The 288358-nt window shown below is 46.4% G+C and overlaps 2 protein-coding genes across 6 annotated transcripts; both read right to left on the bottom strand.

Moving 5' to 3' along the window:
• Positions 1-26369: 26369 nt before the first annotated feature.
• LOC119969505 (tumor necrosis factor receptor superfamily member 6B-like) lies at positions 26370-35385 on the bottom strand. Its single transcript, XM_038803203.1, has 4 exons — positions 35205-35385; positions 31570-31969; positions 29864-30064; positions 26370-27871 (listed from the first exon to the last, which is right to left on the bottom strand). The coding sequence occupies exons 1-4, from the start codon at positions 35214-35216 to the stop codon at positions 27585-27587; spliced, it is 900 nt and encodes a 299-aa protein (XP_038659131.1). The 5' UTR covers positions 35217-35385; the 3' UTR covers positions 26370-27584.
• Positions 35386-73711: 38326 nt separating this feature from the next.
• rtel1 (regulator of telomere elongation helicase 1) lies at positions 73712-264285 on the bottom strand. Of its 5 annotated transcripts, XM_038803195.1 has the most exons (36): positions 264024-264285; positions 231623-231732; positions 227089-227284; positions 224398-224491; positions 223347-223428; positions 220830-220890; positions 215968-216043; positions 208372-208456; positions 206636-206701; positions 204053-204206; positions 201843-201881; positions 201095-201173; positions 191368-191465; positions 190235-190290; positions 184139-184213; positions 183168-183249; positions 174327-174459; positions 173013-173126; positions 165314-165354; positions 159571-159656; positions 150930-151007; positions 150757-150834; positions 149017-149163; positions 146982-147097; positions 144235-144358; positions 117632-117785; positions 116038-116183; positions 103907-103993; positions 103124-103334; positions 99527-99673; positions 96417-96557; positions 95671-95928; positions 92249-92449; positions 89332-89550; positions 87060-87160; positions 73712-74219 (listed from the first exon to the last, which is right to left on the bottom strand). In XM_038803195.1, exons 2-36 carry the CDS (start codon positions 231722-231724, stop codon positions 74085-74087), a joined length of 4062 nt encoding a protein of 1353 aa, XP_038659123.1. In that variant the 5' UTR covers positions 231725-231732; positions 264024-264285; the 3' UTR covers positions 73712-74084. The 5 variants fall into 5 exon arrangements, with proteins under 5 accessions (XP_038659123.1, XP_038659124.1, XP_038659126.1 ...); XM_038803196.1 differs by lacking the exon at positions 96417-96557; XM_038803198.1 differs by lacking the exon at positions 87060-87160 and having other exon boundaries at positions 264024-264284.
• Positions 264286-288358: the final 24073 nt, after the last annotated feature.

The raw sequence follows: 288358 nt of genomic DNA, 5'->3' as shown, positions 1-288358 counted from the left end.
CCGAGTACTCAGCTTCCCGTACCCTCGGGATCAGCCCCCTGCTCAACACGAAGAAATCGATTCTGGAGTACACTCTATGGACGTGGGAGAAAAAGGAATACTCCCTCGCCCTCGGCCTACCAAACCTCCATGGGTCTACTCCTCCCATCTGCTCCATGTACCCCCTCAGCACTTCTGCCGCTGCCGGCCTCCTATTGGTCCTTGCGCTCGATCTGTCTAGCCCGGGGTCCAGCACTGTGTTAAAGTCCCCCCCCATGATCAAGCCCCCTGCCTCCAGTCCCGGAATGAGGCCCAATAGGCGCCTCATAAAACCCGCGTCATCCCAGTTCGGGGCATATACGTTGACCATCACCACTTTCTCCCCCTGCAGCTTACCCTTCACCATCACATACCTACCCTCCTTATCCGCCACCACCTCCTCCGCCACGAACGACACCCTCTTTCCCACCAGAATCGCCACCCCCCGGTTCTTTGCGTCCAATCCAGAGTGGAACACCTGTCCCACCCACCCCCTTCTCAGGCGAACCTGGCCCACTACCTTCAAATGGGTCTCCTGTAACATTGCTACATCAGCCTTCAGTCCCTTCAGGTGTGAGAATACCCTTGATCTCTTGACCGGCCCATTCAACCCCCTCACGTTCCAAGTGATCAGCCGGGTCGCGGGACGACCCGCCCCCTTCCCCTGCCGATTAGCCATGTCCTGTTCCCTGCTCGCCCCGGGTCGACCCTCCCCTTCTGACCCGCTCCCCATGGCGATGTCCCCCTCCCCCCACCTCTCCAGTCCTCCACTTCCCGTTTCTGGTCTTTTCAGCAGCAACCCGGTGTCCCTCCCTAACCCCCCTCCCCCCCCCCCCAGGCTAGGACCCCTCCTAGCCGCGATGTACCCTCCATCGTACTCCCGTAAGTCAGCTGGTTCACGCTGACCCGGCTGCTCCTGCCCCACTCCGACTCCCCCCGGCTCGGGGGGGGGCCTCCCCCCCCCCTTGCCACTCCTCCCTGGCCCCGCTCCAGCGCGGGAAAGGTCGCCATTGCTAGCCACGCCCCGCACTCCTCCCCTCCCCCCTCCTCTGCCCCGCGCGCGGGAAAACAGAGGAAAGCCCGCGCTTTCGCCCTGCCACACCCCACCCCGCCATCTTCAGTTCCACCCCCGTCCCCGTCCATGCCTGTAAAAGATATGCCCATATCCCCGATCTGCTCTCCCCCCCCGTCCCACCTCCCCAACTTAACATTATAAATAACAGATAAATAACAAATAACAATGTACTTAACAGTCGCCCTCTACCAAACAGCATAAATAACCATAAATAACCATGAATAACCACAATAACAATAACTAAGGGAAGTTGGCAAAGGGGGAAAAAACATCAGAAGAAAAACCACAGCAAGAGTTCAAAATCCAAACAAAGAATTCAGCTGAAAGTACCCGAGCGGCTACGGCCGCCAAGTATCCCCTGGGTCTAATTCGAGTCCAGTTTCTCTTCCTGTACAAAGGCCCACGCCTCCTCTGGGGACTCAAAATAGTGGTGTTGGTTCCTGTAGGTGACCCACAAGCGCGCTGGCTGCAGCATTCCGAACCTGATCCGTTTTGCATGTAGCACCGCCTTCGTCCGGTTGTACCGGGCCCGCCGCTTTGCCACCTCCGCACTCCAGTCCTGGTAGACCCTCACCGTCGAATTCTCCCACTTGCTGCTCCTTTCCCTCTTGGCCCACTCCAGCACTCTCTCACGGTCGCTGAGTCGCTGGAACCGCACCAGCACCGCCCTCGGGGGCTCATTTGCTCTTGGCCTCCTAGCCATGACCCTGTAGGCCTCTTCCAGCTCCAGGGGCGAAGGGACGGCCCCTGCCCCCATCAGGGAGCTCAGCATTTCTGCTACATATCCCGGGAGATCTGACCCCTCCAGGCCTTCTGCCAGGCCCAAGATCCTCAGGTTCTTCCGCCTCATTCGGGTATCCAGCTCCTCAAAACGGCTCTGCCATTTCAGGTGGAGTGCCTCGTGCACCTCTACCTTTCCCACGAGGACCGTGGCCTCCTCCTCCCTCACAGTCATCTCCTGTTGCAGCTCCCGAATCGACGCCTCTTGGGTCGCCTGGGCTCCCATCAGCCGGGTGGTCGTCGCATTCATTGACTCCAAGAGCTCCATTTTCAGCTCCGTAAAAAAGCGCAGGAGAGCGGCCTGCTGCTCCTCCGCCCATTTCCTCCATTCCTCGGGTGCTCCACCGGCCGCCATTTTGGTCTTCTTCCCCCGCTTTTTTTTGGGAGCTGCTGTTGCTTTCTTTACCACCCCACTCCGGGTACCGACCATAAAGTTGGTCTGGTTCTCTTCAGGGAGCCTTCCCCCACCGGGATTTGTCCTTACAGCGCCGTTGGGGCCCTCCAATCGGCCCGAAAACACCTTTGTAGCAGGAGCAGCCAAACGTGCGACTTAGCTGGTCATAGCCGCAACCGGAAGTCGGCCGGTGCAGATTCAATGGACTGAATGGCCTCCTTCTGCACTGTAAATTCTATGATTGTATGATTATATGTCCTAGTTATTAAAATACCTTCCCTGGCGATCATGTGCATGGAATCAGACTTGAGCACAGAGCTTCTGGCACAGAGGCCAGGACAACCAGACTGCACCACAAAACTGCCTTGTACCATCATCATATGTGTTAAATACAGACTTCCGGTTGCGACTATGCTGAGGTAGGTCGCACGTTCGGCAGCTCCCGCCAGGAACGGACTTTTGGGCTCTTTTGAGGGGCCCCAACGGCATTTGCTCGACGGTTCCCAGTGTGGGAAGGTGACAGTATGGTTCCCCCGGCACTGTATGGATTGGACCAGGAGTGGAGCAGTCAAGAAAGTGATTTTAGTGCAGCGAAAAGTGCGAGAGAGGAGAAGCAAGATGGCGACGGGTGGGGACCAAGCAGCACGGGCATAATGGTCACAGGAGCAGCTTTGCGGAGCTGAAGGCTTGTGGAGACTCAGAAGACCCAAGGGGTGCCGATCCGGGAGGTGTTGCAAAAAGCCTCGGAGAACAAGAACGAGATCTTGGGCCTGGCGGTGACGGTGGAGGCGCACGAGGTGCTGCATAAGAAGTGGCAAAAAAAATTTGAGGACCTGGAGAATCGGTTGAGGAGGAAGAACTTTCGGATTCTGGGTCTCCCTGAGGGAGTGGAGGGGTCCGATGCCGGGGCATATGTGGTCACGATGCTCAACTCGCTGATGGGCGCGGGAGCTTTCCGGAGGCCCCTGGAGCTGGACGGGGCTCATTGAGTACTGGCAAGGAGACCCAAAGCCAACGAGCCGCCAAGGGCTGTAGTGGTGAGGTGCCACCGCTTCATGGACAGGGAGTGTGTCCTGAAATGGGCCAAAAAATAACAGAGCAGCAGGTGGGAGAATTCGGAGATCCGAATCTACCAGGACTGGAGTGCGGAGGTGGCCAAGAAGAGAGCTGGTTTCAATCGGGCTAAGGCGGTTCTCCATCGGAAGTGTGTGAAGTACGGGGTGCTGCAGCCAGCGCGATTGTGGGTCACATTTCAGGATCGACACCACTACTTTGAGACGCCAGATGAGGCGTGGACCTTTATTCAATCTGAAAAGTTGGACTTGAACTGAACGTGGAGTTTGTCGTGGAGGGGGTGCTTACGGGGTTTACTGTGTTTTGGGAATGTTTGTCTTTGTTTGGTGCTGGGTGGGGTTGGGTGAATGGATTTGATGTGAGGGCTGTGTGAGAGGGTGGGCGTCGGAATTGGAGGGACAGGGCCCCACGGAGGAAGAGGGGGGTTGGAGGCCCGGGGATGGGGAGTTGGGGTTAGGCCACAAAAAGGGAGCTGCGTCAGAGGGGGCGGGGCAGGCTTGGGTGGAAAGTGCGGGTTTCTTCCCACGCTAGGGAAGGAAGGGGGCGGGGCCGGGGGGAAGGGCGATGCTGGAGAGGAGCGCACACTGATTGCCAGAGGGAGGTGGGGGGGATTCTCACATTGGGGGGTCATTGGAATGGCAGGAGAGGCCGGGGTCAGCAGGAGTCAGCTGACTTACGGGAGTGCCATGGGGGCAGCAAAATGGCTAGATGAGGATCTAGCTGGGGCGGGGGGGGGGGGGGGGGGGGGGGGGGGGAATGGGGGGAACTGGTTTGCTGCTGCATTTGCCAAAGGGGAGCTGGAGGTAGGAGAGGGAATCGGGGCGGAGTCCGCCACCTGGGAGACTGGAGGGTGCAGGAGGCACAGGCACGTGGCTGGCCTAAAAAAGGAGATGGCTAGTCGGCGGGGGGGGGGGGGGCCTGTTCCGGCTGATAACTTGGAATGTGAGGGGCCTGAATGGGCCGGTCAAGAGGGCCCGGGTGTGCGCGCACTTAAAGGGACTTAAGGCAGACGTGGTTATTATCCAGGAGATGCATCTGAAGGTGGCAGATCAGGTTAGGCTGAGAAAGGGGTGGGTTGCGCAGGTCTTTCACTCGGGGTTAGATGCGAAGAATAGAGGGGTGCGATTCTGGTGGGGAAGCGAGTGTCGATCGAGGCGCTGAACATCATGGCGGATAATGGTGGTCGGTATGTGATGGTGAGTGGTAGGTTGCAGGGGGTGCGGGTGGTGCAGGTGAACGTATATGCCCCGTACTGGGATGATGCCGGATTTATGAAGCGCATGTTGGGTCGGATTCCGGATCTGGAGGTAGGAACCTTGATAATGGGGGGGGGAACTTCAATACGGTGCTGGACCCAGCACTGGACCGTTCTAGGTCCAGGACGAGTAGGAGGCCAGCTGCGGCCAGGGTGCTTAGAGGGTTTATGGACCAGATGGGGGGAGTGGATCCATGGAGGTTTGCTAGGCCGGTGGCCAGAGAATTTCCCCTCTTTTCCCACGTTTATTAAGCCTACTCCCGGATAGATTTCTTCATCATGAGTAGGGTACTAATCCCGAAAGTGGAGGGAACTGAATACTCGGCCATAGCCATCTCGGACTATGCCCCGCATTGGGTGGAGCTGGAGCTGGGGGAGGAGAGGGACCAGCGCCTGTTGTGGCGCCTCGATGTGGGACTGTTGACGGATGAGGAGGTGTGCGGGCGGGTTTGGGGGTGTATCAAAAGATACTTAGTGGTCAATGACAATGGGGAGGTGCGGGTGGGGGTAGTCTGGGAGGCGTTGAATGTGGTGGTTAGGGGAGAGCTAATTTCCATTAGGGCCCATAGGGAGAAAGAGAGGAGGGAGAGGGAGAGACTGGTGGGGGAGATAGTAAGGGTGGACAGGAGCTATGCAGAGGCCCCCGAGGAGGGGCTGCTTAGGAAGCGACGGAACCTCCAAACGGAATTCGACTTACTGACTATAGGGAAAGCAGAGGCGCAGTGGAGAAAAGCGCAAGGGGCGGCATATGAGTATGGGGAGAAGGCGAGTCGGATGCTGGCACATCAGTTTCATAAGAGGGAGGCGGCGAGGCAGATTGGTGGAGTTAGGGATCAAGGGGGGAACACGATGCGGAGTGCGGTGAAAATAAACAAAGTATTTAGGGACTTCTATGGGGATCTGTGTAGGTCTGAGCCCCAGGTGGGGGAGGAGGGGGTGCGACGATTCCTAGATCAGCTGAGGTTCCCGAGGGTGGAGGAGGAGCAGGTGGTTGGGCTGGGGGCACCGATTGGGCTGGAGGAGCTGGTTAAAGGATCGGGGAGCATGCAGGCGGGAAAGGCCCCGGGGCCGGATGGGTTCCGGGCTGAATTTTACAGGAAGTACGTGATTCATGAGGTCCAGACGGGATTTGTGAAGGGTAGGCAGCTGAATACTAATGTGCGGAGGCTCCTCAATGTGATTATGATGCCCTCGGTGGAGGGGGAAGCGGAGGTAGTGGCGGCTATGGACGCGGAGAAGGCCTTCGATCGGGTGGAGTGGGAGTATCTTTGGGAAGTGCTGCGGAGGTTTGGGTTTGGGGAAGGGTTCATAAGTTGGGTCAGGCTACAATACAAATCCCCTGTGGCGAGTGTGGCTACGAACCGGCGGAGGTCGGAGTATTTTCGGTTGTACCGGGGGACGAGGCAGGGGTGACCCTTATCCCTCTTGTTGTTTGCACTGACAATTGAGCCGTTGGCCATGGCACTGAGGGAGTCTAGGAACTGGAGGGGATTGGTTCGGGGGGGAGAGGAACACCGGGTGTCGTTGTCTGCCGATGACCTGTTGTTATATGTTGCGGACCCAGTGGAGGGGATGGCGGAGGTCATGCGGATCCTTTGGGAGTTTGGGGACTTTTCAGGGTATAAACTCAACATGGGGAAGAGTGAGCTCTTTGTGGTGCATCCAAGGGACCAGGGAAGGGGGATAGACGAGCTTCCGCTGAAGAGGGTGGAAAGGAGCTTTCGGTACCTGGGGATCCAGGTAGCTAGGAGTTGGGGGGCCCTGCGTAAGCTCAATCTGACGCGGCTAGTGGAGCAGATGGAGGAGGATTTTAAAAGATGGAATATGTTGCCACTCTCACTAGCGGGTAGGGTGCAGACGATTAAAATGACGGTCCTTCAAGGTTTCTTTTTGTGTTCCAGTGCCTTCCCATTTTGATCCCTAAGGCCTTTTTCAAACAGGTAAGCAGGAGCATCATGGGATTCGTGTGGGCGAATAAGACCCCGAGGGTGAAGAGGGTGTTTTTGGAGCGTAGTAGGGACAGAGGGGGGCTGGCGTTGCCGAACCTATGTGGCTATTATTGGACAGCCAACGTGGTGATGATTCGTAAGTGGGTAATGGAGGGAGAGGGGGTGGCATGGAAGAGGCTAGAGATGGCGTCCTGTGTAGGCACGAGTCTCAGGGCGCTGGTGATGGCACCGCTGCCGCTCCCGCTGACAAGATACACCACGAGTCCGGTGGTGGCGGTGACTCTGAAGATCTGGGGGCAGTGGAGGCAACACAGGGGCGAGATGGGAGCCTCGATTTGGTCCCCGATTCGAGAGAACCATCGGTTTGTTCTGGGAAGGATGGATGGAGGGTTTCTGAGCTGGCATCGGTCAGGGATCAAAAGAATGGGGGACCTGTTCATTGATGGGGTGTTTGCGAGCCTAGGGGTGCTGGAAGGGAAATCTGGGCTACCCCCGGGCAACGCTTTCAGGTGTATGCAGGTGAGGGCGTTTGTGAAACGACAGGTGAGGGAATTCCCGCTGCTTCCAGCACGCAGGATTCAGGACAGGGTGATCTCGGGGGTATGGGTTAGAGAGGGCAAGGTCTCGGCGATTTACCAGGAGCTGCAAGAGGGGGAGGAGGCCTCGGTGGAGGGGTTGTAGGGCAAGTGGGAAGAGGGGCTCGGGCAGGAGATCGATGTGGGGTTGTGGGCTGATGCCCTGAGCAGGGTCAGTTCTTCCTCCTCTTGCGCCAGGCTCAGCCTGATACAGTTTAAATGTGTTCACCGAGCGCATATGACAGGAGCGAGGATGAGTAGGTTTTTTGGGGTGGAGGACAGGTGTGTGAGGTGCTCTGGGAGTCCAGCAAATCACGTCCATATGTTCTGGACGTGCCCGGCGCTGGAGGGGTTCTGGAGGGGCTTTGCGAGGACTGTGTCCAAGGTGGTGAACACCCGGGTCAAGCCGAACTGGGGGGTAGCATTATTTGGGGTATCGGACGAGCCGGGAGTGCAGGAGGCAAAAGAGGCCGGTATTCTGGTCTTTGCGTCCCTGATAGCCCGACGGAGGATTTTGCTACTGTGGAAGGATGTGAGGCCCCCTCGCGTGGAAGCTTGGATTAATGACATGGCTGGGTTCATCAAGTTGAAGAGGATAAAGTTTGCCTTGCGAGGGTCTGTGCAGGGGTATTTCAGGCGGTGGCAACCGTTCCTAGACTTTCTCGCGGAGCGGTAGGAGGAGGTCAGCAGCAGCAGCAACCCCGGGGGGAGGGGGGGGGAAGGGGGGTTTCCTCTTGGGGTGGCGTTGGGGTTAGGGTGGGGTGTTTCCCGATCTGTGTTCTTATTGTTATATGGGGGGCTATTGTATTTTGGGAAATCCCTATGTATAATTCTTGCGCGTTGTGTTCTTGTTTCTTTTTTCTGTAGGGGGGGGGGTTTTGTTGAAAATCGACTGAAAACTTGAATAAATATATATATTTTTAAAAATATGTGTTAAATACAGACATCTGAACAAAGTTCCATGGGGGAAATGGTATTGAGGGTACATCAAACGATAAGCATCAATTCCATTCAACATTATACCTTGTGAAGAACATTCAAAGTTATAAAAATTATAAAAAAACAAACATCTGGTTACTGTTGCACAAATTGCCTTGCTGTTGATTTCACAGAGTTTTTGGCCGAAATTCAGAAATAAAACTCCAAATCAGAAAAATTCTACATGTGACGACAAATTCACAATCAAATAGAAGGTTCCTATTTGCATTGTAAAACTCTCACATTTCAATACACCACTTGTATTATCTCATGGGGTGGTCTTTTGCCACGGCAGTTCAGACTTCTTTCAGGGTCTGGTTAGCTCAGTTAGCTGGATTGCAGGTCCATATCAGATTGGTGCAAACAGCATGGGGTTCAATCTGCGTTTGCTGGGGTATATTTGGAACTTTCTCCTTGCCCCACCCTTGGTGGATGTTTGTGGCACTTTGGGTAGAGAACCAAAGATGGTTGCCCGATCCATCTCAAAACAGGGAGATTGAATTTCTCCCAGGTTCCCATCAAAGATATGGTGGGTAGACAGCCTGTGGAAATTGCAGATGGAGATTTTCATGTGTACTTTGAGTTTCTGAAGGCACGTTAAAACCGCTGCTGTGCTACTACTCTGATGTCATTGCAAATTGGTTTCATGTGTGTGTTCAAAATGTAAGTTGCAATATAAATCCAAATCATTAAGGCAACAACCTAATTCTCCTGTTTGCTGAAGCAAGAACTATGTGACCACCACAAGTGGGACCTTTTTCTGGCCTGGACTTATTACTGAATGTAATAAAGTTGTCAAAGGTCCACAGGATCTTGTGTAAATTTCCATTGCTCGTCTAAACGTAATGGGACCTTAAATGGGAATGCAAATTTTGTAGACTGAAGTGGCGAGTGGGGGAGTCCCTACATCAGACCAATGGGAAATGACTTTAAAGTGAATCTCGATGTTAAATGGGAATACAGGCCCCATTAATTGACTATTAATGTGAAACAACAGAAAACAGACCAACGTTAAGCATGCCTTACTCTACGTAATTTCCAGAGAGTGCAAATTTGCGTAGATTCTTTTTATTAAAAAAACAGCAGCATTCTGGATAAAGTGTAAGAGTGGAAAAAAAGTGATGAAAATTATATAAAGCAATAATCAGGTACTCAAGGGATTAAAGGCATATTGTATGTATAATTAGATTCACCACAATGATGGCAGGAATTAATTGTTATGGGCCAGGGTTTAGTGAACCCCAAAGTGTATCATGGAGTTCACCTCACCCACAACTTTTAATAGACTGTGGTATGGGGAGCACCCGGCCCACTCTACAGACATGGTACAGCAGAAATCGAAATGTATTTTTTAAAGCAAAACCATGTTTATTCTATGAACACAAGTTAACCTTTTTAAAACATACAGTGAACATCTTAGCAACCATCAATTCAAGTACAACCCACAAAGAATACAACACTAAGTAATCCTTAATGGGCAGCACGGTAGCATGGTGGTTAGCATAAATGCTTCACAGCTCCAGGGTCCCAGGTTCAGTTCCCGGCTGGATCACTGTCTGTGCGGAGTCTGCACGTCCTCTCCGCGTGTGCGTGGGTTTCCTCCGGGTGCTCCGGTTTCCTCCCACAGTCCAAAGATGTGCGGGTTAGGTGGATTGGCCATGCTAAATTGCCCTTAGTGTCCTAAAAAATAAGGTTAATGGGGGGGGGGGGTGGTCATTGAGTAGGGTGATCATTGCTCGGCACAACATCGAGGGCCGAAGGGCCTGTTCTGTGCTGTACTGTTCTATGTTCTAATTGCTCACATCCATATTTGCATATTATGGGTGTTCAACAGTGGAGGTCTCCAACTGTTAAGTTCTGTCACAGTTATGACTTGGGATTGCAATCTAAAGTTGTACCTGACAGAATTGGATTAGTGTGATTAATGTAAGAAATTGCCATTTTTATATTTTTTGCAGTATTAAAACCTGAGTTAAGATGCATACAGATATTTTGACTGCTAGAGCTGCGATTAAGGTGTTGTAAAAGTGAGAGCATCATTGATTTGCAGGTGCAGCGTTCTATGAATTCAGCTTGAGAACAATGGCCAGGATTCTCCAGCTCAGAGAATCGGAGATGACGGCAAGACGGCCCACAACGTCGGGACATGATTCTTCGGCGACTGGAGAATCGCCGCCAGTCACGCGCATGTGGTCGACGCGGCGCCAGTCGGGGGCCGTTGAAAGAGGCTCCTGCGGCGATTCTCCGCGGTCGACCGGCTGAGGTCCCACTGACATGGTTCACGTATGGTTTGACCCGGCGGGAGCTCGGTGTCAGGGCTGTGGTGGCCATCCTGGTGGGGGGGCGGGGGGGTGGATCAGTCTTGGGGGGGGGGCCTCCACGACGGCTGGGCCTGCGATTGGGGGCCACCGATCGGTGGGCATGTGCAATTTGGGGGGGCCTACCTTCTTCCGTGCCGCCCCGCTGTGTGGTTCCGCCATGTTGTGCGGCGATGCTGCGCAAGTGGCCGCTGCGTGCATGAGTGGACTCGCAGCCAGCCGCTGCACGCATGCGCGGACCCGCGGCGAGCAATGCAGGGCCACGTACAGCAGCTGGAGAAGAGCAGAGCACTCTAGCACCATGCTGGCCCCCTGTGGGCAACAGAATTACTGGGCCATGAGGCCCGTTGATGCCGGCTTAAAAACACTCCTGTGTTTACGCCAGCTTCAACACTTAGCCGCATTTTTAGAGAATCCCTGCCAATGTATTTGTTTACATTTGAAGGACGCCCAGGGTAGGTAATTTATGAGGGGTATTGTGTTTGGTCCTGGCTAAAGGGATCAAGGGACAAATTATAAGAAGAGGCAAAAGGATGCCTTATGCTTTGGGTATGGATGATGCAGTTATAAGGAGAAGCCAGGTCTGTCTGAAAAGTCAGTTGGTCCTAGAACTCCCATCAGAATAGAGGTATTTCAGTTTTGGCCTGAAAGTTTATCTCTCCAAAGATTCTGCACAGAGAAAAGCAAGTAGGAACCTGGTTGTTAACTTTATTCTTGAGTGGTATTTGAAATATATTGGTTTGCTTAATTGGAATATAGTGGCAGGTTTAGGAAGTAGGTTATGGTTTTCTCTTTTTCTTAAGAACTGTCGTAACTGTTAACTATAAAGTTATTTCTTTGTTGCTAATGTGGTTAATTCTGTGTTTAAATTTGAAGTGCATTTTTAACATAAAAGATACCTATGGGGCAGTGTTATCATTCTTGTGGTGCAGTAACATTTCCTCACAGTTTTACAAATTACTCTTAGTTGGGTTCTTGTCTTGGATCCTAACAACAGTTCCATCAAATGGCAACCAAACCAATATCAGTTTGGTTTGATTTTGATTTGATTTGATTTGATTTATTGTCACATGTACCGAAATACAGTGAAAAGTATTTTTATGCTGCCGAGGAAACGTATATGATAGACAAAAGGAATAATCGACAGAGTACATTGACAAATGGTACATCGACAAACAGTGATTGGCTACAGTGCGGAACAAGGGGCCAAACAAAGCAAATACACGCGCAAGAGCCACATAAGGCGTCGTGAATAGTGTTGCTACAGGGAACAGATCAGTCCGAGGGAGAGTCGTTGAGGAGTCTTGTAGCTGTGGGGAAGAAGCTGTTCCCATGATTAGATGTGAGGGTCTTCAGATTTCTGTACCTTCTGCCTGATGGGAGGGTCTGGAAGAAGGCAAAGCCTGGGTGGGACGGGTCTCTGATAATGCTGTCTGCCTTCCAGAGGCAGCAGAAGGTGTATACTGAATAAATGTGAGGGTGGCAAGCTTGCCTGATGTGCTGGGCTGAGTTCACTACACTCTGCAGTTTCTTGCGATCTTAGACCGAGCAGTTGCCATACCAGAATGTGATACAGCCGAATAGGATGCTCTCTATGGCACATCTGTAGACGTTTGTGAGATTCAATGCAGACATGCCAAATTTCTTTAGCTTCCGTAGGAAGTAGAGACATTGTTGGACTTTCTTGACTGTTGCATCGGGGCAGCATGGTGGCACAATGGTTAGCTTTGCTGCCTCATTGGGGCAGCACGGTGGCCTAGTGGTTAGCACAACCGCCTCACGGCGCTGAGGTCCCAGGTTCGATCCCGGCTCTGGGTCACTGTCCGTGTGGAGTTTGCACATTCTCCCCGTGTCTGCGTGGGTTTCGCCCCCACAACCCAAAAATGTGCAGAGTAGGTGGATTGGCCACGCTAAATTGCCCCTTAATTGGAAAAAATAATTGGCTAATCTAAATTTTTTAAAAAATAAATAAAGCTTTGCTGCCTCACGGCGCTGAGGTCCCATGTTCGATCCCGGCTCTGGGTCATTGTCCGTGTGGAGTTTACAAATTCTCCCTGTGTTTGCGTGGGTTTTGCAGGGTAGGTGGATTGGCCACGCTAAATTGCCCCGCAATTGGAAAAAATGAATTGGGTATTCTAAATTGACTGTTGCATCAACGTGACTGGACCAGGACAGACTGTTGGTATTGGTGACCCCCAGGAACGTAAAGCTATCGACCATCTCCACTTCGGAGCCATTGATGCAGACAGGGGTGTGTGTTGTGCTACGCTTCCTGAAGTCGATGATCAGTTCCTTGGTCTTTCTGACATTAAGAGAGAAGTTGTTTTCGGTACACCATGCAACCAAGTGATTTGTCTTCTGTAGTCTGATTCATCATTGTTGGAGATACGACCCACCACAGTCGTATCATCTGCAAACTGATAAATTGATTTGGAATTGAATCTTGCCACACAGTCGTGTGTGTGTGTAGAGAGTACAGTAGAGGACTGAGCACACATCCTTGCAGGGCCCTGGTGTTGAGGACTATTGTGGAGGAGATGCTGTTGCCTATCCTTACATGGAGGAAATGTATTGTTCCTATATTATTGTGGGGTGGACATGACAAGGGACAGGCGTGGGCATCACTGCTGGTGATGGGTGGGGTGCACAGGTGCTGGGCCACAGGTGCGGTGTTGTGCTGTGGGGGGGGGGGGGATAATGCGGTGCCAACCACAGGGTCGGAGGAGGACAGCCAGGGGTGGAAGATGGGACCGGTGCCAGCAGTGCCAGGGGGCTCATGCCAACTCACCTGATGGCCGTTGAGCTTCTTGCTGCACTGAGAGGCGGTTCTGGTGACACTCCCCGGATTGACATCCGCTGCCACTGTCTTCCAGCAGCACTGGCTGCCCTGTGGTACACCCTCTGACTCCCTCAGAGGAACAGGGTATCCCATCTGGATTCTACTGCGTCTGACCACATCAGCATCTCCGAATCGTGGTGCAGGTCTTCTTGGTGACATGGCTGCAGACTGTCTGGGATTTGCTCTCCGGGATTGCTTTAAATGCTCCACCTCCTCCCATTTGGGCAGCTGCCAGGCACGGTGGGACATTCATCCCCGATGTGAAGTCCATGGGGCATCATTACCAGCCCTAATTTTCATTAGATACCGGCAACGGTCTCGCCGGATCAGCCATCGGGAAACACCTGGCAACTCCGACTTGCTCCAATACTTAAAGTTTTCTGTTAGATCGCACCCTGCATCCAAATAATTGATATATATTGTGAATTGCTGGGGCCCAAGCAATGATTCCCGTGGTACCCCACTAGTTACCACCTGCCACTCTGAAAAAGACCCATTTATTCCTACTCTCTGTCTTCGATATGCTAACCAATTCTCAATCCGGGCCAATATATTATGCCCAATCCTACGTGCTCTCATTTTGCACACAAACTTCTTATGCAGGACTTTGTCAAAAGCTTTCTGAAAATCCAAATATACGTTTGTACACATCTGCAGTTTATATCCTCATAACCCGAGTAGGTTTGTCAAACATGATTTCCCTGACAAACTGGGTGGGATTTTCAGCTATTGTGCATGTATGGGCTTGCTGAATCAGAATAAATAATTGCAACCGCATTTAGCATCAGATTTGAATGTTGTTCTAATTGGTGGTAAGTGCGTGAGTTGAATAGCAACATTCCTATGTAACAGCTTTGGATGATTGGCTTTGCGTTGTATTGAATTTCATTTAAGCGAAGAATGCTTTGGTGGGTGTGTGGGTTTGTTTACAATAATTTGTGTAACCATGACAATTGTCAAGTGAAATCATGAAAGTAAGCTGTTTGACGTAACTAGGCCCAACCATCTGCAGTTCTTTCATCAATGACATTTCTTCCATCAGATGTCCGCTGATGATTGCATAATGATCAGCGCCATTTGCGACTGCCCAGATACTAAAGTGGTTCATGTCCAAATGCAGTAAGACTGGGCAATATTCCTGCTTGGGCTGAACTTATCAGATTCTAAAATGGGATTGAAGTAAAAAAAAACAATTGTCATTCATTGGTTTGCATATATTGTCTCCATAGAAGCATATAAAATCCTAATCTGTGCTGCCTGAAAAGTGCTATCCAGCCTAATCCCACCTTCACCTCTTGGTCTTTACTTTCAATTGCATATCTTTTTTTTTAAATATAATTTTTATTGGAATTTTTTACAGAAAATATAAAACATAACGACAAACAATGAAATGCAACAAAATAACCCATAATAACCGTACCACCCCCAGACCGTATATTTTGCATGCAATGAGAATCTCTACCTCTCTCTCATGATCCCACCATCCTGTGGGTGAAAACAAATTCTCCTCGACTCCCTTCTGATCCTTCTACCAATTATAACCCCCATGGTTATTGACCTCTCTGTTCAAAGAAATAGGTCCTTCTAACCACTCTATCTAGGCCACTTATAATTTGATAAACTTCAATTAAATCTTCTCACAACCTCCTTTGTTCCATAATGAACAACCCCAGTCTATCCAATTATTTCTTTCAGCTAAAATTTTCTAATCCTGGATACACCCTGGCAAATCTTCCTTGTACGCTCTCGAGCATAATCACATCCTTATTGTAATGTGGTGAGCAGAAGCAAAACGTTCAATGAAGTTACCTTTCTATCTGCAATCTTAGAGCACAGTGGGTAACATCACTACCTCTGGGCCAGAGGCTCTCGGTTTGATAGCTCTCCTGCTGGACTAGATGGCCAAGGAAGGCGTGTCCATAACACAGCCAAACAGGTTGAGTAGAAATCTGAAAATCCTTCTGACGACACACATCAATAGTAGGCGGAAAGAGTGGGAGAAATTCCTGGTCAGCCATGTGCTGGAAGCAACATTGGAGCCTTTGCCATCACTATTCATAGCTCCAGACAACAACATACAAACATATGAATTAGGAGCAGGAGTCGGCCACTCGGCCCCTGATTGTAACATTCTGCCCACATCCAATAATCTTTCACCCGTTTGTTCATCAAGAATCTATCGACCTCTGCCTTGAAAACATTCAAAGCCTCTGCTTTCACTGCCTTTGGAGGAGGGAGGTTCCAAAGGCTCATGACCCTCTGAGAGAAAAATATTCTCCTCATCACTGTCATAAGTGGACAACTCTTTATTTTTAAGCAGTGAACTACTAGTTCTAGATTGTTCCACAAGAGGAAAATGTTGCACACCCACCTTGGCAAGATCCCTCAGGTTCTTGTATTTGTTTCTATCAAGTCATCTCTTACTCTTCTAAACTCCTGTGGATACAATGCTTACTTGTCCAATCTTTCCTCATAGGACACCCCACCCATTCCTGGTATTAGTTTAGTAAACCTACTCTGAGTTGCTTCTGTTAAGGGAAATTTACATTAGAGATTATTCATTTATTCATTAAGAATCTCTCTAGTTTATTATGTCTAACTATTCGCTTATGCCTGCAATAGTGTGGACTGCTGAGTCATGCTATACTAGCTTACTCACCACGGCAACCTAATTCTGCAATGACCTGCTAAGAATGGTTGCTGGCGAGTCATTCTCTAACTGACCTACTGACATCTGCAATGTTCTATTTAATTGCTGATTCATACTGTTTCTGACAAATGGACCGTTAACTATTGAGACACCTGTTATCCTTGTAATTGTGGACAAGGAGTTGTGCACAGTAGTTAACGGATGGTCTCAGAGGAATGTGATTGGAAGCTAATTGTTGCCAGGGGGGCCTAATTGGTCGTGTATGTAACCCCCAAGCTAATGAGGAACTAACCAAGTGTGTAAATGTATAAAAGAGGCTAACTGCCGTTGTACAATTGAGAAGGTGACCACGAGGACTGCGGAGTGCCTGGCTTTCTCCCAAAAGCTTTTGCCAATAAATTGACTTGACTCAACTCTTTGGTGTGAATAAGTTATTTACCACTTCAAACGCATTTATATCCTTACTTAAATAACAAGACCAATACTGTACACAATACTCTAGATGTGGTCTCACAAGTGTCTTGTAAAACTGAAGCACAACCATCCTACTTTTATATCTACTCCCCCTCACAATAAATTATAACATTAGTTATCTATCAGTTTTCCTAATTACTTACTGTTCCTTTTGTGATTCATGCAATAGGGCACTGAGCTCCCCGTGCACCTCAGAGCTTTGCAACCTCACACTGTTTGGATAACATGCACTTTTTATATTCTTCCTACCAAAATGGATAATTTCACATTCTACATTATATTCCATTTGCCACATTTTTGCCCACTTACTTAACTTATCTATATGCTCTTGTAGCCCTCCTATGATTTTTTAACAAAGATTTTTGCAGGATGCGCATGTCGTTGGAGAGGCTAGCATTTATTATCCATCCCTAATTGCCCTTGAGAACGTGGTGAGCTGTCTTCTTGAACTGCTGCAGTCCCTGTGAGGACAATTCTTTAGTTCCAGGATTTTGACCCATATATTTCATATATGATCATATATTTCAAAGCCAGGATGGTGAGTGATTTGGAGGGTAACTACCAGGTGCTGGTGTTCCCATGTGTGTGGTGTCCTTGTCCTTCTAGAGGTAGTGGCTGTGGGTTTGGGAGGAAGCCTTGGTGAGTTTCTACAGTGCATCTTGTAGATGGTGCACACTGCTGCCATTGGCCTGCTCTTGTCGTCACAGTATTTTTATGGCTGGTCCAGTTCAGTTTCTGTCCTCTTCACAACTTGCTGTTCTACCTATCTTTGCACCATCAGCAAATTTAGCAACCATAGCATCGGTCCCTTCGTCCAAGTCATTTATATAAATTGTAAAAGGTTGAGGCCCCAGCACTGATCTCTGACGCACACCACTTATTACACCCTGCCAACCAGAAAAAGATCCATTTATGGCTGCCCTCTGCTCACCACCACATTCTCAAGGGCAATTAGGGATGGATAATAAATGCTAGCCTCTCCAGCGACGGCCACATCCTGCAAAAATTTTTGTTAAAAAATCATATGAAGGCTACAAGGGCATATAGATAAGTTGCGTAAGTGGGCAAAGATGCGGCAAATGGAATATAATGTAGAATGTTTCCTGTTAGCTAGCCCATCTTCAATCCATGCCAGTGTTTTACCCCCTACATCTATGGACTTTTATTTTCTGCAATAACCTTTGAAGTGGCACCTTATAAACACCTTCTGGAAATCTAAGTGCAGTACATCCACTGGTTCCCCTTTATCCACCGCACATGTGACTCCTTCAAAGAACTCCAGTAAATTTCTATGTTCTATTGGTTCAACATGATTTTCCATTCACAAAACCATGTTGATGCTACCTGATTCCTTGAATTTTTCTAAGTGTCCTGCCACAACATCTTTAATAATAGCTGCGAACATTTTTCCTATGGCAGATGTTAGGCTACCTTGCCTGTAGTTACCTGATTTCTGTCTCCCTCCCTTTTTGAATCAAGGAGTTATGTTTGCTATTTTCCAATCCAACAGCACCTTTCCTGAATCCAGGGAATTTTGGAAAATTAAAACCAATGCATCAACTATCTCAGTAGTATAAAAGCAGATAATATAATTTAAAAGCATCTATAATATAAAACAATCTCATTAGCCACTTCATTTCAGACCACAGGATGAAGTCCATCTGAATCCATGGACTTGGAAACCCACAGCTTCAAACAATTTGCTAGGTGCCACTTCCTTGCTAATTGCCATTTTCCCGAGTTCTCCCCACCCTCTCCTCTTTCACTTCCAATACCTCATTTACAGCTATTTCTGGGGTGTTAATTGTATCCTCTATAGTGAAGACCCATTGCAAAATACCTATTCAATTCACCTGCCATCTTTTTATTTTCCATATTAACTCCCTAGACTCACTTTAGAACATAGAACATAGAACAGTACAGCACAGAACAGGCCCTTCGGCTCTCGATGTTGTGCCGAGCAATGATCACCCTACTCAAACCCACGTATCCACCCTATACCATACAACCCCCCCTTAACCTTACTTTTTAGGACAATTTAGCATGGCCAATCCACCTAACCCGCACATCTTTGGACTGTGGGAGGAAACCGGAGCACCCGGAGGAAACCCACGCACACACGGGGAGGACGTGCAGACTCCACACAGACAGTGACCCAGCCGGGAATCGAACCTGGGACCCTGGAGCTGTGAAGCATTTATGCTAACCACCATGCTACCGTGCTGCCCACCTGTCAACTTTGTTGACTCTTTTCTTCTTTAAGTATTTATAGCATCATGTAAGTGTATGTTACCACAGCAAACCACACTCCGAGTGAAGTGTAACACTATTACTATCTAAACAGAAGAAAGACGGGATAATTGTATTTACTTTTCTCTAGCATTGAGTTTGGGGCTTGGTCAAGCACCATAGAAGAGGTGTTCAGTATTTAGGAAGGACAAACGAAAAGGAAGAGCCCGTGGGTTGCATTGTTGGTTAAAGAGGAAATTAACGCAATAGTGAGGAAGGATATTATCTCTGACAATGTGCAATCTGTATGGGTAGAACTGAGAAACACAAAGGGGCAAAAAACGTTAGTGGGTGTCGTATATAAACCCCCAAACTGCAGTAGTGATTTTGGGAATGGCATTAAACAGGAAATTAGAGACGCATGCAATAAAGGAACACCTGTAATTACGGGGGATTTTAAGCTGCATATAGATTGGGCAAATCAAATTAGTCACTATACCATAGAGGAGGAATTCCTGGAGTATATACAAGATGGTTTTCTGGACCAATAAATTAAGGAACCAATTGAAGAACAGGCCATCCTAGACTGGGTACTGTAATGAGAACAGAATAATTGGAAATCTAGTTGTGCGAGACCCGTGGGGGATGTGCAACCATAATATGATATAAGTTAGGATTTGATTTAACCAAAATAGAAATAGCATCCTTGCAGGGAGGTTTGCCACTGCTGTTAGGGAAGGTTGAAGCTAACTTGGCGGGGAAGGGGCTGTGGGTGAGATCCTGAGAGATTGTTCAGTATGGGAAGATGCACAGACAAAATTTAGATGAGACCACTGCAGTGTGACACTGAGTGCAAAGACGCTGTTCACAGACCACTTCGGTGTGACACTGACCGCGAGGACACCATTCAGACCACTGCAGTGTGACACTGACTGCGAGGACACCATTCAGACCACTGCAGTGTGACACTGACCGCGAGGACACTGTTCACAGACCACTGCAGTGTGACACTGACCGCGAGGACACCATTCAGACTACTGCAATGTGACACTGACCGCGAGGACACTGTTCACAGACCACTGCAGTGTGACACTGACTGCAAGGACACTGTTCCCAGACCACTGCAGTGTGACACTGACTGCAAGGACACTGTTCCCAGACCACTGCAGTGTGACACTGACTGCAAAGACACTGTTCCCAGACCACTGCAGTGTGACACTGACTGCAAGGACACTGTTCCCAGACCACTGCAGTGTGACACTGACTGAAAGGACACTGTTCCCAGACCACTGCAGTGTGACACTGACTGCAAGGACACTGTTCCCAGACCACTGCAGTGTGACATTGACTGCAAGGACACTGTTCCCAGACCACTGCAGTGTGACACTGACTGCAAGGACACTGTTCCCAGACCACTGCAGTGTGACACTGACTGCAAGGACACTGTTCCCAGACAATTACAGTTTGCCGCTGACTGCGAGGACACTGTTCCCAGACCACTGCAGTGTGACACTGACCGTGAGGAGACCATTCACAGACCACTGCAGTGTGACACTGACTGCAATTACACCGTTCACAGACCACTACAGTGTGCCGCTGACTGCAAGGACACTGTTCACAGTCCACTGCAGTGTGACGCTGACTGCGATAACACCGTTCACAGTCCTTTTCACTGTGAGGTTTGATGGTGCACAGACAGGCAGTGATTGACACACAGGAAGACCAGTGAACACACAGAACACAGCAGCCAATCACCAGACAGGACACGACCAGTATAAAGCCAGAGGGCACTAGTTTTCTCGCTCTCTTGGGATCCAGCCTCTGAGACAGTCAGAGCTCGTGAGCAACTACTAGAACATACACCATGTGGTAGTAAGATAGTCTGGTCAGGTCAGCCTCAGGTCTCCAGTCAACTCAGCATAGTGTCAACCCACAGTTAAAGCATGTATGATAGTTAAGAGTTCAGTAAAATCGAGTTGCATTTCTTCAAGTATTGGAAGCCTGTCTCTCTCACCACTGCAGTAAACACAGTCCTCGCAGACCCAGCTTACCCAACACATCATGGTACCAGTGAGTCATGCTCGAGTTTGACGGACCTACCTTGAGATAATCTGCCTTTGACCAGCGATCAGCCATCTGGTAACATGGACAGCGTCCGCCCTCCCCCGCAGCTTCGCATCGCCGGCAACCTCGGTGCAAACTGGAAGATTTTTAAGCAGAAGTTCCAGCTATATCTTGAAGCCACCGACCTCAAGGCCGCATCGGATGCCAGGAAGATCGCTCTCTTCCTTTCTACAGCCGGGGACCACGCTATCCACATCTTTAACTCCCTCACCTTTGCTGAAGGCGAGGACAAGACAAAGTTTAAAACAGTCCTGCTGAAGTTCGACGGCCACTGTGACATCGAAGTCAATGAGAGCTTTGAACACTATGTGTTCCAGCAGCGGCTTCAGGGTAAGGATGAACCTTTTCAGTCCTTTTTAACCCATCTCCGCATCCTCGCGCAGTCCTGCAACTATGGCTCCACTTCCGATTCCCTGATCTGGGATCAGATCGTTTTCGGGGTCCACTCCGATCCCCTTCGCCAGCAGCTCCTTAAAGTTAAGCAGCTCACCCTTACCATCGCCATCGAGACCTGCATCCTCCACGACCACGCTAACAACCGGTACTCCCATATCAAGGCAGCAGAAACGGCACGGCAAAACCCCCACGATGCACAATGGGTGCAGGCAATCAAACAGCTGCAGGTCCTGAGTCTGGATGAGGGCGGCCATTTTGCGCGCTTTTCCCGGGTTCCTGCGCATGTGCGCCACGACCAAGGGAACGGCAAGGCCGACGACCGAACTGCGCAAGTGCGCACATCGTTCTAACGCACTGCGCATGCGTGGTGGTGCACGAAACGTCCTGACGTCAGCGCCATGACGTGCAACAACTGTGGCTCTGCCCATTTAAAGTGGCAATGTCCCGCGAAATCTCGACACTGTCTCCAGTGTGGCAAGCTTGGCCACTACGCAGCCCTTTGCAGATCTGCTCCACTGCCCAACACACAGCGATCCCAGCCACAACGCAGGAGCGTCTGGTCAGTATAGCAACCCGTTGCAGACTCCGACATCCTTCCAGATCCCGACATCGAGGGCCTCACATCCCCATTCTAGGTGGGCATCATCACCGAGCATACGCTGCCTTCAGCAACGATGGTGAAACAACTCCCAGTAATGAGCATTGATCCGGACGACGAGTGGTGTACCACCTTATGGTCAACAAGGCTCGCATACGCTTCAGGCTGGACACCAGCGCTTCAGCAAACCTCATTTCAAAGTCTGACCTTGACACCATCCGCGTCAAGCCAAGCATTCTTCCACCGGCCTGCCAGCTCCTCGACTACAATGGCAATGCCATTGCTGCCAGTGGCTCATGCCAGCTTGCGGTGTCCCATCGTTCTTCAAAAGCGACGCTGCGTTTTGAAATTGTAGGAACCAACAGAGCTTCCCTGCTCGGTGCTCGGGCCTGCAAATTCCTGAACCTTGTGCAGCGGGTTCACACCATGTCGTCCGCAGAGGCAACGGCCTCGCCAGATGTCAACTTCCCTGCCCAACTCGATGACATCATAGCACAATACCACAGCATGTTCGAAGGCATGGGCACACTCCCTTACCGATACAAAATACTGTTGAAGCCAAATGCCACACCTGTGGTCCATGCACTGTGTCGGGTGCCGGCTCCCCTTTAGGACCGCCTCAAGCAGCAGCTGCAAGACCTCCAGGACGAGGGCCTCATTTCTAAGGTCACGGAACCCACGGACTGGGTTAGCTCCATGGTTTGTGTCAAAAGACCGTCAGGGGAACTTCGCATTTGTATCGACCCCAAAGATTTGAACTGTAACATTATGAGGGAACACTATCCAGTACCTAAACGAGAAGAGCTAACCAGCGAAATGGCTCATGCCAAGTTTTTCACGAAGCTGGATGCCTCCAAGGGGTTTTGGCAAATACAGCTGGACGCGTCCAGTCGAATGCTGTGCACATTTAACACCCCATTCGGTCGTTACTGTTACAACCGAATGCCCTTTGGCATCATCTCCGCCTCAGAGGTGTTCCACTGCATAATGGAGCAAATGATGGAGGGCATCGAGGGAGTGCGAGTGTACATCGATGATACCATTATCTGGTCCACAACTCCTCAGGAGCACATCGATCGCCTCAAACAAGTGTTCCACAGGATCCACGAGCATGGCCTCCGTCTCAATAGAGCCAAATGCTCGTTCGGTCAATCAGAAATCAAGTTCCTTGGCGACCACATTTTGCAGTTCGATGTGCAGCCAGGTGCGGCGATCAAAGCCATGAAGACCCTGGAGGACAAGAATGCGGTCCTCCGCTTCCTAGGGATGGTCAGCTTCCTTGGGAAGTTTATCCCCAACCTTGCATCACACACCACAGCTCTCTGCCATCTCGTTAAAAAAACTACGGACTTCCAGTGGCTCCCCGTTCATGAGCAAGAGTGGCGTGAGCTCAGGGCAAAACTCACCAAGGCCCCGGTGCTGGCGTTTTTCGACCCCGCCAAGGCGACAAAGATCTCCACCGACGTGAGCCAGGCTGACATTGGGGCAGTATTCCTCCAGCGGGATGATTCCTCCTCCTGGGCCCCAGTCGCCTATGCCTCTAGAGCTATGACACCCACTAAGCAACGATACGCTCAGATTCAAAAAGAATGCCTGGACCTCCTCACAGGGATTGACAAATTCCATGATTATGTGTATGGCCTCCCCAAATTCACGGTCGAGACGGACCACAGGCCATTGGTTCACATCATCCAAAAAGACCTCACTGACATGACGCCACGGCTACAACGTATCCACCTCAAACTCCACCGCTACGATTTCGACCTGGTCTACACCCTGGGCAAAGAGTTCATTGTGGCCGACGTACTCTCTAGATCCATCACCACACCGTGTGAGCAGTCGGACTTTGTCTGTCAGACAGACGCGCAGGTGAAGTTTTGTGCCTCCAACTTTCCGGCCACTGATGAAAGGGTCGTGCAAATTCGTCAGGAGACGGCCAGGGATCCTTTACTCCAGTGGGTCATGCAAAATCTCACGGATGATTGGCAAAAGGGGAAGTGCCCTCAGTTTTATAATGTAAAGGACAATCTAGCGGTAGTGGACGGCATACTAATGAAGCTGGACAGGATAGTAATCCCACAGAGCATGCGAGAGCTGGTCCTCGGCCAAACCCACGAGGGTCACTTGGGGGTCTAAAAGTGTCGCCGTCGAGCCTGAGAGGCAGTATATTGGCCAGGTATCAGCCATGATATCGCCAACACGGTCCTCAATTGCCCAATGTGTCAAAGATTCCAGCCGACGCAGCCTAAATAGACTCTACGGCCGCATGAACTGGAGTCCTCCCCATGGTCCAAAGTTGGTGTTGACCTCTTTCATGCAAAGGGCCGAGACTATGTCCTCCGAGTGGACTACTTTTCCAACTACGCCGAGGTGGTCAGACCGACTGACCTCACATCAGCAACAGTAATCAGGGCATGCAAGGAGACTTTTGCCCGGCATGGCATTCCACTCACAGTTATGACTGACAATGGCCCTTGCTTCTTCAGCCTGGTGTGGACGGATTTTGCCCGGCTGTACAATTTTAGACACGTCACATCAAGCCCCCACTACCCGCAGTCAAATGGGAAGGCTGAAAAAGGGGTCCACATCGTTAAAAGACTTGTGCAAAGCTGCTGACTCGGGTTTGGATTTCAACCTGGTGCTGTTAGCCGACAGGGCGACTCCTTTGTCCACTGGCCTGTCCCCAGCACAGCTCCTAATGAACTGAACACAATGGACGACGGTGCCGGCTATTCACATTCCGGACCTTGACAACTTTCCAGTCCTACAGAGGATGCAACAGTCTCGGGCCCAATGCAAGTCGGCGTACGACGCCCACGCCACAGATCTCCCTGCTCTGGTCCCTGCTGACCGTGTTCGTGTTCAGCTACCTGACGGTGGCTGGTCTGCCACAGCTGTGGTGTTTAAGCAAGTGGCCCCGAGATCGTTTCTCGTTTGCATGCCTGATGGCTCCTTTCTACGGCGTAATAGGAAGGCACTGCAGCTACTTCCACGCCCGCCACCTGACCGCGATGTCCCGCCTCGCATGTTGGTTCCTCAGGACGGGCCCTTCCACGAGGCCACCGATCTGCCAGTTATTCTACCGACCTCTACATTGGAGGCAGTTCCGCCTGTTCAAGTGCAGGCGGCCCCTGATTCACCCTTGAGGCACTCAACCAGAATTCGTTGCCCGCCACAGAGACAGAATTTATAGACTGAATGTTGCATTACCTTGTGATCCGTTTACACATCTGTAGATAGCTTTTTCCTAATTTGTTATCTGCCCAATATCTGCACTAGATACGTTCCCATGTAAATACGTTAGCATACTTTGTATATAGTCAGGCTCCTGTACACACACACTCACTGTTTATTGACCTGCACACATTTGTTTACAAAAAAAGGGGAATGTCATCATAATATTCACACAGGTATATGATGGTGCACAGACAGGCAGTGATTGACTCACAGGATGGCCAGTGACCACACAGAACACAGCAGCCAATCACCAGACAGAACACATCCACTATAAAGCCAGAGGGCACTAGTTTTCCCGCTCTCTTGGGATCCAGCCTCTGAGACAGTCAGAGCTCGTGAGCAACAACTAGAACATACACCATGTGGTAGTAAGAAAGTCTGGTCAGGTTAGCCTCAGGTCTCCAGTCAACTCAGCATAGTGTCAACCCACAGTTAAAGCATGTATGATAGTTAAGAGTTCAATAAAATCGAGTTGTATTTCTTCAAGTGTTGGAAGCCTGTCTCTCTCACCAGTGCAGTAAACGCAGTCCTTGCAGGCCCAGCTTACCCAACACATCAAGGCTAACAGCCAGGACATCGTTCCCAGACCACCTCAGTATGACGCTGACTGCAAGGACAGTGTTCCCACACAGCATCTCTGTAACACTGACTGAAAGGACTCCATTCCCAGACAACTTCACTTCAACACTAACTGCATGGACACCATTCCAGATCACTTCACTGCAATCCTGACTGCAAAAACATTGTTCCCAGAATACTCCACCCCCTCACTATCCCATGCCCTAAACAATGAATCTAAGCCAGACAGCACAAAGCTATGGGGCTGGTCCAGCCAGGTCGAATGTTTGGTGGCCTAATATGGACCAGGATGACTTCCGGTGGTGGTCATGGAGTGCGTGGTTCCACACAGGGAACTTCATCCAGGAGGAATTTCGACAGCAGAGGAAGGAGATGCACAGTGACTGGCCGACGGCGATTGTGGGAGCAGTCAAGTTACCACATCCCGTATTCACATTATTCTCAACTTTCCGAAAGTACAACTTAAAAATATACATTAAATCCCACCAACTATTTCCCTTTAATACAATACTGACACTTCAAGAAATGCAATTGATTCACAGTGAAGCATTTGGACATCCTATGATTAGGCATCATGTAAATTAAAGTTCTTTCTTCTAATTAATTAATCACCTTCAGAATTCGGAATTAACTGGATTGCTCCACTAATATTTCCTTTCCACCTCCACTGGAGTTACAAAAGTAACTTCAATACCAAAACCTTCTAGAATCTCTACATGGTGTTTTAATAACTTTAAATAGCTTGAAGATTTTTGATATGTTGAGAAATACAGTAATATATAATAAAAACATACATGGAGCACAATAGAATTGTGAATACAGCTGAATTGAATTTAAAAATAGATTAATTTAATTGAAAAATTTGCACAGTAATAAACCAAATGAATGAGCACATTTCTAATTTTGACTGTTACAATTGCTATTCCTGCTCATAGGTATTTCACAAATTATAAAATCTTTGACTTTACATGTAACAAAAGTAAATAGAAAAATAAATATGCAATTGTACACGGAATACTATGGCAGACACTTTTCATATATACAAAATGGTTTTAAGAAAAGTCAATATTTGCATTGATTGTTCAAATAAAATAATGTTTCTCACAGCTTTAGTCATGTTCTTATTTTGTACATGTAACAACAATGTAACATCTTTCAGATAATCATATGGCATCGATGGCCATTCAACCAACTAAGTCTGTGCCAGCTCATTGGCAGAGCTGCATGGTTTGTCCCATTCTTGTGTTCTTTCTCTAGTGTCTTTTAAATGTTTCCTATTCATATATTTATTTAATTTATCTAATTGAATGTTATTATGGAATCTGGTTCCAACATTGTTTTAGGCAGTTTGTTCAGTTCACATGATTTATTGTATAAAAAATAAATTCCTACAGTTCTTTTACCGTTAAACCTCAAATTTGTGTCCGATTGTTACCAACCCTTCTGCCGTTGGTTAAAGGTCTCCTCATCTACCTGGCAAAAGCTTTCATGATTCTGAACACCTTTTCTAAATCTCCTTTTAGTCTCCTTTGCCTAAAGTGGAACAACCTCAGCTTCCCCAGTCTCTCCAATTAGCTGAAGTTCCCCATCCTTGGTACCCTTCTAGTAAATCTTTTCTACTCTTCTTTAAGACAGTCACATCTTTAGGGTGGTGTTCAGAATTGAACAGAACACTCTAGCGGAGAATGTTAAATACAAATCATTAGTTGGCAGCTAGTACAGGGAATTTGATATGAATTAAGATATGCACAGCAGATTTTTAGATGAGCTGAAGTTTGTAATGGATGGAAGATGGGAGGTTTGAGAATACATCACAGGGAGGGGGCAGAGTAGCAGGAGTGGGAAGCCATGCTAGTATTCCTCATCCACAGTGCAGAGGCGCCAAGGTCAATTAATTGTAGCATGCAAATGCTGTCCTAGTTTACATCTGTTAACTCAGCACAAATATGGAATAAAACCCAAAACATTCTTGTCTGCATCATTTAGCTACGCTCTGCACTTATTCAATGCAAATTAATAAATTTGAGAGTTGAGCTGCCACTTCACATAAAACGCTCTTGCACATTTTTTACAACATTCTTCAACTTTGCTTTTCTCAATATATACTGGATCTTCTCTAGTAGGTGGTTTTCCTTGATACCTTCCTTCCATTTCAGTAGAAGGGGGTGTAACTTTTCATGCATCATATGCTTGTTATGTGACCTCAGTACTTTACTAACTTTCTTTGCCTCTTCAATCTGAAGTAAATTAAGAAATCTCGTCAGCTTCTTGAGTGGAATCTTCTGATATGCCACAAACTGAATAATGGCTTCATTTTTGGTCGAGACAACTGTTGAGAGAAAGGAAGAAAATTTATAATGCAACATTTTATTAGGTGGACTAACTTGGTACTTGGGTTTCTGTTGGAGGTTGGGATATTGCTATTTGCATAATATTTTTAGTCACAGTAAAACTTCTTGTTTTTTTCCTTCTCTGCACAAAATGCATTGAAAGCTCAAAACAAGGACCTGACTGAATCTTACAATCATCTTCATAAACGGCTTATATGTGAGAATAGTTACTAATATAATATATTGTTTATGGGTGGCAAAACAATTCTTTTTTTTTATATAACTTTAGTGTACCCAATTCATTTTTCCAATTAGGGGGCAATTTAGCATGGCCAATCCACCTAGCCCGCACATCTTTGGGTTGTGGGGGCGAAACCCATGCAAACACAGGGAGAATGTGCAAACTCCACACGGACAGTGACCCAGAGCCGGGATCGAACCTGGGACCTCGGCGCCGTGAGGCAGCAGGGCTAACCCAGGCAAAACAATTCTTACGTGAAATGGTTAAAGTAAGTTTTGGAGATATAGTTTTATATATTAATTTGATTCTCCTGCTTCCCATCCGCGTGTTTCCCGGTGGCAAGAGGCGGCGCGCCGTTTGCTGGTGCCAGAATTCTCAGTTCCCGCCGCTGTCAATGGGAGTTTCCATTGAAGCCATTGGGAAACCCATGTGCGGCGGTGCGCTGCTGGTGGGACAAGGGAATCTCCCTACCAGCAAACGGCCGGAAAATTCCAATCATAATCCTTCGGGGGCAAAGAGAAAAAGTTATATCATTCTCCTTTATTATTTTTTTTCCCCTCACTGGCCCCTATGAACCCAGTTACCAGTCCCGATGATATAATCTGCTGTATTTAAAGAACTGCAGTTAATTTAGTAAAACGTGCCTCGGAGTCAAAAGGCTGTGGGTTCAAGCCGCACCCAAGTGACTTGAGGACAATATTCAGGCTCCAATGCAATACCGAGCGAATGCGGTCAGTGGTATCATTGTTCAGATGAGATCATAAATAGATATTCCTATCTGCCCCCTCAGATAAACCGCAAAACGCCCCATGACATTGCTTCAAAGAAGAGCAGGGAGGTTGTCCCCAGTATCCTGAATAGTAATCCATCAACCAGCATCACTATAACAGATTACCTACTCATTATCATGTCGTTGCTGCTTTTGGGAGCTTCGTGTGTGCAAGTTGACTGCCTTTGTTTTAAATTATAGCAGTGACTACATTTCAAGAGAATTTTGTTGTAAAATATTTGGAATGTCTTGAGGTCATAAAAGGCACTTGAATAAATGCAAATCTTAGTTTTATTAGTTCCAGCAGTTTTCAATCCCATTTAAAATACATCATTAAAGTAATCTGGAGCCCTCCAGCTGTCCAGAACATATAAGGGTTGGAAATCACCCAATCAGTAACACTTTTGGCTGACAGAGTAGAGAATCCCCAAATCTGTTTTCCATTCCAGACAGGGAGGCATAGGGAATCTGTTTAGACTTTTCATGCAGATTTAATCTTGCATAACCATGGCAGCACGGTAGCACAAGTGGATAGCACTGTGGCTTCACAGCGCCAGGGTCCCAGGTTCGATTCCCCGCTGAGTCAATGTCTGTGCAGAGTTTGCATGTTCTCCCCGTGACTGCGTGGGTTTCCTCCGGGTGCTCCGGTTTCCTCCCACAGTCCAAAGACGTGCAGGTTAGGTGGATTGGCCATGATAAATTGTCCTTAGTGACCCAAAAAAAAGTTCAGGAGGGGTTATTGGGATAGGGTGGAAGTGACGGCTTAAATGGCTTGATGTAGACTCGATGGGCCGAATGGCCTCCTTCTGCACTGTATGTTCTATGTATCTATGTATAATAGCTGCTGAAGAGCAGAATGCAGTAAAGAGTTAGGAAACTAAATCTTGATGACAAGTTATCATTCAAAAAAATCCCCAAACATTTCATGTAATATATTGGTTATTTCGGCAATGTCCAATCAGATTTGATTACTTTACACACCTGAATCATCCAGAGTTCCATCACCATTGTATTTCTTCCAGGAAGTACACAGGGCATTGTGATATCGATTACCTGGGACATTAACCTCTAAGCCCTCTTTCGTGCAGTTTGTGTGTACAAAACAAGGCTCTGAACTGGAGATTCTGGGAGAAAAATGGCCATGGGTACATGGTTCACAGCTTGTATCACTGTATGGGGTTCCTGGAAAATACCAAATTCACAGATGTTAAGCACAGGGTAAATATCCACTTACATTGTTACAAATAAAGCAGTATGTAGTACATTTTTCGCAAAGTGGAATTTAAACATTTTTTTGTTTCAGGCTGATAAGAAACAGGATTGTGGTTTTTGATGAATTTGGGAAGCCCATTAGTGGTTACATTGGGTAGAACAAAACAGAAAGATATTGTGGAACTTTTGTTTGAATACAATACCCTATTTTATAATCCATTGAAATAAATAATCCCATTCACAGAAAAATTTGGATTTTTAGATAAATTAAAATTTTAAGTAAAGTCCAATGATTATCTCAACAGATCCTTGCTAACTAATTAATTTATCACTGACTCTATTTTATCATCCAAGAAGGGTTCCACAGCATCCACAACAAAGTATTTAGTAAGGCTTTAGTAAGGGACTGGACTTTCTCACCGCATTAGTTACGTGCTTGGCCAGCAGGTTCATATTGAGTTCCAATCCTTTGTCATCAAATTATCTGTTAGTCTTAACTGTTTTTTTTTGCTGGCTGCGTTAAACTTCAATCAAACAAGCATCTTCTTTTGCTTGTCCATTGCATATTGTAAGAATCCTCGGGAGCCCATTCTTCATGCTTTCTTGCTAATTAGCAAACACTAAATTAAAAGCTTTGGCTGACTGTGAAGTTGTTTTTAATTTGTTCACTTAGCCTGCTTTTATTCCTATTGTGATCTGCTCGCTCAGTAGGGATGGTTGACAAGATGGGAAATTGTGGTTTGGAACTTGGTTGACCAAATGTTTTGTTGGCCCGAAAGGCGTAAAAGAGATCAATTTGTCAAAAACAGAACCTCAGCAAACTTCACACTAACACATAGGGAGGAGATGATGTCGAGGTAATCCAGAGGCCCTGCCTATTGCTCTGGGGACACGGGTGCTCAAATCCATCGTGGCAGCTGGTAGAATTTAAATTTAATAAATAAATCTGGAATTGGAAGCTGGTCTCAGTAATGGTGACTACAAAACTATAATTGATTGCCACAAAACCCATCTCGTTCAATAATGTCCTTTAGGGAAGGGAATCTGCCATCCGCACCTGGTTCGGCTACATATGGCCCCAGACACACAGAAAATGCTGTTGGCTCTAACTTTCTTCCCTCGTGGCCCAGCAAGCACTTCAACTAGAAGGCAATGCACTACTGCCTTATCAAAGGCAATTATGAATGGGCAACAAATGTTGGCCTTGCCTGTCATGCCCACATCCATGAGAGAGTAACAAAACTGTATCAAAAGACTAAAGGATAGCTTCAATGAATAATTACTCTTTTTTTTAAAAACCCACATATTTTAATGAAAATAATTATACTTCTGCCAATTTATGTAATTATCTTTAAGATATATAGTTTTGATATTATAACAGAAACATAATAGAATCATAATTCCTGAAACCAAACTACATAGTCAAGGCAACAGATGATAATGCAAATTCTGCACAGTGAAAATATTAAACTTACCCATTTTAATTACACTAGCACCATAAGGGCAGCTGGAGTGTTTTAGGCAGAATTCAAACTCCAAATAATAGCCAGCCTTGCATTCACACACTCTATTGTGTGTAGAATTACACTGGTGCTTTTCATACTGGTGGTCTCCACAGAAGACATTACAGTAGCGACATTTCTGAAGGTAGTTCCAGTACTGCGTATAATGCAAATCTGGGCAGTGTTCACATATTGTTGGTTGGACACCAGTACAGTGTTCCTTCACAAATGTTCCAGGTGGACACTTCTCACATGTCACCATCTGACCAGTGATTGCATCCCTTCTTTCATAAGTCGGCCTGGCATTGCCTGGTTCAATCCAACTTGAAACATTTTCTATTAATATAATAATGATCAGGTACTGTTGGGGAAACTGCAAGAAATAAAATGAGGATTAAATGTGATGTAAACAGTCTATCATTACTATTCAGTACATTCTGAAATAATCTTGTACAAACACTCATTCTAGATACCGATAACTGGAAATGATATGGTATTAAAATGCATGAGGCGCTTGTGCACTGACAGGCCAAAAACATACGATGGCAAGTATTAGAAAAACATGCCTTAAAATTGCACTTTATAAAATAATTAAACCATGTGTTCAAATTCTGTAACGTTAGTTTATACCTGTACAAGTTCAAACATTTTCTTTTCGATTCCAAGTGAACCCTTGCAACCTAGGTTTGTATACAGGCTTCCAACTACATGAAACTATCTTATACTAGTCATAACAAGTATAAATGAGTAAGACCACTCTCACCATACGGTCTTACATCTTCTCACTATTGTGGTGTCAGCAGGAGGTCATAGTGATGCTCTCGCCGTTCATGGGCAGGGCACTAAAGCTATTGACCAGATGCTGCGGAGGAATGATGATGACTTGCAGTGAGGACAGGGCAGTACTCTTCCTTTCCTCTGCGGACATCTGACTCCTGCCTGACAAGAGAGCTGAGCGTGACCAGCCACTGAACGAGGTGATCCAGGGGCACAGAGAGGCTGAATGAAACATCTCAGCTTCTACTGCCTCCTCCGAGGTCAGGGGTCCCGGTATGTTCCTCCACTGCCTGATGGGGTGGACATCTCTCACACGTTTGCAGCCGATAGCATCCTCATTACTAAAGAATGCTGGCAGACATGAGAGGTCTGAGTATGCTCTGGGAGGGGTATGGGGGGGGGTTGCGGGGTGCAAGCCTGCCCTGGGTGTGGTGTTACAGGGTGGGGTCCACGGCATTACTGTATCATTAATGTAGGTGGTGGGAGAGACATTGAGCTGCAATTCGCTCACTGCAGAGGGAGGAAGCGCCGTGTTTGTGCAGGGGTTGGCGGAGCATGGTGCCATGACATGCCAGCGTGGTAGCTCTTTACGGGTAATCAACGTGAATTTTAATACAAACTAGTCATCACAATGATAACTTAACTCCATGTTCATCCACTAGGCAGCTATCTTCCTCACCCTCCCGCTATATCTAAGTGTATCCCCAGTACCATAGCTGAGGAAGAGGCGGCCTCCTGACTTCCACATCCTGTGGCCGGAGATGAACTTGGTGGGCACACCCTGAAGGGCCAGGTCCTTGAGGGTCCACGCCTGTTTTCGACCAGCATGGGTGTGGCAATGTTACCCTCTTCAAGTGTGCAGGGCTGGAGGTGTGCCGCCCACATGGAGGGGCGGGGGTGTCGGAATAGTTGGACACTCGCAGAGTCTCCTCGGTGGAAGGTCCTGGGCCACACTCCTGCCGATCCACTTCCCTCCGGGTACCCCTGGGCTCCTCCGCGGGGTAGAGGAGAAATTGCCTGGTGCAGTCTTTCTGGGAGAAGCCCCTGCTACTAGACTTGGATCAAGTGCTGGGGAGATAGTTAAATGGTGGGCCCCACTGATTGGAGCCATTATGTCGTGGCGGGGTGAATGAATCTGAGACAAGCATGAAATCCATGGAACAAACTTTTTTGATGAAAGAGGTTGAATATACGGGAACTGTCCTTGCTGACAATGCCGGCGAGGGACCCTCTCGTTTTTTCACCAGGACAGACACTTTGAAGAAGTATCATAAAATTTCACCCATTCATAGAATCACAGAATTTACAGTTCAGAAGGAGGTCATTCGGCCCATCAAGTCTGCACCGGCCCTTGCAAAGAGCACCCTATCTAAGCACACGCCTCCACCCTATCCCCGTAACCCCACTGAACCTTTTTTGGACACTCAGGACAATTTAGCATAGTCAATCCACCTAACCTGCACTTCTTTGGACTGTGGGAGGAAACGGGAGCACCCAGAGGAACCCCAGGCAGACACAAGGAGAACGTGCAAACTCCACACAGACAGTGACCCAATCCGGGAATTGAACCTGGGACCCTGGCGCTGTGAAGCAACAGTTTGTTTTTAAAAAAAATTAGATTACCCAATTATTTTTTTCCCTGCACATAATAATAATCGCTTATTGTCACAAGTAGGCTTCAATGAAGTTACTGTGAAAAGCCCCTAGTTGCCACATTCCGGCACCTGTTCGGGGAGGCCGTTACAGGAATTGAACCCGGGCTGCTGGCCTTGTTCTGCATTACAAGCCAGTTGTTTAGCCCACTGTGATAAACCAGCCCCTCTTTGGGTTGTGGGAGTAAAACCCAAGCAGATACGGGGAGAATGTACAAACGCCACACGGACAGTGACCCAGGGCCGAGATTCGAACCCGGGTCCTCAGCGCCGTAGTCCCAGTGCCAACCACTGTCTCCACGTGCCGCCTGCAAAGCAACAGTTCTAACCACTGTGCTACCATGCTGCCCCAGTGATTCAATCACAATTGGTATCTGTGCACACTGAGCCCTGGGATATTTCTCTGAATAATTGTTAGTACTTACAGCACAGTTCAGCATTATGCAGTTGCCCTTTTAAAAAGATGATTCAAGGATCACCCAGTTCAGTTGTGAACAGGGCAGCCCGTTTTCTTTCAGCAATATGTGCACACATTTCTAAACATCTGATACACAGGGTCGATACTGTGACATGTTATAAATGTACGAGATGAGGGAATAGGTCGTTACAGCATAAAGCAAATATTGCTGCTGCTTCAGAGCTGGTGATCCCAATTGCTCAGTTTGGGAAGCCCTGCTTTTAACCCACGCTACAGGCAGCGAGCAGTACAATGGGAGAGTTCAATATCTGATACACCCCGCCAAGTGCATCAGAGACTGCGCATGCCGGGTCACGAGCAATCGTCTTCGAAATGACCATCGTGCAACTACACAGATTTATTTTTACAGTGCAAGAGATCATTGGCGCAAAGAGTTGTCTGACTTCTAAAAAAAAACACAATACCGTTTCCCGAAGCTTATGTTAAAACGCCCGAAACATTTAACCAGCAAGAACACTGACAATTAGCGGCTGGGACTGCTAATCGGTCTGGCTGTGCCTGTGCACAGTGTTCACTCTGCTGGACCTTGAGGGAGGTATTGTCCTGCCTGCACCGCTCTGGAAATATAACAACTGTTTCTAACTCCATCGATGCATCCTCGCAGCGTTATTCTTAAACACGGATTCCCACAGCCGGCGGTAATTGTTTTTGCGCTGACAACATAGATTCTCTAATAATTGCGAGCCCATTCATCTGCTTACCCTGAAGATCATGGTGAATTTCCTCTGGTCTTGTCCAGACGTCTGGGCTTCCTTCAGTTACGGCATCTTTATTTATGAGCAGATTCCGACGGAAGCATGACTCACTACACAGGAGTTCCCTGAAAGCCTCACGTTTCAGAAACTGTCGACAGACAGGTTTGACTATTTGTGTAATAAGAGGGAAGTTTGTCTGACAGAGAGTGAGTGGAATTCCCCCCCCTTCCTTAAGGTCGAGCAGGGAGGAGGGGGGCGGGTGGGGAATCTTCTTTATGGGAAATGTTTTCCTTTATTGTTTCCTAGATGACCAGAAAATCAACGCTCTGATTGTATTGCTTGACAAATGATTGGGTGGCGGTTTCTGGTGGGTGAGCCCAGTTCTTGGAATGTCATTTTGTCGTCTATGCAAATGCGAAGGTTTGGTAAAAGTTTCACACTCGAGGGCTGTGGCAGTGGCTGTTCAGTCATTCAACAGGTGGCAAAATGTTTCCTACCAAGGCGCCCGACTTTCCTCACTTTATTGTTTGCTTGTCTGCGTTGGAATAATGTTGTTTCTATCACTTAAGAGTCCTGGGGCGCGATATAATGGCCACGCTTGAGCAAGAGCGAGACGCGGCCATTAGATCGCAGGACGGGCCAAAATCGGGAACCGCACTGGGCGCCGATCGGTTTGCGATCTCACCGGCCCGTTCCCGCTGGCGAAATGAGCCTGCCCCTGCCGTAGGGAAAAACCAATAATCACCACTTAAGGCCAATCTGCATACGATTAATGGGAACGGCCCCTATCTAACAGCCTCCCGTGACCTAACTGCTTTCCAGCAAGTGTTTACGTCGGAGCCGATTGGTACACCTTTTCTAAAAACCTGAAGCTACCACAATGTCTGCTGTGCGGATCCGAGGAGGAGTGTTGCCATCTTTGCTCCCAGGCAATGAGCCCGGTGGCACTGGGTTTGCTGCCCCAGGTGAGTGCTCGGGGTGAGTGGTAGGGTACATCCATGGGGGGGGGGGGGGGCGGCTCCGTTGGGGTGCTGGATGGCAGGGGATGTGAAGGGCGAAAGGGAGAGCCATGGGGGACTGGAGGATCCCGGGGTGGAAGGCACCGCTGGTCGTCAGTCTCAAACCTTCTCCAATTCTTTACAGAAATTACACGGGGTGAATGACATCTTGGACCCCGCAGAAGCTGCCCCCGTGGTATTGCTGGCAGGCCAGGAGGCCAGACGCTGGAGAAGGCAGCGGTAGCAGCGTCGACAGAGTCTCGAGGCTGCGGTCCATGTGCAGGATCCTGTCCCACACCCTGAAGACTGGCCGGCCATCAGGCCAGGGAGCGAACCAGAGGGGGGAGGCCGGCAACGGCCCAGGGTGTACAGGCGTCGCTGAACTTTCAAACAAATGACGGACGGCGTGTGTCGCAGGAGGCTCCTTCTCAACAAGGGCACAATGCGGCACCTGTGCCATGTCCTTGTGGACTTGGTACCACGTGGAGGAGGAGAATATCAGCTCCTGGTGGCCGTCAAGGTCACCGCAGCCCTGAACGTCTGCGCCTCAAGGTCATTCCAGGGCACAAGCGGGGACTTGTGTGGCATTTCACAAGCTTCAGCCCACAAGTGCATTTGTGAGGTTCCGGATGCCCCGTTTGCCCAAACAACTAACTATATAAACTTTGACATGGACCAGGCCCAACAAGATGTCCGGGCAGCAAGATTCTCTGCCATCACTGGGATGCCCTAGGTCCAGGGGTGATAGATGGCACACATTTTGCCTTGCGCGCACCAGGCCGTCAAGGACCACACTGCATCAACAGGAAGGGATTCTACTCCCTGAATGTCCAACAAGTGTGCGACCACCAGATGAAGATCATGCACATGTGTACATGCTTACTAGGGAGAGTGCACAAAAGCTACATCCTGGGGCAGTCAGACATCCCTGGCTTCTTCAGGGACCACCCCAGGATGGCCAGTTGGCTCTTGAGGGAAAAGGGATATCCATTGAGGACCTGGCTAGTGACGCCAGTACGGAGGCTGGTGACCGATTTGGAAGCATGATACAACGAGGACTTTGTGGTCACCCAGGCTGTCATTGAGTGGTGCATCCGACTCCTCAAAAAGCTGTTCTGATATCTCAAAAGCTCCCGTGGTGCACTGCAATATACCTCAGAGGGTCGCCCGCTTCATGGTCTGTTGTGCCCTCCACAACCTGGCACAGCAGCGGGCGATGTGCTGGAGGTGGAGAGGGGGGAATATGTGGCCACCTCTGAGGAGGATGAGGAGGCACCGGACCAGGTGGGGCTGGAGGACGAGCCCGGGGAGGACCCGCAGGACCAGCCGGAAGATGGAGGACAGGCGGCAGCAGCGATGGTGCTTCATGCCCGAAGGGCCAAAGAGGCTCTTATCCTCGCCTGTTTCACATAGTATGTTGCTTCATCCGCCATGTCATAGGGAGATGTAGGCATCACTGACAAAGCCACATTTCTTGTCCATTCCTATACTGAGTGGCTTTCTGGGCCAATTCAGAGGGCGGATGAGAGTCAACCACATTGTTGTGGGTCTAGAGTCCCATCCAGGCCAGACTGGATAAGGACAGCAGGTTTCCATTCCTAAAGGGCATTAGTGAATCAGATGGATTTTACAACAAGCCAATTGTCAAGTGGCCACCATTTTTGATATTTGCTTGTATTAATTTCCGATTTATTTAATCAACAATGAAATTCCCCAACTGCCTCGCTGGGATTTGGGCTCACTTCTCCGGATATAGACTGTATTTGCTGCTCACTGTGCAGCAAACACTCTTCAGTCTCTAAAGGCACCATTAACAACCCCTTTGTCTCATGTCCTTGGCATATTTGCCAATCTCTCCTTAGCTTCAACCTATTACTGACTTTCCATTCAGCCCCCCCCCCCCCCCAACACTATCTAAGTTTATAATTCATCACATTTCTGTCCTTTTTCAGTTCTGTAGAACGGTTAATGAACTCAAAATATTAGCTATGTTTCTCTCTTCACAGATGCTGCCAGACCTGCTGAGTTTATCCAGCCATTTTGTTTTTATTTAAGGCAATTATTACGTTCAATAAAGTCAAATTATAATCACTTGGATTCATTTCTGAAGAGTCGACTGTACTCTCCTCAGTTTTCCATAACTTGCCATAAAAGTATAATGCACATGAATGTGTCCAGAGAGGAGGAACATGATAGATCCCCAAGTAGAGTGGCAAGCTGAGAGGAATTAAACTTCAGGTGTCGAGAGATAAACACAAACCTCGATTCTGGTAAACCTGCACTGGACTGAAAGTGAGTTGAGGGACCTGTAATAGAATTAATGAAAGGAAGACTAGAGTTTTCAATGATTAGTATTTAAGCAATGACAGGTGGGGTTGGCATGTTCCTATCATCAGTCACTCAAAACAAGGCGGCTAAACTACCAGATCTTTGGGCAGAAGCAATTATGCAACACCTTTCACAATCTGGGCACACCCCAAAACATTTTACATGTGATTGAGTATGAGGCAGTGTGATCACGCTGATCATGGTGACAATAAGGGCGACATGCGGCACAGTGGATAGCACTGGGACTGTGGCGCTAAGGACCCGGGTTCGAATCCCGGCTCTGGGTCACTGTCCGCGTGGAGTTTGCACATTCTCCCCATGTCTGCATGGGTTTCACCCCCACAACCCAAAGATGTGCAGGTTAGGTGGATTGGCCATGCTAAATTGCCCCTTAATTGGAAAAACAAAAAATAATTGGGTACTCTAAATTTATTTAAAAAAAAATAATGGTGACAATTTGTAAAATAGATGTGCCCTCATTCAGAAGTGATTAGTAATACTCTATGGTCTACATTAAAGGACTTGGTCCTCTCAGAAGTTATCTTTTCAAAAAGAAAAAGTATTTGTATTTTTTTTACAACAAAAACAGAAAATGCTGGACAATCTCATCAGGTCTGACAGCATCTGTGGAGAGGGAAGGGAGCCAACGTTTAGAGTCTGGACAACACTTTGTCAAAATTTTGTATACTTCTCAGTATATATACAAAGTATATTTTTAATTTTGTTTCAGACTAAAGTGCTTTTACCTTTTTTTCACACTGTTCCTTCTGCTATCATTTTATTGTTCTTTTTTTCCATCGACACTGCTGACATCACATTTTCTGCCAATGCTTTTGGGGTCCACTGCGAATGAATGGCTTATGTTTATTGTGTGCATTCTTTACTTGAGGTACTTGTGCCAGTAGAGGGAGTCAGACAATAAAATAGTTGCATTCCAACAATATGTGCAGACCTGGTGGTTTTTTTCACGCAGGGACTTTACAATGGCCACAAGGATGTGTCTGATGTGTTATGTACTCTGGGATAACGCAAGCTGCAACTGGAGGCAGTTTTAACCAAAAGATACTCCAAACCTTGAAGTTAGTTCAATCTGATTTATTGAACCAGGAGCAGAGTTCTCTATGAGTTCAACTCTCTGCTAACCTAAGTGTGGTTACTCAGTCTGACTGAACCAGACTAGCTCTTAGCTACGTGCTGGAGGTGTGATACTGTACATACACCCTGACTCACTCTAGATGTTCATCAGTGGAAAGAGGCGGAGTGTGAGTGCCTCATGCCTTTTATAGTGAGATACCACCCCTGAGTGTCCTGCCTGCTCATTGGTCATGTCCTGTTCTCTGTGTTCATTAGCTGCCTGTCTGTATATCATTATCTGCATATCAAGACATTTCCCCTTTTTTTAATGTTTCGTTGGCACATGGGAACGTACTTACATGTGGTGGCATATATTAACATATTTACAAGCGGTGGCATATGTGAACATATTTACATGTGAAGACAACTGTCTAATGTGAGAAAACAGAACATAGCAAACAAAACAAATGTTCATAAGTCCAGTCTCTAGGGCTTGTGTCTGATCCTTGTCAACCACCGGTGAGGTGGTGGGGGCGGGGGTGGTGCCTTGACAGGCTGGATGGAAGCCTGACTGGTGGTGCAGACCTGCACAAGGCTGCATAGTGTCCAGGCTTCCTGCAGTTTAAACATCGCCTGCCTGTTGCAGGGCAGTGTTTCTTCAAGTGGGCGTTGCCGCAGTTTGAGCACATCATGACATCGGCGTCCTGACGCTCCACGCGTCGTCACACATGTGCAGTGCGGGTGTCGGCCGCTTTGTTATCCCGTTCGCATTGCGCATGCGTGGGGCCCTGGGAAAAGTGCGCAAAATGGGCGCTTTCATCAATGCTGAGGCACTGCATCCGAGAGATGGCCTGCACACCCTTTTCTCATTTTCAACCGATTTGTACTCGGCATAGCGAGTTTTGGCGTGCTCATTCACTGTGCATGTTTCAATCACGACGGGCAGGTCATATACTTGATTTTCAGTAGCTGCTCTCTCAGAGGATCAGAGTGAACTCCAAAAACGATTTGGTCTCTGATCATGGAGTCAGCAATATCACCAAAGTTGCAGGACAGCACTAGCAGGCAGAGGTTAGTTAAGAAGGAGTTCAAAGATTCATCTTCACCTTGTAGATGCTGTTTGAGTATGTAGCGCTCAAAGATTCCATTGGTGTCCACTTCACAGTGACTGTCAAACTTGTCCAGGATGGTCTGAAACTTTGTCTTCTCCTGGCCTTCGAAAAGAGTTGAAGAGTTGGATGGCTTGATCACCCACTGTTGAGAGGAGAAGCGCGATCTTCCTTGCATCAGACGCACCCACGAGGTCTGAAGCTTCGATGTACAGCAGAAACTTGTGCTTGAATGTCCGCCAGTTGGCACTGAGATTGTCAGAGGTCCTGAGCTGGTGAGGAGCCTGAATCTTCTCCATGGTGCCGGGATACATGGTTAAAGGATGGTCACGACTGGGAGTTAAATATTCGAGGATATCAAACTATTCGGAAGGACAGAGTAAGGGATGGTAAGGGAGGTGGTGTAGCTCTGTTATTTAAGGATGACATCCGAGCAATAGTAAGGGATGACATCGGTGCTATGGAGGATAAGGTTGAATCCATTTGGGTGGAAATCAGGAATAGTAAGGCGAAAAAGTCACTGATAGGAGTAGACTATAGGCCACCAAATAGTAACGTTATGGGGCAGGCAATAAACAAAGAAATAACTAATGCATGTAGAAATGGTACAGCAGTTATCATGGGGGATTTTAATCTACATGTCGATTTGTTTAACCAGGTCGGTCAAGGCAGATTTGAGGAGGAGTTTATAGAATGTATCCGCGATAGTTTCCTAGAACGGTATGTAATGGAACCAAGAGGGAACAGGCGGTCCTAGATCTTGTCCTGTGTAATGAGACAGGATTGATTCATAGTTAGGGATCCTCTCGGAAGGAGCGATCACAATATGGTGGAATTTAAAATACAGATGGAGGGTGAGAAGGTAAATTCAAAATCAAACACTAGTGTTTTGTGCTTAAACAAAGGAATTTACAATGGGATGAGAGAAGAACTAGCTAAGGTAAACTGGGAGCAAAGACTTTATGGTAGAACAGTTGAGGAACAGTGCAGAACTTTCCAAGCGATTTTTCACAGTGCTCAGCAAAGGTCTATACCAACAAAAAGGAAGGACGGTAGAAAGAAGGAAAAGTGACCGTGGATATCTAAGGAAATAAGGGAGTGTCAAATTAAAGGAAAAAGCATATAAATTGGCAAAGGTTGGTGGGAGACTAGAGGATTGGGAAATCTTTAGGGGGCAACAGAAAGCTACTAAAAAAGCTATAAAGAAGAGTAAGATAGATTATGAGAGTAAACTTGCTCAGAATATAAAAACAGATAGTAAAAGTTTCTACAAATATATAAAACAAAAAAGAGTGGCTAAGGTAAATATTGGTCCTTTAGAGGATGAGAAGGGAGTTTTAATAATGGGAGATGAGGAAATGGCTGAGGAACTGAACAGGTTTTTTGGGTCTGTCTTCACAGTGGAAGACACAAATAACATGCCAGTGACTGATAGAAATGAGGCTATGACAGGTGAGGACCTTGAGAGGATTGTTATCAATAAGGACATAGTGATGGGCAAGCTAATGGGGCTAAAGGTAGACAAGTCTCCTGGCCCTGAGGGAATACATCCCAGAGTGCTAAAAGAGATGGCTAGGGAAATTGCAAATGCACTAGTGATAATTTACCAAAATTCACCAGACTCTGGGGTGGTCCCGGTGGATTGGAAATTAGCAAACTTGACACCACCGTTTAAAAAAGGAGGTAGGCAGAGAGCGGGTAATTATAGGCCAGTGAGCTTAACTTCCATAGTAGGGAAGATGCTGGAATCTATCATCAAGGAAGAAATAGCGAGGCATCTGGATAGAAATTGTCCCATTGGGCAGATGTAGCATGGGTTCATAAAGGGCAGGTTGTGCCTAACTAATTTAGTGGAATTTTTTGATGACATTACCAGTGCAGTAGGTAACGGGGAGCCAATGGATGTGGTATATCTGGATTTCCAGAAAGCCTTTGACAAGGTGAAAGTGGAGCTGAGTCCACAAAAGATCAGCCATGATCTCATTGAATGGTGGAGCAGGCTCGAGGGGCCAGATGGCCTACTCCTGTTCCTAGTTCTTATGATACATTTGCTGGCCGTCACGGAATGGACTGAGGTAAACCACCTAGATTAAGCAGTCTCCTGGTAGCATGATGTGTTATGTACTCTGGGATAACACAGGCTGCAACTGGATGCAGCTTTAACCAAAAGATACTCCAGACCTTGAAGTTAGTTCAATCTGATTTATTGAACCAGTGGCACAGTTCTCTATGGGTTCGACTCTCTGCTAACCTAACTGTTGTCTACTCTGTCTGACTGAACCAGACTAGCTCTTAGCCACGTGCTGGAGGTGTGATACTGTACATACACCCTGACTCACTTGGTAGATGTTCATCAGTGGAAAGAGGCAGAGTGTGAGTGCCGAGTGCCTTTTATAGTGAGATATCACCCCTGACTGTCCTGCCTACTCATTGGTCATGTCCTGTTCTCTGTGTTCATTAGCTGCCTGTCTGTGCCTGTCTGTATATCATTATCTGCATGTCGGCATATCATGACAGTGTCCAGACAGTTTTGTGGTAAATCTTCAGCGATCAGCAAATGCTTTGTGAGTTAAATAGTTTGTTAAATGATTCAGGCAAAAGACTTCTTGAGGTGATTTTGATGTGGAGTATACATTGCATACAACGTGGTCAGTGTCTCTGAAGGAATTCTTTGCATGATGAAATTTAATTTGCGGGTTGCAGCAATGAGTTTATTTCCTAGATTCCCTCTGTGGAAAGAAACAAATCAGCAGTCTGGTTAGATTTTACAAGCGCACAAAGGCACCATGTAAATAAGGTGTTTCTTTTCATTGCGGAGCCCTGATCTCCAGTTTGCAGTAGTGGAGGTCCGCGCTCCCTGTCCATCCTGTAAAACACAAAATCGGGTTAGCCTCAGGTTCGCACTCCGTCCGCATCACCGGCTGCTGCATCGCGGACCTTACGGTCCAAGGGAAGGTTTTAAAAAATTATAAACTTGTCCTCCCTGACCTTTGCGCACCGGCACTCCTAGGACTGGACTTCCAGTGCAACCTGCAGAGCTTGACCTTCCAATTTGGCGGCCCTATACCCCCCTCACTGTCTGCAGCCTCGCGTCCCTCAAAGTGGACCCCCCTTCCTTGTTTGCTAATCTCACCCCCGATTGCAAACCCGTCGCGACACGGAGCAGACGGTACAGTGCCCAGGACCGGTCCTTCATCAGGTCCGAGGTCAAAGGCTGCTGACGGAAGGGGTCATCGAGGGCAGCAACAGTCCCTGGCGAGCCCAAGTGCTGGTGGTCCGGACTGGGGAGAAAAACTGGATGGTCATCGACTATAGCCAGACCATCAACTGGTTTACGCAACTGGACGCGTATCCTCTCCCCCGTATTTCCGCCATGGTAAACGATATCGCGAAATACAAGGTCTTCTCCACTGTGGACCTTAAGTCCGCTTACCACCAGCTCCCCCTCCGCGCGAATGACCGCAAATACACCACGTTTGAGGCAGATGGGCACCTCTACCACTTCCTTAGGGTTTCATTTGGTGTCACAAATGGGGTCTCGGTCTTCCAACGGGAGATGGACCGAATGGTCGACAAGTACGGATTACGGGCTACCTTCCCGTACCTCCCGCATGCGCCCCCTGATGGAACTCCCTCTCCCCAATACCCTCAAACGCTGCCTGGGTTTCTTCGCGTACTACGTCCAATGGGTTCCCAACTACGCTGACATGGCCCGTCCCCTCATTCAAACCACGACCTACCCGCCGTCGACAGAGGCCTGCCAGGCCTTTAGCCGCATCAAAGCGGACATCGCAAAGGCCACGATGCGCGCCATCGACGAGTCCCTCCCCTTCCAGGTCGAGATCAACGCATCAGAAGTTGCTCTGGCGGCCACCCTGAACCAAGCGGGCAGACCCGTGGCCTTCTTCTCCAGAACTCTCCAGGCTTCCGAACTCCGCCACCCCTCTGTGGAAAAGGATGCCCAGGCCATAGTCGAAGCGGTGCGACATTGGAGGCACTATTTGGCAGGCAGGAGGTTTACCCTCCTCACAGACCAACGGTCAGTAGCCTTCATGTTTGATAATGCACAAAGGGGCAAGATTAAGAACGACAAGATCTTACGGTGGCGGATCGAGTTGTCCACGTACAACTATGAGATCTTGTATCGTCCTGGGAAGCTCAATGAGCCTCCTGATGCCCTGTCCCGCGCTACCTGTGCCAGCGCGCAGATAGACCGCCTCCGCTCCCTCCACGCGGACCTCTACCATCCAGGGGTGACCCGTCTCTACCACTTCATTAAGGCCCGCAACCTGCCTTTCTCCATCGCGGAAGTCAGGACAGTAACCCGTGACTGCCACATCTGCGCAGAGTGCAAACCGCACTTCTACTGCCCCGAGCGCGCACACCTGATCAAAGCATCCCGCCCCTTCGAACGTCTCAGCATTGACTTCAAGGGGCCCCTTCCCACTAACAACCGCAACATTTACTTCCTGGCGGTAATCGACGAATTCTCCCGCTTCCCCTTCGCCATTCCCTGCCCCGACATGACCACATCGACCGTCATTAATACCCTTTTCTCCATCTTCTCCCTGTTCGGCTACCCCGCGTACATACACAGTGATCGGGGGTCCTCCTTTATGAGCGACGAGCTGCGTCAATTCCTGCTCAACAGGGGCATTGCCTCTAGCAGGACGACCAGCTATTACCCCGGCGTAACGGACAGGTCGAGCGGGAGAATGGTACCATCTGGAAGACCATACTACTGGCCCTCCGGTCCAGAGATCTCCCTATTTCCCGATGGCAAGAGGTTATCCCCAATGCCCTACGTTCTATCCGCTCACTCCTCTGTACCGCAACAAATCAGACACCTCATGAACGTCTTCTTGTCTTCCCAAGGAAGTCGTCCTCCGGATCCCCTTTCCCGAAGTGGCTGGCCACTCCCGGACCCATCTTGCTCCGGAAGCATGTGCGGGTGCACAAGTCCGACCCGTTGGTAGAACAAATCCAGTTACTCCACGCTAACCCTCAGTATGCGTACGTGGAGTACCCCGACGGTCGGCAGGACACGGTCTCCCTCCGGGACCTGGCACCCGCTGGCGTGCGGCCTTCCCCCCCTTCACCATAGACCTCCCCCTGTTTTTTCCCCCCAGCGCCCCACTCAGGTCACCCCTTCCCCATCCATGCCAATCTCCACAGCCAGTTTGGGTGATGAAGACTATTCAAGGACCATCGCTCCCGGACTCCAGGACGTCAGCGGAACTACCACCATCGGCTGAACCGACGTCACCTACTCCACTGCGGTGGTCTGCCAGAACGTCACGGGCCACGAAAAGACTGATCGAAGCGATCTAAATTTCAACAGCTCCATGGACTTTGTTGGGACTTTGTGTAATATTTCTAATTGTCTGGGCCAGTGGGAAGCCAAAAATGTAATAAAAGGAGAGAAAATTTTTGTTCTCCCGGCTGCTACTCATATCACCAGTTCTCTCCCCCCACCCCCTCCCCCCGCCCCCGGCTCTCGTTGATTACCCCCCCCCCCCCGGTTTCTTTCTCCGCAAGGGGTGAATGTGGTGATATGATTTGCATAGCTGTCTGCCATTGGTGCAGAACACCGTCTTATCATTGGCCCTGGTCGGTCATGTGCCTCTCGACCGATTGGTTGAGACCAGTCATGTGACAGCTCTCCGATTGGTCGAGAGGCTGAGTTAACCACGCCTCCATACCGAGGTATAAATAGTCGGAATGCCTGGCGGTCGTCCATTTTATTGTAGTCAACCGCAGGGCTAAGTTCTAGCTTATTCAAGCCTAACTTTTGTTGTAGCCACCTAAGATGGACACTGGGCTACAAAATGGAGAACTGCTAAGGCTGCAGGGAGAAAACAGTCTTAGCAAGGACAAGCAGTTTGCAGAAGGATAATTAGCATTCTGCACGTACAGAAACCAGTTTATGGCCAGGTGCAGAATCTCAGCTAAAGATGTAAATGGCAACAACGATTTACATAGTAATGAGGTGATCCAGATCCAGGCACACACAATAGAAACATTTAGGTTTGAATGGATACTTTGAGTAGACGCCCAGACGAAACGGCACCATAAGCATCCATCACAAAGCACCATAGAGACCGCCCCACCCATCGAGAAGCGACCCTCAGATTGGGGGGTTTGGAAAATATCGATTGGGAGAAGACCCAATCGATATACAGCAGGTAGAGACCGCCCCGAAGAGGCACGGACTTTGGGGGGGCCTATAAAAGTAGACCCCGCACATGGTCCGGTCTGTTGTTTTGGCTCCGGCTTTCTGCTGTCTTCATCGCTTTGCTGACACATCGCATCCTGACTCCAGTTCCATCACCAGCCGTTGAGCCACCAGCCATCGAACTGTAAGTTTCACCACAACGATCGCTACGTGATCCAGACTTGCTAGACCCTGACGACCTTTAATACTCTGAGAGTTGCAGACCAAGAACGGGACGATGGCCTCGCTCCCTGACCTTGCCTGTTCCTGTTTAGATAAGTATTTTAGTTGTTTAGTTTAGAAGTAACTTAGTCTCTTTAGCGTATGCATGTGTATTTATTATATTTGTTATAATAAATATCAATCGTTTGAACTTACTAATCGGTGTACAGATTTATTACTTTGAACCTGACCTTGATATAATTGTGAGGTGTCTAGATACGGCACCTGGCGACTCCGAGCATAATTACATACACAGAGCTGTAGTAGTGTTAAGCACACGGCCTTTAAACGGAGGCGTGTTAATACACTCCAATAAAACGCGTAATACACTCAAGTAAAACGTGCAACATTGTACAGCAACTCGTCTCTCGTGCAATTGATGGCTCATCAAAATATGATGGAAGCAAAGGAACTGAGAGAATGGTATGGAGTCCTTATAGCTTGTGGCGTGTGAAAGGCTGTAGTCGAGGTAGCTGTGGGAGTCAGTGGGCTTGTAATGGATAGTGGGCAGTCTATCCCCAGAAATTGTTCTTCTACATTGGCAGAACTGCCTGTGACTTGTTGAAGGCTCAATGGCAGAATTGTAAGTTACAGATGACAGGGAAAAAAAGGATTACCTCTCCACTATGGAGCTGGCAAATTGGAAATTGTTATTTTTAGGTACTTGCACAAGACCACGTCGACTTAGCAAGTAATGCACTGACAATCACATGGAACAATTGATCAACATTGCGGCAACTAGCAACTGAATGCGACTTCGGTGATGTTGAAGGTGTCAAACAGAAAATTAAACACAAATAATTTAAGACTGTCTTGCTAGTCAACTACACATAAAAGCATTCAAAAAAGACGTAAAGCCGTTAGAGCTGCTGGAGTTAGCAGGATCACTATAGCTTCCAGAGTCCAGATTATTGAATTTGGGTGCGAACAGAAACTACCGCACTCCAAGTTTAACTTCTGTGAACCGTTTTAGTCGCTACGTGAAAGGCAAGCACCTCGAAGCAGCAGAAGAAGCATCTCAAACAGAATTGTGATGTGTCCAAGCAAGCTTTCCACTTTGGCAATGCTTATCCAAACGAACAGAATGTTCTGTAGCTGCCAAACTGTGTAAAGCTTGTAGAAGACTTCACTTCTCACATATGTTGCTCATTAAAAAAAAACAGCGGTTCAAACCAATACCACCAAAAGGCTACCATGTACGTATACATATGTGGTTAGAACTGTTCGTTCACAGCACCAGGGTCCCAGGTTCGATTTGTGGCTTTGGTCACTGTCTCTGCGGAGTCTGCACATTCTCCCTGTGCCTGCGTGGGTTTCCCCCGGGTGCTCCGGTTTTCTCCCACAAGTCCCGAAAGACGTGCTGTTAGGTAATTTGGACGTTCTGACTTCTCCCTCCGTGTACCCGAACAGGCGCTGGAATGTGGCGACTAAGGGCTTTTCACAGTAACCTAATTGCAGTGTTAATATAAGCCTACTTGTGACAATAAAGACTATTATTATTATTATATTACTACAGCAAAAGGTGATTGTAGCCATAATAGAGTTGGATCAATGTACTTTTGTGCCCTCATTAGGATGTGGCAACCAGCCCCGTGAGTTACCATTGACTGTTCAGACGTAGATGCTGTCATAGTTACAGGAGCATCTACCTACAACAAGGGAGACAAAACATTCAATGAGCTTCAAAGCTACCTAATTCCTTCACAGTAAGAAGTCTTCCAACAGCAGGTTAAAGTCTAACAGGTTTGTTTCGAATCACTAGCTTTCGGAGCACAGCTCCTTAAGTGAAGGAAAGCTGCGCTCCGAAAATTAGTGGTTCGAAACAAACCTGTTGGACTTTAACCTGGTGCCGTAAGACTTCTTACTGTGCCTGCCCCAGTCCAATGCCGACATCTCCACATCATGCCTACCAATCCTCTGCGAACCAGGGAATATGAAGAAATTCTCTTTTAACAGTGACAAGTCACTGAAATGTCAGCCCCATTAAAATACCAAATTCTGTGACTTACTTGGAGAATGTAATTGACACACTTTCTGTTGCCACATAACAGCAGATTTGCACATGATATGCAGCACGTATGTGATCCAACAACATTCCTGCATTATATGTCAACTTCACTGACATAGAAATGGAAAGATGTGACATGCAAGCTGCACGTAGATATGTACCCACAGTCACATGTTGTAAATTCCATGTTGGAAAGCAGAGAAGGAATGTCACTGCTTAATTGACCTTGACATCTTTCAGAAAATTGGGACATGAGACTACCTCTTGGGCCTCACCTAATTCTGGAACTCCCTCCGTAACAGCACTCTTGAGTGTACCTACACCACAAGGGCTGCAGCGGTTCATGAAAACAGCTCGTTATCACATTCTTAACGAGGGATGGGCAATAAATGCTGCTTTAGCCAGCAAAGCGCAACCCCTTAAATGAATAAAAATCATCCATGCAAGTTGCCAAGAAAACCCAAATACGAGAATAAGATCAGAATCTGTTAATATGTGTTACAAGAAAAGCACATGACACCAACAATACGTGACATCAAGGGGAAAGTAAGTATGCCAAACACGTTGGTAAACTTGATGTCAAGACAAACTACCAGCAAATTGAACTTGAAGATGAATTGAAGAAGATATTAGAGACTGAACTATGGAGTCAACTCAGCAGCTGGGGTATTTCTGCATGATTCACTCTGCATTTCAGGGATGCTCCCCACAGCTCTTTCTCTTTAATTCACAAACTATTACTCTGCTCCTTTCTCTCAACTTTACTTAACCAGGATTTGTTTTTTCACCTCGGTCTTTGTCTACTTCCTTGGGATGGTTTTCTGGAACTTCTTTCTGTCCCACTTCTTTGTTCGGAATCTTCTTGATTCAAGACCTTCTGTCTGTCTCCTTCCCAGTGCCCTGCTCCCAGGACACATTCTCTGCAATGGCACGCCTCAACAGGTCACCTGACCTGCAAGTTCACACTGTTACTTATTTTTCTTTACTGAGCATGTGCGCATTTCCAGTTCCAGGCTGACGAACATAAAAAAAAAACTCGATCTGCGCAGTCACTTGCCCGCTGGCACATGCGTAGCTGTTCCGAGTCCCACCAGTCCTATGAGGTTAAGTATTCTAGTTTCACAATAGTGCGTCAATGTACTTGACAGCCAAGGAGTTATAAAAGGTGGTCTAGAGCACATTAAAATAGTTTAATTTAATTTTATAAATGCAATTAAACAGATACCAGAAAAAGCTTTGTGATAATATTAAACTGAATGAAAACAAGACGAAGAACTAGTTCTAAACTTTAGGAAAAAGGCAATTAATGGCATTGTTCCTGTGAAGATTCATGATGTGTGTTAAGGGTGAATTAATAGATTAAGCAAAGGGGGTTAGATCTAACACCCCTATATTAGAGTAAAAATCACATTCTAGTCGTATCGGGGCTGGTTTAGCTGACTTGTAATGCAGAACAAGGCCAGCAGCGCGGGTTCAATTCCTGTACCAGCCTCCCCGAACAGGTGCCGGAATGTGGCAACTAGGGGCTTTTCACAGTAACTTCATTGAAGCATACTTGTGACAATAAGCGATTATTATTATATGCTTATACCTCAAGGACCTAAGATCAGCAGAGCCCACCAGCAAGGTTATTTACTTGCCAGAAGAACTGGCAGTTTCTATCGAGAAGATAACAGGGTGAAAGATTGAATAATACAAGATTGGAAATTAAACAACGTTCTGTGTACTGACACACTGTACAGGCAACAAAAACAGAAATGTATGATAGCATCTGTGGAGAGAGAACATTTCAATCTAGATGACTCCTCATCAAAACTAGAGAGAACTGGAAATAGGTTGAGATTGATACGGGTGGTGGGGTTGATTGAATGGGTGGGGGAGGGCATGGGGCAGTGGGCTGGATAAAGGGCCTGCGATAGGTGGAGGTTAGGGGGAGATTGGCAAAGATGTCATTGCCAAAAAAACAAAGGGAATGTAAATGGTGATGATCAAGGGTAAGAAGAGATCAAAACGTGTCAATGTGGTGTGTAATAAAAAATGGGAAAATGTGGCATTTGGGCCGTGGGTGTTATCCTGCGAAGACTTAGGATTTTTGTTTGGGGAACCAATGTTCGGCGAAGGGAGCAGATGTCCAACTTGTGCTGGTGCCGTTAGAGGAACGGGACATCACCAGTCAGTGCCTTGAAGCTCAGCTGCCTGCCAAGCAATTAAAATCATGTCAAATCTTTGACCATGTTGAAGGGGGGAGAAAAAAAATGGTTGGCCACTATTTTTATCTGCGGGTGTGTGTGGAATCGACCCCAGTGGGAGTTTTGTTGTTTATGAAAACATTTATTTTTATTGGAAAGGGGCGTCGCGGCATTTGGTTGCTGTTGAGAGGCGGCAGTTGGCAGCGCCAGCGGGAGGCACGTGCTGGCGCTCACGATGGCCGTTATTTTTAAAAATAACGGCAGTTAAGAGCAGTTGGGGCTGTTGAAAACAGTTCAGTTGAACAAAGGCAGCCGGAGAGGAAGGCAGCCGATGACCGGAGCAGAATGAAAAGAACAACGACAGGCGGAGGCTGGGCGAACGGCTCCGCAAAGCGAATAAAGTGCCAGCGGCTATAAAGAACAAGGTCATGAAGAGATAAATAAAGAGCCGGAGGAAGAAAAAGCTGTGAGGCTTGCTTAAAAAAAAAGAAAAACCAAGCAGCCCAGAAAATATATTGGAAGACCCAAGACTAAAAGAATAACGATTGACAAGGAAGACCTGAAGGTCTTACTACTGGCCCAATTCATCCAAAGAAAAAGATCTGTTATATCATTAAAAAAAAATAGTTTTAATCTTTTAATTTTGAAAATAAACTTTATTTAAGTTAATAACTTGAAATAATTGCTATTAATTCCAATTGTAAAGTTTACTTATTCTACTTAAAAAGCCTGACCCGTGTGTAGTGCTATTAAGTGATAGGTAAATAAAATCTTCCAGGAAGATATGGGTTATACCGGTGATTAACTTGAAAAATCAGTTTGATCCGAATAGCACCTACCTAAGTCTGTCTAGGAGTCAGGGACACAAGTGAGTCCCTGTTCACCACATAGAATTTCTCAACCATTTTTGATGTAGGGGGTGATTTGTTTGTGATATCTCAACTTTTTGTGGTTTAGGGGGAAGTATTTTGGTGGTTTTAACTTCAGGTGTTAGAATGCTCTCTCTGTGAGAGCTGTATTAGAGGAGACTGCTGCTCAGGAGGTTTCTCTGGCGTAGTTCCCTTTGTGCTTGAATCATGAATAAGTGATTGTAACCTGCCCATAGGTCTCTGGTTAGTTGGAAGAGGTCCACAACAATGTGGACATTGAAATAGTGACAAGCAACAAATGTTTAAACAAATGTGGCAGGGGGATGGGAACCAATGCAGGAAGTTAGAGGGTAGTAAAGAGGTGGTGATAGAGACAAAAGCCAGTTAGGAGAAAAGTGGAAGGCAGAAAAACAGATTGAACTGCATTTATTTCAATGCAAGAGGCTAACGGGCAAGGCAGATGAATTCAGGGTATGGATAGGTAAATGGGACTGGGATAATTATAGCTATTACTGAAACTTGGCTAAAGCATGGGCAGGACTGGCAACTCAATGTTCCGGGGTACAGACGCTATCGGAAAGATAGACCCAGAAAGAGGAAGGGAGGGGGAGTTGCATTTTTGATTAGGGACAAAATCACGGCAGTAGAGAGGATATATCCAAGAGTTCACCCACTGAGTCTATATGGGTTGAACTTAAAAATAAGAAGGGTGAAATCACTTTGATCGGACTGTACAATAGGCCTCCAAATAGTCAGCTGGAAATCGAGAAGCAAATATGCAGATGCATAAAGGGCAAAAGAGTGACGAGGGAGAGTAGGGCCTCTTACGGATAAACAAGATCATCTATGTGTGGATCCACAAAGGATGGGAGAGGTCCTAAATGAACATTTCACGTCTTTACTGTTGAGAAAGGCACGAATGTTAGGGAAATTGTGGAAATAAAAAGTGATGTCTTCAAGAGTGTACATATTACAGAGAAGGAGGTGCTGGAGGTATTAAAGTGGATCAAGATAGATAAATCCCCGGGACCTGATGAAATGTATCCCAGGACACTGTGTGAGGCTAAGGAGGAAATTGCCGGCCCCCTAGCTGAGATATTTGAATCATCGACAGTCACAGGTGAGGTGACTGAAGATTGGAAATGTTGTGCCCTTGTTTAAGGGTTGTAGGGATAAGGGAACTACAGACCGATGAGCCTTACATCTGTAGTGGGTAAGTTGTCAGAAGGTATTCTGAAGGACAGGATCTACAGGCATTTACGCAGGTGAGGGCTAATTAGGGAAAGTCAGCATGACTTTGTAAGAGGGAAGTCATGTCTCACAAACTTGTTGAATTTTTTGAAGAGGTAACCAACAAAGTAGATGAGGGCAGTGAAGTAAACGTAGTCTACATGGACTTTAGCAAGACCTTTGACAAGGTACTGCATGGAAGGTTGTTGCAAAAGGTTAAATCTCCAGGAGTTGGGACATCTTGTTGAAGTTGTACAAGACATTGGTAAGACCACATATGGAATACTGTGTTCAGTTCTGGTCACATTATAGGAAGGATATTGTTAAACTAGAAAGAGTGCAGAAGAGATTTTAGAGGATGCTACCAGGACTTGATGGTCTTAGTTATAAGGAGAGGCTGGATAGGCTGGGACTTTTTTCCCTGGAGCGTAAGAGGCTTAGGGGTGATCTTATATGAGGTCTATAAAATAATGAGGAGCATAGATAAGGGAGATAGTCAACATCTTTTCCCAAAGGTAGAGGAGTCTAGAACTAGAGGGCATAGGTTTAAGGTGAGAGAAACAAAATAGACCAGAGGGGACATTTCTTCACAAAGAGGGTGGTGAGCATCTGGAATGGTTTGCCAGAGGTAGTGGTTGAGGCGGGTACGATTTTGTCTTTTAAAAAGCAGTTAGTTACATGGGCAGCGTGGGTGAAGAGAGATATGGGCCAAATGCAGGCAAGTGGGACTAGCTTAGTGATAGAAACTGGGTGGCATAGACAAGCTGGGCCGGAGGGCCTGATTCCATGCTGTAAACATGTATGACTCTATCGAGATATCAAATAGATGATAAGTTGAATTGGAGGAAACGGTGCAGAAGTGGTGGCCAAGAAATATACACGATTATACTTACCTCAGGAAAATATATCCTTTCACATCGAGCCTCCTCCTATCATGAACTTCTATACGGCTGCAGTAATGTTATCCTTTTTGGATATCATTCCTGATATTGTTGTCTGAGGAAAACAAACTCTTTAAGGGTACGGAAATTATTGAACCAGGCAAGAATTTGATGAGCTAATCTTTCTTGATGAAATCTGCTCGCAAAGAATTTTGATGAAAGAGTGTCACAAACCACAAACCATGGGAATCATCCTTTCTTTTAATATTACTGCTGCTGGAATTCAGGGAAAAAAGTCTGCAATTTCTCAGATGCATGACAAATTAGTTCCTGAACCCACTTATGCTCTTTTCCACAAGAACTTTTAACGAAGGTTTGATGCATGGATAAGGAATTCCACTCTGGGTGGAGCTCATTGACAATGTATTGGAATCATTTTTAGTAGATATTTGAATTAGAGTTAGACCTCTGCGAGGATAGGATGACGTTCTTCCAACAATGTACCCAAAATGAATTTCTGTATGGACAATAAAGTGAAACTCTTTGTTGTTTTATTGTTTATTGAATAATTAGACTGAGGAAAAGTGGCAAAGCCAATGGAGATGTCAAAAATATAGTTTGATGCCAGGGGTTACGATGAACTGGTACACAAGTGATTGCTGGTGGCTGGCATTGTGCTTCTCTTTATATTTTATGCATATAGAATCCAATTTTTCCCTGCCACATTAGGCATGGTGCGACACAGGTATCGGTGCATTTCATTTTGCTGACACACAAAATACCAGGTGAAAAATGTCCCTTTGCAGGTACATCAGGGCACACAAGTAGAAGGAAAAATCAATGACTTCTTTTAAAAAGTGTGATAAAGTATAAAAGGATAAAAGATATGTATTAATTTGGCACCCTTCACATTCTCATGATGTCGTAAAGCAGTTCACAGTCAATAACATAATTTTAAAGTGTGACTACTGTTGTAGTTTAGTCAATACACCAGCCAATTTATTCATGCACTCTCACAAACAACATTGACCAGATAATGTGTTTTCCAATGATGTTGATTGAGGGTTAAATATTGATCAGTTCACTGCAGAAATTGCTGCTACTCTTCTTCAAAATAGTGCATTGGAATCTTTTGCATCCACTAAAGGGGCTGAAAGACACGTCCAAATTCCTCGATACTGTATCGCAGTGCCAGGGTCCCAGGTTCGATTCCCTGTCTGCAGAGCCTGCACGTTCTCCCAGTGTCTGCGTGGGTTTCCTCCAGGTGCTCCGGTTTCATCCCACAAGTCCCAAAAGACGTGCTGTTAGGTAATTTGAAAATTCTGAATTCTCCCTCTGTGTATCCGAACAGGTGCCAGAATGTGGTGACAAGGGGCCTTTTCACAGTAACTTCATTGCAGTGTTAATGTAAGCCTACTTGTGATAATAAAGAATATTATTATTTTCTGTGTCTCCTGTGGCATGTTTCTTGGCAGCGGGAGGCAGCTGCCAATGGGATTTCCACCACGCCCTGCCCCCGCCGTCGCTGGGAAAGCCATGGCGGAAGAGAGACAGAGATGGGGAGAGACAGAGATAGGGGAGAGACAGAGATGTGAGATACAGAGATGGGGGAGATATAGAGATGGGGGAGATATAGAGATGGGGGGAGACTGAGATGGGGAGAGACAGAGATGAGGAGTGACAGAGATGGGGAGAGACCAAGATGGGGGAGAGACAGAGATGGGGAGAGACAGAGATGGGGAGAGACAGAGATGGGGTGATACAGAGATGGGGGAGAGACAGAGAAGGGGAGAGACAGAGATGTGGAGATACAGAGATGGGAGAGAAAGAGATGGTGGAGAGACAGAGATGGGGGAGAGACCAAGATGGGAAGAGACAGAGATGGGGGAGAGACAGAGATGGGTGAGAGACAGAGAAGGGGAGAGACAGAGATGGGGAGAGACCAAGATGGGGGAGAGACAGAGATGGGGAGAGACAGAGATGGGGAGAGACAGAGATGGGAGATACAGAGATGGGGGAGAGACCGAAATGGGGAGAGACAGAGATGGGGAGAGACAGAGATGGAGAGAGACAGAGATGGGGGAGAGACAGAGATGGGGGAGAGACAGAGATGCGGAGAAACAGAGATGGGGGAGAGACAGAGATGGAGAGAGACAGAAATGGGGAGAGACGGAGATGGAGAGAGACAGAGATAGGGAGAGATGTGGGAGAAACAGAGATGGGGGAGAGCAGAGATGGGGAGAGACAGAGATGGGGAGAGACAGAGATGGGGAGAGACACAGATGGGGAGAGACACAGATGGGGCGAGACACAGATGGGGAGAGACAGAGATGGGGGGGGAGACTGAGATGGGGGAGAGACAGAGATGGGGGAGAGACAGAGATGGGGAGAGACAGAGATGTGGGAGAGACCAAGATGGGGAGAGACAGAGATGGGGAGAGACATAGATGGGGGAGAGACAGAGTAGGGGGAGAGACAGAGTAGGGGGAGAGACAGAGATGGGGAGAGACAGAGATGGAGAGAGATAGAGATTGGGGAGAGACAGAGATGGGGGAGAGACAGAGATGGGGAGAAACGGAGATGGGGGAGGTATAGAGATGGGGGAGATATAGAGGTGGGGGGAGACTGAGATGCGGAGAGACAGATGGGGAGAGACAGAGATGAGGAGAGACAGAGATGGGGAGAGACAGAGATGGGGGAGAGTCAGAGATGGGGAGACATATGGGGGAGAGACAGAGATGGGGAGACAGAGATGGAGTGAAACAGTGATGGGGAGAGACAGAGATGGGGGAGAGACAGAGATGGGGGGGGGGAGACAGAGATGGGGTAGAGACAGAGATGGGGAGATACAGAGATGGCGAGAGACAGAGATGGGGAGAGACAGAGATGTGGGGAGAGACAGAGGTGGGGAGTGACAGAGATGGGGGGGAGACAGAGATGGGGGAGAGAAAGAGATGGGGGAGAGACAGAGATGGGGAGATACAGAGATGGGGAGCGACAGAGATGGGGAGAGACAGAGATGGGGGAGAGACCAAGATGGGGAGAGACAGAGATGGGGAGATACAGAGATGGGGAGAGACAGAGATGGGGGAGAGACAGAGATGGGGAGAGACAGAGATGGGGGAGATACAGAGATGGGGGAGATACAGAGATGGGGGAAAGACAGAGATGGGGGAGATACAGGGATGGGGAGATACAGAGATGGGGGAGATACAGAGATGGGGAGAGACAGAGATGGGGTTGAGACAGAGATGGGGAGATACAGAGATGGGGGAGATATAGAGATGGGGGAGAGACAGAGATGGGGAGATACAGAGATGGGGGAGATATAGAGATGGGGGGAGACAGAGATGGGGTCAGAGAGATGGAGAGAGACAGAGATGAGGAAAAACAGAGATGGGGGAGAGACGGAGATGTGAGACAGAGATGGGGAGATACAGAGATGGGGAGATATAGAGATGGGGAGAGACAGAGATGGGGGAGAGACAGAGATGGGGAGAAACTGAGATGGGGGAGAGACCAAGATGGGGAGAGACAGAGATGGGGAGAGACAGAGATGGGGAGAGACAGAGATGGGGAGAGACAGAGAAGGGGAGAGGCAGAGATGGGGAGATACAGAGATGGGGGAGAGGCAGAGATGGGGAGATACAGAGATGGGGGAGAGACAGAGATGGGGAGAGACAGAGATGGGGAGAGACAGAGATGGGGAGATACAGAGATGGGGGAGAGACCGAAATGGGGAGAGACAGAGATGGGGAGAGACACAGATGGAGAGAGACAGAGATGGGGGAGAGACAGAGATGGGGCAGAGACAGAGATGGGGAGAAACAGAGATGGGGGAGAGACAGAGATGGAGAGAGACAGAGATGGGGAGAGACGGAGATGGAGAGAGACAGAGATGGGGAGAGAGATGGGGGAGAAACCGAGATGGGGGAGAGACAGAGCTGGAGAGAGACAGAGATGGAGAGAGACAGAGATGGGGAGAGACAGAGATGGGGAGAGACAGAGATGGGGAGAGACAGAGATGGGGGGGGGGAGACAGAGATGGGGGAGAGACAGAGATGGGGGATAGACAGAGATGGGGAGATACAGAGATGGGGAGATATAGAGATGGGGGAGAGACAGAGATGGGGAGATACAGAGATGGGGAGAAACAGAAATCGGGAGTGACAGAGATGGGGGAGAGACAGAGATGGGGGAGAGACAGAGATGGGGGAGAGACAGGGATGGGGGAGAGAATGAGACGGGGAGAGACAGAGAATGGGAGAGGTAGAGATGGGGGGGAGACAAAGATGGGGAGAGACAGAGATGGGGAGATACAGAAATCGGGAGAGACAGAGATGGGGAGAGACAGAGATGGGGGAAAGACAGAGATGGGGGAGAGACAGAGATGGGGAGATACAGAGATGGGGTAGATATAGAGATGGGGGAGAGACAGAGATGGGGAGATACAGAGATGGGGGAGATATAGAGATGGGGGGGAGACAGAGATGGGGTCAGAGAAATGGTGAGAGACAGAGATGAAGAGAGACAGAGATGGGGAGAGACAGAGATGGGGGAGAGACAGAGATGGGGATTGACAGAGATGGGGAGAGACAGAGATGGGGGAGAGACAGAGATGGGGGAGAGACATAGATGGGTAGATACAGAGATGGGGAGAGACAGAGATGGGGAGAGACAGAGATGGTGGAGAGATGGAGATGGGGGAGAGACCAAGATGGGGAGAGATAGAGATGGGGAGAGACAGAGATGGGGGAGAGACAGAGAAGGGGAGAGACAGAGATGTGGAGATACAGAGATGGGAGAGAAAGAGATGGTGGAGAGACAGAGATGGGGGAGAGACCAAGATGGGAAGAGACAGAGATGGGGGAGAGACAGAGATGGGGGAGAGACAGAGAAGGGGAGAGACAGAGATGGGGAGAGACAGAGATGGGGAGAGACAGAGATGGGGAGATACAGAGATGGGGAGATACAGAGATGGGGTAGATATAGAGATGGGGGAGAGACAGAGATGGGGAGATACAGAGATGGGGAGATATAGAGATGGGGGGAGACAGAGATGGGGTCAGAGAGATGGTGAAAGACAGAGATGAAGAGAGACAGAGATGGGGAGAGACAGAGATAGGGGAGAGACAGAGATGTGAGATACAGAGATGGGGGAGATATAGAGATGGGGGAGATATAGAGATGGGGGGAGACTGAGATGGGGAGAGACAGAGATGAGGAGTGACAGAGATGGGGAGAGACAAAGATGGGGGAGAGACAGAGATGGGGAGAGACAGAGATGGGGGAGAGACAGAGATGGGGAGAAACTGAGATGGGGAGAGACAGAGATGGGGGAGAGACAGAGATGGGGGAGACAGAGATGGGGGAGAGACAGAGATGGGGAGATACAGACATGGGGAGAGACAGATGGGGAGAGTCAGAGATGGGGGGGGGGGACAGAGATGGGGGAAAGACAGAGATGGGGGAGAGACAGAGATGGGGAGAGACAGAGATGGGGAGAGACAGAGATGGGGAGATACAGAGATGGGGAGAGACAGAGATGGGGAGAGACAGAAATGGGGAGAGACAGAGATGGGGGAGAGACAGAGATGGGGAGTGACAGAGATGGGGAGAGACAGAGATGGGGGAGAGACAGAGATGGGGGAGAGACAGAGATGGGGAGAGACCAAGATGGGGATAGACAGAGATGGGGAGCGACAGAAATGGGGAGAGACAGAGATGGGAGAGAGACAGAGATGGGGAGTGACAGAGATGGGGAGAGACAGAGATGGGGGAGAGACAGAGATGGGGAGAGACAGAGATGGGGAGATACAGAGATGGGGGAGAGACAGAGATGGGGGAGAGACAGAGATGGGGGAGAGACCAAGATGGGATAGACAGAGATGGGGAGAGACAGAGATGGGGGAGAGACAGAGTTGGGAGGAGACAGAGAGGGGAGAGACAGAGATGGGGGAGACAGAGATGGGGGAGAGACAGAGATGGGGGAGAGACAGAGATGGGGAGAACAGAGATGGGGGAGAGACAGAGATGGGGAGCGACGGGGATGGGGGAGAGAGATGGAGAGAGATAGAGATGGGGAGAGAGATGGGGGAGAGACAGAGATGGGGAGAAAACAGAGATGGGGAGAGACAGAGATGGGGAGAGACTGAGATGGAGAGAGACAGAGATGGGGAGAGACAGAGATGGGGGAGAGACAGAGATGTGGAGAGACTGAGATGGAGAGAGACAGAGATGGGGGAGAGACAGAGATGGGGAGAGACAGAGATGGGGAGAGACAGAGATGGGGAGAGACAGAGATGGGGAGAGACAGAGATGGGGGAGAGACAGAGATGGGGAGAGATAGAGATGGGGAGAGACAGAGATGGGGAGACAGAGATGGGGAGAGACAGAGATGGGGGAGAGACAGAGATGGGGACCTATGGGGAGAGACAAAGTTGAGGAGTGACAGAGATGGGGGAGAGACAGTGATGGGGAGAGACAGAGATGGGGGAGAGACAGAGATGGGGGAGAGACAGAGATGGGGAGAGACAGAGATGGGGAGAGAGAGAGATGGGGGAGAGACAGAGATGGGGAGAGACAGAAATAGGGGAAAGGGACAGAGACAGGAAGGGGAGGGACAGAGATGGGGGAGAGGGACACCATCTGTAATCAAAGCATAAGGCATTCTTCTGTCTCCTCTGACAAGATATCCCATGTCCTGTTGAGCCAGGGCCAAACACAGTGTTTATACTCCAGTTGTCCTTTAAACATAAACAATGTTCCATTAGCTAGCTAGCTGTCAACAAGTAAATTGTTTGCAAGTCTATTAGCAGAACCCTTCACGTGCAACATCAATAATTAGCTCACTTTTACAACCGCTAAATCACAACTTAACAGACATATTGGGCTAGATTCTCCGCCCCGCCACATTTGTGCTCGACCCGCTGGCAGGATTCTCCGTTACGCCGGCCGGTGGGAGACCCCCGGAAGCCGGAAAAACGGAGCACCCAGCCGGCGGACAATCCCTCCCATTGTTTGTATTCATCTTAACCCGACGTTTTGCAACATTACTGCAAAAAAAATATGAAACGACCATATCCTGCATTCACACAAGTGGTTTTCTACAATAAACCTCAACATTAATTCAACATGAGTGAAATAAATACTAGCACAGGACTAATGCTGAGGAGCATTTGTGCATACAAAGAATGATCAATATGTGTGGTAGTTTTGGGGCAGAATAGCAGAAGCAGAAACTTTAGAATTCTTCAAATAAGCAGTTAGGTGCTCTGATGGGTAATCATAAGTTGCTCTGGAAGGCAGGTATAAAATACGCAAACATTCTTTGTCATTTATATTGCTGGTATGTCAAGTTGGGTGTGTCAGCTATTTTTAGAAAACATGACGCAATTCATTGTTCTGATATAAATACCCAAAATATGTATCTGCGTTGGACTGACAATTATCACATCTGATGCATTTACTAGCTTTGCATAGGTTACTATTTTTAGGGTGAGGAAAACACAAAAGAATATTTATAAATATGCTGGTTATGTAATTCTCAATGTAGCAACATATAATGTCTCAAAGCTCAGAAGTAAAAGAATACCCACAATGTCAGCTTAAATGGGTGAAATGGATATTTAAAGAGGCATCAGCAAAAAGTTAGCAAAAATCATTAAGAATAATTTGGCAGGGGTAATAAGAGGCAAAAGCATACTGAAAATACAGTGCCGAATCTTCTGAGGAGGTGGGGTAACCACCGTCGGATTGTCACTCTCCTCATATTTTTTTTTACCTTACACCACAGCTCCGAATGTCTTGTCCAGACTTCCATTCCTGTTCTGGGAGTCCTTCTTCGTATTAGACCATAAGACCATAAAGACATAGGAGCAGAATTAGGCCACTCAGCCCATCGCGTCTGCTCCGCCATTCAATCATGGCTGATATTTTCTCATCCCCATTCACCTGCCTTGTCCTCATAACCCCTGATCCCCTTTTTAATCAAGAGCCTATCTATCGCTGTCTTAAAGACACTCAGTGAATTGGCCGCCACAGCCTTCTGCGGCAAAGAGTTCCACAGATTCACCACCCTCTGGCTGAAGAAATTCCTCCTCATCTCTGTTTTAAAGGATCGTCCCTTTAATCTGAGATGGTGTCCTCTGCTACAAGTTGAAACATCCTCTCGATCCAGGCCTCGCAGTATCTTGTACGTTTCAATAAGATTCCCTCTCATTGCAGGATTGTCAGGCGAAGCCAAGTCACGTCCCCTTTTTACAGCACTAGCTGCCATATTCCGACAAGTTTAAAAGTTCCCAAAGCCACTTTGAGAAGCTCCAAAGAGAAGACAAGTGTGCCAGGTAAGTGGGTGAGGTGGGGTTGGCTGGGGTCAGGGGGTTAGTCAGGGGCACATGGGGAGTGTCCATGGGCTGGGGGAAATGGGGGAGAGGGTGGTTGGGACTAAAGGGGTTCACTGGTATAGCTGCACAGGAGTTGTAATTAGTTTTAGTCCTTTTAACGTTCCTGGGTAACTATTCTGGTAAGTCATTTGGAACCGTCCAAAGTCTTTTTAAACCAATGTTTCATTGGGTTCCAGATGCAGCAGAATTGTTTCATCAGAGGTGCCAACCACCCGAATAATCTAGTCAGTGTGTCAGGGGTTCCAAGGGGTCTCCTAACACACCTTGCCCTCTGGACATTGGAAGTTTTGGGCCATGTAGTTTAAGACTGGAAAGTTAAGGTACAATGGGTTCCTCGACACTTTTTTTCGCCTCTGCTATTCTGTTTTTAAAATCAATTTCTAACAACAATTCCACTTAGGATTTGAAGCTTGACCTCTTCCAGCCCCATGATAATGTCTAAAACTTCTTGATGTTAGCAACATACTGTGGTTAAATTTCAATATTAGGGGCAGCACAGTGGTGCAGTGGTTAGCACTGCTGCCTCACGGCGCCAAAGTCCCAGGTTCGATCCCGGCTCTGGGTCACTGTCCGTGTGGGGTTTGCACATTCTCCCCGTGTTTGTGTGGGTTTCACCCCCACAATCCAAAGATGTGCAGGCTAGGTGGATTGAACACGCTAAATTGCCCCTTAATTGGAAAAAAATGAATTGGGTACTCTAAATTTATTTTTTTAAAATGTCAATGTTAGTGACAAGCTAACTGGTATCTAGATCAGAATGATGCTGCATTGACAGTACAACTCCATGCTTCTGGGCTGTTCTCACTAAAGTGGGTTCTGGTATCTAAAATAGGTTACCTCAATCATACACGAATAACTGACATGCTGGTAGATGAAAATTCAAAGAACACAGAAACAATGGTTCTAATTCAAAAAGTGATATATTTTCATGGATTTAAGATTTTGCTCACAAGTTGCAATTTTTGTAATGAAACCCCTTTGCTTCCAAACAGAATCAGAACTTATTTACGCAGTAGTTGGGTTCAGTTCAGGTGCTCCTGACTCATGTTCAAGGGATTAGATTAACAGTTTGCCCATTCTATATTGTGGACTTGTTTATTTTGCTGTCAGACTGCATTCATCTGTCCTGTTGACACCACATGGTCTGGGCGGCACGGTAGTACAGTGGTTAGTGTACAGATGCTTCACAGCTCCAGGTTCCCAGGTTCGATTGCCGGCTTGGGTCACTGTCTGTGCGGAGTCTGTACATCCTCCCCGTGTCTGTGTGGGTTTCCTCCGGGTGCTCCGGTTTCCTCCCACAGTCCAAAGATGTGCAGGTTAGGTGGATTGGCCATGCTAAATTGCCCTTAGTGTCCAAAAAAAGGTTAGATGGGGTTATGGGGATAGGGTGGAGGTGTGGGTTTAGGTAGGTAGTGTGATCGTTCCATTCGGTGGTGCAGACCCGATGGGCTGAATGGCCTCCTGCACTGTAAATTCACACATCCACATTTAGCTTTCCACTCAGCCTGTACTCTGACATGCTATGTGCATTTGACTGTGAGTGAGTAAGAGAGACTGCAAGAGTGTGTATGAAAGCAACTATATCTGAAAGTGAATGAGTGTGGGTGTGTATGTGTATTTGCCTGCGAGAGAGCAGGTATGAGTGTTTGTGCGTGCGCACTGAGTATAAGAGCAGACAAAGGTAATTTCTCATTCCAATTCTCTTCCTAAGCCAGTGGTGCACTAAGGCAGACTTTTGTTTGTTTCCATAGCTAGTAATTCCCAGAACAGGTCATTACTCTGTCACCAAGGGCTTATAACTTGAGGAGTCTCTCCACATCAAGTGTGGCTGACCACGAGTCTATCGTGCTCTTAACACCAGCCTATAGTGTGTTTAGAACAATTTTCAGGTTGACACACTCAACCTGTTTGACTGCATTAGAAATTCACTTTCCTTAGCCCATCAAGTCCTGGGGTGGGACTTGAACCTGGCGCTTCTGGCTCAGAGGCAAGGATGCTACCCACTGTGCCACGAGACCTACACAATGTGATAGGATCAGTAACATTTGCGATCTTTACCCGTCCTTTCACAAATATACTTTCTTTCCATCACAGCACCCAAGGAGGCAATAGTGTAGTGGTATTGTCATTGGGTGGCACGGTAGCACAGTGGTTAGCACTGCTTCTTCAGAGCATCAGTATCCCAGGTTCGATTCCTGGCTTCGGTCACTGTCTGGGTGGAGTCTGCATGTTCTCCCCGTGTCTGCGTGGGTTACCTCAAGGTGCTCTGGTTTCCTCCTGCAAGTCGTGCTTGTTAGGTGAATTGGACATTCTGATTCTCCCTCAGTGTACCAAACCAGAGAATGGCGGCTAGGGGATTTTCACAGTAACTTCACTGCAGTGTTAATGTAACCCTACTTGTGACAATAATAAAATCAGTAAGGGAATTGATGGCAATGGGGATAAGGCACAGAAAGTGGTTTTGAAGGATTATATCAGATCAGCCATGATCTCATTGAATGGTGGAGCACACTCGATGGACCGAATGGCACTTATGTCTTATGGACTAGTTATCCAGAGACCGAGGGGAGTGTTCTGGGGACCTTTGTTCGAATCTGTCAAGAACCAACCTGAAGGTATCTGTGAGAGTATCACAACTTGGAACACTAGTTTGTTGGGGTATAGTTTTTTCTCACAGAATGATGTGAGGAGTCAATTGAAGCCCCAATGAGAATAAGCAGCCCAATTGTTGTATAACAATTATTAATGATTACTTATTAAATTAAAGGCAAATATAGCCGAACAGGACTAACATATGCTAGGACAATTTAGTATGAGTCACTAAACAACAGAGATAACGTAGAATGTACCCCTGATTCCAAACAATATCGACAATCCCTGAACTCCTTCAGACTTCCCCTTTCCCAAACAACATCCACATTTAAGTAAATCTATAAATTAATTTCAGCTTATAATTACCATACGATAGTGTGGATTGTCAAGACTAGAAAACATCCAGCAAAGGTATTTAAGCTACCTTGACAAAGGTTTCTGCATGACTTTCGCTTTAAGACTTAGATGTTTGTCTCAGCTCCTGGCTGTTAAGATTTCAAACTCATCTCTCTGGCTGTTATGTGCAAAATTGCCTCTCTGCTTTCTGGGGGTGCTGGTAACTATATTTGTCTAGACACCTGCATCTTGTTACCTTTAAAATCCCATCCCATCATGTCTTGTCACATGTGTTTTGATGTTGTTATTAAGCAGATTTCTACCTGTTGCTGGGCAGATCGCTTCCCATCATGCCTTGTTACATTTGAGTTACTGCTGTTACGAGACAGGTTTCTGCTTGTTGCTGGGAAGGCCCATGACAAATCCCACCACAGATGGTGAAATTTGAATTGTAAACAAAAATTGTACTTAAAAGTGTAATTAAACCATTGTCAATAGTTGCAAAAGCCCATCTGGTTCACTCGTGCCCTTTAGGGGGAAAATATTGCTGTCCTTACTTGGTCTGGCCTACATGTGACTCCAGACCCAGAACAGTGTGGATGACTCTTTTAAAAAAAAAATTAGAGTACCCAATTCATTTTTTTAGCAGGACCAATTCACCTACCCACGCAAACACTGGGAGAATGTGCAAACTCCACACGGACAGTGACCCAGAGCCGGGATCTAACCTGGGACCTCGGCACAGTGAGGCTGCAATGCTAATCACTGCGCTACCGTGCTGCCCTCTGTGGATGACCCAGCAAGCCACAAAATTCAAGGGCAATTAGAGATGGGCAATTAATGCTAGCTTAGCCAGTGATGTCCACATCCTATGAATGAATTTTTTAAAAATGAAAATGTCTTCCACACCGAAATCCACCCTATCTTTTCTCACATCTATGTTTAGGAATCCACTGAGAAATGGAGATTCCGCAATCAATGGCAGCATAGCATACCATCTAAAAGATGCATTACAGGAACTCATCAAGTCTCATTAGGCAGCATCTCCCAAAGCCATGACGCTACCATCCAGAAGGACACGGGTAGGGATACAGGGGAACATCGCCACCTGGAGGTTCACAGCCGTGACTTGGAAATATATCAGCATTCCTTCACCGGCACTGGGTCAAAGTCCTGGAACTCCCTCACTAACAGCACTGTGGGGGTACCTACACCTCAGATTGCAGCAGTTCAAGAAGACAGCTCACCACCACCTTCTCAAGGGCTTTTAGGGATGGGCAATAATTGCTGGCCGAGCCAGTGACACCCACATTCCGTAAAAACGTTAGGGCTTCCTTAGGGCTTGCCCACCCTTCTTGCTGGGAGAGGGGCACATTTAAAAATTTTTTTTTAGAGTACCCAATTAATTTTTTCCAATTAAGGGGTAATTTAGCGTGGCCAATCCACCTACCCTGCACATCTTTTTGGGTTGTGGGGGCGTAACACACGCAAGCACGGGGAGAATGTGCAAACTCCACATGGATAGTGACCCAGAGCCGGGATCGAACCTGGGATCTCTGCGCCGTGAGGCAGCAGGGTTAACCAACTGTGTCATCGTGCTAGGAGGGGCACATTTGCATATGTTGTAACTCAAGCAGCTGATGAGCAAACTTTGGAATAAGGTTTGGCCCAACAATAAACTGAATTTTAAGAAAAATGTTGAAGTTTTAAGGAAAGAAACAATTGCTGAGAAAGAGTGTAGCAATGTCTAGCAATACAGTAAGTTGGAAAAAAAAGTAATAAAAATCCACAGGGTGTGAGAGGGTCAGTGTGCGCAGACGGGTGAGTGCAAGTGTGTATGCGCTGGTGATAGTGAGAAAAGTGAATGTGAAAACTAAGATTGGGCATAAGGCAGACTCACACAAACCCTCACGCACAGTGTCTCGCACTCACCTCCACACTTACTTTCCATAGTCAGAGGCAACCTCACCCTCTCAGGATTAAAGGTGATAGTTCCTTCCCGAGAGGAAGAAAATTGAGACTGCCAGAGGTCTGGGCATCCCTCAACTCCTGAGCACCCAACAGCAACCCCACTCCCACCTCCAATGCACTCACCATCAGGGCCGGTGCTAGGAATTGCGGGCCCAATTAGAAAAGTGATGGCGGGGCCCCTACTCTACAAAAGTAAAAATTTATGTATGTTTATATTTCGTGTAGTATGCTCGTCTTTAACCAAAAAAAAACATTAAATGCTTGATATACTAAAATTTTGAAACTTACTTACCCGGGCGGAAGGATTTGGCGGCGCAGGGCTGAAGGATTTGTCGACGGTAATGCGGTGCGTTCCCCAAAAGTAAAAACTACCCTATAGTTCCTCTTAGAATACAGAAAAGGCTTCAAACGGTAACTCTGTCGCCGCTGGCGCGGGGCCCCCTTAAGGTGCGGGGCCCAATTTGATGAAATTGGTCAAATAGGCTTAAAACCGGCCCTGCTCACCATACAACACCCATCCGCCCTCCAGCAGGCAAGTGACCCTGCCTCGCCACCCCCCCCCCCCCCACCAGACTCTCTTTTATACACACACACACACACATACCAGTAGCCAAAACCTCTCCCATTCAGCAGCTGCCAACCTATTTTGCCCCAGCACCTTAAACAGTCGATTTAAATCCAATCCTGATACTCACCCCCTTAACCCTGACCCGCCAGTGAATGTAAATTTGAGGCCACCAGCAGTTGGGTCCATTTTCCAGGTCAAGGTTGGGGGCCGGTTCCTTAAGTCTAGGCTGAGGAAACACCTCCTCCCGCCCCTCCCCGCTAGCAAATCTGCCCATCCTCCCTGGCTCCCACTACCTCTGATCCACCTGCCCCCATTGAACAGCAAGGTGGCATAGCGGTTAGCACTGCGGCCTCACAGGTCAATTGCCCCATGTTCAATTCAGGCCTTGGGTTCCTGTGTGGAGTTTGCACTATCTCCCCGTGGCTGCTCCAGGTGCTCTGGTTTCCTCCCACAGTTCAAAGATGTGCAGGCTTGATGGATTGGCCATGCTAAGTTGCCCCTTAGTGTCCAAGGATGGGCAGGTTAGGAACAGTTACGGGGATAGGGCCGGAGAACAGGCCTAGATAGGATGCTCTTTCAGAGTGTTGGTGCAGATTCGATGGGCCAAATGGCCTCCTTCTGCACTGTAGGACCTCTATGGTTCTTTGTATAGTTGTTTCTGCATGGTCCCAGCCAGAAACAAGTTTCAAAACTTACTCAGCAACTGATGTCATTCTGTTTGTCCAATCACAGGCTGATTTTACTCTACATTGGCCACTGATAGGCTCACAATGCCTGTCAGCAGCCAATGCGTGGAGAATCCAGCCTGTGATTGGCTGAGCAGGCACTGAGCAAATTTTTTAATTCTTTCTGGGATCTTTTGATGTACACACTTGGTGGACCTGGCAAGTGACTAAAAATACAAGCCTGTTCTGGAGACTTCATTTAATCCGATAGTGGGCTACTGATTTGACATTTTGAGCCACCATTATTTTGGTCATATAGCATACACTTCCTTACCTCAGAGGATGCTTGGGTTTTATCAGACCTAAAAAATAACTCCATTCAGGATGGTATTTAGTTTGCAGCAAGATATATTTATTCAGACCTGGGACTAAATTTTGCTGGGATTAAGTGGGCGCCGCCAGCCAGCAATACCACCAAAGAAACATTCCTGGAGGCAGTCTCCAAATTAGGGGGCTAGCAGCTCTGGAGGTTCGAAATTACCACAGCTTGGAGAACGTGAGGAGAGAGGTGTCCTCTTGAGCCTAAAAAATGAGGGAAAGGGTTTGGAGGGGATACCTGGCAGCCTCTACACACAGTGAGGCCCACTCCACCACCAGCAAAATACCGAAGTGTACAAAAAATTGGCCTCTCATTGGGGCCTCAATTCAAATGGCTGCCTGCCTCCATTAAGCAGGCAACTGATCCGCGTGCCAACTTGCTCCTGGGAAACCTTCCCAGCGCAGGAATTATTTAAATATTCTTTCATGGGACGTGTGCGTGCAACCGGTTAGGACAGCATCTATTGCCGATTCCTAACTGCTGTTGAAAAAGTGGTGTTGAGCTGCTTTTCTGGCTTGGAGGTACACCCCCAGTGCTGTTAGGGAGGGAGTTCCAGGATTCTGACCCAGTGACAAGTGAACGAAGGCGACATATTTCTAAGTCAGGATGGCTCGTGGCTTGGAGGGGAACCTGCGGGTGGTGGTATTCCCATGCAGCTGCAGCCCATGTCCAGAAGCCCCATCAGGGCTCCTTACTATTTTCCTGCACCTGGCATGTCATCCCGAGACCAGGAAAATTCAGCTCTTAGCCTCTCTGAAATCAATTTTATGCTCGGCTTCAATTGATCAGTGCAATTGGCACTAGAAGCACAGTAGATGATTTCTGAGAGTTAGTGATTTTGCATGAACTCCCTGTAGGGTTGGAAAAGTATAATCCTGACAACTTTATTCAGAATCTTTGCTAGAGTCACTCGGGAGGATTTAAACTAGTATAGCAGGGAGGTGGGAATCAGAGTGTTAGCTGAGAAGATGGAATAACTGAAGAGGAAGAGAACGAAAATAAGAGATCATCACCCTCAGGCAGAGCAAAAAAGGTGACAAGTGGGAGAAGGGAGGTGGTCAATGCAGGTCAGAGGGTGTTGTACCTTAATGCGCGCAGTATACGGAACAAGGTAAATGAGCTTGTTACGCACATTGAAATTGGCCGGTACTATGTTGTGGGCATCACAGAGACGTGGCTGCAAGGGGATCAGGGCTGGAATCAGAAGTAACGGTACTACAATTAAATAAGGGTAACTACAAAGACATGAGGGAGGGACTGGCCAGAGTTGATCGGAAAAGGAGACTAGCAGGGAAGACAGTGGAACAGCAATGGCAGGAGTTTTTGGGGGTTGTTCGGAAGGCACAGCAGAAATTCATCCCAAGGAGGAGGAAACATGCTAAGGGGACGACAAGGTATCCACGGCTGACGAAGGAAGTCAAGGACAACATAAAAGCAAAAGAAAAAGCATAGAAAGTGGTGAGGATTAGTGGGAAGCCAGAGAATACGGAAGCCTATAAAAGCGAGCAGAGGACAACAAAAAAGTAATAAGGGAGGAGAGGATGAAATATGAGTGCAAGCTAGCTAGTAATATAAGAGGAGATAGGAAGAATTTTTATCAATATAGAAAAGGTAAGAAAGGCAAAAATATACATTGGACCACTGGAAAACATGGCTGGAGAAGTAATAATAGGAAACAAAGAAATGGCAGACAAACTGAATAGTTACTTTGCATCAGTCCTCAAGGTGGAAGACACCAGTGGGATGCCAGAGCTCCAGGAGAATCAGGGGACACAGGTGAGTGCAGTGGCCATCACGAAGGAGAAGGTTCGGGGAAAACGGAAAAGGTCTGAAGGTGGATAAATCACCTGGGTCGGATGGACTACACCCCAGGGTTCTAAGAGATAGCTGAGGAGATTGTGGAGGCATTGGTGGTGATCTTTCAGGAATCACTGGAGGCAGGGAGAGTCGCTGATGATTGGAAAGTGGCTAATATAACACCGCTGTTTAAGATGGGAGGGAGGCAGAAGACGGGAAATTATAGGCCGGTCAGCCTGACTTCGGTCATTGATAAGATTTTAGAGTCCGTTATTAAAGATGAGATCGCGGAGTACTTGGAAGTGCATGGTAAAATAGGACTGATTAGCATGACTTCGTCAAAGGGAGGTCATGTCTGACAAATCTTTTAGAGTTCTTTGAAGAGGTAACAAGGAAGTTAGACAAAGTACCAGTAGATATGATTTATTTAGATTTCCAGAAGGCCTTTGACAAGGTGTCGCATAGTAGACTGTTAAATAGGTTGAGCCCATGGAAAGTTAAGGATACGATCCTAGCATGGATAGAGGATTGAAAATGAAATGAAAATGAAAATCGCTTATTGTCACGAGTAGGCTTCAATGAAGTTACTGTGAAAAGCCCCTAGTCGCCACATTCCGGCGCCTGTCCGAGGAGGCTGGTATGGGAATTGGCTGACTAACAGAAGGCAGAGTGGGGATAAAGAGGTCTTTTTCAGGATGGCAGCCGGTGACTAGTGGTGTGCCTCAGGGGTCGGTGCTGGGACCACAATTTTTCACAATATACATTAACGATCTGGAAGAAGGAACCGAAGGCACTGTTGCTAAGTTTGCAGATGATACAAAGTTATGTAGAGGGGTAGTATTGAGGAATCAGGGGGCTGCAGAAGAACTTGGACAAGCTAGGAGAGTGGGCAAAGAAGTGGCAGATGGAACACATTGTGGAAAAGTGTGAGGTTATGCACTTTGGAAAGAGAAATGGAGGCATAGACTATTTTCTAAATGGGGAAAAGCTTAGGAAATCAGAAGTACAAAGGGATTTGGGAGTCCTTGTTCAAGATTCTCTTAAGGTTACCGTGCAGGTTCAGTCAGCAGTTAGGAAGGCAAATACAATGTTAGCATTCATGTCAAGAGCATGGATGCACTTCTGAAGCTGTGTAAGGCTCTGGCCAGACCCCATTTGGAGTATTGTGAACAGTTTTGGGCCCTGTAACCAAGGAAGGATGTGCTGGCCTTGGAAAGGGTCCAGAGAAGGTTCACAAGAAAGATCACTGGAATGAAGGGCTTGTCATATGAGGAATGGTTGAGGACTCTGGGTCTGTATTCGTTGGGCATTTGGGAGGATGAGGGGAGATCTTATTGAAACTTACAGGATACTGCGAGGCCTGGATAAAGTGGACGTGGAAAAGATGTTTCCACTTGTAGGAAAAACTAGAACTAGAGGACACAATCTCAGACAAAAGGGACACTCCTTTAAAACAGAGTTGAGGAAGAGTTTCTTCAGCAAGAGGGTGGTGAATCTGTGGAACTCTGTCGCAAGTTTAAGACAAAGATAAATATGTTCTTGATTAATCAGGAGTTATGGGGAAAAGGCAGGAGAATGGGGATGAGAAAGATATCAGGCACAATTGAATGGCGGAGCAGACTCGATGGGCCGAGTGGCCTAATTCTGCTCCTATGTCTTATGGTCTTAACCATTCTTTCAACTGCACCTGAAGTGTTATTTAATTTGGAATAACACAAGCTGCCACTTGATGCAGTTTTGAGTAAAAGATGCTCGACTTTGAAGTGAGTTCAATGTGTTTTATTGAACTATTAGCACAGTTCTCAATGAGTTCGACTCTCCGTTAATCTAAATGCAGTAACTCAGTCTAACTGAACCAGCCTTGCTCTAAGCCACGTGCTGGGGTGTGATGCTGAGGATACACCCTGTCTCACTCTGTAGATGTTGGTCTGTGGAAAGAGGTGGGGTGTGAGTGCCTCATCCCTTTTATAGTGAGATACCACCCGAGTATCCTGACTGCTCATTGGTCGTGTCCTGTTCTGTGTTTGCGTATCATGACAATGCCCATTTCTTAATTTTTGTCAGAGTGCTATCGATCAATGCAACATTCAGTTCTTGTGTGATTGTCACGTTTATGCTATACATGTCCTTGCATTTCCAAGGAAATTTAAACCCACTTCTGCAGTGATAGAATGATTGTGTTGTAATTCATAGACTGACCACTGGGAGTCTCATTAGTATTTAATTTAATTTTTAATGATCTTTATTGTCACTAGTAGGCTTACATTAACACTGCAATGAAGTTACTGTGAAAAGCCCCTAGTCGCCACATTCCGGCACGTGTTTGGGTACAGAGGGAGAATTCAGAATTGCCAAATTACCTAACAGCACGTCTTTTGGGACTTGTGGGACGAAACCGGAGCACCCGGAGGAAACCCACTCAGACAGGAAGAGCCTGCAGACTCCACACAGATAGTGATCCAAGCTGGGAATCGCACCTGACCCTGGAGTTATGAAGCAACAATGCTACCCACTGTGCTACCATGCTCATTAGTATACAAGTGAATGTTAGAATCAGGTGACGTCAGACTGACTAGGGAGCTGGGAAAAATTGCTTATGCATGTTCATCCTGCTATTCATCTGCTGTTTTGTATATATTTGACCTATAGTTAATGTTAATAAATTGTTTATAGCTTTAGCTACAAGTGTTCGTTTAATGCAAATCAAGCCATCAGCCAAGAACATTACAACATCCATCACCATTTGTTTGTACTACACCATTTACCAATGTCTAGAACCAGCTGAACAGGGCCTTACTGAGAGCTTCATCACCTTTGATCCTGAAACTATTTACATAAAGCATACAGTTTGGAAAATATATTTTTATTATGTGCTCTCAATGAAACCAAAATTTACAAAATTCAGAATCTTTCCAAGTATATGATTAATTCAAAAAGATGTTTTGATAGCTGTAAAAACACAATTTCAACTAAGACAGTTAATGCTCACATGAAACTAATTTTCCCCCGAAAAATAGTCACTTCCTTGACATTAGTTATGATGAATATAGGTTAATCAAGGAAGTCCTTTGTGTTGAGTCGGTCCATCACTTCATTTGCACATTGTGAATCATCAGTCCAAAAGAAAGATTGCCTCAAGTATCTTCTGTTGGTTGTCTCTTTGCATTGTGGGCATGTTTTATTTTTCTGGAATGATGATGGGGGAAACAATGTCGCATTTCAATAACTGGTCACATTTTGATAACTCCAGCTCACTCCAGACAGTGTGAAATAACCACAATGTAGCAGAGCAAACAAAAACATATCCCAATGACAAGAACAGCCTTTCTTACAGAAATAGCACCATGGATTTTTCAAATCTTCCTTCTCTCCAGCCTAACTTACCTACCTTATTCCACTACCTTGCTTCTATTTTTAGAAAAAATCTCAGCTTCCAATTACCCGTTTTGAAGGTGGAAGCAAGTTTAATAAACAAGGGTTCATTTTTTAAGTCAAGGCCAAGAACAGCAGATTAATGTGATTTTAATCAAGTTTAGACCATGACATGATTTTGTATTTAAAATCACAGAAGAGACCGTTGAATGAGAGCCCTTAAAATGCAAGTGTCGGGGCAGCACGGTGGCGCAGTGGGCTAGCACTGCGGCCTCACGGCGCCGAGGTCCCAGGTTCGATCCCGGCTCTGGGTCACTGTCCGTGTGGAGTTTGCACATTCTCCCAGTGTTTGCGTGGGTTTCACCCCCACAACCCAAAGATGTGCAGGGTAGGTGGATTGGCCACGCTAAATTGCCCCTTAATTGGAAAAAATGAATTGGGTACACTAAATTTATTTAAAGAAAAAAAAATGCAAGTGTCTCAATGGGTAAACCTTATAGTGGTGAGGAATTGTTATTAGACTTAAAACTCAAATAACATCGCCATTCCTTTCCACCCAAAATAGTAAGATTTCACACTCCCCTTCACCAATCGCTCACCAACTCCAAAGATTAAGTTTAATTGTAGGTTAATTAATAGATTTTTGTTAGGTAAAGGTACAATGTTTATATATTTTCTAGATCTATGAATGACAAATTGCAATAGAGGAGTTTTAGTTTCTCCATATACAGTATGATGGGAACATTTTAATATTTTTATCTCAATAGTCTCAGGGAACTATTATGATTTAAATTTGAACTAATTGATCTGATCCAGAATTGTGTCATGATATTTGAAACACTGTACAGAACTCTCTGATTGGAACAATGGATTTTTAGCTCATGCAATGCATCCCAAATTAGTTGTCAATAAATACCTTGTATCAATATAACAGGCCAATTATTCAGAACAACTACATGCCAGGCTTTCGTGAGTGAGGACAAACATGGACAAGCTACCACTGCAGTTAGTTAGCTGTGGGCACTTTTGGAGAATTGCATGACATACAAATCAGAGTTGCGCCTCAGCATTCTACCGGGACAACTGTATCAGAAATACAGTGTTAAAAATTACCTTGAACAGGAAGTTTCTCACACGTAATCTATTGACAACAGGAGGAGGAATCCCCCTAAACATTTTGGGGAAACAATGAAACTCTTTATCTTAACTGAGGAAACTTCAAACAACATTCAAAGATTGCATGAATCAATAGGATCTTATCTCAATTTCTGATTCCTGCAGAATCATAAAAAATTGCAACGTAGGAAACCACTTTGCATATTGGATCCATGATGGCTCTTTGACAGAGCAGCCCACTATCCTACTCCCTTGTTCTTTCTCCAGAGTCTTGTATCTACCAATTTGAATTTTGTATCCATCTTTCCCTTAAAAGCAAACGATCGCCTGTGCCTCAACCTCTGTGAATCAGCCTTTGATGAACAATTTCCTCAGTTGACAATCCTCCACATAAAATTATTGTATATGTTTGGGAGGATGTCAAATTGATGATGTTTGGTCAGCATCAACATCATCCGAACTGGAGAAATAGTCTCATTCTATTCAGGCCATCAAAACCCTTCACAAATTTTAAAAATGTGTGTTAAATCTCCTCTCGAACATTTCTCTTCTGCTGGAGATAGTCTCCTTAATTCCTGACATCATTGTGGTGAATCTAATTATACATACAATATGCCTTGAATCTCTCGAGTACCTGATTATTGCTTTATATAATTTTCCTCACTTTTTTCACTCTTGCACTTCATCATTATGTCATGTGAGAGTACCTTTAAGAAATGGGTGTTTATAAATGGGTGTGTATGTAAGTATCTGTGGTGAGAGTACCTTTAAGAAATGGGTGTATATTACAGCAGTGATGTCAGAGAGTGGGTGGAGCTGGGCTGTCTGTCAGCTTTTTACTTTCGTTTTAGGCTGTGTTTTAGTTTCGTTTTCAGTGTTGAAGCTGAAGTCAGAAAGCAGCTGTACTGCTGTTCCCTCTGCCATGAAAAGACTATCTCTTGATGTTTTGGTGAATTCAGAATTACAAATGTTCTCAGTAGTGAATGTAAACCGAATGTGCTTCTGTTAAAAGGTGTTTCTTTTGTCTTCTGGATGTTGTATGGGAAGTTATTAAAGATTACTTAGTGTTGCATTCTTTGGGGGTTGTATTTGAATTGATGGTTGCTAAGATGTTCACTGTATGTTTTAAAAAGGTTAACTTGAGTTCATAGAATAAACATTGTTTTGCTTTAAAAAATACTTTTCAATATCTGCTGTACCACACCTGTAAAGTGGGCCGTGTAGTCCCCATACCACAATCTATTAAAAGTTGTGGGCCAGGTGAAGTCCATGATACAATTTGGGGTTCTCTAAACCCTGGCCCATAACAAATTGGGGGTTCGAGGGGGATAAAAGTCTATCTATTGGATTGGCTTAGTGAACGTAAAGACAGTGAGGGGTGAGCATATTGTGGTTGCTTTTCAGGTGGGGTATTTTAATTGAGTGGGGAGTGTGTTGTGGACAATGGCTCTTTCAGAGGCTCTGAAGTTTTTGCGGGTGGAGACGGTCACACGCAGTACCTTACGGACAGAGACTAAAAGCAGACTGTTAGATTTGCAAAGACATTGCAGTTAACATTACCTGACAAAATGCGAAAAGATGAGGTAATTATGGTGGTGGCTAAGCATTTAAAGTTGCCTGAGATACAGTTTGACTCAGTGGAAATTGCAAAAATTCAGTTGCAAATTAAACAAATGGAACACGAGAAAGAATTAAAGCAGCTTGAATACGAAAGAGATAGAGAGGAAAAAGAAAGAGAAAGGGAGATACAGATCAGGGGAAAAGATAAAGAGAGAGAGTTTGAACTTCAGAAAATGACCATGAAACATGACAGTCAGTTAAAATTGGCAGCCATAAAGGGAAACGTACAGTTGGTTGATAGTGATGAGGATAGTGAGAAAGTGCATCATAGTCGAATGCTTGGTGGGGATCTATTTAAATATGTCCAAGCATTGCCAAGATTTAACGAGAGGGAGGTAGAAGCCTTTTTCATTTCATTTGAGAAGGTAGCTAAACAAATGAAATGGCCATAGGACATGTGGGTATTACTGATTCAAACAAAGCTGGTAGGTAGGGCTAGTGAAGTGTTTGCATCACTATAAGAGGAGGTATCTGAGTCATATGAGGAGGTGAAAATATCAATCTTCGATGCATATGATCTAGTGCCTGAAGCCTACAGACAAAGGTTTAGAAATTTAAGGAAAGAACCTGGTCAAACATACATGGAATTTGAAAGGATCAAACAGAGTTATTTTGATAGGTGGATAAGGGCTTTGAAAATAGACCAAACGTATGAAGCTCTCAGAGAAATTATGCTTTTGGAAGAGTTTAAAAATTCAATTCCTGACAGAGGGAGAACTCATGTGGAAGAGCAGAGGGTTAAAACTGTGAGATTAGCAGCAGAAATGGCAGATGATTATGAATTCGTTCATAAATCAAAGTTTGGTCTCCGACATCAGTTTCAGCCTATGAGGAATAGAAATTGGGGACATGAGAAATACTCAAGTGGTAAAGGTAAAGGTGATCTGATAGGAGATAATAAGGAGAGTGTACCTCAGATTAAAAAATAAATCCAGGAGGGTGGAAGAGACATGAAAAGTTTCAAATATTTTCACTGTAATAAACTAGGCCATGTAAAGTCACGATGCTGGTGGTTGATGAAAAGCACTGGGAAGGCTGATGTGGTAAAACAGGATAAAACAGTGTGGTTTGTTAAAGTGGTAAAGGAAAGCCCAAGTGAAGCAAAGGAGGGGCAAAAGATTGTACAGCCTGCTCAAGAAGTGATTGATAAGAAGGTGCCAGATCTCTTGAAAGAATTAACTTGCATGGGTAAAGTTTACTCATGTGTATCAGGAGGAGCAGGTAAAGAAATCACAGAGATACGGGAGCTAGTCAATCTTTAATGGTAAGATATGAGGAGTTATGTAGTTTGGGAAGAATGTTGCCAGAAAAGGTGGTAATATGTGGAATTCAGGGTGAGAGGAGTAGTGTTCCAATATATAAGGTAAGGTTGGAAAGTCCAGTGAAGAGTGGTGAAGTGATAGTAGGAGTAATGGAGAAACTATCTTGTCCAGAAATACAGTTTATCTTGGGTAATGATATAGCTGGATCGCAGGCGAGACTGTGCCGACTGTGGTTGATAAGCCAGTGGAAAATCAGACAACTGAAGTGTTGAAGGACGAATATTCTGGGATTTTTCCGGATTTTGTAGTAACAAGGTCGCAAAGTCACAGGTTAAGACAAGAGGAGAAATCAAAGAGTGAAGATGAAGTTGAAGAGCAATTATCATAAACGATTTTTGATCAGATGGTTGAAAAAGAACAAGAACAGGTGGAGGATAAGGCAGATATTTTTAGTTCAGGAAAATTGGCGGAGTTACAACAGAAAGATGTAGAAGTAAACTGGATGTATCAGAAAGCATACACAGAAGAGGAATCTGAGTGTGTACCAGAGTGTTATTACCGTAAAAGAGATGTCTTGATGAGAAAATGGAGACCGTTACATATGTAGGCGGATAAAAAGTGGGCAGGAGTTCATCAAGTAGTATTGCCGGTAGAGTATAGAAAGGAGGTGTTGTGAGTTGCACATGAGGTACCAGTGGGAGGTCATTTGGGAATAAGGAAAACTCAAACTAAAATCCAAAAACATTTTTATTGGCCTGGACTACATAAAGATGTAGTAACATTTTGTCAATCAGGTCACACATATCAAGTGATAGGGAAACCTCAAGCAGTGATAAAACAAGCGCCCTTAATACCCATTCCCGCATTTGAGGAACCTTTTACAAAGGTCCAAATTGATTGCGTCGGACCGCTTCCTAAAACAAAAAAAGTGGGAATCAATATCCTTTGACGATAATGGATGTCTACTAGGTTTCAAGAGGCCATTCCAATACGTAATACTACAGCTAAAAAGATTGTGGAGGAATTACTTAAATTATTTACTAGATATGGACTACCCACAGAAATATAATCAGATCAAGGATCAAATTTTACCTCAAGGTTATTCAAAGAAGTTATGGATAGGTTAGGAATAAAACAATTTAAATCAACTGCGTACCATCCAGAATCACAGGGAGCATTAGAAAGGTGGCATCAGACATTAAAGACAATGCTGAGGGCTTATTGTCAAGATTATCCAGAGGATTGGGATAAAGGAATTCCATTCGTACTGTTTGCAATTAGGGATGCACCTAATGAGTCAACCAAATTCAGTCCTTTTGAACTAATTTTTGATCATGAGGTAAGAGGACCACTTCAATTGATTAAGGAAAAATTGGTGAGTGAGAAATCGAAATTACATTATTGGATTAAGTGTCAAATTTTAGGGAACGATTAAATAGAGCAGGTGAATTGGCGAGACAACATTTAAAAGTTGCACAAAATGTGATAAAACGGGTAGCGGACAAGAAATCCAAAGTTCATAGTTTTGCCAGTGGAGATAGAGTTTTAGTGTTGTTATCAGTGGTCGGTGAACCTTTAAAAGCAAGGTTTTGAGGACCTTATCAGATTGAAAGGAAATTAAGTGAGGTGAATTATGTGGTAAAACACCAGATAGAAGGAAGACTCACCGAGTGTGTCATGTGAATATGCTTAATAGGTACTTTGAAAGGGAAGGAGAGAAAAAAAGAGGAGATTTTAATGATTCTAACTCAAAGTGGCGAACCAAATCCAAATGATTGTGAATTTGACATACCTCAAATTAAATTGGAAAATGAGGATGTTCTTAAAAATTGGGATAAGTTGTTGAGTTTCCTTCCAGAGGAAAAACAAACTGACCTGAAAGAGTTATTGATATCACATGGGCAAGTTTGTGGAGATAAATTGGGAAGTACTAAAATGGCTATACATGATGTCGATATGGGAAATGCTGTTCCAATCAAACAACATCCATATAGACATAACCCTTTAAAATTGGCACAGGTAAGAGATTGAGAGTATGCTTAAAAATGGCATAATTGAAGTGGGTTGCAGCCAATGGAGCTTATCCATAGTGATGGTACCTAAACCAGACGGTACCCAATGGTTTTGTGTGGACTATGGAAAGGTTAATGCAGTTACAAGAATGGACTCTTATCCTATCCGACGTTCGGAGGACTGCACTGAGAAAGTGGGACAATCAGCTTTTATTTCCAAACTGGATTTACTTAAAAGGTTACTGGCAGGTACCTTTATCCGAAAGGGCGAAGGAGATTTCAGCTATTGTGACTCCAGATGGTATATATACCAATTCAAAGTTATGCCATTTGGCATGAAAAACACCCCAGCCACATTTCAACGGTTAACTAACAAAGTTGTTTCAGGATTTCCCAATTGTACGGTATACATCGATGATCTGGTAATTATCAGCCAGACATGGAAAGAACATTTAAAACATCTGATGGAGTTATTCGATCGACTTCAGGAGGCGGGTTTGGTGATAAACGTAGCCAAATGTGAATTTGGAAAGCCCAAGTCACTTTCCTTGAGGAGTTTCCGATACCCTCGAGACAAAGGGAAATAATGCAATTTCTTGGCATGAGTGGATTTGATCGAACATTGGTGAAAACCTTTTATAGCGTGGTTGCTCCACTGATACACTTGCTGAAGAAAATTTTCAGTGGACAGCAGACTTTCAACAGGCATTTGACTACCTGAAAGCTGTGATAACCAATGCTCATGTGTTGGAGAATTACAAGGGACTCTGTGATCAGATTGAACTAAAGTATCTGACTTTAAAGAGAAATGCTGAGGCATAGAGAAATGGGCGGATCGTGCAAGGACCTTCTTGTTCAACGAGACTGTCAATCGAGAAGGATTTCAGTTGGAGCAAGAACAACGAAAAAAAATGACTATTATTATACCTGTTTGCGTATGTTTTTTTTTGAAACAAAAAAGTATATTTACTGTGTGCATTTCTTAAAGGATAGTGAAAAATGAAACCATCTTGAAGTTGATGGTTTATTATTTTTTTCTTGGGTGGAGGTGTCATGTGAGAGTACCTTTAAGAAATAGGTGTTTATAAATGGGTGTGCATATAAGTATCTGTAGTGAGAGTACCTTTAAGAAATGGGTATTTATTACAGCAGTGATGTCAGAGAGTGGGTGGCGATGGGCTGTCTGTCAGCTTTTTACTTTCGTTTTAGGCTGTTTGCTGCAGGGTGTGTTTTAGTTTTGTTTTCAGTGTTGAAGCTGAAGTCAGACAAAGCAGCTGTACTGCTGTTCGCTCTGCCATTAAAAGACTATCTCTTGACCATTTGGTGAATTCAGAATTATAAATGTTCTCAGTAGTGAATGTAAACCTAATGTGCTTCTGTTAAAAGGTGTTTCTTTTGTCTTAGAAGATAGAACAGTACAGCACAGAACAGGCCCTTCGGCCCTCGATGTTGTGCCGAGCAATGATCACCCTACTCAATGACCACACCCCCCCCCCCCCCCCATTAACCTTATTTTTTAGGACACTAAGGGCAATTTAGCATGGCCAATCCACCTAACCCGCACATCTTTGGACTGTGGGAGGAAACCGGAGCACCCGGAGGAAACCCACGCACACGCGGAGAGGACGTGCAGACTCTGCACAGACAGTGATCCAGCCGGGAACTGAACCTGGGACCCTGGAGCTGTGAAGCATTTATGCTAACCACCATGCTACCGTGCTGCCCATTAAGGATTACTTAGTGTTGTATTCTTTGTGGGTTGTACTTGAATTGATGGTTGCTAAGATGTTCACTGTATGTTTTAAAAAGGTTAACTTGTGTTCATAGAATAAACATGGTTTTGCTTTAAAAAATACATTTCGATTTCTGTACCATGTCTGTAGAGTGGGCCGGGTGCTCCCCATACCACAGTCTATTAAAAGTTGTGGGTGAGGTGAACTCCATGATACACTTTGGGGTTCACTAAACCCTGGCCCATAACAATTAATTCCTGCCATCATTGTGGTGAATCTAATTATACATACAATATGCCTTTAATCCCTTGAGTACCTGATTATTGCTTTATATAATTTTCATCACTTTTTTTCCACTCTTACACTTTATCCAGAATGCTGCTGTTTTTTTAATAAAAAGAATCTACGCAAATTTGCACTCTCTGGAAATTACGTAGAGTAAGGCATGCTTAACGTTGGTCTGTTTTCTGTTGTTTCACATTAATAGTCAATTAATGGGGCCTGTATTCCCATTTAACATCGAGATTCACTTTAAAGTCATTTCCCATTGGTCTGATGTAGGGACTCCCCCACTCGCCACTTCAGTCTAAAAAATTTGCATTCCCATTTAAGGTCCATATCCAGGTCCGATTTGAAACCAGAGTTGTGAAAGTGCGGATCCCAACAGTGTAGAAGAGTTCAACTCTATGTTCAATGCTCCCGTTTGCCGCATCCCTCTCTTGAACCTTTGCTCTGGAGATGTCCCCTTGTTCAACAGCAACGGTTCAGGAAAGGGGAACGGAAGCATTGAAAAAATAAACATAGGATTATAATAGTCGAACTCGGCACTTTTACAACATCGGAACCCGAGCATTCACAAACCTGGAGATCTGGCTTATGATCGAACTTGGATCAAGATCTTGAATAGGAATGTAAGCAAACCTGGAGATCTGGCTTATGATCGAACTTGGATCAGGATCTTGAATAGGAATGTAAGCAAACCTGGAGATCTGGCTTATGATCGAACTTGGATCAGGATCTTGAACAGGAATGCAAGTTCAGGAGAGAGAAGCAGAGATCAGTATGTGGAGATTCAGTGAGACGGTGAGTCAGTGAGCGGTAGAGGATCAGCAGCAAGAAGATGGGTTATTGTTGCAGAGTGTTATTATTAACCTTTTCCCTTCTGTGCAGGGCTTCAGTCTGCAAGCGAGTGTACTAGTTGCTCCTGTTTTCGCAATTCTTACTGTTGCTTTGTTTGTAAACTTTGATAATTTATTACATAAGGAAGATTGTTTTTGACAAGGCCTTTGACTACCTTTATTGTGAGTTCAAGTTACCACAAATCTTTGGTGACGAGGAGAAGACTCAAGAAAACAAAGTTTGCATCAATGTCCAGTGTGGCAACACGGGGTTGCATACAATTTTCTTAGTGAATTTAATCGATGGAATTTCAAGTTAACAGCTATGTTTAGGATGGTCAGCGAGTTCTTGGAGAGAAGCAAGTACTGGGCTGAATACGTGGAGAAGTTGCAGCATTTGTTTTTAGCAAATGGAATAGAACATGGGGCAAAGTTGCGCTTGATTCTCCTGAGTGTGTGTGGGGTGAAGACTTATAAGCGGATGAGGAATCTGACCACACCACGGAAACCAGGGGAGATTACATTTGCAGATTTAATTGCTCTGGTCCAGGATCACCATAACCAGAAGCCCTCGGTGATTGTTCAAGATTTAAATTTCACAGCCATTTTCAAAAAGTAGGTTAATCGGTAGCTAACCTCGTGGCAGAATTAAGGCAGCTTTCAGAACACTGATTACGGAACAGTTTAGAACATATGCTTAGAGATTGGCAGGTCTGCGGCATTAATGAGGCCCGCATTCAGCTTTGCTTGTTGGGTGACTTTTAAGGCGGCTCTGGAAATTTCTCAGAGCATGGAAATGGCTGCCAGCAATGCCAGAGCTATTCAGCAGGCTAATGGTGGTGCCCAGGCGGGTCACTGCATCATACACAGAAATACATTTCCAGACAAAAGTTAAAGCTGTGGAGGGCCACATTATGTCAATCATTGCAAGTTTATGAACGCTGTTTGTCACCAATGAGGCAAGAAAGGACATTTATTGAAGAAATGCAGAGGAAAGGCAAGAAAATTAAAATTTAAAGAAGCCTTAATCAGCTAGGCACCTCAGTGTAGGCAGAGGACATAGTTACAACACATTTAATGTTAATAAAGCACGGGAAGAGCCTACTTTTGCTACAGTTGTAGTCGGCGGCGAGCAGATCAAGATGGACGTGGACACAGGAGCCTCCACACCGTAATTAGTGAGGAAACATACAAGTAGAAGTGGGATTCTAACCGAGCACGAGCTCCAAGTCTGGCAGAGGTTAGTCTTTGGACGTACACTGTTGCTCAGGGCATTGGAAGTCCATATTGTGTATAACAGGCAGGAAGCCAGGGTACATCTCCTTGTGGGTAAAGGAAAGGGGCTGAGTTTCCTAGGGCATGACTGGCTCAGCAAAATTCCATTGAACTGGGGCGAGATCAAGCATAGAAGGGTGACCGAGGCTTGTTGTCATGAAGTATCCGGTCATGTTCAAGGATGAACTAGGTACATTGCTTAGTACTACCATGATGTTGTACGTAGATCCTTTTTCAAGCCCAGAACAGTGGCTTACGCGATTAGAAAGAAAGTGGAGGAGGATTTTGAACCGCTGCAAAATTGAAATCATTGAGCCCATGCAGTTTTCTTGTTGGGCAGCCCCAATCTTTCCTATCCTTAAAAATGATGGGGAGTTTCATATGTGGTGACTACCAGCTCACTATTATCAGGTTTCTAAGTTAGAGGTTTGTCCATTACCTCGGGTGGAAGATTTGTTTTCAACTCTTGATGGAGGCGATAGGTTTTCCAAAGTGGACATGACCCAGCCACATCAACAACTCCTGGTTGAGGAAGATTCCAAAAAGTACGTGACCACCAACAAGCATAAATTGCTGATTAGCTCACTGAGCTAAATCGCTGGCTTTTAAAGCAGACCAAGCAGGCCAGCAGCACGGCTCGATTCCCGTACCAGCCTCCCCGGACAGGCACCGGAATGTGGCGACTAGTAACTTCATTGAAGCCTACTCGTGACAATAAGCGATTTTCATTTTCAAGTACACGCATTTGTTTTTTGCCGTATCTTCCAGTTCGGCGATCTTCCAAAGGACGATGGTTAACCTGTTAGAATGCATTCCTCACGCTACAGTCTACTTAGATTACGGTTTAATTATGGTTAATTATGGACACCTCAGCAACCTCATCAAATTTTTTAAAGATTTTCAGAGGTGTGACTGTGTCTGAAGGTAGTTCAAACTGGATGTTCATCAGAAATTTTGGTTGCAGTCAGAGGTAGACACTGGGAATAATTTTAAACCAAAGTGGTCCAGTATCATGGGTCATGAGACTGTAAAACAGAAAGAGTTATTCGCAGACATCAAGACCACAGTCGCTTGCTGTATGACCCCCAGCCAGGAAGAGTTTGAGTCAGCAACCGCTGCTGAACATGGTGGAATGTAATGCTGCTGTGGGCATTCACCAGGAAATGGTTCCTGCATTTCCAGGTTTGCCAGTTGACTCTGCTGTGTGAGGGAAAGAGGAATATTAATGTACAGATTCTCAACTTATCTCTTCATCTACGATACCAGATCCACATGATTCATCAGTCCAATTGCATAGGTTACAACACAACTACAAAGCTACTGTCAGACCTTCATATAGTTTAGACATTACTTTAGCTGTATTTCTGTCCTGATGAGGGATTGAAATTTAAAGGGAAGTATTGCAGAGTGTTCTTATAAGCCTTTCTCCATTCTGAGTATGCACATACGTTTGGACAGGGTTTCAGTCTGCAAGAAAGTGGTCTGCAAGCAAGATTTGTATTCTCGTTACTCCTTCATTATTATTGTCTGTAAACGTTCTTAATTTATTATATAAAGAAGATTGTTCTTTTGACAACACGTTCGACTATCTTTATTGTGGGTTCAAGTTACCACAGTTAGGGTCCTAGAGAGGTCCCAAACATGATGGTTGGCGGGAAGATACCAGGAGGATCATAGATCAAGATGTGCGGCAATCTGGAAGTTCAGGAAGCCGGGGCAAGAATCTACTGTAATATATTTTTACATTTATCTTATTTTAAAAGTTATTTCATTTACCAATATAGGAATTTAGCATTGTGAAGTATTTCAAGTTACAGGGTATTTATTTTTTCCAATGAACCTACAGACCCGAACTACAGCTTTTACAATCAATTTGGTTGTGATTTTCAGGAACGCACCAACAATTTTAAGGGAGGACTTCCTGTATTTGACCCTTTCGGTTTTCTCTTTAGCTACATCTTTGAGTATCGTCTTTCACCAATTTCCTCATTTGCATCAGCCAGGTTGTTGTGATAAGGTTATAGGTGGAGGTCGAAGTCTCACAGTGGAGAAAGCATCACAGACAGAGTATTCATTAAACTTTTCCAACGCAGTTCCGAACTCCTAGATTACAGTAATGCAAGTCTAGTCCGGGGAATAATTTACAACTTGATGTGGATGACAGAAAAGCATAAGTTGGCAGAGAAAACAAAAAGAAAAACCTCAAACCAACATGAGATCACCCAAGAACATCTCAGCGAATTAAGCTTTTGCAACAATCAGTTAACTAACTCAAATCGAATAGAGAGAGCATGCTGGAAAAATCACAACAAAACACTCAATAACTGCCTTTTCAGCCTAGTGTTAATGCTCTACTGGGTAAGCTTAATCAGTGACCAAATATTTGGTCACTGCTTTAGCTACCCCGTCTTTTGATTTGCAAACGCATCGAGAGAATGAAATGTATTAAAAGCAAAACATCTTCATTGCTAATTGAGCTGGCTTTTAAAAAACGATAAACTAAAAAAGCTCGTCTAACCTTCAACAACTGCTTCCAGCAAGGCATGCAGCAGGTGAATTCACAGGAATGACAATTAAATGGCACTGTTGTATCAATTTTGCAAAGTACGCAGTGGAAACCTAGTAGAATATGGTACAAAGTTTACATTTCCTTTGAAACACAGTTAAACATTTTAAGGGCAACATTACATGGTATGGAAAGCATAAGAACACAAAACAGAAGAGCACAAATGAGCTTTTGAAAATTAAACTCAGCTAAGTGTAAACAGAGGTGAGTTATTCTTTGCTACTCAGGAAATTTAGGAGTAACCAATACCTTTTTTCAATTCGTGTGTAGACAGATAGTGTTGGGAGACTTCAAAATTCAGTACTGGCTAAGAATGTTAAAACTTAGACTACAAGGGAACAGAGAATACAGCAGCATTTATTGTCATCAAATTTGATCACACACGCTGCTCATGAAATAATGAACAACTCTTACTATCTTTGACAAGTTGCTTCAATTGATGCATTACATTACAATTTGTCCTAAAGCAATAAAAAACTGATTTCACTATTCTCCCATTCAGGTTTCAAATTATTGCACTTAAATCTGTGCAATCTATGAACATTAATGGCTTGGAATCAAGTAATGAATCCTTCAGTTTTTTTAAACCCCAAAGCAGATATGCATGCATTTTCCAATTTATTTCAAGTTGTTCTCCCATATATTAATTATTTTTTATTCGTTAATTAATCAGCCTTGTTTGGTTGATAGCACTTTTGCCTCAAAGTCACCGATGCAAGCCCCACTCCAGAAGACTCGGGCACAGAGACACACAAGTGAACTCTAAGGGGTTGCTGACTTTCAAGTGGAATTCATAGAATCCTGACAGTGCAAAAGGAGGCCATTTGACCCATCGAGTCTGCCCCAGTCCTTTGAAAGATCACTTTACCCAAGCCCATTCCCCCGCCCTATCCCAATAACCCCATAACCTATACATCTTTAGACATTAAGGGCCATATCAGCATGGCCAATCCACCTAACCTGCACATCTTTGGACTGAGAGGAAACTGGAACACCTGGAGGAAACCCATGCAGACACGGGAAAAATGTGCAAAAGCGACACCGTCACCAAAGGATGGAATTGAACACAGGTCCCTGACTCTGAGGCAGCAGTGTTAACCACTGTGTCACCATGCCGCCCCGTTTAAATTGAGTTCCAAAGAAGAGTCTCTCCACAGATGCTGCCAGACTTGCTGAGCTTTTCCAGAACCTTCTGTTATAGTTTCAGAATTCCAGCATCTGTGGTACTGTGCTTTTATTAAACTGAGGTAATTTCTGCCAATTCGAGTGAATAAAGAAGTTCACATGGCACTTTAAGAGATGTGGGTGGGGTGGTGTTCGAAGCATTCAGGGATGTCTTGGGCAAGCAAGTGGCCCTACACAAATGCAAACTATTCTGTTTAATTCTTTACTCTTTCCTACATCTGCTTCTTAAAAGTTACTTTGTTATGAAGAAAATATAATTGTACGGGCCGGTGCAGACTCGATGGGCCGAATGGCCTCCTTCTACACTGCAAATTCTATGATTCTATGACCATTATTTGCTGCTGCACTGTGATGTAAGAGGCAATTAGTCTGCCCCATAACTGAACCTCAATGCAGAAAATACTCACGCAAAGATTGATCCAGGTTATGGATTTCCAGATTGCATAGTATATGTTATAATTCAGATAACCAGCCACTGAGGGATAGGACTGGAGCCTAATCGTCATAAACTTTCATTAAGAGATATAAGTTACATATTGTTACCTCTGGCGGCCAATCCATCTAACCTACACATCTTTGGGTTGTGGGGGAGAATGTGCAAACTCCACACGGACAGTGACCCGGGGCCGGGGTTGAACCCGGGTCCGCAGCGCCGTAGGCAGCAGTGCTAACCACTAAGCCGCCCATGCTGCCTGAACTCGCAATTAATATAGTACAGTAAAGTTGCCATAGTCCCAGATGATCGGAGGCTACTTTTCCCCTTTGAGGGGGAGAGCTGACTGGTGGTGATTTAACAATTTGGAAGTACATTCGTTTGCGTAAAAAATATTCATATAGTATTCATATAATATTCATATAATATTCACCTTTCGCAATATCCGGATATCCCATGCACTTTTTAATGCATAGACTTTAAAATTGAAATTCAAAAGAGAAGCTTTTATTGGTGTGGGAATTTTTATTGCGGGAACATGGTCTAATTCTGAGAAGTGTTTTAGTTAACCAAAGCTTTGTTTCACAATATATTCGCGTAACTTACCTAACTTCACGTCTGAGAAAGGCAGCAATGGTTCACTTGTTGATGGGGGCCGTATACATTTTGTTCCCGTTTCTTGGACTTCAGAGGAACAGCTTATTACCATATTATCGTTCAAACAATGCAAAGTTCCTGGTATTTCCAAGGCATTCGAGGACTTGGGTTTTTCACAGTTTGGAAAGAATGCTGAAATCTTGCTCTGTGTCGTGACAGATCCTTCAGCTATGAAATTGGTAATTGTTCAAAATTAGAAAAAATTATCATGCATGGACAACTCATGTCTAAATTTTCACATATACTAAAACAAATATTCGAATGTGCCTGACATATCATGAATACCTACCGAGTAGAAACTCAGATCCCTGCCCCCCCTAGGTGTTATAAATCTGCTATTGCTATTTTGTTTTTTGGAGGAAATAAATGTCTTCAAAGACCATTAGCATGGTAGAGGACAAATGCGCTAGGTGCGCAGGAGCGAACCACGTACACATGTTTTGGACATGTCCAATGCTTAGGGGGTACTGGGAGGGATTTGCGGGGATCATGTCCCGGGTGCTAAAAACAAGGGTGGTGATGGGTCCAGGGGCAATTTTTGGGGTTTCGGAGGACCCGGGAGGCCAGGGTGAGAAAGAGGCCGATGTTTTGGCCTTTGCTTCCCTGATAGCCCGGCGACGAATATTATTTGCATGGAGGGACTCAAAGCCCCCGAAGACTGAGTTGTGGCTTTCGGACATGTCGAGTTTTCTGGGTATGGAAAAAATTAAGTTTGCCTTGAAGGGATCAGTACAGGGGTTCGCCCGAAGGTGGCAACCATTCATTGATTTCTTTGCGGGAGAGTGAGTGTCAGCAGGGGGGGGGGGGGGGGGGGGGGGAGGTTAGAGTAGGAGGGATAAATTGGCGGGTAGTGCCGATGGGAGAGGAGCGGGCTTGTGCAGTATGGTACGATTGAAATATTGAGTGTACGTGGATGTTTGCACATTTTTGCCTTCTTTTTGTTGATGTCTGTAACTGTTTACAATGCCGAAAACTACCTCAATAAAACTGTTTGTTAAAAAAAAAGACCATTAGTATGGTTACTAAAATGTAACAGTATGATTGGACAGCTCATTACAGCTTAAAGCCTCATTGAAGGATTTAATTCCCTTGCGTTCTTCTGAAAGCATAGCTCCCCTCCCTCTCCACATCTGATCAAACGTCATTCAGTTCCAAATCAGCCCAGTTAGTGTGGCTTTCCCACTGATTCCCCAAGCAAGTTTTCTTATTTAATAATTATTTATCTAAACCTCAAGTACTTTTCTGATCAGCTAATTAAAATTTTAATTAAGCCAAGTGAAAAAAAATTCTGAGGCAGAGAAAAAAATGCAATCATCTAATTATCATTCAAGATAAGTATTTAACCAATGCGACTGTTTTCCTCAAAATATCTCATTATTGTCAAGATGAATCCATCAAAAACAACGTAGCCAAAGAAAATTCCTATCTGAGGGTGGGCTTATCAGGGAAAGACCGTCACCAGTTTGACAAGACTTTCAACTGGTTGGAATACGAACACAGAACAGCCCAGTTAGTATCATTACACCAGGAAAATTTTCCAATACCAGGAAAATTAAGAAAAAGTTAAAGGGCGCGATTGAACGGAAATGAAATGAAATGTTGAGCGAGTTTAGCCAGGTGTTTCCCACCTCAGCAGGTACAAGAGAGACCCCGCTAGCTAACAGGACTTTTATTTTGGGCGTCAGCGGGGAACTCCCTGCTGAGGCTGCACTTAGTCTAATTCCCTACAGTACGGAGCTTCGCTCATCAGTGCAGGAAGAGATCAAGGTGCCATTTTAAAATGCCGCCCTGATCGCGAGATGCCAACTCACCGATAAGGAGGTCACTGAGCCCCCCACACCTTACCTAATTAGGGCAGGGCACCCCCGGGTCCATGGGCAAAACGCCACCCAGGCACTGCCAGCCTGGCACCCTAGTAATGCCACTGCCAGCGCACGAGCGCCAGGATGTCCAGGTGGCACTGGGGTGCCAGTGTACCACCCTGCCCAGAGTCCAGCCACCCAGAGGCCCTCGATCCCCTGGGAGAGCCCCCCTCATGTTTCGGTACGCCTGCACTCCATTTGTGGAGACCAGTACGAACCAGCGCTCACCTCGGGTCTCCGAGGAGAAGGGATTCTCTCACAATGCCTTGGGAGGATCAGGCGAGTGTATATTCAAGTGAGACTAGCTCCTCACTTGAATACGCAAGTTTGCCAAATATGGATCCCAACCACAATCCTGCGAGGCATGGCAAACCGGGTAAATCCCGGAAGAGGTAGACCATGTCCAAAGCTTTGAAAGACGGAAAAAGGCACAATAGATTATTTTAAGATAAATCGGTCCCTGAACTTAAACTATACCGTTTTCTAAAATAATTTTCAACAGAGGTCTGATGGATGGATGAGGATATGCACTTGGCATGGGACTCACTGACTGACTGATTAGTTAATGCATTGGAGTTGTTTTCAATACATATTTTAATTAAAATTAGATCTCAGTAATAGAGTAATTTAATGTAATTTTTAATGTATACTGTTAACTTCCACATGGATAATAAACTGAAATTAAATTGTGAAAAGTGAAATGAATAGAGGTAGAAAAAGAACAATGCCACTGAAGATAAAATCATCAGGGAAAAAAGGATAATTCAAATCTTCACACTGAAAAAAAAAAATCGCTGAATACTATCAGCTCCTTTTGCCCAGAGTGATGTTACAGACCGAGAACTGAAAAAGCGAAAAACAGTTTATGGAAATGATTACTTCTCCATATTCCACGCATTAAATATTACTGAACTGAAAATGGAAGAAGAAAAAAAACACTTGTAAACATAAACAGAAACCAGAGATTATCTTGGGAAAGACAATAAATGCCAGGATATTCTTACCATTCTCATTATTGCTGGCACTCTGGTTTCCAGTCAGGATTGTCTGTTTAGGGAGTTTCTTTTCAGTTTTGTTCAGAATTCCCCCTGGTTTCTCAGGTTGATGCTCCTTCTCGATAAACTGTTTACAGTCCATTCCTGTCAGCTCTTTGCACATCTGATTAAACTGCTGTTTGTGGTGAGCTCTAACAAATATGTAAAATTCTGTAAACATATAAATTAGCAAACATTGCTGCTGATTGTGCAGGCCAGGGTTTAATTTTTTTTTAAAAACAGTTAGCAGCATTGCCGTCCTTCGAAGAGGCCACCAAATTCCTCTCAGTAGCACAAAGGAAGTTCTCTCAACGCAAAGCTTATAAAGGCCGTTCAAAAGGCAGTGACAACGGAATTTCTTTTAAACTGGCCCTGTCCAATTGTATGGGCAGGCGCATTTTGGGTACCACTGCAGAATCTCCCGCAGATCTTTCCTCGAATCACTCCTCGCCTACAGACTGCCCCTTGGTGAAATAGTTAGCAGATACAGGCAAGCTTCCACATCTACTCTAATGGTACTCAATTCATCCTCTATAGTGGGGCATGGCCTCCACTTTCATTGCCAATCCCTAATCACCCTCGAGGAAGGGTGGGAGCCACCTATTTGAGTGCCTTGTTCAGTCGGTCTCCTCCCGAGTGTAGTTTCCAGTCGATCACACTGCGGTGGATCTGGAGTCACCTGTAGGGCAAGCTACACAAGGATTGTGGGTTACCTTCTCTAAAAGGACATTAGCAAACATTAGGTTCTGACAACAATTCAGTAGTTTTGCAGTCATCGTTGCTGGCACAATCTTTTTTTAAATTCCAGGTTTATTAAATTTAAATTCCCCAGCTGCTGTGGAGGGAACACATCACTCCAGATCATTAGTCAGGGCCTCAGGATTACTAGTCCCATAACATATCCACTATGCTCAGTATCCTCCATCCTCAACCCCTCCAATGCCTCTAATCACTAGATTTTTGTTAGATAGGGGTATCTAAGAATTTGGATCAGGAGGTGTAAATGGGACACTTTGTGGCACTTACATAAATGGAATGTGCTGTTGATCAAAAAGCAACACAGGCTCTACAGCTGCCCAAAGTCTAGCCTGCGATCAATTCCATCAATTTGACAGTACATATCACCATCAGATTAAAAGAAAACCCAACTCAAAAGATTTTACATCAGGACCAACTTCATATTCAACCATGATTACATTAATTGAAGATGTAGCTAAGATCAAAGACTAAACTTCACACGGTGAAGCAACTCGAGGAACCTTTGAACTATGGTAGCTATGAGGAGAGATTAACTAAACTGGGATTGTTCTCCCTAGAGAGACGGAGGCTGAGGGGAGACCTGATAAAAGTTTATAAAATTATAAGGGGTATAGATAGGGTGAACAGTTGGAGGCTTTTTCCCTGGGCGGAAATGACAATTACAAAGGGGCACAAGTTCAAGGTTTGGGGGTGGGGGGGGAAAGGTTCAGTGGAGATGTGTGGGGGAAATCTTTTTTTACACAGAGGGTGGTGGTGGCCTGGAATGCACTGCCAAGGTTGAGGCAGATACACTAGCGACTTGTGAGACTTATCTGGATAGGCACATGAACAGACGAGGTATAGAAGGATACAGGCAGTTGGTCTACTAGATAGGATACACATGATCGGCGCAGGCTTGGAGGGCTGAAGGGCTTGTTCGTGTGCTGTATTGCTCTTCGTTATAAGTTGGAGACATTGGGCAGAACTTTCCAAAAAGTTATCACTGTCAGGGTCTGACAGAAAACCAGCATGTTTCTCTCCAGAAACACAGCTGAGTTTTCAGACCAGACTTTCTGGAACTTAGCGCACTGAGGAACTCACCAAATCTGAGGGATGAGGTTTGCACCCACAGGGTTCGGGGCGCCATCGTTAAAGGGCACCCTGATCGGCGTTTAAAGTTAGTTCCCCCAACCCCTCCACGGGCACAGAGGGCCATCCCCATAAGCTTTGGGGCGACCGCCACAAGCTCCAGGGCAACCCGCCTCCCCCACCCCCGGAAAGGATATATTGGCATTGTAGGCAGTCAGAGACTCACTAAGCTGATTCCTACAATGAAGGGGTTGTCATAAGAGGAAAGGCTGAACAGGCTACGCCTATGCTGATTGGAATTTAGAAGAATGAGGGGTGATCTTGTTGAAATAGACCAGTTTCCGTGAGGGTTAGGGACAATGCTGAGAGGAAGTTTGGGGAATCAGGGGAATTAGAAACAGGGGGCATAGTTTCAAAATAAAGGGTCTCCCATTTAAGGTGGAGGTGAGAAGGAATTTAATCTGTGTCATTATTTTTTGGAAATCTCTACATTGGGCAGGTAGGAGGCCAATCATTGAACATATTCACGGCTGAATTGGGCTGTTTTTTTAAATCTAGAAGGGAGTCAGTTTCGGAGATAGGTAGGAAAGCGGACTTGAGGCCAACAAAAAATCAGTCATGACATTAGTGTTGAAAGGTTAGGTGGAGTTATTGGGATGGGGTAGCGGAGTGGGCCTAGGTAGGGTGCTCTTTCAGAGGATCAGTGCAGACTTTTTTTTTCCTTTCAAATAAATTTCGAGGACCCAATTATTTTTTTCCCCAATTAAGGGGTAATTTAGCATGGCCAAGCCACCTAATCTACACATCTTTGGGTTGTGGGGGTGAAACCCACGCAGACACTGGGAGAATGTGCAAACTCCACACGGACAAGTGACCCAGGGCCGGGATTCGAACCCGGGTCCTCTGTGCCGTAGGCTGCATTGCTAACCACTGTGCCACATGCCGCCCTGGATCGGCGCAGACTCGATGGACCGAACGACCTCCTTCTGCACTGTAGAGATTCTATTATTCGTTATTGAATGGTGGAGCAGGGTTCGAAGGGTCAAATGGTCTACTCCTATTTCTTATGTAATAGTATCTTGACCATTTACAAAGCAAGGTTTTAGCACACAATATCTATGCTACTATAATAAAGATAAAGACACGTGCAATCAATACAAACGTCACCAAGTTCAAGTTAAAGAAACACATGCAATTAATATTAAGCAGGCACAGATTCCAAAAGAAAAGAGGAACACGCAAATCAACATCAGGGGTTTCTGAATCCTGATGGAGAGCACTGCTGTTCCACTGCAGGTTTAATGATGGACGGCACATCTCCAATGACACCTTTACATTTCTTAGCAAAATAAATGCAAGTTATTTGAATAAACATTTTAAACTTTCACTGAAGAGCCAGGAACCTGGATGAACTTCTGTAGACCTATACAGGCACTTGGGAATTAGTAGTTTCCACCATCCGTCTTAGAAGTTAGACAACAGGTCTACAATGCACATGATAAATATTTGCCAAATAATCACAGCCTTACAATGAACTCAGTAAAAACAAGAAACCAGGTACTTACTTCTTAGTAAATGAAAATCCTCAGACCTTTCTGTAAACAGAGCAGCTATTTCAGTTACCATGTTGTCATAATTATCAGTTTTTTTATATTCCTGAAGTACTATCGAGAATCTGTTGTATCTACTAGGCCCTAAAGCCTTCTTTGCATCATTAATATAAGCAGCAAGTAAATGCTGTTTCTTCTGGTCTGCTGCTGCAGCTGCTAATATTTTTGAAGGTGCAGTTATGGAAGCAGCTGGTTCAGAATTCCAAATTTCACCTACATTTAAGGTAGACAAAAAACTACATTAATCTATTCTGTTAGCCACATTTATAAATCAGTCACCCGAAGACAAAATAATTTCCTGAAAAATCTCAATTTTCCTGTCAGTACACTGAATGAAATTTTAGAATTCTAGGTTTTCAGATCTAGGTTTTCCCAAGGGGACTAAACTTTATTGTTTCAAGTAGACCACAATGAAATAAAGTGTTGAGATCTTGCATATGAAATATACAAAATTATGCTAAATGGCAATCTGTTCAGTGATCTAAGTCAACTCAATTTTGGTTGAATTTAATAAATTCTGTATGCTCCCAGGCTTTTGAAAATGGATTACTGGCAAAGGAATTAGAACAGCAACTTCCCCCTCTCCAAAAAAGGCAAGTAACCAAAACGGGAACAAAATAGTTAATTAGAACCCTGGGGTCTGTAATAAGCAAAACAATCTGAAGAAGACAGTCTATTTATTAACAAAAGAATCTCGATACCTTTGCTAACTGCCCGACAGTTTAAGTGTTCTCCTCCTTTGTTGAGATGTGTGCAAGCATTTAACTGTTGGGATGAACCTGAAGGTGTAAATTTGTTCTCTGCAGTGACCGTAGACTCAGCCTTCCATTTTGCCTCACCACCTAGATTTTTAATTAAAATATTGGATCATAATTACCCTGTTTTCAGCAGAAGGGCAGCACTTTGGTGCTTTCCAATAACATATGTGGTCATAGAATCATTTATTGATTTAAAAAATTGAGATCAGAAAGACACTTTTGAATTTTCACCTCCACGTTTTTTAAAAATAAATTTAGAGTACCCAATTCATTTCTTTCCAATTAAGGGGCAATTTAGCATGGCCAATCCACCTAGCCTGCACATCTTTGGGTTGTGGGGGCGAAACCCACGCAAACACAGAGAGAATGTGCAAAATCCACACGGACAGTGACCCAGAGCCGGGATCGAACCTGGGACCTCGGCGCCGTGAGGCAGCAGGGCTATTCCACTGTGCCGCCGTGCTGCCCTTCATCTCCACGTTTAAAATGGACTCACATCTCTCATATACAGAATTTGAACAATGTGATAAAAGAAGTGCATATCAAAGCTTTATGATTCCAAATTTCCCCCTCCATTCCTGTCACCAGTAACTCATGCCGAGAAAGATTTCACAATTACAGATGGTTGTCAGTGGGGTTGACAACCATAAAGATGAGCCAATGTATTTTCATTTTAACTTTTGAAACATATATATTTATTTATTATATATCCAAAACATTTTTGTCCTGATGCAATGCATGCAATCCCCCCCCCCCCCCCACACACACATAAATTGGGCTGTCACTTGTTCTCAAGTTTTGCTTCCACTGAGCATTAACATATTCTGATATCTTGTGCAACGAGTATCACCTGCTCCTGCCGTTAACTCTGCCTATGTCTCATGACTGACACAGTCTCTCCTAGCTCCCACCAACCGCTGACCTTTTACTCTGTTCCAGCTGCTACATCCCATTGTATACTGTGCTTAATTGCGCTATTGAAAATCCACACACCCATCCTGGATGCATTAGAGGACAGTGACTCGGCTTTGGAATCCATCAACCACAATAGAAGTGAGGCACAATAGAAGTCATGCCTTTTCCATCGATTTAGCTATGATTCACTAACTCAGTACGAATCAGGGACATCATCTGGGACCTGATGCCAGAAAATCGAGAAAGTTGACGTGGAAATTTACACTAAGCTGACATTGCTGATTCAACCCTTCCACAACTCAGTTTTCTAAACATATCTCCTGATTAAAAAGCTGGCAGTGGGATAATGTTATTGTTCCTATTTATGTCCATTTTTTCAGATTCAAGATGGTGAGTGTTAGCACATTTTTCCTGAAGGGAGCGAGGAACATTATAATACAGTTTGCCTTCATGCCCTTCTCCAAATTTCATATTTTACATACTTGCTTTACAAGCATTCAAGTTTGCGAATCTGTAATCCAATTCAAGCTTCCCATGAAGCCCTACATGAGAGAAGCACAAACTAGGAATCAAATCTGAAACCTCTTCTGCCTGAGTAATGCATGTTTGGTGTATTCCCGACAGATTTTTCTATCTACATGGCTGTGTAAGCACAGGAAGGAAAATATATCAAATTCTAAAGTAAAAGCAAATTCTTGGTTTGTTCCAGGAAACAGAATTTTGCAATATGAGGAACTGCTTCATTTAATATTATGATGCTCCCTGTTTCCACATGAAAAGGTTATAGCTATCATTAAAAAACTCCAGCAATGATTCAATTAAGTTTTGTATAGTTATCCTTACTGCAATGTTGACTCATTTTTATTTCTCATTAAGTGCATTAATGGAAAAAGAACAGGCATTGTACTGATGTACAACTGAAAGAGGCCCACTGAATGAAGCTGCCTTTCAGACTCTCAAAGATTTTCGACAGTTAATATATTATAGGAGTTGACAAGTCTGTAAATTCAGATTTAAAATAACGGTGGAACGGATTAGGAACAGAATGTGTAGAGAAATATCCTATTCAAAACCTTCAAGAGTAAAGTCCTGAGACTAAGGTTATGTTGTGTTGATGACAATCTTGTAACATAACTATAAACTCCCTATATAATCAATGGTATTAGGATGGAATTTCTTCCTGATCATCTTTGGCACCTCAGTGCCACATACTATTTTCTGGTCAAAGTGACTGGCAGGCAACTAGTTCTTCAAACTCTCGACAATGCTATTTGTTAACTGACTTCCTTGACGGGTTGATAAGAGTAAATTTGACCTCCATTTTTTTCTTACTTCCATTCCCTGACAAGTACAGGAAACAAAATCTTTGTAAGTTGTTAATACAAAATGAAACCTCCCGGAAGTATGGCAGTGCACCCTGCGACACAGCTGCTGTGAATATTTACGTTGCGGAAGCCTTTTATTATACAGACTGGATCTCAATTAAACACACTTCTTTAAAGTAAAATAATTTTTCTTTTTTGGCTCTCATGTCGTGGAACTGCATGCACAGATCTATGCACGCATTCCCGATAAGATGGCGGCAGGTTTCATCAAACCTCACTTTATGCTGAAGTCACAGCGTTAGGGTAGAATGAAAAGAGACAGGGGAAGAAAGTAACTGGAAATAAATTAATGAATACAAATACAGCATGCATTGTCTTTATTGAAACCTGAATTAACTGCAATCCTAAATGATTGATTGGAAGATAAATACGACCTCATGTAATTTCAAAAATGAATGACTCCGCACATTAGAAGTTAACTGGCATTATATATTCCAGGCTGAAGTATTTTCAGAAGTAATTACAAAACGAAATAAAATACGCAACGGGAAAACACCTCTTAGGTACTTCCTTTTTTATTGCCTGCAAGTGCCTTAGTGTTCTCAGCAGCAACAAATAGCAAAGAATATGTAATATCAACCACAATATAACTTACTGGAAAATGAAACAAGAAGGAAGATACTCATTCTTCTTTAGAATTTATATCCATTTTGATTGTTGCACAAGATATCATATTTCTCAAATGGATTCCTCTTTTAAGCAAAAATAGATAATAAATTAATGGATTCTTCTGGTTAAGGCAGGACTGTGTACCTGGCTTTTTTTCTTCCTGCTCTACCCTTCGCCTCTCCTCTCTTGGAACTGTGTGCTCAGGTTTAAATCCACATCCCTCGCCAGTCAGGTTACAGCAGGCTTCATCAAACCTCTTTTTGTGATGTGGCCGAACAAATTGATAAAATTCTGTTTAAAAATAGTATTTAAAATTTATAAGCATCACGGCAACAAAATATATCCTGAGTCAATAAGCTATCATTACCATGTAACTACAAAGACACATTACGGCGACATATTACGGCACAGCTTGATACAATGGCACAGAATTATATCTAAGAGCTTACATGCCAGATTCCTCCATCATCCTGCTTGGGTGTATCTGTACTGCCAAGGTTGATTCCAGTGGTATAAACAGTCAGGTGGAAGAAGTTCTGGAAGTCCTCCAAATTGGTTATGAAGGTGAATAGCTTTAGGTTGAAATAAATCGGGGAACCTGCTGTTGCTAACCCAACCCACCCCTCTCCAGGACATTCCCCGCCACCAACACCCTCACTAGACTGATGAATCAATCATCCGTGTTGAATATTATATGATGAGGCACCAAAGGGAATCAAGGGTTCAATTTACTTCAAATTGTACAGTAACTGGGACTCGTAATGGAGCAGAACAATGGTAAATAGAGATCAGCTAAAATTATGAAGGGTTTTGATGAAGTAAATGCGGAAAACCTTTCTGCTGGTCAGAAAGCAAGTATTTACCACTAAAAGAATGAAGGAAGCAGTTAGAAGATATTTTTATGAACACAGGCCACAGAATGCTCGGAAAGAAACAAAGGCGGAAGCAAGCTCCACAGTCATGCTGGCAAAAGGAAAATAGTTAAATATTGGAACGCACAGTGCTGCCTCACGGCGCTGAGGTCCCAGATTCGATCCCGGCTCTGGGTCACTGTCCATGTGGAGTTTGCGTATTCTCCCCATGTTTGCGTGGGCTTCACCCCCACAACCCAAAGATGCTAAATTGCCCCTTAATTGGGAAAAATAAATTGGGTACTCTTAAATTTAAAAAAATATATATTGGAAAGCAAATATTTTTCTTTCAAAGAGCTATAGGAAAAAGATATGAAAATGAAGTCAAGCGGGGAGCTCAGCCAGAAACAATCCACTGCCACTCGTGAAAATTGAGGGAAAGTACAGTTTGTATCTCTGCTATGTCTTCATAAGATTACTTTTAAACATTTTTATTGGCCCCATCCTTTTCTCTTTGCTAACTTCCAATCTTTTATTTTAACCTTTCCAAGTTTGATTTACATTTCTTATTTTCTGGTAAAAAGTATTCTTTTAAAAAATAAATTTAGAGTACCCAATTCATTTTTCCAATTAAGGGGCAATTTAGCGTGTCCAATTCGCCTACCCTGCACATCTTTGGGTTGTGGGGGTGAAATCCACGCAAACACAGGGAGAATGTGCAAACTCATCATTCCTACAAAACTCATCTCCAAACTCCGTGGCCTTGGTCTCGGCTCCTCTCTCTGCGACTGGATCCTGAACTTTCTAACCCACAGGCCACAATCAGTAATGATAGGCAACAACACCTCCTCCACAATCATCCTCAACACCGGTGCCCCTCAAGGCTGTGTCCTCAGCCCCCTACTATACTCCTTATACACCTATGACTGTGTGGCCAAATTCCCCTCCAACTCCATTTTCAAATTTGCTGATGACACCACTGTAGTGGGTTGGATTTCAAACAATGACGAGACAGAGTACAGGAATGAGACAGAGAATCTGGTGAACTGGTGCAATGATAACAATCTCTCCCTCAATGTCAACAAAATGAAGGAGATTGTCATCGACTTCAGGAAGCGTAGTGGAGAACAAGCCCATGTCTACATCAATGGGAAGGAAGTAGAAAGGGTCGAGAGCTTCAAGATTTTAGGTGTACAGATCACCAACAGCCTGTCCTGGTCCCCATGCCGACACTATAGTTAAGAAAGCCCACCAACGACTCTACTTTCTCAGAAGACTAAGGAAATTTGGCATGTCAGCTACAACCCTCACCAACTTCTACAGATGCATCATAGAAAGCATTCTTTCTGGTTGTATCACAGTTTGGTATGGAGCCTGCTCTGCCCAAGACTGCAGGAAACTACAAAAGGTTGTGAATGTAGCCCAGTCCATCACACAAACCAGCCTCTCATCTATTGACTCTATCTATAATACCCGCTGCCTCAGAAAGGCAGCCAGCATAATTAAGGACCCCACGCACCCCGGGCATACTCTCTTCCACCTTCTTCCGTCAGGAAAAAGATACCAAAGTTTTGGGTCACGTACCAAACGACTCAAGAACAGCTTATTCCCTACTGCCATCAGACTTTTGAATGGACCTACCTCCTATTAAGTTGATCTTTTCTCTGCACCTTGCTATAACTGTAACATTATATTCCACAGTCTCTCCTTCCTTCCATATGTATGGTATGCATTGTTTGTACAGCATGCAAGGAACAATACTTTTCACTGTATACATGTGACAATAATAAATCAAATCAAACTCCACACGGACTGTGACCCAGAGCCGGGATCAAACCTGGGACCTCGGCGCAGTGAGGCAGCAGGGCGAACCCACTGCGTCACCGTGTTGCCCATGTATTAACTTTTGTCATGTGCCTTTAAGTCTCATTTCAATTTGAATTTCATTACCCATCCATGGGACATCTAAACTTGATCCCATGACCCCTTGTGGGAATACAGCTAGTTTCAATCCTAAACATATTCGCTTTCCACAGCTTGTCCACTGCCTTGTATTTGTTTTTCTTTCCACTGGGTTTGTTCCTTTTTCATCCTGTTGAAATTGACTAGATTCCAATCAAGTTCCAAAGACGTACACTGATTTGATTTGATTTATTGACACATGTCCCGAAGTACAGTGAAAAGTATTTTTCTGCAGCCGAGGGAACGTGTACAGTACGCACATAGTAGACAAAAAGAATAATCAACAGAGTACATTGACAAATGGCTCATCAACAAACAGTGATTGGTTACAGTGCAGAACAAGGTGCCAAACATAGCAAATGCATGAGCAAGAGCAGCATAGGGCGTTGTGAATAGTGTTGTTACAGGGAACAGATCAGTCCAAGAGGGAGTCATTGAGCAGTCTTGTAGCTGTGGGGAAGAAGTTGTTCCTATGTCTGCTGTGCAGGTCTTCAGACTTCTGCATCTTCAGCTTGATGGAAGGGTCTGGAAGAAGGCAATGCCTGGGTGGGAGGGGTCTCTGATATTGCTGTCTGCCTTCCTGAGGCGGCGGAGGTGTATACAGAATCAATACGAGGGTGGCAAGCACTGTCTTTTTCAATATTAATATTGAATCTAATTAAGTGATGAATTGTTGTTTCCCAGAGCTTCCCAAAACAGCACAGGCAATCTGGGCTTTTTTCACAAGTGAAATCGAGTTCCACTCCTACCCACACTTTTACCCTTTTCTTTAGTCCAGTACTACCCTAAACGGATGGTCAGGCTTCAGGGTTGCAGAAATCGCATTGCATTTTACCCATCACATTAGGTAATTTACGCAATAAAAACCAGAATTACCAGAAGGTAGCTTTACATAACCGCACAATAAATAACTCTTTCAATTATTTACCTCGCAGAAGATTGTTTTTTTTCGAATCTTCGGTAAAAAGTGCTGCCATTTCACCAAGCATGGTGTCAAAATCATCCGTTATCTTGTATTTTTGCATTGCGTCAGTAAAATGCTCATAGTTGGCTTTGCTGAGAACCTCCTTTACTGCTGCAATGAAAAATTTAGCCTTTTCTGCTTTTGTCTTCTCAGATAGTGGCAACACATCAAACCCCTAATCGAAAAATAAAACAAATCAAGCTCACTTTGTCAGATAATAGAACTGCCAAAAACATGAACAAAATTAATATTTAAGTAAGGATTGGTTTAAAAAAAAACGTTATCCTTGCGAAGACATCAACAGCCGCAGCACAGGTTGATTACAACAGTCTAGCATTTGGGATTGGGTGAAAAGGATTTTGAATACCTTTATGCAGACTTCCAAAACACTAGTAACACCATGTATTAGAATTAACTACTCAAATATTTTCAAAATAATGGAATGGTACAATTCATTACACTAATGGGAAACTCCTTCATTACTGAGTGTAATGGGTGGCCCATTAAAAGTCTCCTCCAAATACTGCATTGTTAAACTGCGAAAAGAAAATATACATTTCTGATGACGATTTCATAGTGTACATATAAAGCAACTAGTGTGGAGAATTACAGAACAAAGGTGTCAGAATTAATTTCATACAAGATTTCATGCTGGGGAAATACAATGGAAAAATGTCATTCATATACTACTATATATGAGGTGCCATTAGGTTTGCATAATAATGAAGACAAAAGTCACATACGTACATGATTACTAACTAGCGTGATTTTTTTCCTGCCTCCTCGCTGTTCACCAGTCAGATGTTTAAGAGACATTGTTGGCATTTTAACAGCCTGCAGAAACGCAAATAAAAGGTAATTTTTTGTCACATCCAACAACGGGTCACAAACATGCTATTCATTGAAGTCCTGAGGATGTGAGAAATATTACATAAATGCAAGTTCCACACCATTATTATGTGGCCATCATTTTGTCGACACAACATTGGTATACACACGTTCCAAAGCTTTTGAAAAGCACTCAACTGCTAGTCAACAATTCTGATGAAAGATGCACATAAATGAATTCATTGCAATGCTTTTCAGGAGGGCCAACAAGGGAAGGGAATGTACAATAAATGGTAGAATACCGACTGAGTGGCATTAAGGAGCAGTCGGTCCTGAGAATGCATGTCCACAGATCACCAAAGGTGGCTGGCTAGCTAGATAAGGTGGTCAAGAAGGCATACTGGATACTTGCGCTCATTAGCAGAGATACAGAATATAAGAGCTGGGAGATTAGCTGCAACTATATAAAACACTGGTTCGGCAAAAGCAGTAGTACAGCGTGTAGTTCTGGTCACCAAACTGTTGTAAAGATGTGACTGCACAAGAGATGGCAGAAAGGAAATTTACGAGGATGTTGCCTGGATTGTCGAATTTTAGTTATGAGGAAAGATTGGATAGGCCAGGAGGCTCCAGAAAGACATAAATGAAGGGTCTAGATGGAATGGATCGGAAGGCTTTGGTTGAGGAGGCATAGCCTTATGAGTAAGAGATAGGAGATTTTCAGGGGTTTTGAGGAAAAACTTTTTCACCCAGATAATGATCAGGATCCAGAGCTCTCTGGCTAAAAGAGTGGCTGAGGCAGAAACCTTCATAACGCCAGAAAATACCTGGATGTGCATTTGAGGACTGGTAACCTACAAGGCAACAGACCAGGAGTCGGAAGTAGGATGAGGCTGATCGGTCCTGAAGGGTGGAATGGCCTCCTTCCATGCAGCAAATTTATGTAATTCTGTTCTAACTCGGTGTCTATAGACACTGCTGGATTTCCATCATTGGTGCATTTCCAAAATTTTCTAACTTTGTTCCTCATTTTTAGTTTTTTTTCTTTCTACTGCATGAGTTATCAGTGACATCTGATTCTGCAATATCCATGGCAGGCTTAAATGATAATACATAAAAACTGTGTTTACATTTGGAAGAATGGTATCTGATTAGTAGATTTAGCCAGGTATACTCCCAACCTACCAAAACTGGTTTGAAGAGAGAAAACCGATTGACACTCAATGCTGCACAAAAGCCAATTTATGAGCTGCATGGTATTCTATAGCCCTGCAGTGCTTTTCCTGCTATATATTTAACCTATTGCTAATGTAAGGCGAGGCTGGTTAAAGAAACCACGATGAAAAATAAAGGTTAAAAAGTAAAGGAAACATGGAGGCTGCAGAAATAATTAAAACAGGAGGAGTAGGAATTGAGGACCTGGCTGAATGAAGAGCTGGAAGGAGGCAATAAGATGAGTAGCACGTGGCACAGTAGTTAGCACTGCTGCCTCACAGTACCAGGGACCTGGGTTCAATTCCAGCTTTGGGTGACTCTGTGTGGAGTTTGCACGTTCTCCTCGTGTCTATGTGGGTTCCCTCCAGTTGCTACAGTTTCCACACACTGACCAAAGAAGTGGAAGTTAGGAGGATTGGCCATGCTAAATTTCCCCTCAGTGTCCAATGGTTAGGTGGGGTTACGGGGTGGAGCTTGGGAGGTTACTCTTTTAGAAGAGTTTCTGCAGACCCGATGGGCTGAATGGCCTCTTTCTGCACTGTAGGGATTCTACGAAATTAGAGCTTAGCACTGAGACAGAGAAAACCTTCAAACTGCAAAAAAAGACAGGTGACTGTATGTATGCTGCATTATTTCAAAAGAACTGCACAACCCAGAAGACAGCAAAGTGAGAAGGCAGCCGAGTACAGAATTTGATCTGGACTGGCGTTGCCACTAAGTAGAGTCAGCTTGAAATTAATTTCAGTAAAGGCAATAATGGGATATGAAATCTGGTGGGCACATAGCATTCATATCATGGAGGATATAAGTGCCAAGATAGAATTGGACCAAATGACCGTGTCGAATTGTATTCTGCAATACATGAAGCAATGTTGAATTAGGTGGGATCACAGAAAGGATTGAGGCACGTATGGAAATGCACAAAGTCTGCTTCATGAAGTTAGTGAGCTGTAAGCACAGGTGGTCCCAAGAGAAAATAATATAGCTGTAATGGTGATCCAAATCATGTGAGAATATCACAGCACCAGGGTCCCAGGTTCAATTCCCGGCTTGGGTCACTGTCTGTGCAGAGTCTGCACATTCTCCCTGTGTCTGCTTGGGTTTTTTTTGGGTGCTCCGGTTTCCTCCCAAAAGTCCCGAAAGACGCACTGTTAGGTAATTTTGAGATTCTGAATTCTCCATCTGTGTCGCTGAACAGGCTCCGGAATGTGGCGACTAGGGGCTTTTCACAGTAACTTCATTGTAGTGTTAACATAAGCCTACTTGTGACAATAAAAATAATTATTAAGTATGTCCTAGGTTTTTCCATGTATGGAATCGAACCTGGGACCTTGGCGCTGTGAAGCAACAGTGCTAACCATTGTGCTACCATGCTGACCCCATCAATAAGAAGAAAGCAATAGATGTGGCATATTTAGATTATCAGAAGGCATTTAATAAATTTCCACATAACAGTTTGTTACGCAGGAAATGTTGTTACGCAGGAAATGGGGTATTGGAAATAATATACAAGTCATTGTTGAAATGCTGCATCAAAAGCAATTGTTCCAAAGCTAACAAAAGATTTATGCCGTAGCTATCGGTCTGGACAGTATGCAAAACAATACTTTTCACTATACCTCAGTACACGTGACAATAAATCAACTCCAAAACCAAATCTATCCTGCCCGTTATATCCTCAAAAAGGTCCGATGATTCCCATTTCATCAAACAGTGTTGGCTCTACCTCGTCATATTATAATTTTCCAATTGCATTCTCACCTCATCCATAATAAATTTAAGTACTTCCCTACTACAGGTGTCAAGCTAAATGGCCTGTGGCTCATTGTGTTCTCTCCCCAACATTCCTGTTTTGAATAGCAGAACTAAATTTTGCTGCCTTGACTGGGACTATTCTAGAATCTAGGGAATCCTGGAAAATCCAAACCAATGCACCTATTATCTCTGCTGTCACTTCCAAAACCAAATATACCACCTAATCTGTTGAGCTAAATTGTGGGTTAAGGTTAATGATGTTAATTTATGAAAAGCAAAATCTCTTGTCCTGATTTCCAATTGGGCAAGTGGTCTAATTCCGAGGTGACCCAGCTTTACCTGAAGAGTGTTCATTTTAAATTTAAAAAAATAAATTTGTTTCATTTTTAGATTTAGGACGCACAGATTAATTCTTCTTTTTAAAAAAAATAAATAAATTACAGAGCTTCCCGGTGGAGCCTGCCTCCATGTTGCTGGAGGAGGTGCCGGAGGAGGTGCTGACGACAGGGGGACTGGAGAAAGGGGTAGTGTCGGCGGTTTACGGAGCTATTTTGGAAGAGGAGAAGGCACCACTGGAAGGGATCAAAGCAAAGCGGAAGGAAGAGTTGGGAGAGGATATGGAGGAGGGGTTCTGGTGTGAAGTGCTCCGGAGAGTGAATGCCTCCATCTCGTGCGCGAGATTGGGGCCGATACAGCTGAAGGTGGTATACAGAACACACTTCACGAGGGCGAGGATGAGCCGATTCTTTGAAGGAGTAGAAGATGTGTGTGAATGTTGCGAGGGGCGGGGGCGTTAATCACGTTCATATGTTTTGGTCCTGTCCAGAGCTAGAGGATATGTTTTGGTCCTGTCCAAAGCTGAGGATTACTGGAAGGAGGTTTCTACGGTAATTTCTAAAGTGGTGCATGTGAAACTGGACCTTTCGCCTTGTTGATCGCCTGAAGGCGGATCATGATAGGTTGGAGATCAACCTCTCCACCCTGTGCCCTGGCGTGGCGGGGGGATCTGTTGGAATTCTTGACTCTTGAGAAGGTTAAGTTTGAACTGGGGGGGATGGATGCAGGTGTTCTACAATTCATGGGCATTATTCATTTTGCACTTTCAAGAACTGGATATCATCGAACATTCGTTGGGGCGGGTGGGTGGAGGAAGGGCCGTGTGAGTTAATGGCAACTATGGGTGAACCCGAATTCCTTTTTGCCATTTGTTTGTGTGAACATGCGGGCTAATGTTTGGGGTTGGTGGGAGGATGGGATTGTTGTTATTGATATGGGGATTGACATATTTGTTACTGATTATTGTTTATTGTTGGTGGGTGTAAATTTGGGAGAAAGTGTGAAAAAGGAGAATAAAAAATATTTTAAAATAAATAAATAAATAATGTTGAAGTTCTTGGTTCCTTGCCATTTCTGGTATATTGAAAGAGAAAAAAAACTTATAGGAAAATGGACTAAGAGACGGAAAGTGGGATTACCTGGCTTTCTCTTTGAGAGAGCCTGTGCAAACTCGGTGGGCCAAATGGCCACCTTCAGTGTTGTACTGCTGTATGATTGTATGAGAGGTGGAAGAGTTCCTGGGGTGAATACCAGAGAAAGTGGTCAAGCCATGAATAGAGAAACAAAGGGAATGATGTGGCTAACCATTCTGGGAGTGGGGAAATGGACAGGTAGAGATAGTGAAGGAAATGGCCATGGTCTGAAACTGTTACCTTAGGTATTCAGCACTATATGCTTCTGGCACAGACAAAATGGGAACTAGGAATGGAAAATATGAGCATTTTCATAATGCAAGTGTCTGCCCAGGATTGTATGAAAGAGTTAACTACAGAAATGCGGTGTTAGTGGGAAATTGAACTGTGACAGGAAGAGCTAGCCACTTATAACCACAAACACAAGTCTCGGAAAATGTATTATCACCAAGGCACCATTGTGAGAGGCACTGGGAACAGCTCTGGAGACAGTAAACTGGGCAAATGGACCAGCTGACTGAATAGAGCTCATGTGGAGAGGGTTCAATCTAACATTATGGGTACAGTGTTAACACTGGCGTTCTAATTGCAGGAAATGCTATCTACACATAGACTAGGTTTTGGAGACCATTTGTGGTGAGAAGGGAAGTTTTCTTTTGCAATGTGTTTAGGATATTATTACATGGTTTCCACTGCAAGTCAGGAAAGAGGCAGAGCAATTACATAACCTAAAAGACAGGAAATACATGAGAAAAAGGAACAACCATGTAGTTAGGTCCATTGTTAGAAAAATAAATATTTTTTTTCAGAGTATGCGTCTCAGGTAGTTAATCAGATAGTTTATGCATATATAACTGCGTCTGCATTTTATCTGCTTTGCTTTTAACAGAAGTTTAAATGCATTATGCAATTGCAGGAAGTACTACAAATGATCCTCATCAGAGACTGCTCTGTCATATCAAATGGTTAATTCAAATCAGCGAGTCTATTGCAAAACATTAAAGGTTAAAATGCCTTAAACATAACAAAATTGAGGTTTAGCAATGGTAAATATTTGAACTGGAACTGATATAAATTATGTATGCTCCAGTAAGATAATCTATTGCAGACCAGATACCATCAATGACGCAAATAAATCAGACACTATTAGATAAAAACCTTTTTTTATTCGCTCATGCATTGTGGGTGACATTGACTGGGTCAGCATTTATTGCCCATCCCGGAGGGCATTTAAGAGTCAACTACATTGCTGTGGGTCTGGAGTCACATGTAGGCCAGACCAGGCAAGGATGACAGATATTCATTAGTGAACCAGCTGGGTTTTTACAACAATCGACAATGTTGTTTTACTGAATTCAAACTTCACCATCTCCCATGGTGGGATTTGAACCAGGGTCCCCAGAGCATGACTCTGGGTCTCGGGGTTACTAGTCCAGTGACAATACCACTGTGCCAACGCCTCCCTTGGAGCAAAGAGGGCAGTTGATACAGAATATAAATATATGACATTTACAGAAATACATCAGCAAAGCCAGGAGGATATGAGAGATAATAGGAATAAAGTATAGACATAAACAATTTAAAGTTTGGATAAGCACATGAGCAAAAGAGGTAGAGTCATAAGGTTCAAGAGTGAGTGTCCCAAAGATTTAAGCAAATTTACAGCAAACAAATGATTGGTCAGATTATAATGCTCCACCACCATGCTTGCAGGTTTTTAGTCAAAGGGTGGAGGGGGGGGGGGGGAGTTATGAAATTCCAGGAACAGGATTTATTCTGGGTTACTGCTCATCTTCGCAGTGATTTTACACTGTGGTCTGCAAGGCCTCAGATGGGAAATCTGCTGATGCCCCGATTAAGGGCATTTCCTGCCCAGCCTCAATTTTTAGGCAGGCGGGCGGATTGAAGCTCCATGGAGGATACCCAGAAATAAAGTTCGATCCAGGGTTAGGGCAGGTGGATTAAGTGGTTCAAGGAACAGGGTCGAGGCATAGAGTTTAAGAGTAGGGAGGTTATGCTGGAAATATACAAAATGATGGTTGGGCCACATCGAGAGTATTGTGTGAGGTTCTGGAATTCATGTACAGGAGGGATGGGATAGCACTGGAAAGGGTGCAGAAGAGACGTACCAAGATGTTGCCTACGCTGGAGAGTTTTATCAATGAAGCAAGATTGGGTTGTTCTCCTTGAAGCACAGGAAACATGATTGAGATGTCAAACATTATTGAGGGGTATGATAGAGTAGACAGGAATAAACATTTACCCTTGATGGAGGGATCACTGACCAGGGGACATAGGTTTAAGGTAAGGGGCAGGAGGTTTAGAGGGGATGCGAGGGAAAGCCTTTTTACTCAGAGGGTTGTGGGAGTCTGGAACTCGCTGCCTGTAAGTGTGGTGGAGGCAGAGATCCTCATAACATTTAGAAGTATTTAAATGTGCACTTGCATTCCCAAGGCATAAAAGGCCAAGTGCTGGAAAATGGGATTAGAATAGTTTGGTGGTTGTTTTTGACTGGCGCAGATGTGATGGGCCAAAGGGCATTTTCTGTACTGTAGGTCTCTATGACTCGAAGGGAATGGGGGGAGGATGTGCCTCCATCAGAAGCCACCTTCTGACTGGGGCCCCTTTTCTTTAAGGCCCAGATACCTCCCCCCCCCCCCCCCCCCACCCAAACACCTTACCTTCAAGACCCCGATTGCACCCTCACGAATCTCCAGGCCTTCCCTAACCACTCCTCCCTGCACCCGTTAACACATATCTGGGTCCTGATTTCTAGAAGTTTATCTCAAGCAGTTCTGTGCAGTTCCTCTTCTGACCCACTGCAGTGCTGTTGCTGAGTGCCAGCAAGCATGCCGACAGCTCTCCAAGGTGGAACACCCTCCTAACTGAGGGGCGGAAGTCCCTCCTAATGCCAACAACTCTCATTGGAGCATTAAATGGCAACAGGACTATCTCTCTGTCTAAGGCCCAATCAACTTCATCAATACCCTTCCTTCCATTATAAGGCCAGAAATGGGGATATTTGCTGATGATTGCACAATGTTCAGCACCATAATGTGCAACACTTGGACAACATTCAGTCTTGGACTGATGAGTGGCAAACAATATTATTGCCACACAAGTGCCAGGCAATGCCCATCTCCAACAAGAGAGAATCCACCCATCTCCCCATGACATTCAATGGCATTGCCACTGCCTTCCTCCACGACCAACATACTGGGGGTTACCATTGACCAGAAACTGAACTGGACCACCTATATACTGTGGCTTCAAGAGCAGGTCAGAGGCTAGGAATCCCGTGGCAAGTAACTCATTTCCTCACTCCCCAAAGCCTGCCCACCATCTACAAGGCACAAGTCAGAGGTGAGATGGAATAGGGCAGCACAATGGGTGTGGCAATTCAAAAAGGCTGCTCACCATTACCTTTTCACTGGCAGTTAGTAATGTGCAATAAATGCCAATTTATGGAAGAATAAAAAAATATCAATTTTCTGTTTTGACATAAGTTGTTTCTATTCTTCATATTTAAACTTGTTTTGAAATTCATGTTTAATGCTGCACCAAATCTTACCTTTCAGAAGTTTTTGAATGAGCCTTTTGAGTGACCCGAGATGGGAGGGGGCTCAAGGATCCCTTTAGAGGCGAGCTGGTGTGTTTTATTGAGGGGGGGGGGGGGGGGGGGGGGGGGGGGCTGTGCGAGGGGATGGTCATGGTGGGGGGGTTTACTGATATCTTCCTGCACTAATGAGCTCTGCTTGAAATGGGACCGTGTGCAGCCTCGGCCGGGAGTTTCTGACCGAGGTTCCGAAATGAAGCAGAGTCTGGTTTGATAATGCGGTCTTTCTCGACACAGAGAGTGCTGGGAAACACCTGGCTAAACATGCTCGACGTGGGACTCTGTTTCATTGCCATTAAATCGCACCCAATATGTCAAGAGCTTGAATAAAGTAAAGATTTAAGAATGGGATAGAATAGATTAACGAAGTTTGGACAAAATAAAGTTTGAAGAATGGGATGAAAGAGCAACTGATAAGAGCGCAGCTGTGCCAAGGGGTTTTGATGTACGAATTAGCTTAAAAGCAAGGTAAATAGATATTTAAGAGAAGTGGGAAACAATAAAGTATACAATTTTAGGTATGTTATGGGCCAGGGTTTAGAGAACCCCAAAGTGTATCATGGAGTTCACCTGACCCACAACGTTTAATAAATTGTGGTATGGGGAGCACCCGGCCCACTCTGCTGACATGGTACAGCAGAAATGGAAAAGTATTTTTTAAAGCAAAACAATGTTTATTCTATGAACACAAGTTAACCTTTTTAAAACAAACAGTGAACATCTTAGCAACCATCAATTCAAATACAACCCCCAAAGAATACAACACTAAATAATCCTTAAGAACTTCCTAAACAACATCCAAAAGACAAAAGAAACACCTTTCAACAGAAGCACATTAGGTTTACATTCACTACCGAGAACATTTATAATTCTGAATTCACCAAATGGTCAAGAGCTAGTCTTTTAATGGCAGAGAGATCAACAGTACACCTGCTCTGTCTGGCTTCTGCTCCAACACTGAAAACGAAACTAAAACACACCCTGCAGCAAACAACCTAAAATGAAAGTAAAAAGCTAACAGACAGCCCAGCTCTACCCACACTCTGCCATCACTGATAAACACCCATTTCTTAAAAGTACATTTCTTAAACGCCCATTTCTTAAAGGTACTCTCACATGACAGGTGTTAAACCTACAGAATAGATAAGTTCAGAGTGGAGACTCTCAGGAAAGAGTTAATGTTCTCTAATACTCAAGTTGGAATTGGGATTTTAAATGTTTAATAGACTGCACTGATATATAAGGGGGATACAGGTGGCACTGATTTGTTGTTGGAGAAGTGATTACTGAACACAATAAACTTGTGAGTCAAAGAAGTCAAGACTTGCTTTCTCATTCTTTATTATAGTTTCCATCAGAGCTTAACAGTGACATGAGAAGACAGTTCACATGTATGTGTGAGAAGTCTGGCTTCTAAAGCGAGTCGTTTAGTTGGGAGGACATCAAAAGGAAAATATGTTATTTCAGTAGTCGGGTAGCACTGCACTGCCAGGAGAGGTGAAAATGAAATGAAAATGAAATTAAATCAAAATCGCTTATTGTCACGAGTAGGCTTCAATGAAGTTACTGTGAAAAGCCCCTAGTCGCCACATTCCGGCGCCTGTTCGGGGAGGCTGTTACGGGAATCGAACCGTGCTGCTGACCTGCTTGGTGTGCTTTCAAAGCCAGTGACTTAGCCCTGTGCTAAACAGGTGGAAATGAGAAAGAAGAAAACAGGTGGAAAGCAGTTGTGATCACAGCCATGCTCAGCTTGAAAGTGGAACTCTCCCAGAAAGCAGAATTCTAGGCTAGAAGCTACTGGATTTGAAAATCTCAGACAAACTACACTTTACCTAAGAAAGCTTCCTAAACCTAAAGATAACCCGTGGGTGGTAACTATTTGCTGAATTTAGCTCATCAAGTTATACTATGTGGAATGATTGGGGACATTTCTCAGAGTTCAGGGACACAGATAGATGGGAATGTGGTTAATTCTAGAATATAGTGTGTGTAGCCATTATTATAGTTAAGTATACCTTGGTTTTGTATTGTGGCCATTTTTGTTGTGCGTCTTACCTGTAAATAAACCTTCTTTTATTTGAGCGATCACAACAAGGTTGGACCTTTCCCTTTTGCTTGTCTATCTTCACATTATACCAAATTGAAAAAATACATTTTCAAGAACTGGCGTTCCAAGTTACCCCTCCAGGATTTGGGATACACTCGCGTCTAACATTAACGGGGTTCTTAACAGAATCAACAGTCAAAGTGTACCCAAAATAAAAAATCTAGACGTTGCTGTTCTTTTTATGCAAGATCTCAGTTAGGCCCAAGTGGCCTAAGGCGAAGCTTTGTGCAATCCACTTTAGGAAAAGCATAATAACAGTGGAAAAGTTGGCGTGTTCAATGGATATGATCATGGGTGAAACTTGACAAGACAGCCTTTATTCACCATTATAGCTAAATGATACAGTGGTGATGTGATAAAGGTCTTCAACATTAGGAATGGTTACACCAAAATAAATAATGAAGAACTGGTTCAATTGGTTACCAACAGAGTAACGACCAGGCATAAATTTAAAACCATGACAAAAAATTATCAAGGGGAGTTAGAAACATTTTTTCAGGCAGTGTGTAGTTAGAATATTAAATGACTGGGGTGGAAATGCCAGCATTTACTGCTCATCTTTAACTGCCCTGGAGAAGAGGACTGTGAGCCGCTGCTTTAAAATGCTGCAGCCCATGGGTATTGTGTATTGATGGTGTTTCCAGTGTTTCCTCACTAGCAACCTTGCAGTGGATCAAGGGCACTTTAAGAGAGCGATCACGTGATGTCATTGGACGTTTGCACGGCCAAACAAGCAGTCTAACATCGCAGCCTATAACGTTAATGTCTTCTTAATAACGCTCTTTGTATGGCTGAACCTCCAAGGCACACTGACCTCATTTAGATCGAGAATTTCAGCACTTGGTGACCCAGCAATGATGAAATAAACAAATATATTTCCATTTTTGATTCTTTAAGCTGCTCTAGAATCAGAGAAGCCCGACAGTGCAGAAGGAGGCCATTCGGTCCACTGAGCCTGCACCCACTCTCTGAAAGAGTATCCTACCTCGGCTTACTCCTCCACCCTATCCCCGCAACACGACCCAACCTGCACATGCCTGGACACGAAGGGATAATTTGGCAAGGCCAATCCATCTAACCTTCGCATCTTTGGACTGTGGGAGAAAATCGGAGCACCCGGGAGGAAACCCACACAGACACGGGGAGAACATGCAAACTCCACACAATCACCCAGGGCTGGAATTGAACCCGGGTTCCTGTCGCGGTGTGGTAGCAGTGCTCACCACTGTGCCACCGTGCAGCCAATAGGTGTTTAAAAGCTGATTGTGGTTGAACTTGCTACCAATGATCCTGGAGCAGATAACGAGAAAACCGATTTTAAATGATGAAACAGAAGCAAAATTTGGTTTGGAGAAGCTCTTTGGAATATCTACTTACACATAGAAACTAAAGTGCCTTCAACTTGAAAGGTGCAATAATTCGATCCAATGAAAAATTAGAACAAATTTTCAATTTTCCACCTCTGAAGTGAAATCCTTCATTCTTTTTTAAAATAAATTTAGAGCACCCAATTCATTTTTTCCAATTAAGGGACAATTTAACGTGGTCAATCCACCTAACCTGCATACCTTTGGGTTGTGGGGGAAAAACCCACGCAGACACAGGGAGAATGTGCAAACTCCACGCGGAAAGTGACCCAGGGCCGGGATCGAACCTGGGACCTCAGCGCCGTGAGGCAGCAATGCTAACTACTGCGCAACAGTGCTGCCCTGAAATCCTTCATTCTGAGTCATAGTTTCAAGCAGTTTAAAGAACTACTGAGGAAAATCGCTCTTTTTTGCATAAGCAAGTGCGGACAAGTCTATTATTCTGAAGTTCTTATTTTACAACCAGGAACCAGCGCTAAATAAAATAGATCAGATGCAAGATAGTCCCACGCAAATGTCACCTTTTTTCCACCTTCATCGGTTTTTAGTTCACTGTGCTCTAACGCATCGAGGAGACTCAAAGGTTTCTTTCGCATGTTCTCTGTTGCTTTCTCATATTCAATGCAAAGCTTGGCCATGGCACCTCCTCTGGAAGGCTCAACATCATCTGTATACAAGTACATCAACACAAATCGCTAATAATTTGTTTTGAGGAAGCCCAGGTTGCATCCGGAATCAAACAACCGCAACAGTCACCAGGAAGCAACACTGGAATGGAGCAGCACCTCACCTAGTAAACCGATAGAGCCAGCAAGGGAAGAAGGGATAAAATCCCTCCTCTACAACAGTACGTAAAGTCCACCATTTGCAGCGCAGAACAGTCAGGCAACTGAATCAGCACATACTGTACTCCCTGGTAAACATCCCTCCCACCCATACTGTAATTGCGGCACAAACCCACACAAAACACCCACCTCCCTGCAACACCTCTTGGCTCCCATAGTGACAGGAGGCTTTGGCACAAAGGGCGGAATTTTCCATTCTCCTCATGGGCAGCAGGGTAGCATGGTGGTTAGCATAAATGCTTCACAGCTCCAGGGTCCCAGGTTCGATTCCCGGCTGGGTCACTGTCTGTGTGGAGTCTGCACGTCCTCCCCCTGTGTGCGTGGGTTTCCTCCGGGTGCTCCGGTTTCCTCCCACAGTCCAAAGATGTGCGGGTTAGGTGGATTGGCCATGCTAAATTGCCCGTAGTGTCCTAATAAAAGTAAGGTTGGGGGGGGGGGGTTGTTGGGTTACGGGTATAGGGTGGATACGTGGGTTTGAGTAGGGTGATCATGGCTCGGCACAACATTGAGGGCCGAAGGGCCTGTTCTGTGCTGTACTGTTCTATGTTCTATGTTGAATACAAAAAAAGGTTGTCTCGTTCTAATAAATGCAACAATTTACCAAATATTTCTCCATGCATTCCACCCCTCAAGTATTTTCTGCATCTGTGCGTCTTTTCGTTTTTAATGGATTGGGATTTTAGGTTGGGAGGAAAATTATTGGCAGCCTTGACTTCCAACATACACATGTTGAGCACTGTGTTTAGTTTTGGTCTCCTTACTTAGGACACGGCGTAATGCATTGGAAACAGTTCACAGAAGGTTCACTTAACTGATTCCTGGGATAAAGGAGTTTTGTTATTAGAAAATGTTGGACAGGTTGGGCCTATATCCATTGGAGTTTAGCGACATAAGAGGTAATCGTATTGAAACATAAGGGTTCAGAGGAGCTTAACAGGATAGATTTACGACGCCGTTGAAGTGACATTTTTTTCTAACATAGGGTTGTTAGTCTGTGAAATTCTCTTCCTCAGGGAGCAGTGGAGGCAGGATCATTGAATACTTTTATGCTCGAGTTAGATAAGATTCTTGACTCCCTTGGTAGTCAATCTAAGGGTATCAGAAGGACACAGGAAAGTAGGGTTGAGGTCACATCGAGATCGGCCATGATCTTATCAAATTGCAGAACAGGTTCAAGGCCTACTTCTGTTCTTGATTGATATATTCGTACATATTATGTATACCTCGGCCACTGCAAGTGAAATTAACAGCAATTTGAAAAATACTGTACCAGCACGTTTTCTTTTGAGGCTTGGGACATGGGAATCTAAAGTTTTTGCTTTCTTCAGACTTAGGCCAGAGTTAGCAGGCAAGGATGGAGCGGCACGATCTACCTCCGAACACTGGCCACTGCATGACTTCATCTTCAGTTTTGGCGGAGGCATCTATTTGTGTAACATAAATACAATTAAACGAAGAAGCCTACATTTTAATGTTCTTACAAACATCATGTTCTATTTTAAATTCAATTTAAGCAATCCATAAAAATCAAGCTCTTTAAAAAGAAACACTGGAACTTCCTTACGTTTTAAAAGCAAAGCGAAATACTGAGGGAGCTCTTCAGTACAAAATATCAACCCGAGCTATATAAAATGCAGAATATATTGTAAATATATTAGTTTACAAAGTTAAATTAAGTTCAAATTTATTTCAATTTCCTTGTGCCCAACTTTGATTCACCCGCCTCAAGAATGAGGTACTTTGTTGGCATTAGTAATGGACCGGTCAGTACATGATGCCATGTGAAAATATAGACTACCCTCCTTTCTTCCAGCCAGGAGTGTGGACCAGATTGGCAAGAGGTCTCTCTTAGGTTACCAATTATTTGTAACAAGTAGTTGATAGGAGCCACATTGGACATGTGTTGTTACATTGCCATGAAGCGGATGTGATAGTTAAATTTTGCTCACTTGTGTCTTGGTCTATTTGTGAAAAATACCATTTTGCATGAAAAAGTATCTCCTTCGATCCAAAGCCAGCATCATTATTGGTGTGGCTCAGAATTGTAATTATCCCTTTATTACGGTATATAGTACACATGATACCAGGCCAGATGCCATCAATGACCTCTCTTGAAAAGTGGCACATACCAGGCCAACAGACCAATACTTACAATCTAAAACTAATAAGTTACTTACAGGCTGAACAATACAGAACAGTGAAATCGGGCAACATCGTGGATATATTAACTTCTTTAAAAAAAGATGAATTAGTCCACAAGAGGTCAAAATAAAAAAGACTTGCATTTATATAGCAGCTTTCCCAACCGCAGGATGTCTAAAAGGACTTTACATTCAATGCTGCACTTCTGAACTGTACTCACTGTTGTAATTTAGTAAAGCTGGCAGCTAATCTATACAAAGTTGCAAACGACATTTAACAAAGGCTAGATTTGGTGGGATTGGTCTGCCATTATTTTGGCCAAGTGTCAGCTTGTGCTGGAAATGCAGAGGGTAGCCCGTCAGCAGCATTGGCGGATTTCCCCGCTGCATTTTTAAACTGATGGACACAAAAAGAAAGCGAGATGCGGGTCCCATAATGTCACACTGGTGGGCAGGCTCTGATTGAGGCATAGAGACCTGATAATTATACTTAAAGGTATACAAACGGGGTTCCAACGTCGGGATTTCCGTTCTGGCATTGACGTGGACAATTGATCAAGGAAGTCCCACCAGCGTAAAAGCCATTTTGGGATTCTTGTGGGAGTTTCTAACACGACGGCTGTTCCCGCCTCTCTCTCTCTCTTCTTCAACCCCGCCGCCCATTAGTGATGTTGATTTTCGGGATAAATACCTGCCAGGGTAGCTGAGGAACACACTATCTATCTTACTCCTGATCCTCCTGACCCCTTTCCCCCTAGAAATCCACTCCTTGAACACTACTTATTGTTTTCAATGTTGAAATAATCAGGTCCTAGAGATTTGTCAAAAGTCTATTTCCTCCAGCCTGGCATTCTACCTAAATTAACATTTCAAATAGTCTATTTTTCATACTTGACAGTAAATGAAAGAGTAATCCCATTGGGTTGATGGAATGTAAACTGAATGTGAGCGGCCCCATTCTTTCAAAGAATCTATGATGAACTGATGTTTATGTTATTGTGGCCACAGCCCCAGAGGCCTTAAGACTCTATTTCAAATCCACAAAATATTGTTGTGGATCCAGCAGAGGGCAGCAGAGCAGAGCTACTGATCAGCTGTTCTGGGGAAATTTGCATACGTGCAGTGCGGTCAGCCTAAGTTGAAGGTGAATCTGCGAAGGGGACCCGAGGAGTTTGAGTGAAGGCAATCATCCAGCAGAGGGCAGCAGAGCAGAGCTACTGATCAGCTGTTCTGGGGAAATTTGCATACGTGCAGTGCGGTCAGCCTAAGTTGAAGGTGAATCTGCGAAGGGGACCCGAGGAGTTTGAGTGAAGGCAATCATCCAGCAGAGGGCAGCAGAGCAGAGCTACTGATCAGCTGTTCTGGGGAAATTTGCATACGTGCAGTGCGGTCAGCCTAAGTTGAAGGTGGTTTGTGGAGAGGCTGTTGGCAAGTGACAGTTAAACCCGAAACACTTCGTGAGTGTTTCCCACCCTACCTCCTCCTCTAACCAACCCCCCCACCCCACGGTGGTTGGGAAGCGGGAGCAGGGGCCTGTCGTGAAGGTGAGTGAGTGCCTTTAAATTTGCTTACCTTTGAGCGGGAGCAGGGTTTGAGGTAATATCAGGTAAGCTCTTCCTTTCTTTTTCTTTTTCTTGTTATTTTTTAAATCTAGAGGTGATGTCAGGGAAGGCAGTACAATGCTCCTCCTGCAGAATGTTTGAGGTGAGGGACGCCGTCAGTGTCCCTGCTGATTTCATCTGTGGGAAGTGCACCCAACTCCAGCTCCTCAAAAACCGTGTTAGGGACCTGGAGCTTGAGCTGGATGAACTTCGGATCATTCGGGAGGCAGAGGGGGTCATAGATAGGAGCTTCAGGGAAATAGTTACACCAAAGACTGGAGATAGATGGGTAACTGTAAGAGGGACTGGGAAGAAGCAGTCAGTGCAGGGACCCCCTGCGGTCGTTCCCCTGAGTAACAAGTATACCGTTTTGGATACTTGTGGGGGGGACGACTTACCAGGGGTAAGCCATGGGGTACAGGCCTCTGGCACGGAGTCTGTCCCTGTTGCTCAGAAGGGAAGGGGGGAAAGGAGTAGAACATTAGTAATTGGGGACTCAATAGTCAGGGGCACAGATAGGAGATTTTGTGGGAGCGAGAGAGACTCACGTTTGGTATGTTGCCTCCCAGGTGCAAGGGTACGTGATGTCTCGGATCGTGTTTTCCGGGTCCTTAAGGGGGAGGGGGAGCAGCCCCAAGTCGTAGTCCACATTGGCACTAACGACATAGGTAGGAAAGGGGACAAGGATGTCAGGCAGGCCTTTAGGGAGCTAGGATGGAAGCTCAGAGCGAGAACAAACAGAGTTGTTATCTCTGGGTTGTTGCCCGTGCCACGTGATAGTGAGATGAGGAATAGGGAGAGAGAGCAATTAAACACGTGGCTACAGGGATGGTGCAGGCGGGAGGGATTCAGATTTCTGGATAACTGGGGCTCTTTCTGGGGAAGGTGGGACCTCTATAGACAGGATGGTCTACATCTGAACCTGAGGGGCACCAATATCCTGGGGGGGAGATTTGTTAGTGCTCTTTGGGGGGGTTTAAACTAATTCAGCAGGGGCATGGGAACCTGGATTGTAGTTTTAGGGTACGGGAGATTGAGAGTATAGAGGTCAGGAGCACAGATTTGACTTCGCAGGAGGGTGCCAGTGTTCAGGTAGGTGGTTTGAAGTGTGTCTACTTCAATGCCAGGAGTATACGAAATAAGGTAGGGGAACTGGCAGCATGGGTTGGTACCTGGGACTTCGATGTTGTGGCCATTTCAGAGACATGGATAGAGCAGGGACAGGAATGGTTGTTGCAGGTTCCGGGGTTTAGGTGTTTTAGTAAGTTCAGAGAAGAGGGCAAAAGAGGGGGAGGTGTGGCGCTGCTAGTCAAGGACAGTATTACGGTGGCGGAAAGGATGCTAGATGGGGACTCTTCTTCTGAGGTAGTATGGGCTGAGGTTAGAAACAGGAAAGGAGAGGTCACCCTGTTGGGAGTTTTCTATAGGCCACCTAATAGTTCTAGGGATGTGGAGGAAAGGATGGCGAAGATGATTCTGGAAAAGAGCGAAAGTAACAGGGTAGTTGTTATGGGAGACTTTAACTTTCCAAATATTGACTGGAAAAGATATAGTTCGAGTACATTAGATGGGTCATTCTTTGTACAATGTGTGCAGGAGGGTTTCCTGACACAATATGTTGACAGGCCAACAAGAGGCGAGGCCACATTGGATTTGGTTTTGGGTAATGAACCAGGCCAGGTGTTAGATCTGGAGGTAGGTGAGCACTTTGGAAACAGTGACCACAATTCGGTGACCTTTACGTTAGTGATGGAAAGGGATAAGTATGCCCCGCAGGGCAAGAGTTATAGCTGGGGGAAGGGCAATTATGATGCCATTAGACATGACTTAGGATGTGTTGGTTGGAGAAGTAGGCTGCAAGGGTTGGGCACACTGGATATGTGGAGCTTGTTCAAGGAACAGCTATTGCATGTTCTTGATAAGTACGTACCAGTCAGGCAGGGAGGAAGGGGTCGAGCGAGGGAACCGTGGTTTACCAAAGAAGTGGAATCTCTTGTTAAGAGGAAGAAGGAGGCCTATGTGAAGATGAGGCGTGAAGTTTCAGTTGGGGCGCTTGATATTTACAAGGAAGCGAGGAAGAATCTAAAGAGAGAGCTGAGACGAGCAAGGAGGGGACATGAGAAGTCTTTGGCAGGTAGGATCAAGGAAAACCCAAAAGCTTTCTATAGGTATGTCAGGAATAAAAGAATGACTAGGGTAAGAGTAGGGCCAGTCAAGGACAGTGGTGGGAAGTTGTGTGTGGAGGCTGAGGAGATAAGCGAGATACTAAATGAATACTTTTCGTCAGTATTCACTCAAGAAAAAGATAATATTGTGGAGGAGAATGCTGAGACCCAGGCTATTAGAATAGATGGCATTGAGGTGCGTAGGGAAGAAGTGTTGGCAATTCTGGACAAGGTGAAAATAGATAAGTCCCCGGGGCCTGATGGGATTTATCCTAGGATTCTCTGGGAAGCCAGGGAAGAGATTGCTGAGCCTTTGGCTTTGATTTTTAGGTCATCATTGGCTACAGGAATAGTGCCAGAGGACTGGAGGATAGCAAATGTGATCCCTTTGTTCAAGAAGGGGAGTAGAGATAACCCCGGTAACTATAGGCCGGTGAGCCTAACGTCTGTGGTGGGTAAAGTCTTGGAGAGGATTATAAAAGATACGATTTATAATCATCTAGATAGGAATAATATGATTAGGGACAGTCAGCATGGTTTTGTGAAGGGTAGGTCATGCCTCACAAACCTTATCGAGTTCTTTGAGAAGGTGACTGAACAGGTAGACGAGGGTAGAGCAGTTGATGTGGTGTATATGGATTTCAGTAAAGCGTTTGATAAGGTTCCCCACGGTCGTCTATTGCAGAAAATACGGAGGCTGGGGATTGAGGGTGATTTAGAGATGTGGATCAGAAATTGGCTAGTTGAAAGAAGACAGAGAGTGGTAGTTGATGGGAAATGTTCAGAATGGAGTTCAGTTACGAGTGGCGTACCACAAGGATCTGTTCTGGGGCCGTTGCTGTTTGTCATTTTTATAAATGACCTAGAGGAGGGCGCAGAAGGATGGGTGAGTAAATTTGCAGACGACACTAAAGTCGGTGGAGTTGTAGACAGTGCGGAAGGATGTTGCAGGTTACAGAGGGACATAGATAAGCTGCAGAGCTGGGCTGAGAGGTGGCAAATGGAGTTTAATGTGGAGAAGTGTGAGGTGATTCACTTTGGAAAGAATAACAGAAATGCGGAATATTTGGCTAATGGTAAAATTCTTGGTAGTGTGGATGAGCAGAGGGATCTCGGTGTCCATGTACATAGATCCCTGAAAGTTGCCACCCAGGTTGATAGGGTTGTGAAGAAGGCCTATGGTGTGTTGGCCTTTATTGGTAGAGGGATTGAGTTCCGGAGCCATGAGGTCATGTTGCAGTTGTACAAAACTCTAGTACGGCCGCATTTGGAGTATTGCGTACAGTTCTGGTCGCCTCATTATAGGAAGGACGTGGAAGCTTTGGAACGGGTGCAGAGGAGATTTACCAGGATGTTGCCTGGTATGGAGGGAAAATCTTATGAGGAAAGGCTGATGGACTTGAGGTTGTTTTCGTTAGAGAGAAGAAGGTTAAGAGGTGACTTAATAGAGGCATACAAAATGATCAGAGGGTTAGATAGGGTGGACAGCGAGAGCCTTCTCCCGCGGATGGAGGTGGCTAGCACGAGGGGACATAGCCTTAAATTGAGGGGTAATAGATATAGGACAGAGGTCAGAGGTGGGTTTTTTACGCAAAGAGTGGTGAGGCCGTGGAATGCCCTACCTGCAACAGTAGTGAACTCGCCAACATTGAGGGAATTTAAAAATTTATTGGATAAGCATATGGATGATAAGGGCATAGTGTAGGTTAGATGGCCTTTAGATTTTTTCCATGTCGGTGCAACATCGAGGGCCGAAGGGCCTGTACTGCGCTGTATCGTTCTATGTTCTATGTTCTATGTTCTATGCCGGCGTTGGACTGGGGTGAGCACAGTAAGAAGTCTTACAACACCAGGTTAAAGTCCAACAGGTTTGTTTCAAACACGAGCTTTCGGAGCACGGCTCCTTCTTCAGGTGAATCTTCACCTGAAGAAGGAGCCGTGCTCCGAAAGCTCGTGTTTGAAACAAACCTGTTGGACTTTAACCTGGTGTTGTAAGACTTCTTACTTAAAATATTGTGTAATTGGTATTTTAAAATGGAAAAAACACCTCCATTTCAAAAGAATTCATAATTTCTCTCAGAAACATCCTTGAACATTTCATGTGCAATGCGTTTCTTGGAAACTTAATTACTGCTGTTCACAGGAAAACATGACACTCATAGAATCCCTACAGCGCAGAAGGCGGCCATTTGGCCCATCGAGCCTGCACTGACCCTCCGAAAGACAACCCGACCTAGGCCCACTCCTTCAACCATCCCGTCCTATCCCCATAACTCCCCAACCTAACATGCATCCCTGGGCACTAAGGGACAATTTAGCACAGCCAATCCACCATACCCGCCAATCTTTGGATCGTGGGGTAAACTGGAGCACCTGGGGGGGGGGAAACCCACACAGACACGGGGAGAATGTAAAAACTTCACACAGCCAGTCACCCAAGGCTGGAATTGAACCTGATCTCTGGCGCGGTGAGGCAGCATCGCTAACCACTGTGTCACTGCCATCCCTGTAATTTACATCGCACAAAGTTCTGAAAATGGCAAATGGCTAGCTAACTTGTTTTGTGTTACTGTCACAACATCTGGACAGCCTGCTGTTCTTTTTATAGTATCATGACATCTTTAATGTCGATCTAAACTACTCTACACACAATCCAATATAGGTTAAAATATGGGACCAAAATATTGCTTTCACTATATCACATTAAGCAACATGACTGAGAGCGGAATTCAGCCTAATGATAAAAACTAGACCATTGACCATTGTCGCTTAGCTGTGGGCTCTTGACAACAATTTTTCAGGAGGAATCAAGAAGTTCAATGCTGAAAGTGACACTTCACAGCACATTTAAGTAATTAACAGCCAAGTATTACAAATTGTAACTTTAAGAAACTGCACCCCAGTCCAGAACATTAGTCACCACCAGCACATGATGGGAATTGACACTCTTCAAGATTTTTCCATCAGTTAAAAGAGAGCTACTCCCAAATGTTGAGGGGCGAGGCAGGAAACAAATCAACTTGTTACTTGGTTTAAGCCAACCCAATGCAATGTTAAAAAATCACCATTCTGAAAGATAGATAACCCTCTTTGTCCTCCACCCATCTTGAAGTTGGTACATGTTAAAAGGGAGTCAGGAGGAAGTAGGAGGAAAAAAAATACAAATTACCAAATAAAATCTTGATTTTCTCATCACTGAAGTAAACTTAAAAAATGTTTTCTGAAAGACTGAACCACTACACATCAATTAATTAATGCACTTTGCAGAAATGAAATCTTGAAGACTTGCAATATCAAACATAATAAAAATGTGGCGAGTCAATGCACCTTTCTGTCTTGTTGCTGTTATGAATACATATTTCCAAGAATTATGCTTTTTTAAAGAGGATGTTACATTTTTTTGGACATCTTCTTAACAACTGGCCTGTTTTCCAAAAATAGGTTATATGTTTTTTTTAAAATAATTTTTATTGGAATTTTTTGAAAAATATACATCAACAAAACAATAAGAACAATAACAATAATAATAATAAACACCCCCCGGCACCTGAAGCAACGCATATAACAAACCACCTCCCCCCAAAATACAACAAATAAATTAACAATAAGCAAATTAACTTAAACACTATCCCCCTAAACCCCCCCCCCCCCGGGTTGCTGCTGCTGCTGACTTAGTTCCTTATCGTTGAGGCAGAAAGTCGAGGAAAGGCTGCCACCTCCTAAAGAACCCTTGTACCGACCCCCTCAGGGCGAACTTGACCCTCTCCAACTTAATGAATCCCACCATGTCATTAATCCAAGTCTCCATACTCGGAGGTCTCGCATCTTTCCACTGCAGCAAGATCCTCCGCCGGGCTACTAGGGAAGCAAAGGCCAAGACATTGGCCTCTTTCGCCTCCTGCACTACCGGCTCCACCCCAACCCCAAATATCGCGAGTCCCCAGCCTGGCTTGACCCTGGATCCCACCACCCTCGACACCGTCCTCGCCACCCCCTTCCAGAACTCCTCCAGTGCCGGGCATGCCCAGAACATATGGGCATGGTTCGCTGGACTCCCCGAACACCTGACGCACCTGTCTTCGCCCCCAAAGAACCTACTCATCCTAGATCCGGTCATGTGGGCCCGGTGCAGCACCTTGAACTGGATGAGACTAAGCCTCACACATGAAGAGGAGGAGTTCACCCTCTCCAGGGCGTCCGCCTATGTCCCCTCCTCAATCTGCTCACCCAGCTCCACCTCCCACTTAGCCTTCAGCTCCTCTACCAACGCCTCCCCCACCTCCTGCATTACCTGGTAGATGTCAGACACCTTCCCATCCCCGACCCACACCCCCAAAAGCACCCTGTCCCTTACCCCCGGCGGGGGAAGCAAAGGGAACCCCACCACCTGTCGCCTAGCAAACGCCTTGACCTGAAGGTACTTGAAAATATTCCCCAGGGGGAGCTCAAACTGCTCCTCCAGTTCACCAAGGCTCGCGAACCTCCCGTCAATAAACAGGTCTCCCAACTTCCTAATGCCTGCCCTGTGCCACCCCAGGAACCTGCCATCCATCTTCCCTGGGACAAACCGGTGGTTCCCCCGCAGCGGGGCCTCCACCGAGCCCCCCACTACCCCCCTGTGTCGCCTCCACTGCCCCCAAATTTTGAGGGTAGCCGCCACCACCGGGCTCGTAGTGTACCTCGTTGGAGGGAGCGGCAGCGGCGCCGTTACCAGTGCCTTCAGGCTCGTGCCTCCACAGGACGCCATCTCCATCCGTTTCCATGCTGCCCCCTCCCCATCCATTACTCACTTACGTACCATCGAGACGTTAGCCGCCCAATAGTACCCAGAGAGGTTGGGCAGCGCCAGCCCCCCTCTATCCCTGCCCCGCTCCAAAAAGACCCTCCTTACCCCCGGAGTCCCGTGCGCCCAAACAAATCCCAGAATGCTGCTGTTCACCCTCCTAAAAAAGGCCCTCGGAACGAAAATGGGGAGGCACTGAAACAAAAACAAAAACCTCGGGAGCACCGCCATTTTGCACTTAAACAAAAACAAAAACCCAAAAATAGGGTATATGTTCATTGTAGACGGTGAGCAAACTGCCTTTTCTGAGAACTCACATGACTTCAGCTAAATGACCAGCAAGACACCTGGGGTGAAAGCTATTGTTTATTTGAATTTTAACTGCTGGAGAAAAAAAAACCGTCTGACGGAGATGAGTTTCTGTTTCAAATTTGTTTTTTTGGACTTAGTTTGGGAATAAACAGAGAATGAGAAGGTTTCCCACCACGCTTTCTCCCTGCTTTGCCAGAAATTCTGTATGGCTATCAGTATCCAGTTACAAAATTTCAGAACTGTCTGTGTTTGGAAACCTGAGAAGCTAAGACAAGAGAGAGAGAGAGAGAGAGATGCCAAGGACATTTGATTCTGCTTTGTTTTCCTCCACATCAAAGCTCCTTTGGAAAGAACCTCCAGACAACTACAGTGACTTCTTCGCACGTAGGAACAGCAGGTTGACAGTACCAAAATCCTTCAAACTTTATCTTTTTTTCATAAAGTTTTCCCATTGTCCAAAAATTTTTTTTTTCCCTTGAAGGCTAACCTCTGCAGCAAACCAATTTATTCTGTTCCTTGTCTATAGGCATGTGTCTGTGCGTGTGTGTTTAGGTTTGATGTCTGCATGTGCATTGGGATTTAATGCTTACTTGCACATCCATATTACAAGTTGTATGCTAACAGCTTTTGCAACTTGCTTTTTAATCTAAGCTTTGCTTCATAATAACTCAATAATTCTTACTATGCTGAAAGAAGCCTGATTAAAGTCTCTTTTATTCTGGGTTTACCAACAGCAAAACCAAACCACTGACCATTTTGATGAGTGAATTAGACATTCATACTTATGGGGTGGGATTCTCCGTTGGCTGACGCCAGAATCGAGAAACGTGCTTGGGCAGAGAATAAGCAGATTTGATGCAAATCGCAATTCTTCGTCACCTCGACAGCAGCATCAATGCATACCTGATGCACGTACAGTAAACACAGTTTGTCATAAGCTGGCCCAGCCCGGTATTCTCCGAGGCCTCCGTGGTTCTCCTCCACTGATGGGCCGAGTTCCCGACGGCGCGGTTCACTTGTGCCTTAGAAAACCGTGAAACCGGCCACGTGGCTGATGAGGGAGAGAGGAGGTAGGACACAGAGAGGAGCGACTGTGGACTGCCGGTCTGGACATGGCCAGTCTGCCTGGGGTTGGGGGGGGGGGGGGGGGGGGGGGGGGGGGGGGAGATCCTTGCCAGGGGGAGGGGGGAACCACCTTGCTGCGCACCCACTTTGGCCCCTGGTTCTGCAGAGTGACACCGGCCGTATGTGCCAGCCGGGGGCACCGTATAGCCCGGTGGACCTGGTTCTGTCCGGGTTACACACCATGCTAACAAGCCCCCCCCCCCCCCCCCCGGATGGAGACGAGCCACACAATAAGTGGAGGAGGAGGAGGTGCCAAATGAGGTCTTGTGTGTACCGGAACCGGCTGTCATTTGAGGATCTGCCAGACCGTGCATGCCATCATAGAGTCTGGCTAAGCAGAGAGACAGTGCGACATATCTGCCAGATGATGGCACGCATGGCACCACAGGGGTATGAGGGAGGACACCCGCTCCCGGTGGCCGTCAAGATAACACGATGGGCTCCTTCCAGACGCAAAGTGGGGATCTGTCAGTGTGGGGATCTCACAGACCTCTGTGCACATGTGCATCCGCGCCCTCACGGAGCTCCTATATGCCCAGGTGGCTCAATACACACACTTCAAATTGGACAGAGTCCATCAGCCTGCCCGGGCAGCAGGGTTCGCCACCATCAACAGGATGCCCTGGGGCCAGGGGGTGATCGAAGGGATGCATATATCCCTAGGGGCACCTGTAGATGACAGGCCGCTCTACACAAACCAAAAGGGGTACCACTCTATGAATGTGCAGCTGATTTGTGGCCATCAGCTGCACAACATACACGTCCGCACCCAATAGCCCGGCAGTATGCACGACGCCTTCATCCTGGCACGATCGATGTTTCTTGACATGTTCGAGATGCGGCCCCCCCCCCCCCCCCGGGCTGGGGGATTGGTCCCTATCTGGAGGATACAGATCGTCCCAAAGACAACAATGCCGATACAGCGACCAGATCCGTATGGAGCGGTGTTTGGGCCTCCTGAAGATGCAGTTCAGGTGCCTGGTCCGCTCTGGAGGGGTACTCCAGTATGATGCTGAGAGGGTCGCCCGCATCGTGGCGGCCTACTGCATCTTCCACAATATCGTGCAGCAGAGGGGGCGACGTGCTGGACGAGGAGAGGAACACCAGGAGGATGTGGGGGAGGGGACGGATGGTTCCCAGGCAGTGCTCCAGGGTCAACGCGCACAGGATGCTCTGAACGCCTCCAGGTTCACCAGCTGGGGAGGGGGAAAGAGGAGGACTGGCCAGGGGCACGGACACCGCATCCCACCCCTCACCACCACCTGCAACTCCCTCCATGCTACATAGATGCCGCACTACTGGGTCGGGGGAGTACCAGTGGGTCTAGTCCATGGGATGGAGGATGATGACAACCCGCTCTGCGATGAGCTCTGGTGCGCCACATTATACGGCAATGCTCCAACTCCTGCCCACGGTAACACTGTCCACCATCCACCTAGGTGATCTCTGCATGCGAGCTGGCAGATTCCATCACACAATCCCACCAGATCACTGGAGTGATGGTGGTGGAGACGGTCGGAGGGGGAACCCGGGCCACCCACAACGTCCATCCATTCAACCCCCACTTCTCTGGCTAACCCAGACAGCCGACCCCTTACACCCATGTGACAGAGCACAGAGACAGGTTGGGCAGCACGGTAGCATGGTGGTTAGCATAAATGCTTCACAGCTCCAGGGTCCCAGGTTCGATTCCCGACTGGGTCACTGTCTGTGTGGAGTCTGCACGTCCTCCCCGTGTGTGCGTGGGTTTCCTCCGGGTGCTCCGGTTTCCTCCCACAGTCCAAAGATGTGCGGGTTAGGTGGATTGGCCATGCTAAATTGCCCGTAGTGTCCTAAAAAGTAAGGTTAAGGGTTACGGGTATAGGGTGGATACGTGGGTTTGAGTAGGGTGATCATTGCTCGGCACAACATCGAGGGCCGAAGGGCCTGTTCTGTGCTGTACTGTTCTATGTTACAGTGTTAATACGCGCTTAATGTGAACAAATATTTACAGGTTTGTGCCTTAGCCCCTAGAACTGAACAGTGCCCTGCACCCGTGCCAACTTAACTAGTGTCTAACTTTCTGTTCTTAGGGCCATAAAGCTACGTATAGGTCTCTCCTCCAGATGGCACAGCAGAAGTGGAGGCGGCCTGCTGTGATTCCTTCTCTGTGGAATAGGTCCCCATTGGTGGAGTCTCCTGCTCTGCCCGCTATCTATTAGATGCACCAGGGACAAGAGGGGAGGGGGGAGGTGCTTGAGGTGCTGCGTTGTTCCAGCATCTCTCCTGCACAGGAGTCACCGGCATGGAGCCCATCACCTCCTCCTCTTTTGGGGTGACTGATGGCCCTTGGGCTGCGAGCAGAGCTATCCCCTGAGGCTCTCCTGCCACCTGGTGCTGCCAGTCCTGAAATCCCACTCTGGTCTTGACCAGGGTCCACATGCTCGCGGCCATGGAACACAGGAAGTGGCACTATCACCATCTGGGACTGCGCCACATCACCCATTGACTGTGCCACCACCCTCTGCGTTTATGTCACATCAGCCAGTCACTGTGCCACCTCCCTCCGGTACTGGGCCACCTCCCTCTGCGCAACATCGGCCAGGGCCTGGGCAATTCCGATGACGTTCCCAGCCATGGCCTGCTGCGATTGGATCGCCGCGCTCAGGAGCACCGCTGCGATTTCCAGGTGGTTCTGGCACATGGATGCTGTGAGATGGCCAACCCTTGTCTTGCCCAGCGCCCGCACAGAATGCCGCAGACGAGGACATGCTGATTCATAGCCAAAACCGTCGCCTCTAATGCTTCCACTGTGTTGGCCTGGGTGGCGCGCATTGTTGGCACCACCTCCTGCTCATGGTTGACACTTCCAAATGCACCTGCTGGATACTCACTGACAACGCCTCATCTATTCCCTAACTCTGCGACTGCATCTCCACGATTGATGGGACTGTCCGTTCCAGGAGCCTAAAACCAGTCTGATTGGCAGCTGCCCTCCAACCGAGCACCCCCTCCTGCAAACCAGAGTGTCCAAGGAGCCTGTTTAGTAAAGTGCCCAATCGAGGTGTGTGTGTCTGGGATGGTGGAGGGTGTTGGAGACAGCCGTGACTGGAAATCACGGTCATCCTCCGACTCAAGCTCTGGGGTGTCCGGAGTCTCGGGCGGAGAGCTGGGGCGGCATTCTCCCCTACCTGGCGGGGCTGGGGGTCCCAGCGTAGGGGAGTGGCGCCAACCACTCCGGCTTCGGGCCTCCCCAAAGGTGCGGAATTCTCCGCACCTTTGGGGGCTAGGCCCGCGCCGGAGCTGTTGGCACCACGCTGACTGGCGCCAAAACCGGCACCAGCGGCCTTTCAGGCCCGCTGCCAGGGCTGGACGAAAGGCGCATGCGCGCTGGGGATTCTCTTCTGCCTCCGCCATGGCAGAGGCCGTGGTGGCGGCGGAAGAGAAAGAGTGCTCCCACGGCACTGGCCCGCCCGCCGATCGGTGGGCCCCGATCGCTGGCCTGGCCACCGTGGGGGCACCCCCCGGGGTCCAATCGCCCCGCAGCCCCCCCAGGACCCCACTCACGCCGCCGATCCTGCCGCCACCAGAGGTGGTTCAAACCTCGGCGGCGGGAGAGGCCTCCCAGCAGCGGGACTTCGGCCCATTGCGGGTCGGAGAATCGCCGCAGGGGCCTCGCCGCTCAACGTGGCGCGATTCCCGCCCCCGCCAATTCCCGGGTTTGCACTCATCGCCGTTCGGCTCAAGGTGGGGGCTCCGGCTGTGGCATTGTTTGGGGATGGCAGGTGGATCCGCCCCATCACCAGCCGGCCCTGTAAGACACAAGATGCATGAGCAGGCCGGGAGGGAGGTTTGGTGATTGCGGGCGGCCTCAGTGGCCAATGCACCCGGCAAAGCCGGGCAATATCGATATCGTTACCGGCATGTGGTGCAGGATGGGGGTTCTGCCGCCTTCCAGTGGTTGGGAGGGGGGGGGATGGGTAACGGGTGTGTGGGACAGGGGTGGTGCCAGGTGCACAGTACTATCTATTCACCCTGGCCACCCTGAAGAGGTTGTGCAGTTTGCTACAGCATTGCTGGTCGGTTTGGACAATGTTGCCCACGGCCCTGACAGGAACTGCCACCTGCGCCCATGCACGGCGAAGGCTGGCAGCCTCCTTCCAGGGCTGAGATACAGGGTCATCCTCCTCTCCTCCACGACGTCCAAGAGGGTCTCGAGCTCTGCATTCATGAATCTTGGGGCTGCTCTCCTCAGTGCCATCTTGTTGGCTGGGATGTTGTGTGTGGGGAGTGAAGTGTGTATATGCGGCTGTAGTTTGTCAGCCTCCTGAGTGTCAATTGCGAAACCGGAAAATCCCGCACCATTTCTCATTACGATTGATTGTATTCCACGTGTTGCCGGCGCTAGCCCCTTAACGGTAGAGTAATCGGTCCAGGTGGGGCGCCAGTTTTGCTGTCATGAAAGTTCACGTGTTCTGTGTCAGCATCAACACAGTCTCAGAAACGTAGAATCCTGCCCATGGTGCGACCGGTGTAGTAGTGAAGCTGGAGAAACTACGCACTCCTCCCATCCCGGTCAAACACTACTGAACATGAATATGTCAAAAGCAGCAATGTTGAGATATGTGCCTTATTACACTATCTGTAAAAGCAGAATTCTCTTTATCGTTAAGAACACACCAGTTTTAGACATAGACATAGAATTTACAGTGCAGAAGGAGGCCATTCGGCCCATCGAGTCTGTACCGGCTCTTGCAAAGAGCATCCTACCCAAGGTTAACACCTCCACCCTATCCCTATAACCCAGTAACCCCACCCAACACTAAGGGCAATTTTGGACACTAAGGGCAATTTATCATGGCCAATCCACCTAACCTGCACATCTTTGGACTGTGGGAGGAAACCGGAGTACCCGGAGGAAACTCACGCACACACGGGGAGGATGTGCAGACTCCGCACAGACAGTGACCCAAGCCAGAATCGAACCTGGGACCCTGGAGCTGTGAAGCGATTGTGCTATCCACAATGCTACTGTGCTGCCCATTTTGCTGCAATAGACTCCAATATACTCCAATCATCATTTGAAACATTGTAAGTTGCCAAACAGATGGCTTAAAAATGGATACATCCCCAGGCCCAGATGAGATGTATCCCAGGCTGCTGTGTGAGGCAAGGGAGGAGATTATGGGGCTTTTAAACTAATTTTGAAATCCTCCCTGACCAGAGGAGAGGCACCAAAGGACTGGAGGGCAGCTAACATGGTAGAATTATTCAAAAAGGGAAGTGGAGAAAAAGCAGGTACTTACAGGGCAGTGAATCTAGCACCAGTGGGAGGGAAATAATTGAAAAATATTCTGAGGGACAGAATTAATCGCCACTTGGATAGGCAAGGATAGTCAGAGTGGCTTAGTTGAGGAAGTGAGCAAACGAATAGGATGGACAGTAGGACCCTGAGGGTAATGTGTTCACAGACAGAACAAAGGGATGAGCAGAGCATGGCTCGGGGGATGGTAGCCTCGTGGAGAATAATGAAAAGGATGCCGGGTAAAAAATGAGCCCAGGATAAGTGAGCCAATTAGGATATATGACCAGGTCAGGAGGTGTGTAAAATGACCAATGGGAAGTTTGTATGCGAATCTTGATGTAATTTGAAGTATATCTCCAGTGTTCCTTTGTTTGACAGTCTCTTAATCCTGGATGCTGCAGACGACAGTATGTGTGTCCTGCAGGTCCTATGGATTGAGTCAGCCTTGCAAGTTAGTTATAAATAAATGATATGATACCTGCAAATCCATCTCAGATTTTATTGAATCTAGACTGACAGCAAATTAATCAGGGATTAACATTTGGTGCCGAAACCCGGGATTCTCAAGAATCTTGCCTTTCATCTGCGAAATCAGAATTGGACTGCTCTCGGAAGGGGAAAGAGGAAAATGGGCCCACGATATGGCTGGATAAAACTTGCGATATTGATTTTCCTCTGTCTCGTATTCTGCTAACAGTCTAATCACTCGCATTTGATCAGGTGAGATTGTCTCGACGAAATCAAAGGTCAGTCTGATGGATTAGAAGATTTGATTTCAGTCATTGCAGGTACGGCTCAGTTTTGGAATGAGGCTAACAGTTCAGTTGGAGTCTGATGGTCACTCAGTTGCATGTGAGTAGCAAATTAAAAATTGGTTCTATTAAATTATACTTTAATTCGGTTAAGGTCTTTAACGGATTGATGTGATGTCGCTAAAACAGTTCAGTAAAAGACCGCTGATGGAATGTTGGTGGACAATTCAATTCCGTTCAATTCGAATCTGACTAAAATTGGTTAAGGTCTGTATCGGGTTGATGTGATGTCGCGAAACAGTTCAGTGAAAGACCGCTGATGGAATGTTTGCAGACAGTTCAATTCCGTTCAAATATAGTTTCGGGAAGATATGGGTTGTTTGAATGAAACAGAATTGGGTTATAAATGACTTGGGTGTTGATGAATGAACGTATAAGGATTTGAATTCCTTTTGTCTGAATGGAGATCTCCAATGAATGAATGAGTCTGTTTAATAAGAATGTGATATCCTCTGTTCCTAGTTTTGTGAAATGTTGTGTTTTAGGAGGTATTAAAGTGAGATTTAAAACGGGGTAAGTATTTGAAAGTTCTTAAGTAACTTAGTAATAATGCTTAACATTGTGGGAGTTAATTAAAACATAATTCTCAGGAAGAAAACAAAAAGTGAAATCAAAATGTATAAATTGGGATTTGTAAATGATTAGTTGCAACTCGGCATAGTCTTGGCTGCAAAAAAAACAAATAATAAAATAGTTTCACATCACTTAGAAGTTATAAATGGCAGGCAAGAAATGTGCTCAGCACTAAATTGGTCTTCGCATCAACACAAAGAGAAGTTTTACTTCCAAGCCGTCAGCTCTGTGGAGCTGTCCGGTTGAAATTGACACGGCACAGCTCCACCAGGGTCCTAGTGCCCGATGCATCGCTAGAAAGTTACTAGCAGAAGAAATGAAGTTTAGAGTGTTAAATACATTGTAGAAGGAGCTTTAAGGAATGAAGATATTAGACCAGAAGTTAGAGATTACATTATAGATGGGGTATCAGACAATAGAAACATTAGACCTGAAGTTAGATTAGGAGAATTACTTGCAGCATCAGGAAATAAGAATCTGATGACAGGGAAAGATTTAAAAAAATTAAGATGATGCAGGAAAAAAAAAGAGGATATTAAAACCAATTGATGACAGAGAGGAAGTGTGGGTGAAATTACCGAATAAAACCACAGGAGAAGTAATCAAAAAAAAAAAAATTGGGGTGAACATACAATTGTATTAGAGAACCATGGCGTCTGGAGCAAAAGAAATTATGTCAGAATTTTAAAAATCTGGTCAAATTGAACAAATACAGAGGAATTATGATACTCCATCGGCAGCCTACGGGCAATGAGCGTAGGAATGTAATCAGTCAAGATTTAAATGTATGGAATGATAGAACAAGGGCGGTGCTTAATGGCCCTCAGTTTAAAATGGTTCACAGTGAGCATCGGGAAACCACAAGTCAGGATTGTGGGGCATTCTGTAGCCCGATTGTTTGGACTGGTAGTAGTCATATGAAACCCAGGAGACGGTCGGATACTGAGTATTCAGGAGAATTGATAATGCATTTGCAAAGACAGCGATGGGATGCTGCAGCCCCCAGGGAGATTTGGGGCATTCAGTTTTGTCATGGTTGTTTTGTGGAATATCAGGCAACTTTAATGATTGAGGTTTGTGACCACAGGGGGGATTTTGAATCCAAGAAGTGTCAGTGTAAGTGGGATAGATTAATGACAACGTGCAATTACTGCAAGGATAATTTGGCCAACAACAATGTGACTCTAAAAGGCTGTGCAAGCTTGTAGACAAGTGCCAGACTTATGGTATCGATTTGTGAGGAAGCACGTGGTTTATGCTGTTGGGAAGACCTGGAGATGGTACTTCTGGAATATCCAAGCACGGATAGGAAGATACAAATTAAGAAATAGGGCCCTCTCCGACTTTGACCTGTTCATTTTAGTTTCAGATGAAGCAATGATAATATAGATGAAGAACCTGAACAACACTCTGCAGAAGAATGTTTCAGACAGTATGGGAAAAAAAACTAATGATACAATTGGCTACATGTTTGAGGGAATTGAATGATAGAGCCCGGAAGAAAAACCTTACGGGTTAGCAACAAATCAAAATATCAAATTATTACTGAATACTGAAACCTCCGGTCAGACATCTCTAACGGGACGTTAGCTGATGGGTGATCTGTGGTCTCCAGGAGGGACGTATTACGCGGAGGAGTTATTAAGGGTCTCGGCAGACAGCAGCGACTGACGAGGAACCCCCGTATTTTAAATGACAGTAGTCTGGAACAGTGCATCTCAAACTATCTGATGTGGCGTACCGGCAGTTTTTTCCAATGTGCCAGGGACCGGTGAGCGAAACAAGCCAATCCAGGATTACTGTCTCTTTCTTTTCTGGAAACACTCCAAATACCGGCACCGGTACGCGTACCACACTTTGAGAGGCACTGGTCTAGAATATTGGCAGCTTGCTGCCGCGAGGGGAAATTTGTAACCAATATAGTATTGGAGAGTATAACAGTTATTACAGATTAAATGTCCTGTAAGTTGTTATGTATAAATTCAATTGGGTTTTTATTGGGTGTTTATGTACGGAATACCGGCTCAGTTAAGTTCTGATAACGGGCCTCATTTTATTGGACAGATCAACAAGGAGTTCTGCTCCCAGTTGGGCATACGCCAGCAGCTAGACTGTGCGTACAGACCACAGGCGGCCGGGTTGGTTGAGAGACACAATCAGACCCTCAAAACTAAATTGGCTAAATTAAGAACGGACACGGGACTGACATGGCTTAAGTTGCTCCTTGTTGCCCTCATTCAGCTGTAGGTCACACCTGCAGGATCGGCCTGGCTCTCTCCTGCCGAGTCTTTTACGGCAGGCCCATTAGAACACCCTGGAACCTGCCTGTTCCCAGATTGGTCCAGTTTCACCATCTGACTAAAGAAAGGACTAACTATGTTCTAGCCCTCACTAACGCCCTCATGGAGCTCCATGGCCAGGTCCGCGCAGCTCACTCGTCACCGTCCCTATCACATAGCTTGCTCTCAGTGCAGCCTAGTAGTTATGTCATGGTCAAAAAAAAAATTGGACTCGGAAAGGGTCAGAGCCACGATGGGAGGGGCCTTTCCAAGTTCTCCTTACCACCCCCACTGCAGTTAAAGTGGAGGGGCGGAGTGTTTGGGTCCACCTCCACCACTGTAAAAGGTCGGTCACTAATCTGCCTCCCTTCCCCAGCGCTATTTTACAGGTGTGAAGCATGATGGGGTGGCTACACACCACCTGTGTGATCTTCGGCATCGCCTCGCTTGGAGTGACATCGGCGGCGGAAATGGAACAGGGGAATATCATCTACATCTGTAACCCCAACCGAAGTACCCGGATATTTCACCTCTGCAAAGGTGACATTCTTCGCTGCCCCCATATACGAGGACGTGGTATGGACTCGTGGAAGGTCATCAGGTTAACGGACCATGCAGGACTTATGAAGCAATTGCACCGGTCCCAACGATGGGAAGGGAAGACTGCATGGACATTGCCTTGTTTTGGAGTATATGTAAATTTGATTTTGGATGTGTTAACCTTGGTGCCTTACAGGTAAAATCAGACTGTGAGGAGGGGGTAGGAAGAGGTTGTGAGAGAGAGAGAGAGGGACTAGACAGAGGAAGGGCTGTGTAAGGAGGGAGGTACAACTAGACGTAGGTTATCAGGAGATGTACTTAATTTATTTAGGACCCGGAATGAGGGAAACCTGGACCGTATGAATCTCTTCTACTAGATCTACCACCGCTTGTATGGCCAGGGGCGCGTTGTCTGCTACCCAAACCCCACATCGGTGTCTAGGTTATTTTCTGTTTCACCGCTTTGGGGCACTCCCCAAACTGTGGTTCATTGTCAGAGTTCCAAGCCACCGCCCGAGCAATTTACCTTTCCCTACGATCCGGGTGCGGCCCCACCGGCTATTTGCCTTCCCCTTCCTCGGGATAATTCCCACTCACAGCAGGATAAGCTTTGACGGTGGAGGGCGTATATACCTAGCCACTTCACTCCCAATAGAGACTCCCGGTCGTTCGAGAATTGTTTCAGCAGTGAGGGGTACGGCTGTTTGCTGGTAGAGATGAAAATGAATATAACATGTCTGTTCTCCACTTGTACTGATCAAAAGTGTTGCATAACCCTGACATCAGGTCAATGCGCCTGTTACAATGCCATTTGTGTCCCGCTGACGCTAGGCATCCAGCTCCTTTGTGGCTGGGCGAATGTCTCTCATATCACTGTTGGGTCTAGGGCGTTCCACATTGCTATGAGGCCCGAATGGGCGTTCCAAAGCTGGATGAAATGGGCTACTGGGGGTTCCCTGCTCAATCAATATACTGATTGTGATGCTAGCCTGTACACGGAGCAAGGATACTACTTTTTCTTTAATGGTACAGCGACCAATGTTTTGTCACCCCCATTTCCCCGCCAAATTGCTATCGGAACTCTAGTCCCCAACACAGTCCCCTGCCCCACTGAGTGGATACTGCACCATAAATTGGCATGCCGGTCAGTCTCAGCCGAATTCTGCGAAGGCTAGAAGAAACCTCAGGTCCTAGCACCCAACCGGGGCCACTCAGCCGGATGGGGAATTCTGAGCGCCTTGACACTGGGGGGTGTGGGGGGGTTCCTTGGCGGTCAACGATAGGAATTATTTTATTTGCGGCCTTACCATCCTGGGAAACAAAACATTAGGGGCCCTCGGGGCAATAACCAGCGAATTATCTCAACTCAGGTTGTTTGCCATGCAGAACCGGTGTGCTCTTGACTATCTCGCCTGCATCTTTGTGGGCCTGGCCATCCTTAAATGCATGATGGGTAAAATGCAGGTTGCGCTGGAACAGATAGCCACCCCTAGAGTCTTGACTGTTAGGATCCACGAGCATGCAGCGGCCGATGGGGTGCTGCAATAGGATTTAGAAATGCAGCAACGAGTTTTCTTAGCTGAGGGGCCATAACTACAGCTAGGAATGATGGGTTATCATGAAATGATAAAAGGAGGGAATGAGGAAGTGAGCAAACGAATAGGATGGACAGTAGGACCCCGAGGGTAATGTGTTCACAGACAGAACAAAGGGATGAGCAGAGCATGGCTCGGGGGATGGTAGCCTCGTGGAGAATAGTGAAAAGGATGCCGGGTAAAAAATGAGCCCAGGATAAGTGAGCCAATTAGGATATATGACCAGGTCAGGAGGTGTGTAAAATGACCAATAGGAAGTTTGTATGCGAATCTTGATGTAATTTGAAGTATATCTCCAGTGTTCCTTTGTTTGAGAGTCTCTTAATCCTGGATGCTGCAGGAGACAGTATGTGTGTCCTGCAGGTCCAATGGATTGAGTCAGCCTTGCAAGTTAGTAATAAATAAATGATATGATACCTGCAAATCCATCTCAGATTTTATTGAATCGAGACTGACAGCAAATTAATCAGGGATTAACATAGTCAGGATCAGGAGATGATAATTGGGTGGATTCTTCATTACCCAATGACGCGATTGGGATTCCCGATTGGATGGAGAATGGACCATCCCCCGAAAAACAGGATTGCCCCACCAGTGGCCACAGCGCGCTACCCTGCCCCAGTGTGAGGAAGCAGGCCAGCGATTTGAGCCTATTTCAATATAATTAACATACTGGAAGCCTGATTCACCCCCAACCCCTTACACTGACCCCCACATGGGGAAATCCACTGGGCAGGCTTTGGTGCAAGCTTGCCCAGCATGGTCCTGTCACAGTGGACCTTGAGGTCAGTGGGGTCAGTACATAACTGTGGTGCCCCTCAACGCCCATCGGAAGGACCCTCTTTCCAATCACAATGCAAATCTTTCTCCCCCCCCACCCCGTTGCCAAATAGAGGCATCCAACCCCACTACAGGAATAACAAGCACCCCCACCACCTCCAACAGCACACACAATGGTGACCCGAATGCCTCCCCCACCGACCCCCCCCCCATCAATGTCCACCCATCCTTCACTGACCCCCTCGTCACTCACCCAGCCCCTCAAAGCAGAAACCGCCCACCCCCATCAGCCCGCCTCCAAGCTTGGGATTGCGCTGCCTGCTCAAATGGCATCGATGTCTGTGTGTGGGGGGGGGGGCGAGAGTTATTTTTTAAACAAAGATCAGGGTGCCCTTTAAAGATAAAGCCTTGATCCCTGTGGAGTCAGCCGTGCTGGCTCTGTCAAGTCCCTCCCTGCCAGAAGATCGGAACAACCCATGTCCCCAGATTTTCTGTAGACAGAGAATCTGATCTCAAAACTCAACTGTGTATCTGGGGAGATACACACCAGTGTTCAGTTGAACCTCACACTCTGGATGTGGTTTTCCCTGTTAGGTTTCCAATTCTCGCGAGAGGGACACAACGGGATTTGCACCGGCCAGCTTGCAGAATGAGATGTTCCCAGCCCATGAACCTGATTTTAATTCATTTAAATATATTTCAATATAATTAAATGTCTCCAAACCGAATCTTCCAGCCCCGTGTGATGACCACCAGTCCCCTTGTCCCACCGCTAGCATGACATCACGCCGATGCGAATCACGATTGGATTTGGATTTCAAAAACCAGTCATGGTGATCACGCCAGGGTGGGGAGGGGACTGGAAGCGCTGGGGTTGAGAGCCAAGGCTGGACACTGCCACAGGGCACTGTGTGGGCACCAAGAGAGGACAGTGCCAGGGGTCAAACTCTTCTCCATTATGTGCGTTGGGGGATTCGCCCAGAAGCTTGTGTGTGGGGCGGGGTGGTCTTCTCCGTGACTGGGGGCTGGGAGGGAAGCATATTTTTAAACACACCCACTGCTTTTTTCTTGACAAAGTGTCAGAAGGCCTGGACAGACAACCTAACTGCGTTTCTGGGGAGAAACATGCCGGTTTTCAGTTAGAACCTGACACTTTGCTATTTTTTCAGAAAATTCCACTCTCAAACTTTGGGAAAATTCCGCCCAATGACTCTACGTGATTAAACTGTTTATGCGTCACTGTCTGAAAAATCTACTTATTCAGGCAGGGCCCCTCTCTTTAATAACATTAGAATCACAGCCTTTCTAGAGGCCAACACTTGCACAATCTGCAGTAATTGCAATACTAACAACTTATTCATGCAGGAGGGTCAAAGCATATTCCTGGATAGAATCATTTCAACATGATCCAAAAAACAAAGTCACAGTTTGTACTTAACATTGTTGGTGCTGACGATTTACTGAAGTATTTACTTCACAAAATACGGTGGAATCTGCCAAGACCTGAAGGTGGTGGTGTTCCAATGCCCCTCCTGCCCTTGGCCTTCTATGTCGTAGAGGTCATGGGTTTGGAAGGTGCTGCAGTGCAACTTGTATATGGTACACAACAGTCACTTTCAAACCCACGGTCAGGTGGATCGTGGGCCGGTGTCGGGAGGGCCATAGGGTCCTGCGTCAGGGCATTCCCGATCGTGGGGCCATGCGCTGTGGCATTCCCGATCACAGGAAGTAGTGCCCAACGGCGCAACAGGCTTTTAAAAATGGTGGCCGATATTTGGCTTTCAGAATGCGGCCTTTCTGCGCATGCATGCCCCCTCAGCAATGCACAGGCCCCAAGCCTAGCGGGGCAGAACGCCTCCTCCTGATATCAGCGTGCAGGAGCAGTTTTTAAAAATAAATAAATCGCTGGAATCTTCCTGTCTGGAGTGGCGGCAGAGAGCAAGTCATGCACCCCGGCGCACAAGAAATTATTCCATTTTGCAGCTGCCAGCAGTGCTGGTGTGAACTCCAGGGCCTCTGATGAACAACCCATGAAGAAGAAGCTGAAAACAGCAACAAAGCAGCATAAAGATGATTACTTGAGGTATTGGTTATTAATTGTGCCACTGCAACTCAAGATTCAATGTTCATGTGTGTTCTCTGCAGGGAAGCACTGACAAATGAAAGTTTAAAATCCTCAAAATTTCAAAGACATTTGAAGACTAAACATGGCGAGTTTGAGGACAAACCTCTTTTTTTTTCAACAGATGTGGTGAGATCTCAAATCATCAGCTGAAGTCATTATCAGAAATGTCACATTGACTAACAAAGCAAGTGAGGTGGTGAGGACCAAGCAGACTTATCTGTCACATTAAAGGTAAATGAAAATGGTGGGTCGCAAAGGTCGGCCAGCGTGGGTCGTGAAGGTCAGCCGGCGTGGTAAAAATTGGTCCCGGGCAAAAAAAGTTTGAAAAACACTGGTGTACAGTGCTGACATTGAATGTCTGTGGTGCAGGAGTGAATGTTTAAAGTCGTAAATGGGTTGCGAATAAAGCGGGCTGCTTTGTCCTGCATGGTGTCCACCTTCTTCTTCTTGACTGATGTTGGAGCTGCATTCAGCTTGGCAAGTGGACAGTATTCCATCACACTCCTGACTTTTGTCTTGTAGATAGTGGACAGGCTTTGAGGAGTCAGGATGTGAGTTTCTCATCGCGGAATTACAAGTCTCTGCCCTGCTCTTATAGCCAGAGGTTCATGTGGTTCATTCAGTTAAGTTTCTGGTTAAAGGTACCCCTAGGAAGTTGATGTGGGTCAATGCAATTATAGTAATACATTTGAATGTCAAAAGGAGATGGTTATATTTTTCCTTGTTAAAGATGGTTCCTGCCTGGTATGAGTGTTGCTTGCCACTTATTAGCTCAAGAGGCAAGTAAACCTATAATCAAGCTGATTTCATTAAGCTAAAAATATATACAGAAACAAATAAATTCTTGCAAATAAAACATTTGTCTCTTCAGAAGGATGTTTGCATGGTGGAAAAGCATTATGACCATGAAAAGTACAAAAGCAGAGTGGAGATGATAAAGATCTACTGCCCTATTAACAACTTGGCACATCATAAACATGGGTCGTGATCTAATGGAAATGTTCTAGGTGCCATTTCAGGCATGTTTGACTGGGAGTTCATCCCTGGCACTGTCGGCGTGTTTCCCACCGCTATTGAACCACACTTGTCACTTTTTCAGGCGCTGGGGAGTTTCTCTCCAGGCTAGCCCACGGAGAAGTTTTTTCCATCACGGAGGAGCTGAACTCATTGGACAGACCAGATCCTCAGAACCGAGCCACCATTTTGAAAGGGTGCCCCGATGTCTTGGTGAGTTTGAACGTCCACCACGCTCCCCACCGACAGGCAATATCACCCCCACATACATGGACATTAACCAGAGTGAGGAGACCTCGATATAGGGTCGCTGAGGACTCGTCCTTTTCAGGCCTTCCCACGCCCCCTCTCGGGCCCATCCCCGTCTGGACCAATTCACCCTCAACCTTCCGGAGGTCCCTTCATACCCACCCTTCACTCCCTCCCTCATCCCTCTTTTCATGGGCATGATCCCCCTTCAGGTCCTGATTCTTGGCAGTGTCAGACAAACACCCTGGCATGGCCGCCCTGCCAGTGCCACCAGGGCACCTTGGCAGTGCCAGGGTAGCAGTGTCATGGTGCCAGCCTGTCAGTGCTGTTTCATAAAACACCTAACTAATCCAGGAGGCCATGAGATTTCAGGTAACACAGCACACCTCTTAAAAAGAAAACACCTTACAACTGATTGCCACCACCTTTTATTTCTTCCACTAGTGTTAACACCCAGAGCATTTTACAGATTAAATTTTAAAATGAGATACTCACTATTTTTTGAGCAATACGAAAAAATTGAGATACATCTCGAATTAAATGTCCAAAGTTATCATACACTTTGACATGCGGTCGCACCCATGATGGCAACTGTGACCTCACCTCAGTGCCGACAAATCTAAAAAGGGACAGAAAGTAGAGCAAGAAAATAAATTCCTAATCAACTTTGGAAATTAAAATCTGGTTGACACCAGACGTAGCTGCACTTTTGAGTCAAGGCTGTCCAGCTAATTCTCAAGTTATCTTCCAGTTTCACGTTACAAGTGAAAAATAGAAATTGCAGCTGTTGAGAAATGTGTCCACAAGGCATCATTTCTCATCCGACGAACTCATGCATTTCAATAGCAACAGCCCAAGCAGTTTCACTGGTCCAGTTTATTCAATGTCAATCTTCATTTCTCATGGCAAAGGAAAGCCTACCGAGAGCAGACAATGAAATGGAATTGTGGCTATGTTCCAGAATAATCTTGTTGTATCAGAATCACTAAAAAAGAACTGGCAGAGGGACAAAAGGAGATAAACTCACTTCACCTTCCTTTGAACTTGTAGTGCTCATTCCTTCAGATCCTGCCTATTGTTTCATCCTGTTCCTGTCCCACATATATCTTATGTCAACTCCATTTCCCCTCCTTTTGTCCAGTCTCTTGCCACCTACTGCCGCGACTTTATACAATGTCCTACATCACTTTGACGGTTTCTTGGTCCTAATTAGGTGTCCAATCCACCTCCAGCCCCCAAAGAAAATTACCTGGTAGCTCTAAGTTTCTTCCTTGAACAGAGGCCCGACTAGTCCCAATCCATCACCTTCTGCCTGGCTCTCACTTTGAAAAAGCTATTTTTTAAACTTCAATCACTTTATTCAAACATGGGCTGGCTTTTTTGAGGGAGATATGGAACATTCCTTATTCCAGTCCTGGTCTGGTTCCCTCCCTCAACTCTTTTTCGGGTACACTGATACTTAATTAGTGCTGCCGTCAGCTTTCACCTTGAACTTGAAAATTTAATTTACTTTGTTTTCATCCTTCTCTCACCTTCACCTGGCCCATCCCCGACTCTTCCCTTCCTTTGCTAGGTGCCTATGTCTCCATTTTCTGGGGGTAGGTAATCAACTAATATTCACAACCACACAGACTTACACAGCTACCTTGACTACATTTCCGCTACTTCCTGCAAGGACTCGATTTCATCCCTTCAGTTTCGGCATTTTCATTGCATCTTCCTTTTTCTTCAACTGAAGATTCCTCCCCCAGTGTGGTTGTCAAGGCCTCTCCACTGATGCCAATTTATTTCATGCACTTCTCATCTCATCCCTTCCCGGCCCTCCTGGAACCAAGATAAGGTTCCGCCTGTCCTCACCTTCCATCCCACTAGTCACTGGATCAAATGGACCATCCATTCTGCCAGCTCCCGCATGATTGATGCCACCACCAAACACCCCTCCCCTTCAGCATTCCAGAGGGGCTGTTTCCTCTGTGACACCCTGGTATACCCCTCAGTCATCTCTGAAATCCCCTCCATTTCCTATTACATCTTTCTTATCTCATGATAATAGGACTGAGAAGAGGAGAAATGTTGTGAACCTTTTGAATTCTTTGTGTAGGAAGTTGATATTGCCCCGTCATTGAATGTATTTAAGACTGGACCAGAAAGATTATTGATCTCTCAGGGAACCAAAGGGTAGAGGGAGGGAACAGGAAAGCGGAGTTGATGCTCAAGGCCAGGCATGAATGTATTGAATAGAGGAGCAGGCAGGAAGGGCCTTTTGGTATATTCCTGCTCCAATCTAAATGTTCTTGTAGATCCTGTATACACTCCTCATGATGTGCTCTAGTCTATGCAGTGAAGAACAAATGCTGACCTGGTGACCAATTTGCAGAACACCTCCAATCTACAAGCACGACTCTGAGCTTTCTGTTGCTGGTCATTTTAATTTTCCACCTTGCGCCTCTAGACCTTTGTCTTGGCCTACTACACTGTTGGAGTCACAAAGGCCTAGAGAGATGACGGTGCTTGACGACATGGGACAGCCCATTTTGGTGGAGAGCAACAGAAAAGCAGCAGAAAGTTAAAACTCAAGAACAGCACAGTGGTGCATAAGTAATGCACGCCCTCAAGTGGCAGAACGAGAATTTGAATCTAATTCTCCACAGGTGAAATTATTCTCATTAAGAAATAAATAAACAGACAAATGATCGCACTTCTTTCTCATATACCTGAACACAATCTTCCATACATTTAGTTTCCGTATATTGAGATTACTAAACATTGAAATAGAAGAGATGAAACGCTTGTCATTGAATTTACAGTGCAGAAGGAGGCCATTTGGCCCATCGCGTCTCCACAGGTGCTTGGAAAGAGCACCCGACTTAAGCCCGCGTTTCCACCCTATCCCGTAACCCAGTAACACTACCTAATCTTTTGGACACTAAGGGGCAATTTAGCATGGCCAATCCACCTAGTCTGCACATCTTTGGACAGTTGGGAGGAAACGGAGCACCCGGAGGAAACCCACGCAGACACTTGAAGAAAGTGCAAACTCCACACAGTCACCCGAGGTTCCCGGAATTGAACCTGGGACCCTGGAGCTGTGAGGTAGCAGTGCGAACCAATGTGCCACCATGTCGTCCATCACAGAAATAATGCTCCATTAGGAATTAGCCAACAATGAAATCAATTCTGAAACGATTTATTGCTAGTATTATTTTATAGGAAAACAATTGAAAAAAATCTTTTGCACACACCTATGATCACACAGAAAGATGGCTCCATAGTCATTTCGGTGACGGATAACCCTGCCGATGGCCTGGTTGACGGCACGGGTTGCTTGCTGCCTGTACCATTCTTGTCCAGATAAATTCTTTTGAAAAAATGTCAATGTTAACTATGGTTCATCCTTTAATTCTTTCCATAAACATTTGTATCTGAACAAAATGCCATCCTCAATTGCATACCTTTTTTTTGTTGCAGGTATGAACGACAAATTACTCAATCCAACAGATGTGACCAGCTTTGTTTTGTTAATCTACTACTTACTTTCTGGAATAATTGCTACCTCGAAAAAAGAATTACCTCCATTTTTGCCACATCCAGTGTGGTGCCAGCACTAGAAACACCTTCCCCTTCCCTCTCAGCATTCTGAAGGGACCATTTCTCCTAACACCCTGGTCCACTCCTCAGTCAACCCCAACACCCCCTCCCCTTTCCACGAGAGCAGAGATGCAACGCCTGCCATTTTAACTCCTCTCCTCTCATCATTCAAGGCCCCCATCTCTCCCCTTTCACGTGCTGAAAACTGTTATATCATCAGAACTTTTAATGAAATGCCGTCAATTTGAAACGTTAAACTGTGCTTTTCTCTCCACAGATGCTTACCAGCTGAAGTTACCAGGTGAAACAGCAATTTATTTGCATTTCTGTCAATTTTGTATAGTTATCGCTGTGTATGATGTGGTCTCTTCTACATTGAGATGGCCAAATGCAGACTGGGTGACCGTTCTGCAGAACAACACCATTCAGTCCACAAGCTTGACCATGGCCACCCTGCTAGTTTAATTCTCCCCCTTGCTCCCACTCTGATCTCTTTCTCCCTGGCCTTCTGTGGTATTCCAGCGAGGCTCAAGGAAAGCTTGAGGGACAACACCTCATCTTTTGATTTGGAGGCCCATTGCAGCTGCCCTCCCTCAACAGTGGGTTCAACAATTTGAACCTTTTCACTCCTTTTTCTTTGCTGGTTCTGGTGTGACATTTTGTTGTTATTGCTGTTCAAGATTCTGGAATTCACACCTCTAGACATCTCTTTAGTTTATTTAAATAAAAGCAAATTACTGCGGATGCTGGAGTCTGAAACCAAGGAGAAAATGCTGGAAAATCTCAGTAGCTTTGACAAAGGGTCACCTGGACTCAAAACGTTAGCTCTTTTCTCTCCCTATAGATGCTGCCAGACCTGCTGAGATTTTCCAACATTTTTTCTTTGGTCTTTAGTGTATTTGTTCCATTAGCGCTCTTTCGGGCCTTGTTCCATCGATACTTGTTGTTTACTCACTCCTCGCTTCCACCCTAACACAGAACTTCCCCTTTGTGACCGTACCTCCCCTCTTCCGCGCGCTTAGAACGGTTCGATCATCAGAATTTTTCATGAAAGGCCGTCAATCTGAAACGTTAACTCTGCTTTTCGCTCCACAGATGCTGCCAAGACTTTCCAGTCCATTTTCCATTTTCATTTCAAGTTTCTAACATCCACGGTGCTTTGCTATTGCCCAAAATGTTTCAACTGCCTCAGCAAGGGGGGGTTAAAGTCATCGTTGCTGTTTGAACAAGCAGCCCAGTATAAACATAATTAATTTTGTCAACTGGGCCAGGTCAAAGCTCATATGATTCTGATTATTATGTAGAACAGACTGGCATTTTCATTGGCACTTGTATTCCACATAAAAGCACATCTTTGAATAGATCTAGTTCATCAAAAGCAATCAGCGACATTCGTACTGACTGGTGTGTGATTTATCCGTCAAAGAACACATTAAAATATTTATGTATCATTAAAACAATCAAATTTGGTTTACAGACTATGCTCACATAAACCTAATGCATCTGCAATTTTGACAAGTGTTCAAAGGGAATATTTAGAACTTTATGCAGATTTAATTTACAGATTAGTGACCACCATCAAAGAAGGTCATCAAAAAATACCAAAAGCACAAAGTAAACCCCTCAACCAGATGCTTGTTAAAAGAACAGATCTACCAAACAATTATATTCTTTTTGTTGATACAGTACCCGAACATTTCCAACACATTTTGATCTAATTTCATCAAGGAATTGCATCTTTAGCACTACTTTAGGGTCCATCCGAGGTGGAAATGGCAAACCAGTGACGATGACGCCTCGCCCATTCGTGTCTGCAAAATCCAAGCCTTCACTGGCCTAAAGAACAACAGATACAGCAATGTAACACATGTCTTTGCAAATTTCCAATAAATAAACATTTGTATACATAAAAATAAAATGACTGGGGTCAAACTGCCCAAATTCACTTCACAGCCAATCGTCAATACCTGCAGAATCAAGAAAATGTCATGCCATCACGCTGGCTTGGGTTCAATGCAGGATGAAATGAATATCATAGAATTTACAGTGCAGGAGGAGGCCATTCAGCCCATCGAGTCTGCACCGGCTCTTGGAAAGAGCACCCTACCCAAGGTCAACAACTCCACCCTATCCCCATAACCCAGTAACCCCATCCAACACTAAGGGCAATTTTGGACACTAAGGGCAATTTATCATGGCCAATCCACCTAACCCACACATCTTTGGACTGTGGGAGGAAACCGGAGCACCCGGAGGAAACTCACGCACACACGGGGAGGATGTGCAGACAGTGACCCAAGCCGGAATCGAACCTGGGACCCTGGAGCTGTGAAGCGATTGTGCTATCCACAATGCTACCGTGCTGCCCATATGCGCTAACCCACTGCCACAAATATACACCTACGACCAACATTTTGCATAAGGGCTGTATTTGGTTTGATATAATTTCTTAATCTTATGAAATCACAGAACTATATTACCTTCCATGACTTTATTGATGTTATTGATGCCACTTCAGGCCATTGTAGCAACGTTGTGGCAGACTAATGGACTACCTGAACCAAGCATGGACTAAAGGGTACTGATGCCAAGTTTTCAAGCACTCTTGAATTTATTTTCCAAGTCCCTCAACCCCCCCCCCCCCCCCCCCCCCCCCCCCCCGTCCTACCTCCCTACCAAGCTCTCCTCTATGATCAAGCTTTTTACCACTCTGCCTCATCGCATCAAGGGTGGCACTGTAACACAGTGGTTAGCACTGTTGCTTCATAGCTCCAGGGTCCCAGGTTTGATTCCCGGCTTGGGTCACTGTCTGTGCGGAGTCTGCACGTTCTTCCTCCGGATGCTCCTATTTCCTCCCACAGTTCCGTACCAGCCTCCCCGAACAGGCGCCGGAATGTGGCGACTAGGGGCTTTTCACAGTAACTTCATTGAAGCCTTCTCGTGACAATAAGCGATTTTCATTTCATTTCAAGTTGTGCAAGTTAGGTGGATTGGCCATGCTAAATTGCCCTTGGTGTCGAAAAAGGTGTGGTGGGGTTACTGTATTGTGGGGATAGGGTGGAGGTATGGACTTAAATGGGGTGCAGGCTTGATGGGCCGAATGGCCTCCTTCTGCACTGCAAATTCTATTACCTCATTTTTTTAGATCCGGAATTCTATTCCTCTGCCCCCACCCACCTCCATGATGTACCAAGAGACATTTTTCCAAATCAGCATGTTCAAAATATAAATGTAAGTTGATGTAGTTGCTTGCTAACTGTACTTGGATTTGCTGAAACTAGCCACAGAAGAGCACAGCCAACAATCATGGGTACAAGCGGCATTTTGGATTTCATTCAGCAACTGTGCAATCTAAAAGTAACTTGGCCAATTGAAATAATACTTTCTTGCTGAGGGATTGTACTGTTGTACACAAGTCTAGTTTCTCACCTTTCCTCTGCACACTGCATAGAAACAAGCTCCATTTGACTTTGGATCACTCACTTTATCATAGTATGCATCTATAGCCTGGAAGAGATTGCCAATAATCAGTAATTTAGTTTTTTAGTGCGTAAATGAAGTCAGAACTGCAGAAAGCAATGAGAAAAGAAACAAAATCAAACCTCTGTAAACGATCCTTTGCCTTTTACTTCCACAAAGATGGGTTTAATCTCTTCTATTCTATTGGAAATGCCCTGCTCCTGTTAGAAAAAATAGTTTAAATGGAACAGTCTATGAACTCTTTATTTGTCATGTAGCTTTTGATGAATAGATGTTTTATCATGCACAAAACAATGATAGAAGTTGTACATTGTGCAAGTGCAAGTGAGGGAAATGTTTGGATTTGTACTTTTTCTATTATTTGTCTTAAGGGATGAGGAGATTTATATTAATTTTCCTGATGTTTGGGATGGGTTCCCATGGATGCCGCATGCCCTCCAAGTACAATGTGGGGATATATCAAGGACAAATTTCCAAACATTGAGAAACGCAAACAAATCCAAACTGCTGAAATTACTGTATGCTCAATCTTCCAGTTCCTCCTTTATCTTCACTTATATTATTCCAATGCTCAGAACACTTTTTTTGTGGAATACGAAAAAAGGGGAAAACACTGACCCTACAAAGCAAACAAAAAAGATGCAAAATGATTCAATCTAATGAACCTACAATTAAAAGCAAGAAAAAAAGGTGAGTTACTTGCTGCAGAATTCTCGGCCTCTGATCTGCTCTTGCAGCCACAGTATTTATATGCCTGGCCCAATTCCATTCTGGTCAATAGTAACCTACAGGATGTTGATGTGGGGGAATTCAGTGATGGTAATGCCATTGAATTAAATAGGAGAGAGTTAGATTCTCTCCTGTTGGAGATGGCAATAGCCTGAAATTTATGTGGTGTAAATGTTTCTTGCCACTGATCAGACCAGGCCTGAATGTTGTCCCAGTCTTGCACTATATGAACTCAAACTGCTTCAGTATCTGAGGAGATGTGAATGGACTCAAACATCCCCATGTCTGATCTTTTGATGGAGGGAAGAGCATCAATGAAGCAGCTGAAAATGGTTGTTCCAAGGACACTACTCTCAAGCACTCTTGCAGTAATGTCCTGGAACAAAGGTGATTGGCTTCTGGCAACCACAACAATCTTATTTTGTGTTAGGTATGACTCCAATCAATAGAGAGTTTCTCATCTCCCCCACCAACCCTTTATTCACATTGGGCACAATTTAATTAAATGGGAACAAAATCCCATAGCGAGCGCATTTAGATGCGTGTTTCCCCGGCACTCGCAATGCCGAGAAGCAACCCGCTATTTAACGCGCCCTTGGCCGAGGCCGCGCATAGCTCCATTTCCTGCACTGAGGAGCTCCACTCGCCGGAACTCCTCGGTGTAGCGAGAGATCAGATTGTGGCGATGCCGGCGTTGGACTGGGGTGAGCACAATAAGAAGTCTTACAACACCAGGTTAAAGTCCAACAGGTTTGTTTGAAACACGAGCTTTCGGAGCATTGCTCCTTCCTCAGGTGAATGGAAAGGTATGTTCCAGAAACATTTATATAGACAAAGTCAGCGATGCCAGACAATGCTTGGAATGCGAGAATTTGCGGGTAATCAAATCATTACAGATCCAGAGATAGGGGGTGATCCCAGGTTAAAGAGGTGTGAATTGTCTCAAGCCAGGACAGTTGGTAGGATTTTGCAAGTTCAGGCCAGATGGTGGGGGGTGAATGTAATGCCACATGAATCCAAGATCCCGGTTGAGGCCACACTCATGCATGTGGAACTTAGCTATAAGTTTTTGCTCAGCAATTCTGCGTTGTCGCGTGTCCTGAAGACCGCCTTGCAGAACGCTTACCCGGAGATCAGAGGCTGAATGCTGAAGTGTTCCCCGACTGGAAGGGAACATTCCTGCCTGGTGATTGTCGCACGATGCCTGTTCATTCGTTGTCGCAGTGTCTGCATGGTCTCGCCAACGTACCACGCTTCGGGACATCCTTTCCTACAGCTTATGAGGTAGACTACATTGGTCGAGTCGCACGAGTATGTGCCGCGTACCTGGTGGGTGGTGTTTCCACATGTAATGGTGGTATCCATGTCGATGATCTGGCATGTCTTGCAGAGATTGCCCTGGCAGGGTTGTGTGGTGCCGTGGTCGCTGTTCTAAAGGCTGGGCAATTTGCTGAAACAATGGTTTGTTTGAGGTTGTGCAGTTGTTTGAAGGCAAGTAGTGGGGGTGTGGGGATGACCTTGGCAAGATGTTCATCTTCATTGATGATATGTTGAAGGCTGCGAAGAAGATGTCTTAGTTTCTCCGCCTCAGGAAAGTACTGGACGACGAAGGGTACTCTGTCAGTTGTGTCCCGTGTTTGTCTTCTGAGGAGGTTGGTGCGGTTTTTTGCTGTGGCGCGTTGGAACTGTCGATCGATGAATCGAGTGCCATATCCCGTTCGTACGAGGTATTGTAAGTTGTAAGCGGTGTTGTAAGACTTCTTACTGTGCGAGAGATCAGGACACCACTCTGCAGCCCTGAACGCACCCTTCTTTCCCCCCCCCCCCAAGCCCTAACACACGATGAGGGATACCCTCACATACCAGGACACTCCTGGCCTGATCACCGCTGTGCGAGAGATGCCAGCTTGGCACCCTGGCAGTTCCAACCTTGCACCCTGGCAGTGCTGCCTGGGCACATTGGCAGCACCAGTTTGGAAGCCAGGTGGCACTGCCAGGGGACCAGGCTGGCGCTGCCAGGGTGCCATTGTTAGGGTGCCCAGGTGGCACCAGCAGTGCCAGGGGGCAAGCAGGTGGAGGCCCCCATGATCCATTTGTGAAGACCTGTCTTGAGCGGCTCTCATCCTTGGTCTGTGCGGGAAGGGGATAGACCAATGCCTCAGGAAACTGCTTGTTAAAGTGAGACTGACTGTCTTGCTGTAATATGCAGATTTGCTAAAAAGTGATCCCTCCCTTTACAATCGCGACGTCTCGTGAGATCGCTTTAGATCTCGCGAGGCATTATGAGTCGGGTAGATGCCGGGAGCAGGGTCTCCCGGCTTCTATCGGCCATGTTGTGCCGCGGCGCGCTGCCTTTCAGGCATAACATGGCTGTTCGATCTGGCCCATTTATTTCAATTTTGCTCAGGCCCCTTGGATGCCAAACTCGGTAAAATGCAGTCTTGATGTCAACTACAGTCACTCTCATCTCAGCATCTTGAGTTCAGCTTTTAATTGTAGATGCAAGTGTTGTAACTGGACTAGAACAGCTTGCCTGGGAACATGGCTAGTTCTGGAGCACAGGTCTTTAGTACTTTTTCTAGAATGTTATCTGGGATCATAGCCTTTGCAGTATCCAGTGCCTTCAGTCGTTTCTTGACATGATGCGGAGTTAATCAGATTAGCTGAAGATGGACATCTGTGATGCTGGGATCATCCACCTTAGTCAGTAGTGGTGCTGAGCCAATTTTGGTGATGGACATTGAAGCACTCCACCCAGAGTATATTCCGTGCCTCTACCATTCTCAGGGGTTCAAGTGGTGTTCAATAGAGAGAAGTTTTGATTCATGAGCAGAGGGAGGCCATTTCAGGGGACAGTTGTGAATCAACCATATTGTTAGGGTCTGCAATCACAAGTAGGCCAGACATGGCAAGGACAACTGACTTTCTACCCTTTTAAGGACATCAGTGAGCCAGTTGGCTTTTTACTTTCATTGTCACGTTATTGAGACTAGTTTTTGATTGCAGATTAATTGATTAATTGAATTTAAATTCCCCCATTCCCCAGAGCATTAGCCAGGGCCTCTGGATTAGCTTTCCAGTAACATTACCACTGCACCACCATCCATGCCAATGTGTGACCCACATCAATGTGGTTCATTCTTAACCTTTAAAAAAATATATTTTTATTCAGTTTTTTATTATACATAACACAAATAATAACAACAAATCCCCCCTTCCCAATAACAACAAACACCCCCCTTCGCCTCCCACCTTCCCGTTAGCAACTAATGGTGAACAACCAGTACAAAATGAACGGACGCCATCTCCGATAGAACTCGTCAATTGAGCCCCTCAAGCTGCATTTAATCTTTTCAAGATATAAAATTCCTTAAGATCTCCAAGTCATATTAAGTCACTGGGTGGAAAAGATGACCTCCACCCCTTAAGTATTTGCCCATGAGCAATCACGGAGGCGAAGGCCAGAACATCAGCCCCCGAGCCTGTCCGCAGCTGGTCCGGCAGGTCCAACGCCCCAAATATGGCCACCGGAGGTCAGGGATTCAGCTCAATTTGTAGAGTGGCTCATACTGTGCTGAAGAATGAGACCCAAAACACCACGAGCTTTGGACATGCCCAGAACATATGCACATGATTAGCCTGGTCCATTCCACACCGCCCACACTCATCTTCCACCTCCACAAACATCCTACACATCCTGGATATAGTCAAATGGACTCTATGCATCACCTTCAACTGTATCAGTCCTAACTGAGCACATGATGACATCGCACTCCTTACCTTCAGTGTGGCCACTACCACCAGACTACCTGAATATTTTCCTGGGGCAAACGGGAGCGATGCTGTTGACAGCACCAACTCCCTGCAAGAGTCTGCTTCCACCCTCACCCACATTGCTTACGGCTTCCTATCCCAGCCCCGCAACCTCTCGGCATTCGCCGCCCAACATGAATACATCGGATTCGGCAAACCCCCTGACTGCCGCCCTCTCTGAAGCATGGTTTTCTGAATCCTCCCTAACTTATCTGCCCAAACAAATGACAAAATCAACCATTACACTCCCATAAACAATGCTTTCGGCAAGAAGATGGGTAAACACTGGAATAAAAATTAAAACCGTGGCAAAACATTCATCTTTACCACCTGTACCCAGCCTGTCAATGATAGGGAAAGGCTGCCCAACTTCAACAGATCCACCTTGACCCTGCCCACCAGGCTCATAAAATTCAATTTATGGAGCGGGCCAATCTCGAGCCACCTGCATCCCCCAGGTATCTAAAGTGAGTAATCACCACACAAAATGTATTTCCTTTCTTTTCATGTACTAAATGATCTGTTTGAGCTGCATGCAGAAAAATACTTTTCACTGTACCTCGGAACACCATCCTCCCCAATCCAGCTCCCGTCCCCGGTGGGGAGACCAAAAAGCACTCACTCTTCTCCAAATTCAATTTGTATCCCGAAAAAGCCCCAAATCGCTTGAGTAGCCCCATATATCCCCCACCCCGCGAACAGGGTTATAAATATGTAACAAAAGGTCGTTGGCACACAGGGACACCCTATACTCTACCCCCGTTCCCCCTCACTATCCCTCTCCTCAGCGCAATGTCCAAGGGCTCTATCGCCAGTGCAAACAAAAGGGGACATGGGGCACCCCTGTCTTGTTCCCTAATGCAGCTGAAAATATCCTGACTTCACCTCGTTCGGACGAACACTCGCCTTCGGTTCCTTATTTATCAATTTGATCCACGGCGCAAACTTAGGTCCAGGCCCAAATCCAAAACCGTTATAACACTGCAAACAAATAATACCACTTTACCCAATCAATGCACCATGTTTAACAAGCGTCGCACTTTCGAGGACAACTGCCTACCTTTCACAAACCCCGTCCGCTCACAACCCCCCCCAAACTGGAGGCACTCCTCCTGCCTAAGTGGCAACACTTTGGCAAGAATCTTGCCATCCACATTTAACAGGGTCACTGACCTATACACTCCGCAGGAACCTCATCCCTTTTTATCAAAAGCAAAGTAGATGCCTGTCCCATCCTCACCGGAAGCACTCCCCACTAGCTACCGCATCCTCAACCATCTACACCAACAGCAGCACCAGACTGTCCGGAAATTTCTTAGCAAATTACACCGGGAACCCATTGGCCCCAGTACTTTACCCGTTTTGAGTTTTCCTGATCGTCGTCCAAACCTCCTCAATCCCCATCCCCACTGGCTCCTCCAAACCTGCCCCACCGTCCTCTTCTATTGTGGGACACTCCAGCCCCTCCAAAAACTCCCTCAGAACCGACTCATCCTCTTCCAAAACTCCTCAAATTCCCTATTCACCCATGGGAGCATAGTCACCAGCCCCCTCATCCCATCCCAGACCTGAACAATCTCCCGGGAGGTCGCTTGCCGGTGTAGCTGTCCTGCCAGCAAGAGACAGGCCTTCTCCCCGTACTTGCCCACCATACCCCTTTGCCCGACTCAACTGGCGTACCGCCTTTCCTGTAGACAAAAGGTTGAACTGCGTCTGCAGTTTGTTTCTTCTGGAATTACAAGGTACTGATGCCAAGCTTTCAAACACTCTTGAATTCCTTTTCCAAGTGCCTCAAACTTTCTCTGCCTCCCCCCCCCCCAAACTTTCCCTACACCCACCACACCCACACACACCCCCACACCATTACTATAACTTGTCTGCCCCCCTGATCTGCCACCACCAACTTCTCCATCAATAGTAGTGGGTGCTTTCGCGCGGGGGGGGGGGGGGGAGGATCGTTATTTCCGATCATGTGCCTTACCCGGTGGACGTGGTGCTGGAGAAGGGGCCTGCCCAGAGGTCGAAGTGGAGGATGGATGTGAGGCTGCTTGCAGATCAGTGTTTTTGTGTGTGGTTGGCAAAGGTGATTGACGATTATTTGGGGTTCAATAAAAAGGAGAGGTCTCGCCGGTGATAATGGGAGGTGTTGAAGGTGTTGGCAAAGGACAAGATCATAAGGCGCAGGTGGATCGGGAGGCAAGAGAGGAACGGCACTGGCCGGTAGACAAAAGTTTGGACGTTGATGGGCAAGTATGTAGAAGATGCCACTCCTTTGATCAGAAGAAAGGAACTGTAGACGCAGTTCGACCTTTCGTCAGAGCCAGCCCATTTTCCCCCAACTATTGAGCGTTCCCATCATCTCCTTCCCATTCCGCTCAAAATGCTTAGCAACCTGTCGCTCAAACTCCATTGCCATCACCTCGGCCAGCGTGTCCACTGTAATGGGTGGAGCCCAACCCGGCGAGCTGCTCCCGCAATCTTTCTTCCCACAGAATTCCTCACCGTACTCGGGCCCACTGGTGGACTAGCACTCATTCCTTTTCGTGCTGTATTCTTTTGTTGAGGATTCAACATCCTCCTTTGTTGAAGACAGTTCACATAAAGTTTACCCCAAATCTGGGTGAAAAGAGCCAAAAAACGAGAACTCTGGCGGGGGTTACCTAACGTGCAACCTCCACCTATATGTCATCACTGGAGCTCCCTCGGCAACACTCCTAAATCGATCCCTATCCCCAGTTGAGTAACCGGGAAACACTCACTTTTCTATCAATTTTATTTATACCTTGAAAAAGCCCCAAAATCGCTTCAGCAGTATCATGATATCATCCATTGTGGGGATCGGGTCCGTTACATATAAAAGATCACCAGCGTATGGGGACATCCTATGTTCCACCATCACCCCCACTATTTCCCTCCATCTACCTGACGATCTCAAGAACAATGGTCAACAGCTCAATTGCCAATGCAAATAAAGGGGTGGTGGTGGTGGTGGTGGTGGTGGTGGTGGTGGTGGTGGTGGGGGGGGGGGGGGGGGGGGGGGGGGGGCAGAGGGCATCCCTGCCTCATTCCCCTTTGTAACTGAAAACTTTGAGCTTGTATCGTTTGTGAGAATGCTAGCCTTAGGTGCCTGAACCCACTCCACAAACTTAGGTCCTATCCCAAACCGCTCCAATGCTGCATACAAATATCTCCATTCTATCCTATCATAGGCTTTTTCAGCATCCGATGCCACAATAACCTCTTGTTCTCTCCCTTCCGCAGGGGACAACATCACATTTAATAGCCGTCTCACATTAGATGACAAGCACCTACCTTTCACAATACCCGGCTGGGTCTTCTCCAATGACCTGTGGGATACACCCCTCTAACCGAAGCGCATGTACCGTTGCCAGAATCTTGGCATCTACATTCAGTAATGATATCGAGCGGTATGACCCACACTCTCTCAGATCTTTCTCTTTCTTTAACAAGAGCGAGATGAACGCTTGCATCATCGTCTCCAGAAGAATCCCCCGCACAGCCGATTCCTCAAACATCTCCACCAATAGACGTACCAATCGATCAGCAAACTTTTAATACAATTCCACCGGGAATCTATCCGGCCCTGGCGCTTCCCCCATCTGCATCTGCCCTAATGCTGTTCTGACTCCCAATGGCAGCTCCATCCCTTCCAGATCCTCCTCCTTTATCTTAGGGAAATCCAATATTCCAGAAAAATCTTCATATCAGACTCCTCTACCGGTATCTATAAAGCTTCTTATAAAAAGCTTCAAATGCTCAATTGATTTTTTTTCCTATGCCGACATTAACCTACCTTCCAATTCTTGAATCTATACTATCCCCCACTAGGCAGCTTAACTGCCCGATGAACTAGCAGAGTAGGCCAGTAATATAAGGATGGACAGGGCAGCACGGTGGCGCAGTGGATTAGCCCTGTTGCCTTACGGCGCCGAGGTCCCAGGTTCGATCCCGGCTCTGGGTCACTGTCCGTGTGGAGTTTGCACATTCTCCCCATGTTTGCGTGGGTTTCACCCCCCACAACCCAAAAGATGTGCAGGGTAGGTGGATTGGCCACTCTAAGTTGCCCCGTAATTGGAAAAAATGAATTGGGCACTCCAAATTAAAAAGAAAATATATGAACAATAAACACATGGCTTGCCAGCTTCGCCCACATCCCGCCCATAAAATGAATTAAAAAATAAAATCTGTGTGGTCACTTACCTTCCAGAACTCAAGGCTTTTATCCATAACAGGATATGACGGGAAGAATACCAATAAACCATTTGGCACCACTCTAGACAGATTAACTGGAAGTGAGGAGGGTAAAGAAACATGTAATTGAAGGAAGTACTTATTTGGGAAGTTGCTTAAAACATCCAGCCAAGGTTTGTAAGAACGACTTTAAACCATTTTTCTTAACTTGTTCTTTTGACCGACAGACACCATCCATCACCAAATGCTTTAATTCTATAGAGAAGCGGAATCTGTACAGAACCATATAATATTTGATTGCCATTCTGTCGCGATATTAATTTGTTATAAACTACAGTTCTTCACAAGAACGAAAGATCATACGAAGTAGGAACAGGAGTAGGCCACTTGGCCCTTTGAGCTGGCACCACCATTCAACAAGATCATGGCAGATCTTCAACCTCAACTCCTACTTCCCACTCTATCCCCATATCCCTTAATACCCAAATCTATTGACTTCAAGTCTTGAATATACCCAATGTTGAGCATCCACGACTTTCTAGGATACAGAAGGCCAAAGGTTCACAAGCCTTTAGTGAAGACATTTCTCATCTCAGACTTAAATGGGCAACCTCATACTCTGGTGGAACTGTGAATCCTAGATCAAGAATTCCCAGTCAGAAAACTAATCTTCTGGCATCTACTCTGCCAAATCCCGTAAGAAATTTATGTTTCACTTAGATCATCTCTCATTCTTCTAAATTCCAGGGAATATAGGCTGTCTGCTCAGTCTCTCCTCACAGGGCACTCCTTCAATTCCCAAGAATCAGTCCAGCAAACTCCCTTGCACTTATTCTTTAGAGAAAGAGATCAAGACTGCACACAGTATTCCACAGCTAGAATCTTCCAGGCACTTTGGAGATGGGCTGGGAGGCGGGAAAGCTGGCATAATGTCACCAGAAGGCTGGCGGGAGGGAGTCTACATGAAGGTAGACTGTAAATATTCACAGCCCATGTACTGACCTTTGCAGCAGTTCATTAATTACAGCCTGCCAACCCACATATATCTTATTTATTCTTACTCGGTATTCTGTCCATTAATCAATCCTTGCTAACATATTACCCTAATCCCAGGAGTCCTAATTTTATGGAAATATTATGTGAATATTATGTGCAAGGAGGAGTTCAATTTACTAAGATGCCCGAGGGAAAACAGAGAGTGAGCAAGTGGAAGCCAAAATGAGAGACACGCACACACATGCGCGCGCGCACACACGCGCGCGCGCACACACACGCGCGCGCACACACACGCGCGCGCACACACACGCAGAAAAAGACAGTGTATTTTGTGTAATATTGTGTGGATTACTAAAATTAGGGTCTCAAACTCAACTTTAACTCATCTACTTATAGCTTTAAGGGAGAGTGGGTAGGAGTGCAGACAACCCACTTCCAGGAGGCAGGTAGGCAATTTAATTATTATTATGAGGATGTCTGCTTTATTTAACCTTACTTTCTTGTATAACCCAGGGCATCCGGGAATCCGGCAGATAAAAGGTGCTATAAACTACTTTATGCAAAAGTAAATGCAATAACAGCAGTTTGTGGGCCAGAAGCAGCAGGATTACTTCCTTCTCGCATACCTACCTCACTTTCTTTCCTGATTTAACTCCCAATCAAAAAATATCTGATTCCCAAACGAAATTCTCCGTCGCAACCCTCACAAAGCGCCCTCCTAGTTAAGGACCGGCCTAGAGAGCACGACTGGGGGTGGGATTTTCCCAGGCTGGTGGAACTAGGATCAACTAGGAAAACAGAACTGCCATCGGGCTGTAATTTTGAGGTCTGTGCGCTTTGTTCCAGAAGACAGACACCCCTCTTAAAACTTGACATTTTGGCTATGTAATAAGAATAATAACCTTTTATTGTCACCAGTATGAAGTTACTGTGAAAAGCCCCTAGTTGCCACATTCCGGCACCAGTTCGGATAAGCTGGTACGGAAATTGAACCTGTGCTGCTGACCTTGTACTGCATCACAAACCAGCTGTCTAGCCCACTGAGCTAAACCAGCCATTACAGAGACACGTGTGCGTTCCTACAAGCGTGGCAGGTATGGAGATCAAGAAGGGAACATAGGAGAAGCCCCAGCCTTTGCATTTGTCCAACAGGAAGGTTCTTGCAACCTTTCTGGGCGAGAGCAATGATTGCAAGGGAATAAGTAAACTGGGACAGCACTGCGATATGGGGCCATTTAAAATATGGGACTGTAAAGAATGCAAGCACTGGTAGCTAGTGGGAGAGATGCCCGAAGGCTATGTTGTCCGCCCAGTGACAGGGCTAAGGACAAATCCATGGACCCAAGGAGTGCGAGGGGAAGGTTTCAGTTGTGGGCCAAGTGGTAGGGCTAAAGGAAGGTGTTCTGCTAATGGAGCACGAGGAACAAAACTAAAAAACACAGAGCCAGAAAGGAACAATCACTGGTTTACTATCTGAGTCATGAGCAAATTGGCATTGGGTAAATAAGATCAGAGAAACAAATGCGTGCTCAAAGACTGGTGTGAGAGAAATGGGTTTCAATTCATGGGGCACTGGCACAAGCACTGTTGAAAGGAGGAGCTGTTGCATAGGGATGCGCTTCACTTGAACTACGCTGGAAAGAGCTGTAGAGATGGCTTTAAACTAAATAGTGGGGTGAAGATGGGGGCTTCACTCAAGGGGAGCTTGAGAAAGTTAAAGAGAAAGTTTGAGGCAACAGCGCATTATAGTGATATGGGCAAAGGTAACCAGCGTGTAACAGAAAGGGGCAGAGTGTATAAGCATAAGGAGGCACCAGAAAATAGGATCAAAGTAGGGACAAATGATAAAAAGACAGAATTAAAGGCTCTTCAAATCAATGAAAGCAGCATTCATAACAAGATGAATTGACAACACAAAATGAAATTATTAGGAATGATATGATCAGGGATATGGCACATAGCAACCAAGGCTGGGAACTGAATATTCAAGGATATTTGACATTTCAATCTGATAGGAAGGAAAAGGTGGCTCTAAAGACGAGTTCAGTACAGTAGTGAACAATGCCTTTGGCTCAGACGGTGAGGAGAGACGTTTCTATTTCTACTTTTTAAAAATCAGGGCATCCTTTTATCATTAAAAAAACTGAAGTTGCAGGTGGGATGGGTTCTGAATAAGCACGCCCCACCAGCATGACATCACAGGACCCACCCCTTCACCTTATTTGGCAAAGTGGTTAAAAACTGAAAATCCCTGCGAGGGGAAACAAATTCAGATATCTGCAGGTGCGGGACTTCCTTCATAAACAGGTGGCAACCTTCCCGCTCCTACCGCTGAGGGGGATTCAGGATAGGGTAATTTCCAGAGAGTGGGTAGGGGATGGGAGGGGAGCGTCTCAGACATCTATAAGAAGCTTATGGGGTCGGAGGAGACGCAGACTGAGGAGCTGAAGCACAAGTGGGAGGAGGAGCTGGGAGGTGAGATAGAGGATGGTTTATGGGCAGACACATTGAGTAGAGTCAATGCGGCCGCAACATGTGCTAGGCTCAGCCTTATACAATTTAAGATTGTGCACCGGGCTCACATGACAGTGGCCCGGATGAGCAGATTCTTTGGGGTGGAAGACAAGTGTGCAAAATGTGTGGGAGGACCAGCAAACCATGTCCACATGTTTTGGACATGTCCAAAGCTTCGGGGATTTTGGCAGGGGTTTGCGGACGTCATGACCACGGTTTTGAAAACAAGGGTGACGCTGGGTCCAGAGGTGGCGATTTTTGGGGTGTCGGAAGATCTGGGAATCCAGGAGGAGAGAGAAGCAGATGTTTTGGCCTGGTAGCACGGAGACGGATATTACTGGCATGGAGGGGCTCAAAGCCCCCGAAGTCGGAGACCTGGCTATCGGACATGGCTAGCTTTCTCTGTATGGAGAAAATTAAGTTCGCCTTGAGAGGTTCACTGTTAGAGTTCACCCGGGGGTGGTAACCATTCATCGACTTCCTTGCGGAAAATTGTCAGCAGACAAGGGGGGGGGTTAGAGTAGGGGGGAATAAGGGTGTAACTTTTACGAAAGGTTAACGGTTTTTGCACTATGTTTATGGTTTCATGTATATTGTCTATTTTGTTGTTGTTTCTGTCCCAAAAATACCTCAATAAAATGTTTCTTAAAAAAAAAATTGAAAACCCGTCACTGCCCAGGGTGACACTTTGCTAAGAAAATAGGGCAGATGAGAAATTGCAAGTGAAAGAAGTCACGAGTAGGAATAGGTTATAGGCCCCCAAATAGCAGCTACACTGCAGAACAGAGTTTAAATGAAGACATTGATAAGAAAGGTACTGCAATAATTGTGGGTGATTTTCATCTTTATAAAGATTGGACAAATTATTTTGGCAAAAGTAGCCTTGTAGACAAGCTGAAGAGTGTATGCTGGTTAGTTTCTTATTATATTCTTGAACTAACCAGGGAACAGGCTATTTTAGACTTGGCAGTGTATAATGAAACAGGATTAATGAACTCAATGATCAAGAATCCTGCAAGGAGGGGGATTTTCCTCTGGGGGAGCTGTCTCACAGAGTCATACTCATGGAATCATATCTTACAGATAACGCTCCACCCACCACTATTACCATCCCTAAGTATGCCCTGTCTCACTGACAGGATGGACCCAGTGGAGGTGGTGGCATCCTGGTATACAGTCTGGTGGGAGTTACCCTGGAAGTCCTCAATATTGACTCTGGAACTCATGAAGTCTCATGGCACCAACAAAGGCAAGGGCACAGAATCTACAGTGGGACTGTGGGTGGGTATTTCAATGTTGATCACCAAAAGTGGCACAGTAGTATAGACCAAACTGGCTGGCTCATAAAGTACATAACTGTTAGACTGGGACTGTGGCAGATGGTGACGGACACAATAAGAGGAAAAAATAGACAAGACCTCATCCTCACTAACTTGCATCTGTCCATGACAGTATCGGTAGGAATGACCACCGCATAGTCCTTGGGGAGAAAAAGTCCCACTTTCACAATGAGAATACCTTCTATCGTGCTGTGTCGTACTGTCACTGTGCTAAAAGGAGTAGACTTCGAACAGATCCAGAAACTCAAGACTAGACATCCATGAGGTGCTGTGGGCAATCAGCAGCAGCAGAATTGTACACAATCACAATCTGTAAACTCATGGCCCAGCATATCCCTGACTCTACCATTCCCACCAAGCCCAGGGATCAATGAAGTGCAGGAGAGTATGCCAGGAGCAACACCAGGCACACCTGAAAATGAGGTGTCAGCCTGGTGAAGCTGCAACACAGGACTACTTGTGTGCCAAACAGCACGTGCCGCAAGTAATAGACAGAGCTAAGCGCTTCCGTAACAAACGCATCAAACCTAAGCTCTGCAGTCCTGCCACATCCAGCCGTGAACGGAGGTGGACAATTAAACAACTCACTGGAAAATGAGGCTCCACAAATATCCCCATCCTCAACAATGGAGAAGCCTCACATCAGTGCAAAAGGCAAGGCTGAGGCATCCGCAACAGCCTTCAGCCAGAAATGCCGAGTGGATGGTCCATCTCAACTTGCCAAGGGCCATATGATAAGGAATGGTAAGGAATTCCTATGATAAGGAATGGTAATAAATGCTTCCACATCTTGCAATTGAAGAAAAAAATGTGCCTTTCAAGATCTAACTCTATTTTAATCTACTCAAAGTAACAGCCGCAGCGACTTAATCTCAATACGGAAAGAAAATTCGCCTACTTACCCATTGTTTTTCCAAGGGATGACATGTACTGAGGTGAAAACCTAAAGAGAGAATAGTTTCCATCACAACCAAGAGCCAGAACACTTTCCATGTTCAATTACATATTCGATACTGCTGAATTACAGCTTCCTGAAAATGCATCAGCACAAATTATTTAAAATAATGCAACTGGACTATTTGCAAAAGGAGTGCCAGTTCTGGTTCAAATTATATAAAAATTAAAATAAAACAGAATCAAAAAACTGTATTCAAAGTAAATAATATTGGGACAACTGCGTTGTCAGAATGCTGTAATTTTCAATGAAGTTTTTAAAACCTTTCACAAACCACTCACTTGCCTAAACGTAATGTGAAGAGGCTCACCAAGCCTCTTCTCGCCAGAAAGCCAACCGATTTGAAATCTCAAAATGTTTTTCTGTGCAATGCCTGCAGGAACTAGGTAATCCATGTGCAGGTGTTCTGTTAATTAGGCAAGCCTCAATGTTTGCGGAGAGAAACAGATTTAACATTTCACATTGATGATCTGGCATCAGATAAAATGCCAACTCTCGTTTCTCTTTCTTTTTTTTTAATAAATGTTTTTTATTGAGTTTTTGAACAAGGTATAATTACCATTATGTACACAGGATAAGAAACATATCCACACATATCTAGAAGAGAAGGGCATACCCCAACATACCAAGGAGAAGGAAATGGTACATAGTAATAAAAAAAATACAATAAAATATGAAATAGAATAACTGGTAGGGTATTGTGCACCAGCTCGACAGCGGTAGCTCTGTACACCTGGCAAAATTATTTACACCACGTAAGTAGGCGACTGTTTGTCGGGGGCAGGGAGAGATTGGGGAGGCAAGGCTGTGTTTCGCCTGCTTCTCCCGGACAGATCTCGCTGCCGTCCCGCGCTCGCCTCCGCTTCTGCTGCTCCTCCTGTCCTCCGTCTTTATTTTCCTCGTTCCCCGCTCCTGGAGATGTCATGCACGTTTTGGTATCCCGTGCCTTCCTTCCGGCTCCCATTTCCCTGCCGCCCCCCCCCCCAAAAACCTCGCTGGTTCTCCTCCCTTGTTTCTTCCCCCCCGCCCCCTCCACGGTTCGCCTTTCTTTCCTCAGGTTTAGCCGTCGTCGTCTCCCCCCTCCCTCCCTCCCAGTCTATCTCTCCCTTTCATGCCTTGGCTACTTTTCCCTGATTCTTGACTAATTTCCCCTGATTCTTGGCCACCCGGCTATTCTTCCTCTTGTTCGTTGGCCACAAACAGGTCCCGGAACAGTCGCATGAATGGCTCCCATGTTCTGTGGAAGCCGTCGTCGGACCCTCGGATGGTGAATTTGATTTTCTCCATTTGGAGAGATTCCGAGAGGTCGGACAGCCAGTCTGCAGCTCTGGGTGGTGCTGCTGACCGCCAGCCAAACAGGATTCTACGGCGGGCGATCAGGGAAGCAAAGGCAAGGGCATCCGCCCTCCTCCCCAGGAATAGATCTGGCTGGTCCGAGACCCCGAAGACAGCCACTTTCGGGCATGGCTCCACCCTCACCCCCACCACTTTGAACACATTGCCTCAAAGAAGGCTGTCCAGTACTCCACAAGTCTGGGGTAAGACCAGAACATGTGGGCGTGGTTGGCCAGGCCTACTTGGCACCGTTCGCATCTATCCTCCACCTCCGGGAAGAACCAACTCATTCGGGTTCTTGTTAAGTGGGCTCCATGTACCACTTTTAGCTGTGTCAGGCTGAGCCTTGCGCAAGTGGCGGTGGAGTTGACCCTATGGAGTGCTTCACTCCAGAGTCCCCACCCTATCTCAATCCCCAGGTCCTCCTCCCATTTCTTTGTTGTTGCGTCCAGTACGGTGTCGGCCCTTTCTGTCAGTCGGTCATACATGTCACTACAGTTTCCCTTGTCTAGTATGCTTGCGTCCAGTAGTTCTTCCAGTAGTGTCTGTTGTGGCGGTTGTGGGTACGTCCTTGTCTTTCGTAGGAAGTTTTTAAGCTGCAGATACCTTAGCTCGTTCCCCCTGGCTAGCTGAAATTTCTCTGTCAGTTCGTCCAGTGTTGCGATCCTGCCGTCCGTGTATAGGTCCCTGACTGTCAGTGTCCCTCCGTCCTGCCTCCACCTTTTGAAGGTGGCGTCAGTCAGTGCTGGTGTGAACCTATGGTTGTTGCAGATGGGAGCTTTGTCTGACATTTTGGTCAGGCCAAATTGCTGCCGCAGTTGGTTCCAGGATTGGAGGGTGGCTATCACCACTGGGCTGCTGGAGTGTTTTTTGGGTGGGGATGGGAGTGCTGCCGTGGCGAGGGCCAAGAGGGAGGTCCCCACGCAAGAGGCCTCCTCCGCGCGCACCCACTCGGCCTCTGGCTCCTTGATCCATCCCCTTATTTGCTCGGCTGTCGCCGCCCAGTGGTAGAATTGTAGGTTTGGGAGGGCTAGCCCCCCCTGGATTTTGTTATTTGTAGGACCTTCTTTGGGATCCTAGCATTCCCCCCCCCCCCATACGAACGCCATGATTAGTTTGGCCAGCGCTTTGAAAAAGGCCTTGGGGATGTAGATCGGGATGGATCTAAACAGGAAGGGGAACCTGGGCAGTACGTTCATTTTGATCGTCTGGACTCTCCCCGCGAGGGAGTGTGTGTTCCATCTTTGCAGGTCCTTTTTTACTTCCTCCGTCAGACTGGTGAGGTTCCATTTGTGGAAGCCCTTTCCAGTCATGGGCTATTTGGATCCCCAGGTAGCGGAATTTGTGTCGGGCGTGTTTAAACGGCAGCCCCTTTAGTGCTGCTCCCCCCACTTGCGGGTGTACTGGGAAGATCTCGCTTTTGCTCATGTTGAGTTTGTAGCCCGAGAAGGCTCCAAACTCTTTCAGGAGCGCGATGATTCCGTCCATGCTGCTCTGTGGGTCCAAAATGTAGAGGAGCAGGTCATCTGCATAGAGTGAGACTCTGTGCTCTCTGCCTCCCCTTCGGATCCCCTTCCAGCTTTTTGCTGCTCTGAGCGCTACTGCTAGTGGTTCGATCGCTAGGGCGAACAGCAGCGGGGACAGTGGGCACCCTTGTCTGGTGCCCCTATGCAGTTGGAAGTATTGGGAGTTGGTATTGTTGGTCCGTACGCTCGCCATGGGAGCGTTGTATAGGAGCTTTACCCAGGTGGTGAACCCTGTTCCAAGCCCGAACCGCTCCAGTACCTCTATGAGGTATTTCCATTCGACTCTGCCTTTTCTGCGTCCAGGGAGACGATCATCTCTTGTGTTCTCTCCCCGGAGGGGGTTATTATCACGTTCAGCAGGCGCCTGATGTTCGAGGTAATCTGTCTACCTTTGACGAAGCCCATCTGGTCCTCTGTGACCACCTCAGGTACACAGTCTTCTAGCCTTTTGGCTAGGATTTTGGCCAGTATTTTGGTGTCTGCGTTCAGCAGTGAGATGAGTCTGTATGACCCACATTCCGTTGGGTCTTTGTCTTTTTTAGGTATCAGCGAGATTGAGGCCTGTGCTAGACTGGGTGGCAGTGTGCCCCTAGCCAGCGAGTCTGTGAACATCTCCCACAGGTGCAGGGCCAGCGCTGTCGCAAATGTTTTGTAGAAGTCTGCCGGGAATCCGTCTGGTCCCGGCGCCTTCCCCGCCTGCATGGAGCTAATGCTGTCCATGATCTCTCCCAGTGCTAGTGGTGCTTCCAAGCCCCGTTTTCTGCCCTCCTCCACGACTGGAATGTCCAGTCCATCAAGGAACCGTTTCATCCAGACTCCCCCCTTGGGGCTCCGAGGTATACAGCTCTTGGTAGAAGGGCTTGAAGGTTTTGTTAATCTTTTCTGGTTCTGTTTCTAACGTGCCTCTGGTACCCCTGATTTGTGCAATTCTTCTGGTGGTTGCCTGCTTTCTCAGCTGGTGTGCCAACAGGCGGCTGGCTTTGTCTCCGTGTTCGTACAGGGTCCCACGCGCCTGGCGGAGTTGGTGCACTGCTTTCCTGGTGGAGAGCAGGTCAAAGTTCCTTTGTAGCTCTTTCCTCTCCGCCAGGAGCTCTACGGTCGGGGCCTCGAAGTATTTACGGTCTACCTCCAGTATGGAGTCGACCAGCTGCTGCCTAGCCACCCTTTCCTCCCTATCTCTTCACGCTTTGAAAGCGATGATTTCCCTTCTTAGTACAGCCTTTAGCGCTTCCCAGAACGTGGAGGGCGAAACCTCCCCGTTTTGGTTGTTCTCCGTGTACTCTGCTATGGCCCGCGCTATCCTTTCGCTGAAGGCCTTGTCAGCTAGTAAGGCACCGTCCAACCTCCATGTGGGGCGCTGGGCCCTTTGCGTCTCTAGCCGCACGTCCACGTAATGTGGAGCCTGGTCTGATATCACAATTGCGGAGTATTCCACTTTGTCTATCCCTGGAAGCACCGTTTTCCCCACCACAAAGAAGTCAATTCTGGTGTATACGTTGTGTACTGGGGAGAAGAAGGAGAATTCCTTCTCCCCCGGGTGGGCGAACCTCCAGGGGTCCACTGCTCCCATCTGCTCCATAAAGTGACTGAGTTTCCTTGCCATGCTTGAGGTTTTCCCCATTTTGGGGTTTGATCTGTCGGATCCTGTATACAGTTGAAGTCTCCCCCCATGATTAGTCGATGTGTCGCTATGTCTGGGATTTCTGCCATGGTCTTCTTGATGAAGCTCGTGTCGTCCCAGTTGGGCGCATACACGTTGACTAGTACCACCGGTGCCCCTTCCAGGGCCCCGCTGACCATGACGTACCGTCCCCCCAGGGTCCGTAACCGTCTTTGTCGCCCTAAACATCGTCCTCTTGCCGATCAATATTGCCACCCTCCTGGCCCTTTTCCCATAGCAGGAATGGTAGGTTTGTCCCACCCAGCCCTTTCTTACCCACAGTCGGTCCTGCTCTCTCAGGTGTGTCTCTTGGAGGAAGACTATGTCAGCCCTCATATTTCTGAGGTGGGTGAGGACTCTGGATCTCTTCACTGGGCCGTTGAGTCCTCTTACATTCCAGGTGACTATCCCGGTGGGGCTTCTGCCCCCTCGCTCCTGTGGGATTAACCATACTTATCTGGTGGACGCACCCCTGCCCTCCGGGGTTTCCATTTGTTAGGGTGCCGTCTGGGATGGCCGCTGTCACTGCTCTCCCCATGCGGTCGGGTCTCTGCGCTCCGGGGTTTCCCTTTGTCCCGTGGGCACCCGCCATGGCTGCCCAATGTGTGTCCGCCACGCGGGTAGTCCCCTGCACTCTGTGGTCTCCCTCCGCCCAGAGACCGTACTGGGTGGGTGCTTGCAGCAGTTCCTTGTTTCGGGCCCTTGGTTGTGGCACTTTGTAGTCCTGTTCCTTTTCTAGCCTCTTTTGTCCCTCCTTCCCTGCATCCCGCCTCCCCGGTCTCTCGCTCCCCGTGTACCCCCTGCCCCTGGTCACTCCCTATTCCCTCCTCCCCTGTATACCCCTCCTTTGTCCCTCTTTCCCCTGTTCGCTCTCCCAACTCTGATGGGTGTTCCCCCCCATCCCCTGCCTGGCACCTTCCCCCCTGTTGGGGGCGCGCTGCGGCCCTGCTTTGTTGCGTGCCCCCGGCGCTAGCTTTCCTGCTAGTATGGTGGCCCCCTCTCGGGGGTTACTGTCTCGCTTTCCCCTGCCTGGCCTCTGCGGTTTTCTGCCCACTCTTCCCCCATCCTACCCTGCATCCCTCTCGCTTCTCCAATACTCTCGTTCCCTCGTGCTGGGGCCTGGCCTCCCACCTGGAGCGGTCCCACGGGCAGTAGTTGCTCTTTGTTCAGGGTGCTCTTGCCGTGGCAGGGGCGGGGGGGCCTGGCATTGCCTCACCCCTCCACACACCCCCGTCGGCATGTCGTTGCCCCTTGCCAGGGGCCCTTCATCCCTACCCTTGCTGGTGGTTTTCCAGCCCGTGTTCCTCGACAAACTTGTTTGCCTCAGCGGGGGCTGTAAAGAAGTATTCTCTGTCTTGGTGTGTGACCCAGAGTTTCGCTGGGCACAGCATACCAAAACGCACGTTGCTCCTGTGAAGGGTTGCTTTTGCTCTGTTGAACTCTGTCCGTCTCCTGGCTATATCTGCCCCAATATCCTCATAAATTCGAATGGCGTGTCCTTCCCATTGGCAGGCTCTATTTTTCCTGGCCCAGCGCAGGATTGTCTCCCTATCCCGGTACCGGTGCAGTTTAGCTATGACTGCTCTCGGGTGGTCTCCTGCCTTGGGCTTCGGGTGCAGCGACCGGTGTGCTCTGTCCAATTCTGGTGGGTTGGGGAAAGTTTCCCTCCCCACTAAGTTGCCCAGCATCGCAGCCACGTATGCTGTGGGGTTTCTACCCTCGTTCCCCTCTGGCAGGCCCACTATCCTGACATTTTGCCTTGTCGAATGGTTTTCCTGGAGGCCTACTCTGCCCTTCAGGCTCCCCGGTGTTGCGCCCAGTCTCGTCACCGCCATCTCCAGGGCTGTGACCCGGTCGCTCATGTCAGTCGCTGCTTTCTCCAGCTCCTTAATGGTCGCCTCCTGGGCTTCCAGTTTCTCCCCTTGGGCATCCAATTTCTCCTCAAGTCTGGCCAGGGCCTGCTGCACCTCTGTCAGGGCCTTGGCCACTGCTGCCTGCACTGCGGCCTCTATGTCTGCCTTGTTTACCTGCTGATGCTCCCTCAGCACCTCGGTAAAGGCTGCCTTCCAGTTCCAGCTCCCCCCTGGCCCCGGGGTAGAGGGCACCTGTCTGTCCAGCTCTTTTTGATGCGGCGATACTTCCGTTCTGTTGCTTTGTGCGCTGATTCGCTCGTCTGAACTGGCTCGCCCATTGCCCCGTCTGCCTCTGGTGCCCCTTCTCCCTCTGCTTTGGCTCCCTTCTGGCATTTTTTCTCCCCCTTCCCTTTCTTCTTTTCTTCTCCCCTTGTTTTTCTTTTCCCCCTTTTGCGCACCCTTTTTTTTGAGAGCGAGAGAGAGAGAGAGAGAGAGAGAGAGAGGCCTCTTTGTTCCTGCCTCGTGGTGGTCACTGCCGGTTGGGGGGGGGTCGTTGGGTCGCTGGTCGCTCCTCCATTCCCTTCTCTCCGCAGGCTCGGCCCCGCTTCGGTCCGGGCCGCTGCCGCTCCGATCCTGGCCTACGCTCTGGGGGGGGGGAGGTGGACCTGCCACCGCCACTGCCGCCGGATCGCTCCGCCGCCGAGGTTCCCCTGCCACCAATTTTGCGGGGGTTTGAATCTTCCCCTTCCCCCCTCCTCCCGCTGCGGAGACCCCCCGAAAAAAGGCCCTGACCTCGTTGACCTGCGGGAGCCCCTTTCTTTGCGACCGCTCCGCTCGCCAACCGGAAGTCCTCCTTGTTTCTCTTTCTATCGATGCAGCCACACCTGCTGAGCATTTCCTCCATTCCTTTGTCTTTATTTCAGATTTCCAGCAGGCGTTCTATTTTGTTCTCATAAGCCTCCACGTTTGCGGCGTTATAAGCATTCAAGCAGCCCAATTCAGTCTGCATTTGACTCAAACTGTTCTCCCTCTTGTGCAGTTGCCACTTTAATTATTGCACAGCCGTCACCTCGTGAATCAGAGAAATGAACTATGAGCTCTGTATGTCCCTTTTGACCCACCTTTACCAGAAAAAAGACTTTGCATCACAAAAGAACTCTACAAGCACACGTACAAGGCATCAAACAGCAATCTGCTGCTCAGTAGCTGTGTCATGTCAAGCAACATATAACTATTTTGTGTTAGCTGCCATATGAATGATTTGCACCTTACCTTTGATTATATGCAGAGCTTAACTGTGCTCCATCAGGGCCTTTTGGGACAATCCCAATCCATATTTGGTGTTTGTCAATCACATGAGGATTTTCCAGACTGACAGGAAAGGGGCTAAAAGATGTATTGGCATGTATTAATATAAATTTATTAGCCAGTTAAACACATCTGCATTATTATTCAAAAACGTTCTAATGATTTCAACAAACATTGTGATACTTTAAATATTCAACAAAATTATTCTAACAGTACCCAGCACTTTGAATGAGGGAACATTCATGTCAAATGCTAACAAAGCTAGTGGTTGGATTGTCCCAAAATGGGGCAATGTCCCCACGCCGGCGTAAATACACAGGCGTTGCACTCCCGGGTTTCCTGAAAAAAAGACAACCCGATTCACTTACCTCAGGGGCCCAGAGTGCTTCACAGTTTTGGCTGCGGATACGGGTCCTCGCACTTCTAGTTCCGAGTCCGTGCATGCGCAAGGCGGCGGCCTCCAGTGACTGCGGGGAGCGCCATGGCGGACTCGGACCGCGGAGGCAGCTCCGTAATGTAGGTCCCCCGATCTGCCACGCGCCCCTGCAGTGGATCGGCCCGATCTGTGGCCCGGATACCCATAAGGCCTCCACCCCGATCCACCCCCACCAGGGCGACCGTGGGCCATGCGAGAGTACCGACCGGCCACACCAAGTTAGTTCCATGCCATCGAGAACTTTGCCAGTCGAGAGCGGAGAATCGCTGGGCGGGCCTCTATCAATGGCCACCCCAGCCACGCGCCGTAATTCACGGAAGCGCGTATATTCGGGGCCCGGAGAATCGGCAAAGCGGCACTGGGCCCGATTCCGTTCGGAAAGCTGATTTTCCGCCCGCACGCCAAACGCGATTTCAGCGCGGGGCTGCGGAGAATCCAGCCCAGTGTTTCTTTTCCCGAACGAGCTCAAGCCGTTAGATCCACTTAATTTTTTAAAAAATGTATGGACTGTCACTCATCTAGTAATCTGCATATCATTTCTACAAAATGCAGGAGGATATTGTTCTTTCAAATTGTAATGCCTTAGTCACAGTGGCACTGGCTCAAATATCTAAATGGAACAATCTTTATAAGTAATAAGATGACTGCATCTTGTGACTATTAGTTGGTTCAGTGTGAGCCTGTGCTGCTTGACGCCGTGGAATACGTGAACATGCAGGCTTGGTGAACTTCTAAAAATTAATAATGTTATACATCCTAATTCGATTTTCAGTTGGTAACAGTGTTGAAAGCAAGTTAAGTGGTTTAATACATTTCTACATTTATAAAAAAAACATACTCACATTTGCATTTCTGAAGTGAAAGAGGACAATGGAGCAAGTGTACCGCTTGTGAGGATGATCGATTGAACCCCTTGGCGTACCAGCTCAGCCATACTGTATCCAGGGGAGAAGCACCAGTAGCTTAAAATTTTTCCTGTCAACAGAATAATTTTTTTCCTCACAAAGGCAAAAACAATTGGGTGTCATAATATTTAAACTTATCTCGAGTACTGCATATCTTAACAGTAAACCTTTTCCAGTAATTATCTCTGTCCCAGTTTTTAAGTTCAATGGGGGGGACATTTAAAAAACATTGCAGGATGTGTGATGAAAGTTATGAGCAGGCTATGGGCAGCGTAATGAACTGGATATGGAACTCATCCCACTGTATTTCAATCCTTGTTCCAGTCCCTGGTGCAAACAAAGTCACAACATTTATAAATAATTTAATAATTTAAATTTTTTTTAGAATCTTTATTAGTGTCACAAGGATGCCTACACTAACACTTCAATGACATTACTGTGAAAATCCCCTAGTTGCCACATTCTGGCGCCTGTTCGGGTACACAGAGGGAGAATGAGAATACAGAATGTCCAATTCACCTAACAAGACCCCTCTCCCAAGCATACCCCTGGCAACCGACCAAGTGATTGAAAACAAGCTGGATAAACTTAATGCTAAACTTACCTCTCAGAGGGAAGTAAGAGACTGCTGTGTGCTCTGTTTCAAAGAGACATGGCTCACCTCCGCCTCACTGGACTGTGCCATACAAGCTGAAGGCTTCTCAATTCATCTGGCAGACCGTACCGCGTCATCAGGCAAAGCAAAGGGTGGAGGAGTTTGCCTACTCATCAACTCTTCCTGGTGCTTGGATGTGGTGATCTGGCGACCTACTGCTCCCCAGACCTGGAATACCTGACCGTGAAGTGCCGCCCACAATATCTTCCACAGGAGTTCACTTCAGCCATTATCACAGCGGTCTATTTCCCACCCCAGGCAGAAGTGGGGAAGGCGCTGGACGAACTGTACACAGTTATAAACAACTACGGAACAGAACACCCGGAGGCCTTGTTCATCGTGGCCGGAGACTTCAACAAGGCTAACCTCAAGAGTGTCACTGCCAAAATTCCACCAGCACATCTCCTGTCCCACCATGGATGACAACATTCTTGACCACTGCTACTCAAAAATCAAGGGCACCTACCGTTCCACCCCCGACCGCACTTTGGGAAATCAGACCACAAGAGGGTGCTCCTTCTCCTGGCATACAAGCAGAAACTCAAGCGGGAGAATCCAGCTAAGAAGGTCGTGCAGTGCTGGTCCGAGGAAACAGAAGAGCTCTTACGTGATTACTCAGAGACAGTGGACTGGTCCATATTTAAGAACTCAACGACCAACTTAAATGAGTATGCCATCACCGTCACAGCAAATGTGTGGACGACTGCGTGCCAAAGAAAGCAGTACGTATGTTCCCCAACCGGAAACCATGGTTCAATCGTGAGATTGACTCCCCACTGAAGGACAGGTCTGAGGCATTCAAATCAGATGACCCTGACCTATACAAGAAATCCAGGTGCGACCTCCGCAAAGCCATCGAGATGCCAAGAGAGAATATCAAACCAAGCTAGAGTCACAGACAGACTCTCAGCAGTTGTGGCAAGGACTAAACAACATAACGGGCTACAAAGCGAAGCCGAACAGTATCTCTAGCAGCAGCGCACCCCTCCCTGATGAACTCAACGCATTCTATGCTCGGTTCGAGCAGGAAACCAACAATTCGCTGTCGAGTGCCCCAGCAGCCCATAACTCACCAATACCCACCATCACAGCTTCCAAAGTCAGATCGGCCTTCCTGAAAGTGACCCCTCGGAAGGCGACAGTGCCATCACTAGGGGTACACAGAGGTGTTCGCGGACATCTTTAACGTGTCCCTACTCTATCTCCGAGATTCCCACCTGCTTCAAGAAGGCCACCATCATACCGGTGCCAAAGAAGAACCAGACAACGTGCCTCAATGACTACCGTCTGGTGGCCCTGACTTCAGTCGTAATGAAGTGCTTCGAGAGATTGGTCATGAAGCGCATCACCTCCATACTCCCAGAATGCCTTGATCCACTGCAATTTGCATACCGCCACAACCGGTTTACAGCAGACGCCATTTCCCTGGCCCTACACTCATCCATAGACCATCTCGACAACAAGGACTCCTACATCAGACTCCTATTTATTGACTACAGCTCTACCTTCAACACCATAATCCCAGCCAAGCTCATATCAAAACTCCAAAACCTAGGACTCGGCTCCCCGCTCTGCAACTGGATCCTCGACTTTCTGACCCATAGACCACAATCAGTAAGAATGACCAACAACACCTCCTCCACAACAGTCCTCAATACCAGGGCCCCGCAAGGCTGCGTACTTAGCCCCCTACTCTACTCCCTGTACATACACGACTGCGTGGCAAAATTTGGTTCCAATTCTATCTACACGTTTGCTGACGATACGACCATTGTGGGCCAGATCTTAAATAACGATGAGTCAGAACACAGGAGGGAGATAGAGAACCAAGTGGAGTGGTGCAGCAACAATCTCTCCCTCAATGCCAGCAAAACTAAAGAGCTGGTCATTGACTTCAGGAAGCAAAGTACTATACACACCCCTGTCAGCATCAACGGGGCCAAGGTGGAGATGGTTATCAGTGTCAAACTCCAAGGGGTACACATCTCCAAAAATCTGACTTGGGCCACCGATGTCGACGCTACCACCAAGAAAATACAACAACGCCTATACTTCCTCAGGAAACTAAGGGAATTTAACATGTCCACATTAACTCTTACCAACTTTTACAGATGCACCATAGAAAGCATCCTAGCCTGCTGCTCGCCAACTGCTCCGCCCAGGCAAGAAACATCAGAGAATCGTGAACACCTCCCAGTCCATCACACAAACATGCTTCCCATCCATTGACTCCATCTGCACCTCCCGCTGCCTGGGGAAAGTGGGCAGCATAATCAAAGACCCCTCCCACCCGGCTTACTCACTCTTCCAACTTCTTCCATCAGGCAGGAGATACAGAAGTCTGAGAACATGAACGAACAGACTCAAAAACAGCTTCTTCCTTGCTGTTGCCAGACTCCTAAATGACCCTCTTATGGACTGATCTCATCAACACTACACCCCCGTATGCTTCATCCAATGCCGGTGCTTATGTAGTTACATTGTATACCTTTCTGTTGCCCTATTATGTATTTTCTTTTATTCTCTTTGCTTTCCATGTTAATGATCTGTTGAGCTGCTCGCAGAAAAATACTTTTCACTGTACCTCCCTACACGTGACAATAAACAAATCCAATCCAATCCAGCATGTCTTTTGGGACTTGTGGGAGGAAATGGGAGCACCCATAGTAGATCTAATTAAGATCTAATATATAAACCATATAAAGGCATTAATTAAGGAAACCATGAAACCTTTTCACAACTCTGATATTACCATGAAATGTGAATGTTGTCTTCCTTTGTTCTACCAGTATGAATTTTTAAATTCAGTTTAGAATTCTGCGTACCTACGCAAGCCCACAGGGGTCCTGCAGCAATGTACTATGACTCACATTTATAAAGTAACAAAATATATGTAAATGACTCTGAAGCATCTGCACATACTTCTTGTCACATCGGGATTCTATCACACATGATCGCAAGTAAAATATTTCAAATACTGGGGACATTTCTGTTACCGCTCTGCGTGACTGTCAAATGTCCTCATCCTATTGATTTATTTTAAATTTTACTTAGTTAAGAATTAACTGCATTGCTGTGGGTCTGGAGTCACAAATAGGCCAAATGAAAGATTTCCTTCCTTATAGTATCGTGAACCAGATGGCTTTTTATAACAAACAATGGTTTCATCGTACCATTATTGAGACAGGGCCCAAACAGGGGCTGGTTTAGCACACTGGGCTAAATCGCTGGCTTTTAAGGCAGACCAAGGTAGGCCAGCAGCACGGTTCAATTCCCGTACCAGACTCCCCGAACAGGCGCCGGAATGTGGCGACTAGGGGCTTTTCACAGTAACTTCATTGAAGCCTACTTGTGACAATAAGCGATTTTCATTTTTCATTTCATTTCATTAAAAAAATATATATATACTAATTGAATTTGCTCTGATACCAGCTGCGAGAATGTTGGACATCCGATACTTCTTAGGATCTGGCTTAATTGATCATAACTGGTTTTTAAAATGTAACGCGTGGAAGAACCAAGCGTAGACATATGGATGAAAATGGAATAGTGTAGGTCAGATAGGCTTCAGATGGTTTCACAGGTCGGCGCAACATCGAGGGCCGAAGGGCCCGTACTGCGCTGTAGTGTTCTATGTTCTATGTTCTATGTAAGGACATAAGTGGCAGAACACCAAGAAACACCAAAAACATTCTTTACCATACAAACTTGAACAAAACAAACAACAATAATGACCACATAGGTACACTGAGGAAATAAGATAATGATTCTAAACAATGAGCTACTAGCTCAAACTTAATCCAAAAATTTAGCCCAACTTAATCATTTTTACTCTAATAGGGTTGTAAACATACTCATACTTTGGGAGGTAGTTCCTTTTCCTCTGGGTCTAATGGCGCAGGTCACAGCTCAGGTCTATGATATCTACCTAACAATATGACCTCTTGGCCCAAGTATTGGCATTGCTGACGGTAACATGCCTCAATCCACCAGACACTTCCTTTTTTTATTAAATTTAGAGTACCCAATTCATTTTTTCCAATTAAGGGGTAATTTAGCACGGCCAATCCACCTACACTGCACATCTTTTGGGTTGTGGGGAATCCATGCAAACGCGGGGAGAATGTGCAAACTCCACACGGACAGTGACCCAGAGCCGGGATCGAACCTGGGACCTCGGCGTCGTGAGGCTGCAGAGCTAATCCACTGCGCCGCCGTTCTGCCCTCGTAGACACTCCCTTGAATCCTATTCCATAGCTGGACTTCCCTTTTCACAGAGCTACTTGGTTCTAGCCAATTTTCTAAAACTTCCTCTTTTCCTCTAAACATACAGAACTGTGTTCTCTGGGTTAAGTACAACAGACTGAGCGTCTGTAGCCTCCAGGTCAGTTTCTCTTGCTTTTTCCTAAAAGAAAACAAAACCCACCAGTTTTCCTTTGGAGTATGGCTCCACCCTCAGCAATTTTCCCCATAGCAACCTCAGGGCTCTCTTGTGTCTAAAAGTCTCTCACAGATGGGCCAAAAGTTCAAGCATGGTTTGTATACACAAACAAGCATTCCAAACCAAACCGAAAGTAAATAATCCCAATTCACCTGAAACAAAACCAAAATCCAACATTCATAACCCTTAACATAACTCACAGCAGTTGCTGTTGTCAGGTTTGAACCTGCATTCCAGGAACTGGACCTGTCCTCTAGTATTAGTTCATTATTAAATCATCACTTTGCCACTGCCTCCCAGTGTTGCAGTTTCTGAATAAACTACTCCACATAGCCACGAGTATTAATATAAAATCAAATTTCACCTATGTTGTAACTCTGGGTCAAATGAGGTTATAATTGACTGCGTAACTAGTCTATAATAATTTTGTAGTTATGCAGCTTTTATTTCTTAGGTGTGGATGAGATGGTGGCACAGTGGTTAGCACTGCTGCATCAGTGCCAGGGGCCAGGCTTCAATTCCAACATTGGATGACTGCCTGTGTCACGTTTGCACATTCTCCCCGTGTCTGTATGGGTTTCCTCCCAAAGCCCAAAGATGTGCAGGTCAGTTGGTGGATTGGCCATGCTCGATTGCCCCTTAGTGTCCAACGGTTAGGTGGGGTTGCAGGGATAGGGCAAGGGAATGGGCCGAGGTACGGTATTCTTTCAGAGGGTTGGTGTAGGCTCGAGGAGTCGAATAGCCTTCTTCTGCACTGGAAGGATTCTTTGACTCTATGAAATGTATCAATTGAACATAGTGAGAGGGATTCTCCATTGCCAGGTGCCACAATCGGGAACGGTGATCGGGTAGAGAATGGGTCCTGATGCCGAAATCGCGGTAGGTGCCAGTTCCCGATGCTCGGTCCCCTCCAAATCGAGATGTGCGCCACGCAAAGTCGAAACCCCGTTTGCATATAATTATCGGTCCCACCCACGATGCTGCACCTCTGATGGGCCGAGTTCCCGAAGGCGCGGGCCACATGTGGTCTCAGTGGTTGTGAGCCTGGCATGGCGGATGTGGAGAAAAAGAGAGGACTTGCGGACAGTATCCAGCACCGCCACATTCTGCCAAAAGCCGTGCCGCTGGCGGAGGGGCCTTCTGCGAGGGCTGGGGGGAGGAGTGGTGGGAGGTGGCCAGGAGGTGGATTGAGGGGGCAGGGTGGGCGACTACGCGGTCCAGCACAACTGCCGCCATCTTTTCCAGTGCGATCGGTGCGTGTGTGGGGGGGTGTAGGTGTATGCCCGGCTGGAGCTCGTCAGCCCTGTGCATGCCCAGCACGAACCCACCGATTCTCTCACTGTTTTACACGCATTCCACGGGTGTTTCACATGGCGCCTTTGCTAGTCCTTCAGCAGTACCGGAATCAGTGTGGTTACGGCACCGATTTTAACGCCGTGAAACACCACAGATCCTTCGTTGGCATCAGCACTTATCGCAACAACAGAGAATCCAGCCCCGTATTTTGTAATGTGTTTATTGCTCCTGCACTTTCTGCTGTGAAAAGAAGCGAAAGAACTTTGCTGCTTTTGATGTGGTGAGGATCTGTCAATCGTAGCAAGTGTTTATAAACATTGTGGTTAACATCAAAGAAGGGTACTTGATGCATTCCAGCATGAAGGGAAAGACAGATCAACAATCAACCAAACACTTATCTCTGGAGTAATAAAACTATCAATCACTGGCCAATGCAATGTATTGCTGTATGAAATTGAATGGAAGATTTGCATTTCAAAGGCTGTCAAGGGATTTGAAAACCTTTGAAAGTGTACTTGGCTTTCGAGGAAGCCTCTGACACTTGTGCGGCAACAGATGCGACGGACAGTTAAGTGAAAATGCAGTGATTTTTCACTCTACTGCGTGGACTGCTTTTCAGCTTTCAAGCAGTAGTCTCTGTTGCTGGGTCTGATTGGAGGCGTGTCAGTGGGTGTGGGGGGCAGCGGCAGGATTTGCGCTGTGGGGGGTGGAAGAGGCAGATTTCTGATGGACTTTGTAGGGCACCGCATTGGAACGAGATTGGCGCCCAGCAACGATCCAGTTTTCTGGCTGACGCTCAATTCTCTGCTGGATTGGGAAACCCACTACCAGAGTCGGCCAATGGAGAATCCACCCCAATGTTTCCCACTTGTGGGGAACACCAAAACTGTGGCCATAAATACAAGACAGCCACCAATAAATCCAATCGAGAACAGCAGGGTAGCATGGTGGTTAGCATAAATGCTTCACAGCTCCAGGGTCCCAGGTTCGATTCCCGGCTGGGTCACTGTCTGTGTGGAGTCTGCACGTCCTCCCCCTGTGTGCGTGGGTTTCCTTCGGGTGCTCCGGTTTCCTCCCACAGTCCAAAGATGTGCGGGTTAGGTGGATTGGCCATGCTAAATTGCCCGTAGTGTCCTAATAAAAGTAAGGTTAAGGGGGGGTTGTTGGGTTACGGGTATAGGGTGGATACGTGGGTTTGAGTAGGGTGATCATGGCTCGGCACAACATTGAGGGCCGAAGGGCCTGTTCTGTGCTGTACTGTTCTATGTTCTATGTTCTATGTAGAATTCAAGAGAAACTTCTGGATCCAAAGAGTAATTAGAATGTGGAACTTACTGTCACACAAGATTAGTCAGGGGCTTGACAGGGTAGGCACTGAGAGGATGTTTCCCCTGGTTGGGAGTCTAGATCACGGGATCACAGTCTCAGGATGGGGGGAGGATGGGGGCAGAATCATTTAGAATCGAGATGAGGAAAAATTTATTCAGTCAGAGAATTGTGAATCTTTGGCATTCTCTGTCGTCGGAGGTTGTTGGTGATCCATCATGTAGGATATTTAAGATTGAGATAGATAATTTTTTGATCTCTTTGGGAACAAAAATATATGGATGCACTGAGGAAAGTGTATTTGAGGTAAAAGATCAGCCATGTTTGTCATGAATGGCAGAGCAGGGACAAGGTCTACTTCCTGCTACAATTTATTTGGTTCTTGAGTCCTTATGTTCACCTGGAATAGCTGATGTATATAACATACATATGTCTATGCAGCTTTCCTTATTTGAGGGAGAAAGGGTTATATGAAATTGGGTGGAGACTCAAGTGAAGCATAAACACCAGAATTGACCAGTGCTTCTATGCTGTCAACCCTATGCAAGAGCTGGGCCCGTTTCAGCTATCCGGATTCAATGTTATTCTTCAACTAAAGTGTTGTAATGCAGAAGCACTGCAGTGCCACCACTAGGAGGAGGGTGCAATTACAATTTTGCACACGGTCATTTTATAACAGAAACATCTAAAAGAAAATACAGACCAACTATGAACATAAAATAACATCCGAGTTACCTGTAATATTGTTCCACTCTTCTGCACTGCGAGGTGACAGTAAAAATGAACTGCCCATCCACAGTAAAGCAGTGTTACTATGTGCTGACTACTTGGATTAATTGAAGGAAAAACTGACACATATTTAGCATCTTCTTGCGTCGGAGAAAAAAATTGACTTATATTGAAATACAGACATTTCTGGCAAATGGGAAAACACGATGGTTACTTTACACACATTAAAACTCCAAGGACCCACAAACAGCAAAAGCATAAATGATTATTTAAATTGATTTTATTGGGATTATTCCGTTGCCAGTCTAAGCTATTAGGATCAGGTTTGTACCTTGTTTTCTTGTAACTGATGAAGTCCATAAATCAGTTCTCTGTTGCTTCTTCTTCCCACTATTATCTGGGTGCACGTGAACCTAGGAGAAAATGAAATTTTTTTTTAATAGAATTTCAGGGCAGAAGGAGGCCATTCGACCCATCGAGTTTGCACTGGCTCCTGGAAAGAGCACCCTACCCAAGGTCAACACCTCCACCCTATCCCCACAACGCAGTAACCCCACCCAACACTAAGGGCAATTTTGGACACTAAGGGCAATTTTATCATGGCCAATCCACCTAACCTGCACATCTTTGTACTGTGGGAGGAAACCGGAGCACCCGGAGGAAACCCACGCACACACGGGGAGGATGTGCAGACTCCACACAGACAGTGACCCAAGCCGGGAATCGAACCTGGGACCCTGGAGCTTTGAAGCAATTGTGCTATCCACAATGCTACCTTGCTGCCCCAAAATTACAATGGCTTTCCGTTCAAGCAGCAGATGATGTATCACAGTGTTCTCCAGACGATATCTGCATGCCAAGTTATCAGAAGTATTTTCTAAACTGGTGCAATGAAGGTTACATGGCAGCCAAACAGCACAGGGGGCATCTGCGGGAAATGCGGATACTCATAGCAGCAAAAAATAAATAAAGAGCTGACAATTATAAAAACAGAGAAAACTCAGTAATTAGTAACAAAGATATTTTTTTTAATGATGGCAGCATTTTAAGTACTCAAGCACATTTCCATGTTGTATATACAATAGTGAGTCTGCAGGAAGCATACAGAATAACCACAGTGTAACTTCCAGGAATTGGTAAATTTACAGTCTTAACATTCCCAATATACCTCAAGGAAACATGATAAATTTAATTGGCATCTTGAAAAACAACTAAACATTTCAGAAAAGTCAATGATGTTTACTCTTGAGTAATACGGCGGCAGGAACACAATTTAAAAAAAAGATTACATTAAAAAATAACCTTGTAATGCTTGGTCACATTCTGTCCCATGGTATGTGGTGTAGTACCCTCTGGAGGAGTGATGCAGAAAACAATCTGAAAAGAAAGTTATATTTATTGTGACAATAAAATATTGTAACAAATTTACCACCAGCTTCAATACTTTTCTATAATTTGCAATCTGATGTATTTCAACACTTCAGTGCACTGGTTAAGTCAGCTCTCGTGTTGGTCCCATGACTGAAATCTGCTTCTTTTTGGACCAAATCCTGTTTTATCAGATGGCCTTGGGGCTTTGGCAACCTTTACTTGTGTCATTGCTTCCAGACAGTGTGTTCACTGCTGGACTCTCTCTGTCGCAGTACCTGGTCTGCTTGTGGGAGCTCAGTTTTCGGTTTACCCGCTGGGAATTTTCACTCTCTGCTCAACTAGCTCGGATTTGTTCTTGCTAGTTCCCATCCGTTCCCTCGATCCTTACCCCCTCACCATAGTGAACAATTTTGCTACATCAGTTTTGTCAGATTTTTCATGATCAACAAACCCTTAATAATTACTGAATTTCATTTGCCAAAGAAAATGTGTCAAATTTCCTGACAGGTACTTCATATTTTGTTCGTCAGCTCTGCGAGTTGATGCCATTGCCATCTCAGAAAGATAGATCAATACTAGGTACTGTCTTCACTTCCCTTTAGGGCATAAGTGCTGCCCACAATTACAAGACACGTTCTTTTAAAATTAAAAAGGTGGGGCAGCACGGTGGCACAGTGGCTAGCATTGCTGCCTATGGTGCTGAGGACCTGGGTTCAAATCCTGGCCCTGGGTCACTGTCCATGTGAAGTTTGCACATTCTCCCAGTGTCTGCGTGGGTTTCACCCCCACAACACAAAGATGTGCAGGATTAGCGGATTGTCCACTCTAAATTGCTCCTTAATTGGTAAAAATAATTGGGTACTCTAAATTTGTATTAAAAAAAAATTATTTTTTTTTATTAAAAAGGAAATAGTGGGAGGATCACATGATGTGAGTGCGGAAGCGGCTGAGTTTTCCTGAGCTCCGGCTCATCTTTTAAACCTTCATTTTATCCTGGTGCACATTTCATATTTGCTTTTTGCTCAGTGACAAGGCTTGTCCCTGGAAAATCCTGATGGTGTTTTGCAAAGAGGGGCGGAGATAAATAGCCAAAATCTATTGCCCTTGGCAGTCAGTGGGCTAGTAGGACCCAGCTTGCAGTGGTGCAGTTGCTTTTGGGAGGGCTCTCGCTTTGGGGGTACAGTGTGCATCGCATGACGGCCTCCATGGAAGATGGTTGTCTTGGTTGAGAATCTCGGCTCTGCGGTTGAAAGTCGTTTGAGCTTACTTTGAAGAATTGTGGGGTGCCTTTAGGGGAGCAGTGGTTGCGCATGAGAGAGGTCTTGCGCTTGAAAAAGCACTTTTCCTTGTGAGGGCCGACCTTCGTGTTGTCAAGATCCTACTGCATGGCATATCATCTATCCTGACGGGTTCGGGAGATGGGGTCTGGGCAAGGTGTGCCCACAAACCTGGTCCCTCGCGAGAAGTGGGAGGAGAGTTCCCAATTGAGTTTGAAAATTGGCAGCCTTGCTTTGGTAATCTTGATTGGGAGGCTGGGTGCATCAGTTTCGATGGAGCACAACGTATCCAATCTTCAAGGACAACGGTTGGTTGGGGCCACCAATCACTAGTCCTATATCGTCCTGTTCTTGACGCTTGTCGTGAGGGGTTGGAGGTGGCCGAGCAGGTCGAGTCATTCCGCCGGCCAGGGCCTCGGTTGTGGACCGCCTGGGTGTCGGAGAGGCGACATGGTGGAAGTAATGACACCTCGTCGCCGATTGTTGGAATCCTTGAAGAAACCCTGAAGAGTGCTTGCAGATCGTATCTTATACTTTTCTTTCTGATGCAGCATGAACAATGTCTTTATCCTGCAATTGTTCTATAATCCTGGACGTTACTCCCTGGTGATCATGTTGTTGATTATTCATTGTTTTTTAAAAATCCTGCAAGGGGGTATTAGATGTGAGTATGAGGCAGATTATCATCGATTATCCTGTTCTCGAAATCATATTGAGCCGATTCTGTTATCTGCTAAAAGTGATGCCCTGATTTCTTCCTGCATTGGCAAGCAACATTCGTTAGTGCAGGAAATGTGAATAAGTGCGGCCTCTGCGCTACCAGCGCCGGGAAACACCCAGCTAAACGCACCTGACACAGAACTCCGTTTCATTTCCATTAAATCGTGCCCATTGTTGCTGGTCCTCCCTCAATTGAAAGGAATGATGTTGGTTCTGCCCTGGGCCTGGGATTGGGGTTAAGTTGCATTGTGTGGCCTGTATGTAACTCCCCTTAGTACTGAGGATTGTGCATATTTTCTTTGGTTTTTGTAATGGTGAATATGATGAATCCGTCCTTGGCTCCTACATGGATACAGATGGGTCTGGTTATCCGAAGAGAGGAGGCTGTGATAGATCGTTGGTACCTTTGGTGCTGATTCATGTTGGCGTGCACTCTTACATGGCGCAGAAAAGTTATCCTGATTCCTGCTGATGGTAATGGGCTTGTGCGGCGTGGGAGGGTGTGCAACATTTTGCCATGTTTATACGGCCTCATCCCGTTTCTCCCTCAGTCTGTGATGGGGCTACATAGGTACCTAGTTATGTCTAATGATTGTATCATAGATTATCATAGAATTTACAGTGCAGAAGGAGGCCATTCGGCCCATCGAGTCTGCACTGGCTCTTAGAAAGAGCACCCTACCCAAGGTCAACACCTCCACCCTATCCCCATAACCCAGTAACCCCACCCAACACGAAGGGCAATTTTGGGCACTAAGGGCAATTTATCATGGTCAATCTACCTAACCTGCACATCTTTGGACTGTGGGAGGAAACCGGAGCACCCGGAGGAAACCCACGCACACACGGGGAGGATGTGCAGACTCCGCACAGACAGTGACCCAAGCCGGAATCGAACCTGGGACCCTGGAGCTGTGAAGCAATTATGCTAACCACCATGCTATCAAGCCAGTTGTGATGCTGTTTTCCTTTCCCTCTCTGTAATCATTTATGCGGAGCCATTAATTTTTCTCCTTGCCTACTGTGATGTATTGTTTTGTAATTTTGTTGCGTTACTCTCGAAAATGTAAAACCTTAATAAACATGCTTTTTTTTTCAAACGGAAGGAGTGACAATACTTGGGGACATGATTTTCTCTTCCTTCCCCATCATATGCTGGAAAAGCAAAAGGAAACGAAACACCCTTCAGGGGACAAATTAAAAAGAGAACCTGCTGTTATTCCCAAGAGCTTAAAACCTTGGCCATGAAGAAAACAGATGGGAGTGCAAGCTGGTTAATCGCACACAATTCACACCCATGGCAATTAGAGCTGTATATTGAAAATATTCCATTTACTTTGCTGTCAACTTACATTGGTTCCGATGACATCAGCAGCGATTTAAAAATAACAGTTTCACAGGCAGTTTTGCAATCAAAAGCAAACTGCTGACAACAATCCTGTTTGCTTATGTGATCTTCAAACAAAATAGCCAACCTATCCCTATGGTCAGTGGATAATCTACGTTAGTGCCTCATCATAACAACCAAATCGTCCTTCCAAGTTGAAGAAAATAAGTTTTAACAGCTAATTGTTACAACATCATTATGCATCTAAAATACTACATACTACCATTATCTGCTTCTTCTACAGGCAGCAAAGCTTTGGATAAACTGACATTTATGGAGGATGGAAGAAGCAAGGTGTTGCATGATGTTGGTTAGAGGTTGGTATCATAGAATTTTTACAGTGCAGAAGGAGGCAATTCGGCCCATCGAATTGCACCGGCTCTTGGAAAGAGCACCCTACCCAAACCTCCACCCTATCCCCATAACCCAGTAACCCCACCCAATACTGAGGGAAATTTTGGACACTAAGGGCAATTTAGCATGACCAATCCTCCTAACCTGCACATATTTAGACTGTGGGAGGAAACCGGAGCACCCGGAGGAAACACACGCACACACGGGGAGGACATGCAGACTCCGCACAGACAGTGACCCAAGCCGGGAATCGAACCTGGGACCCTGGAGTTGTGAAGCAATTGTGCTAACCACTATGCTACCGTGCTGCCCAATAGGTAGGTCTGAAGAAGTCTTTATAGTCATACATAAGTTAACTGAAGTCTTTATTGAGTACTAGAACCATTTCCAAGAATATAGTAAAGGGTACAAGCCGGGAGTATTTCCACGCTTGGTTCTCCACATCTCTGTCCAACACCACACTGACCCTAGGTGTGAATTATGTGCTCTCTTACATCATGGTGGGCGGAACTGTACTCAGTCCCGCATTGACACCATATATGCCAGGCCCTTATTCTACAGGAGGCAGGCCACGAGAGCACTGGAATTAGTCAGAAGGTGACCACAAGGATCTGTTCTGGGGCCGTTGCTGTTTGTCATTTTTATAAATGACCTAGAGGAGGGCGCAGAAGGTTGGGTGAGTAAATTTGCAGACGACACTAAGTCGGTGGAGTTGTAGACAGTGTGGAAGGATGTTGCAGGTTACAGAGGGACATAGATAAGCTGCAGAGCTGGGCTGAGAGGTGGCAAATGGAGTTTAATGTGGAGAAGTGTGAGGTGATTCACTTTGGAAAGAATAACAGGAATGCGGAATATTTGGCTAATGGAAACATTTTTGGTAGTATGGATGAGCAGAGGGATCTCGGTGTCCATGTACATAGATCCCTGAAAGTTGCCACCCAGGTTGATAGTGTTGTGAAGAAGGCCTATGGTGTGTTGGCCTTTATTGGTAGAGGGATTGAGTTCCAGAGCCATGAGGTCATGTTGCAGCTGTAAAAAACTCTGATTCGGCCGCATTTGGAGTATTGCGTACAGTTCTGGTCACCTCATTATAGGAAGGACGTGGAAGCTTTGGAATGGGTGCAGAGGAGATTTACCAGGATGTTGCCTGGTATGGAGGGAAAATCTTATGAGGAAAGGCTGATGGACTTGAGGTTGTTTTCGTTAGAGAGAAGAAGGTTAAGATGTGACTTAATAGCGGCATACAAAATGATCAGAGGGTTAGATAGGGTGGACAGTGAGAGCCTTCTCCCACGGATGGAGGTGGCTAGCACGAGGGGACATAGCCTTAAATTGAGGGGTAATAGATATAGGACAGAGGTCAGAGGTAGGTTTTTTACGTAAAGAGTGGTGAGGCCGTGGAATGCCCTACCTGCAACAGTAGTGAACTCGCCAACATTGAGGGCATTTAAAAGTTTATTGGATAAGCATATGGATGATAATGGCATAGTGTAGGTTAGATGGCCTTTAGTTTTTGACTTCCCATGTCGGTGCAACATCGTGGGCCGAAGGGCCTGTACTGCGCTGTATCGTTCTATGTTCTATGTGACAAAGGTAGAGATGTGGATTCTAACAGCAAAATAGCTAAGGCAGGGGCAGAGACAACTGATATTACGGAGGCAGTCTTTGTTACGGACATATGGTAGGAAGCTCAGATCAGGTCAAAGAGGGTACTGAGGTTGTGAACAAAGCTTTAATCTGAGATAGTGAACAGGGAACCAGCCAATATTTGGCACTCCTCCCACATTCATGGAATTCATCCAGCACAAGGCTGCGGGTGGTGGAAGGTGGGGAAGAGGGGCACTGGGGCGGGTGAGGATGCTGAGAAAGGCAATTCAGATCAGCAGAACAACAATAATTACAAGTATTGCAAAGCCAACCAGTGGGGGGCAGCAAATATATTCACAGCATCATCTGTAGGTGCATTCTCACATTAGCTTCGCAATTCAGGACATTCACTACTTCTAACATGTGACAGATGAATGCTCCAAACCTCTGTGTACACATTGATCTTTATGTTTCAGACTACGTCTCATTTCCATAATCAACTTTAGGCTTATTTCGCAAACTGAATGATCATCATTCTCCGTACGCTCAGTTCAAATTAACAGCAGGCCTAATTATGCTTCTACAATGAGTGTAAACCAATTTTAAAAAGGAAATGATTATTTTGGATCAAATTATTAAAGAAACAGATGCAATTTTACTCAAAACCGGTTTAGAGGATCACAATTTGATAAGGCATCTTACCTCAAGAATGTCAGCTACTTTCTGTAGCCCACTTGTATTGGTGAATATTCCACTGCCTAAAAGATATGCAAATAAAGAATTCAGTTTAACCTCAAGCACCAATTATCTTGGTGTGTTGATGAACAACTTACTTGACAAGTTTTTGGAGGGGGTGCATGGACATGATCTGAGTGTCTTTATCACTCAAGTGTCTTTAAGCCAGAGATAGATAGGTTCTTGATTAATAAGGGGATCAGGGGTTATGGGGAGAAGGCAGGAGAATGGGGATGAGAAAATATCAGCCATGATTGAATGGCGGAGCAGGCTCGATGGGCTGAGTGGCCTAATTCTGCTCCTATGTCTTATGGTTTCAAGATCTGAAAGACATTGCTAGCATCGAACTAATCACGCACAATGAACAGCTTGGTCGCTTTCCATTTTCAAACTACACCCTCCCTAGTGAAGGTGATTCATCGCAATTATATTTCCATTGTCCAAACTGAGCAAAGCACATGAACTAAAAATGTTCATATGTTATTACAAACACCAGAAACATTCAGGATTATTATAACTTCATTAATGTTTACATTGGAAGTACCTGCACAAATTCATTTGAATCATTCGTACAGGTAATTTTCTCGTGGTGCTATTAAATGGCAGATATTTGAAAGTTCATCTCAGTCCCCTTGGAGTCTCATTGTGGAGGGGAGAGCTGGATTTTCAACACACAGTTCTTCACTCGTTCACTCCTCCGAACATAATCCACAATGTGCAGGTTTGGTGGATTGGCCATGTTAAAACTGGCCCTTAGTGTCCAGGAATGTGCAGTTGAGGTGGGGTTACGGGGATAGGACAGGGGAGTGGGCCTAGGTAGCGTGCTATTTCAGAGGGTCAGTGCGGACTCAATGGGCAGAACGGCCTCCACCTGCACTGTAAGGGCTCTATGATAATCAGTGAAATTTTTTGGCAGATTCAATGTAGATTGCACGACAAAAATATTCAAATAAATGTATATATACTCAAGTGTTCTTCTTGCATTACCCAATAAATGATAGATGCTTCATAAAGTAGCCATAAGAAAATATCAATTCAAAATTCTGCACCTCTGCGAGAGATGCAGGAAATTGAAAAGACAAACAATATCAAATACTTACGCTCTGACAGAGCGCTCAAGATCTGATCCAGTGCTTCTAAAATCGCAGACTTATTTTGGAAAGTAATCTGAGCTTGTGCAAACAATTCAAAGATGAAACTGGAAAAGAAGATCGCATCAGATTAAAATAAATTGAATAATTAATTCCGGAAATATTAACTCTGTTTCTCTCCTCAGATGCTGCATGACCTCCCAGGTACTTCCAGCACATTCTGGTTTTATTTCAGCCTTCCAGAATTTGCAGTTTATTTGCTTTTGTATTAGGAAATGTCTTAATTTCTTATTGAAATAATCAAGTTTTTAAACAGATTAAGCTTTGCTACTTCTTTAGCCTTCATGATCAGAGATTGAATTATTAATAATAATAATCTTTATTATATGCAATAATGGGACAAGCTCTAGGTCATCAGCAGGAAACAACACCCCAGCCACGTGTCTGGTCAAACACTGATCATCATTAACCAAATCCCAGGAATGAAATAGCTGAATCTACCAAATTCTTATTAGCTAACATTTCTTGGGAACCTAAAGGGTAACATTATTTTCTGAAATATTGCTCCTGCGAGTTGAGAACTTCAATATATTTAGCTCGATTGCTGGTTACAAAGTCCAGTACGCAAAGAATTTCAAAGGATTTTACTGCACAGGAAAATGTTGTTCAGCCCAATGTGTCTATCTTTGATACTTGTGCGTCACACCATTGCAATAAAAAGGGGGGCAGATGCTCATGTCATTAATGGCACTTTCTGGGCACCTGTCCCACAGGAGCCATATGAAACAGCACCTTGCAGCTCTGTCAGGTGGCTGGTCAATTCAGCCAAGGAATTCAAAAATAAATACTGCATTGTCTTTGCTACTGTTCAGAAAGCAGGATTTGGCACCAACATCCAAGCTCATTTAGGAGAAAGGACAAACTGGTGGCATCCACCAATCCTGTCCTTGAGCGACATGGACATAGTAAGGCACAAAATACACCTAATCTCCCATTTAGTTTTCCCAACAAAAAGAAAAGCCTCACCCCATCCACCAAGGGTGAGGAAATTCCTTTACTTTGAGGATGGTGAGAATGTAGGACATGCATAATTGTTGAGGTGAATTGCATAAATGCATTTGAGGGGAACTTTGGTAAGTCCAGGAGAGAAAGGAACACAAGGAATATTGATAGTGATATGAATACGATGCTGATATGATGGATAAATACCAACATAGACATGTTGGGCTAGACTGCCTGTTTCTGGACTGTAAAACCCATTGAAATTCTTTATGTGCTGCAACTTCATAAGTACCAATAGTGTTGAATATATTACGGTTCTCAACCCAGAAGAGAGAGTATTGCAGAATATAATATAGCAATGTTAGCTGATAAGAATTGGAAAGTTTCAATGATTTCATCACCTGGGTTAACATTCCACAGCCAGAAGTTTGTGCGATTACATCCAGAATTAAAACACCAGTATTTATTATATACCCACAGGGCCGTGTCCTCAGCCGAACCATCTCTCCAGATGCTTCATCAATGACCTACCCTTCATCATTAGGTCAGAAGTGGGTTGTTTTCTGATGATTGCACAATGTTCAGCACCATTCGCAAACCTTCAGATACTGAAGCAGTCCATGTTCATATGCAGCTAGACGTGGCCAACATTCAGGTTAAGTGGCGAGTGACATTCAAGCCACACAAGTGTCAGGCAATGACCATGTCCAACGAGCAATGACCATGTCCAACAAGCAAAAATCTATCCATCGCCTTTGATGTGCAATGGCATTACAATCGCTGAATTCTTCAATATTAAGGTAAAGGTAAAGTCGCCATAGTCCCAGATGACCATAGGCTGATTTCCCCTTTGAGGCGGAGAGCTGACTCATGGTGATTTAACCTGAGGGTTACCACACCTCAGGTGGCCTTCATGAAAAACCTTAGCCGGTATGGGAATTGAACCCGCGCTGCTGGCCTTGCTCTGCATCATAAACCAGCCATCTAGCCAAGTGAGCTAAACCATATAGTTGGACCAAAATCTGGGAACTTCCTTCCTAATAACACGGTGTGCATACCTACACCAGATGGACTGCATTCGTTCAAGAAGACAGCCCACCACCACTTAGGGCATTTAGGGATGGGCCTCAAATGTTGGCCTTGCCAAGATCACGCACACCCCATGAAAGGATAAGAACGCTTCTGGGGCAAATGGTCTAGCAGAATTTTTGAAATAAGGACAAGTGCACATGCCTTGCCATCCCCGTAGATTCTAACCAACTCTGGAAACTATGAGATAAATTTGCTGTACCTGCAGCAGGAACTAGCAGAAATCAATCAGCAGCTAAAATGAAAGTAGCTGATGACCTCTTTGAATGGCATTGGTAGGGGAGGGAATGGGTGGCCTTCCTCCTGTTGAGTTAATGTTTAGCTGTGCAAAGTTAAAAAGATGACATTACATGGAGCACTGGGCTCCCAAACAGCAGCACTAACAACAAATCAGTGTTACATGCTGATTGGGGTACTGATTTGCTACTCTGTGAATGGGCGAATGCTCCCTGTGCGCATGTTCGCATCCACAATAAAACAGCACCAGATGTTTATATTTTGGAGGTAAAGTACCAGCCAAACTGACACTAGATATCAGGTCCACTAACCTAAGAGAAAATAACTTAAAAGGGATATTATACAGCAGAGGGCAGCAGAGCGGACCGCTGATTGGCTGTTGCGGGGAAAATTTGCATCAGTGCATTGCGGTCACTGTATCCAGAAGGTGTACCTGAGCAAGACACCCTCCGTGTTCAAGTGAAGGCAAGGATCCAGCAGAGGGCAGCAGAGCATGGCCGCTGATTGGCTGTTGCGGGGAAAATTTGCATCAGTGCATTGCGGTCACTGTATCCAGAAGGTGGTTTGTGGAGGAGCTGTTGTCAAGTGGCAGCTAAAGCCCAAACACTTCTTCAGTATTTCTCTCCCTACCTCCTCCTCTAACCAAAAAAAATCACTGTAAAGATCCCAGCTGAGTACAGATCAAGAGGGATACTCGAGGGCAGGTAGAAGTAGAAAGAAGTTGAACCGTGACGTCACAGCCAGCAGGTAAATGATTGGCTGGTGAATGGTAAGTAGTCTTTCTTTTCCCTGAGGTGTGTTGATAAGGTAAGGTTTTTCTATTTCTTTTTTTTTTAAATCGTGTGATTGGTAAATTTTTTTATCTTTTTCTCCTTTTTCATTTATCTATTATTTGATATTATAGTTGGACTAAGTTAAGCTTATGATTAAAAATGGCAGGAGATCTCAGACCCGTGTTATGCTCCTCTTGCTCAATGTGTGAGCTCAGGGACGTGGCTGATGTCCCTGGCTCCTTCATGTGCGGGAGGTGTGTCGAGCTGCAGCTCTTGTTAGACTGCATGACGGCTCTGGAGCTGCAGATGGACTCAATTGGTAGCATCCATGATGCTGAGGAGGTCGTGGATAGCACGTTTAGCGAATTGGTCACACCACAGATTAGGATTACTGAGGGAGAAAGGGAATGGGTGAACAAAAGGCAGAGAAAAAGCAGGAAGGCAGTGCAGGTGTCCCCTGCGGTCATCTCCCTCCAAAACTGGTACACCGTTTTGGATACTGTTGGGGTAGATAGCTCACCAGGGGAAGGCAGCAGTAGCCAGGTTCATGGCACCATAGCTGGCTCTGCTGTACAGAAGGGCAGGAAAAAGAGTGGAAGGGCTATAGTCATAGCGAATTCAATTGTAATGGGAGTAGATAGGCGGTTCTGTGGTCGAAAACGAGACTCCCGAATGGTATCTGCCTCCCAGGTGCACGGGTCAGGGATATCTCAGATCGGCTGCAGTACATTCTGAAGGGGGAGGGTGAACAGCCAGTTGTCGTGGTGCAAATAGGCACCAATGAGATAGGTAAAAAATGGGATGAGGTCCTACAATCAGAATTTAGGGAATTAGGAGCCAAGTTAAAAAGTCAGACCTCAGAGGTGTAATCTCAGGATTGCTACCAGTGCCACGTGGTAGTCAGAGTAGAAATGAAAGAATAAGCAGGATGAATGCGTGGCTTGAGAGATGGTGCAGGAGGGAGGGATTCAGATTTTTGGGACATTGGGACCGGTTCTGGGGAGATGGGACTACTACAAATTGGATGGTCTACACCTGAGCCGGACTGGAACCAATGTCCTTGGGGGTGCTTTTGCTAACGCTGTTGGGGAGGGTTTAAACTAATGTGGCAGGTGTATGGGAACCAAATGAGAAGGTTAGTGGACTAGTGGACAGTAAGGAAGTAGTAACTAAAGCCTGTAAGGAACTAGATCATGAAGTCAGCGTGACTAAGGGGAAGAGTAGGCAGGGAGCATACGATGAACGCAAAGGGACTGGTGGTCTGAGATGCATTTGTTTTAATGCAAGAAGTGTAGTAGGTAAGGCAGATGAACTTAGGGCTTGGATTAGTACCTTGAAGTATGATGTTATTGCTATTACTGAGACTTGGTTGAGGGAAGGGCATGATTGGCAACTAAATATCCCAGGATATCGATGCTTCAAGGCGGCATAGAGAGGGAGGTAAAAGGAGTGGAAGAGTTGCATTACTGGTCAGAGAGGATATCACTATGGAGGGCACTATGGAGGACTCGAGCAGTGAGGCAATATGGGCAGAGCTCAGAAATAGGAAGGGTGCGGTAACAATGTCGGGGCTGTTCTACAGACCTCCCAACAGCGAGTGTGAGATAGAGGCACAAATATGAAAACAGATTATGGAAAAATGTAGGAGCAACAGGGTGGTGGTGATAGGAGATTTTAGTTTTCCCAACATTGACTGGGATACACTTAGTGTCAGAGGTCTAGATGGAACAGAATTTGTAAGGAGCATCCAGGAGGGTTTTCTAGAGCAGTATGCAAATAGTCCAACTTGGGAAGGGGCCATACTGGACCTGGTGTTGGGGAATGAGCCCGGCCAGGTGGTTGAAGTTTCAGTCGGGGATTACTTTGGGAACAGTGATCACAATTCCGTAAGTTTTTGAATACTCATGGACAAAGACGAGAGTGGTCCTAAAGGAAGAGTGCTAAATTGGAGAAAGGGCAACTGTACCAAAATTCGGCAGGAGCTGGGGAATGTGGATTGGGAGCAGCTGTTTGAAGGTAAATCCACATTTGATATGTGGGAGGCTTTTAAAGAGAGATTGATTAGAGTGCAGGACAGACATGTCCCTCTGAAAATGAGGGATAGAAATGGCAAGATTAGGGAACCATGGATGACAGGTGAAATTGTGAGACTAGCTAAGAGGAAAAAGGAAGCATACACAAGGTCTAGGCGACTGAAGACAGACGAAGCTTTGGAAGAATATCAGGAATGTCGGACCAATCTGAAACGAGGAATCAAGAGGGCTAAAATGGTCATGAAATATCTTCAGCAAACAGGGTTAAGGAAAATCCCAAAGTCTTTTATTCATATACAAGGAGCAAGAGGGTAACTAGGGAAAGGGTTGGCCCACTCAAGGACAAAGGAGGAAAGTTATGCGTGGAGTCAGAGGAAATGGGTGAGATTCTTAACGAGTACTTTGCATCGATATTCACCGAGGAGAGGGACATGACGGATGTTGAGGTTAGGGATAGATGTTTGAATACTCTAGGTCAAGTCAACATAAGGAGGGAGGATGTGTTGGGTATTCTAAAAGGCATTAAGGTGGACAAGTCCCCAGGTCCGGATGGGATCTATCCCAGGTTACTGAGGGAAGTGAGAGAGGAAATAGCTGGGGCCTTAACAGATATCTTTGCAGCATTCTTGAACACGGGTGAGGTACCGTAGGACTGGAAAATTGCTAATTTTCCCCTTGTTTAAGAAGGGTAGCAGGGATAATCCAGGTAATTATAGACCGGTGAGCCTGACGTCAGTGGGTCGGGAAGGTGGCCAGAATTTAAAAGGTGCTACCACGGAGAGGAAGGCAGGCAGGGGGTTTGGGTCTTCCGAACCTGATGTATTATTACTGGGTGCCGAATGTGGAGAAGGTACGGAGCTGGGTCAGAAGGGTTGACACCCAATGGGTCAGAACGGAGGAGACTTTGGGTAGGGGTTCGGGAATGAAGGCGTTAGCGACAGTGCCGCTCCCAACGGCCCCGGGGAGATACTCAGGGAGTCCGGTAGTAATAGCTTCGTTGATAATTTAGCGGCAGTTTCAACAGCACTTCAGGTTGTGGGCAGAGTCAAGGGAAATGCCGTTTCGGGGGAAACCATAGATTTGAGCCAGGGAAGTGGGATGGAAATTTTCGGAGATGGGAGGAGAAAGGAATTAGGACACTAAAAGATTGATTTCTTGGGGGTCGTTTTGCGGGATTAAAGGAGCTGGGAGCAAAGTATGGGCTGGAGCAGGGGGAAATATTTAGATACATGCAGGTTCGAGACTTTGCCAGAAAGGACATACAGAGCTTCCCAGTAGAACTGGCTTCCACATTGCTGGAGGAGGTGCAGACGACAGGGAGATTGGAGAAGGGGGTAGTATCGGCGGTTGGCGGAGCTATTTTGGAGGAGGAGAAGGCGCAGCTAGAAGGGATCAAGGCAAAGTGGGAGGAAGAGTTGGGAGAGGATATGGAGGAGGGGTTCTGGTGGGAGGTGCTCCGGAGGGTGAACGTCTCCACCTCGTGTGCGAGGTTGGGGCTGATACAGCTGAAGGTGGTGTATTGAGCGCACCTTACAAGGGCAAGGATGAGTCGGCTCTTTGAGGGAGTAGATGTGTGTGAATGTTGCAGGGGGGGCCGCCAGCCACGTTCATATGTTTTGGTCCTGTCCAAAGCTGGAGGATTATTGGAAGGAGGTTTTTAGGGTAATCTCTAAAGTGGTGCACGTGAAACTGGACCCGGGCCCTCAGGAGGCCATATTCAGGGTGTCGGACCAGCTGGGATTGGAAACGGGCGCGCAGGCAGATGTTGCTGCGCGGTGTGGTGGGGGGAGGGGGGGCCTGCTGGAATTCTTAACGCTTGAAAAGGTCAAATTTGAACTGAGGGGAAAGATGGAGGGGTTCTACAATTCCTGGCCGTTATTCATTATGCACTTTCGAGAATTGGATTACATCGAACATTAGGGGGGAGCTGGGAGGGTTGGGGGGGGGGGGGGGGGGTCTGTATGTGTTAATGGTGACTATGGGTGATTCGTGATTCCTTTTTGTTATTTGTTTATGTCAACATGCGGGCCAATGTTTGGGGTTTGGTGGGAGGATGGGATCATTGTTATTGAAATGGGGATTGACATTACATTCGTTACTGATTATTGTTGGGTGTAAATTTGGGAGAAAATGTGAAAGGAGGAGAATAAAAAATATTTAAAAAAAAGAAATTTACATGTATAGAGACTACATTAAATTCCCACTCCAAAAAGATAGTAAATATCACATTGCTTCTAACCTTTTCTGATTATAAGCAATGGGACAATTCTAAATGGGAAAGGCTCAAGACTAACTGTTCAGAATAAAACTGGTTTTCTCCCTGCAGTTGTTATTTTTATAGGCCCAGAACAGATGCACTGCTGCAAGTAAGCAATTTGTACACGGCCACTGCAATTAGTGATGCTCTGTGTAGAATATATCAGACAGAAGGGCAATAACTAGGAAAAGCTAAATTGTTCAGCATTCTGTAAATGTTATTGGTGTGTCACAACAATTTTTTCCCTTAAATCTTAAGACTAACTTTGTGCTTGGAAGCACTGTACATTAATTAACAAATGCCCTACTTTCCCACAGAATAGTGAATCTCTGAAAAAGACAAATGACTGCTGTGGCGAACACGGATTTACTGTCTCCTTTCAAACCAGAGCAAGGTCTGTTTTTGGCCGGGGCTGAGATTATCTCATGTAAAAGGTAGATACTTCAGGGAATTCAGAGCCAGAGTGCTCTCCTTGATTCGTCTTGATAGCCTAAGGGAGTCAGAAGAGCATATTTCCAGATTTTCTTTCCTTTAATGGGCTTGAATTTTTAATCTTTTCTTGGCTCTCCCAGGAGACTACATAGATTTCAGTTGGGGTGGGACGTGTTTATATTGTGATTTAAAAGGCACTGCAGTTGCGTGAGACAGGCTGGGTGACCAGTGGGTCTATTCATGTTAGTAATTTTTTTGTATGTTTGTTTTTCCCAATTAAGGGGTAATTCAGCATTGTCAATCCACCTACCCTGAACATCTTTGGGTTGTGGGGGTGAGACCCACACAGACACGGTAGAGATATTTTTGTATGTGTATTTGGAAAAAAAAAATCTCCCAAAAAGAGACAGAGGGGAGATGAATAGGTCAATTTAGTAATAGATGCTTTCAACATTGACCATATTTACAGCAATTTGAGAAATTAACCCTGCAGACCATTCCATATTAATTATGCAGTCAAAACACACTACAGGCTCACATCACAATGATATGTGGTTGCTTTTCTGGCATTTTGGCAATAGAAAGACGATTGACAACTAGTAGAAGATAATTTACTTGTCCCAGATAAATTATGTCACTGGTATTACACCAATGCATTACATCAAGTGACAAATTGCACTCCTCCTTAGACCTTGTGCCTTTCACATCCGGAGTGTGAGAGATTAGGGGAGTACATCCAAGGTAAATTTTCCAAAGATCAAAATGGAACAAAGCTGGCAGTGAAGCCGTTTACGCTGGAAGATGGCGCAACCAATGGAGATTACGCTGCTTAGCGCAACTATACATTTCTCAAGTTTCACTTGCACCTCTGAACTCAAAGCCCATCAGAACCCTTCTGTAGTGATTTACAAGTCGTTTTACGAGGTCTGTCCAATGGACACAAGTGAGAGATACTGAACCAATCATTGTAAACGGGAAAAAATAATGAACACTATTTTCTGTTATACTGATATTAAAGGGAAATAGAACCTGACAGTAAATAGTACAGATAAATCTTAATCAGATTATTTCCCTGCTACTTATTCATTTCCTTTAAATGTTTTTTAAAAATGATGTTGCCAGTTTCTTCTTAGATTTTTCTTCCTACATTTTGTAGTCATCCATTTGCTGCAGCATTAAATGGATCAAGACGCAAGACAAGCAGAGTGCACACATGTTTTGTGATTAATAATGCCATCTGTTTCCTACTGCTCCATGCACTGGTGCTCCAAAGCAATGCCAATGTTGACGGTTGTCACCTTATGTCAACCTAAAATCAAACCAAGGAGGACAGATATCTAGCAACTAGCTCTCAAGAGTTGGAGGGGTAACTACCACCGGTCTCTTTAATATGACTGAACTGGTCCCCATTAGTTGTTGTGAAGGGGGGGTTTTTTGTTTTGGTTTTTTTTTATATGGGAAGGAGGGGTTGGTGATTGGGGCGTTGTGTTTTTGTTGATGTGTATAAAATGGAAAAAGTTTGAATTAAAATATTTCAAAATATGGCTGAATTATTGACTTGAACTTCTCAATATGGAACACAATACAAATTCTGCCCACCTTCAGTTTAATCTATCTTTATTTATAGTAAATGTGGGCTTAATCACGAACATAGAAATTGCATGCAACAGAAATATTGCACCAAAGGTCTATTTGGCCCAAATTCTCTAATATTCAAAAATGTCAAGTCAAACAGATGGGAGTACCCCAGTTTATATTTCATGTGGATTGTATCATATTACATTGTTAGAATTAATGCACTATATTTTCATTTTGCTGGGACCACGGTGATTAGATGATTGAAGTGAACAAAGCATCAATATGCACGAATAGGCAATCATTGAAAAATGAATGAATAGAATAGCAATTCCTACCTTCCTGGTTTGGTGACGCCACTTCCATTTGGTAACAATTCAACAGAATCTATAGCATTTTCTAAATCAAGTAGAATTTCTTTCAAAGACAGAAGATACAAAAAGTAACAGCAATTTATTAACAAGCTGAAGAAAAACACACATTTTGAATCTCTTGACTACTCACTTAAACTTCTACAGTCATATTGTTATCTGAATGACCAATTTTCACACTTCTCAAGCATTAATTTAATCCTATACAGAAATAAATAAAATAAATAAACAAGAAAATAAGTAAAAATAACTTCACTGCGCTATTTCATCACCGATAAATAGAACAAAAAAAACTCATGTCAAAATTTTACTAGTTACCATGTTCCAGCTCATGCGTACAGACCTCTAGTTCTGGTCTCCTATACTTGCCCCTCCTCCCTATCCATCACTAACAGCAGAGCTTTCAAGCTTTTCAGTCAGACCCTTGGATCTCACTCTGTAAATCCCTCTACTTTGCTACATCTTAAATATCTTCCTCAAGCCTTTTTTTCAAAAATGTGCTTTTGATCCACTCTCCTAATTCTTACTACTGTTCTGCGCTCTCTGTAAAGCATTTTGTGATGTCTCTTAGATTAACTTTGAATTTCAATACGTCTGCTGTACTGTAAGGCCTCTAAATAATATTCCTGCTCGTCTTGATGAAGAGCCAATGGAGCATTTGACCTGAAAACTAACAAGTTGTTAAAGCAACCTTGGAACCATAAAATCAACTCACTTTTTATTTTAGCTAGATCACTCAAATCCATCTTCAGTCCTGAAATTAAAAAAAGGTACATATTGCAGTATTATTTTCCCCTACATGTGCAGAAAAAATAGCATATCCAGGGCGGGATTCTCCGACTCCCCGCAGGGTCGGGGAATCACCCGGGGCCGCCCTAAATCCCGCCCCCACTGTGGCCGGAATTCTCTGCCACCCGGGAATCGGCAGGAATCACGCCCCACCAATCTGCGTGCCCCCCGCGGCGATTCTCCGGCCCGCAATGGGCCGAAGTCCTGCCACTGTCAGGCCTCTCCCGCCGACGTGGTTTAAACCACCTGTGTGCCAGTAGGATTGGCGGCGCGAGCGGGCCCCCGGGGTTCTGGGGGGGGGGCGCGGGGCGATCATACCCCGGGGGGTGCCCCCACGGTGGCCTGGTCCGCGATTGGGGCTCACCGAGCGGCAGGCAGGCCAGTGCCGTGGGGGCACTCTTTTTCTTCCGCCGCCGCCACGGACTCCACCATGGCAGAGGCAGAAGAGGTCCCCTCCACCGCGCATGCGCCGGTGGTGACGTCAGCGGCCGCTGATGCTCCGGCGCATGCGCGGACTGACGCCAACCGGCGAAGGCCTTTCGGCCAGCCCCGACGCCGATCGGCGTGGCGCCAAAGGCCGTTGGCGCCAGTCAGCAGAGCGGGAGCATTCCGAACCTTTGGGAAGGCCCGACGCCGGAGTGGTTGGCGCCACTCCGCTATGCCGGGACCCCCCACCCCGCCGGGTAGGGGAGAATTTCGCCCCCAGTTACTGAACCACTGGTATTTCATTACTTAAATAAAATTCTCCAATTGAGGAAGAAGCATGGGCATTGCAATTGACTTCAGCATTTTTCTGCCAATTGGCTTCAGCACTTTTTGGCCGAGAAGAGGAAAGTTAGCCAGGGTTCCTACATCAGATAACTAATTACTTATCCCTGATGGAATATCCCAAGTATGTGAAGTTTAAGTAAAGACAGGCTCGGGCTCTACTGTGGTGCCTCCTATGGTCAAATGCTGCATCAAATCTCATGAATAAATAATTGTCACTTGCCTAAGGCCATCCATAATGATAGCATGGCAGGTAATCTCAATACCCCTGAGCTATGGGAGGAAATCGCAGCCAAGGAATGATCTTGGAGCAGCAACACTCCCAGTATGATCAGCCAATAACAGAATGATTCATTAATATACAATTCCAATTTATTGTTTGCAAGTCCTGCTCTTAAGCAGGAGTCAAATATTGTTTTTCTTTTGATGCTGCAATTTTCTGCATCACCATTTGAAACCTCAGGAATGAAAACTAGAAATGAATCAAATTAATCCATATTGGGCGGCACAGTGGCTAGCACTGCTGCCTCACAGTGCCCAGCACTGCTGCCTCACAGTGCCAGGGACCCCGATTCAATTCCAACCTTGGGTGACTGCGTGAGTTTGCACTTTCTCCCCGTGTCTGCATGGGTTTCGCTCAGGTGCTCCGGTTTTGGAGGTGTAGGTTAGATGGATTGGTCATGCTAAAGTGCCCCTTCGTGTCCAAAAGCCTAGGTGGGGTTACTGGGCTATGGGGATAGGGAAGGGAAATGGGTCTAGGTAGTGTGCTATTTCCAAGGGCTGGTGCAGACTTGATGGGCCGAATGGTCTCATTCTGTACTATAGGGATTCTATGAACTGTGATTCCAGTGAACAAAACAAACTACCCTTTTCAAATTAGCAATCACATTCTAATTTACATTTTTAAGAGTTTGCCAATTTCTCAACAGATCATCTGTATTTTCTACAGAGTTCAGTCAATAAGTCAACCGATATAGTTAGAATTTCAAAAACAAACAAACGTGCATTCAAATCTATTTATTACGCCAACAGGTTGTTCAGGTGAGTTTGCACCTATTAGAAATTGTAGAATTGGGTCCAAATCTTGGGAGAAAATATTAGATTTCTCTCCTTGGCCCTGGTTGTACCATCATTCATTCTCTAACTGTCAATTACAAGAATGGGAGTGTAGAGCTTCAGAATTGATCTTCTGTTCACATTATCAAATGAAAAACAAGATATAGCATGAAAGGCAAAAACGAAATAGAAAAATGTAGTACACAAAAATTGAAAATGTGCTTGATAATATTTGATCTCAATTCTGAAAATTCTTCCTTCTTGGACCGACAAGTGTATTGTCAGGCATTAATGAAAAATTAATGAACAAACCTGAATTAAATGATTCAAAATTGAAGTCTGTGCTGTCATCGTTGTGCTTAATCATTTTCGCTTCATTCTCTAAAACCTGATTAACAGCATCAATCCCAGAGGCAAGGTCATAAGGAGTAAGATCAAATGAAGCTGACTCTTCGCACATTTTTTCCTATGATTGAGGAAAGAAAATGTTTTTTAAACTTTTTCTAACTCTGTGGGTACAAACTCCACCTCAGTGCAAACTATGCAACTTTATTGCAAAGTTGACACTTCGATCATTATGACAAACTACAAGACAAAATCACTATTCAAGTCTACTCTTGTAAGCCACGCAAAAAAAGTTGAAACTGGCATTCATCATGTATTAAGGTTTAACACATCTTAAATCCACAAGAAGTGAAAGAAAAATGGTGAAGGAAAAGACACCACGTGAGGATGGGAAACAGAGAAAGACAAAAATTCCTGAATTCCTATTAATTATGAAATCTAACAATAAATTTCCAGAGTGTTAATGCGTGTATTGTTAATCATCGCTTTTGATCAATGCCAAACATATTTTAATCAACACTGGTGTTAGTACAAGATTTAAAGTAAGAAATTCAGAGGCTGCGGTAACTCTGAAATGGTAATAATAATATTATTTATTTAAAGCAAGAAATTCAGAGGTTGCGGTAATTCTGAAATCTTACCTTACACCACAAGTACTTTTATGTTAATTTGCTTTTCACAGGCCATGCTGTGTTATGCTTTCACTCTCCTTCTGCAGCCTCCCACCCTCTCCAAACTTGTACCCCTCTCTAGCTCTCATGGTCTTTCTACCCACTCTAAACCTGTACTTCTCTCAAGCTCTCATTTGCCTTCCCACCCTGAAGTTATTACCACCAAGAATTCGCCCCCTAAACCACAAAGGATCGAGTAATCACTAAGAAATCTCCCCCTAAACCAATGAGGGTTGAGAAATTCTATGCGGTGCACAGGGACTCCCTCGTCCCTGACACCTACACAGACTTAGGTGGGTGCTATTCGGATCAAACTAATTTTTCAAGTTAATCACCGGTATAACCCATATCTTCCTAGAAAATTCCATTTACTTATCACTTAATAGCACTACACACGGGTCAGGCTTTTTAAGTAGAATAAGTAAACTTTACAATTGGAATTAATAGCAATTCTTTCAGGATATTAACTTAAATAAAGTTTATTTTCAAAATTAAAAGATTAAGACATTTTTTTTCTTAAAAAGGATATAACAGATCTTTTTTGTATTGGGCCAGTAGTAAGACCTTCAAATCTTACTTGTCAATCATTATTCTTTTAGTCTTGGGTCTTCCGATATATTTTCTGGGCTGCTTGGTTTTTATTTTTCTTTCTTCTTTCTTCCTCCTGCTCTTCATTTATTCCTTCATGACCTTGTTCTTTATAGCCGCTGGCACTTTATTCGCTTTGCGGAGCCGTTCGCCCAGCCTCCGCCTGTCGTTGGCTTTTTTCTTCTGCTCCGGTCATCGGCTGCCTTCCTCTCCGGCTGCCTTTGTTCAACTGACTGCTGTCAACAGCCCCAACTGCTCTTAACTGCCGTTATTTTTCAAAATAACGGCTGCCATGAGCGCCAGTGCGTGCCTCCCGCTCGCGCTGCCAACAGCCACCTTTCTTTAAACAGCAACGGCTCCCGGAAGTCCCAGCACGTGCCCCTTTCCAATAATTTTTTTTTTTAAATAATTTTCATAAACAACAAAAACTCCCACTGGGGTCCATTCTACACACACCTACAGATAAAAATAGTGGCCAACCATCTTTTCTTTCTTCCCGCAACATGGTCAAAGATTTGACATGATTTTTAATTGAATGGCAGGAAGAAGAGCTTCAAAGGCACTGACTGGTGTCGTCCCATTCCTCTAAAGGCACCAGCTCAAGTTGATCACCCGCTGCCTTCGCACAACATTGGTTCCCCAAACAAAAACCCAAGTCCTCCCAGGACAGCACCCACGGCTCAAGTGCCACATTTTCCCATTTTTTATTCCAACCGCCTTCAAACCTGTAACCCCTCTCTAACTCTCTCATCGTCTTCCCGCCCCCTCCAAACCTGTACTCCTCTCCAGCTCTAATAGTCTTCCCCCTTCAAACCTGTACTCCTCTCTTACTCTCTTATCATCTTCATAGAATCTTTAAGACACTCGTTCATCTCTTTGTCCAAGCTTTTGGTTGCTGCCCTAACATCGTCTTTTGTGGCTCATTGTCAAATTTTGCCTGACAACGTTCCTGTCGCGTGTCTTGGGATGTTTTATTATGTTAAATTTGGTATATAAAAGTGCAAGGTGTTAGAATAAATTAAGTGAGAAATACGCCCACGAGCCAGTTATTCATAGCATGTAGAAAAGTGGACCTCATTCCTTACAAATGCAAGAGCTCCTGAGTCTGGTACCTTGCTTGAATGTGACTTCAAAAACAGTTAAACAATAGGCAACCCCATCAGTCTTTCAAATTACTATATTTAATGTGAAATTTAATTTAGATAGTTAGCCATTTTCAAAATAACATATCTACACATGCTTGCAAGAACTACTAACATACCAAACAATTTCACAACCACAAAACACTTACCACATTGTGCGCTTCATCAAAGATAACTATAGTGCCCCGTAGGTCTAGATTGTGAGTTTTGCGACTCTATGAGGAAAATGTAGTCAATTAAATAGAAAATGAAGCCTTAAATAAAGATTTAAAATAACTAATAATTAACAGGCTAGCTTCAAAAAACTTTTAAATGATCAGCAGGTGAGCTGTGATGGGGTAATGTTGATGTTACGCAGGTGGAAATAGGTTGTCTTAGTGATGGCATGAATATGCTGTTGGAAGATCCATGCCTGGGTCAAAGGTGACACGAAGATTGAAAGCAGTTTAATCTCAGACTGTTGCCAGGGAGAGGGCTGGAATTGATAGCGAGGGAATGGAGTTTAGTGCATAAACTGAAAATAGTGGCTTAATTTTTCCCCAATATTTATTTGGAGGAAATTTCAGCATCCAGTACTGGATGTTCGATAAGCGCGTCTTTTAATTTAGCAACAGTGAAGGAGTAGAGAGAGGTGATGGCAAGGTAGAGCCGGGTGTCATTAGCATACATCTGAAAACTGCCGGTGTGCTTTCTGATGCTATCGCCGAGGAGCAGCATATGGGTGAGGAGGAGGCTGTAATAACCTGCACTGGACTCATCCAGCTGGGGAGGATTGTTTCCCCGTGCTCATTGGAACTTGTGCTCCCCTGCTGTGAGCAGGGTAACTTACCCAGCACCACTATAGTGTCTGGGCCATTGTGTAGCCAATTAGGAAGCAGCGAGGGCCCGGTGAGGTACACCGGGCCTCACATAGGTAATGTTTGCTGAATAAAAAGTATTTTAATTAACCCATCGGACTCCTCTCGCTTTACTAAAGATGGATCCTTTGGAACGGGGCAGCACGGTAGCATGGTGGTTAGCATAAATGCTTCACAGCTCCAGGGTCCCAGGTTCGATTCCCGGCTGGGTCACTGTCTGTGCGGAGTCTGCACGTCCTCCCCGTGTGTGTGGGGGTTTCCTCCGGGTGCTCCGGTTTCCTCCCACAGTCCAAAGATGTGCGGGTTAGGTGGATTGGCCATGCTAAATTGCCCGTAGTGTCCTAAAAAGTAAGGTTAAGGGGTGGGGGTTGTTGGGTTACGGGTATAGGGTGGATACGTGGGTTTGAGTAGGGTGATCATGGCTCGGCACAACATCGAGGGCCGAAGGGCCTGTTCTGTGCTGTACTGTTCTATATTCTATAGGTAACACATATTAAAATCCATATTAGTGTTTCTTAATTCTCATGATGTTATTTCTTAATTTTCATAAGTATGATTTCATTTCCGATTTATACCACAGAAAGGTTACAGCACAGGAGGCCATTCGGCCCTTCTTCTCCATGCCAACCCAAGGACATCCAGGAGTCTTCTCTAATCCCACCTTCCTGTACCTGGTCCATAACCCTGTAGCTTACAGTACTTAAGGTGCAGATTCAGGTGTGTTTAAATACAAGTGTTTCTAAAGAATATTAGGGAAAAACAAGATTTAAAAAGAGATGTCCCAATAAATATATTGGATAGGGTGGTCCCAGAGACGAAAACAACCCTCAGTTTTTTTTACCTATCAAAAGCCTAATAGAAAATATGATCCAACATTCATTTTGGAAAACGAGTGCCATTTTTTGTTACTTCAGAAACATTCAAAATCATTCAGAATCTATGAGCTTCCAATGTTTTAAAACACTGCAGCATGGTAACCATGGTAAATAACAAAGGAATTAACTAAAGCAAAGTTTCTTTAACAATACCTTTGGATCAAGTAAATAGTTGTATGGCATGAAGATTATTTCAGCATTCTGCTTCAGAGAACGAGACAAATAATAAGGACAAACCCTGTCAAAACAAAAATAGCAAGATAGATAAGTGTAACTGTTCAGTTGAAATTCAAATTAAGGAGGAATGCACTTGACACTTACTGTCAAGCCCATTTATCAAATCTATCAAACCGTACCTCTTTCTAGAGAGACAAACTTGCTGGAATACATTACAGTAGTTAACTCTGTTTTTCTTCAAACATGGATTCTGGAGAGTTTTAAAATTTAGTAATACAACATTCAATATGTTTGAAGTTCAAGTAATGTCTTCTATAGGAGTTTAGAATCGTGTCGGGCAGCATGGTGGCGCAGTGGGTTAGCCCTGCAGCCTCACGGCGCCGAGGTCCCAGGTTCGATCCCGGCTCTGGATCACTGTCAGTGTGGAGTTTGCACATTCTCCCCGAGTTTGCGTGGGTTTCACCCCCACAACCCAAAAGATGTGCAGGCTAGGTGGATTGGCCACGCTAAAATTGTCCCTTAATTGAAAAAAATGAATTGGGTACTGTAAATTTAATTTAAAAAAAGAATTATGCCAGTATACTTCCCTTCTGGAAATGATTAATTACAGATTACTTTCAGGCTTGACATCTTAATGCTCTAAAAACTGAGAATGTTTTGAAATTGAGAAAAGCTTCCAAAAGCATGTCACTTACATTATTGCAAACATTGAACACATGGCCAATTACTTCAGCAACCACCTACATTTGTAAATTTATTGGCGAGTGTCAGTTCCATGCAACAAGGTTAAAATTTGCCAACGTAAAAATCTTGTTTCAATTAAAATTTCTGACCGACGTACCTTTATGACACATTAGTGCTGTAAGCGACTAATGTTATATTAGATGGTCCTGCAAATATATAAATCCATTCACCTCTTACAAGCAATGTTCAAATGTTGCTTGAGGAAAGAACTTGTTATCTGATTAATTAAGAGCAAAATACCACAGATGCTGGAAATCGGAAATAAAAAAAAAAACAGAAAATGAGCTGGTCTGACAGGGCAGCAGTGGCACAGTAGTTAGCACTGTTGCCTCACAAGCGCAAGGGACCCAGGTTCAATTCCAGCCGTGGGTGACTATCATGGTGGAGTTTGTACGTTCTGCCCGGGTCTGTGTGGGTTTGGTAGATTGCCCATGATAAATTGTCTCTTATTATCCAAAAAAGGTTAAGTGGGGTTACTACTGGATTATGTGGCTAGGGTGGGGACGTGGGCCAAGATAGAGTGCTCTTTCTAGCGGGTCGGTGTGGATCCAATGGGCCGAAAGGCCTCCTTCTACAATTCTATTTTATGGTCTGTCGAGTGAAACAGAGTTACTGGTTCAGATCAATTTCTTTTTCTTTTTTTATTCATTTACGGGATGTGGGTATCGCTGGTCAGTCCAGTATTTATTGCCCATCCCTAGTTGCCTTTCAGAAGGTGGTGGTGAGTTGCTTTCTTGAACCGTTGCAGTCCCTCAGATGTAGGTGCACCCACTGTGCTGTTAGGTAGAGCGTTCCAGGATTTCGACCCAGCGACAGTGATGGAATGGCGATATATTTCCAAGTCAGGTGGGGAGTGACTTGGAGGGGAACCTTCATGTGGTGGGTTCCCAGGTATCTGCTGCTTTTATCCTTCTAGATGGTTGGGTTCATGGGTTTGGTAGGTGCTGCTGATGGAACCTTGGCGAGTCCCTGCAGACATCTTGTCGATGGTAAGATGGTACACACGGCTACCACTGTTTGTCGGTGGTGGAGCAATTGAATGTTTGTGGAAGGGGTAGCAATCAAGCGGGTTGCTTCGTCCTGGATGGTGATGAGCTTCTCGAGTGTCATTGGAGTTGCACTCATCCAAGCAAGTGGAGCATATTCTATTGCACTCCCAACATGTGCCTTGTAGGACAGGCTTTGGCCGGGGGGGGGGTGGATGCAGTCAGGAGGTGAGTTACTCGCCATATGTTCATAGGCTTTGATGTGCTCTGGTTGCCACTGTATTAATATGGCTATTCCAGTTCAGTTTCTGATCAATGGTAACCCCCAGGATATTGATTGTGGGGGATTCAGCTATGGTAATGCTACTGACTTTAAAGGGTCGATGGGTACATCCTCTCTTGTAGGAGATGGTCGTTTCCTGGCACTAGTGTGGCACGATTGTAACTTGCCATTTATCAGCCCACGGCTTGGACATGGACTTCTTTTATTATCTGAGGATCCGCGAATTGTGCAGTCATCAGAGAACATCCCCACCTCTGACCTTATGATGGAAGGGTGGCCATTGATGGAGCAGCTTAAGATAGTTGGATCTAGGACACTACTTTGAGGAACTCCTGCAGTGATGTCGCGGGACTGAGATGGTTGACCTCCAACTACCACAACTATCTTGCTTTCTGCCAGCTATGACTCCAACTAACGTTGAGTTTTCCCCGATTACCATTTACTCCAGTTTTGCTCGGGCTCCTTGATGCCATACTCAGCAAACTGCTGCCTTGATCTCAAATCACTATTCTGCGCCCTTGCACGCTCAGTGCGTCCTCCAAGTGAGTTCAACATGGAGGAGTAAGAATCTATTAGCTGATGGTGGACAGTATGTAGTAATCAGCAGGAGGTTTCCTTTCCAATGTTTAACCTGAAGCCATGAGGTTAAGAGTTGATGTTGAGGACTCCCAAGAGAACTCCCTCCCAACTGTATACCACTGTGCCACAATCTCTGCAACGTCTGTCCTGCCGGTGAGATAAGGCGTACCCAGGAATGGTGATAGTGGTTTCTAGGACATTGTCTGAAAGGTATGATTCTGTGAGCATGACTATGTCAAGCTGTTGCTGAACTGGTCTGTGAGAGTACAAGTGCCGAGATGTTAGTGAGGAGGATTTTGCAACGTCATCAGGCCTGGGTTTGCCGTTGTTATTTCTAGAGGGCATTTAAGAGTCAACCACATTGCTGTGGGTCTGGGGTCACAGGTAAGGATGGCAGATTTCCTTCCATAAAGGACATTAGTGAACCAGATGGGTTTTTACGACAATCTGGTTTCATGATCATCATTAGACTTTTAATTCCAGATATTTTATTGAGTTTAAAATCTACCACCTGCTAAGGTGGGATTCAAACCTGGCTCCCCAGATCATTACCTTGTGTCTTTGGATTAAGGGTCCAGTGACAATACCACTACCCCACCGCCTACCCATGATCTGCCTCCACATCCTTTGGAGAAGGATCATTTAGGTCCGAAAAGTTAACTCTGTTCCTCCCCACAGATGATGACAGACTGGCTGAATTTATTCAGCATTTTCTCTTTTTATTACTGTTATTTAAGATGGTTTGAAGGAAACACAACTGGACTAGATTTCAGTTCAACAAAGCACCTTTCACCATAATGTATGTACACATTGACACATTCATGCAGTGTTTTTCACAAAAAAAACAACAGAAAAAACATAATTCCTTGCTGCTGCATTTCTTTTTTTTATAAATGTTTTTTTATTCAGTTTTCATGTTTTATATTGAACAAATTACAAATTGTTAGAGAGAGAAAAAAAAACAAGCAAAAATTAACATATATATTTACAGGTGAGCATCTTCGTAGTAATAACTGTGGCCTCCCCCTCTTCGCCGGCATACATATTTTACATTCCCCAACATGTTTATTGGCATTTATTTAGTTTGGTTTTGGGCCTTAGCTAGCCATCAAACCCCCGTAACGAGCCCGTAGCCCCCCCCCCTCCCCGCCGGCTACCTTGCCCCGACTATTCTTCCTCTTGTACGTTGGCCACAAACAGGTCCCGGAACAACTGCATGAATGGCTCCCACGTTCTGTGGAAGCCGTCGTCCGACCCTCGGATGGCGAATTTGATTTTCTCCATTTGGAGAGAATCCGAGAGGTCGGACAGCCAGTCTGCAGCTCTGGGCGGTGCTGTTGACCGCCAGCCAAACAGGATTCTACGGCGGGCGATCAGGGAGGCAAAGGCAAGGGCGTCCGCCCTCCTCCCCAGGAATAGATCTGGCTGGTCTGAAACCCTGAAGACCGCCACTATCGGGCATGGCTCCACCCTCACCCCCACCACTTTGGACATAGCCTCGAAGAAGGCTGTCCAGTACTCCACAAGTCTGGGGCAAGACCAGAACATGTGGGCGTGGTTGGCCGGGCCTCTTTGGCACCGCTCACATCTGTCCTCCACCTCCGGGAAGAACCTACTCATACGGTTTCTCGTTAAGTGGGCTCTATGTACCACTTTTAGTTGCGTCAGGCTGAGCCTTGCGCACGTGGAGGTGGAGTTGACCCTATGCAGTGCTTCGCTCCAGAGTCCCCACCCTATCTCCATCCCCAGGTCGTCCTCCCATTTCCTTCTTGTTGCATCCAGTACGGTGTCGTCCCTATCTACCAGTCGGCCATACATGTCACTACAGTTCCCTTTCTCTAGGATACTTGCGTCCAGTAGGTCTTCCAGTAGTGTCTGTCGTGGCGGTTGTGGGTACGTCCTTGTCTCCTTTCGTAGGAAGTTTTTGAGCTGCAGGTACCGTAGCTCGTTCCCCCCAGCTAGCTGAAATTTCTCTGTCAGTTCGTCCAGTGTTGCGATCCTGTCGTCCGTGTATAGGTCCCTGACTGTCAGTGTCCCCCCGTCCTGTCTCCACCTTTTGAAGGTGGCGTCAGTCAGTGCTGGTTTGAACCTATGGTTGTTGCAGATGGGATCCTTGTCCGACATTTTGTTCAGGCCAAATTGCTGCCGCAGTTGGTTCCAGGATTGGAGGGTGGCTGTCACCACTGGGCTGCTGGAGTGTTTTTTGGGTGGGGATGGGAGTGCTGCCGTGGCGAGGGCCCGGAGGGAGGTCCCCATGCAGGAGGCCTCCTCCGCACGCACCCACTCGGCTTCTGGCTCCTGGATCCATCCCCTTACTCGCTCGGCTGTTGCCGCCCAGTGGTAGAATTGTAGATTCGGGAGGGCTAGCCCACCCCTGGATTTTGTCTTCTGTAGGACCTTCTTTGGGATCCTAGCATTTTTACCCCCCCATACGAACGCCATGATGTTTGTCCAGCGCTATGAAGAAGGCCTTGGGGATGTAGATCGGAATGGATCTAAACAGGAAGAGGAACCTGGGCAATACGTTAATTTTGATCGTCTGGACTCTTCCTGCGAGGGAGAATGGGAGTGTGTTCCATCTTTGCAGGTCCTTTTTTACTTCCTCCGCCAGGCTGGTGAGGTTCCATTTGTGGATCCCTTTCCAGTCATGGGCTATTTGGATCCCCAGGTAACGGAACTTTATGTCGGGCTTGTTTGAACGGCAGCCCCTTTAGTGCTGCTGCCCCCCCCCCCCCCCCCCCCCCTTGCTGGTGTACTGGGAAGATCTCGCTTTTGCTCATGTTGAGTTTGTAGCCCGAGAAGGCTCCAAACTCTTTCAGGAGCGCGATGATTCCATCCATGCTGCTTTATGGGTCCGAGATGTAGAGGAGCAGATCGTCTGCATAGAGTGAGACTCTGTGCTCTCTGCCTCCCCTTCGGATCCCCCTCCAATTTTTTGCTGCCCTGAGCGCAATTGCTAGCGGTTCGATTGCTAGTGCGAACAGCAGTGGGGACAGTGGGCATCCTTGTCTGGTGCCCCTGTGCAGCTGGAAGTATTGGGAGTTGGTATTGTTGGTCCGTACACTCGCCATGGGGGCGTTGTATAGGAGTTTTACCCACGCGGTGAACCCTGTTCCAAGCCCGAACCGCTCCAGTACCTCTATGAGGTATTTCCATTCGACTCTGTCGAAGGCCTTTTCTGCGTCCAGGGAGACGATCACCTCTTGTGTTCTCTCCCCGGAGGGGGTCATTATCACGTTCAGCAGGCGCCTGATGTTCGAGGTGAGCTGTCTACCTTTGACGAAGCCCGTCTGGTCCTCTGTGACCACCTTAGGTACACAGTCTTCTAGCCTTTTGGCTAGGATTTTGGCCAGTATTTTGGCGTCTGCGTTCAGCAGAGATATGGGTCTGTATGACCCACATTCCGTTGGGTCTTTGTCTTTCTTAGGTATCAGCGAGATTGAGGCCTGTGCTAACGTGGGTGGCAGTGTGCCCCTAGCTAGCGAGTCTGTGAACATCCCTGAGGTGCTGGGTCTGCTGCATTTCTTAAATCCAATCTACCTAACCCCTTCCTTTCCATTCCAGTTTCACTAAATTGCTCTGGGATGTTTTTCCAAAGCTAAGAGTATTAGTTAAATGTTAAGTCTTTGCCGGACTCTCATAAGCAATGTAATTTACCCAAAACTATCTATAATGAGGAAAATGTGAAAAAGATGCTGAAAGCTAAAGCATTCCCTTTGTTAAGTAGCATTCAACGCTCTTTAAAATTCAACAGCAATCAAACTTGCTGCTACTTCTCTTTTGGATGTGGGGGTGGGTAGAGATGCTGCAGGAAAAGGAAAGTCAAATTCCCTACATTATTTAAATAATGCAATGTGATGTAGAGCCAGAAAAAAAACCTAACCTTTCCTGAGAAAATGTGACAATCTCCTCCTTCGCCCAGCTGGAATCAACTGCTGTAACTTGACTCTGTACCTACCTAACCATCTCCTGCGATGACTTCTCTTTCACTCATTCCTATATCATGACCTTTGGTGTGGCCCAAAGTTATATCCTTGGCCATCTCCCATGGTGCATCTTTGTGGCAGCACGGTGGCACAGTGGTTAGCACTGCGGCCTCAGCGCCAGGGGCCCGGGTTCGATTCCAACCTAGGGTGACTGTCCTTGTGAAATTTACACGTTCTCCCCATGTCTACGTGGGTTTCTTCCGGATTCTTTGGCTTCCTCCCACAGTTCAAAGATGTGCAGGTTAGGTGGATTGGCCATGATAAAATTGCCCCTTAAGTGTCCAGGGATGCGCCGGTTAGGTGGGGTTGCGGGCCTAGGAAAAGTGCTGCTTCAGAAGGCGGTGCAGACTTGATGGGCCTCCTTCTGCACTGCCAGGATTCTACCTACATGCTGTCTCTGAACAGTAACATCCAAAAAAGCTCCTCAAATTCCACATGTATACTGATGACACCCAGCTCTACCGACCCACTCAAACTCACCAGTCTCTCAATAGTCAACAGACAGTACGAGGGGAGAAGAAATTTGCTCCTGAAATATTGGGAAGACCAAAACCACCGTCTTTGGTTCCTATCATAAACTATGTTATCTGGCCACAGACACCCAAATCTCTCTGGGCCAATGCCGGAGGCTGAGCCAGATTGTTTGGAACTCGTGACTTATTTGACCAAGAGATGATCATTCAATTCCATGTACATGCCATGAAGGAGGCCAACCATTTCTACCTCTGTAATGGCTTCATCTACATGCTGAAATCCTTATCATGTGAGATACTTCCCAGTGTCACATCGAAATACGATGGGTACCTTAGTCAGGTTACAAATGAAAATATATGGTTTTCTGCTTTATAAAAGGACAGTGGATTTGCCTCATCTACCAACGCTTCTCAGTAAGTGATAGAGCCAAGTCAATACCCTCTTCAATTTATTATTTAGAAAAACACCATTTAAAAAGGAACATCTGTAAAATATATTTGTTGCTTTTTACATAGAATACCTGTGTTTCCTGCCACTTTTAACAAGATCTTCTACATCAAGAATGGACTGTGTAAATTCTTTCTCCGTGCTCTTTTCTGAAATAACAAATAAAGCCCGAGAAATCCATCAGACAGATGTACACAATATTATTGATTTAACAAATGGTAGGTGAACAACAATGATAGAGAAGTTGTATTTATTAAGATAAATTGAACTTTGAGAAAATATTTACCCTTCTGTTGAATATATGGATATTTAGGTGCAAAATGCAATAGCTTAAATTGTCGAGTAACGCAAATTGGAGAGATTGCAACTTACCTGCACTAGTGAGTGGAATAACAAACTGGATACAAATGAAAAAAAAAATGGCACTTCATTTCACTTCAACCCAACTGTTGACTATGTTTTGATGATCGAATTTACAATAGAGATGTCGGAACATATTTTAATTAAACATTCAGTCCAGTGGCTTTAACATTTTGTTTAGCATTTGTAGGATCTCGTATTTTCTAACAAGAGTCGAAGTCTGGTGCTCAGTTTAGATTGAGTTTATTGCAAAACGTAGTTAGTACAAATTCAGATATAAAAAAGGAACAAAAGAAGTGAACAAGAACCAGAGAATAAAGAAAAGAACCACGCGCAGTAAAGATCAAGCTTTTTTATACATGCATACTTTTGGAACACCCCCTCCCCCCTCTTTGCTCCCCATTGGCTTAATATCCTGAGTTGTGACTCCTGATTGGCGCTCCATCTCTGCATTTTATACCAGGCATTTATCTGACTTACTGCCGGCTGCACACATGGTCATATTTGTGATTTGACTTTAAAATCCGATGGGTCATTCCGAAGATTCAATATTTCCCCACAGCGTTTGACCTACTCAACTGAACTTTTTCTACTGAATGTGCACTCTTTCAACATATTTTTTCAATTGGGGAATTAGATCCAAGAAATCAAGGATTGACAATTTTGTTTTACAATACAATGCACAAATTAAATAAAGCTTCCTTTGCCGTGTATTTCTTCATTTTAAGACTCAATTTTATCACAAGGGGGGCTTGAACACGAATGGGGATAAAGCATACTGCAGTTGTATAAATCTTTTGTCAAACACTATCTAGAATACAGCATTCAGTTCAGAACACTGAAATTCAGCAGAGTGGTATACAGTGTAGATTCATGAGAAAGCCAAGAGTTAAAAAGTGTTACGTTGTGGATTGGCGGTGTAAACTGGAGTTGTATTCTCTTGAGAATAGAATGTTGGGAAGTAATCCAATTGAAATGTTTAAAACAATAAATGGATTTGACAATATGGGTAAGCAGTCTCCACTGCATGGGAATCTAGAAAGAGGCCAACTTAAAATCAGAGAATTAACATTTAGAACTAAAATGGGGAAGTACTTTTTCCAAATAAAGGGTCATGAAAATCTTGATGCTTGGTCAATAGAAATTTTTATCTCAAATCAATAGATGCTCATTAGGCATGGGTATCCAGTTATTGTAAAGCAAAGGCAAGTAAATGGATTTAAGATGCAGACCAGTCTGACTGGCAACAAAGAGGATGAATGACCTGCTCTTGCTCCCATCTTCCACCTCTATTAATTTCATACTGATACAGCTGAAGTTCAAGCCAGTTAACCATCTCATAAGTTTCATGAAATTCTTAATGGAAAAGCATAGGGATCATAATTAACAGGAGTGTTTTTAAGAAGTGTGCATATGTAATGTCATTCAGACCAGAGGCTTACCGAACATTTGATAGAAAAGGTGCAGTGCTGTTCCAAAGATTTCAAGAGAAGGGCCAAAGACAATGAGGGCAGAATTCAGGGAAACAGCTAATTAAAGTGGCAAGTGACAGAGGGATCGTGTCACCCCTGTGGGTGGAAGGTAGGTGTTCAGAAAAGTGGTCACCTCTTTGTGCATTTCTCTCAACAATCTGCAGCAGAATACACAGTATAGAAATTGTTCTCTCATTCAGGAGTGTATGGGGTCCTGAACAGCGGAATGGGAGGAAGTGAATGGGCAGGTGTTGTATCTCCGCCAGGAATAGAAGAGCAGGTGGCAGGGGAGGTTGAAGAGTAAATCAGGCTACTGGACCAGTGCCTGGGAAAGAAGAGGGGAAGACATATATTGTGGTTGGACTACATAGGAGATGTTGCAAATGAAATTATCTGTCAAATATCGAGGCTGGTGAAGTACAAGGTGAAGACAAAGTAAGCCCCATCATAGGGGCAGCACGGTAGCATGGTGGTTAGCATAAATGCTTTACAGCTCCAGGGTCCCAGGTTCGATTCCCGGCTGGGTCACTGTCTGTGCGGAGTCTGCACGTCCGCCCCGTGTCTGCGTGGTGCTCCGGTTTCCTCCCACAGTCCAAAGATGTGCGGGTTACGGGTATAGGGTGGATACGTGGGTTTGGGTAGGGTGATCATTGTTCGGCACAACATCGAGGGCCGAAGGGCCTGTCCTGTGCTGTACTGTTCTATGTTCTATTGTTCTTGGGGGAGGGGGCGACAATAAAGAGGGGACAAGAATGTGATGGGTGACAGCAAGAACATGGGGAACAAGATTGAGAATCCTTTTGAATGGAATCTTTGGCCTGAGAAAATAAAAGGATAATTCAAAACTTTGTATGTTTTCTCAGCCCCTAATCCCACCCAAGGCTTCGGGGTTGTTGAAATTCACTGTGTTCCATTAGTTTCCCCAGACTTCCAATTCTACCTCAGCCACTTACACATTCTCTATAAAAATAAAATGCAGACACTTGAAATCGGAAATAAAAACAAGAAAAACTCAGCAGGTCTGACAACTGAGTTAATGTTTCAAGTCCACTACCATTCTTCTTCAGAACCTGAAGAGTCATACAGATGTGAAAATTTATCTCGGTCTCTCTCTCTCTTTCCTGGTCAGTTTTTCCAGCATTATATATTTTCTATGCTTTATTTGATTTCTCCAAGTATACCTCCTCTTGTCTTGTAATACCATAACATTTAACCATTAATATTTAAATACACAAATATATAACTATGATGTATTTTACAGATCATTTATCTTGCACGTAACTTTTTTACTGCTCCTTTTAATGCTACTCATTTGTTTCTTTAATGCTTTAGTTCAGTAAGTGACTGCAGTGACATCATCCCCTCCAGACAAAGTTTCACTCCCCTTGTTCTAATTGCATCAATACACCCCGTAAGTTGTCTCTTCTCTCCACAGATGCTGCCTGACTTGCCGAGTGTCTGCAACATTTCCCAATTTTGCACAGCAGCAAATCGTGTGATTAAGTTCATCTCAGCCACACTTCCTAATTCACACTTCCTAATTCTTGAACTGCATTTTACATGTAAATTAAAGGAAAAGATTGGGAGATCGCTTTCCCGCTGAATAACATTCACAAAATCCATGTGTTGTGGAAAATGCTGCTGACGGCATGTTGCATTTAATTATCAGCTGTATCCATTTCCAGCTAAATATAGAGTCAAGACTTATCATAAAAGTTTTTATAAAAGTCAGAACAAAAGGCTAGAAAGGACCAAAGTTTAAAGCAGCAAAAATAAATAAGTCCTGCTTCTGTGACAGTGGAAGGATGAACAAAATAACGTGATATGAACTCTTTGGTAAAGAAAACTAATTAAAAAAGAACCTCAACTAACAGCTTGCCTGTGGCAATTTTCAAATTCAACTGTAGAAACAGCAAGGCATTAAAGTGACAGGGCTACATACATATTGACTTAATGATGAAAATCTGTGGTTTAATCCACCACCCCAGGCAAAGGACAGACTATAACTTAGCACTGGAAGCCCGATATATATTATATACATTGTCTATTGTTATGGGGCAAAGCTTAAAGTTCATTTATTCTGCTAGCTTTAGAGAAAAGCAAATTTAATTTGGCATAAAATGTTTTTGCCATGTGTTAAATTATGAGGAAGGATTTTTTGTGACCCTCGGGGCTTGTTTTCGGGTGGCGAGAGGTGGCCTGTCGTTAACCGACGGTGGGATCTTCTGGGGTTTACCACTGAATCCACCCCATGCCGCCTGGATACCAGTGGCGGCTGGTTCACAGTCAGCAAACCTGGAAGATATATGGAATAGTCACAGGTGGAAAACCATAAAGACAAGAAGCCGAATGGGTCCCGATCCCAACGTTGACGTCAATCCCAGATTTCAGTGGATGTGGCAAGACTTCATTCATGATCTTCCCAGAGACTGACAACTGGGAAAGATGGTGGAAGGACTAAGGAAGCTGGAGATCCAATAGGAAGGCCACAGCAATATCCAGCTGGCTGCCGCCCTGGAAAAGATTGTCACTGCAGAGACAGGTACGAAACCACGAAGGAGCTTTAAAATGGAGGTGCTCTCTGCAGTATTGGGAAAGATTAAAAATTCCTCCTGACTGCAGCACTCAAGCCATCATTATGGAAGAGGGATCCATTAATGGGTCTAAATTGAAGATGATCACAGAAAGCTTTGAAAGTGCGGAGTCAATTGATTGTGGCACAGGGAACCTGTGGAGATTTGCAAGCACGGGGATAATGAATACAGGAGAGATAGTGAAGATGCGTTGTAATTTGTGGAGATGAGTAAGCAAGTGCTAAAGAAATTGAGCTCCTGAATGCTAATAGCATGGCTTTATGTTTCAGCAGCTAATTCATGGGAGCAAGATGTGGCAAAGGTGGTCCTGTTATGGAGTTGGGAGAATCTGATCTAGTAACAGAATCAATACAGTACAGGAAATGAAGCTCAACTCAAAGCTGAAAAGTAACTGAGGTTGCTCCTCCAGCCGTAGCCTGAGGTAGCAAAGTGTTCAACTAAATAGGAGTACTTCCTAATGGCAGAAAATGCATAATCTCAGTATTAGAATTCATGGATTCAACTCTTACCCTCCACATTGTTATAGAAGTGGCATGTGCGGGTCGATGTTTTTGCTCGACACATGTGGATCTGAAAGAAAAATCAAAAGTCTCAAGTTGGTATATCCGGCGCACATAAATACGTCTGATTATTTGAGCTACGGGAATCAGCATTTGAAACTACCATCAAATTTCCATGAATTTAGTCTGCCTCACCCAGGGTTGCAAGGTCAATTACAACACTCCAACAGCTGTACGCTGGTTAAAAGCAACTAAATTAACACACAGCAGGATACAAATTGGTGAACTTCTTGATCAGAATAGATCAGATATTCTCTGAACCATCAGGGGATACATCCAGAATGTCTTTTAATGGATCACCAATTTTAAATAGAACAGGAACAGAGAAACCATTAGATAAATCTAACTGCTGAAACCCTGTCTGGGGAACTCAAATTTGAATCCCAGTTTTGGTTGATATTCTCCCTCTCTGCGGAAGTACCAGTGAATTAATTCTGAAATGAGTAAAATGGCAGCCAAGATGAAAGAATTATTGCGAACCTGATTCTCCTTGAAAGCCTCATAAAAGTACAATAATGCTCTGCAGAACAGATTTTTCTGAAAGTGAATTTGCAAAAAAATAAAAAAATAAAAAATAAAGTCATCCCTACTGGCAACAGAAAGTTAAAACATCTGCATCGGTGGGACTGGGCAGAAAATTAGCACACTGTTTTATCTTTTTGAATCTGTTTGAATTCAGCCAGTCTGTTTGAATTAATGTCTTCTTTCTGCTAACTTAAGAGACCGGCATGAAATGAGTGTAGGCTTTGCTGGCTCAGCTGCAAAAACCAAAATTGTGCTTGAACTGAAAATCTTACCAAGAAATTATAGAGGGGAATTTGGGAAACAAATGCTCCACACGAAGGAATGCTCGTCTCAGATAGGGGTTCCAGGGTACCTCAAACACCAATATTACACACTTTGATAAAGCCAAACAGTAATTTAAACTTCAGTTCATAATACTTTTATGAAGACATGGGGAGTCCACATTGAGTTGCAACAAAAGAAACAACCGTTTATTTACAAGGTTTAAGGTACACTGCTCCCAGTGGTACCCAACCGGGTCTGAGCTGGCCCATATTCCTCAAGAGACATGGGGAATACAATCGTTCCCACCCCTCAAGTCCTGTGCGGGTGCACGTTATGCCAAACACCTTATGTATTTAACAATTCATGGCGAGTAGCGTTAGCTGTAAGATGTGGTAGTGTGCTGTAATTCACTCTGAGTCAGAGTTGCTTTTACCTCCGTGCTGTAATCTGAGCTGGGGACAGTAATGGTAGAGGCTCCAAATTAATTTCTATCACAAGGCTGACTGGTCTTGTGGCGCAGTGGGTAGCATCCCTGCCTCTGAGCCAGAAATTCCAGGTTCGAGTCCCACCCCAGGTCTTGACAGTCAAGGAAGGCATGTTTATAACACAAACAAACAGGTTGAGTATCAACTTGCAAATCCTTCCAAGCACAACAGCGGCTGGTGCTAAGGGCAGGAGAAACTTCTGGTCAGCCACGCTTGACGTGGAATGGCACCCTCACGTTATATGCCTCGGAGGAGAGACTAGTGACTCGTTCCAGGAATAACTTGCTACGGAAACAGGCCAAAGTCTGGCTGAGTGCACCACTAGGTTTGGGAAGAGAACTGAATGGACAAGGCTGACCAGGAATCTCTTCCACTCACGGTCTGCCATTAGTGTGTGCTGGAAGGATTCATAGGCCGATTTGGCCGTGTTATGAACACATCTTCAGTGGCCATCAAGTCCTGAGCTTCTGGCTCAAGAGGCACCACAAGACGTCTGATAAAGTATACGGTTACCAATAAGAGGAACACACTAAATGATCCGACAGCGAGGAAATGTAGTCAGTTTTCAAAGATATTTGCACATTTCAAGCAACCCAATATAAACAACTACACAACAAACAACCCTTCCAGAGAACAAAACATAGACGCTCAAATCTTATCCTAATGAAAATTTGAATCATTTTCACAAATACTCAAAATACAATATTTTGTGCATGATGTTGCATATCTGCACAGTTAGGAATATTAATTCTCAAATAAACACTTCTCTGCATTTTCCCCTGCATTTTTCCAATAAGAATAAAGCTTACGGCAAAGATGCTTCTTCAATTAGTTAGTTGGCTTTCAAGACTGACATCCAGCCAACATGTACCAGGCAGAAAAATGTTTGCTCCTTCATATAATCACTTATTAACTTTGCATTCTGGCAATTGGCTTCAATTGTTTCTGATTTGCATCAACACATTAAACGCATTCCAATTTCCTTAAATAATATTTCAAAACAGTTTCATTTTCTTTCTCATCTCTTGTATTTTTTATATTATGTCCTAACATCATATCATGAATAAGTTGGGCTCTCCGCACGGTTTACACAACAAAAGCAGGCAAAGAACAAAAGTGCAAAGATAAGGACCGTAACTAGAGAAAGCAACGCAAGAAAAATAATCTAAATAAGATTTAGAAAAGTTTTTACCTTTACATGATTACTTTCCTGTTTCATCACTTCAGGATGGATGCATAGCTGTTCTCTCGACCCAAGAACACACACCTTTGGTCTACACATGGGAGTGAAAGGAGAAATTGCAATGTAACTGTCATTCATTCTAACTACTTTACTTTCCACCACATTGCCTATACAAGCATTCATAAACTATTAGGTTGAACACAATAAAAATGAATATAAGCAGCAGAGCATGAACGTGCAGTTCCACAAAGTGAAGTACCACAGATTAATTTGCCCAAAAGTGCCAGATGTAACCCAAAATAATTTTAGCCAACACACAAATTGCAACACGAAAATCAACAACCCATTAAAGTCAAGTTGCAGCATCGACTGCAATGCAACCGGAAAACTATCAGTTGTCTACCCACCATTTACTTAAAAAATTAAGGATATAAAATCATTCTTACTCTTAAAACTATCCTGCAGAACAGTTTACAATGACTTCCTGCAATAGAAATTAAATTCTACAATATAATCTGAACCAGTTCACATTGGTCCTTTGGAATGTATGTTATTACATACATTGCCCCGCATACTGGCACAATCCCACACCCCAGACCATTTTCCCCCAAGAGGAATTTTCCAGTCGGCCTGCAGGCCACATTCTCCACCTTTCCTCTTGACCATCAAGCTTAGAGAGCCCGCCCACCATCCTTGATTGGACAGTGAGCCAATCCTCTGGGCAGTAATTTGCCAAATTAATGAAAATTACTGCTGGGTCACGGTCTCTCTCACAATGCTGGGTCAGGACCCCCATCTGACCCGGTTATTGGGTTCTGACCCAAAATCTGATGCATAATCTCAACAGTGCAGGTAATAGGTACTAAATTGTTTAAACAATACATTGACATATTGCCAATTAAGCAACACCCATTATTAACAGTGCTAAGATTGTTTACACTCAGGTTTGCTACCAAAATCTAGCTAGTGATAGTTCACTCGCTTAGATTTAATGGACACAGTTACTGCAGTTCAGAAAATGCAAAAGATTAACTGAACTGCTTCAAAAGAAATATCTCACCTGTATGCTGTGGTCCTTAGTTCATTAATAACTTGAGAGAGTTGTGAATGTGTCCTTGAGGCATAAATAATTTTTGGGATATCACTGTACCTTGCTGAGTGGGGAAATTCAGATAATATTAACACATCACTTAAAAAGTAAAAGTGAGACAATGAGACTTGCAAAATTAGATTCAAGTTTAAACACTAGTAAAGCCAGAACTGTTAAACTCCTAAACATGTCAGGAAGGTATTGACAATGTGACAGCCAGATCAGTCAGGTATTTCTTCCTAACAATGAAATCACTGTGGTAAACTTTCTGGTCCCACCCCCCACAGGAATCATCCCGGGAGGGATGGAAGATTTGGCAGACCTCGGGTGGGAATTTCCAATCTCTGGGTGGGTGCAAGGGGAAAATCCCACCCACTATGTGCATGATCATTGGACAACATAAGATGGTTCTCAGACTTGCAATGAAGACACAACTGGACTGTGAACTGCTATTCTAATGTAGGTATTAAAAGATTGAGAAATTTCACTGGCGTTATAAGGACCCACTTACTTAATTTAAACGCTTGACTTGGCACAGCACAATGTCACTTATCGGAAGCATCTAATGACTAGGGCGATATTAAAGTGGGGAAAACTGCAACAGAGATGGTTATCAAACTATCTAGAGACTTGCCTCAAAATTGAAGGACATTCATTGCTTCTCTGAAACCAATTGTATATTCCCAAAACAGAAATTTGACATGCACACTGAACAGCTGACAAAGGCAAAGCTTGAATGAAATAGTCACCCATGCAGAATTGAGTGACAAATACCATTGAGTGCTCATCCAATTCTAGCCTCTTGTCCATCCCTGGTTTTAATTGCTCCACCCCGGCAACCAGAACTTCAGCTGCCAAGTTAGGTTCTGGAATTTCTTTCTTTTGGCCAAGAATTTGATCACCTGCAAATCTTTTTATATGGCTTGGTTTCAAATTAGTGAAGTCGCAGAACCGGTCACAAACACTTAATGGCCAATCACCACAGTACATTCTGACAGCAGACAAGACATGTTTCACACAATGGCTTCCTAAACTGGGCAGGGATACTTTTAAAGCGACACAAGGTACAAAATATATTCAAAAGGCAGGAATTCTTTCAAAGACAAAGGCAAATCTAAATGTACAGAAAGTTACAAGACATATGTACATATAATCTCGCCAAAAAAAGTTGCAAGTATTACCTGAAATAATTACTTCAATTCAATAAACAACTGATCATCTAAAACCCAAATTCATATTGTATCGAGAAACAATTCCAGGACCGTGTTGCTGATTTGTCTCTTTTTTTAAGTCACCCCATAATGTCTGAATATAGCACTGCTTAAAGAGCCCTTTAATTGAACAAAATTATCTGTGACTTAATCAAAGGTGTGAGGGGACCTTTGGTCAGTTACTTTTGCAAATTTCTCACAGACCAGCCATTTAAAATTAGTGATAATTGTGTTTTTTAAACAATTCACTCATTATCTTAAATAAGAGTATTTTATTTTTAGAATACATTCAAACCAAAGTAGTATTTAAAGTTCTAATGTATATAACAGTGGCATTAACATCACATGAATGACACAATGTAGGGTTTCATGCCTCCATTTTGCTACCCAACTCATCACAACAGTTTGGGGTTATTCCCTACCCCTGTTAGTATGTTCCAAATGAATCGAGCAAAAGTCTTGTTAGACCATCAGAGGCCTGCAAAGTTATTCAACTATTGGGCATACGGTGTGGGGATGTCACATACTCAAAACGCAGGGGATTTAAAGCCAGTTATATTTCATTTTGGATTTTGTTTCTCTATAGTACTTGAGAAAAACAGGCACAACTAACAACCAATTAATTTATGGGCAAAATAAGTAACTTTTTAAATATATAAACATCCTCATCCTTTAGCTCTGAAATGGCAAAACATATTTAAGTTCTAAAGGCAGCAGTAGCCCTTAAATACTTCACCAAAATTACTGTGATTTGTGCAGATGCTGGCAAAGTGCACGATTTAATCTTTAGGAGAGTTGAGACTACTCTACACACGTATAGGTCTAACTGGTAGCCAATAGAATAAAAGAACCTGGTCGACTTTTTTTCTTTTCAAGCTCAAGAACAGTGAGGCTTTGGCAACACTTAATGTCAATGCTCACGATTCACACATAAAATGTATCTATTTTCAAAACCTCACCAGCAAAAGGTCTTTTAAAAACTCCCAACTCTACTTGTGCTACCTCAAGACACCTACTCAGCTGTTGCACCAGGTTCAAGTAATGCTGTTTCCAAGTAAGTATCGCACAGTGGAACATTTGTACTCACTGAGCTCATTCAGGTAGGGTTTCTACAACAATTCATATGAATTTTTCAGGTTTGTTCTAAAACAAGGCCAAAGCAGATGCAGCAATGGTAGCACTGCAATCGGTATCAGTGCATAAGGACCAGGACGGGGAAAAAATAGTCAATTCCAAATTTCAGTTCTACCTCATACGTCCCATGGGAGAACAATGCACATTTATGAACGTCAGGTTAGAACCCAAGAGGAGGACCCATTGTTACTTAACTGCCATTGGTATGTTTTCGAAGCTGAAGGGTGCCAGTGCCCATTGAAGTGAACCTTAGCGTTAATCACTGCAGGCAGGAAGGCAGACAACTGATGGGAGTATAGATGAAAGCTGATCTTACCTGAATCAGCACCTACAGATGCATTACCCCATGAAGACAGAGACCGGCCATCAAAAAGTTCTTCCCCATTCAACTGGTGGGATATTTTATTAGCTGAAATACTATCTCTTAAATGTTCCCTCCAGGCCAAAGCAGCACACAACAAGCAGAGTGTTTTTCCTGTGCCAGTCGGGCTTTCCAGGATCCCATTTACTTTCTGAAAAACAACAACAGAACACATCAAGAAAATGAACTATCCTTTTGTGGTTTGCAATATCACCAACAAAACGTTCTTCCTAGAGTTGACGCAGAAAGGGAAACACAATGTTCTGTAGTACAAACATTCATAGCAAGAAAAGGTTTGGAAAACAGGTGGACTAATAAATCTTCATGCACATTGGCCAGTTTTGTGAATCAAACATGTGCGCCCAAAAGGCAGCTCAGTACGGCAGCTAGATGCTGGGAGATACCTCTTCTGGGATATACCTGGCTCACTACGGCTCGAGATCTTACACGATCACACAATCTGAATCCAGCCCGTTGTGGGTAGGATCACTTTTTAGCAAACCTGCATATTAGAGTGAAACAGTTAGTCTCATTTTAATATGCTCTCCCATGATCTACCCGAGGCGTTGGGATCTCATCCCTTCGCCGCGGAGACCTCAAACAGGCGCCTTTCAGTGCTGGTCTCCACAAACGGGGACCAGACGGAATGGTACTCGTAGGGAAATCCCAGGGGATCGGAGGCCACCAGGTGCTTGCCTTTGGGCAGGGTGGCACCTGAACACCTTGGCATTGCAAGCCTGCTAGTGTCACCTTGGTGCCACCTTACCACTGCCCGCTCGCAGGGGAACCGCCAGGGTATCAAGTTGGCATTTTTCCAGTGATATGCCTGCATGGGTGCTAGGGACCTTCCAGGAACCCCTTATAGCTGAGTTGGGGCGATGGTTGGAAGATCGGGGTGCAGAATTTCTAGTGCAGGAAACAGGACGAAGTGCGGCTTCAGTGGGGCAATCATGAAGCCCCGAATAGAACCAGAGTTCCAATAGATAGCATGGTGTTTCTTGGCACTGCAAGCACCAGAAAGCCAGGGTCGGGATTCTCTGAGCTTGCGCCGGGTCCAAAATCTGCGTGGGCGCAGGAAATTCCCACCACGCCGCTCCGGCACCGGGACGTCGATTCTCCGGTCAGGGGCCATTGAAATAGGCCCCCGCGGCGATTCTCCGCGGGCGACCAGCCGAACTCACGCTGATGTGGTATACATCTGGTACCACCCGGTGGGGGGACGGGGGTAATCTGACTCCGGGGGGGGGGGGGGGGGGGGGGGGGGGGGGGGGGGGGGGGGGGGGGGGGGGGGGGGCCTCAGCGGTGGCCAGACCTGCAATCGGAGCCACCGATCGGTGGGCCATCGCGATCTTGGGGAGACCTTCCTTACTCCGCGCGGGCCCGCTGTGTGGCTCCACCATGTATGCGGCGCCCACGCGGTCTGAACAGCAGAGCCCCGCCGGCAGCCAGAGCTGTGGGACGCACGCGGGGGCTCTTCTAGCCCCCTGGAAAACAGAGAATAACTCCGAACTTGAGAGGAAAATGTCTGGAGTTATTCTTGCCCGTTTCCCGGCGGGCGTGGGGATTTAGTCCCCAAAAGGAAGAATCCCGGCCGAGGTCTTTTGTTCCCATTTGGTAAGATTGCGCCCAGGGGAAAACTTCTGTTCTTTACTATTTAAAGCTATTTTTCAAAACCTGTGTATAAAGAATACTTACAATTTCACTACATTGAACAAAAATGTCCCATGACCCATATCATAAATGGTTAAGACCCATTGCTTTATTTTTATTTCTATAAATTTAGAGTACCCAATTCATTTTTTCCAATTAAGGGGCAATTTAGCGTGGCCAATCCACCTACCCTGCACATATTTGGGTTGTGGGGGCGAAACCCACGCAAACATGGGGAGAATGTGCAAACTCCACACGGACAATGACCCAGAGCCGGGATCAAATCTGGGACCTTGGTGCCATGAAGCAGCAGTGCTAGCCACTGCGCCACCTTGCTGCCCGATCCATTGCTTTATGATACGCAAACATCAACCGGTATAGTACTTCCCAGAGGAAATCACTGATTATCTACAGACATTACTACTGCAACAGTGTTTTAGCCACACACTCATTTTCATAGAAAACGCTTTACATACAAAACAATTAAATGTACTAAGATATTTACTTAACAAATACCCACTGTCATTTGGTGTAAAAGGTTGCAGACTTCAACCTGAGCTTTGAATATTGAGGCTACTAGACACTAATAGATATTGAGTAAAGAGACCAGCAATCTTCTACTATCTTGGAACTGTTGGTCAAGCAGGCTGTGGTTCCATAGTACTATGAAGGATAGTTTTCCATTGTGGACTTTCACCCACTAGGAATTAGACTTCATATTTAGAACGTCACATTTCAGCCAACAAACCTGGAACTGGAGATGCTATAATTAATCCAGTTTTATTTATATGGTTTATTACACAATTTGAAATTCTCATTATTATAGACTCCCCTGATGGCTCAATTGAGAACACTATCAAGCCATATAGCTCAACATGATCCAGGCTCAATCCCACGTCTCGTGTAAGTTAGCTGATCTTAGCGCTGCAGAAAGTGGAGTACTGCAATTGACATCAGTGCAACTGGCTGGAGGTGAAGTGTGTGTGAGTGTGCGCGCATGTGTGTGTGTATCTATTTGTGTGCATGTATTCCCCGATTACCTTCAGCGATTACCTTCAATGATATTCTTAACTGTGTCAACTGGAGGCAAGATCAATATCATAAAATGTCCCTCCAGTTACAAAGCTAACTAGGCTCGAGAGGGATGCTAAATCCTATGCCACTGCAAGCAAGATGGATGATTATTGCATAAAACTTAACTGAACACCACCTTGGTGCAAAGGATTAGAAGGATCAAGCATTAAATGTTACAAGGAAAACATTTAAATTATTTTACAATCTACTTCCATACTATGGCATGAATTCGAGTAATGCAGTTTGCTGTGCACTGAATATACTATTGTAACAACACTATTGACCAGTGTGAGAAATGTTTGCTTTCATTTCACTACACACTACCCTCACTACAGAGGGTAGTGGGTGTCTGGAACTCACTGCCGGAGGAGATGGTGGAAGCAGGGACAATAGTGACGTTTAAGGGGCATATTGACAATACATGAATAGGATGGGAATAGAGGGATACGGACCCTAGAAGTGTAGACGATTTTAGTTTAGACGGGCAGCATGGTCGGCGCAGGCTTGGAGAGCCGAAGGGCCTGTTCCTGTGCTGTACTTTTCTTTGTTCATGTTTATGGATTGCTATTGGACCATTAATACTGCAGTAAATGTTTGGCTTCATTTTTTTTAACAAACAATTTTTTTGAGGTAGTTTTTGGCATTGTAAACAGTTACAGACATCAACAGAAAGAAAGCAAAAAAGGCACAAATGTGCAAACTTCCACGTACATTCAATACTTCAGTCGTAACCTACTGCACAAGCCCGCTCCTCTCCCAACGGTACTACCCGCCAATTTATCCCTCCTACTCTACTCTAACCCCTGCCCCCCAAATCCCCTCCCCCTGCTGACGCTCACTGTCCCGCAAAGAAGTCAATGAATGGTTGCCACCTTCGGGCGAACCCCTGTACAGATCCCGTCAAGGCGAACTTAATTTTTTCCATGCCCAGGAAACTTGACATGTCCGTAAGCCACAACTCCGTCTTCGGGGACTTTGAGTCCCTCCATGCCAATAGTATTCGTCGCCGGGCTATCAGGGAAGCAAAGGCCAAAACATCGGCCTCTTTCTCACCCTGGACTCCCGGGTCTTCCGAAACCCCAAAAATTGCCACCCCTGGACCCATCGCCACCCTTGTTTTTAGCACCCGGGACATGATCCCCGCAAATCCCTCCCAGTACCCCCTAAGCATCGGACATGTCCAAAACATGTGTACGTGGTTCGCTGGTCCTCCTGCGCACCTAGCACATTTGTCCTCTACCCCAAGGAATTTGCTCATCCGAGCCACCGTCATGTGGGCCCGGTGAACGACCTTAAATTGAATCAGGCCGAGCCTGGCACATGTTGCGGTCGAATTTACTCAGGGCTTCTGCCCACAGCCCGTCCTCCATTTCCCCGCCTAGCTCCTCCTCCAATTTGAGTTTCAGTTCCTCCATCTGGGACCCTTCCCCCTTCATGAGCACCTTATAAATATCAGAGACTCTACCCTCCCCTTCTTCCCCCCTAGAGACTATTCTGTCTTGGATCCCCATTGGCGGGAGGCGTGGGAAGGATGGGACCTGCCTACGGACAAAGCCCCGCAACTGTAGGTACCTGAAATCATTTCCCCTTACCAGCCCAAATTTCTCCTCCAAGCTCCTAATGTTTCGCTTCATTGAATGAATGAATGAATGCATAAGAACTTGGTTTCCTGCAACATTAGATGTATTTTCTTTTAATGCCAGGGAGGAAAAACAGTGAAAATAAAACTGCAGAATAAAGTTACACATTAAACATAGCACATTACCTTTTGTAGACATTCTATCACCTTCAACATATAATCCTCTTGGCATTTATAAGGGATGAAAGGAAAATCTATCGTAATCCCATCAAGCTGTATTTTGGTCATCTTGGTAACTAAAAGGGAATAAAATTTTAAAAAGCACAAGAAATTCAAATGAATCAGTTGAAAGAAAATGGATGAGTTAAATGAAATAACATTTGTTAATTTTCCAGCTTTACTAAAAGCAAATTACTTCAGGCTGAAATCTAAAATAAGTTACCGAAAATGCTGTAAATAGTTGGCAGATCAGGTAGCATCTGCGGAGAGCTAACATTTAAAGTCAATGACCTTTCATTAGAACTCAAATTGATGAACTAATTGCAGCCTTTTGTCTTTTCATTCCAAAATTTACTGCTTGCACAGAAGTCTTTCCTGTTTCATAAACAAAATATCATTTGCCCTTCTGACTCATGAATTAAAAGAAAGCAAAAATATTAAAAAGGCTTGACAGCCCAACAAAGAAGCAGCACATAAATAAAATACAATACGCTTCAATTCTATTAAACTGTACAACTCTCCATGACATCTTCCTTCATCCACAAGACATGGGAGCAGAATTAAGCAATTTGGTCCATCGAGTCTGCTCCACCATTCAATCATGACTGATATGTTTCTCACCCCCATTTTCCTGCCTTCTCCCCATAACCCCTGACCCCCTTTATACCACCAGTCAAAGAGCCAAGCAGCTGCTCTTATTAACACAAACCCCTACCTTTCCTTTGAGCTTCACCAGGCCTGCCTGACTAACTGACCCTGGCAAAGCTGCCCCACACAACTGCCTTTTGGGGCCATTTTCATGATTGTTGCTCCAGGTCACCTGCAGTCCCAGCAGTGACCACTACTCTGGGTGGACCTATTTTGAAGATCTACCGACCCTTTGACTGACCAGCAGCTCTTGGAAGCTAGATCTTTGCTTTCACAGGCCTGGGAACCCCTTACTTGCCTGATTGGCATTTAATCCCTTCAGGGCTCCCAGAGATGGCTGTGGCAGATTGGAAATCTGTGGAGATTTCCAGACAATAGATGGGGCCAGAGCCACAGCCAATAACTCAACCCTCAGGGGTGAGTCTCAGGTAGACAACCTTGCTATACCCTCAGCTATGCTTTAAAACCTACATTCAATCCATCACCAAAATGACATGCTTCAATTTGGACTATTTGGTTCCCAGCTGAAGTTACTACAGGGCAAGTCAGATAGATCCCAGGATGGAACCCGGCTTGATAGATCCTAACTTCTATTTTTTTGTTTCGAAATGTTGAAGGTGACAATCAAAGTTTGGTTTTTGCCAATTTGGTGTTCATACTCAATCCATATTCTAACGTCTAAATTTTACCTGACCAACGATATTTTATAGGGCCTCTTTGATTCAGTAAGTAGCGCTGTGTCATTAGCGCACCACAAGTTCGTTATGTTCTTGCCTCCAATTCTTACTCCGGAAAGCACATCTACTTCCCTGAATATTTGTTGTGCGCACAGATTGAATAATTGTAACAACAGTACACAGCTTTGTTCTACTCGTAATTTCATTTGAAACAGAATTTATCATCCATTTTCTAGACTGATGCTCACTATTTGGTCTCAATATAGGCACTGGATAAATATCAAATATTTACCATCAATGTCACATTTTAGCTACGCATCTGGCAATACAAACCGTCAAAAAAAATTCATAGTCTATGAAACATATATAAATGTTCTTTTTCATTTTTAGATATTTGATAAAGATTCTTCTTGGGTTAAATATTCCCTCTCTGTTCCCACTCCATGTCCAAGTCTAGACTACATTTTTTTGATTTCTATTTCAAATGTGTTATTATTTCTATTCTGATTTTCAAGATCACTTTAATGAGGTGAATAAACTTACAGTTCTAAAATGATTGCACTCCGTTGCTTTAGGTTTTTCTGGTAAATTGACAAATAATGAACACCTCAACTCAATTGGAATGCATCTTTGGTATATATTTGACCACACATTTCAGTTATCACTTCAAACTCTGTTCCTCAGAGGACTTTTAGATGTTCCGTTGTTACTTCATCTGTGCCTAGAACTTTCCCTGTAATCATCAATTTCAGAGTTTTCTTCACCTCTGATATAATGTTTGACCCCCTCATACCACCATCTCTTGAGGACTCCCTCGATTCACTTATACATCTGGTCCATCGTTTTGATTTACCATCTTTGTCTTTTATGCTACCATCTTTATCTTTTAAGCATCCACTGTATATTGTTGTCCTTTTTTCTATCTTTGGTGCATAACTCCAATTTTGCGATTTATTTCCAGCTCTAACACTTCATCACACACCTCATTTCATCATTTCTCTTCAGCCTACCTAGAATGGGGGCTGGTTTAGCTCAGCTGGCTGGACTGCTTATTTGTGATGCAGAGCAAGGCCAACAGCACAATTTCAATTCCCGCACCAGCTGAGGTTATCCATAAAGGCCCCACCTTCTCAACCTTGCCCCTCGCCTGAGGTGTGGTGATCCTCAGGTTAATCACCACAAGTCAGCTCTCGCCAAAGGGAAAACAGCCTATGGTCATCTGAGACTATGGCGACTGTACTTACTTTACCTACATGCACTCTTTAGTTTTCTTCAATTTTATCATGTTCAGGTGTGTTTTTTTTCTTTCCCCTTTCTATCGTCATTGCCAATATTTAAGCTGTCATCCACTCCTGGTCTCTCTTTCCCTTTTTGTTTTGGTAATATTTCCTTTACAGAATGTTGTATATTTACTGTTGTATATTTGCTTTCTACTCTGAGATTGCACATTGTTCGGATTCCTCAATCCTGAGACATTCACACTGCTATAATCCCAACTGATGTTTCTACTGAACACCCCAGTGTGGAACCGGCTTGGTAGATCCTGGGCTGGATTCTCCCAAAGTTAGACTATGTCCCCAAACCGGCATTAAAATGGTGGAGTTTTAATCCCGGAATTCCTATAAAAAAGTTGAACTAATTCCCAGCCCTGCAGGGCACTAGCAGGGACCCAGAGTACATCTTGCAGCTTTAGCTGCCGCTACGGGCTGCCGCACTTCCGGTTTGGAGTCCCCGCAGTCACACGGCAGCGGCCTCCAGTGGCCGCGCCGGGCTCCATGGCGGAATCGGACTGCGGAGCCACACAGAAAAAAAAGAGATCCCCCCTCCCCCCCCCCCCCGGATGGGCCGCACGCCCGAGCCTGAAACTGCGCAAATGTAATCCCCGACCGCCGATAAGGCCCCCCACCCCCGGCCTCCGATTACCCCCGCCCCTGGTCAGGGTGGTTGCGGACTCTGGATTGCCAGCATCCTGACCTGCAATCAGTGGTTAGTTCCATGCCGTCAGGAACTTGGCAATCGGGAGCAGAGGATTACTGGGCGGGCCTCTGACAATGCCTCCCCCCCCCCCCCCCCCCAGGCGGGGCGGCATGTTCCGCAGTCATGGCGATTTTCGGGGCCCAGAGAATCGCCGGACCGGCGCCAGGCCCGATTAAGGCGTGCAAATAGATTCTCTGCCCCCACCGTGATTTTGGCATGAGGCAGCTCACCATGCGGGCATCGTGGTGGCACAGTGGTTAGCACTGCTGCCTCACAACGCCTGGGACCTGGGTTCAACACCAGCCTTGGGTCACTCTCTGTGTGGAGTTTGTGCATTCTTCCCTAATTTGCGCGGGTTTCCTCTAGGTGCTCCTGTTTCCTCCCACAGTCCAAAGCTGTGGAGGTTAGATGGATTGGCCATGCTACATTGTCTTTTAGGTGTTCAAAGGTTAGGTTGGATTAGTGGATTACAGGGATAGGGTGAGGGCGCAGCCTAAGTATTATTAGCCACCGGTGGGATTTTCCAGTCCCGTCGATGTCTTTGTCGTTTTGCGTGGCTCGCCCGCCCTACCGGCAGGGAACCTGCCACAGGGGGTCACCTTCACAGCCAGACTGAAACAAGAGTCAGAAAATTCCACCCTTTAGATATTGCTTTTTTTTTAAATGTATTTTTATTAGAGTTTTTATAATTTTTACAAATAACACAAAACTTCAAAACCAAAATGGTACAGTATAAATACTTTCGCATACATGAAAACAGAAAAGAATAGGAGAACGTAAAAACATAGGTTCTTAAAATTTAGTGCCTCTAACTATACAACAGATTAGTGACTGTACAACTTTCCAGTGGCTGGAAAGATGATAAAGCTATATAAAAATGGTAAAATGACAAAACAAGATGCACACCTTTTATGTATAGCAAATTCAAGTCGGTGCTGCATGGCAAACCATGCAGGAGCAGTTCAGACACAGCAGAGCCTATAAATCAGAGATTGTGGGGTCCCACACTTTCTGGAATGTATAAATACGTACAACATAGAAAAATACAGCACAGAACAGGCCCTTCGGCCCACGATGTTGTGCCGAACCTTTGTCCTAGATTAATCATAGATTATCATAGAATTTACAGTGCAGAAGGAGGCCACTCAGCCCATCGAGTCTGCACAGGCTCTTGGAAAGAGCACCCTACCCGAGGTCAACATCTCCACCCTATTCCCATAACCCAGTAACCCCACCCAACACTAAGGGCAATTTTGGACACGAAGGGGAAATTTATCATGGCCAATCCACCTAACCTGCACATCTTTGGACTGTGGGAGGAAACCGGAACACCCGGAGGAAGCCCACGCACACACGGGGAGGATGTGCAGACTCCGCACAGACAGTGACCCAAGCCGGAATCGAACCTGGGACCCAGGAGCTGTGAAGCAATTGTGCTATCCACAATGCTACCATTCTGCCCTTAAGAACAAATTCATCTACACCACATCATTCTACCATAATCCATGTACCTATCCAATAGCCGCTTGAAAGTCCCTAACGTTTCTGACTCAACTACTTCCACAGGCAGTGCATTCCATGCCCCCACTACTCTCTGGGCAAAGAACCCACCTCTGACATCCCCCCTATATCTTCCACCATTCACCTTAAATTTATGTCCCCTTGTAATGGTTTGTTCCACCCGGGGAAAAAGTCTCTCACTGTCTACTCTATCTATTCCCCTGATAATCTTATAAACCTCTATCTAGTCGCCCCTCATCCTTCTCCGTTCTAATGAGAAAAGGCCGAGCACCCTCAACCTTTCCTTGTAAGACCTACTCTCCATTCCAGGCAACATCCTGGTAAATCTCCTTTGCACCTTTTCCAAAGCTTCCACATCCTTCCTAAAATGAGGCGACCAGAACTGCACACAGTACTCCAAATGTGGCCTGACCAAGGTTTTGTACAGCTGCATCATCACCTCACAGCTCTTAAATTCAATCCCTCTGCTAATGAACGCTCGCACACCATAGGCCTTCTTCACAGCTCCATCCACTTGAGTGGCAACTTTCAAAGATCTATGAACATAGACCCCAAGATCTCTCTGCTCCTCCACATTGCCAAGAATCCTACCGTTAACCCTGTATTCCGCATTCATATTTGTCCTTCCAAAATGGACAACCTCACACTTTTCAGGGTTAAACTCCATCTGCCACTTCTCATCCCAGCTCTGCATCCTATCTATGTCTCTTTGCAGCCGACAACCACCCTCCTCACTATCCACAACTCCACCAATAGAACATAGAACATAGAACAGTACAGCACAGAACAGGCCCTTCGGCCCTCGATGTTGTGCCGAGCAATGATCACCCTACTTAAACCCACGTAACCCGTATACCTGTAACCCAACAATCCCCCCATTAACCTTACACTATGGGCAATTTAGCATGGCCAATCCACCTAACCCGCACATCTTTGGACTGTGGGAGGAAACCGGAGCACCCGGAGGAAACCCACGCACACACGGGGAGGACGTGCAGACTCCACACAGACAGTGACCCAGCCGGGAATCGAACCTGGGACCCTGGAGCTGTGAAGCATTGATGCTAACCACCATGCTACCGTGAGGCCCCTTATAATCTTCCTTATCATCTGCAAATTTACTGACCCACCCTTCAACTCCCTCATCCAAGTCATTAATGAAAATCACAAATAGCAGAGGATCCAGAACTGATCCCTGCGGTACGCCACTGGAAACTGGGCTCCAGGCTGAATCTTTGCCATCCACCACCACTCTTTGACTTCTATTGGTTAGTCAGTTCGTTATCCAACTGGCCAAATTTCCCACTATTCCATGCCTCCTTACTTTCTGCATAAGCCTACCATGGGGAACCTTATCAAATGCCTTACTAAAATCCATGTACACTACATCCACTGCTTTACCTTCATCCACATGCTTGGTCACCTCCTCAAAGAATTCAATAAGACTTGTAAGGCAAGACCTACCCCTCACAAATCCGTACTGAGTATCCCTAATAAAGCAGTGTTTTTCCAGATGCTCAGAAATCCTATCCCTCGGTATCCTTTCCATTACTTTGCCTGCAACCAAAGTAAGACTAACTGGCCTGTAATTCCCAGGGTTATCCCTATCCCCTTTTTTGAACAGGGGCACGACATTTGCCACTCTCCAATCCCCTGGTACCACCCCTGTTGACAGTGCGGAAGAAAAGATCATTGCCAACGGCTCTGCAATTTCATTTCTTGCTACCCATAGAATCCTTGGATATATCCCATCAGGCCCGGGGGACTTTTCTATCCTCAAGTTTTTCAAAATGCCCAACACATCTTCCTTCCTAACAAGTATCTCGAGTTTTCCAGTCTGTTTCACACTGTCCTCTCCAACAATATGGCCCCTCTCGTTTGTAAATACTGAAGAAAAGTACTCGTTCAAGACCTTTCCTACCTCTTCAGACTCAATACACAATCTCCCGCTACTGTCCTTGATCGGACCTACCCTCGCTCTAGTCATTCTCATATTTCTTACATATGTGTAAAAGGTCTTGGGGTTTTCCTTGATCCTACCCGGCAAAGATTTTTCATGCTCTCTCTTAGCTCTCCTAATGCCTTTCTTCAGTTCCCTCCTGGCTATCCCTCCAGCGCCCTGTCTGAACCTTGTTTCCTCAGCCTTACACAAGTCTCTTTCTTCCTCTTCACAAGACATTCAACCTCTCTTGTCAACCATGGTTCCCTCACTTGACCATCTCTTCCCTGCCTGACAGGGACATGCATATCAAAGACACGTAGTGCCTGTTCCTTGAACAAGTTCCACATTTCACTTGTGTCCTTCTCTAACAGCCTATGTTCCCAACTTATGCACTTCAATTCTTGTCTGATAGCATTGTATTTACTCTTCCCCCAATTGTAAACCTTGCCCTGTTGCACGCACCTATCCCTCTCCATTACTAAAGTGAAAGTCACAGAATTGTGGTCACTACCTCCAAAATGCTCCCCCACTAACAAATCTATCACTTGCCCTGATTCATTGCCAAGTACCAAATCCAATATGGCCTCCCCTCTGGTCGGACAATCTACATACTGTGTTCGAAAAGCTTCCTGGACACACTGCACAAACACCACCCCATCCAAACTATTTGATCTAAAGAGTTTCCACTCAATATTTGGGAAGTTGAAGTCACCCATGACTACTACCGTGACTTTTGCACCTTTCCAAAATCTGTTTCCCAATCTGTTCCTCCACATCTCTGCTGCTATTGGGCGGCCTATAGAAAACTCCCAACAAGGTGACTGCTCCTTTCCTATTTCTGACTTCAACCCATACTGCCTCAGTAGGCAGATCCTCCTCGAACTGCCTTTCTGCAGCTGTTATGCTATCCCTAATTAACAATGCCACCCCCCACCTCTTTTACCATCTTCCCTAATCTTGTTGAAACATCTATAACCAGGGACCTCCAACAACCATTTCTGCCCCTCTTCTGTCCAAGTTTCCGTGATGGCCACCACATCGCAGTCCCAAGTACCGATCCATGCCTTAAGTTCACCTACCTTATTCCTAATGCTTCTTGCGTTGAAGTATACACACTTCAACCCATCTCCGTGCCTGCAAGTACTCTCCTTTGTCAGTTTTACCTTCCTCACTGCGTCACTACACGCTTTGGTGTCCTGAATATCGGCTTCCTTAGTTGCTGGACTACAAATCCGGTTCCCATTCCCCTGCCAAATTGGTTTAAACCCTTCCGAAGAGTACTAGGAAACCTCCCTCCCAGGATATTGGTGCCCCTCTGGTTCAGATGCAACCCGTCCTGCTTGTACAGGTCCCACCTTCCCCAGAATGCGCTCCAATTATCCAAATACCTGAATCCCTCCCTCCTACACCATTCCTGCAGCCACATGTTCAACTGCACTCTCTCCCTATTCCTAGCCTCGCTATCACGTGGCATCGGCAACAAACCAGAGATGACAACTCTGTCTGTCCTGGCTTTTAACTTCCAGCCTAACTCCCTAAACTTGTTTATTACCTCCACACCCCTTTTCCTACCTACGTCGTTGGTACCAATGTGCACCACGACTTCTGGCTGCTCACCCTCCCCCTTCAGGATCCTGAAGACACGATCCGAGACATCCCTGGCCCTGGCTCCCGGGAGGCAACATACCTTCTGGGAGTCTCGCTCGCGACCACAGAATCTCCTGTCTATTCCCCTAACCATTGAATCTCCTATTACTATTGCTTTTCTATTCTCCCCCCTTCCCTTCTGAGCCCCAGACCCAGACTCAGTGCCAGAGACCTGGCCGCTGGGGCCTTCCCCTGGTAGGTCATCCCCCCCCCCAACAGCATCCAAAACGGTATACTTGTTTTGAAGGGGAACGGCCACTAGGGATCCCTGCACTGTCTGCCCGTTCGTTTTCATTCCCCTGACTATAACAATCTGATATGTATCTGATTTAAAACAGAGTACAGAAGTCAGGAACTGCATAGCGATAAATTCCATAATTATTTTATGCCAATTTTGAATCGAAGGATACTTCTCGCTATTCGAGTAGAGGATATTTTTCCGTGCTGCAAACATTAGGATATTAAACAGCCTTTTTTCATTAATGCTACTAATCCTTTGGTCAGCAAGATCCAGGATTAGGAATAAAAGATCAAATTCTAGGGCTGTGCCGAATATCCTCTCAAGCTCTTTAACTACACCTCACCAATAGGATTACATTTTTTTTTATAAACAATTTTATTGAGGTAGTTTTTGGCTTTATAAACAGTTACAGACATCATCAGAAAGAAAGCAAAAAAGGCAAAAATGTGCAAACATCCACGTACTTTCAATACTTCCATCGTAACATATTGCACAAGCCCGCTCCTCTCCCACCGGTACTACCTGCCATATTTTCCCTCCTACTCTACCCCCCCCCCCCCCTTGCTGATGCTCACTCTCCCGCAAAGAAGTCAATAAATGGTTGCCACCTCCGGGCGAACCCCTGCACAGATCCCCAGTAGCGCTAACAATTATACCCAAAGCCGAGAGACTAGTACAATAGAGGCTTTATTGTTGTACGATGTTGTCCCTCCATCTGCAACAGTAGACTAAGGGTCTGAGCAGCTCTCATACATTTATACATAAGCTCCCTGTGGGCGGAGCTAGCCGGCAGGGGCTGACCGGAGGAACCTGTATTACAGGTACAGGCATACATCCCCCTACTGCAATACACATAACTACAGTGGTTATCTCACCACATTCACCTTGCCGGATGGGGTCCGAAGCAATGCCTGTAACGAAGGCATCGCGTATGAGTAAATCAGAATGTTCCGTGGCTGTGAGGGCCCGGCAGTCGCAGTCTCGTACCAGAGGTATAAGGGCCCTCCAGAAGTCCTCAATCGACTCACCCGGCTGCTGGACGCGAGTAGAAAGTTGATGCCTCGCAAACAGGGTGTTCGCCGATGGTGCATAGTTCTCCTTGAGCAGTTCCATAGCTGCGGATGCCGCCATCTCGTCTCCAGGGGCCGCCATCACGGGACACGGGCTACCGCTCCTCGTCGGACTCATCTGACTCAACCGCCGACCAACCACTGCTCGCCTCCGTTACGCTCGACCAGTCCCGTCCTCGCAACCTGGCACCCTCTTCCACATCGGTGCTGGTCAACGGCCATGTGACCTCCTGCCTCATCGACTCCGGGAGCACCGAGAGCTTCGTCCACCCGGACGCGGTAAGGCGCTATTCCCTTGCGGTCCATCCCGCCGACCGGCAGATCTCCCTTGCCTCCGGTTCCCACTCTGTCCCGATCCGGGGTTTCTGCCTGGTTAAACTTACTGTACAGGGCGTGGAATTCGACCGTTTCCGTCTGTACATTCTCCCCGACCTCTGCACTTCACTCTCACCACATCCCCTCAAGGCGAACTTAATTTTTTCCATACCCAGGAAACTCGACATGTCCGCAAGCCACCACTCAGTCTTCGGGGGCTTTGAGTCCCTCCACGCCAATAGTATTCGTCGCCGGGCTATCAGGGAAGCAAAGGCCAAAACATCGGCCTCTTTCTCCCCCTGGACCCCCGGGTCTTCCGAAACCCCAAAAATTGCCACCCTGGACTCATCACCACCCTTGTTTTTAGCACCCACAAAACCCTCCCAGTACCCCCTCAGCTTAGGGCATGCCCAAAACATATGAACGTGGTTCGCTGGTCCTCCCGCGCACCTAGCGCATTTGTCCTCTATCCCGAAGAATTTGCTCATCCGAGCCACCGTCATATGGGCCCGGTGAACGACCTTAAATTGAATCAGCCCGAGCCTAGCACATGTCGCGGTCGAATTTACCCTACTCAGGGCCTCTGCCCACAGCCCATCCTCTATTTCCCCGCCTAGCTCCTCCTTCCATTTAAGTTTCAGTTCCTCTGTCTGGGACCCTTCCTCCCTCATGAGCACCTTATAAATACCCGAGACTCTACCCTCCCCTTCTTCCCTCCTAGAGACTATTCTGTCTAGGATCCCCATTGGCGGGAGGCGTGGGAAAGATGGGACCTGTCTACGAACGAAATCCCGCAACTGTAGGTATCTAAAGTCATTTCCCTTTACCAACCCAAATTTCTCCTCCAAGCTCCTCAAACTCGCAAAGCTCCCTTCCAGGAACATATCACCCACCCTTCCCGCCCCCGCCCGCCACCATACTCGGAACCCCCCATCCATACTCCCGGGGGCAAACAGATGGTTGTCACAGATTGGCGCCCAGACAGACGCCCCATTCTCCCCTACATGCCTCCTCCACTGGCCCCATATCCGCAGGGTCGCCACCACTACCGGGCTGGTGGTGTACTTGGCCGGCGGCAGCGGTAGAGGAGCCGTGACCAGGGCTGCCAAGCTGGAGCCCCTGCACGAAGCCGCCTCCACCCGCTAATAGAATTACATTTTGACACAAGACCACACAAAGTGTATAAAGGCATCCTCAACAACCTGGCACTTTCGGCAGAACGAAGATATAGCAAGATCAAACCTGTTTCACAAATTTGGTGTGATGTTCAAACAGGGCAATATTTTAAACTGAATATCTTTCATTTTATTACATACCAACTTTTTATTGGCATATTCCCATATACTACCCCATGTCTCTTTTTCAATATTGACTCTTTCCCAAAACCGCAGGGTTCCCAATATGTTCACACAGTATTTAGAACACATTATAAAACTTGCTAATTAACTGTTTAGGTTACACAGAAGTCAGTATTTTTTCCACTGGGGAGATTGAAGTGTCAAGACGAATAATTGTCTTATTGAGGATAAAGGTTTTAAGTTGCAGGTATTTTAAAAAAAAGGAGTGTCTTGGAACGTCAATCTTGTTGGCACAGCTGCTCAAAGGATGCCAAGGAAGGCACCATGGAGCATAACCCCCACCCTACAAATGCCTCTACCTCTCCAGATATCAAGTCCATGATTCATTAGACCTCGTGGTAAATCCAGGTTGTCCTGAATGGGAGAGAGGGAGTCAGTTTAGATCTCCCTTCTAATTGACGGACCATCCTCCATGGTCTAAGAGTGTTGGTAATTATAAGATTCTCACACTTAACAGACCCGGTGTTGAAGTCCCCGTCGAACAATAAGGCCTATAAAGGATACACCGACTGACCTGCTTCAATATTGAGCCAAAATGGAGGAGGGCCCTCTCTGACCCAATCTCTTATAAACCTAAGATGAGAGGCTAAATGGTATTAATGTTCGGCACCCCCAACCCCCCCTTTGGAACCTGGGAGCTACAACTTAGTCAACTTCAAGCAAGGCTTCTTTTTGTTCAGTATAAATAAACTAATCACCCCATTAACCTCCTTTAAGACCCCATCTGACAAGATTGGTAACATTTGTAAAGGATAAAGTAACCACCTCTGCAACAGAATCATCCGAATGTGATTCTTCCCAGCCACAATATTGGCAAGGAGGACCAGCGGGTCAGGTCCCACATAACATAAGCAATTAACCAGGGTAAGTGAGCCCCATATAGTTGCTTAAAGAGGTGGATAATTACAACAACCAGGTAAGTAAACCCCAAAGGGGACCACCTGAATGGGAAGTTATCAACAAGGGTGGTGGAGTCCACTAATAATAGCTTCATCGAGAATGTGGAGGCAGTTTTGCCAACATTTCGCGTTGGGGGCAGGGTCAAAACGTTCATACATTTTGGTCCTTCCAAAGCTAGAGGATTACTGGAAGAAGGTTTTTAGGGTAATTTCTAAAGTGGTGCACGTGAAACTGGACCTGGGCCCCCCGGGAGGCCATATTCGGGGTGTCGGACCAGCCGGGGTTGGAAACGGGTGCAGAGGCAGATGTTGTAGCCTTTGTCTCGTTAATCGCCCGAAGGCGGATCCTGATGGGCTAGAGAGCAACCTCGCCACCCTGTGCCCTGGTGTGGCGGGGGGGGATCTGTTGGAATTCTTGACTCTTGAGAAGGTTATGTTTGAACTGAGTGGAAGGATGGAGGGGTTCTACAATTCATGGGCATTATTCATTATGCACTTTCAAGAACTGGATATCATCGAACATTAGTTGGGGCAGGTGGGTGGGAGGGGCGATAGGTGTTAATGGTGGCTATGGGTGATTCCTAATTCTTTTTTGTAATTTGTTTGTGTGAACATGTGGGCTGATGTTTGGGGGTTGGTGAGAGGATGGGATCGTTGTTATTGATATGGGGATTGACATATTTGTTACTGATTATTGTTTATTGTTGGTGGGTGTAAATTTGGGAGAAAATGTGAAAAAGGAGGCGAATAAAGAAATATTTTAAAAAAGAAACAAGGGTGGTGGATTTCTTCAGCCCACCCACTGGCATGGCCTCAGACTTCATAAAATTTATTTTGTAACCAGAGAAGATGCAAAATCTACCATAATAGTAGGAGCTAAGGCATCCGGCTTAGATACAAACAGCTGCACATTGTCCATGTAAAGCATGATCTTATGCTGTTTTCTTCCACTGGGTAGTCCAAAAATCAAAGCAGCCTGTCGAATAGCATCTGCGAAAGGCTTATGCAAACAATATCGGGGATAAGGTCCCCTGTCTAGTCCCTCACTGGAGCCCAAAACTTTCAGATCAATAAAAATGAACATGCTCTCCAGATTTTTATTTTTATTTCAATGCCTCCCATTTTCCTGCTCAAATCCTTTTTCATTAAGGTTAATAAAATGATAGCCATCTTTATCTGTGTGGGCAAGAATCCCAGAATCTGCACCATTCTACTCCAGAGGGCAAGACCCTCCAAAATTTTGGCCCTCCAAAATTACTGGGCCGCCAATATCCAAAAAACCTTAGTGGATCGGCGATCCCGGTTCAATCTGGAGACAAACGCAGGCTCGCTCTTGCACTACATCCACCCTCCTAGTCATGGTTAGTACACCATTGCCCGTTTCTCCAGCTCGGTGTTCCTCAAACCTGGTGGTGGTCTCCTCTCTTGGAATCTGACATTTTAAACTTCTGTCCTCGTCTTCATTGGCCCATATCTGTAACAACCACCTCTTCTTACCTTCAGGGTTGGACTCAATCTTTGACTTATGGAAATTGAAGGGACTTGAACACTCGAGTAACCTGCTCATGGAGGGGAGGTCTGCCAGCTTTAGAGAACTAGTGGCCAAATTTCAGCCACCCTAGTCTTTTTGCTCTTTTAATTTCTTGATTTCACCCGTACAACTTGCCCTTCCTTTCCTCTGGCCCCACCCTCCACCTACTGGAGAAGATTCTATCCTCGGCTAAGCTGGGCAGGGGGTCTATCTGAAAATGAAAAATGAAATGAAAATCGCTTATTGTCACAAGCAGGCTTCAAACGTAGTTACTGTGAAACGCCCCTAGTCGCCACATTCCGGCGCCTGTTCGGGGAGGCTGGTACGGGTATCTCAGACCTACAAGGCCACATTCTCTCATCCGATCCCTCCCCACTGAACAGGGCAAGTGTGAAATGGGAGAGTGAATCGGGTCCCGTATCCACAGGCGAGGTTTGGAGAGAGGCCCTAAATCAGGGTTAACTCCACGTCCTCATGTGCCCGGTTGAGCCTAATTCAGTTCAAAGTGCCACAGTGGACATAATTGACCAGAGTGGGTTTTTCCCGAATATTGAGAAGAGGTGTGACCGCTGCTCACTTGCCCCCACAGATTATATGCGCATGTTTTGGTCCTGTCCCGGACTAGCCAGCCTCTGGACTTTATTTTTTAACACTATGTCTAATATTCTCCGCTTAGAAATATTGCCATATTTTGGATTTTGGATTCTCCAACAGTTCAGATTGGGGTTGAGGCGGACGTTATTGCCATTTCCTCATTGGCAGCCCAGAGGCAGATACTGTTTGGTTGGAGGTCTCCCACTCCGCCTAGTGCCTCTGGCTGGTTTGGAGACTTTTTTTTCTAAAAAATATTTTATTGAAGCATTTGTAATTTTCAGTTTAACACATGAACATTTCTTAAACAACTGCGTGGGCCGACACACGCAAAACACCTAAAAAACAAAAAAGAAGACAAAAACGTCCCCTACTACCCCCAGCCTATCCCATAATTACCCATATATTAAGTTCCCTGTCCTTACCTAACATTGCCATGCCTCCTGTTTCCCACCCCCCCCCCTTTTTTTACTGCTGACATTCAATTTTCCTTGAAGAAATCGATGAACGGTTGCCATCTCCGGGCGAACCCCTGAATTGATCCTCTCAAAGCAAACTTGATTTTTTTTCTAGACTGAGAAACCCTGCCATGTCGCTGACTCACACTTCTGACTTCGGGGTCTCCGAGTCCCTCCAACCCAGCAAAATCCATCTCCGGGCCACCAGGGAGGAGAAGGCCAGGACATCGCCCTCCCCACCCCACCCCTGGCTCTTCCGATACCCCTAATATTGCCAGTTCTGGACTTGGAGTTACCCTCCCTTCCAGGACTTCTGACATGACGTCCGCAAATCCCTGCCAGAATCCCCTCAGTTTCGGACATGCCCGAAACATATATACATGGTTTGGCGGGCTACCCCCACACCTATCCTCCAGCTCCTCAAAGAATCTGCTCATCCGGGCTACCGTCATGTGGGCCCTGTGGACCACCTTGAACTGGATCAAGCTAAGCCTAGCACACAATGAGGATGAATTGACTCTCTTCAACACTATTTCCCACAGTTCAATTTTCATCTCTCCTCCCAGCTCCTCTTCCCCCTTCCTCTTCACCTCCCTGATAGGGGCCCCTTCCCACTCTATCAACTCCTTGTATATCTCCATAACCCTCCCCTCTCCAACCCCTGTTTTTGACATCACATCACCCCTCAGGGGGTGGCAAGGAAAGCTTGGAACCTGCATCCATACAAAGCCCTGCACCCGAAACCCACCTGACAGCTCAAAGTCCTTCTCTAATGTCTCCAAGCCGGAAAGCCGTCCTGGATGAATAGGTCCCCAAATCTCTCAATCCTTGCCCACTGCCATCTCTTAAAGCCCCATCCAGCCTCCCCGGGGCAAACCGGTGGTTGTCACAGATCGGTGACCACACGGACGCCCCCTCCAGTCCCATTTGCTGCCTCCATTGTCCCCACACCCTTAGGGCTGCCATCACCACAGGGCTTATAGAGTACCGAGCCGGCGAGAATGGCAGAGACACCGTTAGTAAAGCCTCCAAACTCGTACCCTTGCAAGTTGCCGCTTCCACTCGCTCGCAAACCGACCCCTCCCCCACTACCCACTTCCTGACCATCGATATATTAGCCACCCAGTAATAGTTAACAAAGCTCGGGGGGCCAAGGCCCCCTCTCCGCGACCCCGTTCCAGGAGTGCCTTCTTTACTCTCGGGGTTTTGCCCGCCCACACAAAACCCAATATCGCCGCGTTCATTTTCCTGAAAAAAGCCTTTGGGACAAAAATCGGGAGACATTGAAAAAAGAAGAGCCGTCTCGGAAGGACTGTCATCTTCACCATCTGAACCCTCCACCCCAGCGTCAGTGGGAGCATGTCCCATCTACGGAAGACCCTTTTCATCTGATCGACCGCTTTGCCCAGATTTAACTTGTAAAGCTGCCCCCAATCCTTAGCGACTTGAACCCCCTGATATCTAAAACTCCTCTCAAGCACTTGAAAAGGTAACTCCTTCAGTTTCCTTTTCTGCCCCCGTGCCTGGATCACGAACATCTCACTCTTTCCCATATTTAACTTCTAGCCTGAAAATCACCCAAATTTTCCTAGTACCTCCATGATTTCGGCCATACCCCCCACTGGGTCTGTGACACAGAGCAGCAAATCGCCCGCATAGAGAGAGACCCTGTGCTCTATTCCCCCCCCCCCCCCCCCGCCCCCCCACCACTATCCCCCACCAGGCCTTCGATATCTAAGGGCCATCGCTAAGGGCTCTATGGCCAGGGCAACCAGTAATGGGGAGAGCGGGCATCCCTGCCTTGTCCCCCTACAGAGACCAAAGTATTCTGACCGGAATGGGTTGGTTCTTACATTTGCCACTGGCACCCGATATAGCAGCCGGTCCAAATCCACAAATCCCTGCCCGAACCCAAACCTACCCAAAATATCTCATAGGTACTTCCACTCCACCCGGTCGAAAGTCTCCTCCGCGTCCATGACTACTACCGCCTCAACCTCGCGCATCTCCGCTAGCATCATTTTAACGTTAATAAGCCGTCTAACATTGGACGTCAGGTGCCTGCCCTTCACAAATCCCGTCTGATCCTCCCCGATTCCCTCAGGAAAACAATCCTCTATTCGAGTGGCCAAGATCTTTGCCAGCAATTTAGCATCTACATTCAAAAGGGAAATTGGTCTGTACGACCCACAGCTCTCCGGGTCCTTGTCTCGCTTCAGGATGAGAGAAATCGTGCCTGGGATAGTGTTGAGGGAAGCATTCCTCGCTCCTTGAACTCATTAAAAGCCTTAACCAGAAGCGGCCCCAGTAACCCAGAAAACCTTTTATAAAAGTCCACTTGGAATCTCGGGGCCTTGCCCAATTGCATCACCCCCAATCCATTTATCATCTCCCCGAGCCCAATTAGGCCCCCCAGGGCTTCCACCAGCTCATCTACCTTCGGGAATTCTAGCCTCTCCAGGAATTAATTCATACCCTCCTCCCCAGCTGGGAGTTCAGACTCATATAGTCGACTATAGAATTCACGGAACACGTCATTAACCACCCCCGGGTCTATCACTATCTTCCCTCTCATATCTTTTATTTTCCCTATTTCTCTCGCCGCCTCCTGCTTCCTCAGCTGATGTGCCAGCATCCTTGGCTAGGAGACTTAAATGTCCTTTTTGCATCTAGAGAAAATAAAGTCTACATTTGGGGTTCTGTTGAGAGATTCTACAGAGATGGCAACCGTTTATCGAGACACGTTCATCTATTAGGGATTTTGGGTATAGAGTTTGAAAGTTATTTACCTTTTTCTTCTTTTGTTGTTTTATTGGAAAAGTGTCCTTTTTGTTCTTATATTTGCTCTATACTGTACCTGTTTTGCATTAAAATGTTGTTTATTGCCTTATTTGTAGAAAATTTTTAAACCAAATAAAAAGATTATTTTTTTAAATATCCATGAAGAAACTCCGGGGAATGATGTGGTGGGCCGTACACATTCATTATCAAAACAGATTCTCCATATACAAGTTCCTTAACAATCACATATACAAACATAGAAAATAGTAGGAGGAGGCCATTCGGCCCTTCGTACTTGCTCCGCCATTCATTATCATGGCTGATTATGCAACTCAGTAGCATAATCCTGCCTTCCCTCATATCCTTTGATCCCCTTCACCGCAAGTGCTATATGGACTCGGGTTCGATTCCTGGGAAGGGTTACTGTCTGTGCACGGTCTGCACTTTCTCCCTGTGTTTGTGTGGATTTCCTCTGGGCGCACCGGTTTCGCCCCACAAGTTGCAAAAGACGTGCTTGTTAGGTAAATTGGACATTCTGAATTCTCCCTTGGTGTACCCAAACAGGGACCGGAGTATGGCGACAAGGGAATTTTCACAGTAACTTCATTGCAGTGTTAATGAAGGCCTACTTGTGACACTAATAAAGATTAATAACTGCTTCTTGAAAACATACAATGTTTTGGACTCAGCTGCTGCCTACGGTAATGAATTCCAAAGGTTCACCACTCTTTGGGTTAAGAGATTTCTCCTCATCTCTGTCCTAAATGGTCTACCCAGTATCCTCAGACTGTGGCCCCCTTGTTCTGGACACCCGACTATCGGGAACATCCTTATTGCACCTACCCTGTCTAGTCCTGTTAGAATTTTAGGGGTTTCAATGAGATCCCCCTCATTCTTCTGAACTCCAGCGAATCCAATTCTAACCAACTCAATCTCTCGTCACATGTCCATCCTGCCCTCCTAGGAGTTAGTCTGGTAAACCTTCGCTGCACTCCCTCTACAGCAAAAACATGCTTCCTCAGTTAAGGAGACCAAAACTACACACAATATTCCAGGTGTTGACTCACCAAGGCCCTGGATAACTGCAGCAAGACATCCCTGCTCCTGTAGTCTAATCCTTGCACTATGAAGGCCAACAGACCATTTTCCTTCTTTATCACCTGCTGTATCTGCATGCTTACCTATCTATCCCCCCTTGCCCTTCTCACAATTCTCTACCTTGAAGGGAACATTTTTATTGACTAAAATTGCTACCCCGTACTTTCTCCTTTTTAAAGGAATTACAAGACTTTTTTTTAAAAATAGGATGAGGTACTTCCCGCACATTCCAGGAGCATTATTTTAAATTAGCTACTGCCATTGTTCAATCAACCAGGTGAAACATGGGATAGGATTTTCGCATCACATTCGGGCGTGCACCAAAACACATCTATGACCGAAGACACCATAGACACCAAATAACGTCATTCTTGCAGACAGGAAACATCTCTGTACCATTGCAGTATCCAGTCAACAATTTTAAAACCCCACCACAACAAAATAGTGACAATAGTTATCCGAGTTGTTGCCCGTTTTCGATCCCAACAGCGTCACCAATACTGTTGCTAATATGAATGATAATGTTGGTGAACCACAAGCTTTCCCTTGTATCGATCAAATGACCACACCACCAGTTAGTTAGTTCAAAAGATGGTTTAACTTACATACACAAGGGTTACCTCGACATGTAAACACAATATCTATTACAAGTTAAAGTACACCTATCAGCTACAATAACCTATACTTAACTTCAGGGCAACCGGTACTGTGCAAATGGATAAGGCCTTTATCTGGATTTCACTTGGCTGGTTCGAAGAAAGTGGCTCGGTCTCTGCTGAGCTCATCCATCAGGTAGTGATCGTTGGTCTTGAACTTAGCTGGCTGTTCCTGCTGCAATTGGGTTGGCACAGGCCGGATCCAAAAGAGACAGAACACATGGCTGTGCTCTCTTTTATCCCTCTGGAATTTTGCGCTCTTTAGGGCGGTCCTTAACCTTGGACCCAACAGTTCGACCGGGCTCTGATCACCGTCTTCGATTTCGACCAATAAAGGGGCGGGTGCCTTGGTAGCTGGGCGGGTCCTTAGCGGTCAATGACCTTGGCAGTTGGGCTTTCTGAGTAAAGGGAGTGGAACCGTTCAGTCTGTGGCTGTACCGGTTGCTTGATTGGAGTTCTATTGTCCTGGGAAAATGGGCCATTAAAATGCAAATGAGCTGGGGGTGGGGTGTTTTCGATCAGGTCTCGTTACCCACGTTTCAAATACACGTAGGCTCTATATCTGTCTGAGTCCTGGGTTGGCCATAATTCCCATGGTCCTTTGCAGGTGGCAATCTTAGATGGCTACAGAGTACATTCCTCAACACTAGTGAGGACTCATAAGGCTAACCCTACGTCTATGCCGTCATTACCATCAGGAGATATACTCCTTAGAACGAGGAGAAAAGACAAGTCCCGCTCGCATTTTGAGACCACCCATGAAGGCCTAAACCTTTTACCCACCACCTGCTAATTGTGCAGTCGTATCTATCATACCATTATAAAGATACATATAAGAAAAGACAGATAACTAGCATGCAGCCCAGCTACCATCCTACATACACAACGGACCCCTTAGTTAGGAGCAGCACACCGAAGGGTGTCTTCCATTCAAATAAATGGAAGTCCCTGAGATTCTTAAGGATAAAACATTCAGTATAATGCTCAGTTATTAACATTGTAGCCATCTGAGATGGCCACCTGCAAAGGACAATGGGAATTATGGCCAACCCAGGACTCGGACAGATACAGAGCTTCTGTGTATTTGAAACGCAGGTAGCTAGGCTTGATCAAAAACCCCGCACATTTGCATTTTAATGGATCGTTCCCCAGAACAAGAGGACTGCACTCAAGAAACCGTTACAGCCACAGACTGATCGACGCCACTCCCTTTACTCAGAGAGCCCAATTACCAATGTCAATGACCGCTAAGGACCCGCCCAGCCACCAAGGCATCCGCCCCTTTATTGGCTGAAATCGAAGGCAGTGATCGAAGCCCTGTCGAACTATTGGGTCCAAGATTAAGGACCGCCCCAAAGAGCGCGAAATCCCAGAGGGATAAAAGGGGACACAGCCATGTGTTCTGTCTCTTTTGGACTCGGCCTGTGCCAGCCTCTTTTGGATCCGGCCTGTGCCAGCCCAACTGCAGCATAACGACCAGACAGCCAAGTTCAAGACCAACGATCGCTACCTGATGGATGAGCCCAGCAGAGACAGAGCCACTTCTTCAAACCAGCCACGTGACCAAGATAAAGGCCTTATCCACTTGCACAGTACTAACTGGCTGTGTGGTTATTTGACCGATATACAGGAAAGCCTTGTGGTACAGTAAGAGAAATAGAAACACCCACAGTATTGGCGACGCTGTTGGGGCATAACATCATATCATAAAAAGAGCCTCAGTATCATATTGGTGACTCTAAAAGAGCAACATTATTATAGTATTCCATTAAATTGGCAACACCTCCCAGCAATCACGATAGACATCACAAAATCAGACAAGGGGCATCATAACGGGGAAAACGTCTGATATTTCAACAAGCTGCAGACTGTTACTCCAAACTATCACCTTCTATGGACTTCACATCAGCCAATGCATTAGCCAGAGTATCAAATGTCTTAATGGACTTGTCGGATACCATCCTGAGGGTCGCAGGATAAACGAGGGCATAATTCACTCCAGCTGCCTTGAGCTGTTTTCTAAATTTTTGACGCCTCTACACTTCTGCTGTGTCGCTGCCAAGAAGCCCTGGAAAAATAAGACCCTTGCCCTCTTATGGAGCCAGGTCCTGCCACACCTCGCCACCTCCAGAAATTTCAGACAACCCAGGAAGTTATGAAAGTAAATAATTACGGGCCTGAAATGTTGAGTATCTCTGGGCCTCAAAGGGATACAATGTGCCCTTTCCAACTTGATACATCCAGCTTAAATGAAACATGGTAGCCGGCTCGGATCCAGCTTAACGAAACATGGTAGCCAGCTCTCAAAAAAACTTATAGGGTTCTTATCCTCCACTCCTTCTGGCAGGTCGATGACCCGGACATTCTTCCTCCGGCCTTGGTTCCCCAGATCTTTCAGGATTTGACATATAAGGTAGCTGGCTTTCCAAGGATTTAATGCGAGCTTCAGCTAAGGAAGCAACATTTCCAACGTTCAGGATTCTTTCCTTCGTTTCATCAAGCCTTTATTAGTATTCTGTAGCTCGTTCTCATGAGCACTAATATTCTGGGTCAACAAGCCAAGTTTGTCATTTATAACTCTCATGATGTGCGCGGTCATCATCTGCGCCGGGTCAAGAGCCCGCTCGAGGACCAAGTCACCATATTGAGAAACCGGCTCCACCTCCATTGTGAACGGCTGTTCCCTTTTTCTCTGCTTCTGATGAAGAGTCATCAAGACTCGAAACGTTAGCTCCGTACTTTTTCCATAGACGCTGTCAGACCTGCTGGGAGATCCCAGCATTTTCTGTTTCAGATTTCAGCATCCGCAGTAATTTGCTTTTATCATTTTATCTCCCTTTCATTGCCACCTTTCTTAGGATTCTTCTGCATTTTGTTCTCCAACACTCAGCCAAAATTCTTCTCGGGACAAACTCTGGAGTATTCACTCCCCGATTAGGTAAGCATGTGCCCCGTAAACAGGATAAAAGAGGGACTGAAAAATGAGTAGCGCCAGAGCCCACGGAAAAGCAGCTATTCCTGTGCCCGCGTCCTGTGACCCCCTCCGTATCTATTTATTTTTTTCTTGCTTTAAGAGTAAATGCTTCTTTGATGTTCTGATCCTTCAACATGTCACGGTCCAAATGGTTGCACATCTTTTCTTTTTTGGTGTTTGAAGTTTCAACTTAATTTTTTACCGCAAGGAGGCAATGATCTAAACTAGTCTATGTCAGTGTTTATACTTTACACATGCCACCATTCATTCTGCTGTCTCTTCCCACCCTTCCGGCTATTCCGGAAATTGAACATATTTTGCTACTTATCTTCCTGCTCTGCGAACCTTTTTTTAAATCTTCCTGAATGTTCGTGTAGCATTCCTAACTACTAGCTATACCACCCACCCGACCATCACTCCCTCCCCCAAATTTAGCATCATCTGCAAATTTGCACCATAACTCCAATTCACAAGTCCTAATCGTACGTATAAATGGTAAATAATAGTCATTCCAACATAGATTCCCATTGGACATCACTTCTCAATTTCTGCCAGTCTGAGAAATATACTTTAATTCTTGTTTCTACTTTGCAGTCATCTTGTAATCCATTCTGATACCCAAATCCCTGACTCCACATGCGTGAAACTGTCAGCTTTCGAAAAGCCTATGAATACCTCAACCACTGCATTCTTCTTATTTACTGTTCAAAGGATAATGTTGGTTAAATACAACCTTCAATTAGAAAATCAACTATAATCACGTTCATATGTTTTGGCCCTGTCCAAAGCTAGGGGAGTAATGGAAGGAGGTGTTTAGGGTAATTTCCACGGTGGTGCGCGTGAAACTGGACCCGGGTCCCCGGGAGGCATATTCGGGGTGTCGGACCAGCCAGGGTTGGAAACGGGTTCGGAGGCAGATATCATAGCCTTCGCCTCGCTGATCGCCCGAAGGCGGATCCTGCTGGGATGGAGAGCAGCCTCTCCACCCTTTGCCCTGGCGTGGTGGGGGAATCTGTTGGAATACTTGACCCTTGAGAAGGTTAAGTTCGAACTGAGGGGAAGCTCGGAGGGGTTCTACAAGTCATGGGCACTATTTATTATGCACTTTAAAGATCTGGATAACATCGAACATTAGTTTGGGGGGGGGGGGGTGTTGGGTGCTGTGTATATTAAGGATGACTATGGGTAATCCCCAATTTCTTTTTGTCATTTGTTTATGTAAACATGCGGTCTGATGTTTGAGGGTTGGTGGGAGGATGGGATCGTTATTGTTATGGGGTTTGACATATTTGTTGTTGATTACAAGGCTATTCTGGACTTAGTGTTATGTATTGAGCCAGAATTGATAAAAGATCTTAAAGTAAGGGAACACTTAGGAAGCAGTGATCATAATATGGTAGAATTCAGTCTGCAATTTGAAAGAAGGAAGGTAGAATCAGATGTAAAGGTTTTACAGTTAAATAAAGGTAATTACAGGTGCATGAGGGAGGAACTGACAAAAATCGACTGGAAGCAGAGGCTAGTGGGAAAGACAGTAGAACAGCAATGGCAGGAGTTTCTGGGAGTAATTGAGGACACAGTGCAGAGGTTCATCCCAAAGAAAAGAAAGGTTATCAGAGGGAGGATTAGGGAGCCATGGCTGACAAAGGAAGTCAGGGAATGCATCAAGGCAAAAGAGAGAGCCTATAATGTGGCAAAGAGTAGTGGGAAGTCAGAAGATTGGGAAGGCTACAAAAACAAACAGAGGATAACAAAGAGAGAAATAAGGAAGGAGAGGATCAAATATGAAGGTAGGCTAGCCAGTAACATTAGGAATGATAGTAAAAGTTTCTTTAAATACATTAAAAACAAACGGGAGGCAAAAGTAGACATTGGGCCGCTCCAAAATGACGCTGGAAATCTAGTGATGGGAGACAAGGAAATAGCTGAGGAACTTAATAAGTACTTTGCGTCAGTCTTCACAGTAGAAGACCTGAGTAATATCCCAACAATTCAGGAAAGTCAGGGGGCAGAGTTGAATATGGTTGCCATCACAAAGGAGAAAGTGCTAGAGAAACTAAAAGGTCTGAAAATTGATAAATCTCCGGGCCCAGATGGGCTACGTCCTAGAGTTCTAAAGGAGATAGCTGAAGAAATAGTGGAGGCGTTAGTTATGATCTTTCAAAAGTCACTGGAATCAGGGAAAGTCCCAGAGGATTGGAAAATCGCTGTTGTAACCCCCCTGTTCAAGAAGGGAACAAGAAAAAAGATGGAAAATTATAGGCCAATTAGCCTAACCTCGGTTGTTGGCAAAATTCTAGAATCCATCGTTAAGGATGAGATTTCTAAATTCTTGGAAGTGCAGGGTCGGATTAGGACAAGTCAGCATGGATTTAGTAAGGGGAGATCGTGCCTGACAAACCTGTTAGAGTTCTTTGAAGATATAACAAATAGGTTAGACCAAGGAGAGCCAATGGATGTTATCTATCTTGACTTCCAAAAGGCCTTTGACAAGGTGCCTCACGGGAGACTGCTGAGTAAAATAAGGGCCCATGGTATTCGAGGCAAGGTACTAACATGGATTGACGATTGGCTGTCAGACAGAAGGCAGAGAGTTGGGATAAAAGGTTCTTTTTCGGAATGGCAACCGGTGACAAGTGGTGTCCCGCAGGGTTCAGTGTTGGGGCCACAGCTGTTCTCTTTATATATTAACGATCTAGATGACGGGACTGGGGGCATTCTGGCCAAGTTTGCCGATGATACAAAGATAGGTGGAGGGGCAGGTAGTATTGAGTAGGTGGGGAGGCTGCAGAAAGATTTAGACAGTTTAGGAGAATGGTCCAAGAAGTGGCTGATGAAATTCAACGTGGGCAAGTGCGAGGTCTTGCACTTTGGAAAAAAGAATAGAGGCATGGACTATTTTCTAAACGGTGACAAAATTCATAATGCTAAAGTGCAAAGGGACTTGGGAGTCCTAGTCCAGGATTCTCTAAAGGTAAACTTGCAGGTTGAGTCCGTAATTAAGAAAGCAAATGTAATGTTGTCATTTATCTCAAGAGGCTTGGAATATAAAAGCAGGGATGTACTTCTGAGGCTTTATAAAGCACTAGTTAGGCCCCATTTAGAATACTGTGAGCAATTTTGGGCCCCACACCTCAGGAAGGACATACTGGCACTGGAGCTGGTCCAGCGGAGATTCACACGGATGATCCCAGGAATGGTAGGCCTAACATACGATGAACGTCTGAGGATCGCGGGATTATATTCATTGGAGTTTAGGAGGTTGAGGGGAGATCTAATAGAAACTTACAAGATAATGAATGGCTTGGATAGGATGGACGTAGGGAAGTTGTTTCCATTAGCAGGGGAGACTAGGACGCGGGGGCACAGCCTTAGAATAAAAGGGAGTCACTTTAGAACAGAGATGAGGAGAAATTTCTTCAGCCAGAGAGTGGTAGGTCTGTGGAATTCATTGCCACAGAGGGCGGTGGAGGCCGGGACGTTGAGTGTCTTTAAGACAGAAATTGATAAATTCTTGATTTCTCGAGGAATTAAGGGCAATGGGGAGAGAGCGGGTAAATGGAGTTGAAATCAACCATGATTGAATGGTGGAGTGGACTCGATGGGCCGAATGGCCTTACTTCCGCTCCTATGTCTTATGGTCTTATTATTGTTTGTTGTTGGTGGGTGTAAATTCGGGAGAAAATGTGAAAAAGGAGAATAAAAATATTTTTTAAACCATCAAGAAACAAATGTTTCATTATATCCTCATTCGTTAGATATTTTTGTTATCTCAATTAAGATTTGAGTATCTTTCTACCACAGACACCATCGAACTGCCCCATTGCTGTCTGGATCAATTTTAACTCCCATTTTGAAAATCGGAGCTACATTTATTCATTTACTGAAATTTATCACATCTATTGAAATTTCATAATTTGATTTGAGTGCCTCAGTCATCACTTCCTTAGCGTCTTCAAGTATCCACAATCCATCTACACCGGGGGTTTTGCCATCTTTCAAGCTTGGCTAGTTGATCACTTTTCTTTTTTATTGTTTTCAATTTCCCTGTTGCCTTTCTCTTCAAATATATTACGATCCCAGACTAGACCCCAACATTGGCTAGCTTACTGTACAGAAACCCCAATATTTTCATTTAATTTGTAAGACTGTGAGGAAAGAATACCTCGCTCCAGAAGTGGTTACATGAAGAAATAGGGATATGTTATATTAAAACAAGCTTTATTACTAACACACCAGAAAATAGTTTAAATTACCCCTTAAGCAATACCACTCAATGCAGTGAATACCATAATGTTAACTGCTATCTTTATTCCCACTTAAACAACAAGATACCAGCTCAGCTCTCAATCCTCTGATAAACCATTAGCATATGGCCTCACGGTAGCATGGTGGTTAGCATCAATGCTTCACAGCTCCAGGGTCCCAGGTTCGATTCCCGGCTGGGTCACTGTCTGTGTGGAGTCTGCACATCCTCCCCGTGTGTGCGTGGGTTTCCTCCGGGTGCTCCGGTTTCCTCCCACAGTCCAAAGATGTGCGGGTTAGGTGGATTGACCATGCTAAATTGCCCGTAGTGTAAGGTTAATGGGGGGATTGTTGGGTTACGTGGGTTTAAGTAGGGTGATCATTGCTCGGCACAACATCGAGGGCCGAAGGGCCTGTTCTGTGCTGTACTGTTCTATGTTCTATGTTCTATATAGGAACACCTGCTTTGTAGAGATATTCTTTGAGAAAGTGAGGTGATTTTAAAGAATGGTTTAAAGAAAAGATGCAAATCCTGTGAGAATCACGCAGAGATTCACCTTCCCAACCATACTGCTCTTCTGTCTGCAGAAGTCTAATGTCACTTCTTTTTACTTATAAATTTAGAGTGCCCAATTATTTTTTTTCCAATTAATTGTCAATTTAGCACCTAGTCTGCACATCTTTGGGTTGTGAGGATGTGACCCACGCAAACACAGGGAGAATGTGCAAACTCAACGTGGACAGTCAACCGGGGCCGGGATTAAACCCGGGTTCCTCAGCGCCGTGAGGCAGCAGTGCTAACTACTGGGCCACAATGCCACCTTAATGTGACTTCTTAATCAGTTTGGTTTGTACCATATCATATGTCAGTTTATCTACAAATATATTCTCTCATAGTTGGCTTTCTCTCTAATCTATTACTTTGTATTATCCACATATCTCTTTCTTAATTATTATCTCAAACTATATTATATTGTAACCACTACTCCCTATTTCTTGCACATATATTTCTAATTCACTGGGGGCAGCAGGGTAGCATCGTGGTTAGCATAAATGCTTCACAGCTCCAGGGTCCCAGGTTCGATTCCTGGCTGGGGCACTGTCTGTGTGGAGTCTGCACGTCCTCCCCCTGTGTGCGTGGGTTTCCTCCGGGTGCTCCGGTTTCCTCCTACAGTCCAAAGATGTGCGGGTTAGGTGGATTGGCCATGCTAAATTGCCCGTAGTGTCCTAGTAAAAGTAAGGTTAAGGGGGTGGGGTTGTTGGGTTACGGGTATAGGGTGGATACGTGGGTTTGAGTAGGGTGATCATGGCTTGGCACAACATTGAGGGCCGAAGGGCCTGTTCTGTGCTGTACTGTTCTATGTTCTATGTAATTTCTGTCTGGGACTGAAAATATATTGGCATAACTTGTCCATCAGTCAGCGACATCGGGATCCTGCACTGACAATCCACAATGTTTCCTGTGTAGTTAACCAATAGAATGATTTATTTTTACTTTGCTCGATTAAAGATTATTCATTCCTGTACATTAAAGCAAACCTTTGCATTCTCATGAAAATAAATATTTGGAGTGTTCCCAAAATGTAAAACCAGTGAATTAGAAATATATGTGCAAGAAATAGGGAGTAGTGGTTACAATATAATATATAGTTTGAGATAATAATTAAGAAAGAGATATGTGGATAATACAAAGTAATAGATTAGAGAGAAAGCCAACTATGAGAGAATATATTTGTAGATAAACTGACATATGATATTACGTAAACAAAGAGGATGACAAAGGAGAATATGATCAGTTTAGGAAAGGAGAGCTAAACCATTAGGAAAGGAGAAACCGGAAATCAAATATTTAAAAACATAAAAATAAACAAAGTATTCCACAGGTATTTGATTAACAAAAATAGAATTAAGATTTTGATAGAGTCACTAATACACGAGCAAATCGGGGGTGGCATGATGGTTAGTGGTGCACGGGAAGGGGCACCAGTGGTGCTTGTCTATGTGAACGCCCTCAAGTGGGACGATGCTGACTTTGTAAAGAAAACCGTGGCAGAAATTCACGACATAGACTCCCACTGACTCATTATGGGAAGGTGGGGGGACTTTAACTGCATACAGGACCCACGGACGGTCAGATCCAGCCACAAAACAGGGAGACAGTCAAACATGACGAGAGAACAAACAATGTTATGGAGCAGATGGAGGCAGTGGACCCATGGAAATTATCGCACCCAAAGGAGAAGGAGGAACAACTTCTTCGTAGTAGGAAAATCATTGCTTCCAGGGATAGTTGGAGTGGAGTACAGCACAATAATAATCTCCGGCCACACATCACATTACATAGATGTGTAGCTGGAGATGGGACAGGTCCAGCGCCCACATTGGAGGCTGGACATGGTCATCCTCGCTGACAAGGCGTTCTGTGAGCAGATATCACCTGCAACCAAAATGGGGAGGTCCCATCCTCCACATTCTGGGAGGCACAGGCAGTTATAAGGGGGAAGATTTTTGCATACAGGACACTCAAAGATAGGAAGGAGAGGATGGCTAGGCAACAACTAATCGATTCCATACTGGAGGTAGGTCGGCGTTACTCCACGGCCCTGACCGTTGAACTACTGGAGAGAAAAAAGTTACAAATGGACTTTGGCCTGCTCTCCACTGAGAAAGCAGAGCACCAGCATAACTAAATACGAAGTATCTTTTATGAACATGGAGACAAGGCCAGCTGCCTGCTGACTCACCAGCTGAGAAAGCAGGCAGCCACAAGGGAAATAGCTCGGGTGAAGGACAGGAACAGCAAACTAATCGCGGTGCCAGATGAGATTAACAAGGCCTTCCATAGAGTGCTGTACATCTCCCAAGCTCCCAAAGGGATGAAAATCAAGCAGTTCCTCGAGGGACTGGACATGTCAGTCTTGGGGAGGACAGGACACAGGGCCTGGAAGCACCATTAGAACAGAGGGAAGTCATGGCAAGGAAGGCGCCGGGACCGGACGGATTCCAGCAGAGTTAACAAAACGTTTGCACCAGCACTGGCCCCGCACCTGCGGGAGATGTTGTCCAACTCAATATCAAGAGGAACCCTGCCGCCAAATCTGGCACAGGCCTCAATATCATTGATCCCTAAAAAGGAAAAAGACCCAAAAGAGTGTGGGTCATACAGACCCATCTTACTCCTTAATACTGATGCCAAGATTCTGGCGAAGGCCCTGGCGAGGCAACTGGAGAACTGAGTGATCATGACCCAGTCCAGGGAAAGGACACCGGAGGTGATCATCTCCCTAGAAGCAGAAAAGGCCTTCAACAGGGTCGAATGGAATGGTTGGGTTGGGGTTCTCCAACTGGGTGAAACTACTGTTCAGCGTTTCCTTGGTGAGCGTACGTGACAAACACCACCAAATCTTGATAATTCTGGCTGACAGAGGCAAGGATGGCCACTAGCCTCACTACTATTTGCACTGGCAATTGACCTACTGGCAATTACTCTCTGAGCAGCAAAGGGACAGAGAGGCATCAGAAGAGGAGACAGAGAGCATAGTGTCTCACTCTGTGTGGATGACCTGCTCCTCTGCATCATGGAAGGCATAATGGAACTCCTGAAGGAGTTTGGAGCATGTGCACGTGTCTGAGGATTAGGAAGAAAGTCCTACAAAGAAAGAGAAACTTGGGAGGCCTGTCCGTTCCCAGCTTCCAGCTCTACCACTGGGTGGCTACCGCAGGAAGGGTGCGGGACTGGGTCAAGGAACCAGGAACAGAATGGATGAAAGTTTCCGCACAGGGGCATTCCTCTGGGTACTAGAGTAGCAACCCTGAGGGAGCTAATGGACAAGTTCCAGCTCCCGAAAGGGAACGAGCTAAGATATAACCAAGTCAAAACCTTCCTCCACAAGGAGACGACATTCCCAGATACTAGGACACTAACTATGGGACAGACTACTGACTGTGGGTGAGCTGGGAGACGGGAACTATGCGGACATGTATGGACGATTATTAGAAGAGACACGCTCACTCCTGGACGAGACAAGGGAGAAATGGGAGGAAGATAGGGGAAGGACTCTGGATCGAAGCACTGCAGAGTGCAAACTTCATCTCCAAGTCCGCAGGGCTGAGCACAAAGCAACTAAAGGTGGTGCACAGGGTTCACCTAACCTGGACGAGAATGAGCAGGTTCTTCCCGGAGGTGGAATACAAATTTGAACGGTGCCAGGGAAGCCCGGCCAACCACACTCATGTTCTGGACTTGCCCCAGACTTGTGGAGTACTGGATGTCCTTCTTTGAGGCCACGTCCAGGGTTGTGGGGGTGAGAGTGGAGCCTTTCCCGCTGGTGGCATCTTCAGGTTATCGTAACAGCCAGAGCTTTACATGGGGAGTGGGGCTGTCGCCCTGGCCTTTGCTTCGCTGATCACCTGCTGAAGACTCCTACTCAGCTGCACCACCCAAAACTGCAGACTGGCTGTCCGAATTTCTCAAGCTAGCAAAAATAAAATATGGCATCAGGGGGTCGAAGAAAGGCTTCCACAAAACATGGAGGCTGTTCACCAACTTGTTCCAGGACCTGTTTCTAACCAGGGCCCAGTAAAGTACTGGGGGGGGGGGGGGGGGGGGGGGGGGGGGGGGGGGGGGGACAGCCAGCGACCAGCCCCACAAGGCCGAGTGGGTATACTGTGGGCCATGGTTTGGCCCAGCAAGCATTCAGCAGCATTTTCTTTGTATATTAAACTACAGTTACTGTATATTCTTGTAGATACATGTTTTGATTTTGTCTCGTTGTTTAATGTATATGAAATGCCAAAACTCCAATAAAAATATTTTTCAATTGAAAAAAGTAACATTAAACAGAAGAAAAACCAAATACAGTGAATATTTATTAAGTCACAGTACTCAGCTCACAGCTCAAAATCCTAATTTCAAAATTATACAGCCTTGAGGTTATGGACATTGTCTTTTGCTCCAAAAAACGAGAGGCCACTGCAAGCATGTGATTGTGGAAAGAGTGAGGATAAGATTCTAGGGCTAACAGCAACTGACAGTAATACACCAAAATTGCTCTGATAACAGCAACAACGGCAACACTCAGATTTCTCTCAACCAGGAGTAATAACTCACTGATCTCTATATGTAACTGGTCACAGCAGATACCCGAAAAATACAAAGACCCCTCAAATTAAATGCAACATTTGTAGGTTCCACGTAGTCATACAACACTGCACCATCAAATCACCGGAAATGCCTCCAATGGGAGTTTGCAACCCCAGGATCAGCAACAAACAGGGCAACAAATGACCTGATGCCACACTGAGGTTAAAATTGGCCTTCAGTTCCCAATCACCAAAGGCACTCCAAGTATCTTGGAATGACAGACACTTCAGCAGCAGAATAAGCCATACGATTTCTCTCCTTATACCTGGAGATTCACCAGTGCTCCAATGAAGTGCAGCAGGGAAGATAGAAGGCATAAAAAATATTTGGTTCAAGTAGTCTCATCTCAGAAGTTCACTCATTTTTGCATGAAAGATATGAGATGAACCGATCATTTGAATCAGACAGCAGGAACAACCCAGGAAAATGGAATTGATCAGTTAGTGGATTGATAGACACAGTGAGGATTTACTGCTGAATTATTTATAATGGCGTGTGTGTATATACAGTTTATAAAAACAGATGGTGGCATTCACCCAGTTGCAGAATTGGCAGGTTGATTGCCCGGCCGGTGAAGTACTGCTTAAAATACTCACGGGCCCCCGCGATGGAGCCGCCACAGGCCAGGCCCGGCGAAAACCGACCCCCAGGCTGCGCGGCCCAGTCCCGGACAGCGACCTTGCAGACTCGCTCCCTCCCGATGCTCCAACCGCCTCTATCGGCTCAGCCTCCGCTGGGCTGCCTCCTCCCCTTCGCCCGGCTCCCCACCGCCACCACTTCGCATTTGGCGCCACTCGCCCTCAGTCACTGAGCTGGGGGGCGGGGTCCTGGAGATGGTCCCCTTCTCCTCTGTGTGATCCAGTGAGCTCCTCAGTCCCTGATCTCAGATTGATCATACAATAATGATCACGCCTAAATCATTATAATACCATTTTATAATGCAAACCAGACTAAATTTGCTGCTTGTAGAGTGTGATCATGACGCTTTTAAGGAAACAGGATATACACTTCCAACAAAAACTTTTATTTACAAAGCCCCTTTTATCGAGATCAAAACGTCCCAGTGCACTTCCCAGGAGCGTTTATAAAGCAACATTTGAGATGAGGAGGAATTTCTTCAGCCAGGGGGTGGTGAATCTGTGGAACTCTGCCGCAGAAGGCTGTGGAGGTCAAATCACTGAGTATCTTTGAGACAGAGATAGATAGGTTCTTGATTAATGAGGGGATTGGGGAGAAGGCAGGAGAAAGGGGATGAGAAATATATCACCAATGATTGAATGGCAGAGCAGACCCGATGGGTCGAATAGCGCTATTGTGCTCCTATATCTTATGGTCTAACATTTGACACCCTGCTACATAAACTGACATTAGACAGATGATCAAAAGCTTCCTGTTCTTCCCAGCATCTCTACATCATGATCAAAAGCTTGGTCATGTTTTAAATACAGCATCTGAAAGAGCAAAGAGATAGGCAGAGCTTTTTTTTTGGGGGGGGGTGGTATTTCAGGGCATCAAGGTCTTGCCGACATGGCTCCGATGGAGTAGGGATACTCAAGAGGGCAGAGTTGGAGGAATGCAGATATCTCAGAGGGTTGCAGGGCTGGAAGAGACTGCAGAGACAGGGAGGGATGAGGCTCTTGGAGGGGGGAGAATAATAATTTTAAACTCGAGGCACTGCTTGGCTGGAAGCCAGTGCAGGTCAGCGAGCATCTTGGTGCGATATAAGAGATTTGAAGAGTAGGAGTTGTAATATAATGGGTAAAATAAACTTGCATTTTCTTACAATGATCGATTCCGTGTGGTTGTACGCCCGGAACTTTACATTGGCGACGAAGGTAAAGTGGAGCTGCTGGATATGCCACTTCCTCCAGACCAGGCCCATCTCAACTCTGCCTCAGGAGGTCTCCATCCAAGCTGCAAGTATGCCACTAAGCGGAAAATTAGATGCGTTCAACGCTGAGACGGGGGACTGGACCCAATGTATCGAGCAAATGCTTTTTTCGGCTCAACAACATTGTCCGCAACGAGAAAAAACGGTGACCATCCTCATGGTCTGTGGGGCAGAGACCTACAGCATCATCAAGAGTCCGACTATCGCGGATTCGCCTGACACCCGCCAGTTTGCGGAGTTGGTTTCCTTGGTGAGCAACCATTTTGATCCTAAACTGCTGCTGATTGCTGATAATCTACTGCTTTTTTTCACACGGCCGACCAAAAGCAGGGGTAATCTATGACTTCTTGGCCCATTTACGAAAACATGCCGAGTTCTGCAAGTTCATCCCAACCTTATCAAAGGCGCTCAGAGACCGGTTGGTCTGCAGCGTCCACGATGCAGCGATCCAAAAACGCTTGCTCAGGGAACACATCTTGATTTGAAGAAGGCGACCAAAATGGCTTTGTTCCGGGAAGGCGCAGAGCTTTGCGGAATGGCCGTCCTCAGTGTAGGGCGCCCAGGTGGACACAGAGCACCAATTCCCTGTGCTGTAGTTCAGGGCTTCCGCCATGGGGTCTGCACTCCTCGAGGCCAGGAGCTGAATCCGCATTTTCCCAGCGAAAGGCACTGGCACTCCACCACTCTGGAGACTCGATGGATGCCAGCAGGGAAGCCTGCCGCCACACCCGAATGGCTGTCCCAGAGGATGGGCCCATTTTGTGGAAGATGCAGACAGAGGGTGCCCACCACCTCTATTGTATCTAGGCACCATGGCGATGGTCCGGATCAATGGGTTCCCCATTCAGATGAAGCTCAATACCGGGGCCGCGGTCTCAGTAATCAGCTGCCACAGTTACAACCGAGGTCACTCTAGCATCTGCGGCTTGATATTGCGGGACACCGGGGCGCACGGCTGGCAACATACATGGGTGAACCCTTGGAGATCATGAGCACCGTGGAAGTCCCCATGGAATACGGGGCCCAGTCAACAAACCTACCATTGGTGGTAGTAAAAGGTTCAGGCCCCAGCTTGTTGGGGCGGAATTGGCTGAAGCACCTCTAGCTGATTAGCAAAAGGTGTGCTGCATGTATCCCGATGGACCATACACATTGCTGGTGCGCTTTCCAGGCGTTTTTCAAGACTGACTTGGTACCATTTGGCCAAGATTTCGGTGGATCTCTACGCATTGAACTTTAAGGTGGATGCAGAATTGGACTGCTTGGAACAATTGGGAATCATCTGCCAGGTGCAGTTCGTAGATTGAGTTGCGGAAGTTGTGCCAGTTATGAAGCCTGATGGCTGTCCACATCTCTGCGAGGACTACAAAATGACGATAAATCAGCCGTCCCATTTGGACCATTACCCGGTGCCCAGGGTTGAAGATCTATACGTGTAGCTCAGTGGAGGCTGTACCTTCACCAATCTTGACATAAGTCATGCTTATCTTAAATTGGTTTTGCATCCGGCCTCATCGAATAACTTGACCATCAATGCACACATAGTTTGTACGAGTATGCCAGTTTGCCTTTCAGAATCTCCTCCTCATGTGCCATTTTTCAGCGAGTAATGGAGAATATTCACCGAAGATTGACGCAGGTTGCAATTTACCTGGACAACACGTTGATCATCAGTTCATCCGACCAGGAATACATTTTTGTATTTTTTTTTTTGCTTTTCTCACATTTATAAACAGTTGTTGCTTATATACCTTACATTTTTCTTGCCTGCGCTAATTTGCTTTATTTTACAGAGAGGTTTGTTTTGTCCTTCATTTGACTGCCCTCTGGATCGGTCCATGATATCCCCCCTTCCTCCTCCCTCCCCCCCCCCCCATTGGTTTCAGCACCCTTCCTCTTCTCTTGTGGTTTTCCCTCCCCCTTCCCCCCTCCCCTTCCCCTCCCCCTCCCCCTCCCCCCTCCCTTCCCCCCTCCCCCCCTCCTCCCTCCCTTCCCCCCTCCCCCCTCCCCTCCCTTCCCTCCCCTCCCTTCCCCCTCCCCTCCCCTCCGCCCCTCCCCCTCCCCCCTTCCCCCCTCCTCCTCCCCCTTCCCCCCTCCTCCCCCTCCCCTCCCCCCTTCCGCCCTCCGCCCCCCTCCCCTCCCCCACTCCCCTCCCCCATTCCCCTTCCCCCTCCTCGCCCCTCCCCTCCCCTCCCCTTTCCCCCCCCCTCCCCCCCCCGCCCCCCCCCCCCCCCCCCCCCCCACCACTGGGCTCGTTGTGTACCTTGTTGAGGAGGATGGGAGTGCTGCTGTGGCCAGGGCCCTGCGGTTTGTTCCTTTACAGGATGCCTCCTCCATTTGTACCCAATGTGTGTTGGGTTCTTGTACCCATCCCCTCACTTTTTCTGCCGTTGCTGCCCAGTGGTAGTACTGTAGGTTCGGTAGAGCCAGGCCCCCTCTGACTTTCCCTCTTTGCAGTGTCTGTTTGGGAATTCTCGGGTTCTTCTCCCCCCCCCCCCCCCCCCCACACACACACGCACACAAACGTCATGATTAGTCTGTCTATGTTTTGGAAAAAACCCTTGGGGATGAAGATTGGGATGGATCTAAACAGGAAGAGGAACCTTGGCAGTAGGTTCATCTTGATCACCTGCACTCTTCCCGCCAGGGAGAGTGGGAGTGAGCCCCCACCGTTGAAGGTCTTTTCTTACTTCCTCCACCAGGCTGGTCAGGTTCCACTTGTGGATCTGTGTCCAGACTCTGGCTATCTGGATCCCCAGGTAACGGAATCTGTTCTGGGCCGTTTTGAGCCGGAGCCCATTCAGCTCTGTCCCTCCCCCTTTTGGGTTCACTGGGAATGTCTCGCTTTTGCCCAGGTTAAGTTTGTAGCCTGAGAAGGTTCCAAACTCTTTCAGTATTTGCAGTATTGCCTTCAGTCCCTCCTGTGGCTTCGAGACATAGAGGAGCAGGTCACCTGCACAGAGTGAGACTCCGGATTCCCTTCCAGCTTTTTGCGTCCCGCAAGGCTCCGACCAGGAATACATGAAGAACTTGGAGGCTACCTTACTTCGAGAAAATCTGCGCCCACCTACGGTGCAAAAACTGCATATTTTACGCAAACAAAGTGGTCAACTTGGGTTATAGGGTGGACTGGAATGGCTAGCACCCAGAGGACAAAAATCCAAGCAATCCAGCAGGCCCGGTGCCAATGTATCCTATGGAACTCGGCTCCTTCTTAGGCCTAATCAACTTTATGATAAGTTCATTCCAAGTTTGGTGACTGTGTTGTCCCCACTGCATTTGTTACTAAAGAAGGGCCAATGATGGTTTTGGGACTCGCCGCAACTGATGGCTTTGTTAACCTGCGATGCCTCACCTCATGGCATCGAGGCTGTTCTGGCACCCCGAATGATGATGGAACGACCCATTGCATTTGCTTCACGCACCCTGACGGCAGCAGGGTGGAACTATGCACAAATCAAAAAGGAAAGTTTAACGTTGGATTTCGAGATTGAGCATTTCCGCAAGTACGTATACGGGCATTCATTTACAGCCTATATCAACCACACGCCCCTGTTGGGGCTGTTTAAGGAGGACCGGACAATCACTCCCACTGTGGCATCCGCCTGCATTCAGGAATGGCCGCTGTCCTGGCAGCGTATGACTACACATTGGTACATCGTCCAGGGAGGAACAGATATTCCGAATGCGAGCGCTCTCAGTTGACTCCCATTGCCCACCAGCATGCCCACGCCTGCTACATCAGATGAGGAATTGCAGTCTTGCTATTTATGGACTCCTTGCGAGTTACAGCGGCCTGGGTGAAGGAATGGAGGCAGACAGACCCATTGTTGGCCAGGGTCCGTCCGCCACATAATGCTGTACGGGGACCAGCATCGCACTCTCCGGGAGGATCTGGCCGCATTCACCATGACGGTGGCTGAACTCAGGGTAGTGGATGGCACCCTGAGTCACCATGCCCGAGCGAGGCTAGGGGGCAATTCTACAAGACCTCCACAGGGAGCAGCTGGGTAGTTTCCACAATGAAAATGTTGGCCCGGAGCTACGCATGATGGCCTGGAATAGGCACCAACGTCAAAACTTTGGAAAAGCAATGTACACGGTGCCAAGAGCACCAGAAGCTACCCCCGCAGCCCAACTCTACCCATGGGAGTGTCCAGCTGACCATGGTCCCCAGTGCGGGGGGCTGATATGATCTGACCGGAGGCCACGGGGTCTGCAACCTCAGTGTCCCTGTGGCCTCACCTGAGCATGATCTCCCTAGATGAGAAGGCGGAGCTACATCCTTAAGTCAGGGGCCTCATGGAACATAAATATCCAGGCGTTAGTGTGGGCGGGGCACGCAGGAGACTCTTAAGGGAGGAGTTGTAATATAGTAGGTAAAATAAACTTCCATGTGGTCGCTCGCCTGGAACTTTACAGTAACAAAGGCATGGACGAGGGTTTCAGCAACAGACAAGCTGAGCAGATCAAATTTGACAATGTTACAGAATTGGAAATGGGTGTTCTTAATAATAGAATGGACATGTGGTTGAAAGCTTCGCTCAGTGTCAAATATGACACCAAGATTCAGGTGTGATTCTCCCCCTCATTGCACCCAGCACATCTCCCTAAACAGGGGCCAAACCGATCGCAATGCTCCTGATTTGCGACACCCAATGCGATCTAGTTCACACCCTCGCTGGGCATGCACAGACTCGCCTATTTAAATAAGTCTTAAAACTCATTTAAATATGCTTAGCCCATTTGAGGCCGGAATATCATGGCTCCCGGGATTCACCCGCCCACCGGTGAAATGTGAGGCCATTAGACTCCTCAGGTGGTCATGGACAGGGCAGGGCAGGGTGATGCCTGGGCACGGCCCCTAACACCCGGGCTGTGTCAATGTGGCAACCTTGATGGGTTGGCACTGCCAAGATGCCAAAGGGGAACTGCCAAATGGTACAGCCTCAGGAGGGCCATGGCCATGAAAGGGAGGGGTGAAGGGGGGGCATCAAAGGGCTGCATTAAGGTGGGCTTTAAGGGGTGAATGAAGGGTGATGGGTATGAAGGGGGGGTTCGAAGGGTGGGTCTTGAAGTGAGCATATGGGGGGGGCGAAAGGGGGGTGGCTGTAAGGTGACGAGTCCCTCTGAGTGATCACATAGCAGGTTATAGTCACTTGCAGGAGGGAATTCCCCGATATCGACGAGGATGGATGGGGTGTGGCCAGGTAACCACATGCCTGGGTGGTGTGTGGGGGGGCGGGGGGGGGGGGGGGGTTGGGGTGTAGGGGGGGGTGTGGTTGGGAGGTGATGTGGGAATTCAGTGATAGTAGGAAGTTGCCCCTTCGGGGTTGAAGGTTGGGGGTGTTGCCAATGTCTGCGGGGGGGGTCACGATGCCCGTGCATAGGGGGTGTTGCGGACCTTCAACTTTACTTTGAGATCTGGTCACCCTTTAAAAGGGGCACCCCAATCCCTGAGGAGCCAGCATCTTTGTTCCCCCTCCAGAAAACGTTCTAAGGGGTTGATCTACTGGCCGCTTTGCACCCAAAAGGCAGAGCGGCCGGGGGATCTCACTTTCGGGATCTGTCCGGCTCGTCACGCCTCGCCTCAGGAGATCTAACACGGTCTTGCAGGATGTCAGTGGGATCACAACTTTGCATATTAGAGTGAGAAGCTAGTCTCACTCTAAAACACGTTCCCAAGATCTAACAAAGACGTAGGATCTAACCCCCTCGCCTTAGATACCAAGGGCAAGTGCTGTTTCGTGCTGGTCTCCAGATGGAACAGGACTCGTGGGGGTCTCCCAGGGAATCAGAGGCTCCCAGTCACATGCCGTCTGTGCAGGGTGGCAGTGCTGGTGCCACTAGGCACCCTGGCACAAGCTGCCATTTTTCACGCAGCAGGGATCGGGCCGCGGGGGTGCCCTGCGCAGTTGTGGGGGGGTTGCAGACGTGGCACTTATCGTGAATTAGGGCTTGGGGAGGGAGTTTCGGGAGTCGCGTTGGGGGCTCGAGAGATCAGGCGCTATTTAAAAATGGCGTCCTGATCTCTTCCTGCACCGAGGAGTTCTGGGGAGCGGTGCCCCTCAGTGCAGGGAACGGGGATAAGTGTGGCCTCAGCCAATCGTTCCCTGCTCAGGCCCCCAATCTACACTGATGGGCATTAGATAGCGGAGTGTTTCTCAGTGCTCCAAACTAATCGCGTGCTACTGAACTCTGTCCCCATTCGGGTAGATCATGCCCTAGGTGCTGTGAGAATCTCTCACTCCAAGCGCTAAAAAAGTTACTAAGTTTGGGTGAATTGCGATCTGGTTCACACCCATACACCTGGCGGAAATCATCACCTGGTTATTTTTCAGGGGAATCGCGCCCTCAGTCTATGAGAGTACCAGGGAGAGGGAACAGATCTTTGTTCCAGTCCCAGTGGGGAAACTGCAGACCAAATTAAACCAAATAATGTAATCTTCTCACAGGCCCAAATTTCCTCCAATACTTCCCCTTGCTAAACTCACACCTTTCTATGGGTTCTCTCCATTCTACCTTAATGTCAAAACTCATCTTGTCCATGAGACCCCCCTCCTGCATCCTTTACCCTATTCCCACTTAACTGCTGACCTCCCAGTTCCCATCCCCATGTTTTTGATTTTTTTAAATAATTTTTATTCAAGTTTTTTAATAACAATAACAAATTTTCTCCCCGCAATTTAAAACAAACAAGGCGTGTTTCCACACCAAAACAAGAAAAGAACTCTCCCCCCCAAATAAATAATAACAAATAGCAATACAAGAAAGAAGAAAATAACATAACAAACCCACCGCCGCAAAAACACACCCCCCAACCATCCCCAAACCCCCCCCCCCCCCGGTTGCTGCAGAGACCGACCACTCTCTACCCCTTCGCCAGGACGTCGCGAAAGGGCTGCCACCGCCGAAAGAACCCCTGTACCCACCCCCTCAGGGCAAATTTCATCCTCTCCAACTTGATGAACCCAGCCATGTCGTTGACCCAGGTCTCCGAACTCGGGGGCCGTGTATCCCTCCACTGTAACAGAATCCTGCGCCGGGCTACTAGAGACGCAAAGGCCAGAATGCCGGCCTCTCTCGCCTCCTGCACTCCCGGCTCCGAAGCTACCCCAAAGATAACGAGCGCCCAGTCTGGCCTGACCCTAGACTCAACCACTTCCGACAAAACCCCGCCACCCCCTTCCAAAACCCCTCCAGAGCTGGACATGCCCAAAACATATGTGTCTGGTTTGCCGGGCCACCCGAACACCTCCCACACCTGTCTTCCCCTCCGAAAAACCGGCTCATCCTTGCCCCCGTCATGTGAGTCCTGTGCAGCACCTTCAGCTGAATTAGGCTGAGACGTGCACAAGAGGAGGAAGAATTCACCCTCTCCAGGGCGTCCAACCACGTCCCATCCTCAATCTCTTCCCCTAGCTCTTCCTCCCATTTCGCTTTGAGCTCATCTACTGAGGACTCCTCCTCCTCCTGCACAGTTGGTAAATAGCCGAGATCTTCCCTTCCCCGACCCACGTCCCCTGAAAGCACCCTGTCCTGCACCCCCATTGGCGGCAGCCGCGGAAACTCCTCCACCTGTCTCTTAACAAAGCCCCTGACCTGCATATACCTAAAACCGTTCCCAGGGGGGAGGTTCCATTTCCCCACCAGCTCCTCCAGAGTCGCAAACTTCCCATCCAAGAAGAGGTCCCCAAACTGTCTGATGCCTGCCCTGTGCCAACTCCCAAATCCCCCACCCGTTCTCCCTGGCGCAAAACGGTGATTGCCCCGTATCGGGCCCAAACTGAGGCCTTCACTTCCCCCATGCCGCTTCCACTGTCCCCAGATTTTGAGGGATGCAACCACCACCGGACTCGTAGAGTACTTTGCCGGGGCCAGTGGAAGTGGGGCCGTCACCAAGGCCTCCAGACACGTACCCGCACAGGACGCTACCTCCAGCGTCTTCCATGCGTCACCCTCCCCTTCCGTCGCCCACCTGCGAATCATCGCCATGTTCGCCGCCCAATAATATCCACACAGGTTGGGCAGCGGCAGGCCCCCTACCTCCCTTCTTTGCTCCTTACTCTCGGGGCCTTCCGCACCCACGCAAATCCCAGAATCGACTTATTCACCCTTCTGAAAAAAGCCTTCAGGATCAACATGGGGAGGCACTGGAAAAGAAACATAAACCTCGGGAGCACCGTCATTTTAACCGACTGGACCCTGTCCGCCAACAAGAGCGGCAGCGCATCCCACCTCCTGAACTCCTCCTCCATCTGCCCCACCAGCCGCGAAAAGTTAAGCCCCAGGTCCTAGCCACGTGGACCACAAGATACCTAAAGCTCCCCTCAGCCCTCCTCAACGGGAGTTCCCCTATCTCCCTCCTACCTCTCCTGACCCCCCGGGTGCAGGACAAACAGCTCGCTTTTCCCCACATTGAGCTTATATCCCGAAAAGTCCCCAAACTCCTCAAGTACCCTCAGCACCTCTGGCATCCCCTCAGCCGGGTCCGCGACATACAGCAGCAGATCATCCGCATACAGTGACAACCGGTGCTCCCCCCCCCCCCCCCCCCGCCCGCACAATCCCCCTCCAACCCTTCGAGTCCCTCAGCGCCATGGCCAGGGGCTCAATTGCTAACGCGAGGAGCAGGGGAGACAAGGGGCACCCCTGCCTCGTCCCTCTGGAAAGCCGAAAGTCCTCTGACCTCCTCCCATTCATTTCCACACTCGCCACCGGGGAGCTGTACAGCAACCTCACCCAGCTAATGAACCCCTCACCAAACCCAAACCTCCGCAACACCTCCCACAGGTAACTCCACTCCACCCTATCAAAATCTTTCTCCGCATCCATGGATGCCACTATTTCTGACTCCCCAGCCGCCATCATCATAACATTCAGGAGCCTCCGCACGTTGGCATTCAATTGTCTCCCCTTTACAAACCCCGTTTAGTCCTCATGAATCACCGTTGGGACCACATCCTCCACCCTCCTGGACAGCACCTTTGCCAACAACTTAGAACATAGAACATAGAACAGTACAGCACAGAACAGGCCCTTCGGCCCTCAATGTTGTGCCGAGCCATGATCACCCTACTCAAACCCACGTATCCACCCTATACCCGTAACCCAACAACCCCCCCCCTAACCTTACTTTTATTAGGACACTACGGGCAATTTAGCATGGCCAATCCACCTAACCCGCACATCTTTGGACTGTGGGAGGAAACCGGAGCACCCGGAGGAAACCCACGCACACAGGGGGAGGACGTGCAGACTCCACACAGACAGTGATTCAGCCGGGAATCGAACCTGGGACCCTGGAGCTGTGAAGCATTTATGCTAACCACCATGCTACCCTGCTGCCCCGACTTGACATCTACGTTAAGGAACGAGATCGGCCTATAAGACCCACACTGAAGGGGGTCCTTGTCCCGCCTCAGGAGCAAAGAGATAATTGCCCTGGACATTGTCGGGGGAAGAGCCCCCCCTCCCTGGCCTCATTCAGGGTCCTCACCAGCAGCGGGCCCAGCAAATCTGTAAATTACTTATAAAATTCCACCGGGAACCCATCAGGCCCCAGCGCTTTCCCTGTCTGCATGCTTCCCAGCACCTCCACCAGCTCCTCCAACTCAATTGGGACCCCCAAACCCTCCACCCGCTCGTCCCCTACTCTTGGGAGCTCCAGCTTATCCAAAAAGCGGTCCATCCCGCCTGCTTCCCCGGGGGGTACCGCCCGGTACAGCCCCTCATAAAAGGATCTGAACACCCCATTGATGTCCTTTCCACCCCGCACTAAGTTCCCACCTGCATCCGTGGCTCCCCCAATTTCTCTAGCTGCCTCCCGCTTCCGGAGCTGGTGAGCCAACATCCGACTTGCCTTCTCCCCGTACTCATACACCGCCCCCTGTGCCCTCCTCCACTGCGCCTCCACCTTACGGGTGGTTAAAATGTCAAACTCTGCCTGGAGACTGCGCCGCTCCCTCAGAAGCCCCTCCTCCAGGGTGTCTGCATATCTCCTATCCACTCTGACCATCCCCTCCATCAGCCTCTCCCTCTCGACCCTCTCCCCCCTCTCCCTGTGTGCCCGAATAGATATCAGCTCCCCTCTAACTACTGCCTTTAGTGCTTCCCAAACCATTCCCAACCTGCACCTCTTATAAGGCCCGAAAGTCCAAAAAAAACAGGAGCTGCCGAACGTGCGGCTTAGCTCCGCATTGCCGCCACCGGAAGTCTCCCATCCCCATGTTAACTGACATTGTTAACAGTTCTCTCTCTTCAGTTGTTGTCTGTTGCTTCCTAAAATCAGCATCCTGTCCTGAAAAAAAACCAACCTTGAACCCACTGCCTTTGCAAACTATTGCCCCATTCCCAATCTCCCTTTTCACAGAACCATAGAATTACTGCAGTGCAGAAGGATGTCATTTGGGCCATCGAGTCAACACCGACCCTCTGAAGCAGCACCCTACCTCGGCTCACTCCCCCGCCCTGTCCCCAGAACCCAACCTAACTTGCACATCCCTGGATACGAAGGGGCAATTTAGCATGGCCAATCCACCTAACCAGCACATCTTTGGGCTGTGGGAGGAAACCGGAGCACCCGGAGGAAACCCACGCTGACACGGAGACAAAGTGCAAACTCGACACAGTCATTCACCCTAGGCTAGTAACGGATGCACTCTTTTCCCTCCGCCGCCCCGCAAGATCAAGCCGCCACGTCTTGCGGGGCAGCTGAGGGAAAAGACGGCAACTGCGTTGACGTCGGCCACGTCAGCCGGCGTGATGCTTGACGTGCGGCCTTGACGACCGTCGTCAAGGCCGCGCCGTCGTGACGCACATGGCAACGCTCCTAGTACCGCCCGGGGAGGAGAATCGGCCCCGGAAGTGGCCGTTAAGGCTGCCGTGGGTCACGGCTGTCCCACGGCAGCCTTTACGATTCTCCGCATTTGCACCCGGATTTGCACCCCCCCCTCCCCCTCCCCCCCATCCACCGGCGGCTCCGACCGGTACAGTTCCCTGTAGAAGTCTCCTATCCACTCTGACCATCCCCTCCATCAGCCTCTCCCTCTCGACCCTCTCCCCCCTCTCCCTGTGTGCCCGAATAGATATCAGCTCCCCTCTAACTACTGCCTTTAGTGCTTCCCAAACCATTCCCAACCTGCACCTCCCCGTTGTCATTGGTTTGCAGATACCCCTCTATGCCCCTACGGATCTGCCCGCACACTTCCTCCTCTGCCAAAATCCCCACATCCAACCTCCACAGCGGGCGCTGATCCTTCCTTTCCCCCAGCTCCAGGTCCACCAAATGTGGAGCATGATCAGAAATGGCTATCGCCGAATACTCCGCCCCCACCACTCTTGGGATCAGCGCCCTGCTAAGCACGAAAAAGTAAATCCGGGAGTTTGCCTTATGAACATGGGAAAAAAAGAACTCCCTACCCCCGGCTTCAAAAACCTCCAAGGGTCCACCCCTCCCATCTGATCCATGAACCCCCTCAGCACCGAGGTCGCTGCCGGCCTCCTGCCCGTCCTAGACTTCGAGCGGTCCAGAGCCGGATCCAGCACCGTGTTAAAGTCCCCACCCAGAATCAATCCCCCTGTCTCCAGGTCCGGGATCAGGCCCAGCATACGCCGCGTGAAGACGGCATCATCCCAGTTGGGGGCATAAACATTAACCAAGACCACCCACTCCCCCTGAAGTCTCCCACTCACCATCACATATCGACCTGCACTATCCGCCACCACTTTGGACGCGACAAACGACAGGCTCTTACCGACCAAAGTTGCCACCCCATGGTTCTTTGCATCAATCCCCGGGTGAAACACCTGTCCCACCCAACTCTTTCTTAGCCTCGCCTGATCCGTAACCCTGAGGTGCGTCTCCTGGAGCACAGCCACATCCGCTCCCAGCCCCCTCAAGTGAGCCAAGACCCGGGATCGCTTCACCGGACCATTCAGCCCCCTCACGTTCCATGAGACCAACCGAATCCGAGGGGCCATCTCCTTCCCTCTACGCCGATCAGCCATAGCCCTTCCTCAACCCACCACGTGCCCAGGGAACCCCCCAAGCCCGCTCCCCACGGTGGCAAACCCCCCCCCTTCACCATCCATTCCTTCACAGTCCCTGCAGCAACAACCCGGCACCCCCCCCACCTCCCCCCCCACCACCACCACCACCCCCCCCACCCCCACCCCACCCCCCCCCCCCCCCCCACCCCCACCCCACCCCACCCCCCACCCCCACTCCCCACCCACAAGCTAGGGCCCCCCCAGCTGCATTACCCCCAACATTATGCTTCCGTGAGTCAGCGGACTTCTGCTGAACCCGGATTCTCCTGCCATAACGACAACACCCCCCCCCCCACCCCCGGATGCAACACAGCCGCCAATCCCTCCATCCCAGCGCCGGCCCCGTCCCCAATTCTTCCGGCGCGGGAAGAATGCCCGCACTTCCAACCCGAACCCCGCCCCTCGACCCAACCCGCAGGAAAAAGACGGACACATGACCCATCAGGACCCCAAACTACTCCACAACCCACCAGTGGAAAAAACAAAAAAAAAGCACCACAATAAATAACCAACAGCCCCAAAGAAACCCCGACAGAACCCAAATAACCATAACTAAAATAGCGAAAACGGCGAAAACAAACAGGAAACAACCATCAGCAAACACAGCCACTATAGGCGAAAGGATACCTCAGAGGGCAAAACCTCCAAGCAAAGTACATTTCCCCCCAGCCCCCCAGTCCTCAGTCCGAATCCAAGTTCTCAGCTTGGACAAAAGCCTAGCCCTCCACCGGAGAGTCAAAATAGAGCTGGCGGTCCTTGTACGTGACCCAGGGTGAGCCGGCTGTAGAAGGCCAAACTTCACCCCCTTCCTGTGGAGCACTCCCTTTGCTCGATTGAAGCCAGCCCTTCTCCTCGCCACCTCCGTGCTCCAATCCTGAAAAGTCCGAACGTCCGTGTTCTCTCCACCTGCTGCTCCTCTCCTTCGCCCACCTCAACACGCACTCCCGGTCAACCAAGCGGTGGAAACGGACCAGCACCACCCTGGGCGGTTCGTTCCGCCTGGGCTTCTGCTGCAGCACTCGATGGGCGCCTTCCAGCTCCAGGGGACCATGAAACGACCCCGCACCCATTAGCGAGTTTAACATTAGGACCACATAGGCCGCCAAATCCGAACCTTCCAGCCCCTCCGAGAGGCCCAAAATCCGTAGATTCTTCCGGCGGGAGTGGTTCGCCATCTCCTCCATCGTCGCCTGCCATTTCTTGTGCAGTGCCTCGTGCGACTCCACTTTCACTGCCAGGCCCAAAAGCTCATCCTCATTCTCCGAAGCCTTGTGCCGCTGCCCCCGAATCTCCCCGGCCTGAGCCATCTGAGTCGCCACCAGCTTGTCCAGCGAGGCCTTAAACGGCTCCAAAATCTCGGCTTTGAGCTCCTTGAAGGAGCGCTGAAGCAGCTCCTGCTGCTCCCGCGCCCACAGCTGCCACGCTGCTGCTGCTTCCCCGCCTGCCGCCATCTTGCTTTTTCTACCTCTCGCTTTTCTCTGTGGTAATACCGACTTCTGGATCGCTGCACTGCGAGTCCAGTCCATCTACCGGCTGCTGGGCACACTGGCTGTGTTTCCCCCCAGGGGTAAAGTCAAAACAGCGCCGTTGCGGGCTCTTATAAGAGCCCGAAAGTCCAAAACAAACAGGAGCTGCCGAACGTGCGGCTTAGCTCCGCATTGCCGCCACCGGAAGTCTCCCATCCCCATGTTAACTGACATTGTTAACAGTTCTCTCTCTTCAGTTGTTGTCTGTTGCTTCCTAAAATCAGCATCCTGTCCTGAAAAAAAACCAACCTTGAACCCACTGCCTTTGCAAACTATTGCCCCATTCCCAATCTCCCTTTTCACAGAACCATAGAATTACTGCAGTGCAGAAGGATGTCATTTGGGCCATCGAGTCAACACCGACCCTCTGAAACAGCACCCTACCTCGGCTCACTCCACCGCCCTGTCCCCAGAACCCAACCTAACTTGCACATCCCTGGACACGAAGGGGCAATTTAGCATGGCCAATCTACCTAACCAGCACATCTTTGGGCTGTGGGAGGAAACCGGAGCACCCGGAGGAAACCCACGCTGACACGGAGACAAAGTGCAAACTCGACACAGACATTCACCCTAGGCTAGAATTGAACCCGGATCCCTGGTGCTGTGATGCACCGTGCCTCCGTGCCGCCCTCCTAAGTCCTTGAAAATGTCAACAAAGGGGCAGCACGGTGGCGCAGTGGATTAGCCCTGCAGCCTCACGGCGCCGAGGTCCCAGGTACGATCCCGGCTGTGGGTCACCGTCCGTGTGGGGTTTGCGCATTCTCCCCGTGTCTGCGTGGGTTTCACCCCCACAACCCAAAGATGTGCAGGGTAGGTGGATTGGCCACTCTAAATTGCCCCTTAATTGGAAAAAATGAATTGGGTACTCTAAATTTATAAAGAAAAAGAAAATGTCAACACATCTCAAACCCATCTTCTGAAATTTGAGCACGATTCTCTACCCCCCACGCCGGGTGGGAGAATAGCGGGAGGGCCTCCGACATTTTTCACGCCCTCCCGCTATTCTCCCCCTCCCGCTATTCTCCCCCCCCACACCCCCGACCCACCGCCACGAATTGCCGCTCACCGTTTTTTACGGCGAGCGGCAATTCTCCGAGGCCGATGGGCCGAGCGGCCGGGCCTTCACGCCCGTTTCAACACGGCAGCAAACACACCTGCTCGCTGCCGTCGTGAAACGGGCGGCAGATGCCCGTTTGGGGCATCTAGGGCCCCGATTGGCACGGCAGTACCACGGCCGTGCCAAGGGGACCGTGCGTCCGTAACGGATGCACTCTTTTCCCTCCGCCGCCCCGCAAGATCAAGCCGCCACGTCTTGCGGGGCAGCTGAGGGAAAAGACGGCAACTGCGATGACGTCGGCCACGTCAGCCGGCGTGATGCTTGACGTGCGGCCTTGACGACCGTCGTCAAGGCCGCGCCGTCGTGATGCACATGGCCACGCTCCTAGTACCGCCCGGGGAGGGAGAATCGGCCCCGGAAGTGGCCGTTAAGGCTGCCGTGGGTCACGGCTGTCCCACGGCAGCCTTTACGATTCTCCGAATTTGCACCCGGATTTGCACCCCCCCTCCCCCTCCCCCCCATCCACCGGCGGCTCCGACCGGTACAGTTCCCTGTAGAAGTCCCTAAAGACCCCATTGACCTCTGCCGCCTGCCGCACCACATTCCCATCTCTATCCTTCACTCCACCAATCTCTCTAGCCGCGTCCCGCTTACGAAGCTGGTGCGCCAGCATCCTGCTTGCCTTCTCTCCATACTCGTAGACCACTCCCTGCGCCTTCCTCCACTGTGTCTCCGCCTTTCTAGTGGTCAATAAATCAAACTTGGCCTGCAGGCTACGCCCCTTCCCCAGCAATCCCTCCTCCGGAGCCTCCGCCAACCTCCTATCCACACTCAATAGCTCCCCCACCAGTCTCTCCCTCTCCCTCCTCTCCCTATGGGCTCGGATGGAGATCAGCTCCCCCCTAATCACTGCCTTCAGAGCCTCCCACACCATCCCCAACCGGACCTTCCCAGTATCATTGACCTCGAGGTACCTCTCGATACATCCCCGGACCCTCCTGCACACCTCTTCATCAGCCAACAACCCCACGTCCAGACGCCAAAGCGGGTGCTGGTCCCGCGCCTCCTCCATCTCCAGATCAACCCAATGCGGAGCATGGTCTGAAATCGCGATAGCCGAATATTCGGCATCCTCCACCCTCAGGGCCAGCCCCCTACTCAGGACAAAAAAATCAATATGGGAATAAACCCTGTGGTCCTGTAACTTTCTTAACAAGTAAAATGCTATTTGCATTCAATGATTACTGCACTTACATTAATGATCAGACATGCCCGTTTCTTCTCTTCAAACTCTGCATCTCTTTCTTTAACAAAACTGATCAGCCGATAGTTTTTGAGAGAGGAACATGGGGAGGAATTCGCCCCTTCCCTGTTGGCAGGTTTAATGGCTGGTTCATATTTTCTTGCAAATTTACACCCAACAATAACCAACAATCAATAATGAATGTAATATCAATCCCCATATCAATAACAACGATCCCATCCTCCCACCAAACCTCAGACATTAGCCTGCATGTTAACACAAAAAAATGACAAAAAGGAATCAGGAATCACCCATAGTCACCATTAACACACACAGTCCCCCTCCACCCAACTCTCCCAACACCCGCCCCTCCCAATGTTCGATATAATCAAATTCTCAGAAGTGCATAATGAATAACACCCGTGAATGGTAGAACCCCTCCATCCTTCCCCTCAGTTCAAATTTGACCTTTCCAAGCATCAAGAATTCCAGCAGCCGCCCCCCCCCCCCCCCCCCCCCCCCCCCCCCCCCACGCCAGGGCACAGGGTGGAGAAGTTGATCTCCACCCTAACAGGATCCGCCTTCGGGCGATCAACGAGGCGAAGGCTACAACATCTGCCTCCACGCCCGTTTCCAACCCCGGCTGGTCCGACACCCCAAATATGGCCTCCCGAGGGTCCGGGTCCAGTTCCACATGCACCACTTTAGAGATTACCATAAACACCTCCTTCCAGTAATCCTCCATCTTTGGACAGGACTAAAACATATGAACATGGTTTGCGGCCCCCCCCCCCCCCCCGCAACGTTCACACACATCTTCTACCCCCTCAAAGAGCCGGCTCATCCTCGCCCTTGTAAGGTGTGTTCTATACACCACCTTCTGCTGTATCAGCCCCAACCTCACACACGAGGTGGAGGTGTTCACTGGAGGTAGTCTTGAAAATTATTTGCATCCCACTAATTAGATGCAGATGAAGGCCTGATTGGTATCTTCCATTCACCTCTGCTTCTCTGCGACACCAACAGGAAAACCCGACAGTTTAGAACATGTCTGGAACAACATGGCATCCAGAAGTCAGGATTCACCTGAACAATGCCTGAGGTTGCCTCCGGAGTTCAGGATAAATGCCACCAGAAACCCTGGACCCTGGAACACCACAGTAGTGGGTGGAGGGAGCATCTACAATTGGATCCTCCAGATTCAGTGTAATTGAGGAGGCCCGTTTTCCAGCTTTAGAGTGCTCCTAAAGGTCCAGCTTCTTTTTCAGGAGGTCCATCTTCTTACCTCAGTTATTTTGGGCACCTTTTCAATATGGGTGTGCGCCCTTACGCTTGGAATACAGCGCAAAACACCCTGGGTGCATAATTGAGAGGTTGGGATGGGACGATATGCATAGTTTCCCATTGGTCTTCACAGCGGGAAACACTCCCTATACCTGCCCCACCATGGGACTTAGTCCCAGATACGAGAATTCCACCAATAGGGTTATTGCTTCAGGTCAATGCTTTTTCATTGGAAATGCTTTTTAAATTTGTCTTCCAGTATCTTCACTATTTTGATTTTTGCTTTATTGTCAATATACAGTCATGGCTATTTCAGGAATGCCCACCTTGAGGATGTCCTGCTCTTCCCTTCAATGGGATTTGATTTTGTCCAGTTCTGACGAAGGGTCATTGCTTTGAAAAATGAACTATTTTTTCTCCCCACAGGTGGTACTTGGTCCAATGAGCATTTCCAGTATTTTCTGTTTTATTTTAGCTTTCAACAGCTATGACACTCAATGTTTTTAAATTCCTTTCTTCTATATTGGTAATCAGTAGGCGGTTTTGCACAATTGCGGTAATTTAGGTAAAATCGCACACTAAATACACCTTCACCTCCACATCTCCTGGGTTTCTCAATGAATCATACATGTCTCGTTCATTCCCGTCACTTCCTTGTTTCAGTGGCTTATCCTCTTGTTGACTAATATTCAGTCAGGTGCACCCTATATGAATTTACTCCAGTCTTTTATTCTCTGTGATCACTTATTGCATCCCTCGCTCAGTACACTCCTTCTATTTTATCTACTGCAATCATTATTTTCCCAGAGCTTGATTTTTGTCTGGTATTTTGCCTTTAGCTTTGCTTCTACATTTTTGTCTGATAACGCTTCTGTGAAGGGTATTGGGATCTTTTAACAGTGACAGCCCTCTATAAAGGCAAGTTTTTATTGCTTGGCATTCTCTTTAAGCCATAGGTATCCGAGTAATTTCTTCACCCCTCTTGTAATTTATCTCCATCTGTTGATTTTTATGCTGCTTGGCTGGCTTAGAACAATAGAGCTCTGCCAGTGGCTAAAGCTTTCCTGCTTTACTAAATAACTGATGGGAGTCTATCCTCGACTGTCCTGAATGCATTGCTGGTGATCAATGTGCCTCTGCCCACCTCGATGTTTATGGATTTTGTCCAATTACAAATCTGGATAGTAGGAACTCTAGTCGGCCATTTTAATGAAATTATCCATGTTTAGTTGCTGCTGTTGGTTTCCACTTATTGTATTGCTACTTATTTCGGGAGCAGCACGGTAGCATTGTGGATAGCACAATTGCTTCACAGCTCCAGGGTCCCAGGTTCGATTCCGGCTTGGGTCACTGTCTATGCGAAGTCTGCACATCCTCCCCATGTGTGCTTGGGTTTCCTCCGGGTGCTCCGGTTTCCTCCCACAGTCCAAAGATGTGCCGGTTAGGTGGATTGGCCATGATAAATTGCCCTTAGTTATGGGTGGGGTTACTGGGTTATGGGGATAGGGTGGAGGTGTTGACCTTGGGTAGGGTGCTCTTTCCAGGAGCCGGTGCACACTCGATGGGCTGAATGGCCTCTTTCTTGTTGGGCTCCCTGTTGGTTCGGACCTTTAACGAGACATGGGAGGGGGGTGTTTTGCCCCCGACGATGTCACGGGCGCTGATTTCCCTGATCCTGAAGCGGGATAAGGACCCCTTGCAGTGTGGATCATATAGGCCAATTTCACTGCTGAATGTGGACGTCAAGTTGCTGGCGAAGATCTTGGCCACTAGAATAGAGGACTGTGTGCCGGGGGTGATACACGAAGATCAGACGGGTTTTGTGAAGGGGAGGCAGCTGAACACCAACGTGCGAAGGCTGCTAAATGTGATAATGATGCCGGCGGCAGAAGGAGAGGCGGAGATTGTGGTGGCATTGGATGCGGAGAAGGCCTTTGACAGGGTTGAGTGGGGGTACTTGTGGGAGGTGTTAGAGAGGTTCGGGTTTGGGGAGGGGTTTATTAAATGGGTGAGGTTGCTGTACGAGGCCCTGATGGCGAGTGTAGTGACAAACGGGAGGAGGTCCGAGTACTTCAGGCTCTACCGTGGGACGAGGCAGGGGTGCCCCCTGTTCCCCTTGCTTTTTGCGTTGGCAATTGAGCCTCTGGCCATGGCGCTCAGGGAGTCGGGGAGGTGGAGGGGTCTGGTGCGGGGTGGGGAGGAGCACCAAGTGTCGCTGTATGCAGATGACTTGCTGTTGTATGTAGCAGACCCGGTGGAGGGAATGCCGGAGGTGATGGAGGTTCCTGCTGAGTTTGGGAGTTTCTCGGGCTATAAGCTGAACCTGGGCAAGAGCGAGATGTTTGTTGTACACCCAGGAGATCAGGAGGAGGGGATTGGTAGGCTCCCGATCAAAAGGGCAGTGAGGAGTTTTAGGTACCTGGGGGTTCAGGTGACTAGGAGTTGGGGGACTTTGCATAAGCTTAATTTTACTAGGTTGGTGGAGAAGGAGTTTAAGAGGTGGGACATGCTGCCGCTGTCGTTGGCGGGTAGAGTACAGTCCGTGAAAATGACGGTGCCCCCGAGGTTTTTGTTTTTGTTTCAGTGCCTCCCCATTTTCATTCCGAGGGCCTTTTTTAGGAGGGTGAACAGCAGCATTCTGGGATTTGTTTGGGCGCACGGGACTCCAAGGGTGAGGAGGGTCTTTTTGGAGCGGGGCAGGGATAGAGGGGAGCTGGCGCTGCCCAACTCTCTGGGTACTATTGGGCGGCTAACGTCTCGATGGTACGTAAGTGGGTAATGGATGGGGAGGGGGCAGCTTGGAAACAGATGGAGATGGCGTCCTGTGGAGGCACGAGCCTGAAGGCACTGGTAACGGCGCCGTTGCCGCTCCCTCCAACGAGGTACACTACGAGCCTGATGGTGGCGGCTACCCTCAAGATTTGTGGGCATTGGAGGCGACACAGGGGAGAAGTGGGGGGCTCGGTGGAGGCCCCGCTGCGGGGGAACCACCGGTTTGTCCCAGGGAACATTGATGGCGGGTTCCTGGGGTGGCACAGGGCAGGCATAAAGAAGTTGGGAGACCTGTTCATTGACGGGAGGTTTGCGAGCCTGGGTGAGCTGGAGGAGAAGTTTGAGCTCCCCCCGGGGAATATGTTCAGGTACCTTCGGGTTAAGGCGTTTGCTAGGCGGCAGGTCGAGGGGTTCCCTTTGTTGCCCCTGCGGGGGGTAAGAGATAGGGTGCTTTCGGAGGTGTGGGTCGGGGATGGGAAGGTATCTGACATTTACCAGGTGATGCAGGAGGTGGAGCAGGCGTCGGTAGAGGAGCTGAAGGCTAAGTGGGAAGTGGAGCTGGGGGACCAGATTGAGGATGGGGACATGGGCGGACTCCCTGGAGAGGGTGAACACCTCCTCTTCATGTGCAAGTCTTGGCCTCATCCAGTTTAAGGTACTGCACAGGGCTCATCTGTCCGGGACGAGGATGAGCAGGTTTTTTGGGGGTGAGGACAGGTGCATCAGGTGCTCGGGGAGCCCAGCGAACAATGCCCATATGTTTTGGGCATGTCCGGCACTGGAGGAATTCTGGAAGGGGGTAGCAAGGACGGTGTCGAGGGTGGTAGGATCCAGGGTCAAACCAGGCTGGGGACTCGTGATATTTGGGATTGGGGTGGAACCGGGAGTGCAGGAGGCGAAAGAGGCCGGTGTTTTGGCCTTTGCGTCCCTAGTAGCCCGGCGGAGGATCTTGTTATAGAACATAGAACAGTACAGCACAGAACAGGCCCTTCGGCCCTCGATGTTGTGCCGAGCAATGATCACCCTACTTAAACCCACGTAACCCGTATACCCGTAACCCAACAATCCCCCCATTAACCTTACACTACGGGCAATTTAGCATGGACAATCCACCTAACCCGCACATCTTTGGACTGTAATTGTTGCAATGGAAAGATGCGAGACCCCTAAGCGTGGAGACCTGGATCAATGACATGGCGGGATTCATTAAGCTGGAGAGGGTCAAATTCTCCCTGATGGGGTCGGTACAAGGGTTCTTTAGGAGGTGGCAGCCTTTCCTCGACTTTCTGGCTCAACGATAAGGAACTAGGTCAGCAGCAGCAGCAACCCGGGGGAGAGGGGGGGAAAAGGCGGGGGGGGGGGGGGGTGGTTTCAGGGGGGTATTGTTTATGTTAATTTAATTATTGTTAATTTATTTTGTTGTTTATTGGGTTGGGGGGGTGGGGGGGTTCGTTATATGCGTTGTTACGGGTGCCGGGGGTGTTTATTATTGTTATTATTATTGTTCTGTTGCTATACATTTTTCAAAAAATTTCAATAAAATTTCAATAAAACTGGAAGTTACAGGACTTCCAGTGCCGGCATGTAGGTGGAGGTTGCATGTTGGGTGGCTCCTGCTAGAGCTTTCAGTTTTGATCCTTTTCACCCAGATTTGGGGAGAAAACTTTACGTGATTGATCTCTAGAAAGGTTGCGGTAACTAAAGGATGTCATCACGTCAGGCTCAGGAAGTGTTTCTGCAGCTGGTTCCAGGAATTTCTCTCTGTGTGGGAATGTTCCCGAAATGACTCCGTTCAAAACCACAATGTAAATTATTGGGCAGCACGGTGGTGCAGTGGGTTAGCCCTGCTGCCTCATGACGACGAGGTCCCAGGTTCGATCTCGGCTCTGGGTCACTGTCCGTGTGGAGTTTGCACATTCTCCCTGTGTTTGCGTGGGTTTCGCCCCACAACCCAAAAATGTGCAGCCTAGGTGGATTGGACATGTTAAATTGCCCCTTAATTGGAAAAAATGAATTGGGTACTCTAAATTTATTTTTAAAAAAGAAAAAAACACTAACGGATGTCAAAAACCTAGAAGAAGAATATGGGGCAAAAAGGTGCGAGCGATAGTCCACCTGAGATGGGATTTATCCTAGGATTCTCTGGGAAGCTAGGGTGGAGATTGCTGAGCCTTTGGCTTTGATCTTTAAGTCATCTTTGTCTACAGGAATAGTGCCAGAGGACTGGAGGGTAGCAAATGTTGTCCCCTTGTACAAGAAGGGGAGTAAAGATAACCCCAGTAACTATAGACCAGTGAGCCTTACTTCTGTTGTGGGAAAAGTCTTGGAAAGGTTTATAAGAGATAGGATGTATAATCATCTGGAAAAGAATAATTTGATTAGAGATAGTCAACATGGTTTTGTGAAGGGTAGGTCGTGCCTCACAAACCTCATTGAGTTCTTCGAGAAGATGACCAAACAGGTGGATGACGGTAAAGCAGTTGATGTGGTGTATATGGATTTCAGTAAAGCGTTTGATAAGGTTCCCCACGGTAGGCTATTGCAGAAAATACAGAGGCATGGGATTCAGGGTGATTTAGCAGTTTGGATCAGAAATTGGCTAGCTGATAGAAGCCAAAGAGTGGTGGTTGATGGGAAATGCTCTGACTGGTGTCCAGTTACTAGTGGTGTGCCACAAGGATCTGTTTTGGGGTCGTTGCTGTTTGTCATTTTTATAAGTGACCTGGAGGAGGGCGTAGAAGGATGGGTGAGTAAATTTGCAGATGACATTAAAGTCGGTGGAGTTGTGGACAGTGCAGAACGATGTTACAAGTTACAGAGGGACATAGATAAGCTGCAGAGCTGGGCTGACAGGTGGCAAATGGAGTTTAATGCAGAAAAGTGTGAGGTGATTCATTTTGGAAGGAATAACAGGAAGGCAGAGTACTGGGCTAATGGTAAGATTCTTGGTAGTGTGGACGAGCAGAGAGATCTCGGTGTCCATGTCCATAGATCCCTGAAAGCTGCCACCCAGGTTGAGAGGGTTGTTAAGAAGGCGTACGGTGTGTTAGCTTTTATTGGTTGAGGAATTGAGTTTCGGAGCCATGAGGTCAGCATTAGAAAGG

Source organism: Scyliorhinus canicula, chromosome 7 (genome assembly GCF_902713615.1).
Source record: "Scyliorhinus canicula chromosome 7, sScyCan1.1, whole genome shotgun sequence".
NCBI lineage: Eukaryota > Metazoa > Chordata > Chondrichthyes > Carcharhiniformes > Scyliorhinidae > Scyliorhinus > Scyliorhinus canicula.
This window is presented reverse-complemented; position numbering and strand designations above follow the sequence as displayed.

Excerpts from the sequence above, each read along its gene's own strand:
- rtel1 (XM_038803195.1), bottom strand. The coding sequence starts at position 231,724 with ATGACCAAAATACAGCTTGATGGGATTACGATAGATTTTCCTTTCATC. Across the intron at positions 208,457-215,967 it reads AAAAGTGGCAGGAAACACAG|GGTTTGTCCTTATTATTTGT; the intron begins GTATTCTATGTA and ends TTGTTTTGACAG. Across the intron at positions 150,835-150,929 it reads GCAAAGGATCGTTTACAGAG|GCTATAGATGCATACTATGA; the intron begins GTTTGATTTTGT and ends AATCTCTTCCAG.
- LOC119969505 (XM_038803203.1), bottom strand. Across the intron at positions 30,065-31,569 it reads TGCTAGTGTAATTAAAATGG|GAACCCCATACAGTGATACA; the intron begins GTAAGTTTAATA and ends GGTATTTTCCAG. Across the intron at positions 27,872-29,863 it reads TGGAACTCTGGATGATTCAG|TTGTCTCGACCAAAAATGAA; the intron begins GTGTGTAAAGTA and ends TTCTCTCAACAG.